The sequence below is a fragment of the Anthonomus grandis genome, chromosome 17 (genome assembly GCF_022605725.1).
Source record: "Anthonomus grandis grandis chromosome 17, icAntGran1.3, whole genome shotgun sequence".
Classification (NCBI taxonomy): Eukaryota; Metazoa; Arthropoda; class Insecta; order Coleoptera; family Curculionidae; genus Anthonomus; species Anthonomus grandis.
In genome coordinates, this window is record NC_065562.1 from 6,570,445 (window position 1) to 6,826,746 (window position 256,302).

Here is a 256,302-nt window from a genome sequence, read left to right on the forward strand (position 1 = left end):
CAAATTAACGACATCTTTAGCAATAACTAAGTGATTAGGATGCATGATGAAACATAATTTTTTTCTAATATATTTTAGATTCCACCCAAAATCGAAGTGATATTTTAGGTTTGATGCCAGCGAAATTGGGATTATCAAATACTGAAAACAATAATAACACTGTAAACATCACAGATTCTTCGTTGGATCTCATAGGACAGAATACAACATTGAAAACTAGTGACAATGATGATCCCGACTATACATAGAAATCATGTTATGGAACTCAGTCAAACCATGTACTTTTCATTATAAACGATTATATGAAGTTATTGAACCAAATAAATGGACAATTGCAATTTTTGACGCATTTTTTAAAATGTTTAATTTTTTTCTTTTACAAAGGCCAAGGTACATTTAAGCACGCAGAGCGAATTATATGTTCGCATAGAAGGGTCTTAGTAAGAATTAAGAAGAAGTAACAAAAGCTCAAACAAATTTAAATGCTTTATTGAACGTAATTCACAGGAAGGTGAAGATGTAAAGAGTAGTTGAGGAGGGAAAAAGGCAGAAAGTTGGCTAAGAATTATTAATGAAAGGAGTTACTGGATAGACCAAAAAACAGCACAAAATACAATGTGGTTTGGTAAAAAGAAACACCCAAACTTTTATAAATCCGGCGTTTTAATAATGGAAAAAAAAGATTTACGGGACTAACAGCTCGGTAAACATCCAAAAGCGATGTGGCGAAAGTGCTAGATTTAATGAAACGAGATCCGACGAATGGAGGAACGATTAAGGCTATAGGATCTGATCGAGTTTGGGTGATATATGCTTCCAAACATGAAAAACACATATATAAAGAATACATATAGCTTCATAAAAATTCAGCGTTTGTTTGTGTAACAATAAAATAAAATCTGGTACAATTTTCTTATATTCAATAGTAATAAATTTCAGTAAAATTACTACAGGAGTGTGGCAATTGCTATCAGAACGTCAGAAAAGTGAATTTATTACGCTTTGGTTGAAGCAGTGGATCAGAGATGTTGCTTCTATTTCTCCAGAAACCATCTGCGACTATTTAAGGGCGCTTCGTAATGCGTTCTCTTTTAGCTACCACCGACGGTCTATTAAACTTTACGTGGATAGATGTTTTTCATTTTTGAAAACATACGGCTCATCAAATCGTCTCCAGCACCTCAAATACCATACAAAACCTTAATGCGCATTGATGTAGGGCATTTAGTTCAGACGAACATGCTGCGGAAATGGTCTAAAAGAGTAGTATATATCGATTCTTGGTCGATTCTCCAAGTTTCAGAGACTTTTAATAGTGCGAAATTATTCGCTGGAAAATTTACTAAAGCACAACAAAAAGGCGATATTCCAAAGCACTACTCTCCACGAAACGAATGATTCAGATGATTCTGACGTCAAAAGTTAGAACTGCTAACATGCATCTCGTCTATGGAGAATGTCGATGCAATACTAATGCTGCCGCTAGACTGTAGGGTCAGAGGTAGCCAAATAAAGAGCGTTATCCAGATTACAGAGTCTTTCAAAATGTGTATCGATTACTTCTAGAGGGCCGATTCTCAAATTAAATCGGTGGTGGAGGCAGACCGCGCTTGGCCTACGAGGCCGAAGTCTTACAAGAAGTTGCACGTGATCCGAGTACCTCAGTATGTGAAATAGAGGTATAGTAGGTATGTAGGAGTATATATATGTAGGAATAGATAGACGTGTCTAAAAGTTCGGCACATCGAATACTCAAAGAAAAAACAGTTACATCCGTACCACGCACAACGAGTATTTTACAAAGTTTATTTCCTCGAAACTACCGGGCAAGATTTAAATTTTGTCAAACAATGTTGAAAAAACATAAAGAAGATTCGCGATCTTAGAAAGAATTCTATAGTCCGATGAATCGACTTTTGAGAAGGATGGATACATAAATCTCCACAACATACATAAGTCAATTTTTTTCGGTTTTCTAAGAATGCTTATAATTTTCAAAGTACTTAAGATAGATAAAAAAAAATTTAATCCTTGAACACCTGTCATGATGATTGTCTGATAATGATTGTCAAATATTCTTCTCTCTTCATCGATTGAAGTCAGAAGAAACTTTTTCGATAAAATGGCTTGAAAAAATCTTGACTCTAAAAAAACTACTATATGTATACCGGGTGGTGCATCGCCGAGCGGAACATAGGAAAACCCATGTACATTTTAAGAAGGTCAATTATTGGCTTCCCTGTACATTTTATAGAAAAAATGTAAGATAACTTTTTGAAGAGACCAATCTGGCAAACCCTTGTGCAAAGTTAAAAAGAATATTAATAAGCGAATCTTGAATTATTCAAATAAATGTAATTGCAAAATTAGCAAATTTTCGGTTCAGGTAAAACCAAACGGGCACCAGTAAAATGAATATTGTCACAGACGTGAGGAAAAGTGTCAATGAATCAGTGATTGTCGATATTTGAAAACAAGTGTGAATTATCCAATCGACGAAAAAATAGCCATAATTAAGTGGCATTATGCGGGAAACAGTTTTAGAGCAGTATCTGAACTGTTTTCAGTTTATTTCCCCACCAAGCCCATTCCATCCATTTCAACTATTAAACGTATTGTCAATAAGTTCGGGTCCAAAGGTACCTACCGTAATAAATAATTGTAAGTGTTTAACTCAGGATATCGAAAATAGAGCCGAAGAAAGAGAGAACAGAGATCTTAATATTCTACTGAGTGTGGAGGCAAACAATATGGTTAGTACTAAGTTTATTGGGCAAGAGGTAAATAAACATCATACAACGGTATTGCACCCTTTAAAACAACACAAATATTATTCGAAAAACGTCAAAAGCTGCAGGAAGGAGATGAAGAGCGAAGAATGGCATTTTGTTTTGAAAGGATGAAAAGAGCAAATAATTATAGGAATTTTTTAAGAAATATTTGTTTTACCGATGAATGTACATTTACCCTCAAGAATGAACTTTATTAATGAGAATGAACTTAATTATTTCATTTTTGAGTTTCGCGTGGAATTCTACGTATGTTTCATGCATCATGTGCTATACCTAAAGTCAACAGTTATCGAGAAAAAAAAACGACCAAACATTATTATTGAAGTTCACCTTACGAGTCACCTTATCTCTGAGAATTTTTATACAGAGCAAAATTCCATTCATTCGTGTTTTTTTATTGTTGGCTGGTGACCATGTATTTTCATAGAAACTGTATGACAGTTGTACGCCAAACAGATATTGTCAAGTGTGAAGTGTACGAGCAAAGTTGCGGTTTTTACAATGGTAAAGTTAACGGAACCAGAAAAAATAGAAAGTCTGTGCATGGTTGGGTTTGATGATAGAACACGTACTCAAAGAAAAGCTGCTCAATTATTCAATGAAATCCATCCTGATCGTCCTCCGATATGTTAAAAGGTGGTGAGTAGAATAGAGGCTAAATTTAGAGAATTCGGTCAAGTTAGAGATCTGCCGAAATCTGGTCGTCCTGCTCGAGATGAAAATGAACAACTTGACATTTTGCTGTCTTTGGAAGAAAATCCATGCACTCCTCTGTCGCAGATTGGAGCAAATTTACACATGGCGAAATCTATAGTTCACCGAATAGTTAAAAAGCACAAATATCACCCCTACAAATTTATTCTTGTGCAAGAGTTATTTGATGACGATTTCGATGGGCGAAATGAGTTTCGTGAACGCTTACAAAACATGTGCAATCTAAATAATAATTTAGTGACAAATATTATTTTTTCCGATGAAGCCACGTTCTGCTTAAATGGTAGTGTGAACAAACAAAATTGTCGGTATCGGCCAACAGAAAATCCGCATTGGATGATCATCAGGAACACCCAGTACCCTCAAAAACTAAATGTGTGGAGTGGAATAGTGCGCGGAAGAGTAATAGGTCCCTTTTTCTTTAAACAGACTTTAACAGGGCAAGTGTATTTCGATTTTCTCCAATTTAAATTAGTTCCAGCATTACTTAGCTAGGAGAGAATCCATCGAATGGCCTGCTAGGTCACCTGACCTAACACCATGGACTTTTTTTTGTGGGGATACCTTAAGTCAAAGGTATTTGTTAATAGGTCAAATAATCTAGACGACTTGAAAGAGAGAATTTGCAGAGAAGTGCGCGCCATAAGTCTGGAACTGATTGAAAATGTGCAACGAGACAATGCACGATGATGCAGACGATTCGAATATGTTATGTTAAAATAATTGATGAACCTCATATTTTTTCTATTTGTTTACCGTTCGTGTGGACATATGTTATGTTAGGTAAATATTAAATAAAATATGTCGTATTAAGATACTGAAAAAAATATTGCATTGAAAAATTTGTTCTTTTATTCTCAAATAGTAATATGACGTTTGACAAAATATGATCTATTATGTCAGTTGAAAAAAATAGGCAGGCGTGTCCTTACAATGCTTCCTGTTCGTTCACTTTTGTAATTTTTTTTCTTCTTATGGGCTTATTTATCAACCGATTTAAAAAATAATCATATCACATTGTTGGGAAAAAAAAACCGCATTTGAAAAGTGGTTATTCCCAATAATGTGCTTAATTTTTTTAAACAAAAAAAAATTAATTAAATGCCAAAATTAATGGTTTGGACTTTTTAAATAGGCGTGTAAAAGATTTAAGTCATAAAATACAAAGAAAACTATTTTTCCGTAATTACTCGATTAAAAACTTTCAACGCATTCAAGGCACCGTATTTTAAAATTTAAAAAAACGATTTTTCTATGAGTATAAAACAAGAGGTACCAAATAAGGTATATGCGAGTAATAAGGCCTAGCTAAAGAAAAATATTCAGAAAATGAACAGCACATCTAATTAGTTTTGAATTTTTATTGGTAATATGTCCAGCAAGGTCAAACAACTGATTTATAAACTTAAAAGTAAAACATTTTCTACTAATTATAAAATAAAACAAAAAATTCAAAAACAGTGCAACTAGGCCTTATTAAACAATGGTAAGGTAATAAAACCTATCACTCAAATAACATAAAAAATGGCTATTAAAGTAGAAATATTTGGTATTTGAGATGAAACTTATCAAACACATTATCATTGATAACAAAAATAGATGCTTACGGTGTGAGATAGGATTTTAACAACAAACGGGGCACTCAAAAGTATCAGTGTCTTCTTGTGTCAACCCGACACACTCTTCATGATACCATTTACGACATTCTGTGCACTGCCGCATATCAGCCATTTTATCTTCCATACAAGCATGACAATACCAACTTGCCTTCACCTGCTTCGAATTAGCGCTTTTTCCAGTTTTAAGCCATGCACTGCTTTCTTTACTTTCCTTAAAGAGATCTTTAGTAACCAAAGTTCCCCTGTAATTTATTGCTTTTTTTCGAATTGGGCGTGCCTTTTCAGTTTGATTTATTGGCGTTGGCAAGAGTTCATGGAAAGTAGTGTCTAAAGTAGTTTCACCCACTTCATCATTATCATCATCTTTGCCTTCAGAAGAATTGGACGAATAGACCAGTGAATAAAAATGTTTTTTCCCATCTCCAATATTTTTCGAGGAAGATGAATGGGCTTCGTTAGAAAACTTGATGGGCGTCGTTTCAGCTGCTTGTCTAGATGTTGACGGTTGCTGACATTTGGTTGTCTCATTTAACTTGTTTTTAAGTTTTGCAAGAGGCACCTCATCCTCATCAGACCATTTAGCTTTTTTTTGGATATGACGACCTTCAGATGTTCGTTGCACTTTTCTTGAAGTTGATGCTTTGGAAGAGGGATTCGGCGCATTCTCATTGGCTACAGCCTCGATTGCTGGTTGAGTTACAGCTGACAATATAGATGGTGCAAACGCTGTTTCCGGAATCGCCAGAGAATTAAGAGGAAATAAACCAGTAGCCCTAAAGCCATTGATGATATTGCTGTGAGTCATGCTTTTGGACCAAACGTTAGAGAAAATAACATTAAATCGTGTCTTTGTTATCTTTTTGTCTGGATTTTGGTCCAAAAATGATAAGAGTTCTGCATCCCAATGATGTTCGAACGAGCGGTATACGGACTTATCGAGGGGTTGTAATTTATGAGTTGTATTGGACGGCAAACAATACAAATCGATATCTAAAGAATCTCCTATGTCAACAATTGATAAGTCCAAATGGCAAGCTGCGCCATCAAAGATCAAAAGGCATCTTCCGAGGCTTTTGTATTTGGCTAGAAGATTTAGAAAATCTTTAAATAATTCATTAGTCATGTAACCTTTGGCTGACTTAGCTACAAGAGTCCCTGCTGGTAGGTTATCATTTAATTCTGGCTTTAACCTTTTACCTTTGAAAATAACCATTGGTGGTATAGGACAACCCAATGCGTTCACACACTCACCAATAGTAACACTCTCAGCATGTTCCGATTATTGTAAATGGACTCTTTTAGCCCATTTTTGTGCCAGTACCGTTTGTTGGTGGTGCACCGTCAGCCTGCAACCTTTTTCATCCATATTGTATATTCGCTCGGGGTGGTTTTTTAGGTCCAGCTGATCGTAAAGTTTACTGATTTTAGCAAAATGGTCATCCACTATAAACTTATTTAACTTTTGTGCCCTCGCGGGGTTCATAAATTGTGCTTTTCGCTTGGAAATAATTGGGTTTCTCTTCATGAAAGCAGATAGCCAATTCTTGCCTGCCAGTTTTAGGTTAATATGAAAATTGTGCTTTATGTTGTTCATTTCGCAAAATTTGTAAACCAGGCGACGAAGGATTCGTGGTGTTATCGGCAAACCTATTTCAGCGAATCTAATTATTCTGGTTACCAGCTCAGATTCTTGGTCTTTGGACAGTATGGCTTTATGACCGAGGGTTTTCTTTACATTGCCACTGTTAAGATGATTTCGAATCGTTCTTCGAGGGATATTATATCTTTCTGCAGCCACATATGTGCTCAAAATATTTCTCTCTACTGCGCAAACTGCTGCTACTAGCTGTTCCTCTGACCAAAGTGCCCTTTTTCTTTTCGGAGGCATCGTAAAGGTCTGAAAAAATTGTTGGTTTGTGACAAATACACATTTTTCAGAATAGCTATAAACTCTAATAATGAACGGAATGTGATAAAAGATGCATATCTTTTCATTACCACATTTTATTACGATATAAACAAAGGGAGGGTAATAAGGCTTATAGTGGAATTTTGTAGGCCTTATTATCCGCCACGTATCAAATTTTACAAAAAAGTATAAAAAGTATTTTGCCCCAAATCTGACAACAATCTGAGTCAAACCTGAAGTGATCACACAGATGCATGAAACAAAGAAACTGTCAGTGCTAAGAAAAACGGATTTAACAAAATGTACCAAAAAAAACTTAAGATTTTCTTCAACGCTTTTTACTATTGTTACAAGGCGCACTCACTCGACGAGAGATGTTATTGCACTGACGAGACCATGACCATGTGGAAATTCATTTAGCGCGGCCGGTGTTCAATCCAAGGTCATCTAAAGAGCCCTCGGTAACCAGTGGTGTGGCCCGTAAAACAACTTGAAAGCATCATTTTTGTTATTAGGCCTTATTACACGCCAGGCCTTACTACCAATAACACCTCTACAAAAGGACAAAGCGCTCCAAAAAATTTTGCTGGTGACGTCACGCGTTTGGGCCATGCACTTCGGGTTGATTTCGGGTGAATTCAGCTGTTGACGCTGCCGTTGTTCGTCCACGGAAGGCGGCCTGCAACGCTGCTAGACCTTGCAGATTGCTATCTTATTACTATCTTAAAATAATTAAATCTATATCTTTAACTGCTCTTACTTTACAATTTAGTTAAAAAAAGAGTACATCTTACTTTACAATTTAGTTAAAAAAAAGAGTACATCCTTATTTCTCTTTTTATAATTTATACTTCCATTTCTTCAAATTTTATCATTTATCGAATACCTTGTTACTTGCCAATAAGAGTTCTTTCTATATAAATCTGACAACGGCGATCTACTAGTTGTGCCACCTGATGAAACGAGAGGTTAGGTTGTTTATATTTATGTTCTGTGGTTGCCGCTATTTCTGACGAGATCCGCAGTAAACATTAGCTCATTTTTGTGTTTTTTTCTAAAATCGGAACTGTTTATTTCCGCGAAACGTGTATGTTATCATTTTCCTGAAGGTAGTATAATAAAGAGTACTCAAGTTCAAGATTCCAACACAGGTAAAATTTTTACAATAGAATTACTAAAACCACGGCTAAAAGAAGACTGTACACCATCTTTTTTTTTTAATTGCCCTAATTAATTGTCAAAAACTATAAAAATACGGCCAAGTAAAGATGAAAGGTTTAAAAATATTGACGAGTTGAATTTAGCAAAAGCCCTTGAATTAAGCAAAATTGACTTTGGCGAGTATGAGAAACAAAATAATTTTGACAGTTTTGAAGAGTTTATTGAAAAATTTTCTGCTTTTAAACTACCGAAAGATTGGTTTACTGCTCACAGTGAGTCTCAAGACAGCAAAAAGCTAACAATTTTTAAAATTGAATACACACCTGGTCTATGCATTAATTGGGCAATTGTTTTTAATTTTAATTTAAATGTTGAAACTTTTTTATATAGCAAGCCAGTTTGCGTTTTAACATCAAAATTTAAAACTCCATATACTTCCCATAGTTTAGATGATTTATATGCAATACTTGAAGCAATAGACCTTACTATTATTACCCTGCCTTTGGAGGAAAATGTTACCAATAATGACAACCCCGACTGTGACCTAAATCCAAATACTGCTACCGAGACTGCTACCAATACTCTTGGCAATACTATTCTCGATCATGTCAAACCATCAAATGACATAAATAAAATGAAAAGTGTGTTCGATATGGTGTCAAACATACTAAAAAGTTTCAAAAACATTAAAGACAACAAAATAGTGCATGCTTTAGATTTTATTTGTGAACAATTAGCTTTGCTTACAACTGCAAAGGAAAGGTACAGATATTCAAGTAGTACAATAATTTTGACTTCTATAATCTATACTATTAGTCCTCATGCATACAAGTATTTAAAAGATTATGGATCCCTAATTTTACCACATCCTCAAATTATAATGGGTATTTGTAACAAACACATGACCGATCCCCACATAGATGAAAAAAAATGTTTTTAACTTATGCCCGAATTGTGTTTAGTTTACTAAAGGATCATGCAAGATTTGTGACACTACTTTTTGATGAAATTCATATTAATCCTTACATGGACTATAAAGGCGGTAATATCAGTGGAACATCAGTCAATAATAAGTCTCTAGCTTCCTCAGCATTTACTTTTATGATTACAAGTGTGTGTTCCAGCTTTAAGGAAGTAATTCACATAGCTCCCATCTCCAAAATTACATCAGACATACTTCAAAATTTTATTAAGACAATTATTGAAAATTTAGAGGAGATTGGGTACATAGTTTTTTGTGTTATAAACGATACTAATACCATTAACGGGAAAGCCATAAATCATTTTTCAACTGCAGACCAACTTAGCATTGTTTATCCTCATCCCATAGATAATCAGAGACCATTATTTTACCTATTTGACACAGTTCACTTACTTAAAAGTGTATTTAATAATTAGCTTAACTCTAAACCAGACCAAAAATTTTATTTTCCTGATTTTAACACTTCGAAGCAAAAATTTGCTTCTTTTTCTGCAATTAAAAAATTACATGAACTGGAGTATGATAAGCTTTTTAAGCTTTTAAAGTCAATATATGTATATATGTGTTTATTATAACATTTTTTACTACTTGATGGTATAAAAAATTATTATAAATACCTAAATACATATGTTGAATTTTGGCGCAGATGTAGGGGAGTTGGGAGCCTGCATTTAATATTAAATCATAATATTTAACCTGACATTCAACCAGAACTAAAACATACCTTTGAATGTTTCCTGAACTCTATTCTATTCCTAGCATTTTTTTAAATAAGCCAAATATTGAGATATTAGCATATGAAATCCTTTGGTTTTTAAAAGTCGGTGGCCCACATCGATGACGTCACGCGCCAAGTACTATGGCCTTGTCTTTGAGTGGGTGTTGTTACTACCCGCAGGTACCTTATAGTATCATTGTTTTTAAAATATTATTTTCTATCGAAATACGTAAAAATATACCAAGTGTCCCATTTAAAATAAGAAAGTTAGTGTCACTTTCTGTTAAACCGGAAGTGGTGGAAAACAATAGAATATGTCAAAAGATGCGCTTCTAACTATTCTATCGATATACCAAAGTTCATTTGTTTATCTTCAAAAGTAAAAAAGTTATTAAGTGTTCCCTTTTTCCGTGTCACCCGGTATATAGTTTTAGAGACTACAGTAGCTGCATCCTTCCAAATTTATTATTATCTTTAGTATTTGTACTGTCCACTTTTCTATTCACAATATTATTATTTTGAAAGAGATATAATAACTTCTAAGATTAATTTGACAGATACTTAAGATAATAATATCTAAAAGATAAAAAAATAGCATATCGCAACATAGCACCCAGGTGACTAAAAACTGGTATGTACAAAGATTGCTGCAATTATAAAAAATCAAAAATTTTAAATTACAAGAAATAAGACAAAAAAACAATATGAAGAATACATAGAGTAAATTATAGATTTCATTGAATTAAAAACAATTTAACTTTAACAAATATTTGCAAATTAACGTGCAACATTGATAACTAAAATGAACTAAATCTCGTTACGAGCCTCCCAAACACTTCACCTCTGCCAAAAATATATATAATGATATTGATAATATTTTTCCATTGAAAATTGAAATCTTGTTTAGTGATATCAAATTATAAATTTACGACGAAAACATCTTTCTATTTATAATATAATTAATAAGAAAAAATATATATAATACTTGAAACCCTTTTAACTGATTATTAACTTATTACGATTGTTTGATAAGATTTTTTTAGGAAAAATTACTTAAAACTGCGGATTATGACATAGTGTTCTTAGTGTGAGGTGAGAAGTGAGCATTTAAAATTTGCTTCTTGTCAAGATGTTTTATAAAACGTTACTATTTGTCTTTCTATTTGAAATTGGAAATTCCTATAGTTGTAAGTCGGTTTAAGGTTATAATTTACTTTGATTATTTTTCTCATATATTGTATATATAATTTATACAAGTTAAAGTAACCCTTAAAACAGCTTTAAAAAGTTTTTTTAGTTTATGTACACCATAAGTTATGTGCTTACTATTTGAAGAAAACATTACTTTAAATCTCATATTGTATATGTTTCTTTCCAGATAAAATTAAATTAAGGAATGTTGCAGATGTGGATGAACCCGTTCGTAAGTGCTGTTGGACGAAATTTCATTCATATACATCTATACTAATATTGTGATTTTATTTTAGCTACAGACTGTCCTCAAATCGATGGCCAGGATTCTGTTTATTTCCCAGCAATAAATTGCTCAAAATTCTGGGAATGTTCCAACGGCTTGCCATACTTGTTCGATTGTCCATCGGGCCTGGAGTTTGACCCAATTAATCATGTTTGCAAAGACCCTGATTTAGCAAATTGTACCGGACAAGGTTGGTCTACAACTGTTATACCTAATTCTACTAACACACCTACTGAATCAAGTAACATAACTACTGTTAGCGCTAATACGCGTAGCCCAAATCCTTCAAGACCACCAACGAGACCTCCAAGACCTCCACAAACCACCGGTAGACCAAGCTCAACTACATCAAGACCACCACAAACTACGCCCGTACCACCGTCTATTTCTACAGTCTCAACTACTTCAGTACCTTGCACAAGCACTTCAACATCTGAGAAAACTCCTACTACTACTGAAGTAATTGTTACTACTACAGAAAATTCAGATTCCAGTGATTCAAGTAGTTCTAGCGACTCCAGCGACTCCAGCGATTCAAGTGATTCGAGCGATTCAAGTGATTCAAGCGATTCAAGTGATTCGAGCGATTCAAGTGATTCAAGCGATTCAAGTGATTCGAGCGATTCGAGCGATTCAAGTGATTCGAGCGATTCTAGCAGCTCAAGTGATTCAAGTAGCTCCAGCTCAGACTCAAGTGATGCTAAACATAGGAAACATAAAAAGCGTCATCATACGCATTCAAAGAAAAATAAGGCAAAAGGAAACAAAAAGAAAGTTGAGCAAGAAAAAATCGAAATTAAAGATGCCAAAGTAGAATATGACACTTTAAATATAAAAGAATTTTATTCGAAACTTGCTAAGAAAAAGAGCCGTTTAAGTCATCATGAAAAAGTACAAAAAACTAAATAATTTTTTAGTTAAGTTATTAATGTCATAAGAAAATTTCTGTATATAAAGATTTCTTACAGGCCAAAAAGTATAATAAACATTATAAAAAAGTATAAATGATGTTTTAATAATTTTAGACTAATCCTTTTTTTAAGAGTATGTGATAAATTCGTGTTTATGCATTGATTAGACTGGTCTACATATATGTCCAATGAGACTGTTCCTCGGCCATACTTGGGGAACCGTTCTTCGTATGACTTAGAAGTAAACAAAATTATGATAAAAATTAGCCCCCTGATGAAAAAGGGTTTAACTTAATTAACTATATTTTATTATTAAGTATTAAAATATATACTTATTGCTGAAGGAATGCCATTTTCAACGATACCAAATTTGTTAAAATCGGTTAAACCGTTAAAAAGTTAAGGCAGGTTAATGTAACAACAATTGGACGCCCTTGCGATCTTTGTTCCTGTAATAACTGATTTTTTTTACTAAAATGATAGATACTGTGGTTCTCTTTTAAAATGTGAAAAAACATTTTTCGTTTATTATGCAAAATTTAAAGAAATCAATATGACAGTTACGCCCTCTGATGGTCATTTTTAGAACTTCAAATTATTTTTGGACGATTCTTTATGATCGATTTACCCATTTGTTTTTACCCCTAAGTTATACGATGAACGGTTCCCGAGATTTGGCCGACGAACAGTTTTAAGTTTTTATAAAACAAAGGGGGAATAAAAACAAGCACATTATTTTACCCTTAACTGCAATCCTTTGGACTGTGAGACACCATCCTAAAAGGTTCGAACCACATTTCAGAAAATTATCTGTTGCATCTAGGAAAACAATAAATAACAACACTCTTTTGAAATTTTTATTGTTATTTAATTAAATGTTGAAAATGAGTTCCGTTATTTTAATAACAACAATAACAAAGACTACTTTCAAATTCTTTACGTACATGTACAAATGTCTCTCTGGATATAGCATTGCATTCTTGAACTATGCTGGAGTTGCTCTACTGATTCAGGTTGCCTTTTAAAAACCACATATTTTAGGTGACCCCACAAAAAAAGTTAAGAGGTGTGTCCGGGGTTCTAGATGGTTATTCAATAGGACCTCTTCTTCCAATCCACTGGTTAGGATAATGATCATCCAATAATTGCCTAACGCGAACTACGGACTGGGAACCACGGACTTTATCAGATGCTTCCCAATGCTAAAATACAAAGAAAATGCACATTCCAACTTCAAAATTGGTGTGCAAAATATCAATTACTTAAAGCGGCTGAAGGATATTGGCATGTGGCCTCCAGGCACTTTCATCTCCAATTCATGTTTATCATCCTCAAAAACACCAGCAAAGGTATCCAATTAATACATCTTCAGGCTTACCACCTTGTAAGACTTTCGCCCCAGATAGTCATAACCTGTCGCAACGGTCGGATGCAGCAACACCAGACACTCTACCCAGGAAATTTAAATCTTTGAAGATTGGTTCAGACAAGGAGGCGATAGCTACTTCGAAGTCTCTAGCGACTGAATTGTTGGAGGCTGATTTTATCATTGATAGAGATGTGGAGATAAATAAAACATCAAATATAGACCCGATGACTCCACCATTAGTGAGACTGTCAAGAGACTCGGATGCAGCAGATGGTCGTTATTTACTTGCTAGGCTAAGGGATCCCTCAATTTTAAAACCCCTCAGGCTATTTAATTCATATCTGCATGATCAGCCCTTCAGTGTATGTTTCAAAGGACACACCAATACCAGCATCCGATTGGCACTTGCCTCAGAGGGAGTTCCTGGTGACGTGGACGCCTTGCGGAAACTCTACTTTCGCTACCATGACGCATATGGTATTGGTCCAGCTGAAGTAGAAGCAGATCTGTCAGCCTTTGGATCCTTTTTCTCATCAGAGAAATTACTACGCCTCCAAAGGATTAGAGAAAGCCAGAGCAATTACTATTCTAGTGAATCTCCCACTAAGAATAAACATTTTTAGGTAGTTTGACGCAAGAAGAGGATCAAGCACCCTCTAAAATACTGGACAATGGCAAGCTTAGTATTTTCTCTCTAAATATTCAGTCTCTAAGACACAAAACTGACGATCTATTTCTTTTGTTAGAAGAGCTTCATTTTCCTGATATCGTTGCCATATCTGAACATTGGTTAAATATCGATAAGCCCGTTTTCATTAACAATTACTCTGCAGTGGCCAGATTTAATAAAATAAATGAATCTCATGGAGGTACTTTGATAATGTCTAAAAGCAACGACTTTTCAGTAGTAACCAAGTTCGATAATTTAATTACCTAAAAATCTATTTGAATTTTCCATTATCTATAGTAATAAATATGATCTTCATGTAATTTGTATATATAGAACACCTGACGCGGATGTAAATATAATCTTTCAAAAATTACTAAGCTTGCTTGAGTCTCTGCCTTTAAACAGCAAAATCTTTTTATGTGGCGACCTAAATATTGATTTTTCCAGTGTGTGTGCGGCTCAAGAATCTCTCCAGTTCATTTTCGATTCTTTTGGCTTAATCATGCACATTCAATCACCAACCAGAATAACTAAAGTCAGCTCGAGTACAATTGACTATGTCGTATCTTTCTTTGATCCGGATTTCGTTGACTAAACTCAGGCTTTTCAGATCATGAAGCACTGTTAACAAAGTTTTCCATAATATCAACAACTAAAAATGTTCCCCGCAAATTAGGCCATATTTTCTCAGATCGAAATTTTCTAAATTTTAAGCACCTGTGTCTAACAACTGACTGGAATGTCGATTTATTCAGAATGATTATTCAGAATTCTCCAGAAACGCTATCTAATCTGTCTCACAAATCCTTTCCTTTAAGGCCTCTCAAACTGAAAAAACATAAATCTTGGTCTACCCAAGGCTTACGTACATCTGCTAAGAATATGCGTTCATTATTCAATCTTGGAAAATTCTCGGACAGCGCTGTCTTTCACGACTATGTAAGACTATACAAAAAAGTTTATCAAAGGACTCCAAAAGCGGCAAAAGACATTTACTATAACAGGAGACTGGCAAAGTCTGGTAATGTCGCTAAAGAATCATGGTCGATTGTTAATAATCTAAGAAATAAACCCTCTAAGTCGAATACTATCTCTACCTCTCCTGAGAACCTCAACAATTATTTTGTAAATATAGCGAAGAATCTAATGAGTACCATAGCTCCTACCCACGATCCACTTTCTTATCTTTCTAGTGCAGATGAGAATTTACACAGTTTTTTCTTTACGCCAATAGTATTACCTGAGCTTCGTACGATTAGGGAAATCAAAAATAAGAGCTCTTTTGGAACCGATGGACTCACGTTGAACATGTTTCTAAACCTGCCAGAGTGTACATTAAAGCATCTTACAAATTTAATCAACCTGTCTTTTCAAAAAGGAGTTTTTCCCAACTGCATTAAGAAGGCAATGATAATCCCTTTACATAAAGGATGAGATAAAGATCAGTCTTCCAAATATCGCCCAATTGCTCTTCTTCCCACACTATCAAAAATTGTTGAAAGATTAGTGAAAAAAAGGCTCCTATCATTTCTACTGAAATTTAAAATACTCACTCCTCAAGAATTTGGATTTTTAAATAACAAATGCACAAATGATGCTATGTTTTCCATTTTTAATAATGTATACTGTAGCTTAAACAACTAACATCCTACGGCAACAATCTTCTGTGATTTTTCTAAAGCTTTTGATTGCGTATACTATGATATCTTAATAAAAAAGTTGCAACACTACGGGTTTAGAGGTATGCCCCTCGAATGGTTTAAGTCATGTCTCAATAACAGGAGTCAGTTTGTGAGGATTGATACTACGATGTCTTCTTGCAAGCCAATAGAATGTGGAGTGCCTCAAGGTTCAGTGCTTGGCCCTATTTTGTTTCTCATATTTATCAATGATATCGCTAGTCTGAATATTAAAGGAAGAACCTGCCTATTCGCGGATGATACTAGTTTTACCTGGAGCAATCCGGATAGTGCCGAACTTCATAAAATCATATCCAGTGACTTAACTTCTATCAAAGCATGGTGCGACTCTAATCTTCTTTACCTTAACATCTCCAAAACTAATTTTTTGTTCTATAAAAATAATTTGCAATCTTTTGTACTGGATAACGCAACCATTAACGAAGCCGACTCAGTGAAATTTTTGGGGCTTACTGTTGACAAGTCGTTAAAATGGGACATGCACATTAACCCTTTAACAAGAAAATTAAGCTCCGCTTGTTTTGCCTTCAAATAGTCCATCCGATAATTATCATCTCAGAAACGCGGAGTATGATTTATATCTGCCTACTCCACATTCAAAATTGATAAAAAACTCTATATTGTACACTGTGTCCCAATTTGGTTGTATTTGCAGGTTATCTCTGTTATTTTTAAAGATAGAGATGTGCGGTTTTCGCAAACCTGTGTCACTTTTTTGTAAAACTTTTATTGCCGCAAACAGAATTGAGATACCTTTTTTTGTTTCTGAGATACAGGGTGAAATTGAAAATTTTCACTTTTTGACGACTTGTTCTATCTCACGAACCATATAAGTTATAAAAAAAGTAAAAACTGCTATGGATAGATAATTTTAAATAAAATTCAAAGGCGTAGTCAAAAATTTTATTAAAGGCATTATTTAAGAGATATGACCCAAACTTGCATTTTTTTAAATGGAACACCCTGTATTTTTTCATACCAATAAATTGCGCTATTTTTTCCGATTAAAATGATATATAACACTTGGTATCTTAAGTCATGATAAATGGCCAAAACATGCAAAAAAAACAAATCATAGCGAAAAAAACATTAGTTGGCCATGAAACAGAAAAAATTGAAGTTGGCTGTTTAAAGATGTCAGTATGAAGCTGTCAATAATTGTTTAGAATTTATTTATTTCGAACGAAAGTTTTTAAGTAAATATTTTAGTATTTTTCTTAAGGGATAGAGCGTAATTTTTAAAAATGACTAATAATTTTGAAAACAGTCAATATGACATGATAGCTTGTTTTATTGAGTGCCAAGAAAATAGTGACAGGGCATCTGATTTGTATTTAAACAGGTATGTGTTAGTGTCGTTACCTAATATTTGCTATTATACTTAAAACAATTTTTCTAAGATATCTTAAAAGGCGTCAACCAAACAAGTCTATTTTTCGGAGAATAAAAATGAGTTTGATTAATAATGGATCATTTACAAAGCCAAGAAATAAAAATTACCATAGGCAAAATCAGGAAAATAATGAAATTGCGGTTTTAGCAAGTGTTGAGGCAAATCATTCAAATTCCTGTCGAAATATTGAAACTAATGTAGGAGTGTCAAAGAGTCAAACACAGCGAATATTAAAAAAATATAAATATAAACCATACAAAGTTAACATAGTTCAACAATTACATCCCGGGGATGCGCAAAGGCGAATAGTTTTTTGCAATTGGTTTTTAGAGCAAACTCGAATTGTTCCAAATTTTGCCAGAAAAGTTATATGGTCCGATGAAGCATATATAAGTTGCACTGGAATTTTTAACCGTCATAATAAATAAGGCATTGGTACACTTATTACTTACACTTATTAATCCATACTTATTACGGGAACGCCAACAACAGGGCAGATTTGGATTTAGTGTATCATGCTTTATTTTGGGCACTAAAATAAAGTATGTTTTTTATGAACACACTTTAACAGCAGCCAGATATCTGGAAATATTGCAGCGGATTTTACCAGAACTTCTAGATGAGATACCGTTGGCATTTTTAAATAGCATATATTTTCAGCAAGATGGGGCGCCAGCTCATAATTCTCAAATAGTAAGGCCATTTATAATCGAGACATTCGAAGATCGATGGATTGGTACCCACGCTCCAAATAGGTGGCCAGCTAGATCACCGGATCTTTCTGTTTTGGACTTTTTTGTCTAGTCTTTCTTAAAAAACAAAATTTATTTAAATGTGGTGCATAATTTGCAAGAACTTCAGGATGCTACAGTTCAAGCCTTTGAAGCCTTGCAAGCAAGGCCGCTTATTATTTTAAATGCCTTGCGGAGAATAACAACTCTATGCCAATTATGCGTTCAGGAAAATGGCAACCATTTCGAGCAATTTAATTAGTTTTTACAAATTTTTTTATAGGACTGTAGAATTAATAAATAAAAAATAGCTTGTTAAGGTTCTTTGTTAAATTTATTCAGTTGTTACAATATTTTTTTTAATAAAATTGCTTAAAACAAGAGTTTTTGTATCTAAGACTTTTAAATATTATATAATTAAAAGGTTTTTATTTGGTTATAAAAACTTCTATCACGGTATGATTGACATCTTTAAACAGCCAACTTCAATTTTTTCTGTTTCATGGCCAACTAATGTTTCTTTCGCTATGATTTGTTTTTTTTTGCATATTTTGGCCATTTATCATGACTTAAGATATCAAGTATTATATATCATTTTAATCGGAAAAAATAGCGCAATTTATTGGTATGAAAAAATACAGGGTGTTCCATTTAAAAAAATGCAAGTTTGCGTCATATCTCTTAAATAATGCCTTTAATAAAATTTTTGACTACGCCACTGAATTTTATTTAAAATTATCTATCCATAGCAGTTTTTACTTTTTTTATAACTTATATGGTTCGTGAGATAGAGCAAGTCGTCAAAAAGTGAAAATTTTCAATTTCACCCTGTATCTCAGAAACAAAAAAAGGTATCTCAATTCTGTTTGCGGCAATAAAAGTTTTACAAAAAAGTGACACAGGTTCGCGAAAACCGCACATCTCTATCTTTAAAAATAACAGAGATAACCTGCAAATACAACCAAATTGGGACACAGTGTACATAGCAAAAAAAATGCACAATCATTTGCCATTGAACATCAAGTCCATCACATATTTTCCTACTTTCCGTAAGGCATTAAAATCATTCCTACTGGAGAGAACCTTTTACTCGGTAAACGATTTTTTTAATACTTAATTTTAACCTCACACACACAGACTGATTTATTGTTTTTATATGTACTGTTTTATGTAGCTAGTAGCTATGTAGTGTTTTGTTTATTTATTCATACTTTTGACCACATAAAATTATTGATTTGTATAAGTTTGTATATTTGTTTTATTAGTTTTATTTTATTTTTGTGTGTTTTGTTTGTTTTTGTATTTTACTTTAGTTATCAGCTTTGTCTACAAATTGTAAAATTTTTTGACAATAAAGCGATGATTCATTCATAATGAGGTGCTCCATCTTGTTGGAATTGTAGTAAGCGTTCTTCTAAAGTTACATTTCCGTATATGTCCCTCTTTTTTAATTCCCGCACTACTAGTGGTTGGATAGACCTCTGTGGCATTTCAGCATATATTTCGACATTTAAATTTCCTATTATAAACATTGGGCCGATAATACCATGTCCCAATATACCAGCCCAAACATTAATTTTCTGGGGGTGCTGACTATCGCCTTTTCTAAAGACGTGGATTCTTCTGCCCGGGTCGTCGTCACCAAGATCTTGTAGCATTTGTAGTTTATGTGGATAAAACTTATGAAATTTAAGTACTTTTCTTATTGATTTACAAGATAATCCAGCTACTATATGGATTCAAAATATCAGCCAGAACCAATATTTGCCAGAAAACTATTTAGATCAAAATTTACCTAATAATGAGTCCAATGAAAGCACAACACAACATGGTTTTTATCTACACTCATTTCCTGAAAATTCCTAATTATTTACATTAATTTAGTAGGTATACTAAAAGCACCTTCTATTAAGCCTTGATTATATACTATTTTAGTTATGTTATTTTTTTTAGAATAGTTGATTTTAGTAAGATTTAAGAAGACATTTTTATTTGTTTTTTATTATATACAGGTACTTCATCAATAAAGTAAAGACCTAAGTGAAAATAAGCGTTTGTCATTTGATTTTGCCCGTGTTGTTTTTTTAATGTAAATACTCGTATAAATTTAATTATAAATTTAAAATAAATATCAAAACTTACCTCAAAGTAATGGCCAATTTTTCTTCAGGTGTTACGGGATGCCTTACAAATCGCGTTGACATTTTTTGAAGATCATCTTTTACAAGGCCTAACACAAACTGAAACTGATCATGGTTTAGTGTAAAAAAGGCTCTGAACTTCTTTTCATCCTCATTTAGATGATTTGTTATTAAGATATTATGGTAGCCTTCTGTAGATCGTTTTTTAAAGAAATCTTGAGTTTTCTGACGTTTCCTTTTTAATAATTTTAAATATTCTTCTTCTTCTTCTTCATCCTCTTCCAATAAAAGAGCACATAATAACGTTTATTCATCTTTGCACGTCAAGATATAACAAATGATTGCGAAAATAAAATTATAGTCAAACGCTTAAATGCAAACACTCTACCGCACTGCCAGACGCGGCAGCTAGCGGTTGCGTCGAAACGCAAACCTCCAGACGCTCAAGCGAAACCATAACTTTACGTGTATGCCCAGCCTAAGACTGAACGGTATAAAAGACCTGAGGCTGTTGAGGTCAGCAAATAAGGCACACTTATTTAGGAACTTAATTTATTATCCTTAAATAACCTAATTGCACTTAAAAACTATCTTAAATTATTAAAAAGAACACGAGTAATGTTCGACACGTGTCGTCGGTCGGAATGCGCGGGAGAACTTGCCGTCTACCGTCACTTGTCATCCGTCTACCTCTGACAAGACAGATAACAGCTGGTTGTTGCAAGACTTCTGCAGCCAATCAGATTTGGAGCGAATTAACCTGTTATGTATATTCGCCACAGGGCTCCCCCCAGTGAGGAACCCGCTGGTTGCGAGCGATTCGACATGCATTGAGCTGCATTCGGTTAGCGTATGAATGTTCTTGCAAGAGACGATGAGCTGCTGGAACATATGCGGGTTTTAGGCGATCATGAACACTCGTTGGGGGACACCCTGGACATCAAGTGTTAGGAACTTGTCGTGTCGTTCCAATACTTTGTACGGACCACTGTATGGAGCTGTTAAGTGGTGGCTTCACTTTGTCGTTGCGAATAAATGCATGTGTCGCTGACTGCAACGCCGGATGAACATAGGCGGTGCGAGTTGAGTGGTTGCTGGTTGGTACCGGTCGTAATGCTCCCATAATCTCGCGGAGCCGCTGAACAAATCGGTGTTCATCAGGAGCGGCGGCACTAGGAGCCAACAGCTGGCCGGGGAGGCGAACTGGTGTACCATACACCAACTCAGAGGCTGTGCATAAGATGTCTGGCTTAAAGGTGTTGCGTAAGCTAAGCATGACCAGAGGCAAAGCTTCGGTCCAGGACACAACGGCCGCCGCAATAAGGGCAGCTTTTAGAGTCCGATGGAAACGTTCAATAAAGCCATTCGACTGTGGGTGATAGGGGGTCGTCTTGATGTGCTGTACCCCCAGCATTGTATTGAGCTGGCGGAATAACTGCCACTCAAATTGTCTTCCTCGGTCAGTAGTTATGGTACCTGGAACTCCAAAGCGAGATATCCATCCTTCAAGGATTTTTACTGCCACAATCTCAGCAGTTATCTCGGAGATAGGTATGACTTCAGGCCACCTTGTGAATCGGTCAATGATGGTCAAGAGGTACCGGAATCCTTGGCTAGGCGGAAGTGGTTCTACAATGTCAACATGAATATGGGCGAATCGTTCGTCTAGCATACCCAGTGACGACACAGGTGTAATGGTGTGGCGCCCAACCTTGGCGCGTTGGCATTGGAGGCACTCTCTAGACCACTGTTTGACTTGGTGGTTCACGTTATGCCACACGAAGCGTTCTGCGATGAGTCGCAGCGTAGCTGAGTTTCCTGGATGCGACTGGCTATGGAATTTCAGGAAGACATCTCGCTGAAAGGTAGCGGGTACATAAACTCGTATACGCTCATCCTGAACTGCACAGTAGAGGGGTCTATTACTCTCTGGTAGAATAATGCGTTGGAGGTTCAATGAACTGGCAGGGTCATTAAGAATTTGCTGGAGACGTTCATCTGTAGACTGGCCTCGGCAAGGCGCTCATAGTCATTGGTGATAGCGGCTGCAAGGACGTCTACCTCCGGACGTGAGAGGCAGTCGGCGACAATATTTGCTGCACCCTGTATATGGCGGATATCGGTCGAAAACTGGCCAATAAGTTTCAACTGGCGGATCTGTCGTGGAGATTGACGATCGTGTCGTTGCTGGAAAGCATATGTTAGAGGTTTATGATCGGTGTAGATAGTGAACTGGGTGCCCTCTAAGAAATGGCAAAAATGGTGAATGCCACTAAATATGGCCAAAAGTTCACGGTCATAGGTGCTGTAATTCCGTTCTGTGCTGCTGAGCTTTCGCGAAAAGAATGCGATAGGCTGCAAGTCTTCACCTACGAGCTGTTGCAATACACCACCTATTGCGGTGTCGGAAGCATCTACAGACATACTCAGCTGCGCATTAGGTGCGGGGAAAACTAACTCGGCCGCATCAGCTAGAAGTTCTTTAACCTTGGCGAAGGCGGTGGTGAAGGCGCCTATGGTTGCTGGCGTTAAGAGCAGCTCCTGTTGCCTTTTCTTCTGCTGAGATAGGACGTCAGTCAGTGGCAGTAGTTCAGTTGCAGCGTGTGGCAACCACCGGCGATAGAAATTTACCATTCCCAAGAAACGACGTAGCTGTCGGTATGTCGTCGGCTGATAAAGTCAGGAATAGCACTGACTTTTGACGGTAGCGGTCGAACACCTGTTGCCGATACCGTGACACCGAGAAAGTTGGCTTCACGAATTCGAAACTTGGACTTTTCCTGGTTAATTTGGAGGCCATTGGTTTCTAAAATCTGTAGGACGGATGCTAGGTGTTGCTCGTGCTCTTCTTCCGTTTCTGAGGCTACGAGAATGTCGTCGATGTAGATTTTTACAAACGTACAGCCTTGAAAGATGTGATCGAGGAACCGCTGAAGAGTTTGAGCGGCATTACGTAAGCCGAAGGGCATCCGGAGGAACTCTTATAAACCAAAGGGCGTGACAACAGCGGTTTTCTGTATGTCTTGGGGCCGAACTGGGATCTGGTAAAAAGCACGAGCAAGATCAATGGTCGAAAAAATGTTCTTACCATGTAATTGGTCTACAAAGTCCTGGATGTGTGGTACCGTGTAACGGTCGGGTTTGGTAATGGCGTTGAGGCGGCGGAAGTCCCCACAGGCACGCTACTGTCCGTTGGCTTTTTGGACCATGTGTAGTCGACTGGCCCATGGAGATTTTGAAGGCTGGACCCGCTTTCAAAAGATCATGGAACTCCGCTCGAGCAGCTTGTAGACGATCTGGCGGGAGTCTACGGGGCTTACAGTACACCGGAGGACTTTGAGTCTCAATATTGTGCTGGACTTCTCCAGGATCTTCGATTGCGGATGGTGACGGGCGTTCGTAAGGGTGGGCAGTGGACAGTCCAACTTCTAAGACCTTTACTCGTCGGGACACGCATGCGATGGTGTTTGGCACTGCGGGACTCACCAGGCGCTTATTTCGCATATCGACAGTGATGCCATGGTGTGTGAGAAAGTCGCCACCTAAGATGGCTGTAGTGATATCTGCAACTACGAAGGTCCATGTGACCGGTTGGTCGAGACCAAGATTCAGAGTGAGTTGTTTCTGCCCATACGTTCTGATGCAGGCACCAGTGGCGGAGTACAGACCGACAGTACTTGATTGAATAGCAGTGCAGATTTTACGTGGTAGCACACTTACATCGGCTCCGGTGTCGATAAGGAACTGGAGTTGAAGGGCTTCGTCTGTGATAAAGAGGCGACGTGGTGTATGGGGGGCAACTGTCGTCGTCATTACTGCGCCCCCTGATCGTTTTTTGAAAAAGTGCATGGAGGCCTGCACTTCTTTGCCTGGGTCCCAAACCTGCGATGGTAGTAGCACGTGTTGGGGTGTGAATCATTGCCGTCGGTAGCTTGGGCTGATCGGGGTCCTTGATTTACTTTTTGGTAGAGGGCACTGACCTGGTCGCTGAGTTGAGCTACGACTTCCTCTAACTTCGGTTTCTCGTCAATTGCCATAACTGGGAGACTGGTACAACGTGCATATTTGTCAGCTCTCTTGGCGAGGTCCTCTAGGTCGCCATCAAGGATTTATATTATGCCTCGGACTTGGGGAGGTAAGCGATCACGCCATAGTTTTTTAAGATCTTGTAAGCTATTATTATTAGACGCCAAAGTTTGCATACGATGTAAGAGTTGTGTTGGTTTAAGGTCACCCAAGGTTATCTCCATTAACCGTTGAATCTTTTCATCAACACTAGTGCCAAATCTCGAGAGGAGGCGAGCTTTCAAATCGTCGTACGCCCTACCCTTAGTGGGGTTTCTTATTAGATTAGCTATCTCTAGGAGACCTTCGCTATTGAGACTAGTTACTGTGTGGTCGAACTTACAGTCGTCCGTGGTGATTCTGGCTTGTCGGAACTGTGCTTCGAGGCGCAGAAACCATAGTTCAGGCTCTGAGCACCAAAATTCAGGGGCCTTTATCCCTACGCGGGCAATTACGCTGTGGTCAACGTTTTGAGAAAGCGTGGGCTGCGTGGAGGGTCCAGCGACCAAAATTTCTTGCTCAGGGACAGTATTAGCGCCATAGTCAGCATCAGCGTTGCGGACGGTTTCGACAGATTCAGCGTTAGGCATGTTCCTTGATTTTCGTTTCGATTTCGGCATCACGTCGGGGTCACCAATGTGGCTGTTGCGGTCAGCAAATAAGGCACACTTGTTTAGGAACTTAATTTATTATCCTTAAATAACCTAATTGCACTTAAAAGCTATCTTAAATTATTAAAAAACACACGAGTAATGTTCGACACGTGTCGTCGGTCGGAATGCGCGGGAGAACTTACCGTCACTTGTCATCCGTCTACCTCTGACAAGATAGATAACAGCTGGTTGTTGCCAGACTTCTGCAGCCAATCAGATTTGGGGCGAACTAACCTGTTATGTATATTCGCCACAGACCCACGAAACTGTAATGACGGGACACATGTTACTCTGAACGTTGACAGCAAAAGACTACTTATAAAATCAACGTTGACAGTAGAGATGGGTTGCTTTTTCGTAAGCTGCTACTTTGTAGCTGCTAATTGCTGCTTCTTAACAGTAGCAGCTTCACCCTGCTTTTTAATAATTAAAAAAGCTGCTTCTCGAAAAAGCAGTTTTGTACTAAACGTGAAATCACGTCACAAAAGTTGGCATTGGCAACCGCGACAGAGGCCGTGTGAAGCCGAAAGCAGTCGACTATTGAGTCGACCGAAGCAGTGTGAACTAGTGTCATAGATAAACAGTTTATAGGGGTTACTGACTAGTGTGAAGGTGAACTTGTCAGCGTCGGCCGGCTGTCGGGTTTATCTTACCCACAAAGCACAGACGCAGAAAGAAGCTACTTCGAACTATGAAAAATTTTTTCTATTAAATTTTTTCTTACATTAAAATACCCCTTATTTTGGTGTAAGAAAAAATTTATATGAAATATGCGATGCAATGAGGAATGAGGGCATGAGGGCAAAGCTGTTAGATAGAATATAAAATATATACTTCAAAGAGTTTAATTACTTCAAAAATTTATTTTGTACATGGTTTTTTTTTTAATTAAAAAATAATTACACAGTGCTTACTGCTTATTTTGACTGACCGATATAAAAAAAAAACGCGTTTCTTGTTTAAATATATTATATTATAATACCTTGATTAATATACAAAAATAAAGATTACATTCTACCAAAGCAGAAAAAGACAACGTACTAATATAATAAACAAGTATTTAAAAAATCATATATCTTAAAAAAATATATATATAATTAATATAAGAGAACACCACATGAAAGAAGCCGTTTATTTCTCAAAAAAAATTTGTTTAATAAACATTATTTCCCTTACTTTTTGAGATGACAATCTACTCCTCCGTTCTGAGAGCAGTTCCCCAGTTTTTGAAAACAGGCGTTCACATGCAACCGATGTGGAGACTGATCCAAATTTTTGTCGAACTAGCTTTACCAAATTTGGAAAATTATGCCCATTTTCCTTCCACCATTTCAATGGGTCAAGTTTTCTATTAAGATAAGGTTCTTTAAAATATCTCTGAATTTCAATAATGGCTTTTGCCCGACTTTGATAAGAAGGTTTTACTAGGGAAACCTGCTTATCAAAATCGCCCCATATTGATAGTTCCGATTCTTGCTCATCTACAGTCTTATCATTTATCGGTTGTTTTGTAGAATCTCCTTTAGATTCTTCAATTTATTTGCTTAATAAATTAGTAACTAAGTTACGTGCTCTTTCACTAGAACTTTCATTAAGAAATCCAATATTTTTATATCTAGGGTGAAGAAATGTAGAGACCAATAAAGTATTAATCTGCTCTTGGTTCCTAAATTTATGCTTAATGCTCTCGTTAATATCTTTTATAATAGCACACAAAGATGAAAATCAGAATATTGATTTTCACTTAAACGAGAATATATTTAATATTTTTGATAAACCATTACTGATAACAATAACGGATGAAAGGGTAACATACTTTTCTCCACTCATAGTTTTAGTGGCAGATTCTAAAGGTGCAAGAATCTTAATTAATCCGTCAATTAAATCAAATTCATTATTTGTTAAATTTTGAATATGTTCTTGCCCTAATACGGCCCTTATTTCATCTTTCAGCTTCAAGAATCTAGAAAGCATGTAAAAAATAGAATTCCAACGCATTGGCACAGATTGAATTAATTTTTTTTTGAGTCTTTTCATTTTGTTTTTGAAAACTATCTAGTTTTTCTTTAGCTTGCGTTGCTGCGTTTAAAAAATGCCACTATAAGCTTAACTTTTTCTATTAAATGATTTATAGATTTTAAACCGTCCTGGGCAATTAAATTAATTGTGTGTGCCAAACAGCCAAAATGCCTCCACTTTAAATCTTCTACAGCTTTTTTTACATTATTAGCATTATCAGTTACAGCTAATAAAACATTATCCTGTAATTCCCATTCTTGAACTAGGCGATTTAGCTCCAACGCTATATTAATGCTAGTATGAGATCCTTCAAAGAGACATACATCCAAAAGTATGGATTTAATTTCGAAAGTCTCATCTATAAAATGAGCAGTAACGCCCATAAAGCTATCGCTATTTCGCGAGGTCCATAAATCTGTTGTTAAGGTAACTGAAATGCTGGCCGACTTGGCCACCATTTGCTTTGTATTATTTAAAACCTCTAAATATTTTGCAGGCAACAAAGTTTTGGACAAAGTTTTTCGGCTAGGTAAACTATATGAAGGGTTTAGAGAGTCACAGAATCTTCGAAAACCAGAATTCTCTACAATAGAAAATGGTTGGACATCTATCACTATCATTTCCAAGAGTTTATCTAAATTTTTTTTTCTGATGAACTCCTACTTTTTTTGGAATGGCAAGCTGTTGGTGGCAATACCTTTTTGGCTTTGGGATTGTTCCTAAATAATTTTTACTTTCTTGCATACCTGTGATGGTTGTAGCGTTGGGTTGGGTTGCAGTGCTAATGGTCGATAAATCCGATGATTGAGAAGTCGACGCCGATGACAAAGAAGATGAACTTGGCGCTGGTGCAAGCTCTGCTTGCTGTTGCTCCGTCGGCTCACTTGGACTTTTAGTTTGTTCTGCGGTTGTGTTACCAAGATTTACTGATGGATGTTTTCGCAGAACGTGCTGTCTCAAATTTGTAATGGAAGTTTTGTGTGAAATTAATTGATTACAAAAATTACATTTTGCCATATGATTTTCTTTAGGTGTAAAAAAGTTCCAAATAATTTATGATTTTCTTTTGGAGTTCATTTCCGCTGGGTCTCCTGAAAAAAATCGATAACATATTTTAAAAAAACTGGACCCAAGGATTTTTTGAGATTTTTAGTTGACTTACGGTTTGCACCGACTTTTTTTTAAGAGAAGATTATATAAGCTAACGGTTCCTTATACTACCTTTAGCCAATCAACAACAAGAAGACTTCATCCATTTTTTCCAAGAGACCAAACAAATATTTATGACAACAGACAAAAACACAAAGTCACGGTCTCACAACATTTATTAACGGCTACACGTGTTTCGCTCTACTTAGAGCATTATCAGGCCTTTGAAACACCTATTGTTGTGAGACCGTGACTTTGTGTTTTTGTCTGTTTGTCATAAATTTAACCAATCAAATCGTTGCATGCAACAAACAAAAGTCGCTAAAGGCAGTTTAAGAGACCATCAGGCTAAATCACCCACAAAAAAAAGTCAGTGCAACTGGCCGTTAATATTATTTACTAATAAAATGTATATATTAAAATATGATATAATTACAATAATATACTGTGTGTCCACGAATAGAGTGTTCGTAAGGTGTTATTATTTTTATAAAATTAGCTCCAAATTACCCTGTATATTATTGATTGTCTGAGAATTATAAGAGCTTGTAATAACTTTTAATTTTAAACAACTTCTCTTAATATACGTTTATCGAAAAGAAAAGAAACTCTAGTCTTAACAAATTTCATTAAATCATCTAAAAACCATCAACCGTATCAAACGATTTTATTTATTTTTTCAACATATTCGCTTAAGACTATAAGCAGGAGCAATTCCCAGAATATCAGAATTTAGCCCCAAATTTTTCGTCATTTTTACCTTACGAACACTCTATCCGTGGACACACTGTATAAGAAATATATATTAAGTACTTACCTAATTCGTTTTTTAAACCAAAAAAGTAATATAAATAATAAAACTGTTAATCAAAATATTTGTTAACTGACTTAACAAACACTAACAACTTTAAAAAACACTTATTAAAACTAAACTGTATCGAAATTAAAAAAAAACGCAATTAGACTTCAGGAATCGCCAACAAAAAAGCTGAAGGCGAAATCAAGAAACAGTAAAAGTAAAACAACACAATGCCAGGGATTTCCCAGACGGCTTACAAATCTCGCTAGTTTAGCGGCCGGTGATTCCCCGCTTTGCTTTGCGATTATTACACCAGAGTACACCTGTAGACCAGCACCAGCCAATCAATAATGGGAATTTTCGCCCTGAGGCCCTGATACACATTTACACTTCATAAATTATTATTTTGTGCAGATAACTCAAATTATTTTATTTAAGTTAATTACAAAAAAATATAATTTATATATATGTATATACATATATAATTTTAAGAAATAGGTATACATAATTTATTATTGTAATAACTCCATAGCAGTCACAGCGGAAGCAATGCCATATTTTTAACGCATTTCGCAGGCTACACCGCTTTAAAATGCTCGATAGCTTATTTTCCCATGCCTGTTTTTAAACTGCTTATACGAAGCTGATTTTCAAAAAAAGCAGTAGCTGCTTCTTAAAAAAAGCAGTTTTGCCCATCTCTAGTTGACAGTGTTGCCATATTTTCATACCAGAAATAATAATATTGCTTAATATTACTAACAAGTCAGAGTATAGTCTAAAACCTAAATACCTCACTTTAATGGATACGTTTGTAAGTGTGAGACTTATCTAATCCAATAATAAATAAATAGTAGGCTGCCAAACCGTCTATCCCGGTGATTTCGCGCGAATCATGTACCACGTCATACTTCAACAGTGCGGCGCACGTATTTCAACGCGACGCGACATATTCAACGATAATTGCGATAGAGTACGTACCTATGTAGATAAGTACCTATAAAATAAACATCATCAGTTCAATGCCACAGTCTGCTTTTAGGTATAAAATAAAGTACTATTTGCTTCAAAATTGTTTATATTTGGTTAACGCATATATGGACCTTTAATTAATTGGATGTGTTATTTTAATTTTATTTTTTTCTATTAGTCTGAATGTTCAATGTTTTGGTGTACTGTTTTTTTACGTCCCTAGTTAACAAATAAGTTTTTAGACTTCTTTTAATTTTGACTTTTAAAGTATTTAGATGTTGGCCTTTATATTTCAAATCTACGATGGCCAACTCCTGACCTGCATCAAACAAAAGTATCTGTAACGGACGTCAAATTAAAGACTTCTTCTTTCTTAAGACTGATTGTTCACCTATAAATAAGATGTAAGAAGAATGTAACCACGTGATATAAACTTTTTTAACTTCTGCTATAAAACAAATAAAGGATGCTTTTAAAATAAATTCCTAACTTCCAAATAAAGCTGTTAAGCACGGCGCCCACTGAATCGGCATCGACCGTCTCGGCACGGTCGGTACAATCGGCCGGATTTGCTTCACATGTATTTAAATGGGGCCGCGCGCACTGAATCGGTTCGGTACGTTCGGTCGGTTCGGTTTTCTCCGGCGATGATCTCATATTGTGGGGAGGGCAACTTTTGCCGATTGCACCGAAAGCCTGCGACTATTTTAGCATTTTTTCACATAGAGTGAGGAACTGTTTCAAAAAATTTTAAAAACCGTTGATTTGATAAATATGTCAAACGAAATTTTAATCGAAGCTGTTTAGAATATTGTATGATAAACAAAACACATATTATCATGATAATTTAAGGAAAGAAAACGCTTGGGATGAAGTATCCAAATTAACTGGATATTCTGGTAAGTGTCATTTATTATATCTTAAATCGGTGTTTTCGTTATTTACTGTTTATTAAATTGGCACCATCAGGAGATTTTAAAACTCAGTTTTAATTATCTGAGGATGCCAACTTAGTCGGCGAAATGTGCGAGTAAGAAACTTCTCGTTTTGGTGTTACGTGCTGTACAACTCTTGCTTTAAATATAATTTATGTTTTTACAAAAATACACAAAAAAGATAGCTTGTTATATATCGTCGGTTTTCGAAAAGAGTGACACAAGTCAAAAATCCCACTTTTTGAGATATTTGTAACCTTATTCTTAAATTCAATGTACTTTTTATCTGGTAGAGTGTCACAAATAAACTATCAATGGTTGCCGCGAGATCGCGCTAGTGACGTTCTTCTATTTTTAACATCTGGAAAATCGGTTTTCTTTAATATTGACACATCTTTAGTTGCGTTGTGGCAGGCTAAGAGATAAGCCGCATTTTTTCAGCGAGAACGTCACATTTCGACTTAATACTGTTTTGATGTTAATTTTTTTCTGCAATAGAGTAATATTTTGAAATGTGTCACTGTTGAACAAAATATATATTCTACTTAAAATTTTAGTTTTCTAGAAGAGTGTGTTAATTCGTATAGTGCCATTATGCTTGAACAACGTAAGTATAATATTTTTAATTATTTTTGTGAATGCATTATTTTGAGATATGCCGTTATTGTCGTAAAGCATAATAAATAAACATGGTATTAGTTTGAATTGTGACGGTATTCTAGTAAATCAGTTAAAAAACAATAAGACATTTTTTGACATGTGACTTTATTCAATTCAGAATCAAGCAGACATTACATAGAAGGAAATAAATTTATCGCAGATATTCACAGAGACTATGTGGCACATTGCAAAGCAAAAACTCTCCATATTGTAATTACCTTTTCTTTTATCGGATTTTCACCAAGGAATTTAACATTTTCAACTACACTCCCAGAAATGACCAGTGCGAATTATGTATGGCATATTCCAATGCAGATTCCGAAGAAAAGGAAACCATGAAGACCCAGTATGAAACGCATTTAATAGAAAAGGATTTAGCACGTGCAGAAAAGAATTCTTATAAGGAGAGGTTTGCTAAAACGCCCAATGTTAAACTTGCAGTGTATGATTTAGAAGCAGTTTTTCAATGTCCTAAAGGAAAAGCATCAATTTTCTACTACAAATCTAAATTAAACGTCTTTAATTTTAGTATTTACGATCTTATTAACAAAACTGCAGATTATTATGTATGGCATGAGAGTTTAGGTAACAGAGGGGTCAATGAGCTAGGAACTTGCATTTACAGATACATTCAGGAAGTTTCTGATAATGACAGTGAAACGGAGTTAATTTTTTATTTTGATAATTGCCCTGGGCAACAAAAAAATTAGTTTATGCTTAGTTTGTATTTGTACGCAGTTAGAAGTTTAAACATCAAATCAATCACTCATAAATATTTAATTAAAGGGCATACTCAAAACGAGGGTGACTCTGTTCATTCCACAATTGAAGGATATCTTAAAAAACAATTAAAAACTTCACCCTTGTATACTCCTGACTCATTTATAAGTGCTATAAGAGCCGCAAAGAAAAAAGGTCCACCATATACAGCGATCGAAATGTCATTCGACGATTTTTTGGATGTAAAAGACATAAATGCTCAGTTAAGATTTAATTTGTCCAAAGATGTAGATAACAATGTAGTTAAAGTGTCGGACATAAAAGTGGTTAAATTTGAGAAATTCTCGTCTAACTCATTATTTTATAAAACATCATACACGGATGGATTTAAAGAAGGTAAAGTAATATCGCGAAATAGCAAACGTTCAATTAACTCATCAGATCCTATTCAGTTAAAAAAAGCTTTTTCCAATAAACCAGGAATATCTGAAAATAAAAAAAAAGATTTGATTGATCTGGTGAGAGGAAATTATACATTCCAAAATATTATGCAACTTTCTTTGAGTCATTATAATAGTCTTTTAAGATTTAAATTTTTGTTTATAATTTTTTTTATGAGTAAAGTATTATGTTAAAAGTTAATGTCTTTGTTAACTCATCAACTTTTGTAATGTAGATGATAGGTTTTTTTACTATTTCCAAATAGAACCAGATTTATTAAAGTTGTATTTGTTTTCCTATTTTTTATGTTGAAAAATGAAATAAAAGAGTACTATTTTAATACTATTTATCTAGAATAATGTCACATCTCAAAAGGGGGTTTTAAATTTCCCAGTTTTTACCACTAAAATATCAACATCATAGACAATAATATTAATGAATATTTACTTAAAAGGTATACATCAATATACTGAAAGAAGTAAATCATTTCATTTATACAAATAAAAATAATAAGCTAAAATAATTGAATAAAATTTTAACGCGTGTTTATCTCAAAATTATCTTTTTTGGGTTATGTCACTCTTCTTGAAAACCGACGATATATAGTTCACGTATTCAAATGCACGTTGGAATGTTATGTTATAATTTATTTTATTTAACTCTATACAGGGTGTCCCACAAGGAATGCCGGCTATCTATATCTCGTAGAGTTCAGAAATTTTTAAAATTTGACAGTATACCAACGTTGAGGCGCAATTCAGTTGAGATGGCGCAAAAACCAGTTCTCTTAATGATACAAACATCCTCTTTAAATTATTTTCTAAATAGTGGGATTTAAAAAAATTAAGAGGGCGAAGGCGGCATGACACTATACAAAATCACTCTGAACATATTTTCATTCTAAAATATTTGAAAAACATTGCTTCGACCTCCAGCAAATCATAAAATAGATGATGATATTCTCCGAAATCTCTTCTTTTCAAAAAAATATGCGTCCAAAATCTCCTACGCTTTTCTACCGCTTCTACTTCAGCACAGGCTACTGCAATCATAACATCCTCTTCAGAATCTGAGAAACTGCTCATTTTTTTAAAACGCTTAAATGGGAGTTTAATCACAATACTTCTATATGCTCGAATAGTCGAACCACTTTTAAACGTCGTCGTGTCTTCGTTCTGCCGATTGTATGAGCGTTAGTTACCGACTGAACGGACCGAACGTGCCGATCCGATTCAGTGGGCGCCCTCCTTTAAGTCTTCAAATTTTATTGAGATGAATAGTGTCTTATTTTTTTATGTCTTATTTATGTCTTATTTTGTCTAGGTTTCGTTTTTTATGTAGGTATCAGTCATTGGTTTGTATCAGTAGTAAGCACTCTTTTAATGCATTAAAAATTATTTTGTGTTTTAAAAGAAAATTTAATAAATAAATAAATAGATTTCACTGTTTGTATGTGAATAAAAGTTTTTTGGGTATAAAAGGTGTGACCGCTATACTATTGCAGTACACCAGCTTTTTAAGATTAATACCAATTTTTAAAAAAATGGTTTACTCTTTCAAGTAAATATAATTTAAATATATAAATAACTAAATATGCATAGATTGTATATTTAATTGCAGTTTCTCAGTTACACTCCACTCCTGCGAGTTATTTGATGGTTCTTGGAGAAAAATAGACGTTTCATTCAGATATATCAAGACGTTTTCTATTATACAAAAAATTTAAACTATCAAACAATATAACCCAGTAAAAAAATCAATAAAGTGTATTTATTTTTTAAGATTTTACGATTTCAGCGGAAAATATACTTGTAAAATTCTTTCATAGAGATCCACATCCACTTCCATAAAAAGACAAAATATTACTCGCTCAAACTTGTCATGATGTTGTTCCAAGAATTTCCGAACAGTATAAGATGCCACATGAGATGCTGCCTCATTGGGGTACCCATATATTCCAGTAGAAATACATGGAAAAGCAATAGTTGAAGCATTATTGGCCATGGCAACTTCAAGGCTTTTTTGATAGCAACTCTTCAGAAGGGCTGGTTTTTCTCCTTGAGGACCCACAGTAGCAATCACATCTAAGTCAACAAATATTTTGTATAAATAACATAAATAAGAAAGTGAAATATGTTACATTTTGCTGGTAATTTATATCCTCCCATGATTTTGGCATCCCCAGTCTCACAGCTGCCCAGACTATTACATTCCATCTGTAGATTTGAACCAGCAGTTCTGTGAATGGCCCCATCGACACCGCCTCCTGCCTTCAGGTATTTATTCGCGGCATTTACAATGGCATTAACCTGATAACATATAAATGATAATGTTAAAGAAAAACATACGTAAAAAAAGACGTTGTTAAAGAAAAACATATCTATGCATCGCGTATCTCAGAAAGAATGGAAAAAAAGTCGATTGTTTGATGGTCAAAATTTAAATACACACTACCTTCAAGTTTTTGTTATTGATATTGTTGCATTTTGTAATCGTTTTCAGTAAATAAAATATTGTTTTTTTTTAATGCTAACAGGTGATTCATACCTATGTATATTGACGTTCACAGTAACTTTTCTATACTTGACAGTTTTTAAAATTTTCAAATGAATTACAGTATGAATTGATAAATGATTGATATGAAAAAAACAGTATGCGAAAGAGACAGCGTTAAACCAAAGTTCAGTAACTTTAAAATTGTAAATAACATATCTGAAACCAATGCCACACGCATTACAAATCATTCAAAAACAATTATAGACCATATTTTAATTGATTAAGTCCGATAAACGCATTACTTCTAATGCTGTGGAACCCTGTTAATATAGAAAGTACACCCTTAACTGACCACAAACTTGTTAAATTTAATTTAATACGCATAGGTAAAACATTCAAACCCAAAATAATACATAAAATAAAATCCATAGATCATTTATTGTACATTTATGTAAGCCACAACAATATTCAGACTTTTGAGGAACTTATAAATGGAATCACAACATGCAAAGAAGAATGCCATAAAATAAAGGAACTAAAAATACGTAAAAATAATGAATGGATAACTGAAGAACTACTTAATATGATGAAAATAAGAAATAATGTCAAAAAAAACAAAAATCAACATCTCAATAACAAACAACTGGAATTGGTGTTCTTAAAACTCAAAAATAATGCTAATAATAAAAACAAAGCTTTACAAAATCAATACTTTCGGTCCAAATGACAGGCAACAGGCAATAACATAAAGAAACAATGGGGTTTTATTAACAACTTTTTTATGAATAAGAATTATAAAACGCAAATTGATAAACTGAATATTGGCCAGAATATATATGTAGGAGAAACCAATGATATGATCCGACATTTAAATATTCATTTTACTAAGGTAACTAAGGGATTTACTAGGTAAAGCTATCCTAGCCAAAGAAATACAACAACTTGGATATATCTCTAAGTTCCCGGAAGTCACACAAGAAATAGATCTATAGTGATTTATCTACTATCCTACAAGTGAAGAAGAAATAACTGAGATTATTATGGGATTAAGAAAAAAAATCAGCCGCAGGACATGATGGAATAACAGTAATGGATCTACGGAACACCAAGAATGCGATCACATAAATTCTTGTTACCTTGGTTAATAATGTATTATCTGGAGGCGAGTTCCCTACGGCATTAAAAATAAGCAAACTGTGCCCAATCTTTAAGTCTGGTTGTAAAGATAATATGAATAATTATAGGCCAATTTCTGTCATAGGCGTAATTTCTAAAATTGTCGAAAAAGTAAAAAAAAAAGAAGAATGATGTGTTACATTAACCAATTTACTAAAACAGATAAATTTCAATATGGCTTTGTAGAGCATAGTAGTACCTTAAGTGCTACAGTAGATCTAGTAAATTACGTTTCAAAAGCCCTGGATGATAAAAAGACAATTGTTGCTGTGTTTGTTGACCTTAGTAAGGCTTTTGATGTGGTGGATATGTCGCAGCCTTCTACTGTAATCGGTCATTACATGAAAAGTCTGGCCTTTTCATGAAACGCTGCCAAACACTGAAACAAATAACTGTTACGCCAAAAAACTATAAATTTTAGACGTTACGTGTAACGTCAGCATGCTTCGGCCGCTTGATGAAAACGAGCAAGATTACGTTAGGTGTCCGACTGTATTGGACGTTTCATGTACCGCTTCGAATCTACTTTGCACTTGCTGAATCAACATCAACGAAATAACACACATACTAACCTCAAAATGACGACGGCCGAGAGTGTTATTGTGACACAACAAACGCAATTCTACAAGAAATTAGAAGAGTTTTATTCCCAGAAACCTCTACGAAAGCCTTACACAAAGCACAAAATTGAAACAGTTTTACAGGAAATTATAGCAGCTAAGCAGAAACCGTAAGTACTTATCTCATTCTTATAAATTGTTTAGGTTAGGTTTATATCCGGGATTTCCCGGGTTTCTCGTCGACTCGTGATTTGTACAATGTACACTGTGAATTAATTCATGCTATTACAAAAACATATCCCCACTCTTAGTAGGTACTACCTGCTAACCTATCATTTTGAAATTTTATACACTTGTGTAGTTTGGATAGCAATATTTAGATATCCAAGGTGTCCTAATATTCCGTAGACATCGAACTAACACGTATTTTTGAAATTAAAATAAGTCGATTGGAGACAATTTACCTCTATACAAAAGTGCTTCATTTGTCTGTTAGAGTTTAGTTTTCGAGATACAGGGTGTTTCAACAACAATTTCTCCGATTTTGATGAAACTTGGTACAGTTGATAGCAGTAATAAGGGGCTACTTTCTATGCAATTAGATTTTGTTTTATATAATAAAAATATCAAACTGTGTATTTATTGTTAAACTTTGATGCCTTCTAACGGACAAACGAAGCACTTTTGTATAGAGGTAAATTGTGTCCAATCGACTTATTTTAATTCCAAAAATACGTGGCAGTTCTATGTCCACGGATTATTGGGGCAACCTGTATAATGTTAGGTATACAGGATGGCCCAATAGTGTGGCAAATTTAGCTTTTTAGAAAAAATGTTTCCTAGAAAAGTTTTATGGGAAGCATTGTACTTTAGCAGGAAATTATTTTTAGCTACACAGAGGGTTCTATAATAGCGAGGCACAAGAAAATTTTAATTATTTGAAATTTGTTTCTTTATTTTTTCTAAAATAGGTTTCTGTTTTAGAGGAAGAAAAGAAAGGCGCGAATACTTTTTGCTGCAGACATATGACGTTATGACCATTTCTGACCAATCACATTTAATAAAGAAACATAAAAGCGAGGATGAAATCGAGTTTGTAGTGGCGTACGAAGATTTATTTGATAAAGTATGTGATTATCATATCAACAAAACAGGGCACGGTGGTCGTTAAAATGGAAGTAGCTCTCAAAAATAAATTGAGTATCCCACGTCCGGCCATAGAATGTTTTGTTCAATGCTGCAAAAGCTGCAATGAAAAGAAACATGGCAGACAAAAATTTGTAGTACGTCCGATTGTAAGCAAAGATTTTAATGAAAAAGGGCAGGTGGACCTGATAGATTTCCAATCGCTTCCCGATAAGCAATTCAAATGGATAATGAATTATCAAGATCATGCCACAAAATTCGTATTCTTACGACCAATGGAAACCAAACGTGCCGAGGAAGTTGCTTCCAACTTATTAAGTATTTTTCTGTTAATAGGAGGTCCGAAAATTCTCAAGAGCGACAACGGTCGCGAGTTTGTAAATAAGGTTATACTTGAATTGAAAGAGTTATGGCCTGAATGCATTATAGTACACGGTCGTCCTAGACACCCCCAGAGTCAAGGCAGCATTGAACGCTCAAACCAAGACGTTGAAAACATGATTCGAGTTTGGATGTCTGACACGAATAGCAAAAGATGGTCGGTAGGGCTTCAGTTTGTGCAATGACAATAAGACGGTCTCCGTATAAAGCACTTTTAGGCTGTGAACCTAAAGTTGGTCTATCTTCTAGTAACATCCCCTCAGCGCTTGCAAAAACATTAACTTCCGAAGAAGAGCTTATGAAAATTATAAATAACGAAGAAGATTCAGTTGTCGAAATATCGGATGCACATGAAAGTCTCGCTGATGAAGATACCGTCATTACCAATATTGTGTCTTGCTCGGAGGAAAAAAGATCTGAAGAAGCAATTTGCGAAAATTGTTTACGTGTTGGTAATATTACTGAAGTTTGTCAACAAGGATCTTTAGTACCGTGCAATTTACACTACCGGACAAAAGTGGAGAAACAAAGTGCCTTTGGAATTTTTTTTTATATTAGTGTATTTTATCATTAATTTTTAATTTTTTTTAAATATAATTTTGTTTCTAGTCTTCAGTACCTCAATAAAAAATTTAAAAAAAAACAAGTGACAACTAATATATTTTATTCTTGTTTTTACAGGGGACAAAAGTGGAGAAACCCTATTTTTATTTATTTTTTATACACAATGTATTAGTTGTACATACAAAGACTAATAATGTGTAGCAAAACCCTTATTATTTATAACTTCAGCACACCGACTTCGCATAGAGTTCATTAGGCTGTCAATATAATCTGGTGAAATGGAATTCCACTCCTCTTGAAGAGTTGTGAACAAATCATCCTGGTTTCTAAATTTATCTTTATTTTTTTGCCTAATTTTCCTGGTGGTCCCAAAGGTTTTCTATCGGGTTTAAATCCGGACTTTGTGCGGGCCATTTCATAATGGGCACATTGTTGTCTTCAAACCATTTCTTCAAACCATCGAAGCGGCATATTTTCTTCTGCGTATGGAAGCATATGATCCTGAAGAATTCTTAAAAATTGAAATCTGTCCATTTTTCCCTCAACTTTTCTTAATGGTCCTACTCCTGATCCGGAAAAGCAACCCCAAACCATGATATTGCCTCCTCCATGTTTCACAGTTGCCCTGGTGTACTTTGGATTAAGTCTAGTATTGGCAGGACGACGAACCCATTTCATTCCATCAGATCCGAATAGGCAGAACTTACTTTCATCAGAAAATAGAACCGTTTTCCACTTTTGGATTGTCCAATCAAGATGTTCCTGTGCAAATTGGATTCTAGCCAATCTATTCTTTTTAGAAATGAATGGTTTTTTGGCTGGACGACGGCTTTAAAAATTCAAATTCAGTCAAACGACGACGAATAGTACGCACAGATACCGAAACCCCAGGTATTTCATTATAAATTTCTGTGGCGGGCATAAAGGGATGTTCTGTTGCCAACATTTTTATTTTTCTCTTAGTAACTTTATTCGTTTTCCTTGGCCGTCCATACCTTGGACGGGTAGTCACACTATTATATTTTTTAAAAGCAGCAATAGTTTTTGACACTACGGTTCTATTACGATTAATTTGCCTAGCAATTTCACTTTGTTTTACACCAGCTTGAAATTTTGAAACAATTAATTTTCCGAGATCAATACTCAGATCTATTCCGCGAGGCATTTTGCACAAATCGTATATAACAGTTTAACACTCAACGTTAAGATCAAACTAATGATAAATAATCACTTTAAATATCAAATAAGATTTGTTTGGAATGTTTATTCACTTTTGTCCGCATAAAATAGCATAAATAATTTTTTGATCAACTGATAAGGTAAATACAAATAAGAAGGATGTGTTTTTATGCTGCGATAATAGAGCTAATAAGAACAGGATGATGCCTATCAATAGGCAACGATGGGTCATCATTAATGTTTACTAAAAAGCTCTGTAAATGGGAGCTAACAATAACTAGATCTACTAGTACATTATTAATATTACGTACCTTATTAATTTGTGTAAAATTAGTAAAAGATAAAAAACTTTTAAAATCATATATAGAAACAGTTTTCACATTATGGACAAGTTCACGAATAATAGATAAGATTTCAGCCATTCAACAGCACATCCTCTAAATCCATAACGGAAAAGCTTCTGCAGCAGTATTTCGCGATCGACACAGTCAAATGCCTTAGAAAACTTGCAAAACACTGTTGCAGCCATCTGTCCCTCATTAAGACCCAAGTACGGTCTTTCCAGAAGATTAAAAATATCATCACTAGTACTGCTTTTATCTTTGAAGCCAATTTGATTTTTATTTAATAAATTATGTTTTTCTAGAAAAGAAGACTTTGTTCATTTTAAAAATTTTTTCGACAATCTTTGAGAGTGTTGGCAACATTGAGATGGGTCGGAAACTTAAACATAAATACCATCAATACCTCCAGAATTCTTGTTTTTAATTTTTCCTAAAATACGCTTAAACTCTTGAACATCTGTATGATATAGGCAAAAGGATTCCCATACAGATATGTTTTTTAAATAAGCATTGAATCAATATTAGATTTTATATTATGTCCCAATTTTTCAGCAATTGTACAATAATAATTATTAAAAGTATCTGGATCCATGTCAGTTTGATAAAAATTCTTTTTATTACAGCTTCCCGTTAAGTTGTTAACTATTTGCCAAATTTCTTTTGATTTATTTGTTGAATTGCAAACTTTATTATAATAGAATGCCCTCTTTGCTGTTTTGATAACTTTTCAGTATATAGACTTATATACTCATGATTTAGTTTCTTTCTGTTTTATTATTTTTAAAGGAAAATTTTTTTCTAATAGTTTGAGAGTTTGATGTCAAATTCATTTAGGGGGTCAGGGGAGTTCTTCATTACCTCCCAATTAATTTTATTGCAATCCCTTTTAAACTTAATAAAATGTGCTTTACTATATATCCTTCCCCTTTGCATGACTTAGTACTCTTAATGTTTAAGTTTACAATAGATAAAATAGCTTCATGATCTGATAAGCTGATTTAGAGGCTGTGCTTTGATGTGGCTTGAGTCATATTTAACAAATAGAAGACAGGTGGTTAAAGGCCAACACAGTACTTCATCTGTTCAAAATATCAATTGTGGAGTTCCCCAAGAATGGGTTCTTGGCCCTTTATTGTTTCTCATTAATTAATGGCTTACTATTAATGGATCCTTTAGGTTATTTGCTGATGGCACTACTATTCTGTGGCTAGGAACAAATAAGAATACATTGGAAGACACAATAAATATTATTGATATATGATATAATTAATGATATTACACTTACAAGCTGCTCAGTCACTTTTTGTCTCGCAGAAGTGTGCTGTGAGATATTTGTGTGCAGTAAGCTTTATAGACCACTGCAGGCTGCTATTTGTTGGGGAGGAAATAGTCACATTAACTTGTGTTTTCATACTGATGACAGTAGAGAGGATTCATAAAAAATACAAGAGTACTAATGAGCTCAACATATCTTCAACAAGATTTATTGTTAACGAGTTGATGGGAAAAAGCCACACAACTCTTAAATTGGAATCCAATTTACATGCAGACACACTGAACTCTAATTACTGTAACATTGCTTCTGAAATCACCAAGGATGTTTTTTTAGTAGATATACAACTCAGGATTATATGAGACATGTAAATGTGGAGGAGACATTTTTCTTTAATTCTACTAATATTTTGGAGGTCAGAGGTGTCATGAGAAAAATAAAGCATCAGCAGGCTGGGATCATGTCTCTTTAAGGATACTCTCAGTATTACCACCCAATGCGCTTCAGGCATTTTTAGATTAAATGAATCTTCCACTTCAAATACATTTCCCAATTACCCTAAACAAGCAATTATTGTTCCGGTTCATAAGGGGGGAGACTGCAGCGGTCCTTCTAATTTTTGACCAATAGCTCTCCTCCCTACCATATCTAAGACTGTTGAAGGTGAGAATGGTATCTTATTTGGATAGATTTTGGGTTACAAGAGGCCAAGAGCACAGGTGATGCTATTTTTGAACTTCAATTTCGTTTTGACTGTGTGCATCACAAAATACTGTTGTGGAAGATGGAGAGATATGGTTTTAGAGATTAGGGTCTTCTTTGGGTTGGTTCAGCTCCTATCTATCAGGTCCTGTCCAAAGGGTTAATTTTGGTGGTCATTGCTCTGAAAAACTACAGACTACTACAGGGGTTCCCCAAGGTTCTGTACTGGGGCTGTTAATGTTTCTTCTTTATGTTAATGACCTTCTTTGCCCGCCATAAAAGGTAGGCTTACTATGTTTGCAGATGACACCATCATTTGGCATGGAAAACACATTGACCAACTGAAAATGTTTCTGGATGCTGATTCCTTATGATTTGGGCTTTAAGAGCATAACAATTTGCTTATATTTTTCTACACAATTGCGTGATATGACCCTCAAATTTTAGTTTATTATCAATAAATAAACCTAAAAATTTATTTTCGTCTAAGTTGTTTAGATTGTGATTTTCCAAAAACACATTATTTAAATTGCTTTTAAAATTCATAACACTAGTTTTTGAAATATTTAAACACAGTTTGTTGGAATCACACCATTTCTTGATTTCAACAATATCTCTGTTAACTGTGGTATTTAGATTCATCTCAGTCCTGTCATGCCATAAAATTGTTGAATCAACCGCAAACTGAATGAATTTACCTGAGATCCTAAGATTGGCCATGTCATTAATATAAATGAGGAATAGAAGTGGCCCAAGAACTGAACCCTGAGGAACACCATGAGTCACAAGCTGCTCCCTTGAAAGGGCACCATCCACAGAAACACTCTGCATTCTAGTATGCAAATAGGACCCAAACCACTGAAGAGCCAGACCTCTGAATCCATACCGCTCAAGCTTCCACAGCAGTATTTCATGACTAACACAGTCAAATGCTTTGGTCAAGTCACAAAACACTGCTGCAGCAATATCACCACTGTTCAAGCTCAAAAATAAGGACTCAAAGAATGAAAAGATTGCATCTGATGTTCCCATGGCACTTTGAAACCCAAATTGCTCCGATCTTATAATTTGCTTTTCGCTTTTGCTAAATATGACATAAGTCGCTTTTTAACCAATTTCTCGATGATTTTTGAGAGGGTGGAAAGCAATGCTATTGGTCTGTAAGAAGAGGGTGAATCTGAAGCTCCCCCCTTAAACAAAGGCGTGATTCTGGCTACTTTAAGATAATTGGGAAATTGGCCATTATTGAAAGAATGATTAATTGCAGATACAAGTACCTCCAGTGCCAAATCAGGTAAATTGAAAAATAACCCTACATTTTCATCATAGCCAGACGTATTTTTCTTCTTTATCTCCTTTAGAGTAGACTTAAGCTCAACTAGATCAGTTGGCAAAAAGAAGAAAGAATATGGTCCAGCCCTACTCAAAAAACTGTTCATAGTTGGAAAAACCCTGAATTTGACTTGCTATGTTGACTATGTTGACTACCTATGGTACAGTAGAAATTCAGCCTATCAGGTTCAATATTTACCTTTACAATATTGTCCCATGTTTATACCTGATGATTTGTGACATACCTTTTAATTTTATTAAATGTGATCAAAAATACTTTATGAGTGTAGATTGCGAAAAATTTATCTGATTATTTCAAAAATGGGCGCTTCTATCGAAATAAGTCAAGAGCATATTTTTATGTTAAAATGTTGGTTTATTTTTAATTTTACTATCCAAAGAATTAAAAAGTAACCAGAAAAAAAAAATACATTTTTATCTTTGCTGACCATTCATTTTAACTGACCCTGTATATATTTTAGCATAAAATATTATAAAATCAGTTAATAACATTAACAGTAGTATACGATACAAATTTCGAGAAATAATGACTAGGCGTTTCGAAAATATTAACAAAAAACCATCTTCAATAGGAATTATAAAACACCCTGTAACATGAAAACTAAGTTAATAATATATAATGCATATATAATGAGCTCTAGAGATTGGCTCATTATATTTATCCTACAAAAACCAAGAAATTAACTGGAAAAAATTGATATTAAATAAAGTATATGTTAGCTCACAAATTTTGTTTTATTTATTTTAATATAATTAGTAACTAAGACATTAAACTTTTTTAAAAATTTTACTTGCTTAATTTCATTTGGCAATAGGTTATAAAATTTGGGCCCCAAGAAAAATATTGTTTGCTGACTTAATGTTCGGTTTACTTTTTTTAGGTAGGAGTATATTTTTATTTAAATTGCACCTGGTTTGATGATGATGATTAGTAATTGTTTGTTTAGAATGATGTTTATGTATATAGGAACAACATGTTGCAATAAAAATTATCTTAATATCACTTATACAATTCATTAGTTGAAAACAATCTGGGTTTTTTAAACATTATTTTTATGATTGAATTCTGTACAATTTTAAGTGCACCAATACTGTTTTCGGAAGCTGCGCCCCAGAGCAATATTCCATATCTTAGTAATGGTTCAATTAAAGCCTTATATATCAAAATCAGTATTTTTCTTGAAAGAATTTCTCTAAGAATATAAAAATTATGGATTAGTGCTCCAATTTTTTTTTTAAATATATTACATGATGATCCCATTTTAAGTTTTTATCTATGTATACACCCAAGTATTTAATTGAATCAACCTGTTCAATAGAATTTTCTATATTGTTGACTTTAATCGCGAAATCTGGTCTACTGGTGTCCTTTATAGAAAATGTAATGAACCTTGATTTTTTGCTATTTAGAGTGAGTTTAAAGGTGTCTAAAAATTTTTTTATTAGGGCCAGACCATGTTGAAATTTTGATTTAACATCTTCCCATGTGTCCCCATAGAAAACCACAGAAGTATCATTTGCATAGGAAACTATCTTCCCACATAAATCTATCTCATTTATACCATTCATGTAGATATTAAATAGTATGGGTCCCAGCACAATGCCCTGTGGCACCTCAGTCCTCACAATCTCTGGCTCACTAATAGTATTCTGAATTTTGGTGTATTGTACCCTATAATTCTTTAAGAGTAACAAAATGTTTCCTCATATACCATATTTTTCCAGAACTTCCAATAAGATTGAATGGCAGACTGTATCAAATGCCTTTGATAAGTCCAGGAATGCCACAAGGCACTTACTATTTTTGTCTAGATGTGCAGTTATAGTACCCACAAGTTCATACATGGCATCCACTGTGTTCATACCAAAGGTAAACCCAAATTGGTTTTTTGATAGAATATTGCTATGATTAAGATAAGATGTCAATCTTTCTTTAAGAGATTTCTCAAAGATTTTGGCAAAATTAGAAATGGTACTTATAGGTCTGTAGTTTTCCATGTGTTGTTTTTTACCTGATTTAAAGATGGGACTTACGGTGGATACTTTGAACTAGTGTGGTACTTTTCCAGTCTGAAATATTAGATTTATAATATGTACTAGAGGTTCTAATAGGTATGAATGAAGAGACGTTATTACTTTTGATATTATTCCATCCTTACCTGGGGAGCACTTATTTTTTAGGGAGCTTATATGTTTAATTCCATAATTTTTTGTCACAGGTGGTAAATACATAGATGTTTGACATGCATTTTTTAGTTTAAATTGGACTGAGGGCTTTGCTACTGTATCTGCTATTTTAGAGCCTGCATCAATAAAAAAAGTATTAAAACTGTCGGTCAAATTTTTAGGATCTGCTATCTTAGTACCATTTTCCATTTTATGTCTTCCTTTTTTTTATCTTTGCTTTCATTAAAAGCATCATTAACAAAATTATATATTTTTTTGATATTTTTACTATTTTGCTCAATCCTAGTTCTGTAGTATTCATTTTTTGTGTTTATGATTAATTTGTTGAGTTTATAAAGATAGTCTTTATATTCTTTAAGTTTTTGGGGATTCGGATATTTACCTAGTGAATGTTTTAGCTTATCTCATTTGTTATCCATGGTTTGATTTTCCTAAATTTATTGTTTATTGTCATCTCAAAGGATGAGTTATTGACTAAATTTGTAACTTCATTTACAAGACTATCCACTGCTGCTTCCGGGTCATTAAATTTTAGAGACTCCTCCCATTTTGCTCTTTGTGCCAGGTCACATAACTTTTCATAATTAATTTTTTTAATGGATTGATATATGGTTTTCTCTCGGGTTTTCTCTGTAACATCTTTGTTTTTATAGCTGTTTTTTTTCATTTCAATATTTATTAGTATGGGCAAGTGATCTGTAATATCATGGTTAATTATATACGACTCAATCTCAACTTCCCTACGTTTAGTTTTGAGAAATACATGGTCCAGACCTGTTTGAGATTCTGTCTTATTATATTGTTGTATAAAGAAAAAAACCCATGCGCATTCAATATTGAGATACATATATATTTATTTACCATGTGGTCATTTTTATTTAAAGTATTTATATTTATGTCTCCCAAAAATAAAGAATTATTAGTATTTTTTTTATGATTTTAATATAGGGTGAGATCAGTTAAAAAGTCAGCAGTATTTGAATTTGGTGAACGATAACAAACATATAAATTAAAAGTTATTTTTTCAAATGTAAAAATTAGACTAGTAATATTTACTCTTGATAAATCTTATTTCAAGGTGTGTATTTCAAGGTGTGTATTTCAAGGTTTACTAAAGAACATCTAGTGTAGACCAAAATTCCATCAAAAGCATTAAAATCACCATCATCATAATATGAATCATAACCCGGAATATTAAATAATGCAGCTGAGCTTAGACTATGGCATTCCGTCAACAAGATAAAGTCACAACTTCCAAGATTGTATGATTCAAGAAAAACATATAATTTATCGATGTTAGATTTTATGCCCCTTATGAAAGAAAGAAAGAAAGAAAATGTGCTATATTACGTAAGACAACAAATTCTTGTGTACAAGCATCCTAAAAACTAAAAAATTCCAAATTCACTTTAAATTTCAAATTTCAAACAAACATAACATCTAAAACACTTTACCATAAAATTTACACACATTACCAAAATTAATCATAAAAAAACAGATTGAGAAAAAAAAAAGCATCTTTTTGATAAATTTCATTAAAAAATAAGTAAAGCTGTCAATAAAACAGAATTTAGAGGAAGTAAATTAAATTATTTAACAGGAAACAAAACTAAAACACTAAAATGATGTCAGAGCACAGGTTAAAAGGTATCATTAAAAAAATCGTCAAGGCTATAATATGCCCTGGATAATAAAAGTGATTTTAATTCCTTTTTGAATCTCTTAACTTCTAAAATTTGTCTAATACATAGAGGAACATGGTTGTAAATTTTTTTGCTAAGGTATATAAGTGAGTTCTTGGTGAGGGAGGATGTAGGGATTGGTAAGGGAAAATCGTTAACCTGGCAAGTCATATGACCAGTGTTAGAGGGAGGTTTAGGACATTTATGAATAAGAGTAGCTGTTTCTAAGATAAAAAGAGAAAAAAGAGTTAGGATTTTTTGAATCTCTTAACCCAGCAGAACATAGGTATCTGCCTTTTTTTGAATCACAAAAATTATGTTTAATAATCCCTTGTTGCTTAAACCCCAAAAAGGCAAGCCATAACGAAGGTGGGACTCAATAAGAGAAAAGTATACTGAACGTGCAACTACCCCTCCCAGCTCATGCCCCGCCATTCTTACTGCAAAGCATCCAGAGGATAATTTTGATGCAAGATTTAGGATATGATCTTCGAAGCGAAGGCGACCATCAATGGTAATACCAAGGAACTTACAGCTTTCTTTGTTTTGCAAGGGGGAGTTTTCACTAAACATAAGGCCCTGAACGTCACACTTAAATGTTAAGCATATAATATGTTAAGCAGCAGTATGTTTAATTGAATTGCATCTTTGTTTATGATATTATTAATTAATTCAGGCTTAATAGAAATAGTTTTCTGTTCAATAGAGATATCATTTAAGACTTCTGCTTCCATAAATCTTTTAAGTATATGTAATATATAACCTCATAATATCCTCCCATTTTGAGTAAATACAGAGTGGTACTTATTTACGTGTTTGGATTCCATAGCCCTTTTAAAAAGTTTTTGATTTTGTGGAGTCAAATCGTCATTGAAGTAGATATTGTTATTGTTACCTTGTATAACACACATGTCTGTCTTCAATCCCTTCAGTTCCTTGATTCTTTGAAAAAACTTACTTTTTTCTGCCTTCTCCTTAAGTTTAACCAACAGTGGGGCATCATCTTGTTTTCCTAGTCTGTACACTTCCCGAACCGATATATGAAGTTTTTGTCTTATTTTTAGACAAATATGCAGCTGGTAAAATATTGTGATGTATATTGGGACATCCTGTATATTATTGGCCATTATTAATAATTGTTTTTTGTGGTTGACATATGTATTGTTACTTTGTACTAAAACCTTTTTTTATTGACTTTTGTTTTTGAAACTTTCCTTTTAACTGTAATATATATTTTTTCTGTATTATTATATTTTTTGTTTTGTTTACAACTTAAAGTTGAAAAACAATAAAGCATATTTGATTTGATTTTTATATGGCAAATCTTAAAATTAACCTTTTTGAAAATTATGTCATAGAGGGCGCCACCAGCAACAATTTGACCCATTTTTTTTTAAACTCTACTTCCCCATCTTTGAATAAAAGAATTTTTAGTATTGAGACAAATAATGGAGATCATGCCAATCATTTACTGAAAAATATTCATAATTTTTATCTTTAGTATTTCATTATTCATTCAAAGTGTAATAAAGCAATTTAAATAGTTTATGAATGTCATTTTTTTTTGAGTGCATTGAAAACTTTAAATGTAAATATCTCAAAAAGGGCTAACCCTAGCAAGATTTTTGAAGTATACTTAGTATACCTTTTTGGTAACCAAAACTGGTTGAACACAGAACAACGTAAAATGCACTATGCCAAATCCAAAAATGTTACAGAGTTTAAAAAAAAAATCATGCCAAATGTTGCTGGTCCCACCCTCTATGACATGATTTTAAAGGTTAATTTTAAGATTTGCCATATTATTATAAAACCAAACTGATTAAAATAAATTAAGTTTATCACCCTTATATTGGTTGTCTTTGACTTTTGAACTAGGCAAATTTAGCTTAACCTGATTCATAAACGGATTCTGCTGTTCAATTATATACCACTATTTATGAGACAGCCTGTATAAATACTTTTGGAATTATAACATCAAACTTACTACTAGAAATCTTTTTACTTACCTTAAGTTTTGTAATATCACCAACAAAAAAAGAAATTTTATCAGCTAAAATCTCATTTTTTGAATTATCAATCTCATTCCCAGGCAAAGCAGTCCCAGGTTTTCCCAAATTTTTTTCTTGGGCATACTGCTTCCAGGTTTTGATGTCCTGCCACTTTGTCCATTGTTGATTATCCCGAGAGTCGTATTCAGATATATATTTGCGTTTCTCAGATTCCCAACTCATTTTATTAGCTAAATTTGGATTTGCCACGAAAAGAAAACGGCTGGACAAAATCAACCACTGGTTTAATAATTTTGCCGGGATGTTTTGAACAGCTGATTTTGATGAAAACGCAAACATGGCTGGTCGGGCTACAGCAAGGGCACTACCAGCGTTGCCAACTGTTAAAACAAACAATCCACTGGATTGACGTTCAAAATCTACAAAGTTTAGCGATTAAACGAACTTACCTGTGAAGTCCTATTGAAATTATATGAGGCGCTTCGTCCGTAGAGATCACTTATACTTCGAGGCGTTTCAGAATTAACCCGGTTCAAAAATCTCACGTTTCAAAATTAACCGGTGAAATCAGCTGGTTGTGACCGATAAGGTATCGGATTAACCCGGATGCATTTTAACATTCCGGTATAGGATTTGACACCCAGGCGAATTTAATAAAATTGGTCGATTTGAGTTCGTTTCGCCAATAAATGCGAAGTGCCAAAATTAGGGTCAGAAATGTCAGAATGTTGGACGGTGCTAAAACACAAGCCGGATTGTTGCAATGTGATTGGCGCGGTTTTTCTATTAAATAGGCTGACCACGTGTCAACAATCCGTTAATGCGTTCTCTGTTCGTGCAGTATTAAGGCTAGCGTCCACTTCAGACGGATCGCGGCGGGGCGGACCGGGCCGCGTATTTACCAACCCTAACCCGCTACGGTGCTAACCGATTCCAATTATGGCCGAACGAAAAATTTACAAACCATATCCCGACACAGTTCACTCGTACTGCAGGGAGTTAGGATCAGGAGATTAGTCAACTGCGTTGAATTTTTAATGTAATATTATAATGGCCGCTTTCGCAGCACTAATTTAAGAACATTTAGGAACAAAACAAATTAAAGGCAAAATCACATTCACTGCTGACTGAGAGACAATATCGTCGGCTGAATGCAAAAACTAGGCAACTATTTTTTGATAGTTTCGAGAAAATGGGCAAAACATTATAAGCGATATAATTAGAACTGCTCTGCAGTAAATGTATTTAATAAAATAGCTTAATTTTTTTGTAAGTTCTTTATTATGATGAAAACATTACATTTAGTACAAAATTAAATATATATATATATATATATATATATGTATTATGCAAGGAAAAATAAATATATTTAAAAATAAAACTAAAGATATCTACTTTTTGCACTAATTTTTTTTCCCTCTTTGTATGTACCTGTACGTGAAAGAGAGGCACAATACATAATTAAAATAACGTAAATTAAAAGTTTTATCCTTTTATGGTTGCTTAAAGTAAACAAAATTGCTGTGATTAATCATCTTCTTCTTGTTCCCTCCTAACGTGGGGTAAGTTATGGTAAAAATCAAAATAATCACGACTTAATGCTGGTGGGTTTGTAGAAAACAATGACATTAGGTCATTATATTTTTGCTCAGTTATGGGATGGCCCTGTGGATAACAAGGTAGAATATTGATTGACTGCCTACGTAAAGTTTTTTTTTTACAATCCACCTGTCTAAAGTTAGCTTCACCAAAAGACTCTTTGCACTCATATTGGTAAGCATTTTCCTTTCTAAAGCGAAACCAGCAGAGCTTTTGAAATGAAACAGGCTCATTATTAATATCTGTTTTTCTCATGGTCAACTGGCTATTGGCAAATGCCTTCCAATCAAAAAAATCATTGCCCTGAATGTCATGAATTGCATAGGGCTGATCTCCCCTTTTCCTTGCACTTCTGGCAATAGTCTTCCAATCGCCTGGCCACAGTGCTTTACCAACCCTTTTAAATTCAGTGCCTATAGCGGAGTGCATTGAGTCGCACTCCATTTCGCTGTGACCAGGTGTCAAAAATGTTAGATGGATCGTTTTTAAATTGCCTATTACTTGTACTGTATGCATGCACATTGCAACAACGTACTTGTTAAGGTTTTGTCCACCACATCTATCACTAAAAAACCTTATTTCTTCTACAGAATTTGGCAGGGATTTAAAATATCTAAATAAAAGACTCGCTATTTCACAACTACCTCTACCTCCTTAACCCTCGTGCCACATAAAACAGTCTCCTTTTCTGTTACCAACGTTATAAATTGTAAAGTTATAAGTGGCTAATCGACGTTTGTAAAATAAGGCTCTTTTAGCAGCAGGTTTTATAACGCCTTTAACTGATTCATATTTTTTTCCCTCATCTCTGTTTTTTTTCCTAATATTTCTTTTCCACAATTCTGGCCTTTTTCTTTTCCTCCGAGGTTTACTAGTTACTTCTGGATGTTCCTCCATTCCAATTAAATTATTTTCACTAATACCTTCTCCTTCATTAGATGCTGTATCTTCCTCTGAATCTGAAGAACTGGTGCTAGAAAGATATTCAGAATTGTCTGGGGAAAAATCGCTAAAGCTTTCATCTTTTTTCTTTTCATAATCAGAGTTCCCTGCTAACGTGCGGTTATCTAAAACACAGAATTTTTAATAGTGCATGATAGTTGCTATTACTAGTATAATATTATACCCAAGGGCTCCTCCTCAACGGTTTCTTCATTCACATTACCATGATTTAATTCAAGCTGGTCTACATTAAACGTTTCTTCAGTTATCTCATGATCCGATCCGTGCATGGAATTATTGACCTCATCTAAAGAAAATTCAGTAGGGCTGTTAACGCAATTAATTTCGCCAAAATCTTGCAGATATTGTTCATCTTGATTGGCTATAAAATCTACAATAAAAAAAATTAGAATACTAACACTAGAAAAAATTTGCATCTACCTAATAATATAACTTCCTCAGCAGATGCTTGTACTAATGAATCATGACGCGGGCCAGCTATTAATGTATCTTTGATTTGACACTAGTCTCCATTTGAAGAAAGTCTATTTAGTAGGTTGCCTTCAGTACCAACATTAGTATTAAAATCCAAGTTTTCTTTAGATTCACATTGGTTGCCGATAGTCGTTAAAGATCGGTTCATCGAATCTAGAATTTAAAATACTTGCATATTAAATCGGTACTTATTTTTTCATTAATTTAATAAAAAAAGCATGAGGCCTTACCATTTATTTAGTTATGTCCAATATCTTTACTTACCTTACGCATCATGTTACGCCTTAATTCTTTAAATGTAAATTGCAAATTTTAATCATATAAGTACTAATTTCAGTCACTTAAAAAAAATTAAAGCAATTAAGAGTTTTTTAAATAATAAAATCTCACAAATTTTTCCTCTGTAAGGTGGCTTTCACATTAAGGCACACCAATAAGCAATTGGAAAATGTCAATAGGCAATACGCAATATTATTTAAGTTTTCTGTCACATTAAAACAATAACAGTATTGCCAGAATTCTCTGACTATTATGTCATTCAACGACTCCAAAGACACAAGAATTTTCACTATTTCTACAAAAAATTTTATAAAAACCTGGAACGGCGCAAATATTTTACGCCTTTTTAATAAAATAAAAAATTATATTATAATATAATAAAATACTATCAGTATCAGTACTAACAGTCTAATGCGCAAACTTCTCACAGCACTATTTGCAAAACCGCAATATTTAACGCTTTTCACGGTGCATGTATCGCTATAGCAATGATATCGCTGCAACAAGCAATATTTTTGGTTCAACCCAAGTTTAATGGCAAATTGCGTGTTGCCTATTGCCAGATTGCTTATAGCTGGTTGCCTTAGCGTGAGAGCCGACTAAATCCCTAAAAATAACACGCAAGCAAACTACGTAAAAACCGTTGAAAAGAAAACATAATTCTAACCTAACTTATTTTTAAATACAAGTTTTAGAGTTAAAAATTGGGAAATATAAATCGCCTATATAACATTCAATTACCTTCATCTTTCGGGTTTGCCTCAAGCACTAAATTCACCATTTTAACACCCCTAGACATCATTTTGGACTGTATATTCACTAAAAACGGTCTACATTGGCAAACATAAACAACGGAAATAATTACAAATATTTACTGCAATAACATGATAACTTTAGATACCTATTGTACTTGTCGTAAATTAAGCTGTCAAAGTACGATAAAAAGTGTATATCTTAAGTTATCCACAAATACCGTAAACAAAAGTTTTAAATATTTTGGGCAATAAATAGGTATACGAAGTTGCCTAGTTTTAACAATTAATTTATCCGTGAAAGTTTATGTAAAAACTAGATATCTTCAGTTACCCATTATTTGCTTTAAAATAGGGACCTATTATTTATGTACAAAAAAAAGGAGACTTAAGATGTCTACATTTGTTTTTGAAAAAGATCTTTTATTTAGAAATTTGTAAGGGTATCTTACGTTATCTGATTTTAGCATTAAAAAGAAGAAACATATTTATTTCATCTACTTTTTACAATATCTAATAGATGTCGCTAATTTAAAGTTAGGAGTTATCCAATTTTTGCATAAATTTCTTCTCAATTCAAGCATATTAAAACATAGATAACCCAATAAACACGAAATTTTGAGTTACCTAGTTTTTGCATTCAGCCCACGATATATAGGGTATTTTAAATTCGTCCCTCATTAATGGGTTCTCGGTAACCATAGAAGATACGAAGATGGGTAAATTTGGGCAAAGATGCGCATTTCTGAGCTCAAAAATATGCCTTTTAAAAAATTAAAAACTCCCGATTGGTTCCGAAAATAATCGTGAAAAATCAAAATTTTAAAAATGTATTTTACTTTTTTTTGAGCTTATTATCTATCGGATTTTAAAATAATTTACACTTTTGCATTTTCACTTTTTCCTTGCTACATGGTGGCGGAATCTGTTTGAAGTATGGTAAAGTGTAAAAATGTTTGTAAGGCTAAAAAACTAGGTCGGTGGTCTACGAGCTCTATCTAGTAATAAAAATAAAAGTGAAACTAATTTTTTTATATTTTAATTACACACTTGTATTGTGCGTAGATTTTAAACAGTCGAAATACAAAATACTTGGGTTTTTAACATCATCAACAAAATTACATGGAATGTACAGGGTGGCCCAAATTCGACCCTCATCATTGGGATCTCGGAAGCGGTAAGAGATACAGGGTCGATTAAATTATGGCAAAGTTGCATAATTTGATGCTTATTAAAATTCCGTTTAAAAATTTAATAAATTTCTGATACGTTTGCAAATATCGAGAAAAAAAAGACATTTTAAAAATTCGATTTTATTTTTTTACTAGCTTATTTTTTTTATCCGATTTTAAAATAATTTGCACTTTTGCATTGCCACTTTTTCCGTGCTACATGGTGGTTTTCAATAAAACGTTTCGTCTTTTGCCGACCATCAATAACTTTGTTTTTTCTAATGGCCGCCATATTGGATTTTTACATTTTTAACTAATTAACCCTAACTGTACAGTGAAAGTGACCCCATTATTGACTCCACCCGCTGGCTTGTGATTGGTCGGTGCCGCGCCGGAAGTGACGTAATCAATATTCGATATTATCGAAAAAACCATAAATTATTATTATATTATTATGTATGTAGAATAAGTAATAACCAAATGTAAATAAGAAAATAACCAAATGTAGAAAACTATAACAAAATTCAATTCACTTACCAGAATAACAACGTTCAATCCCTTCAATAAAAACGAATCATTCATAGTACCCTTGTTTATTTTTTTAATAACAAAGGTAATGCTGGCGTTGCATTCAAAATTTTGTCGGCGGCTCTTTACATTACTTTTGGCTTTGTTTTTTTCACTGTGCTGGCATTTAAATATTTTCTTGTATAAACATATCTTAAGATTGGAAAACGTTTTATACACAATCCAGTTTGCTGCAGAAGACTCTTGAAACCCTTGCATCCATTTTTTTATTGCTTCCGAGTAATTTGAATCTTGAAACTTAGTTCTTACAGTAATTTGGGAACAATTAACGTCTTTTATAACGACTTCGCTCAAATCGATATCTGATAAGTCGTCAAACGAAAATAGTTGTTTTATAACTTCCATTTTTTATGCAATAAACTTTACACAACACTTTATGAATACTTAAAAGTACGCCACGAAAAAAAAACAACAGTTTAAAAATGTTAGGTTAGGATGAAACTGAAAATTTTATGTCATAATCATCATAAAAAACAAAGCACGGTGTTACGAATTCTAACTTCGTACAGGTACCAGAGAACTGCATCGGGATATGGTTTGTAAATTTTGCTGCCGGCCATAGTCGGAATCGGTTAGCACTGTAACGGGTTAGGGTTGGTAATTACGCGACCGGGCCGCATTTCTTGCAACTGCGTTCACTATAGACGTAGCAAGACGGATATTTTTAGGTATACTGTATATTTAGCCAGTTTCAGTTTAGTCGTTTTTGTGTTTATTGTAGATGGGGTGGGACGAGCGTTTTCAACACTATTGAAATTTGAGTTATTTTAATTATTGAACTGATAAAAAAGTCCTGAAATGGAAATAGATACGTCTGATGAAGAGTTGTTCCTGTTTCAAATATTGCTGGAAAAGGAAGAAAAAACGAAAAAAAAGAAACGTAAACATAAAATGTGGGTTCACGATATATGCAGGCAAAGAAAACTATACGGTGAAATTCTCCGTATTATTAATTTCCAGATTTGAAAAAAGACCCTACAAAATTTTTTGAATATTTTCGTATGTCAGAAGAAAAATTTGAAGAATTACTGCATATTTTAAATAACGACCTTATAAAACAGAGAACCAGTAGAGCCATATGAACGACTGGCTGTCTGTCTCAGGTAAGTAGTATTCTTATTAAGAAACATGCATCAGAATAATTTTATGCAAAATGATCATAGCTCATTTTTTAATGTTTCACGGCATGAAATCAAAAACTATTATTTCTGCGATGATAAACTTTAATTCATATTTTTTATACTTACTACATTTTATTCTAATTTCTATATAAATGTATTAAGTTTTTAGTCTACTAACATCAACGTTCAGGAAACGTTAGAAATTCCCATCTGCATATATGTCTTGTTTGCGTAATCAGCTGGTCCAGCTTGTGCAACTGGTGAGGATTGTCCAGGTGAAACTGGAGAATAAATTAAGTTCATTGCTTTGGACCATAGTATTTGATCCAGTCGTTGCAATTTGACCTGTCTGTAACACTGGCATTCGGACTAGTTCTTGATAATGGCTTCGCACAGTAGGACGATTAAAATATTGTTCATGGCTTGCTTTTCGCTGTAACATTTCCAATTAAGCGTAATTTATAATTTTAAAAACGAAACCTTTCACACAAATTTGGATGTCTTCAGGAAAAGTTTTCACTGTACGCCCCAAATTAGTAAAAAAGTCAACAACTGTGTCAGGTTCTTGGCGAGGTTGGTCATACTTTTTCTTAATATAGGACTGAAACAGTGTTTTTGCCGTGGTTGAGGACTGGCCATATTCGTCCTGTACTTTCTTTTTTTTTGAACATGAAACAGTTGAATTGGAACTCATTTGGGATTGGGACCCTGGTGTAGATGGTGGCGACATGTGATCAAGCACAGCTTCTTCATCATCACTCGACTGTCTCGAAATGTTTGTTAAACATTTTTCCTGAGTTTCCAAATAACAAGTTAGAAATTGCATTTCTTTCTCATATTTAATAGGCTTATTCTTTGTAGCGGCTTGTCCACTCTTGGTTTTTCGCAAATTTTTTGCGCGCCTAAAGTTGTCTCTTAGCCTTTTCCAGCGGTCCCGACATTCGGATGCTAAAAAGAAAATGTATGGATATATTAAATAAACAATATTAATTTTTTTTTGCGGGTATAAACACTAATAATTAAAATCTTTTCCAGGTTTTTGGCGATTAGCAATTCTTTTCGATCACTTGCTTTCAGTTTTCGTTTAGGAAAAAAGACTGTAAGAGCTATAGTCTACGAAACTTGTACAGCAATATGGCAAAGAATGAAAATTGACGCACCTTCGGAAGAACAATGGGAAACAATACCTTGTCAGTTTTGGGATAAATGGAATTTTCCCAACTGTATAGGTGCCTTAGACGGGAAACAAGTTGTTATAGAATGTCCCGCAAAAAGTGGATCGAAATACTTTGGCTATAAAAAAACATTTTTTGTGGTTTTATTAGCTTTGGTAGGCGCCGATTATAAATTTCTGGTGGTCGACATTGGCGGCCTAGGGAAAAACTCCCATGGAAATATTTTTTCGAATTCCAATTTCGGAAAAGCGCTAGCAGAGAACAGACTGAACATTCCTCATGACAAACCACTTCCTGGCACTGAAGATGCTATGCCTCATGTTATCATTGAAGATGCAGCATTTCCTTTGGGAAGGCATTTAATAAGACCATATCCTGGTAACCAGACTTTAGCCTCTGAAAAGAAGAAAGTGTTTAATTATAGGCTAAGCCGAGCACGACGGGTCAGTGAAAATGCGTTTGACATACTATGCAGAAGCTTTAGAATATACGAAAGACGATTATCCATGACCCCTGAACATATTAACATTGTAGTGGCAGCAACTTGTTGTTTACACAACTTTTTAATTACCATCAATGTGGGGTTACAAAACGATTTAAAAGAAAATAATGAAACATTGGAAGGATTAGTGAATTTACCACACTTTGGTGGAAATGCAACACAACACAACTTGCTCTTAGTATTCGGGACAAGTTTAAACAATATTTTGTATCGAATTTCGGATCACTTCCTTGGCAATTACAGGTCGTAAGACGAGGATTTCGTCATAACGAATAATATATACTTCGCTACCGTCTATTTTACATATATGTATCTGACATTTTATTATTTAATTAGGTAAATAAATGCGTCTGAAATACCTATGTACTATGTACCCTTAATTTCATTAAAACTGCAATTTCTTGCCATATATTGTTTCTTCTTTGTTCGTCGTGGTACCTCGCATCTCCCGTGTCGTACAGTTCCTTATACTGGGACCCTAATGATATTAGCAATTCTTCGTCCATTTCTAATTAATTTCCTAGTTAATTTGTGGGTAAAGCAATAAAGAATTAACCAAAAATACTAAAATGCGTTTGTGCTGCTATCACTCTACATTAACTTGAGACGGGTCGCAACGTGCCGTCCGCAAAAATCCGCCCCGATGCGACGCGCCTCGAGTGGACGCACTCTCATTTGTTTCCACGTGAAAGCATTATTGCGTTGCGATGAGGCCCGATGCGATCTGTATAGTATAGTGGACGCTAGCCTTTACAGTGCAATATTACGTCATTACAATTCGTGCAATATTGGAGTGTAATAATTAATTAATTATGGAGAGACTAATAAAAGTTACCGAAAATTTGTATAGGGGCAACATGAAAAATGAAAAAGATGTCGTGGAATGGTTGAATGAATATAAGGAAGACATTTTCGTCATGGCGTTATAAGTCCAGTATTAAAAATGCTAAAAAATTTGAATACAGGTAATCTAAATATTTCTTAGCTAAAACTTCCCATTAATTTATGTAATAGGTTAATAATTGGTATAAGTGGTATACTATCGTTTACAAGGTTTCTTGGCAGTAAATGCATTTTATGAAGATAGGGTTGCCAGATTTTAAAAATTGAAAAGCGGGAGGCGCGTAGTGTCTTTGAGGGGAAAATAATACATTTATTAAACTTGAAAGAAAGAAAGAAAGAAAATGTGCTATATTACGTAAGAATAATGTTGTGTACAAGCATCCTACAAGCTTAAAAAACAAAACAAAAATGCAATTTCAAAAATTGACAAAACAATAAACAAAATTAAACACAAGAAGACAAAACTTTTTGAACATACTTGAATTAAAGATAACTAAATAAAACAATCAATTACTAAATAAAGGAAAACTTGTTGACAAAACTAGAGAAGAGAAAAGGAGAAAAAAACTTTCCAACATGTCCAAGGTTAAAACCTATCATTAAAAAAGTCATCCAGGTTATAATATGCCTTAGCCAATAAAAGCGTCTTTAGTTCTCTTTTAAATTTCTTAACATCCGATATAGGTCTAACACATAGAGGAACATGATTGTAGATTTTTCTACTTATGTAAATTAATGAGTTTTTGGTAAGGGAAGACGTAGAAATAGGTAGGGGAACATCATTTACACGACGAGTCAAATGGCCAGTGTCAGAGGGTAGTTTGGGAATTTTGTGAATAAGAGCAGCTGTTTCTAAGATAAAGAGTGAAAAAAGACTTAGAATTTTTTTAGAAATAAAGAGGGGTTTGCAAGAATCTCTTAACTTAGCAGAACACAGGTATCTAACTGCTTTTTTTTGAATAACAAAAACAATGTTAAGTAGCCCCTTATTGGTTAAACCCTAATATGAGATTCAATAAGTGAAAAGTACACTGAACGTGCAACCACCCCTCCCAGCTCTTGTTTTGCCATTCTTACTGCAAAACATCCAGAAGATAATTTCTCAGCTAAATGTAAAATATGATCTTCAAACCGAAGGCGATCATCAATGGTAATTCCTAGGAACTTGCAGCACTCTTTATTCTGCAAGAGAAAATTTTCGTCAAACACAGACCCCGCACTTAAACCCCATAATAGACGTCTTTCTTACTTTAAACACGAGCCTGTTGGAAGAACCCTGGGGAACGCCGCATTTTAGGGATCTAGAAGCAGACAAAAGCCCACGCACTGTAACCTTCTGAGTACGATTTGATAGATAGGACTCAAGCCATCGCAACGCTACGCCCCTAAAACCATATTTATCGAGCTTAGATAACAGTATTCCATGATCCACACAGTCAAATGCTTTGGATAGATCACAAAACACTGCCGCCGATGACTCTCCAGAATTCAAGGACACATAGAAGCTCTCCAAAAAGCTAAAAACAGCATCATGTGTCCCTTTACCGGTTTGAAATCCAAACTGATTTGCAGACAAAATGTCATTATGATGTAAAAAGGACAAAATCTTAGAGAGGGTAGACAAAATAGAAATGGGACGGAAATTACAAGGCTGATCCAAATCTCCACCCTTATGAAGAGGGATAACCACTGCCTCTTTTAAACATGAAGGAAAAATGCCAATATGTAAAGAATTGTTTATGGCAGAAACTAAAGCATTTAAGGCTGAATCAGGCAAAAAGAGTAACAACCTCGAACATATCCCATCAGCTCCAGATGATTTATGGTTTTTTAGGCGTTTGATTTCATTTCTTACTTCGGTAAGATCGATAGGATAAAAGAAAAATGAATGTTCAACCGACACTTGTTGAAGATAGTGTAAGGGATCAATATTACTACGAATGCCCTTGAGCAAGATATTAGGTATATTACAATAATAGTCGTTTAAAATGTCAGGTCTTAACTCCGGTTCAGATTCTTTTCTATGGCAAAACTTGATAATTTATTTTGAAACTATTTAACAAATCTTGACCAATTTTTCGAAGACAAAATGAATAAGTAGAAACAAATCAAAATGTAAAAGAATATTTTTAAAACCTTAAACTAAGCAAAAAATATATTATATACAAAAACAAATAAAATAAAACCTTCTTCCTAAAAAGTGGAACACATCAAAACTAAATACATTTACGTATGTAATATAATAGCAAAAATAAAATGTCACTAAACGTTATTAATATTTTTGGCAATATTTTACCTTTTTTATAATATTTGCACAATACTTTTTTAAAAATTGACAAGATTAGATAAAATTATGTTTGACCATTAACTCGGCTTTAATGTTTTTACGTCCAGTCTGATTCTCTCTTTTCTCTATGTCAAACCCATTAAATTAAAAATTCCTTTGGTGATAGCATTTTCTTGCAGAAGGGAGAAAACTAACGAGCAAATTTTGTAAAACTTAAAGGCATTGCTGATTTGCAGCCAGCTCATCAAAATTTCCCAAAAAGGTTTCTATGAAATTTAGTACGATAACAAATTCTTCAAAAATTCAAATTTCGATAGGGAAATCTTCACAAATTTTCAAAAACTTATTCATATTTAGCTTGTTTTGCAAAGCCATTGCACTAAGTGATTTAAACTTATTATCATCATCAAAGTAATATTTACAAATTAATTTAAATATATTTTCAACAACTTTAGTTTATAATTCTCTCCAAAAATACATCTGCTTCTCGTTTAAACATGGCAACTTTCGAGTTATCATCAGACTTTCCTAATAGAGGAAGCGCTATGATGGATCCATATTATTATTGTTTCTTTTTTAACTTTTATGGCCCTCTCAATGATGGCATAATATTAAATAATTTATTGATAACGTTTTTTCAGATTCTAACTTATAGTTATTGTATTGTGCACCGATATTAAGTAATAAACCTACAAAAAAAGCATGCAGTTTATTTATGCAGTTTACAAGAATAAAACTAATTTATATAAAGATCTTTATCATAGCAAAATTTTCACCAGCCAAAAATTAATCTCAATAGAGATACAACTGGAAAAAACCTTGATATAACAAATTTTAAGACGTTAAAATAACTAATAGGTGCTTACCTAAATAGGATTCAGCAAGCTCATTTCCAAAAAAAGATCACAGTAGTAGTGGAGGTCATTCTTGTGAAAATAAGATTTAACGGGAGTAAAATGTTTTAAAAGACTTTCAGTGGCAGGAATTAAAGAAAGCCTTCTTGTTGGAATGGTTCTTGATAAATCGGACCATTCTTTTCCGCAAAAAATGAAAAATTCCTTCAATTCGTTCACTTTTTTTGTGCTATTAATAAATTCATTGTTCAACACTTATCTGCGCAATAGGCTGTAATGTAAATAAATAACGTAAATCCATAAATAACTGTAAATACGATTTATAGAGCGAAAGACAAAAGCACATTTTGCTTGAGCGGTCAAATCTAAGTCTAAATTATTAAAAGAAAAAATGTATAATTTTTTTTTCCTGCAAATCTTTAGTCGAATTTTTTTTGTGCTTTTCAGTTTTCATGTGTTTAATTATAGCGTTTTCTCCGCCCTGATTTATTGTAAAATGTGATTCACAAATCCAAGAATAAGCTTGGCTCTATTCATTATTAAACTTTATAATCCATTTAGATTTTTTAATAGAATAGAAGGTCCAGCCTTGATTTGAATTATTTGTCTCAAATACCGAAATTTTTTTTTTCTTGCTTATCATCTTCGTCAACACTTATTTCCCCAACCCAATCAATCTCATCACTTAAATCACTACTATTAGAAAAATCCTTACTATCAACCTCAAAAAAAAACAAACAGTTACGACCTAATAGAAAGAACGTGGATAAAATCCGGTGCGTTTTTTTACTTGCCGAAAAGCGGGAGGTTTGTTTAAGGTTGCGGGAGTCGGGAGGTTAAGTAAAAAAGCGGGAGCCTCCCGCCTAAATCGGGAGGGTTGGCAACCCTATATGAAGACCTTTTAACAAGAATTGTTTTGAGTACAATGAATTAGAGGGTAGGGTTCTATTTTGATTGAAGGAACCATTTTTTATTTATGATTAGAAAAACGTCGTATCAAAAATGGGTTAGCACTTAGTTCGATGTTAAAACAATAACTAATTGTTATTATTTATTTTTTTTGATTTTTTAAAAAATTTTCTGTAGATATGATTCGAATAATGACGTGTGTTAGTAAGGGGTTAAAATATCCAAAAAAAATCAAAATGAAAATTGAGCAACAACAAATTTAACAAAACTAAGCCGTAAGAATGCAAAACTAGGTTAGGTTAATCCTAGGAAGAATCTATTTGACCGAGATTCTACCTTAAAATTCCGGTTAATCCGATATCTCGTCGGTCACAACCAGCTGATTTCACCTGTTAATTTTTAAACGTGGGATTTTTTTGTACCGGGTTAATTCTGAAACGCCTCGGTTATTTGCGGTGCAACCCGGTGTATCCACCGGTGAATTCTGAAAAGCTTGGAATCGGTTAATAAACAGTTTGTAGGTGTCAAATGTCAACTATACGTCAATATTCCAGCTGATTTTGATGTTTATTTTTTTGTTATTTAAGTGTTGCTATTTTTTAGAAATAGCTAAGAAAATATTGAGTTGTTCAGGTTTTAGTAGTAGATATACTGTAATTAGGCAAATGATTTTGTATGTTAGAATATTTTTATAAGTTAACTGTTTGAATCTAGTGTTAAGATGGCTTCTCAAGAACGGTTGCAAAAATCCTTAGAGGTTTTGAAAATTTTGTCTCAAAATCAGCCTCCTGACCAATCCAGGTAAGTAAATAGAAGTTTAAATTTTGTTTTATTTGTTTTACTACTATATTTTCATTTCTTATAAACCAATATTTACTTTTTACAGAAAAAAAGACAAAATTCATCATTGTTATGTAGTCTCAGAAGCCTTTTCAAATCCTACAATTAAAGTTTCAACTAATTTGCCAGTACTTCTTGAAGTCACAATTGAGACGTTTTTGAAGTTATGTGACGATAGTGATGCTGATATTCGAATGACTAGTGAAGAATGCCTTAATAGAATAATCAGGGTAAGATTAAAATTTTTTTAATCATTACCTTATAAGGACCTTCATAAAAACATTTTAAATGATAATTAGCCATACACAAACTTTAATGAATCCCCTGTAAATAACTTGAAAGAAAAACTGTAAAAGCACTGCACTAAATAAACTGCACTTTGGAAGGTTCTAATAACTAGTACTAATAGAATTACTCCATAGCTGATAAATGTAAATGTCTAGTTTACTTGTGAAATTGTTGTTCTTTGACTAGTAAGAATACAAATTTTATTTTGCGTTCTTATTGAAGCCTGAAAAGATTATAAAAAAAAACTATTATAATAAAATTATTAGTATTCTCTTTTTACCTAAGAAAGTAAGACTGTTATTAGAACATCATCCAATACTGAAAATATCCATAAAATAAATGAATTTACCAGATTTTATTCTTCCATTTCTATCATCCTCCTTTCTAGATATTTACTAATATTTATACCAATCCATTAAAATATAACAAAATTAAAAGAAATTTAGAAAATATCTAAAAAATCACTCATATCCTTGGTTGTATTAAATTTAATTAAGTATTTCTAAGAATATTTTTTACAACACTAATAAACTATATTCTAATATAATGTGATTGAGTCCTTTATAAATGAAGGCCTTGGCGTGAAAACAATGTATGCCACATGCAGTAGGTTTTGAGAAATCTCCTCTGGAAAATCATATTTAATCCACAAAATCAAAATTAAATTCTTTTTATTTGAATTCGGTTGTAAAAGATAAAACACCTTACCTAGTCTTATACCAATAAAAAGGTTTAAAAAAAAAACACTAGATTTACTTTTTTGGAATTTAATTTGCAAAAAAATGTGGCTTGTATCCTTTTGCATGAAAAAATAAAGGTAAACTGAAAAAACATAAAAGTTTAATGAAAAATAAATTAATTGTCATCACTTAATGTAGTCTTCATTCAAATACTCTATATCCATCGGTAATGCCCCTTCTTGGCTAACCACTTTTCTTGCGCCAATATCCAAAAAAAAAAATGATGGCTTACTTCAGGTATATATGGTAGCAAAAGTGATAAATTATTAATTTTTTTGGGGTTTATTTTTATTGGCTCCATATATTTTTGTTTTAAACATTCTGTTAAACATTGCCTTCTAATACCTTTTTTTCTAATATTTACATTTTTAAAATTTTCATTTAAGTAATGTTTTATCTTTAAAAGTTTGGGGTTTATGCTGTCAAACTTAAAGATACAAATTTTGCTGAAGGCAACTTTTTCTTCTTCATTGGTAAGCTTTTTTTTAGTAATATTTCCTTCTAAAGATTTGAATGAAAAGAAGTCTTCTCTCTTCATTACAGTAACTTTAAACGGATTGGTTCTCTTACACTTACTTACTGCCTTATATCAATCTGCTGGTTCATATACTGCCTTTATCTTCTTTTTATATTTCTCTATCATAGCAAAGTCCCTATCGGACGGAAGATGAGTATGCCCCACTATTAAGAATCTATGCTCTATGGATTCAAATACACCTTCTGTAACCAACTGCTTCCATCAGCTCATTAAGACCCAGTTCTTATTTTGACCTCCACAATTATCTGTATGTACAATAAGGTTTTTGGGGAGGTGTTCTTGTTCTTTGAAATGTGTAAAGAGAATACTGGAAATCTCATCGCCTCTTTTACCAGTATTCTCAGACCACATGTACATATAGCCCTTATCATTCATACAGTCATGGACTCTAAGATTATATACCCATGCCTTCCTTAAGTAAAAAGCAGGACCAGTTGTTAAAGAGGGTACAGGGAGTGCTTGCTGAAGGTCAAATGATAATACATATGTATCCTTTAAAGCAGCCATTTTTATTTCATCCTTTAAAGTATTTTGCATTGCTTCAGCGCGCCTTAAATGCAACTCCTTTTCTGTCTTTAACTTCTTTAGAGATTCTTCATCTTCTTTAGAATTCTCAATGTTTACATCTAGTTTATCGCATATCTTGCAGGTATCGCTTCTTGGTAGCTTAAATCCTATATTAAACTCAGAACAAAATATCCTTCTGTATTTATCCTGACTTATAGGTATTATATTTTTTTCAACACACCAAGGCTTAATAATCATAGTATAAAGAAGATATATTGAGGTCATGATTAATGTAAGTCTTATGAGGATTTTTTTTCCCACTGTAATGGCTTGTGTATTTTGGAATAATATTAATATGGTCTCGAGCTGACTGGCAGGCCTCCTCTGGTATTTTATTATGATGCACTAGAAACTTCCCTTATTGATCTGGTTTAGGTGTGGTTAGGCCTTCAAGCATTTGTTTGTGCAGAAGCTGTAATCGCTTCTGAGACGTCAGACCATAGCAAATAAATTCTCTTTTACATATTTTTACATCAAAGCCATTGACCCTCACAAAATAGTGAAAACTAAACTTCTGGGAAGAGGCAGCTGTCTTTATTTTCTTGGGGTATAAACGTTTTTTTGGCAACTGCTTTATGTTATGAAATAAATACGCGTTTTGCTTGTCATAATCGCCAATATTCCAAAAATCGTCAAAAATTTTATTTTCTGTACCTTGAAGCAACATCTTACAGTTTTTGTTGCAACCACATGGTGGACCTAAGACTATGGCTTCAATATTTTTGCCTTTTTTATTTATATAGGGCGAACCAAGATTTCGACTATTTTTCTTAATTCAGATCTTTCGACGTTTTTTTTCGTCATTTAGTTTTGTTCCTTTTTTCAGGGGTAGGAAGCTCAGCACGGCGTTTTTTTCTAGATCCCTGTAAACAAAAAATCCGCTATATATGGTTATTTTAATACTCTGACAAACATATTGGGATGATGATAACAAACAAAGTAAATGTTATGTCAAAAAAAATAATATTATACCTGTCAAAAATGTCATACTCCCGTAAGGGAATTGCCATAAACATTATTACAGATATTTTAAGAAAATATACAAAAATAATGGCAAAAATACATAGCTACAATTTTCAGAAAAAAGGTTTAAGCCACATAACCTCAAATACATACCCGTTGCTCTTCACAGGATGATGCACTGGATTCATTTTCACTCTCTACGTAGTCTCTGTCTTTTACACTATCGTCAGAATTCCATCCACCGCTATTTTTTTCACTAGAATTACTTGAAAACTCTTTAAACATCCTGGGCTACTCATGATGGGGGCTTGTAACCTTAAACCAAAAATTTTCATCACACAGCAGATTTTGTGAAAACGACACTTTAGCACAGTAGCCCCATCTATTGACCGATCATAAAAATATGCTGTATGTGGCTAGTACCTTTATTTCTGAGTAACTTCAAATAAAAAAGTCGGGTATAAGGATTTTGTGGCTTGCATCCTTTTCACTCCAAGGGCTTCAAATGTAAAATTACATATATTTCAAGTGCATTTTAGCTTCAATACAAATTTTTTTTAACTTTTCTCATATTTTTGAAACACCTTGTAATTGATTTTTTAACTTAACTAATTTTTAACTTTTTTAACTGAATTTTTTTTACCAAAAGGCATTAAGGTATTTTAATATCTACTATACAAGAGTTAACTATTTAATAGTATTTTTAATTTTTCTACTAAAAGTTTTTTATTGGGACCACCCCATTAGGATGTCTTAGTGTATATAGTGTATACACAAAAATCCCACATAAAAATCATATTTCATTCTTAGCAAAATGGTGAACCACAGGGAAAACATTTAAAATTAGGTGACCTTTTGAGTCTATTTTGAACTTTGCTATTTCAACCCATTGAGTAGGGTGAAATTGACCCCTACAAAATTAAATGGAACAGTGGTTCAAGTGATGTTCAAGGCAGCCTCATTTAAAAAAAAGTCAATCAGTTTTTCTTAACTAAAATATGTTATTTCATTTTTACTTAATAATGTATTCTATAGATAATTTCTATTACCCATTGATTTTATTTAAAATGTGAATCAGCAAATTCCAATGACACTATGAATTACTTTGACACTAGTTTTTTCATTAAGAGGTATTTTAAAGTGAACTCAAAATACAGACCTGATCTGTCAATTTTTTAAAAATTTATAGCAATCTTAGCAGGGATGTAAAATGATGGTCATTTATTGGTCATTTTTGTCATTTATGGTCATTTATATTTTCTGATTTTCAATATCAGACTAGGTACTTATTATAGCAATAAAAACACATATTTTAAACAAAAAAATATAATACAACGTAAAACAAAACATTAAATTCTCATAATAAAAAATATTTATAAATAAAACAAAGTTTATTTATAAATATTTTTAGTATTATTAAAAAATAACATAAATATGTAAATTCAAACTAAATGCTTATAAAGGTAGGTAATAAAAGTAATAAAACTGGATTTCACTAAAATTTGTAATTTTCTTCTTCTTCAGTCTCATAATTATAGATATCACTGAAGCTAAGTTCATTTTGAGATTTGGAAAGTATACCTTTCAACTCTTCAATAAGACTAATGCTTTCGTCAGTGGTACTACCTTCTTGGTCACTGGTACAGCTTACATGTTCATTTCCGTTATCAAGTAAGGTTTTAGAGGTGGAGGTAGAGGGTAATGGTGATTTTGACGGTCCAGACGGTTCTTCATCGGCATCGGGAATAGTTTCTAGAATAATACTGTTTTTTCTATATTTCTTAAAATAAAAATAATGATGTTAATACCTAAGCGATTTTGTTCTATCCTAGAATACACATGTCTGACATGTCTCTCCTTGTCAACTAATCCTAATCCGAAACTTATTTCTTTGCTCGGTTTAACGCTTTTATGAGGAAATAGTTTTAAATAAATAATTATAAATCCATAAGAACTGAAAGTTCTCTCAGTAGCTGCTGAAGTAGCTGGCATGCCAAGTACAGCTTCTGCCACATGTCAAAGTGGCATTCCAGTACAAATACCTTTCCAGTATATCAAAGGTAAAATGTTAACATTTTTTTCACAATCCTGCACAAATTTTAATCCCCAAAAACCTTCGCTGCTCCTATAGGCGGCTAAATTTTCAAGTACTTTATTACTTACTCATGTATTTCTCTAAGGCACATCTGTTGCCTTTCAAGTAGACTTTCTGTTACTTTTTTTTCCTCCAGCTTCAATAAGGGCGAGGTAGACAATTGGTTTTCAAAAACAATAGCAATTTCATAAAATGCAACAGCTGTACTTCACTAATGTTGCACTTGTCTGACTCCAAACGCAAAATCCATTTCTTTATTGGTTGTAATAAAGTTAAAAATTTTCGATTTTCGTCCAGAATATATCATCAAGAATATCATGTTTATTCCTTTTTTCAAGCAATGTCTGATACTCTTCTGTGATTGCCATTGCTTGAAGAGTACTTTTGTTTATTTGTAGGCTCTCAAAACTTGTAACTATGGAAGCCCATCTTGTTGCTACTGGAAGTTTAAGGGTGCAGGATTCACCTTTTTGCTTTTCCTTTGAAATTCTTTTAAATGCAGAAGTTAAAACCGATTTATTTTTTATTGCCTTTATTATGGACTTCGAGGCATTAAGAAGAGTTTCTGTGGTCTTTAATTTCATTATATCAGTAACCAATAAATTAAGTGTATGTGCTGCGCAACCGTAAAATGAAATTGGTTTGTCTGGATATCTACTTTGTAGCAAATCCCAAGATTTCTTCATATTAGCGGCATTGTCTGAGCAAAAGCCGATTATTTTGTTAATTCCCACCTCATTGTATACCATTTCTATTTGAACTGCCATGTACTCACCTGTATGTCTACTTTCTTCAGTAGACAATGATTTGTAAAAAACAGGTTGGGGTGTGGCTATAACAAAATTAATTATGCTCTCATTCCGTATGTTAGTCCATGCATCGCTTTGAATGCCCAGGACTTTAGCATTTGTTAAATTATCTGTCACTTCGATTTCAACTTGATTAAATACAGCATTTAAAAGCGAATTTGATAAAACAAAACGTGAAGGCAACGTCAAGGACGGTCTGATTTTTTTAAAAAGGTCTATCCAATATATATTTTCTGTTATATTTAAGGGCAGGCCTGTAGCATAAATTGCCTTTGCTAGCATCAACCAAATTTCATCTTGATCGTCGGGTTTAATGTTGTCAATAAAACTGCTTAGAGTGCTTAGGGTACTAATTGAGCTACATTGACTACGACTACCCTTTCTCTGGACTTTAGATGCCGAATGCCCCGATGCCGATAAACTATTCCTTACCTCTTCTAACTCTGCTTGCTGTTCTGCTGATTCAGTCACCGACACATCCAGTTTCCTCTTGTTTGATTTTTCTGACTCATTCAGCTTTAGTTCACTTTTTAACATTGCTTTAACATTGTCAGGACACATTTCACATATAACAAGATGTTAGCCCATTCTAGTTGCATGGTGTGCAACCTGTTTTTTACAAAATTTACACTCGTAACATTTCAATTTCTGTCCTGGCTTATTTAGAGTATTAAAGTATTTATATACAATACTTTTAGTTCTACCCATTTTCTTGATGTTTAAGAAACAAAACACAACAAAAAATAAATAGGCACAGGAAAAAACTTTGAAAATATAAAATAGCTCTTATTGTAAAGGTACTAATGCCGCCGAACACCTGAATTGACGCGCCGATCGCGAGAAGAAGTAAGCAAGCCAGCCAAGCCAATGTACTAAGCAGGTTGCAGCTTGTCTTAAGCAGTAAACATTGAAAATCAGCTGATATTTTTGTGACAGTAAGATTTTAATTGATAAAAAATAAATGACGATGGTGTCATAAAAATAAATGACGTGACCGTCATTTTCAATATGACCGTGACGTGACCGTGTCAGCAAAATTTGCTCACATCCCTACTCCTTAGTAAATTCACTGTAGTAATATTAACAGTTCAAATGTTAAGATGGTATCACTCAGAAGTTTTGTGTTAAAAATAAAAAGTTGATAAAATAAGAAGTCAAGAAGAAGTTTGTGCAATATTTAATGCAAAATTTCCTGAAAATCATATTTCACAATCAACTGTTTGTAGGATATTCCTCAAGAAAGAGACTGGTTTAATCAGTGATTGACCTTCCGATTTGAGCGAAGATAAAAAAAAATGATATATTATAATAATAATAATAAGCTTTATTTCCAACAGGTTACATATACCCAGTTACAGGAAAATCAATTAAATATATATAAATGTACAAGTATGAATGCATGAACTGTATTAGATTCATGCAACTAAACTATAAAAGAATTGCTATATAGTAAAAAAAAGTAGTGAGTTTGAGAAAATAAATAATAAAAAATCAACACTAAATTAGGATAAGAATCAAGAATTAATTTAAATCAAAAGAGCAGAAAAAAAAATTAGTAAATAAATGTATTTAAGCTAAAAACTAAATAACCTAGCCTTCCCCACCGACCATATGCAGGTGACTTAAAATAAGTGCTAAATTGTCATGGTGAATGTCACAAGAATCAGCAATAGTGTTAAATTTTTGACCCATAAAGTGAATAGGACTCTGGTACAGAATGTTGGACCTGGCTGTGTCCAAGTTAAAAGCTGGACACTGTCTAGATCCTGGGCGTGGTATATGAAAGCAAATCCTTTGCAAAAGGGATAGGCAGTCAATTTTATGGTTAAGTAAATTAAACAAGAATTTCACCGAATGCATTGCTCTCCTCTTCGCAAGTGACCATTCAGTATATCTAGAGAGCAGCAGGTTATGGTCAAAACTCCTTAGAGGATAGACTCCATCATCCTTAAATTCCAAACATTTAAGAAATCGCCGTTGGACTGATTCTAATAGGTGAATGTGCTGGTTGTAAATGGGAGACCAAATGAGGGAGCTGTAGTCCAGCCTGAATCTAACAAATGCATAGTAGAGAGTTTTGGCAGTGGCAGTGTTCAAAAAAAGTTTGCAATTTCTAATAATAAAGCCCAGCATGCAAGTAGCTCTAGAAACAGTATCTTCGATGTGAGGGATAAAAGGAAATTTTTGGTCAAAGGTGACTCCAAGATCCTTAAAACAGGTAGACCTTGCCAGAGACTCTTCATGAACTGAGTAAGCCAGTTCAAAGCGCACCAATGGTGTACAGTATTGATGTTCTCTTGCAGTTGACCACAATCTGTTATAGAGTCAATCCTATGGAAAAGCTTTAGGTCATCAGCATATGCTAACCGAGAGCAATTGAGGGTGGAAATCAAGTCATTAGCGAAAACGTTAAAGAGAAGGGGGCCCGAGTTAGAGCCCTGAGGAACTCCAGAGGTGGGTGAAAAACAAGCAGATCTAAAGCATTCGACCACTACAAACTGAGAGAGGTCAACTAAATAGGAGTTAAGGAGCTTTATCAAGCGATCAGAGAATCCAAACTGGCGTTCAAGCTTATTTAATAGGATGAAGTGGTCAATCTGGTCAAAAGCCTTTTGAAAGTCTGTGTAGATAAAATCGATTTGACCTCTATCATTAAGTGCTTCGCACACAAACTGAGAGAAGAATGCTAGGTTTGTAGTACATAAGCGGCCAGAAACAAAGCCATATTAATCGTTGGCCAGCATGGACTTAACCTTGGGAAAAATTTATTTATAAAGAGCCAACTCGAATAACTTTGAGAAATTGCACAGAATGGATATAGGGCGGTAATTCTCTATTGTTCCAGCATCGCCCTTTTTAAAGATATTATGGGCTACTAATGAGAATCCATTCAAAAAAGTAGTCTATTTTTCTCAAAGAGACCTCCTAATAATAAAAATTCAGAGATTGGAGGGACACAAAGTCAATGATCTCAGATTATGTTTATTTTTTTAAAAAACTATTACATGTGAAGGGTACAGGGAAAAAACCAGATATGTCATTTTTTTCACATTAGAGTAAATTGAATTTTAATGTTCAAAACCAATTATTTTTATTTCCAAAACGAATATAAACATGTAGTTTACATAAAACAGAAGTTAATATTATTATAAAGTATTATGACTATGGTTTTTTAGTTTAGAAAAACTAAATACGGCTTTATTGCAAAAAAATCTGCATCACTCAGGGTTTTGCAGGAACAAAAGCAGCAATGTCACCTGAAACTGACAAAAACCGGCTGCTTTTATTTTTGAAATAAAAAAGAAGATTTAATTTTTTGGAATTTTTAATGTTTAATTATCAACATGTTATTATAAAGTAAGTTAGAGATGAGCCAGGTTTTGAAAAAATGTCACGGCTTTTGGACTGCAAAACCTCATGAGGCTCATTAGGTCGTTAAACTTAGCCTTTGGAATTGGTAATGAACCTGTAAAAAAATTCCAAAAATTAATACATCTCATTTTTATTTAAAACTTTCTTATAACTTACCATCGTATACCGGAACGGGCAGCAAAAATTCTCCGCATCTTAAAGCTGAATTTCGATCAAAGCGTTTTCGTATTAATCAAGACAAAATTGGCCCATTGTATATTGAACGGTATATAGTAGATAAGGCGGCTATGATTAGATGATGCCACCATTTCCTTCAAAATCTGGATTTTAAATGGGCATTTTTGTAAATATATTTTGTCTAAAAATGATTTCCAATCCAGTATCATATTTTATGACACACTCACTACAACAAACGGCGATGGTTTGGAGCGGGAATGCCTAATGACTTCTTCGAACTCTTCCGGGACCTCAAAGGGGCTCTTCAAATCCCACAATCCTACATTTTTGTTACATTCCAAATAGGAGCGTCCTCTTATAGGGAATGTGATTTCTGTTTCATTCAGATTATGAATTTTGTTGTTTACTACAAAATGATTAAATCGAAAAATGGTAAAGTTTTTATTTTGTCCTCCGGCAGAATCACAGAAGATTTGCAGTTCGTCAACATCGTCGTCTAAATAATTATTGATAAAATGGAGAAGAAAAGATGCAACTTCGTTTGATCCTTTTTTAGCCTCTCCTTCATGATAGGTATAAAAAATAGATTGACCCGAAGAGAAGACATGTACATTAAAGGCGTACATAGACAATTGGTGTTTATAATACACGTCGTTAGTGGCAATTTTAGGAATTGAAATATTTTTTGCAAAACCAATGCAGATGGCTTCCTTTTTGTTGCTTTTTTTTGCAGCTTTTTTGGCTTGCCTTTTCCTTGAATAAAACGCCTCAGCCTTTCTTTTATGCAACTCGTTCATAACGGTTAATTCTCTAATTTCATCAGTATCAGTCAAACTTTTAAGCTTAATTTGAAATTCATCACATGTTGCGCATGTGTCACTTCTAGGGTATCCAAAAGCAATATTGAATTCTTTATTAAGGATTGTTCTGTACGTTTGATACAAGACTTAAGCATTTAGATGCTTTTCCTTAAAGAGGTTAAACATCTTTTTGATTGTAAGTTCTTCTGGTAAATAGGTCTTTTTTGTATCTTTTTGACTATAGTGGCTCTGACGACCCTTAAAACTTTTGATGTGGTCACATATCAAACCTTTTGTTAAGTCGTCCAGCTTCCTATGAGTTGCACTATGCTTTCCACGTCTGTCCTTAGGAGCTGCACCACTTCGTTTGAGGGTTTCCTTTATATAATTTATTTTATTACAAAAAATAAATCCCATGAATGGAACAAAAAGCTTTGGCACACACTGGAATATCACCATCGCGAACCCGAACTCGATACGCATAACTAACTTGGAAACTGGCAGTATTCTCGTTTTGACGAGGTCTTCTATGCTGGACAGGTAAGACTGTAATTAAACCAGCTAAATAATAATTTTGCTCATCATGAGAACTCAGAGCATTAAAATGTCTCAATATTTCTGCTCTTTGCGCCTTATTAAGTACCTCAAAGCACTTTAATCTTGAGCAATTACAAGGCTGTCCAGCTTTATGAGTGGATAACTTCAACATTTTAGAGACCTCTGACATCCGACCGGTTCTCTTTCTTTTTTTTGAAGGCGTAATTTTGTTCTCAACGGTTCCCTCCGAATCACTATTAACCATAATGGTTTATTATTAATCACACAGACAAACAAGAAGTCGCACTTTTGCGGTTACAATAATACTGGCACGTTTTTTAAAAATAAATATTGAAAAAAAATGAGATAATCCACATACCTTATCTGGTTCATTAGGCCAAGATAACAATGTTCCACAACCTACTATTAACAGGTTTATAAGAAATGAAAAAGTATCACCCATATATTGTTTCAGCAACTTAAAATCCTAACACTTTGGGATCAGATCCTGTATGAAACTTTTCGTTACTGCCATGGTAATGCCTTTCATTAAAGAGAAAGCATCCATACTTAACCAACTAGATCTAGACAAAATCTACAAATACCTCAATCTTAGAGCGCCTTAACTAGAAACACAGTTTTGCATTATGGAAAATTATTATACAACATGCTACCATTAAGGATTTGAAATTTAAATAAATACAAATTTGACAGTCTTATAAAGAGTATTTTGCTAAGATGTGCAAACTATTTTTTTACTGAATTTGTTGGGGTATCTTTGACGCAGATGTGAATGTTTAAATTTTTTGTATAACCAAATGCATCTATTTTTGTTTTGTTAATAATCTAGAACTAGGACTTAACCATGTAAATTGTACAGCATATTTTGCTTTTTAATAAACTTGACTTTGACTTATAAAGTAGACCTTGAACAAGAACTTTTAGAAGATGATCCTGATAGGCGAATGCAGTTATGTGAGGATGACAAGGGGTAATAAAAATAATGCCTTTCCACACAATATTCCATTCTCTGATAAAGCAATGTTTTGTTTAAATGGCATTGTTAATAGAGAAAATTACCAATTTTGTGCTCAAGAAAATCCACGTGGATACATGAAGCACATACCCAGTATCCTAAAAAAGTAAATGTATACTGGAATTATCAATAATAGAATTTTGAGGCCATACCTTTTTTTGTTGTTTGATTTGATTCCTTCTTTAGCTGTAATTTTTTCCCAATGCGGTTGATCCAGATACACCCCATGACCAAATATGGTTTTTGCAAGATGACTCATGCTAGCAAGAAGCTCAGCCATATTCTGGTTTTAATGTGCGCAGGTATCTTGATATCATTTTTCCGAATCGTTGGATTGGTCGACGAGGTGCTATGTCAAAGAAAAGGTCTACCAAAATACATCAAACGACATTGACGTACTAAGAGAAAAAGTAAAATAGCATTCAATATTATACCAATTGAACCTATTTAGAACTCCGTGGATGACTTTTATCATCGCCTTGCGGCTTTCCAAGTTAAATGAGGAGGTCATTTGATGTATGTGATCATCATCGATAAACACTGTATAATTGATTTTTTTACCAATGTAGATCTTAGAAATAGTAATTTTTAAAAATAAGGGAAGAAGTTTCTAGTATGAATAAAGATGTAAGAGTTAAGATTTTTAGGTGAACAAAATGTGGTCTATATGACTCTTTGATTTAATTCAATAATAAAATGAACAGATGGTGTCCATGACAGCTGATGCTCTAATTCTCCCTTTACCATCCTGATGAAAGCTTTCTCCTCAAAGTTACTGTAATAATATTGTGTTTTAAGCTTACTTCTCAATCAATTGGAATGTCTAGAAAATTAGTTACTTTAATCTCCTGCAAAGAGTTATCATTTAAGATCAGACTTGCTATCTCCAATAATAAGTGTTTTGGTTTGATTTGAGCGATTCATTAATGATATTCATATTCTTTCCTATGCTGTAATCCATCTATTTCTTCATGTTGCCATAAAAATATTCATATTCTTTCCTATGCTGTAATCCATCTATTTCTTTATGTTGCCATAAAAATATTATCTTAATAGTTATGAAAACAATAAATTAATTATTGAAAAAGTATTGTCTGATATTGTGTCAATTGTCAGCTACTTAAAAAAGGCTGCTATGTATTTAGTTCGTGATTTATGTTATAAAATACTCAAACTTCATTTAATTATTCACAAGTGAGGTATCGTTGTTTTTAGAATCCCAATTAAATTTTATGGTTAAAATTAGAAAATTAAGGCAATTTGCCGTTAAAGCGGAAGTGACAGAAAACCACTGAATAAATCAAAAAATGACTTTTACATTTTATAACTAACCTAAATGAGGAAAGATATTATAGTTTTTTTAAGATTACTTGTCCTGGGTCGGTTATATTTGAAATATTTATATTTTTTATAGAGAACCATTTTCACATTTAATTTAATTAAATGAAATTTGTATTCATTATATATAGGTCATGAGCGATGGTCACACGGGTAAAATACAAATAGAACTACACAAAGAAATAAAGAAAAATGGATCGCAAAGATCGCTTAGGGCAGCCCTAACTCGTTTTTCACATTTGGCACATCACATAAGGCCTCATAAGGGCAAGCCCTATGTGGTGAATCTTTTCCCTGCTCTGATTAAAATAGCAGATAGAACTGAAGAAGGAGTACATGAAACCCTAGCTGCTTGCCTTCCCAAAATATTAAAAGTTTTGGGAACATTTGCCTCGGATAATGAGATTAGGGTATGTGTTACAAACTAATCATAATTTGTTTTGCATTAATACCACAAACATGGATATTTAAATAATTGTGAAAATTTAATTTCAGATTCTTCTAAAAGCATTTCTTAGTAATATTGTGAAACCTTCACCTACAATGCGAAGAACATCTGCTAGTTGTATACAGACAATATGTGTGAATTCTCGGAGGCCTTATTATTTTTTGACCTATTGTTTAAATTGTATCTTAGGTAAGTAATTACTTTATTTAAAAATCATCATTCTCTAAGTTTGTAGCAGCTTATCTCTTTTATTTTATAAAAAGAAGTATTTCTGGTACATAATAGCTTATTCTTTGCAAATAGAAAACTATACTTTTTCTACGGGTGTCCAAGAAATCTTAACATAAAATTAATAAAATTAAAAGGTGAAATAATTTCGTGATAAACCCACACAAAAATTCTAATCTTTCTGTAATAAGAATTTTTTATATTAAAAATATTTATTACAATATACATTTTTATTATAATAATCATAATATAATACATTTTCTGTACGGTGTTTTTTATAGATATTTATAGTAATATTGAAACAATTTGAAAAAAAATTTGGAATAGTATTATTACCCAAATTGACGTCATTCTTCGTCGTCTCATGTATAATGTATATATGCCTATGCTGACTATTTAAGGGATGTAGAATCTGGTTTGAAAGGAAATCCCAAGTTGTTTTGGTCTTTTGTTAAATCTCTGCGTGATTCCGCTGACATTCTAGAGAAAATAACTTTGGAGGACAAACCCTACTCAGGTTCTCAAAAGGTTGCTGATGGATTTGCTAATTTTTTCAGGTCAGTATTTATAATTGATAATGACTTAGACTGTTCACCCACGGAGGCCATGTCATTTTTCTGTGCCCAAATGACTTCCGAAGATGAAATTCTTAAAGCGGTTAGCAGGATTAAAGCTAATAATATAATAGGCCCTGATGGCATTCCGGCATATATCATGAAGGGCTGTCGTGATTATTTTTTACAATCCTTTAAACATCTTTTTAATTTAATCATCAAAACCTCAACTTTTCCAGATAAGTGGAAGATTAGTAAAATTCTTCCTATTCACAAATCCGGCTCTAGACATAATAAATAAATAATCGCTAAAATAATCTAAAAATAATCGCATTATGAGCTCCATATCAAAGGTCTTCGAGTTGATTATCTTTGAGCATCTATTTCATGACATTTCAGGCCGCATTACTTTATGTCAACACGGGTTTTTACCGAGAAAATCTACCTTGACAAATCTCACCGCCTTTTGTGAATATGTCCATGAAGATGTCGATCACAAGTTGACGTTATATATACTGACATAGAAAAGGCTTTTGACAGAGTAAGACACTGCGTGATTTTAATATCTTTGTCAGACTTAGATGTAGCTACATACATTATTGAATTTATTAGGTCATACTTGAGTAAGAGGTTCCAATACGTTGAGATTAAGCGATCTAGGTTATTTATCATAAGAGCACCTCTGGGGTTCCTCAGGGTTCCAATCTTGGTCCCCTTTTATTTTCGGCGGCCATTAACGGCTTAATATGCAACATTAAAAAAGCAAAGGGTCTTCTAATTGCTGATGATTTCAAGTGTTTCTTACAGATTGACTGCGTTGAAGTCACAACTTACAAAATGATTGCTCTGATGTTGCTAACTGGTGAGACATTCATAGCTTTAAATTAAATGTCAGTAAGTGTGCTTGCATGTCATTCACCCTCAATAGTAGCCCTATAGCGTTCAGTTATGTATTAAATGATGTGGAACTAGAAAAAGTAACGGAACAAAAGGACTTAGAAGTTATTTAGAATATAGTTATGTTAGTAATTTATCTTTTTCTTCCCACATTTTGTCCAAGGTTGACAGTGACCAAAAGATTTCCAGCTTTATTGCTAGAACCACCAAGGAGCTTAGCATTGATGTCAGGCTCCATCTTTTTGATAGCTTGGTGTTGCCAATCTTAGAGTATAACTCTATCATATGGTCTCTTCTATATAACGTTTGGATGACTCTAATTGAAGGGGTGCAAAGGAGGTTTTTGGTGTTTATCCCCCTAGAGGTTGCGACAATGAACACTTATTCGGTGTTCAGTCCTGACATTCTTCATCATCTCCCCTTTGCCAATAACAGATTAAATTCTCGTAATTCTATAATGTTTTACTTAGCATACATGTACAAACCTCTCCAAAAACTCACCCATATATAAACTCTGCTATTATTTTAATTTATATGCTTCAGATATAGATATTGACTCGACTAGGCTCAATCAATTTAGGACACTTATGACGAATAAACTTAAATCAACATAACATCCTGCTTCCCTTACGCTTATTTTTTTTATCCTGTTGTAAGAGAATTTTGAGTGGCCGTACGTTTTTTTTTGTTTTTGTATTAACTTTAAATACTCTTAATCATGCAATTCTAATAATTGTTTCCTTATTATTTTAATACGTGTGTTATGTAAATGTCAGATATGAATTAGTTGGTACATTTTACTTTAGTGTTTAGTTGTTTTTTTTCCTATTAACTTATAGGAAAAAAAAAAGTATACTTTATATTACTTAGTATTTATGTTGGTATCTGTAAGTAGCTTTTGGCTGTTGATATTGTGATTAAATAAATAAATAAATAATAGTTCATGATGTGCTGGTACTTATATTGACATTAACTGAATAGAAAATAAATCATCTATGTAGCCTTCTGTGGTCAGGTGGATATTAATTTGCACTCCCATGTCTTTTTAAGGCAGTTATATCTCTTCCTATAAGAAGAGTAACTGATGATCTTCTGAGTGTGTGTCCTGTAGCTCAGAATTGGATAAAAAGACAAAGAGTAAAGTCTTGGTGTTTGGAATATTTACCAAATGTCCCGACTCTTAGATTCTTAATGTCGTAAGTTATTTACAATTGACGCAACTCATTACTCCGGCAAGGGCCAGCAACTCTCATAATTAATGCAACCTTAAATTTAAAAAAAATAATGAAACAATCACTACTTAAATGCATGTGTGTTTTCTTTGGCTGCCAAATGATCTGCTGCCTCATTGATCAATTCCTTAATTTCCTCCGAAGTAAAGGTTGTTGCACAAATATCCTTCCAACTTTCTTTTCAAAATTGCGGTGAGTTTCGAATAAGTTTTAATATAAATATTATGATTTATATTTATGAGAAAGTTGTTCAAAATATCATGTTTCCCAAAACTGAATCCACATTTTCTGTTTTTCTCCTATTCTTGAAGTTTTGATAGACAGCAGTGTATTTTCAGTTTCGTGTTTGCAGCAGTGTATTTGCTTCAAGATTTTTCTGGTACCAAGTTGTTTTGCCTCTAGGAGAAAAGAATACTTATCAGAATAATCTGTAAGTGATTTTGCACAAACAGAGTTCCCTGAATGCATTGGCTGAAGCACCGTTTAGGGTTGAACAGACTTAACATTTTCCAAAGAGGAGGATAGTAAAGTGGACTCATCACTAATGTCTAGTCATAAAAATCCCAGCGGTCTGTGTTCCACAACCTGCAATGTTTTCCTTGCAGCGACAGAAGTTGCCAATCAGTCTTAACTTTAACAGATTAATTGAAGAATGGTTGTTTTGGTTTTATGAGGGAATAATTGTGTTCAGTTAGACCTTCATATTTTAATGAAAACCATGGTTATTAAAATTTGTTTTTTTTAAATTATTAAATCTTTTTTATTGTCAATTGAATGGGAACTTTGAATTAAGCACTAATGGGTAAAAAGTGAAACTTTATAAACGCTGGGAATTGTGTAAAGTGAGTACTTTACACACAGTAGTAGAAAAAATCTTTTATGAATGTGTTTATCAGAACCATTTTAAATGTACATATTCTTACATGATGGATATTTACAGAAAAATTTTGATCTATTTTTCGGTTGTTGAAATGAAAATGAGAGGCCAGTCAATTTATAATATTTATTTATAATGATCAAGTTAAAAATTAAATTTTATTTGAAAGATTGATTGAAACCAATTGAATTTAAATTTATGAAAGACTAAAAATTGACAATACAAAAAGATAACACAATAAATAAAATCACATTTTTTTACCGGAAACCTGAATTGCTGCAAATCAATTAAAAACATGACCCCTGATATTAAAAGAGACAATTTTTAGGAACAAAAGTAATTAATTTAAAATAACATTCTTAAAACAAAGCCAACCCACGCTTACGGCACGCATAGAAAAACACACTAAAATGATATGACAACTGCTGTTCCATCAGTCAATGCCAACAACGTCATTTTTGTCAATGTTGCCAAGCAAGATGGCCGACATACGATTCCGATTTGCCCTATACAAGCTTTATACATGTGATCGCAAGAGTGAGACAGCAAATGTAAAGATTTCCGCTAGATGCTAACGATCATTGATGGAATGTGACGTAATAGAATGAATGGGGGGGGAGGGGTTTAACAGACGCAGCTGAGCTCCCCTCCCTTACCTGCTGTGCTAGCGCCTCCTATCCACTGTGAAAATTACTTTCACTTGAAATTGCAGTTAAACTACGAGGTCTAGCAAAGGAATGAATAAGACATTTTTTTTTCTGCAAAATTTAAACTACAATGTATTGAATAACATATACATGTTATTCGATACACATATAACACGTAAAAAAAACAAACAAAGTACCTGAACCTGGCGCAGTCTAGCTTTATATAGCTACTCGACTGAACCAGATCAGGGTGTATTCGAAGTATATAAACCAACATTATAACAACATGTTATATGTAAAGAAATATTCCCAATTATAATGTAACACAAAAAAATTTTGTTCTTCTATAAAAAAACAGCAAATTTGATACATATTAAACAGTAAGAGAAATGTTTTGAATATTCATAAGAACAATTTTATATTTCCTCCTAAATTTATCTGCACGGTCAACAAATTCTGCAGGTATTTTATTGTAGCACTGAACAGCATTGTAAGAAAAAGATCGCTGAAACATAGCACTCCTATGGACCGGTATGGTTAACTTATTTCTAGCTCTAACATTTACCTCGTGTACATTTGCTCTAAACAACAATCTATTCCTTATAGTCGCAGGTGCCTTTGGGCTGCTAATGATTTTTATCAAAAAAGTGGAAAAGTGAAGAATTCTACGATTGTCCATTTTAAGCCAGTTAATTGCTTTAAAATATTGCGAAATATGATCATACTTATGCCATAAACCAATCTGATACAGGCATTTTGAATTTTTTGTATGCGCATTGTACAATCATTATCTAAGCAAAAACCATAAACATAATCACAGTAGTTAAAATAAGAGAGCACCATGGCCTCACATAGGCTGCGTTTAAGACTTAGATTAAGAATATATCTATTACTATATAAGAGTTTTAAAGCTGCAAACGATTTTTGAACAATTTTTTAACATGCTCCCTGAATCTTAACTTACTGTCCATCGCAATGCCCAAATTTTTGGCAGTTTCAACAACCGAAAGCTTGGAGCCCTCCACATGAACATTTATTACACTTTTAATATCTGTAGTTTTATTTGTATTTCCAAAAACCATAAAACAAGACTTTGAGGAATTTAATTTTTAATTATGTTTTTTAGATAATTGATTTATTATATCTAAGTCATTGTTTATACCAATCTCCGCTTCTTTAAGATAATCAGGTTTGAAAGTTGTATATATCTGCGTATCATCAGCAAACGCTTGCACCTTACAAACTTTTAAGGACTTAAGAATGTCTGCTGTATATACAAGGAAAAGCAGAGGTCCCAGGACAGAACCCTGGGGCACTCCAGACAAAATGTGAGCCTGATTAGAATAAGAATTATTTGTAAATATTGTCTGAAATTTATTATTCAAATAAGACTCAATTAACTGTATAGACTCCATTGAAGAACCATAATATTTAAGCTTATCTAGTAAAAGGGCATGATTTATTGTATCGAACGCCTTAGAGAATTCTAAAAGCACCAGAACAGCAATCTGTTGCTTATCAATAGCGTCCATTATATTATCCAGAACGTTTAGTAGAGCTACAGAGGTACCAAAATTCTCCTTAAAGCCACATTGCGTAGCCGGAATAATGTCATTATCAATAAAATAACAAACCATCTGATGCTAAAGTACCTTTTCAAATATTTTTGAAAGTACTGGAAGTATACTTATAACGCGCAAGTCGTTATAATTTTCTGGTCTAACAACTTTTGATAAGGGTTTACCAATCGAAATTTTCCATTGATCGGGGAAATAGTGAGCTTCTATACAACAATTTATTATGTGGCATATGTACTTATCAATAAAGGGGCTACAATACCTTAACATTTTTGATGAAATCTGATCCACACCAGTCGCATTAGACTTAATACTATTTAAAATTCCACTTACATCTTCAACACTTGCAAGATTAAGTGTGAAATGCAGGCTATTATCCTTAGAACATTGAAAGGCCTTTCAATGTTCTAAGCTATTATCAAATACACCATTATTATAACACTGAATTTGTTCATCACAATTCGCAGAATTTTGAAGAAATTGAGAAAAAAAGATGTTAATTTGATTTGGATCAGACAGGTGTTCCGGATATTGGTATTATTTTTATCTCTACAAATGTTAAACTTTTTTAATGACGACCAAAGCTGACGTTTATTTTTTTCGTTACACGACAGATTTAGGTGCTTCTTTTTTTCTCTTCTAATTGTAGCCAGAGTATGATTTCTCAGAAATTTATAATTCTCCCAATCTTGTATATCCCTTGTTGCCTTGAATTTCCTTAATGCCTCATTGCGTTGTTTTTGGAAAAGAAGTACCTCAGATGTTAGCCAAGGAGCTTTAGGTTTAGTTTTTAATTCTTGCTTTTTTAAAAGGAGCATGTTTATTAAAAAGTGTTTGAATTAGATTATTAAAAATTACTAGTTTACTATCGATATTATTTTGATATAAAATGCTACCCCAAAATATAAATCCTGCAAAAAAAGTTGGTTATTAAAATTTTTAAAGCACCTCTACTCAATTAGTTTAGGAACTATGGGTACCCTGTTTAAATTTAGCTCACAGAAAACCAAGCTGTGATCTGAGACGGTGTCTGCGCAAATGACCCCTTTTTTTTTATATCAGAGACACATTAAATTTAAATTTACTTAAATTTAAAAGATTAATATTAAAATCTCCTAAACAGAATTAAAGATAGGCTATTAAAGTTAAGAGTACCGGGCTTATAAAAACCACCAAAAGCATAATTTTTATTTTTGATTTTTATTTTTAAGAAAAGAAGTCCCAATTGAGCATTAATATTAAAGTCAAATGAAACAATATTATTTTTATACTTGTTTCTTTCATAAGCCGCCACGCCCCCGCCTCTACCCTGACGATTCTTCTTAAAAAATTGGTATCCCGGAATTTGAAACAACAATGTGTCATCGGTATTGGAAAGCCATGTTTCAGATAAAAAGATAATGTCTACATTTTGATATTCTACTAGTAATCTATTCATTCATTGAACCTTGTATGCAATGATCTTACGTTTAAATGTGAAATTCTCATTTACCTATAAAATATATAACACCCCACTATAACAGACACTATAATATACCTTTTTATACCAAAAAGAGAAAAATTAATAAAAAATTAAAAATTAATTTATAAAAATAATATACAAATAAAAATTATTTAATATAAAAAAAGTAAATGGTTAGAGGTTAAGAACCACAGATAAATGATGAATGAGTCGCTCTCATTCCCATTTCTAATACCTAAGACAAGTTTTTACCAAAGAAACAATTATAAAAACAAAACGAAAAGAAGTTTTGTATTTGCACTTTGTCTGTTCTTTTACTGGTTTATATTTTCTTGTAGACCTCTTTGAACTAGTTGCAATATGCAATGTGTTGTACCTATTTCAACATAAGTTATATGTGTTTATCTAATACAAATTTACAATTTTAGATTTAGTAATACCAGTGGATAGTAACGAAAATAGCAGTTTAATACTAGGAGTATTTCATTGCTTAAAAGTGTTATTACCCTCAGTGAAAAACATTGTAAATACCAACGAAGGCTTAGGCCACTCCAAAGATATCGATGTTTATCCTATTCCGGTAAACAAATTATTACAGGTAATTTTAAAATATTGCAGTCCAAAAAATCACTATTATAGCTCATATTTTTGGTTTTAGATTTTTGAGCTTTGTCATTACTATTTAACAAGTAGCGACCATAATGTAATAAATGCATCATTGGATACTTTAAATACTTTACTTCTAAATGCTACTGAAGAACTTACTAAAACTTTACAAAGTCCAAATGGAATTGATCGCTGCAGAATACTAAAAAGTTTTTCAATAAACAATATGCGATCTTTAAGTACGTATAATTGAAATAATTAGCATATCTGTTAGTCAATTAATATACTTGATTATTGAACTTTAGGTGAACTAAGTGTATCAACTAATATTACCTCAGCTGAAGAAACGTCTATTGCAGAATGTGAATTGACAGAAACTATCGACAGTAATATTGTTAACTGGATAGGGGAGTCAAAGTTGTCAGTTGTAAGTGACAATAATTCGAAAGTGAATTTAGATAAGAAAGACTCGAGAGGCGATAGTATTAATATCAAAAATAGAACTGAAGAATATTATGGTACCTAGCATTAGTTTTGAAGTTTGTAAGATAAACTTTTCTTATGTCTGTTCTATTTGCAGAAACTCATTTGAAATTACCTGAATTTTATAATATGGTTGGTGGAAGTTTAAGTGTAAATAATAATCTGGATAATCTTAGTGATAGGTTATCAGAAGGAAGCACTGCAGGCAGTGAAGAGAAATTATTGGATGCAGAAGAAGGGTTTATGGTATGTTTAGGTATTTTATTCTACGCTTTTTAGCAATACTTTCTGATTGATCTAAGGTATTCAGTACCGTACTTTTAGATCTTTGGGCGCAAATGTAAATGTAACCTTTTAATTTTGCTATAAACCGCCCAAGTAACAAATTTATGGCTAAATATGTATCACATTCCGCGGCAGTATAATAATAATAATAATAATAATAATAATAATAATAATAATAATAATAATAATAATAATAATAATAATAATAATAATAATAATAATAATAATAATAATAATAATAATAATAATAATAATAATAACGTTTATTTATTCCTAATACAATTAACAATTCAAGATTTGCATTGCGGTAAATGAAATAATAATAATATAATTATGCGGTATTAAATGGCCTATTTTTCAGTATCCTAACAATAAGTAGGGGCTGTTGAAGCCACGAAGTAAACTATTTATTTTTCAATTTTTTTTAATCATATAAGAATCTATTTACAAAATAAACAAGGAGAAAGAGAGAGAGAGAGAGAGAGAGAACAAAAAGAGAGATCGAATGAAAAGAAGGCGTAAAGAAAAGAAAAAGAAGAGATGACACTATAAATGCAGTGTTACGTCACATATTGTGTAATTAAATAGGTTACATATTAAACAAACATTTTTTTCTAAATTGGATTTCTAAATGACGGTGTTAACTAAGTAATTTTATACTTATTTATCAGCTTGACAGCATTGTTGGAAAAAGATGATTTAAGAATTTCCTTATGGTGTCTTGGAATGTCAATACGATATCTTTGTTTTAGGTTTACATGATGTGCTGAAGTTCTTAGTTTAATTTTATTAAAAGATGTAGTAAGGGGTGCGATTTTATAATAAACTGAAACTGAATGTAGCTATGTGTTACCATATCCAACCATTTTATATCTTTAAGCTTATAAGTAATGCTGTTGCGTGTTCGTATACCAAAAATAAATCTTAGACAGAGTTTTGAACAACTTGAATTCGACGTTTTGAATTCGAAGTTAAAGTGAGAGAAGACTAAGGATGTTTTTTTTTTGTTTAATTTAAATAATGTTTGTGTGGATAAAGCATTTTTAGGGTTGAATAGGCTATTTTAAGTTTTGTAGTGACGTGTTCTTTAAATCGTAGTTTATGATCTATAATTAGACCCAAGTTTTTTGCACTATCTTTGATTGTTATCTTTTCATTTTCTATTTTTAAGTGTAAAGCATTATCAAATCAAATCAATCAAATCATTTATTTTTATCGACATCATAACAATGTATAGGAATTGTCAATAAAAAACTACAATGCTAATAAAAATAGTATAAAGTTACAAAGATATGAAAGGAAACAAATTTAACTTAATTTAGTCAATAAATCTACAGTTAAAGAACTCTGTCAACAAATAAAAAGGACAGTCAGCTAACATGGTCCTAAGAGCCCTCTTAAAAGTTGGAAGTCTTAGCTCCCTTTATTCTACATGGGAGATGATTAAAAATTTTGAGAGATGTAATTTCCGGACCATCCTGTACCTGCGACAACCGGGTAAAAGGGATGTATAATTTATCTGCATTTCGAGTTTCATAAAAATTAAAATCTCCAGATCTCATGTAGTTTGAAAGATTTTTATGTACTTAACGTGCGCACTCCAAGATATAGGTAGATATAAATTATAGTTAGGATTTTTTCTTTTTTAAAAGTACCACGGCAAGTTTCTCTGAAGGAAAGTCTAAACATCGTACGAGCAATGCGCTTTTGATTTATTAGCACTCTCCCAATACTGGAGGAATTACCCCAAGCTAATAAGGCATAGGATAGAGTGGGATGCACTGAGGCATAATAAAAGCTTTTAAGTGTATATGCATCCACATAGTCTCGAAGTTGCAAGATGGCATAACTGCTGCGGGATAATCTATTGCACACAGATTCCACCTGAGGAACCCACGATAGATGTCTATCAATTACAATGCCCGAGGACTTTGTGGAGTGTTGTTGGATGAGGCTACTTGATGACTGCTCTCTAAGCTCCGGTCCTGAATAGCTCGAATCGGAGTGAAAACAATGAAATTGGTTTTTAAACTATTCAAACAAAGACCATTTTTCTGGCACCACCCCGCAATATCAGCTATAAACTTGGTGGCTTTTGAGTGGATAGACTGATAGTCAGTACCCGAGACAACTGCTGATGTATCGTCGGCAAAAAGTGTTATGTAGCTGTCATTAACCAGGAGAGGCAAGTCATTAATAAAAAGTAAAAATAAAATGGGCCCAAGAACACTACCCTGTGGAACCCCAGTGACGACAGTTGCCCAATCAGATATAGTCACCTGACCACTAACTCTCAATCTAACAGCCTGGCGTTAAGTTGATTTGTGCGGTGAATGTCACTAGCAAAGACAATTGTTAGGGATTTGGCTGGATTAAGTCTTAGCTGGATATTTGTCGACTTTTCGTATAAATATTAGAAGCCACTATTTATTTTTAAATTGGCTGCCTCAGTACCAGTGAAGCTGTAAATTAATTGGCTATCATCAGCATACATATGATGATCACAGTATTGAAGACATTTGTAAATGTTACAAGTGTAAATAGATTAGAAGAGAGGGTCCAGAATACTTCCTTGAGGAACACCATTTTTACACTACTTGAAACAGAGTCACCGATGCACTTTGAAACCTCTCTATCTGTTAAATATGGTGTAATTAGCCTTAATGCCATGTCAGACAATCTAATATACTTCAGTACTGTTAACAACAGTTCATGGTTTTAAGTGTCAAATGCGTTAGAATAGTCTGGCATAATAAGAACATGATTGCTAAACAGATGCAACAAATGCATTATTCAAATCTATGATTTAAATATGGAATCAGTGATCTCAGCAAGAGTGGTCTTACAACTATGTCGCTGTGTACAACCGGATTGTTTAACGGGTAAAATATTGTTAGAATTTACAAAAATGCGAATCTGAGTCTCCATTACTTTTTCTAAAATCTTGGATAAGTAAGGAAGGATTGAAATTGATCGAAGGTCGCTAAATTCCTTAGGGTTGTTACATTTGTACAATGGACTGACTTTTTCTTGCTTTAGGATTTTTTAGGATTTTTAGGTTATGAACTACTTTTAAATATCGTAAGACGTATCGTGAGTGCTTTACGTAGGACGACGTAGTAAAATAGTCCTGGCTGATAATGAAATAAAATTGATAAATATTGAATATAATAAGCAAAACTAATAGAGTCGAATTATTTTAAACTCGTAAACGGACCCATTGGTGACCAATTTCTTTTTAGTCGTGGGATGTAACAAAGATAACGCTTTTGTATCTAAATTTGATATACATTTCTATTAATATACACTTCAGACATATATATCTACAATTTCTAAATTTAAATAGAATTATAACAGAAATATATGACTCAATTACAAAATTCTATATGGTTAGTATATAGTATTCGGCTGCCCACTTTTTAAGTTGGCAGCTATAGAAAATTACAGAAAAAATCAGTGGAATAGGAAGGGTTAATCTCCCTCGAGAAACTTAAAATTTGTTGTACAAAAATTACTAAACAAATTAAAAAATGCGCTTTTCAAAGTTTCCATTTTTCCACAAAGAAATTCCATTGTGCAATGGAATAATCTCTTCTTAAAATAATATCACTAGAAAAAAAAATCCTTATGGGTCGAGATTGGAATTGCATAAGAAAAATCATATCATATTAAAATAAAAACATCTGTGTTTTTTTCATTTAAAGAACAAAAATCAGTTCATTTGAAAATATTGTTTGTTTTAAACATGGTATTAAAATTCAAAAATCATGACTGTTTGAACTTTTATGACAAAATCAGATCAGAGCACATTCTTCACCGTATAGCTAATCTTCACCGTAAAGGCTTATAGGATTTAGTCACCCTTACGTTAACTTTTTATAAGTATATAGGGTGTTCCTTAAAGACATATCAATATTTAATAATGGTAATTTTTAAACCCATTTTAAGAAGAATAAAAAATCATACAAATGTAGTAAAGATGCATTTTTTGATCTAAAAAAATGTTTTATTCATTTTTAGTAGGATTTTGCATTGAATACTTTTGAAGAAGTTCTTTTTGTTCGACTTATGGTTTTCGGTTAAAAAAATAAAAATTGTTTTATTTCAAGATCAATTCCATAGAGATCGCTCCAAAAAAATTCCATCGACTGAAATCAAATGAAGAGATCACATTTGTTCTAAACAAATGAGTTTAATAAGGATTTTTTTCTTTTCAGATGTACTTAAAATATTTAAATTAAAATTGCTTCATAACGCAGTAAATACAGTGCATCCTAAAAGTTATGTCTAAATTCATTTAAAATTCAGGGGTGTGTTCGAAAAAAAAACGCTCGGACCCGTCGGTTTTTATTTCAAGTTGCGCATTTTTGTACGTGAAGTTTGTATATACAGAATTGCTCAAAAATAAATTACGACCATCAATTTAATTTTTTGAAATTAAAGCACATTTTTATTTTTCCTTTTTGAATTTCGCGTGAAATTCTACGTACGTTTCATGCATCATGTCCTATACCTAAAGTCAACAGTTATCGAAAAAAAGACGACCGAACATTATTATTGAAGTTCACCTTACGAGTCATGTCGAATATTTTTCACTTTTTGCTTCTTCTTTTATTAGCTCCGCAAAATGCAAGCATTCCATTGAGCATGTGTCTTCCAGGTCATTCTTATAACATTGCCGTAGATACCTAGCACTTTCAATTAGCTCTTCTCGGGTACTTTCTTCTAGATGAAAGAAGAAACGATTTTTTTTAAAAATACTTTCGTATGCTTCACACTTTTTTTTTTAGTTCCATAGCAAGTGTGTCCAGAATAGGCAAATATGTTTCAATTTTTAAGTGATCTCTTCTTGTCAAAACCGTGCCGCCCTCTCTTTTTTTATCTGGAAAAACTTTGCGTTTTTGATTTCTTTGAAGATCATCATCATATTTTTTCTCCATAATGTTTTTGGCTTTATCAAGGTAAGTCTCGAACATGGTGGTATTTCGCAAAGACTTAACAAAATTTATTAGAGACAGAAACAGTTGAGTAACGTCACCTGTATTAATGTTGACGCTTTGAAGGAGTTTGTTCGTTTTATAAATACGTTCTTATACGGATTCCCAAAAAAAAGCCATGAAAACATTTTCAAAACCGTTAGTTTCTCGGCAGTGGCTGTCTCGGCTTGCTGTCAAAGCTTTTAGGTAATCGCTCCAATTTTCTTGCAAACTAATCAGAGCATCATGCCGAGCGGACCACCTTGTTACATCGTTTAGGTACTTTAGCCCCAGGTTTTAAATTGGTAAATATTATTTCCCAGCGACGAGTAGATGCCGAGAAAAAGGTATAGAGGTTCTGCAAAGTATCAAAAAATTTCAATGCTTCCCTAGTACATTCTGCCGAGTAGACACCAACCAAATTCAAAGAATGCGCAGCACATGGGACGTAACTGCTTGTGGGTTACGATTTAGGATCCTAGCTTGTAAACCACTGTAACAACCAGACATGTTACTGGCATTGTCGTAAGACTGACCTCTACAATGATTTAAATCCAATTTGTGCAATTCCAACTTGGAAAGAATGGCATTTTCCATATCTTCGGCCTTATGTCCCACATTTGGTCAGAACCCAATAAAACGCTCCACTGGATTTCCGTTCATAACATATCTAATAATAATAGATAATTGATCATATGGGACACATCAGGGGTTGAGTCAATTATTATTGTTGAGTTAATTAATTAAAGGGGACGTCCCTTCCCTCCGATGCGCAGTGAGACTCTTTAGATCGTTTATTTTTTAAATTATATTTACTATAAACTCATAATTAACACAAAATACATAAATGTTATTTTAGAATTATTTTTACCCAATATCACATTTAAAGCGTTTTTTTTTTAACGAACTACATTTACCAATGTGTACGCACCTTTAATGCGGTCGTCCATTCAGTCATTCCTATTTATCACTGATACCACTCACTTCTTGTCACAACCCTGCAAAGCGTCTTGTGATGTGATTGTCAAGCCACGGAGCAAAAAGAGGCATACGAGAGACAGAAAAAGAGACGAGCGAAAATTTTGGCGGGAATTTGGCAAATATTCACAAGGGTTTTTTTTTTAATTTTTACTGTTGTGTATATGTACTAAATACTAATTTAGAAATAATCATTTTGCGCTATAATCCATTTTTTAGATTTTTACGGTTCCACCACATGAAAATTAATTCGTATAAATGCCATGGAATATTGAATATACCTATTTACCTAATATCATAAGTTTACCTGCATATATTTACCTGCATAAGTTTCGATCGTTTCATCCAAATTTTCAGTTGGTATAGGTAAATTAGTATCGGCACAATCGGCAGTTATCTCAAGAGAGCAAGCAACGGGGTTGGAATTAGGCTCACTAGAGGTTGAAGGTTTATTTCAAAAAAAGTCTTTAATGTTTCTTGTTTTGTCTAAAACAGCTTTAACCTTTCTTCGTTTTTCTTCAGCAATGGCTTTGTACCGCGCCCTACTTAATCACTTTCGTCCGTCACTCATGATAGTTAAATTTAGCTAACTTAATGTTTGCAAAACTTGCTTCACACAGCACAAAAATAGGAATTAAAAAACGATAAACCTACAGAAAATCGGGCACACGGCGATGGCGTATAAAAAGGTCTCGCATTCAATATCGATATTTCATTATGTTATTTTTAAAAGTTTAATTTTTTGTGCGATTTTTTTAAATTTAATAATATATATATATAATAAAAAGAATAAAATAGATATTCTTTCCAATTTGCCGCCTTACGCCTGAGCGTAATTGGCGTAAAAGGAAATACGGCACTGCCTGGGTACGCCCTTGTTTCTTCCTGTATATTAAGAAACATTTAAAATATAACATCGTTATACAACGTTATATAGGATTTCTATAATGGTATACAACGTTTAATTATCTGTTAATAATTATCTATTTTTTAACCGAATTGCTGCAAAACTTGCCTATTGTCGTGTTTAGCGTTCTTTACCGAAGGTCGTTAAATTGTTGTTTGGGCAGTCTTAAGTAGGTATCTTATCTATTGTTTTCCATAGTTTAAAATTAATAGTGCTATACTCTATTTCAGAAGTGTGTAGAGCAATAAAACCTCATTAGGTATGCAAAAGTGGTACCTGGTGATCCACCAATATTTTATGCCACTACCTTAGTTGGGTATTAGTTTCAATGTAAAATTCTTTCTTTTCGTTGATTGCAGGTAGTGCCACCCGGTTTTGGGTCAATTTATGAGTTTTGCCCATTGTTACCCACTGATAAACATTGAAAACGGTTCGCCAAAGGCGTGCAACTGGGACTTGTTTTTTACCTTATAATTAATGTACTTAAATGCTATTTTATTTTAGAAAGTTACTTTTGTTTAAATGGAATAATATATTTTTTTCACAAATTTATTGAACATAATATGTAGAGTAAAACAGTTGAAAATGTCACTTTTGGATCTGGCACTTTTTGAACAGTGTATAACAATTTTAAATTATAATAGATTGTAGTCTTCTTCGTCATCTGACGAACTGTCATCACCTCTTGACATTATAATTAAAGGATCGACTGTCTGATCGATGAGGTTGTCAAGATCCCACATTTTGTCCTCTTGCTTAATTACATGCTGGACTGCTTTTCGCCAATTCTCTGGTGTCGCTTCCGTAATGGCTTGATCAAACAGTAGCTTAACATCTTTCATTTTAAAAGTCGTGTTTTGTCTTGCTACAAATCCTTTTACCTGCGCCCATATCAGTTCTATAGGATTTAGTTCGCAATGATATGGCGGTAAGCGCAGTACAGTTATATTATATTTTTCGGCTATATCTTCCACGGCGTATTTCATGAAACGAGTTTTGTGTAAGTTTGCTATTGCCAGCAGTTCTTTTTTTATCAAATTTGCTTCAAACGCAATACCTTTTGCAGTCAGCCAATCGATAATTTCTTGCTTTCTCCAACTTGAAGTTGGCGTCTTCTCTATTCGCCGTGAATGATAGCTTGCGTTATCCATAACCACCACCGAATTAGCCGGAAGAAATTTTATCATTTCACCAAAATAGTCCTCGAAAACGTCTGAGTTCATGTCTTCATGGTAATCTCCTGTGCGAGTCGACTCAAAGGTTAGCAGACCTTCTTTTAAAAATCCCTCTTCGCTTCCAATATGTGTGATTATAAGTCTTTTTCCTTTTCCCGAAGGTACTTTAATACCCGTAGACAGGCCTTCTATGAAAGCTTGGCGAGCACTGGTTATATTTTTGTCTTGCCACATTTTTTGGACTATATAACCTTCGTTAATCCACGTCTCATCAAGATAAAAAACTTTCTTTTGCTCCCTGCGGTACTGCTTGATACTTCTCAAGTATTGTCGTCTCCAACAAACAATTTCGTCGCTCTCCAGTAAAAGTGCTTCGCGGTTATGCTTTTCCCAGGCAAAATCCATATTTTTTAAAGTTTTCCATAAAAGTTTTCTACTTATCAACGGAATACTGTCATCTCGGCAAAGCTCCATTAAAATTTTGTCTAGGGTGGGTATTTCCTTTTTAAAATAAAAAGAGTGAACTTTTCTTCGAATTATACATTTGGCATTTTCATCAAGGACTTTTGTAGGTCGTCCTGGCTTTTGCTTGGTAGATTCCACTTGACCTGCTACTTTTCTTTCCCGCAACAATTTGAAAATGGTGGACTTTCCAATTCCACTCATTCGAGAACATTTTTCAACAATTTCTTGCACAGTAAAACTAGGGTAATCGTGTTTTATGCAATCATGTACATTTAAAATAATAACTTTTTCATTCAGCGATAGTGGAGAATTTTTAGTACATCTTTTCGTTGGACTGAATACCTCCATTTTTTAAATATTGGGATAATAATATTGTGATTACACTACAGCGTAGCAGTGACTACTACCGTTTAAAATATGATTTAAAAGTATTTATAGTCTGTATATATTACCTGACCCCATTTTTGCATGTTACAAAGCGTTAAAAGATAGGTACCTATACAAAAGGATTAAAAGTATTTATTTAGTATTTAATCTCTTTCAAAATAAAGGCATTTAATCCGTGAAAATTAAATTCATAAATATTATAAGTACCTGCGCCTATGAACGGAATTCCCCAGTTTATTGCTCTATACACTTCTGAAATAAAGTATAACAATTATTAAACTTCCCTATTTATATGTGTTACTAATTCAATTTTTTTTCGTAGGACATCGATATCGGCGATTATCTAGATAAATCTGTCCCCCTTCTTTACTGCACGAGGCTTCTATCAAAGCTATTTCTTCTTTCAGGAATTCCGAACAAATACATCAGCGATAAAACCGTCAGGGTATCAGTTAAATCTTCAGCCTTGACTTGTCTGTCTTCAATCTTCAAATTATATCCTTATGGTTTTTTTACTTATTTAGACAAAAACTATTCACCAAATAATAGCCGCGTCAGCTCCCAGAGAATAACTGACCTTATGGTCCTGGCTGACCACCCAGATCCACAATTGAGAGGCATAGCAAGATGTGTAGCTTCGGACGTGGTGGTGGCAATATTGAAGAAAACACATTTAAATTTTCATTTATGGGCTACTGTTTTAGAGGAGCATGGTAAAAAAATAATGAAGCAGAATATGTTTGTGCCATACGACATTGACTTTTTTGTTAGAATTTGGCTAACGGTAAGTCATTTTTATCAATACTTTATTTAGATTTACTTACAGTGTTGATGTTCAAGTTGGTAACTAAGTCGTATTGTTGGAACCTTTGGTGTGAAACTCAAATTACCTATTCGATAAATAATTTAGATAATTCGGATATCTAACTACCACTAGGTAGTAATTTTTTGAATAAATTGTATTTTCAATTTTATATTTTTAATTAATTTGAATATCTCAAGTCAATTACTAGAAATATGTCTATACGGGGTGATTGATGGTTGATGGTACCTTAGACGTTTACGGAGAACGGAAAATACAATTTTTTTGAAAATTTGGCATCATGAGTTTTAGCTAATGATCTAACATTTAAAAATATTTTTAGCGATACAGCTTTGCCGCTTATATCAAAAAGTAGTAGCAACTTTGTTATTTTAAACGGAATACCCTATATATTATTTTATTTTCTGATCCGCTATCGCTTTATGAATATTTTCGTAATAAGGTGTTCCTATAGCAATTTTTAGTGGTTTTCGAGAAATTAATTATTTTCTTTTTATTTTTTGACCAAAACATAGCTCCAAATAAATATCTATTACCGCGGCACTGGTACGCGCAGAAAATTGAAATTATAAACGTAATTTACGGGAGTATATATAAGTATATATTTGTTCTACATTGTACAGGGTTCGTTAAAATTAGTGATTTTACCGCTAGATACAAAAATTGTGAAAAATGCATTTTTCACATTCCTTTTTTACACCTCATAAATTATAACATATTCTAATGGAAAATTGAAATCTCTTTCTAACGAGGTATCATGTTCTTATATCTAAGTAGTTCGGTTTCTGAAATAAAAGCAAGTTTCTGTAAAAATCGGAATATTTTGACATATTTGCTTTAGGTGGCCATGAAAGGTCATGACCAAACAATGCTATGCTAGTGACATTTGACAGTTACATTTAGTTGATCAATAATAGTAATATACGTGGGTGTTTCTTCAAAATAGTTACCTAAAAATTAATTGGAATGGAAAGAAATAGTTATTCAAATGAAGTTTTGATGAATCTATTTATTATTCATGGACATTGTGACAAAATTGTAGCAAGAACATGCGGAAAGTCCAACGAAATGTATTCTAATTTACAAAAAATGGATAAAAGAAAATTTGTGCGAATACAAAATAACTTTATACAATTTATTTCATAACATAAGAATGTTTTAACTTATAGTTATCCTAAGATTATAATAGTAATTTACAATACATTTTCAAAATGATTGCCATTGACTTTTAAGCACTTCAAAATCCTGCACTGCAGTATGTGTTTTCGCTGCTTGTATTTCAGAAATATCTTGTTGACCAATGCAATTGATAAGTCATTGACGTAGGTCCTGTTTACTGTTTACCGGTGTCTTGTATACTATTTGCTTCAAATTACCCCAAAAGTAAAAATCAAGTGGTGTAAGTTCATGTGATCTCGCAGACCAATCCCATTGTCCCAAACGTCTAAGCCAGCGATCATCGAATTTCTCAAATAACTCACGTTTCATCTCCTTAGTGCAATGACCGGGTGTTCCATCTATTTGGAACCAGCAAGTGCGATAATCTTCAAGCGTTACATTTTCCAGTAAATCTTCTACTATTGAGCGCAAGATCTGAAGGTATTTATGGGAGTTTAAATGTGAAAATATTCCAATTTTTACAGAAAATTGTTTTTATTTCAGAAACCGAACTACTTAGATATAGGAACATTATATCTGAAATGTTTTCAGTTTATTTCCCCACCAAGCCCATTCCGTCCATTTCAACTATTAGACGTTTTGTCAATAAGTTCGAGTTCAAAGGTACCGTAATAAATAATTGTAAATGTTCAACTCAGGATTTCGAAAATAGAGCAGAAGAAAGAGAGAACAGAGATCTTATTATTCTACTGAGTGTGGAGGAAAACAAGATGGTTAGTACGAGGGTTCTTGGGCAAGAAGTAAATGAACATCATACAACGGTATTGCGCACTTTAAAAAAACATAAATATTATTCGTATAAATTCGAAAAACATCAAGACCTGCAGGAAGGAGATGAGCGAAGAATGGCATTTTGTTTTGAAATGATGGAAAGATCAAATAATGATAGGAATTTTTTAAGAAATATTTGTTTTACCGATGAACGTACATGTACCCTCAACAATGAACCAAATGTTCAGAATTGCCGATATTGGAGCCAAGAAAATGAACATCGCTTTGTTCATACTCAATATCACAATATCCCCAAAAAACAAATGTATTCGTGGGAATTATCGGACACAATATCATGGCAGTGGCGAAGCGTACGAGTAGACAAGGTAGACACTGTCTACCCAAAATTATCCAGTTATTTGTCATTAATTTATCACGTAATTATTTCATGTAATTGTTGAATTAAAATTAAAAAAAAATTAACACAGAACGTAGTCGCTATTCTTACTATTATTATACAGTGCTTTCATTGCAAAACGATCTACCCTTAATAACTTTCTTAAAAAAAACAAAAAAAAACACGTCAAATTAGATATACAGGGGGACGTTCATTTATGCATTTACTGAAGTTCTGTCAATCACCTCCTCACCTCCAGCTAACCTCACTTTAATATGTCGAATGGGAACCCCCATCGTGTGATACATCATAGTAAGGAGCGTAAAATTCTCTATTCAACGGTACCAAAAAAAAATGAAATCGGTAAATGTGTAAGGAAATAGTTAGCGAAAATGTCTAGAAATAATGAATATTTTATTTACGCCAAACTTTGGTATGTCAAATGGCTACGACTTAATAATTAGTATTTTTATGTGTATAGAAAAGGTTTTTTTTAGTGGATATTTTCGTGGTTATTTATAAACGACTGTTCGATATTGGCAATTATGGACTTATAAGTTATGGTTATACCTATGTTGTGTTTTTTTGTAAGTAGTATTTATTTTTATCTATCTAACTTTTTATGCTAGTAGTAATTATTTTTTTCTTTTTTATGTCACTACATAATTCTTCTCTTTAAGTTAATATTTCATTCTCTATTTCATTAAAGTGAATTATATTGAATACACATTTTTTTCTAATTAACGATTTTTATTGTTTGTCTACCCGAAAAAAAAGTTCACGCTTCGCCACTGTATCATTGGACCCTTTTTTATGGACTATAACCTAACAGCTGAAACCTATTTGGACTTATTTCAAAATCAAATTGGACCCGCTTTGGAAGAAGTTGTTTAGGAAGATCAAATGATCTGGTACCAAATGGATGGTTGCCCGGCCCATAATGCCCGTATGGTTAGAGAGTGCTTGGAAAGTGCTTTTAAGGGCAATATTATTGGTCCACGGTACCGGATACTTTGGCCAGCCAGGTCACTTGATCTTTCACCGAATGACATCTTTTTGTGGGGTAATTTAAAAATTTTAATTTATAAAAGTCTAGTTTTAAATTAAAATTTGAGAATCTAAACCAGTTACAAAACGCTATTTCGTTAGAGTGTAATAAAATTTCCCAATATCAACTTTGTTTAGCTGTTAATGGGGGGTTGTTTGAACATTTGAATAATTGATGTTTTTATGTAATTCTCTATTATTTTTAAAAAAGTTATTGTATTTTATTTTATTTTATTTTTCCACACTTAGTAAAATATTAAGAGTTCTGTTCCCTCTTTTTTCGGATCTATTTTCGATCTTCTGAGTTAAAGATTTACACTTATTTACTGCAATGTCTTTGGACTCGAATTTACTAACAATAGGTTTAATGGTTGAAATGGACCAGATAGGCTTGATGGGAAAATACATTGAAAATATTTCAGATATTGGTTACTTTGAATGGTTCTGAGATTGATAAAATGAAAAAAAAAAACATTTCTTGTATTCGGCTTTACGTCAGATTTGACAAAGCCTTATAACAAATTGTTTGCTGGTGGCTGGTGTCTGGTTTTACCTGAACCGAAAATTTGGTGATTTTGCAATTACATTTAATTCAATAATTCAAGATTCGCTTATTAACATTTTTTGAATCTTTGCACAAGGGTTTGCCAGTTTAGTCTCTTCAAAAGTTATCTTACATTTTTTCTGTAAAATGTACAGGGAAGCCAATAATTGACCCCCTTAATAATACCGGGTGCTGCGGCGACGGACCGGTATAAGGTATTCCATTTAAAAAAATGAATTTTTCACAATTTTTGTATCTAGCGGTAAAATCACTAATTTTGAGCAACCCTGTACAACGTAGAACAAATTTTTATAGTGAAAACTAATGTATACAATACTTCCGTTAGTTACGTTTATAATTTCAATTTTCTGCGCGTTCCAGTGTCGTAGTAATAAAAATTTGGTTTTTGAAGCTATGTTTTGGTAAAAAAAATAAAGAAAATAATTAATTTCTCGAAAACCATCAAAAATAGCCATAGAAACACTTTATACAAAAACAATCATAAAGCGATAGCATATCAGAAAATAAAATAATATACAGGGTATTCCGTTTAAAATAACAAAGTTGCTACTACTTTTTGGTATAAGCGGCAATGCTGCTAAAATCCATGATGCCAAATTTTCAACAAAATTCCATTTTCCGTTCTCCGTAAACGTCTAAGGTACCATCAGTCACCCTGTATATGTTTTTTTTATTTTTTTGTGTGCTGCAAATACTACTCTTTTGTTCTTGATATATGTACTACTTTCAATAATTTATCACCTAGATATCAGAATTCTATATAAACTTGATTATGCGTTATTTTATACAGGATGTTTCAGGCTTTAATACACAAAGTTTCATACGATCGACAATTACATTGGTTTGGACTTTTACTTATTTTTATTTTTGGGGGTGCGCTTCAAGAAAACATCTAAGAACCAGTTCGAACTAGAAATGAATTTATTTATTACATTAAATTTTTCAAATTTTTTTGACGAAAAAAATACCTTTTAGCATTTTTTTACGGAAATCATTAGAAGAGCATTCAAAAGGACCGCACCGACTTTTTGAAAAAACTCAAAAGTTTTTTAGATTTTACTCATCTTAGCAGGTTGGGAAGGGCGGGGGGACTTTTTTCTACAAATGAAAATGCCAATCTTTTGTCAAGAGTTATGCATTTCGATGAGTTCACTCATCATCATCAGACTAAAATTTATTTTTTCTTTTCAGAGAAACACGTTAAAATAAACAGTAAGTTAAAATTAAAAGGTACAACAAAAATTATTGAAATTACAAATAAAAGTCAAAGTTTTAAAAAACCTTACCTAACACTACATAGATGAGGTGTTTACATGAAAAACAATCATTATTGTAATAAAATCAACAAACAGTAAATGGCGCGACTTCTAGTTAACCCAGTTAAAACTAAGGTTTAAATATGAAAGACGAATAAGCTGGAATTATTATTGAACGTCGACAGAGTACTATAGTAGCGCGGGGAGAAGAGGTTATTAAAGAAAAGGCTAAAATTGAAAAGAAAGGTGGAGGGGGAGGTATGAATGATCAGTATTTCTTAAAAAGGATATTATTTATTTATTGGAAGTCGGAACGTTGTGTGTAGTTAGGGAGTTAAAAAATAGATTGCTATCAAACTTAGTCTGTTCATTGACACAACCAGAATCTGGTGATTTTATGGCTTTATTAATTTCGAGGATGTCTAAAAGGTCCAACCTTAAGCCTTTTTGACAAACATGAATAACCTCTGTGTCTGCCCTGGTACAAACCTATGTCTGGCCTCGATGATATGGTTGGTGAAAGGTGAAGAAGTATTATTAATAAACTTATTTACGTTATTTTCTATTAGTTTGGTATGTTCTTTTACTCTAGTTTCAATTCTCCTTCCGCTTTGCTTGATGTAGTACACATTACAGTCAGGATGAGAACATTTGAGTCTGTAGACCCCTGATCAGTGGGTTGCAGGAATGTTATCATTGGTGTTAAGTAGGTGCTTAAATAAATTATTAGAAGTATGATAGCGCACACATAATTGGCTGTCTGAGTGTCTCATAAATCTTTTGGCAACTTGGCTGGATAATTTATCGAAATAAGTAATACTTCTATAAACGGAGGCTTTATTATCTTTACTTTATTTGAGTAAGTATTACTACTAGTCTAATAATAATTATTCTATTTGAGTAAGTATCTTTACTTTATTTGAAAATTAATAGTTTTTATCAGAATAAATTATGGCTAATTTAACGGAAACCCAACGAATTGAAATTTTGATGATGCTAGGGTACGGGGATCGAGTGCGCACGCAAAAAGAAATAAGTGAACTGTTTAATGCCAAATACCCAAACCATCCTATTTCTCAGTCAACAGTTAGTAGAATAGAGCACAAATTCATAAATTCAGGTCATGTTAGGGATTTGCCAAGATCAGATCATCCAAAAATTTCTGAAGAAACAAAATTAAACGTTCTGCTCTCCGTCGAAGAAAATCCAAACAATGCAACTTCACAAATTTCAGTTGATAATAATATAGCCGGAACGTCAGTAAGACGCATCTTAAAAGCAAATGAATACCACCCTTATAAAATTAGACTAATACACGAATTAAATGAGGACGATCCTGATCGAAGGAACCAATTTTGCGAGCAAATGATGAACATTTGCTATAATAACCGTCAGTTTGTGTTACGAGTTTTGTTTTCGGATGAAGCAACTTTTTGTTTAAACGGTGTCGTAAATCGGCAAAATTGTCGGTACTGGTCAGTGTAAAATCCAACTGAGGCTCATACACAGTACCGTAAATCTATTAATGTTTGGCTGGAAAATAAAGTAATAGGGCCATACTTTTTCGAAGAAAACTTAACAGGACAACGCTATTTGAATTTTCTTTAAGAAGATCTTATCCCTGCTTTGGCTGCCCTATACCCAGACGAACAAGACCCTGCTGTTCCGACAGATAATTTGTGGTTTCAGCAAGACGGCACATCGCCACATTTCTTTCGAGATGTCCGTAATTACTTGGATAGTGTTCCCAGGAAGATGGATAGGACGAAGAGGGCCAATAGAGTGGCCGGCCAGGTCACCAGACCTAAATCCCTGCGACTATTTTCTATGGGGGTTCCTGAAAAGTAAAGTTTATATTGAGAAGCCAAATTAAATAACCAATATAACCAATATACAAAATAAACCAATAAGGAAGAAGTAAATGGGGATCAGTTTGAACACTTGATACATTAATAAGATTTTTCACAGTTTATAACATTCTATCCTCCATTTTATCTTAATTTGTAAATAGACGTACTTACTTGCTTTCTTGTTGGTTAAAAGTAAATATTTCTGAAACAGTTGAGTTTTGAGATAAGGTATGTTATACGAAACTTGCTTGGAATTTCGCCTATATTTTATAAGGGCAATATAAATATAGCATTCCATTTAAAAAAACGACCGATGACGTCATATCTTTTTTTTTTGTTCCACCCTGTATACAAAAATTTATGTGAAATAATGCGCAACTTAAAATAAAAATCGACGGGTTCGAGCGTTTTCTCAAAAAATCACGTGTCTAATTTTTATCGAATTTATGCGGAACTTTAGGCGGTCACTGTATAAGTTGCTTTCTGATATTTTCTTTTCAATAAAAGACATGTAAACTTCTGCCAGAAAAGGTGACAAATTAGAACCCATGGCCAAACCTGTCTTCTGAGAATAGAACTTTTCATTAATTTGGAAGAAGTTTTGTTTTTAAACGATATCTATAAGGGAATAAATTTCTAGGATAATATGGGTAAAGGATAGATAGATAAAAATTTAAGAACAATAATCTCGTAAGCATTCATCGGGAGATATACTTGGGAATAGATTCGAAACGTCAAAGGATACAAGGAAGGAGTTTGGAGGTATAATAATATTAGACAAGTTCTGTGCCAGATGAAAGGAGTTTTTAATCGAAAAAGGATTGGAAAAGCAGCGAGCAAACTCTCTAACTCGATAGAAAGAAAATTTCTTTCTATTATAGAAAAAAAGTCTAAACCCTACTCTCAATCTCAACTGGCTTCGATCGGGTAGAGTTCGGGTTGCCGTCGGCAACCTTCGGAATAGAAAATTATAGAAAGAGGATGTATGGTCTTGCTATTACTTTCGTCTCATTTTAGTACATTGAAAAAAAGATGTATTTATCTTTGTTGTGGGGATGTTTTTGTAGGAGATTTGAAAATCAACGAATTCTCATATTCTCATATTAGACCATTAAGCCCCATTGTGCAAGGACCAACATTTTTAAGAAGTGATAAAGGGAATAGGGTCGGCTTGAAAGTGATATAATAATGTAATAATGATAAAAAAATTAAGAATAGTATTTTATTAGAAAATTTTAAACCATAAAACATTTAAACCACAAAAAAATAACTTACTTAAATTACTTGGTTACAACGGATAATTAGGGTTTCATTGCGGTCAAAAGATGAACGGTATATCTTTGAGTGAACTATAATTTGTTAACTACTTTTTTCAGGTTTAAAACGATCGTTAAGTTTATAAGGTCATATAGTTTCTCCACGCTTATTTACGCCCCGAAATTGGGAAATTCCCAGCGATTCCACAGAAGGGAATAAAATGGGTTTTATTACTCTTCACACATTTTGAAAATACTATATATATATAATCCTTTTATCCTTAATTCAATCGTTTGTTCTTTCTCTTCCATTTCTAAGGCAAAATTAATAATATTATTGTCTTAAATCTATATTTTAAGACAAATATTAAAATATAAATTAAATAGTAAATATATTTAAATAAAAAAAAGAAAATATATTAAGCTAATTTAAATACACACTAGGAAAGAGATAAGATAAATTTAGGAGGATCCATCATAAAATTCGCCGTCTTATTGATTCCTAAAATTACTTCAAAAATCTATAAGAAAACTTTTCCCTTATCGGCTTCCCTTATGGATATAGGATGAAAACAGAAACAATAACAAAGCATACTTATTACTTAAAAGATCGATAATGTCGAATGATATTTCAGTAATTGATATTGTGGGCTGTGAAAAATCCCACTAGTTATGAAAATAGGCTAAAGTTTGTAGATTGGGTAGCATAAGAATGTCTATAGCCGAACGATGCCGAGTGACATGAAAGGTTAGCGAGTGCTAATCGCGCATAGAAAGATATTTTCTTTCTATATTTTTTCTTCTCTATTTTTATGTTTATCGAGTTAGAGAGTACCGCTTCAGATTAATTGGGTTAAAATCGATGTTAACCAGAAAGAATGTTTTGATGCAGGGGAATTTCTATAAGAAACTACGGGCCTTATAGGACAGTTCTTTTTATGAATCTTAGGAAGGCAATAAAGTAGAGGAGTGACGGGGTTCAGGAGAATTAGTTTATAAGATTGCATAAAAAAATGTTCTAATTTGTCACCTTTTCTGGCAGAAGTTTTCATGTCTTTTATTGAAAAGAAAATATCAGAAAGCAACTTTTATCACATGTTGGTTTACGTACGTGGACGATGTTTTCACTATTTTTACCGGTTGTTAAAAAGAATCTATTTTTTTAACTCCCTAACTACACACAACCTTCCGACAAATAAATATTATCCTTTTTAAGAAATACTTATCATTTCATACCTCCTCCTCCACCTTTGTTCGTGTTGTTCTTGTTTTGTTCAATTGATGGCTCTGCTACGAGGCAATTTGCCAGCACGATTTGGAGATTCGGGAAAACCGTCGGGTATGTACCCTGTTCCCCGAATCGACCCTTTTTTCCTATATTAAATTATCGATCACAATCGAAATTTGTCAATGCTCGATGTCGCTTTCCCCACGATGCATCCGGCTACCACCGGCAAGGGGTTGGGAAAGGGATTTAAAGGATAGGAAGGACGAACAAGCACGTGGTGATGGGATGAAGGATAACGCGGAAGTGGGATAGAAACTTTCACAAAGTCTAATTCTGAAATGCACGTTGAACTAACGGCAAGGAGTAGGAAGTGTGCCTCTCCCCCTTTCTTCTCAATTTTACCCTTTTCTTAAATAACCTTTTCACCCCGCACTACTATAGTACTCTGTCGACGTTCAGTAATAATTCGAGCTTATTTGCCTTTATCTTTTTAGTTTTACCTTTCATGTTCAAACCTTAGTTTTAACTGCGTTTATTAGATGTCGCGCCAATTACTGTTTGTTGATTTTATCACAATAATGATTGTTTTTCATGTAAACACCTCATCTATGTAGTGTTAGGTAAGCTTTTTTTAAAGCTTTTTAAAACTTTGACTTTTAATTGTAATTTCGTTAATTTTTGTTGTACCTTTTAATTTTAACTTACTGTTTGTTATTTTAATGTATCTCTCTGAAAAGAAAAAATAAATTTCAGAGTCTGATGATGACGAGTGAACTCATCGAAATGCAAAACTCTTGAAAAAGATTGGCATTATCATTTGTGGAGAAAAGTCTTCCCGCCCTTCCAAAAGCGCTATATTATAGCCACTCCACTTCAAGAATGGACTTCTACTTACAAATGTCTTAGACTTAGTGAACATTATGTAGAATGAATCCTCTTCGCTGATGATATTTTTTTTACCACGATCTATTTATCTATGAGGGATATGAATATGGGATAGTGTCAGACACTTGCTTTTGAAACGAGTCTTAGTTTATAGCTAACAAGTTGTCTCTGGATTTTTAGAAGACTCGAACAATGAATTTATGCATATAGTGTGTCATTGAGTGTGCCATTCTTCACATACCATCAACCGGGGTTATATCGGACGATATTTTTAATTATCTGTCTATATTTAGTATTAAACTATATTTTAAACTATATTTTAAAAATTGTCACGATTATATTTATTTATTTTTTTAAAGTGCGTCCGATATGACTCCGGCTTTGGGGAAATATCGGGCATTACCATTAAAAGGGCAATTTACTGCCAGTAAACAATAAACAAAGATATTTTTTAATGGTTAGAGTATTTTTTGATAATGTGTATGTGGTTTTTTGAAAAGTCAATGGTTTAGCGCCTAATGTGATTTTCTTTAATGGTATTATTATATGATTTGCTCTAATCATAAACCATCATTATAGTGAATTAAAAAAACTATTGATGGTTGCAAGTTTAAAGACATAGGACAATAAAATAATTCTTTTGAACTAGGCATTCTTTTATATCCATTCGATGTATATCGTTTCAGGGTCTGGAAGATGAAAATTCAAATTGCCTTAGAAAAACGATTCTAGCCCTTAAACCAGTTTTAGGAATTTTATGTGAATCTTCAATGTGCACTAAGATTGAGCCGATTTTAAAAATTCTACCCATTGTTGCTAATAATCCTTATTGGCTGGTCAAGGTAAATATTGTTAAGATTTGCTTTAAATTTACTATAATAATTTGTAAATGTTTTAGGTTGCCTTGTGTGAACTCGTATGTGAACTGCCATATATTACCATAAATCACTTATGGGGTAGCGTATTTCAACAGCAAATTACCTATAATGTTTTGTTGGAGTTTTTAAAAGATACCGACCAAAGAATTAGAAGTGCTTCCAGTAGTGCAATTTTAGCGTATGTAGTATTTAAAACAAATAGTTATCAGAAACGAAATATAATATTTATTTCAATTTTTTTTTCTGAAAAAAATACATTTAGTCAATATAAAAAATGATAAAACTCTGATTTCAAAATGAGGTTTGATTGAATTAGAATTGAAATATTGAAGTAGAATAAAGTTGTTATTTTTAATATAAACACCTTATTTTTACTTTTTTTCAGTATAATACCACATTTACACTGCGAAACATTCCATTCAAAAGAAAGCCATCAAACTACAAAAGGAATTTTATTGTCCAAAAAATACATTTCTGGTATCTATGATGACAAAAATGAAAAAGATCTTTGTTGGACTCATTTTGTAGAAAATATGCCTTTTCCCTATTCTCAAATATCGGTACCAGGGTGTAAAAAAATTGACTATATGTTGTCCAAAATTATTACGAACCTGTACTACAGTTTATTAGAAAGCAACTCTAAGTTTTTTATTGTAAGTTTGTAATCAATTAATTTTCGAAGCTAGAATAAAAGATAAATATTTTTAGTTTGGTTGTATTGAGGCCCTCTCAGAATTATCTACAAAATACCCATGTACTGTATATAAATTAGCTTGGGGTATCGCAGAACATAAGGAAGATACAATTCAATTTGGTAGCAGCAAAGATTTGTTAGGCCTGTGTATTAGTCTATTGAACAGCTCCGTCCATGTTTATGACATTTTATTTTTGGCTAATCTCTCAAATTTAACGTTAAATCTATATTCGGGTAAGTAATAATGGATATTCGCTTAGATTTACTATTAATATACATATAAATTTACGTACTATTTCACCTAATTCTGTTTAAAAACATAGTTAAATATAGTGTTGGATGACTTTTTTAAACCCGATATTTTCCGGAAATAAATGTAATTTTTTGTCTAATTAGTGGACTGTATTTTACTAAAATTGTATCTGCCATGGCTGACTTACACCTTAAATCCGGTGCTCTATCAACCACCTTAATAAATATTGTTTATAATTGCAGATGAAACATAACCGCTGGCCTTGAAATGCTTTAAAAAATAAAATGCATTAATCTAGTTTATTAAAGGTTATCTTTTAATTCAAATGAAATATGACCATATAAATCTAGTTAACAAAAACTTTCTTTTTATCAAAGTTATTGGGGCAAAAGAAACTCGGAAGCATTTTGCAAAGGATTTAATAACTTAACTTAATTTGGGAATAAAACACGTTGGCAAAGATACAAAATAAATATCAACCTAAAACAGCGGCCATGACACCGGAACTGGTCACATGATTCTAGCACAAAGATAGATAAAATATTAAACTGATACATCCAGCGGCATCTGTTAATAAACGCTACAAACCGATATATATACCTCTTGAAGCTCTACCACTCAATTCTTGCTAGTCATCTTCTGTCTTAATGGGTATCTGTATGTCTTCCTCTTTAATCTTTTCCATTTTATCTTCATCCTCCGACTCATTAGGTAAGTATGCTAATTGATCTTTTTCTTCTGACAGTTTATATTCTTCTTGTCGCGGCCCATTTTGTACTCCATATAGGTTTCATCAAATCGTACATCTCTGGGTTTCACAATTTTCTGCTCTCTTAGTAACCACAACAGGTATCCACCACCGCAGTAGCCTACCATGACAGCTTTCTTGGCCTTAGCATCCAACTTATTATCTTTGGGTAATATAAAATTGACGAAAAACAAAGAAAAACACAAAGTCACGGTCTCACAACATGCAATTAAACGGGCTACATGTGTTTCGCTCTAGTTAGAGCATCATCAGGCCTTTAGAAGCCATCCACACACTTCACAGTACATAAATAAAACCTAGATTTTATTTTAAATGATATAAAATGATATAAATGGCCTAATGATGCTCTAACTAGAGCGAAACACGTGTAGCCCGTTTAATTACATGTTGTGAGACCGTGACTTTGTCACACCTTTTTCTTTGTTTTTCGTCAAATTTGTATGTTGGTCTCTTAGAGAATAATGGATGAGATTTTTGGATTTGGGTAATATAGTAAACCAAGCTCTAAAAGTAAACACTTTAAGCTTGCTTAAATCATTTCTCCCATGCCAAATATTAGGAAAGGCTCTTGTCGGGGTTCTATTTAGCTTATACACAGAAGACTTAAGTGCTTCATCCCATAGTAATTTTGGAATTCCAGAGTCGATAATCTTTGTTCTAACTTTATCTAACAAAATCCTCTGCTTTGCCATTTTCTTGTGACATGTATATTCGTATACATGACATGGTATGCTCCAAAATACAATTCTCCTACAAAAATCCTTAAAAACATGAGACACAAATTCTGCCCCATTGTCTAATCTAAATGCCTTGACCTTGACCTGATGCTGCCTTTCAAGATCTCTCACATATGGAATAAGATTCGTATTCACCTCATTCTTTTTATTTAATATTTTAACTACTAAGACATATGAAAAATCATCTAGTATTATTTGAAAGTACCACTATTATATGTGTCTGGATTGATTGGTCCGCATACATCATTGTGAATAAGATCACCTATTTCACCTGTGGTCATTTTATTTTTATTAAATGGAGCCCTGGATATTTTTCCTTCTATACAGCTACTACAATTCTTGTCACATTTTGATAATCCAAGCTGCAATAATGATTCGTTGCAAACATGTCCCAATCTCCTATGCCATAGATCATTAACCACTGAAATGTGGCCCTGGTACACTAAGGGGTTAATTAACTTGTTCACCTATAACACATACAGCCCATTCTTCCCTTGACAGTGTAGCAAAAAATGTTTGCCATTGATCCTGGTAACCGTACTATCCATGTTTAATTATTATGCTCCAGGTTGAAATTTCAATTTAAACATGTTATAATTTTAGCCTTCACGATAATTTTATTAGCGATGTCTGTAGACTGTAATATGCTTTCGGCTCTATAGTTTCTTAAACTTTGTTATCCATTGGAGTTGAAAAATTCAATTTTAAATTCCTGTTGAGTAAGTAGTCAACCGATTTAGAAAAAAAAATTGGTGAAATTTAAAAGTTTGTCGTGGAAAATATGATAATTAAAATTTGATAAATTGTCATCCTGAATATGTGTACGTCTATCTCTTTGTTTTAATTTGAGAGTGCGTAATTCGTTGCGTAAAGTAGAAAAAATAATTGAACCAATATCTTGAATCTCGTCTCTTAATCAATGATCCAAATCAGAGAAAAAAATCCACTTTAATAAGATATAGAAAAAAAAACAAATATTTGAGCTTGGCATTAATATTGTTGAGTTGTCGATAATGTTCTTAAATTTTTTCTTTCAGCCAAGCCTTTGCTGCATTTTTTGCATTCGCAATGTACAAATCGTGTAGTTAGTCCGAAGTCATCGTTGAATACACCATATTTTCAACAAGATGTATTTTTCCCGTAAAATGAGTTTTTTTTGTATAAATCAAATCAAATTTATTTTTCAAATTTTTAAATCAAATCAAATCAAATTTATTTACAATAATTTACAATAATTTTACAAAACTCACAAAAGTATAAATAGATGTACACCTAGATTAGAATCTGTGTGTGTACAAAACAAAAGTAATTCGGAAGATTGTTTGGGGGGCTCCTTTTGGAAAGGAGAAAAAATAGGTATTGAAGGACCAGCGTGAACTTCACACGCAAAGGAAAATAAGAAAAAGAAAACAATTACAAATTTACGGCGTCAATAACGACTTACCTGACACTCGATGAATTGGTATACTGTAGAACTGTAGATTAGATGGTTGGCCGGCCAGTTTTCTCAACACACACGCTATTCTATGTTTCGATGCGTATCGTACGATGGTACCGATCAAAAAGCCCGTCTCTCGCGGGAGGAAGCGTGCACCTGTCCAAGCCATCATTGACGCATGCACGCGGATATGGATTGTTATTGGTCAATTAAAATAATCAATACTTCTAACAAAATTGGCGGTGCATTCAAATACCCTTTAAATTTGCCAATTCCAAACATTCCGCCCACCAAAAAATACAATTTTTTCTCTTAGGCAACTTAAAAGGTTAAGTGTGTAATCACACCTGATAAGGATTTCCATAGCAAAACTCCTCAATAAACAACAAAATAAAAATGGTTAGCTAATTCAAATTATAATTTCATCCATTGGTAGAACAACACACAACCGAAAAAATAATGAAAAAAAAGGAAAAAAAAAGGAAATAATAAAATAACATATAATACATTGAACGCCATCATGTGACATATTAAAGCCGCGTATACACCTTAGATCATCATTAATAACTGACGTGATGCCTTTAACGCCGTAAAAATGTCTACGGAATACTACGTATCCGAGATTCGACATGTAAAGCATACGTTGGTTATTTCCTTTCATGACGTGAAAAAGCCCATAGGTATAAAGCCCGTTGGGTATACGCCTCATCAGTATATGCCTAGAATCCCCGATATTCTGCTAAGTTGCCAGATATAATATTTACTTTTCTTTTTTGAAAAATTGTCCGAAGTATACGGAATTCTCAATAACAATTTTTCTTTACGCAATAATATCTAAATCTAAGCATTTTATATTTTTTTATAAGAGCAAAAATGCCTCCCTAGCCTTTCCTTAAAATTGTACATATTTCATTTAAAAATGGTTGTTACCTAAATTTTTGAGAAATTGTATATGATTTAGCATGACCCTATGTATGTGCATAACATACTAATTTGTCGATTTCAGGGCACAGCGTCTAATTTTTAACGATTATTTGATCTTGTCTTCTTCTTTGTTTATGTGTGATTGTGTTTTTTTTGTAATAATTATTGGGAAACTATACATTTTGGTATAATGACAAACAATTGATTTGTATTGTGTGTGATGCAGTGCGGTCATAGACCAGAAAACTACTTTCTTTGTGTAAAGGCAAGTTCATGTTACAATCTCACTTTTAAAATGACATTTTAATTTTATAATTTATTATTTGTTCGTCGACCCAATCTATACGTTGATGCACAGAAAATTAAAAAAGTTGTGTTATCTTTTCTTTTATATCAGTTAAAAGTCAAAAAAAGATAAAAAATAACTAAAAAAAAACTGGTGAATGCGGCGGGCATTCCTATCTCCCAGGGCATTCACCAATTTATTTACTTAGCTTTGTTTAAAAAAAAAATTTGTACTTTTTAATCATACCTAAATAATAAACGAAATGCAAAAAGAAAACTAATTATTTTAATAACGAAAAAGAAAATAAGGGATTGCTTAGATGTACAAGAAGAAGTAGCTAAAGCGCTTGGAATTAGTTTAAGAATGGTGCAAAAGGTTGTATATGAAAACAAGAAAAAACTAATTATAACTATCATTATCACTAACAGAGTCGGAAAACTCTTCGTCATTTTCCGAATCTTCTTCAAATGGAGCAATGATCAATGGTTCAACTTGGATATCGAGTACTTTTTCTCTCTTCCACCAGGTTCTAATAATGTTTTCTGTGTGAACCACTGATTTCTGCCAATACTTCTTTGTGATGTGATTCAATGCCTTATTCCAAACAGCTGCAACCTGGTCAGATCTAAGCCCAGCACCCACATGCTTCTCATAATAAGATTTTGACCCTGCCCATATAAGCTCAATGGCATTAAACTCACAATGGTATGGTGGCAATGTTAAAACTTCATGGCCATATTCACGTACTATTTCGTCAACAGCATATATTTTTGGTCTTTTCAGCGATTTTGCAATTGAAAGAAGTTTGGATTTTAGCATATATGGCAAGGGATTCTGATTTTCTTTTACCAACCATTCATAAATTTCGCTTTTTCTCCAACTTCCATTTGGTTGTTTATTCAAAATTCTTGAATGATACGACGCATTGTCTAATACTATTAAGGAAGGTTCTTGCAAGTTCGGTATTAACTGTTCCTTTAACCATTTTTCAAACATTTCGCAATTCATATTGTCATGATAATCCATACCTTAGAAGAAAATATTAAACTTGCACCTGGAACGAATCCCGTGGAAGACCCGGCATGTAAAATAATAAATCGTTTTCCCTGACCACATCCTTTTTTTCTTTTCACGCTTTTCACAGATTCATCTTGCCAAGATTTTATTCCACTCCCGTTTGAAAATATCCAAGTTTCATCTAAGAATACCACTTTCCTTAACTTTGATTTTTCATTTTGTGTATATTGTCTTAAAAATCCTATTCGTTGGCTCACAATATTTGGTAGTTCACACAAATATCTTCTATTGCAGTCTTTTTTATAGCGAAAACCTATGCTTTTAATTAATTTTGATAAAGCAGAAAGTCCAATTTCCAAAGTGCCGCGTTGCTTTAAAACATCCCTCAGAAATGGCAGCGTTATATTTGTTTTTAGCCTATATAGTTCATAAATCCTATCCCTTACTTCCATTTTTACACATTCACTTAAATCTTCAGTCATCGGCTTCTTCCTTTTACACTTTTTTTCCTTCTTGGGAATAAGATTGTTCTTGTTTTCATATACAACCTTTTGCACCATTCTTAAACTAATTCCAAGCGGTTTTTTTAATTCCAAGCGCTTTAGCTACTTCTTCTTGTACATTCTTAGGCAACCCTTTATTTTCTTTTTCGTTCTCGAAGTAATTAATAACATTAAGTACCATTTTTTTGGCTTGAGGATTTAGAAATCCACAAAAAGGCTTTTTCTTTTCCATAATTTGAAATTTAAATTATCTTGTGACAAATAATGTCATCCGTCAATCGAAACGAGACAGGCATGTTTGTTATGAAAGTAATTGTTTTAGAACCACTGACATTTATCATTTTATCTTCTTTTGATACATTAACGCTGCATATATCTGTTTCGTTTATCTTACGCGTTGTATTTAAAAAACGTTGTTGCGCAAATTGAAATGAAACGTTACTACAAAAGTTTGTCGTTGATAATCCGATACACCCGCACGATAAGAGCGATTTTGACTATAACTAATATTTGCATTTAAAATATGTCCCTTTTCTAATGAAACTTCCTGTATATTCTGTAATAATGTCTTAATTTTATTTTATAGGTTATGCAATGGTTTCAGTCAAACCAATTGATGTGACAGATAGGTCCAGCGTCCCCTGGTTAATGTTTCCCTCCAATGAAGCTCTGAAATCGCTTTCCGAAAAATATCTTTTACATGCAATGAGACTCTTAAACATTTTTTATCACGTCATTAACGATTTGATGCCAACCCCTCCACAAAGTAGTATAAAAATAGGTTTACCATTTCGGTTTATATTTAAATATATTTTTAGGTAAAACGGTTTTGCCACATTTGCCAACTACCGGTACTTTATCGCCAATAAAAAGGCGAAAAAGTGACGAGAAAAAATTACCCTTAAGTGGAGGCAAAGTTTTACCTGATAAAGAAGAGAAACTTGAGAAAAAGGAAGTAAAAATTACGAATTTTGGTTGTTTTGCTTCGTCACAACATTATATGAAAATTTTCGAAACTTTAAGAAGCGCTTTTGTTAATTATAAGGTACTTTTTTATAATCATTTCCGCCTTTTTCCTCAAAAATAAATTATAATGATCAAATAAAAGCATTATCAAAAGTTATAACCTAAATACATTGTATTTATTTTTTTAGATATCGCTTGAGGCATCTTCGTCAGAAACCTTTTTAGAATCGCTTCGGAAAGCTATTCACACGTTATGTGTAATATTAGAAGTAGGCACTATTAACGAATTTAGTAGAATAGCCGAAGAAATTCTAAGTTACCTAAAGACAACGTTTCCGCTGGATAGGACAGTTACACTTCAATGTGTACAACAGCTTTTAAAATGTTTATTTGGGACAAATTTGATAGTAAATTTGGGACATATATTTGAGGAGCCCGAAAAACACCAAGAGGTATATAATATGTTACGGTTAAATCCCAGAACTGGGTAATATGTTTATTTAGACAAAACACTAGGTAATTATAATTATTATCCATCAATTCTTCTGAAAATTTGCTTGTCCACGTTTTTTGAGTTCTCTTTTTATTTTTCGTTTGGGGAAGGACTTAAGGAAACTTACCGTTCTGATGGCCTGTATCTTATGTTTCCTATAAGAAATTTAAAAATCTAGCAAGACTATCCAGTTAGCCATGAAAAAATACAAAATTGTTGTCTTGTGCCTTTTTTACGATACAGGGTGACCGATTTGAAATCGCCTATTTGGCGGTTAAGGAAGAGATCACGATTTATATCCGCACAGACCGCACTAGTCGGATCAAATGTTGTGAATTGAGCGGTTGTTTTAAAATTGAAATTTTTGCGCCAGATGGGAAAGCAATAAGGCAATCCTGGCAAGCTATCGTACACGAGCCACAAATTAAACGCTTTAGTTTAAAAACAAAAAGATGTAATAATTGCAATAAAGCTCTCCACGAAAAATACCGGAGATAATTCATAAAACTAAAATTATTAAAGGAAAAGTAGTCTTAAATTAACAGGATTAAAATAAAACTAAGAAAATAAAACAAAAACAAAGTGATGGACAGGGGTACTACAACAGATGCTCGAAGTGCTGCCCGTTCTCCTGGATGCATTTATCGATCCGTTGGTGCCATGAAGTTCGCATTCGAGCGAAAACACCCTGCTGCTCTCCTCCGAATCCAGTGGTGTTTGATACACCATTTGTTGGAGACCTCGGTGGCCACGCTATGGGACCCCCACGTCCTATCCAACGATTGGGGAAAATTTCATCTAAATAGTCCCGGATCCGCCTTGGCCAGTGCGCAGGACAACCATCGTGCTGCCACCACATGTTATTAATAATTTGTAGAGGCAAATCTTCAAAATATTTTTGTAACTGGCCTTGGAGAAATATCAAATAATCTTATGCATTCAAGCGGGCGGGTAGAACGTATGGACCAAGCAAGTGGTCGCCGACAATGCCAGCCTAAACATTAACAAAAAACTTCGTTTGATATCCTCGGACATGCATGGCATGCGAGCTCTCTTCCGACCAGAAGTGGTTGTTGTGGGCGTTGAACATACCTTCTCTAGAAAAGCCCTTTTCGTCGGTGGAACAAACATACCGCAGGAAATCAGGATTTTCCCCAATGCGTTTGTTTAACCACTGGCAGTAGTGAAGGCGCCCAGGGGAATCGTCAGGAAAGAGATGTTGAACTTTCTTCAATTTAAATGGGTGTAAATTGTTGTAGTGAAAGATATTCCATACCGTCCCGTGGCTGCAACCCACTTTAGAAGCGACCTGACGAATGCTCTTTTGGGGCAATACGTGCCATTACAGCATCTTCAAGTCCATCACGTGCTAGACGCAGTCGTCCTCGCTCCTGCTGTACAGGGTGTGTCAAATTCGAGCCACATCATTGGGATTTCGGAAACGGTAAGAGATACAGGGTCGGTTAAATTGGGGCAAAGTTGCGTATTCTTATGCTTAACAAAATGCCGTTTTAAAATTTAAAAAATTCCGACTACGTACGAAGTTATTCGGAAAATACCGAAATTTTGAAAAATCGTTTTTATTTTTTTGTGAGGTTATTTGAAAACATATTTTAAAATAATTGACACTTTATTATTGTCACTTTTTCTCCTCTACCAGATGGCGTCGTCAAATTTAAAATCCGACGTTTCGTCTTTTGGCAACCATCATCAACTTTATTTTTTTAAATACGGCCCTGGAATTTTTTTTACTCATTTTTATTCCCCTTTTTATTCTTAGAGAAATGACATATCACATAGTTTAATTTTCCAATATTTTGATGTCAAAAATTTACTTTTATTAAAAAAAAGTTAATACTGTCCTGTTGTTTCAAATAAAAATTGTCTTGATGTTGTTTTTCAATCAATAACATGGTAAAAATATTGCTAATATGTTATATTATATTATATTTTCACAAATTTTTCTGCAGGCCTGATGTCTAAGTCTCCGGCTGAATAACTTGAAAATTCTTATTAGCAAAGATGGCTTTGAATTAGAAAAAAATGGACGACCATCTGTCATTAATTGTTTATATCTGTTTGACATTTGGCTTTTTCGATATTTTGTGAAATCAAAAATGGTATTCTCTAGTAGCGAACAACGTGATATGGTCCAAATTTACTATTCTTTGAATAGAAATTCGCAACGCTCCTGCCAACAATATCTGGAGCAATATCCAGAGCGCCCCCAACCTAATTATACGTATTTCGGAGCTTTGGACAGGAACCTTAGCCTCTATGGAAGTTTCACTAAACCTCGAAATATGTATGGGACTCGAGTGCATCCTGAAACCGAGCAGGCGATTATTAATGCTGTAAGTATTACAACGATATACTTTCACAATAACTTTTTATCAGATAGCTTTCGTTAAAGGTTACCCAAAATCCGCAAGGTTCAACCAGACAATTTTCCCGTGAATTGAATATGCCAAGTACCCGTATCCACAGAGTATTGAGAAAAAATCGCTATCGCCCCTATAAACTTCATATCAGTCAAGAACTTAGGCATGGAGATACCGATAGAAGGCTTCAGTTTTGCAATTGATTGAACGAAAAACTGCAAGATGATGAAGACTTTTTAAACAAAATAATTTGGACAGATGAATGTTACTTTTCGACTAACGGGCTATTTAATCGGAATAATGAACATTTTTATTCAGTCGAAAATCCGAGACAAAACCGCGAAGTAAGAAGACAGGGGCATAATTCTTTCAATGTTTGGGTGGGTCTTTACAGGAATCGAATTTTGGGACCTATTATATACGACGGTAATTTAACTGCTGAGCGCTATTTAGATTTAATTCTGCCAAATATATTCGATGTTCTTGAAAATGAACCTCTTGATATTATCCGCGATTTGTGGTGGCAGCAGGATGGTGCACCACCCCATAATGGAAGGAATGTCACACGATTTTTAAATCATAATTTTCCTAATCAGTGGATTGGAAATCAAGGGGTGGTGCGCTGGCCAGCTAGAAGTCCCGATCTTTCCCCGTTGGATTATTTTTTTTGGGGCTATTTAAAGAACAGACTAAGAACACCCCAAATGATATAAACATTTTACGTGCAAATTTATTGACAGAATTAAGGGGTATACGAGCCAGGACTATCCAGCGGGCAGTGTCTGGAAATTTACGTAGAAGGATACAGAAATGTATTGAGGTGCAGGGTCAACTATTTGAATATTTACTTTAAACTTAAAATATTGCATTTTTTTGCATTAAGTTCTATTATTTTTAGTTTGTGTTGTTCAACATACAAATTAGTAATAAATTATAGTTGTTACTATTGTTATTGTTAAAATTTAGTATAATATATCAAATTTATACTATTTTTACCATGTTAATAATTAAAAAATTTTGTTAAAAACATTGATTTATTCAATAAATGATAGTGTTAAGATAAATTATTACTTTTTATTTCAAACAACAGGACAGTATTAACTTTTTTTTAATAAAAGTAAATTTTTGACATCAAAATATTGGAAAATCTCTAAGAATAAAAAGGGGAATTAAAATGAGTAAAAAAAATTCCAGGGCCGTATTTAAAAAAATAAAGTTGATGATGGTTGCCAAAAGACGAAACGTCGGATTTTAAATTTGACGACGCCATCTGGTAGAGGAGAAAAAGTGACAATAATAAAGTGTCAATTATTTTAAAATATGTTTTCAAATAACCTCACAAAAAAATAAAAACGATTTTCCAAAATTTCGGTATTTTCCGAATAACTTCGTACGTAGTCGGAATTTTTTAAATTTTAAAACGGCATTTTGTTAAGCATAAGAATACGCAACTTTGCCCCAATTTAACCGACCCTGTATCTCTTACCGTTTCCGAAATCCCAATGATGTGGCTCGAATTTGAAACACCCGGTACCTAGTTAACAGTCCCGTATAAACGACTTACAATAAATTTATACTTTGGCAATAAAAAAATACTTTTAAAGAACAAGACTTACTTAAAATGATCCCGTTTCCCGTAGTGTGCGGTCGACATTTACAAACACGCTGTCATTGACAAAAAAAATACATGGTATTCAGAAAAAGTAAAAAAAACTTTTCGTGTACGTTGGGTTGCTTACCCACCTGCCGCGAAACAGCCCCATCTCCGAATGAGGGCTTTTTCGGACATGGGTTCCTATGCTCAAAATACTTACCTATGGAGCCCGCACCTTCGCTACAATTTATGCCAAAGTTACCGTGGTCACCCTGTATAATTAGGCGTTTTCGAGAAAATCGCTGATAAACGGAAAGGTATTAATAAACCCGATTAATCTATTAAATTAGAAAAAACAAAATGGGCTGTAACTGTTTTCTTTTTTGTCAAATCAAATTAAATTTTATGCAAAAATGCAAAAACCGATAATTTTAGATTTTTTCATGGCTAATTAGATGGTGTTCTACATTTTTGAATTTATGCAATGCAAACATAAAATAGGGACCATCAAAAAAATAAGCCCCTCTGAATCCTTTCCTAAAATTGGGTTTACACCATTTTTGGGACGGAAAATATCAAATAATTAGTTTAAATTAAAACTTGCAAATTTCCAAATGATTTGACGTATAACAGTAGTTAGTGTTTGAAATAATCAATTTTCTTCAAGCAATTTGCTCGGGCTGTAGCTCTGAGGAGGTGCATCTTAGGACACATGTTTATAGGAAAAAAAAGTATTATTTTAACTCCAACAATACGGTCTTAAAATATTTGCACCGAATTTTGTAACACCCTGTATAATTCATAGTTTGCCTGAAAATGTTGCTCATATAAATTGAAAAGAAATTAATTAAAATAAATGTTGTTTGGTTTTGCGCTCTATATTACGTCGTTGAATAAATTTCAAAAGCAGCGAGTAAAATATTTACCTGAGAACGAACATATTTTTTGTTTACTTATATATTGAGGAGTTATACAGGGTGGTCCGGTTTCGATGGCCGAAAATTAAATGGCCGACGGAAAACGAAAAAATAATAAGTTTGCTATTATAAATAATATTCGAAAAATGATTCGTTAAAAAATTACAGGGTGTCAAAATTCTAATTAAAAAAATCAATTTTTTTTTATTTTTCTTAAACCACTTTAGATATTTTAATGAAATTTGGCACGTTTAGACAGTTAATCAAGACGCATCTTTTTGTGCAAAAATTATTAATTTTATACACCAGTGGCGTGTGTGCGGGTCGATCTTCATACAATTTTAATTAAAAAGATGATGCGCCACTGTTTTTTTTAATTTCTTTTTTTTATGAAATCCTTGTTTAATTTAAAATAAAAAACATCTCTTTACTTTTTGTCGTACGACACACTGCGAGTAAAAAAATAATTTTTTATAAATGCTGATTTTTTTTATTAAACAAAAAATATGAAAATACTAAATTTAATTAAAGACTAAATTATTCTGTTGGGTTCTAAAAAAGACACAAGAATCTGGATTCCGAAATTCAAATAAATAATGAATATAATAATGCCGGCAAGAAGGCAATGCATGCATAAAACCAAAAACGGTTTGTTTGTATTTTATTATGACAGTTAATTATTTAAGTAAGTGAAATTATTGCGTTGGTTAACTTATTAATTTTGCTATTGTTAACAGTGTTGTTAAAAGTATTGTGAAAAATGCGTTTTTCAAGTAATGAATACGCTGATATTCATTTTTGTTATGAATTTTGTGATGGAAATGCGGAAGCGGCAGTTCGTGAATATCGAAGACGGTATCCAAATAGAAGAATTCCAGATGCTCGCGTGTTCATTAGAACACATCAACATTTTAGGAACTTTGGTCTACGTGGTAATAATAAACAATACCAAAACCAGAGAAATAATAATGAAAATCGTGTACTGCGCACTTTTGATAATAATCCAAGGCTGAGCTCTCGCAAGGCAGCTCAACAACTACAAATTCCTAAATCTCAAATATTGCGAACCTTACACGCTGACCACAGGCATGCATATCACCTACAGCCTGTTCAGGGTTTACACCCTGGTGATGCTGAAAAGAGAGTAAGATTTTGTCAGTGGCTTTTAAACTCAATAGAGGATAATCCCGACTTTTTACACAAGAGACTTTGGACGGATGAGTCTTATTTTACAAGACGCGGAGTGATAAATTTTTATAACATTCATGTTTGGGCACAACAGAATCCTCATGCAATTCGGCCAAGATCGTTTCAAAATGAATTTTCCGTTAATGTTTGGTTGGGCGTTATTCGTGATAATGTTTGTGGTCCGCATTTCCTACCTCCAAGGCTAAACTCACAACTATTTCTGGAGTTTTTAAATAATAGTGCTGATAATGCTGAAATAATAATGCCGGACTACATTGAGGATTTACCCATTAATTTGAGACATGAAAGTTGGATACAACTGGATGGAGCCCCCCCACATTTTGAAATAGGTGTAAGAAACTGGCTTAATAATAATTACCCTGGAAGGTGGATTGGCCGGCTAGGGAGGAATGATATCCATGTCACCGGATCTTAATCCACTAGATTTTTACGTTTGGGGAAACATTAAGGATAAAGTTTACGCTAATGCCGTATTTAACAGAGAGGAATTCATCTTAAGAATTCAGGAAGCATGTAACGACATGCAAAATCAAAATTTTGTGGTACTGGCTGCAATAAACTCCTTAATAACTCGTTGTAGAAAATATATTGAGGTCGGTGGGCTGCATTTTGAACAACTTCTTTAATTATTAATTGTTTTTATTTTGTTATTGTTTTTAAACGAGTTAAATGTGTTATCTTCTTATGTGTTTTTATAAATCAGCATTTTTACTCGCAAACGGTGTGTCGTACGACAAAAAGTAAAGAGATGTTTTTTATTTTAAATTAAACAAGGATTTCATAAAAAAAGAAATTAAAAAAAAAAACAGTGGCGCATCATTTTTTAATTAAAATTAATTAAAATTGTATGAAGATCGGCCCGCACACACGCCACTGGTAAATAAAATTAATAATTTTTGCACAAAAAAATGCGTCTTGATTAACTGTCTAAACGTGCCAAATTTCATTAAAATATCTAAAGTGGTTTAAGAAAAATAAAAAAAATTGATTTTTTTAATTAGAATTTTGACACCCTGTAATTTTTTAACGAAACATTTTTCGAATATTATTTATAATAGCAAACTTATTATTTTTTCGTTCTCCGTTGTCCATTTAATTTTCCGCCATCGAAACCGGACCACCCTGTATATTGGGGAATAGATTGAGGGTAAACTATAACTAGGAAAAATCTGAAAATTTGACAATATACTTAAGTCGATAGATACAATTTGGCAAAAATATTTTCAAGGTGAGATTTTTCAGATTCTACACTAGAATCTAAACATTTTTTGTGTATAATTTCCTCTTTTATTTAAGTCTAACATTTGACATATTTCAGTTTTTATGTGAAATTACGTTTGCAGACCGTACAATAATTTTCAATTTTTCCTATAAGAAAACTGATGTTTTTTTCCCTCCCTCAATGAGAAATCACAAATTTTTACTTTATTTTAAACAGCTTTTAAAGGTGTTTAAAACCTAAGGATTTAGTAAATAAATCAGCTTCTTGTTCATGTGTACTAACATATTTTATCATAACCACATTGTCTTTAATCTTATGTCTAACAAAATGAAATCTTATGTTCACATACTTAAGTCTTTTATGACATTCAGTGTTCTTGCATACTTTTATAGTAAAAATTCAGAGATTGGAGGGACACAAAGTCTGGTCTCATGGTCTCAAATTATGTTTATTTTTTAAAAAAACGATTACACGTGTTTCGCCCTAAGGCATCGTCAGATCTAAAAGAAAATAGAAAGCAACTCTAGTATAAAAACAACAATGCATAGACACAAATTACAATATTGAGATATGACTTACCAGTAAAGCTATTGGATTAACACCACAAACATTTAAGTTAAAACAAAAATAAATACATAAAAAATAAAAAATAATGCTGACGTTCACATTAAATCCAGTGTCAAGACTAAATAAAATAAAAGTACACAAAACAAGCAAAATGAGGTTAAGTTGAACGGGAGAACGGAAATAAAGCAAAAAATAAAATAAAAATAAAAACTGAAATATGACTTGGTCGAGAAATGAACCAGCGACCATCGGGTTCGTAGGCAAGCGCTAAACTTACGTGCTATCCAGGTCGTGATAAATATTGTTAAAAATTAAATGCGGTTCAAAGGTAAAAACATCATTCACACAAGACGGTACAGGACTCCTTTTTGCCCTTGTGATCTCCATCTTCTCTAATAAGTCAAGCTTCTTTTTGAAGGAAAGTGTTTTGAAAAATGAAATGAAAAAATGAAAATGAAAAAATGCAACTCTCTATCTCTAAAAATAACGGAGATATCCCGCAAAAGTACCCAAAATGGGACACCCTGTACATTCGCAGAAGTATTTAGACGCTGTGGGGAAACTGGAGACAAGAACCTGCGATTATGAGAGCTGTTACAGAAGATATATCTTGAAATACTCGGCGCATTGGTGCTGCATTAAGGATTCACCATTCCACTGTAACATAGAGTTCTTAAAAAAAAAATAATTGAAACGGATGCTCATTTGAAAAAAATCCAGGATTTATTGCCAGTGGATGGTGAGGTGAGGCTTCAATTCTGTAGGTGGTACTTTAATAAGTTGCAAGAGTGAGGAACAGATCAAATATTTTGGACAGATGCAGCAACATTTACAAGAGCCGGATTAATGAATTTAAGAATTAGCCATATATGGCATACAGAAAACCTTCATGCGACTGTTGTTTCACATTTTCAACATGAGATAAGGGTCAACGTATGGATAGGATTAATGAGAGGTCGCCTTTTCGGGCCTGTAATACTTCCTGATCGGCTTAATTCCAATGAGTTTTCAAATTTATTAAATAATGACCTTGTTGACTTTCTGGAAGAAATCACCTTAGCCGCTAGACAGGAATTTTGGTTTCAAATGGACGGATGCCCAGCCCATAATGGCAGAATTGTGCAAAATTCCTTGAATCAATGCTTTGGGGAGAAATGGATCGGAAGATACTTGACTTTTATGTCTGGGGCACATTAAAATCTAAAGTTTATAGTATTAACATTAATACTCGAGACGAACTAACTAATCGAATTAGTGTGTGTGTGTACAATGAAATGCGACTAAAATGCGTTGAACTTGAACGGGTTGTCGATAGTGTCAGAAGAAGATGCATCAAATGTATTGAACAAGAGGGAAGACATTTTGAACAATTGTTATAATTTTAGATTTGTTTAATGAAATTTTGATTTTTTAATTTTTTAATTTTTGTGGTTTTTTTCTTTTGCCCTTGATATTGCTGTGAAAACAAATAGCTATCACAAAAGTAAGTATATAATTGAAAAGCATATTAAATGCAGAATCATTAAAATCGGTGTAAATTCTAAACCACTTATTCGATTTGAGCAATTCAAAATTTATTTGCAAGATAAATGTAGCTGCTTTAAAAGTCTGATCTCATTGCTACCCTATAGTTCCTAATAAAACCGCCAGAGGGCGCAATTTGTTATAATTCCAGTTTTTTTCATTTTGCTTTAAAAATTCAAATTGAATGGTATATTTTTGACATTTTATTTAAAAAGTAAATAAAATTTGCAAAAGTACTGTAAAAACCGCACGATGATATCTTTGCTCGTTTTAAAGTTATAGCGAATTAAAGTTTTTTACGCACCGAGCCTAAACTTGTGTCCCGCCTAAAAATCTCTAATTAGCATTACCACAACTAAAATACCATGATGTCATAATTAATAAATTATTATAGTAATAATTGATTGATAAATAATAAATTAATAATACCTATGTATCACAGAATAACTGGAAGTTTATGTGACTTTCTTAAGGCGAATAATTTTATTAACGAATTTCTTTTTATATTTAAATTATGGTCCTGAAAAGGACCGATTTTAAACCCAATCATATTTGGTATTTAATGCCTCGATAGGTGTTCAAACTGCTTTCCATCACATTCCAAACAAGCTTCCAATCTTCTTTGCGTGGATAAAAACTGGTGTTTCGATTTCAGCAGCTGATATTTCATTTATTGCACCACGGATTCAGTTTTCCATATCCTGTCTTGTTGTAGGTGGAGTTTGGTACACCATATCTTTTAGTAGTAAAAGTCTAGGCATGTTAAATCGGGTGAGCTGGCCGGCCAAGGATATAGACTCCCCCTTCCGATCCAGCGCCCTTGAAAGTAATTATTTATATGATGCCGCAACAAACGGGAAAAATGTGCTGGGCACCCGTCCAATTGGAAATACATGATCCGTCTTACTTCCAATAAAATAGGCAAGGAATTTGTTAAAAAATGCAAAAAAAACATTACCGGTTAATGTGCCATCAAAAAAATAGGGACCAATAATTTTCATTCCGATAATGCCACACCACACGTTTACACTCCAGCTTGGTGCTGGACTTCTCGCATCCAGCGAGGATTTTCAACCGACCAATAATGCATATTATGCCTGTTGACTTTCCCATCGCTACAAAAAGTGGCTTCATCGGTCCACAGAATCTGTGACAAAAAATCCCTGTTTTCGCGAATCATTGCTAGTATCCATTGGCAAAACTCAATTCGGCGCTCAAAATCATGTTCGTTTAGAGCTTGATGTAGGATTATATGGAAAGGGTGTAGCCTTAAAATAAAAATAAATGCCTATATTCGAGAAGAAAATTATAATAAAAAGATGTATTACCTGTGGTCTTTAAGTATATTTTGAACAGTAGTTCGAGCTATTCCCAAATCGAAAGATAATGCACGAGTTCCAATATGCCTATTAAACTCTATGTAGGCCAACACATTAATAATGTTTTCTTCAGTTCTTTTAGTAGCGCGACGCCTTCTAAATTTGGGCCGACTAAAACTCCCAGTATCGCGTAGTCGCTGTACCAACCGTGGAAAAATTCTTCTGCCATAATGGCGGCGATCTGGATACCGAAGGGCATCCTGTCTTTCAGCTATTGCTGCATTTTAAAAGCACTCAAAGAAAACCGCAATCAAATCCACAGCTTTATTATTTGTCAAAGGCAGTTTACAAAAAATCGAGCAAAGAAAATTGAAAACAGATTTAAACTGGCCGTCTAATAAATATTTGAAGTTTCCATACAATCCTTTTTAAAAGTTTCTTTTATTTTTGCCGCCTACTATACGCTAACTAGAGGCCGAGCGCTAGATGGCGGTACATAAGTTTGGACTCGGTGCGTAAAAGAATTTAATTCGCTATAACTTTAAAACAAGCAAATATATCATGGTGCGTTATATCATTTTCACAGTATTTTTGCAAATTTTATTTACTTTTAAAATATGATGTCAAAATATACCATTCAATTTGAATTTTTGGAGCAATGAAAAAAACTGGAATTATTACAAATTGCGCCCTCTGGCGGTTTTATTAGGAAGTATAGGGTAGTGATGAGATCAAACTTTTAAAGCAGCTACATTTATCTTGCAAATAAATTTTAAATTGCTCAAATGGAATAAGTGGTTTAGAATTTACACCGATTTTAATGATTCCACTTTCAATAGCTTCCCCCACCCCTAATATCGTTCGTACGTCAATAATTAATAAACCAAAATTATAGCAAATTATCTAGGCTTACTAAAAATAATATCAAAAGTATAGGTTAATATTTAAGTTTTCGGAGAAAAAGACGTTTCGTTTATTTCATTTTCAGTTGCGCCCTCTTGCGGTGAAATACGGAACTTAAAAATAATTTCCAGAATTTTCTCATGGCCACTTTTATAATAATAAAAAAAATTCCATTGTTGCCGGATGTACAGGTCCTGAGATACAACCGCTTACCTCGCTTATTTGGCCACCCTGTACATATATATATACCCAACCCAACCCACTTTATAAATTTCTCGATTTATAACAGTAATCAACAAGAAGAACCGGCCGAACTAACAATGCATATTTATCCTTGTTTCGCAAATCAGATGGAAAATTGTACTTGTGATTCTAAGATTTCTTCAGTTTCGTACACAAAATACCTCGGCGTTTATATTGATAGAAATTTAAGATACAATATGCACATTGATTACATAACTAAAAAGAGAAGGAAAACAATTTATAAGTTTTATCAACTACGCGAATTTATGCCTCGTGAGTTGTTGGAACTGGTCTATCAGGCTCTGGTTGAGTCCGTTCTCAATTATGGTATAAGAATTTGGGGTAGTGCGTGTCGCACAATGTTAACAAAGCTGGTTATCACTCAAAAATATATACTAAAAATAATAAATCAAAAACCAAAAAGATACTCAACAGTTAATTTGTTTTTGGAAAGTGGTGCTCTCACTGTAAGAGAACTTTTTATGAAGAATAAAAACATTTATTCTACCCCAACGCCTTCATATTACTATATACGGTTTTGTTTACATTATTTTTTAGGTCTGATGATGCTCTTCGGAGCGAAACACGTGTCACCACTCTAACAAATAAAAGAATTTTTTGAGACCGATATTTTGTGTTGTTCTCCTTTGATTTATTAATATTACTAGATCTGTCACGAGAGAACATGTTTTTTTGACTAAGGTGGATTTTACAATTTGTCAACGTCATATTTCTTATGTGGGGCCAAGAATCTTTAATTTTATACCACACGCTTTTAAGGCTATAAGAAAAATAAGTCTGTTTAATATACGCATAACCGAATGGATCAGGTGTAACTATGAAAATGTTTTGTTAAAGCTACCTTTTCTTACGTAAACAAATGTTATAATTACAGGTATATTTGCAAATATTATTTATTGATAGAATAGAAGAATGAATTAATTTAAATATTACTTTTACAAATTTAATCTAAGTTAATTTAATTTGTTTTTTATAACAAGCTCTCAAATTTATTGTTAAATGATTATTGTATTCTGAAATACTGTGTCCCAACAAGTCACTTGTGACTTAGGGCACAAACACTAACTTTGTAACAATACTGTACAATTTTAAGTAATATATTTGAATTTGAATCTTTTTAAAATTATTTAAAACGTATTTTTATGATGTTCAATTTTCTTAGGACCAAAATTCCAGTTTTTACCACAACCTATTTCAAAAACCTTACGAAGATATGTCTGCCTGCATTAAAGCTCTCAACTCGATTAACAAGATAGAATGTGATAGAGATAGAACCATTATGGGTTATTTGCACCGAAGAGATGTTAAGAAAAACCCCGTCATTAGCAGGACCTCGGATAAAACTTTGGCCAGTTATATTCGGATATTTGAGTCTATGGTTATTAATTCTTTAGAGGTAAATTACTTATTATGCAATTAGTATTTTTAGGCTGAAAATCGTGATTTGCATAAACAGAAACTTTATTTTCAGCAATACACGGTTACTAGTGACGTACTATTTCAAAGCCATGTGTTAAAACTGCTCTGTCAGTTGGTCCAGCTGCGAGTAAATTATTGCCTTTTAGATTCTAAGCAGGTGTTTAAAGATTTCGTTTTGAAGCAGTTTGAATATATTGAAGAAGGATTTGTTCCGTAAGTGCTTTTGATTATTAGGATTAATCTTAGAACATTAAATGCCTAGAATAAGCGTAACTGCAAACCATGGGCGAGGTTGTTTGAGTTCACCATCTCTCAGACAATGATGTCAAATAGACTTTCCAATTTTTCATTTAATGTATAATTTTCTTAATCATGACACATCTCGTGAGAGTATGTGAGGAATTGTACTCTTTAAAAGTTTCGTTTATTTGCCGACTAATAAAATATGCTTTGAGAGTAATCAACATTTTTTTCAATAAAAAAAAAAAGAATCATGACAAAAAAGTTGATGAAAAAAAAGCAACTTGGCAACTTAGAATACCTCTATATTTACAATGCACGTATCCGAAGTTGTCACTTTGTGTTGCTTTGTGTTGCTCTAGATATTTTTTCATATCTGTGAAGTTAGCGCCCGATCGATATCCAGCAACCAAAAATCTAGAACGCAGCATATGTCGTTTGCCAGCAACCTATTTATAGTCCGCGCCCCGCTGTTATTTAATCGTAATAATGTCCGTATCTCCTGATACTCCCAAGGAATTTTAATATTTTTTTGTCCAGATATTAACAATCAATAACTAAATCAATTTAATAATAATAATAATAATAAACGACTTTTATTTGCAAAAATTCATTATATAATATTATATTATGTTTCTTAACCTATCAGTTGGCGAAGTCTAGCCTAGGCTATTCAAACTCAACCCTCTAACAGATTTCATTAAAAGCTAAATAGTGGTTATAAACCTCTACAGCCGTGTTTGTAAAAATTACGTAAAAAGTCGAATGTCAACGAAATGAAAAAGGCTTCTAAAGGATTTGAATTAATCTTTTTTTCTATAATAAATATCTAAACGCATTTGAGAGGGTTGCAAGACCTCTACAAACAAAAGTTTTTTGGGCAAAAAATTATTAAATTGTAAAAAATATAAGGGGCTATGTAAATCCTAACGGCTATAAAAAAAAGTTTTACCCATATCCTTTGGCAGTTATAGCCATTTATAACTTACTTAATAATTTTTAAACGAAAAACTTTCGTTTGTAGAGGTTTGCAAACATCTCAAATCCTTTTAGATATTTATTATATATTACAGAAAAAAGTTTAATTCAAATCCTTTGGAAGTTAACCTTTTAATTAATTTTCTTAGTTTGTCACAGTTTATACCCACTATAAACCGATTTAGTTATCCATAGTTAATATCTAGACACGGGCATTGTATTGATTAAATAATAATGGGCGCCGACTATAAATATGTTACTGTCAAACGACATATGCTGCATTCTCGATTTTGGTTGCTGGATATCGACTAGATACTACCTTCATTTTTGCACACATTAATTTTGCGGCTTTTCGGGTTCGAATAAGCGATAAATTTGCTAGATTATAATAACATACTTAATTAAACATTTTTATTAACATTTTGGCATCCAATACTTATATAGATACTTCACAAATATGCTGTCTTAATATTATAACAAGGATGACACCTAACTCGCCTGTGAAAGGAACGATTTGAATTTCCTTTTTTCCAATATATGTGACCCACTTCAGATTTCTTCATAATTTTTCACTCTTTTTTTTGCTTTATAATAAAGAATACAACTCAGTTTCTGCTAATTATAATAATTTATATCACTTTATTTTCTTCTGTTAAAATTGAGTAAATTGAGTAATCACTGGCAACATGAAATACTAAGCATGTTTATCAACAAAATATCCCCTCTACCCCCTGTGTAGATGTTGCGCTCAATCCAAGCAGCCAATGTTTATTCTAGTGTATTCAATGTTCTAAGGGATTAATTTAAATGAATTTAAACGAATATTAACATTTATTTCGCGATTTGATTATTAAAAAATTATGGTAAACAATTTTAATCCTTATGTTAAATTACGAAAGAATTAGATTGGTAGCGAGTTAAGGACAAAAGAAATATAATGTTTAAAATAAAGGCAATCCTCATATTTTGGTTTCATACCTGCAAAAGAAAAGTTTTTTGTTCGAAAATACATTTTAAACAGTTTTTTTATTATGATTAAAATAGAGAGTGATATACAATATATATATTATACGTTTTTAGATTCTACATGAAAATCTGAGCACATTTTGTGTATTTTCCTATACCTAAGTGGAATGGTTTTTGAGATATTTTTAATTTTATGCATAAAATGTTTTCAGGTTATAAAGAAATCGTATTTTTTCCGTATACAGAGGTCTTCATTATTAAATTTATTGGAAGTTTAATTTCTTAAAGTGAAGGATCGACTTAGTGCCATGTATTTCTATAATATTTGACGAACATTAATACAGGGCAATTAAGAAAAAATAGAAAAATAAATTGAATTCAAAAAATATTTTTTTTTTAAATGGAATAAACTTCTTATTTTTATAAGTGTATGTTTCTTAGAATTAAAAGTTATAAGTTTGTAAGAGGTTATGGAATATGATTATACTCACGCTGCAAAAATGTTGAATCATATAAAAATGTAAATATTAATTATTCTCATAGTTCAAGTACTGTTTTGCTTGTATTTGATAGTTTAAGTTGATGAGTTAAGTTTATTATTTTCACCTATAATATCTAGTTTTAAGAGGTTCATCTTGTTTTAGAGAGCCCCATTTGGTTCCCAATTTAGGTTATTTAAGTTATATGATCTAAAACTTATATACTTTCTTGCTTTAATTGTCAGTATTCTCTTGAAATTATTGGTCTCCCTGGGAAAAACAATGTAGAAAATTCTAAACATTTACAAATTGTTACATGGGTCTTTAAAAGAGATCGCGTTTCATGACATTTTAATTAATTTTGTTGTTTATCTTGGAAACAATTAAACGACAGTCAACGCGAGTCAGGTTAGAGTTTTGACCGTTGTCAATAAAAAGTGTATTCCTCACATAAAAGAGTATTCCTGAAGTAAGTGTGTTCCTCAATAACGTTAATCATATCATATATTCTGACCATGAAGCCATTCTCGCTAGGATTCCATGCAACACTGTATTTCCTTCATCTCATTATATAGGAAGAATTTTCAGCAGAGCAAATTTTAATGCCTTTTCTTCTACTGCAGCTTTGGTTAATTGGAATGCAGTTGAAATGGCTCCTGACCCGTTTACTTTGTTATTTCATGTGCTATGTGACAAGATCAATCAGTGTTTTCCTAAAAATAGGCTTAAAATGAAAAATAGAAAACCATGGGTCACAGCAGGCCTCAGAACTTCAGCTAAAAACCTCCGTTTTTTGGCTAAGCTGTGCAAGTTTACAACTAATGCAAACATTATTCTTTATCATCAGAAATATCGTAGTCTATATAGAAAGACGATAAAAGCAGCTAAGGTTAAATATTATAGTGACCGCTTGAATATGTCCTCAAATAGGCAGAGAGAATGTTGGTCAATTATAAATGACTTCAGGCATTCTCACAAGAAAGTTTCAGAACCAGAAGTAAGACCAAATAGTTTAAATGATTATTACTGTAATATTCCTCATTTATTGCTCAAGGATGTGAATACTAATATTGATCCTTTGCATTATATTCAACAAGTGTCAGTTCAAAATTCTTTTTTCTTTTATCCTGTTAGCCTTACTGATGTTAGAGATGCAATTAAAAGCTTAAAAAACCATAAATCAGCTGGAGCTGATGGAATATCATCAAAATTACTACTCCTTTTGCCTGACTCAGCATTGAATGCCTTAGCTTCTGCCATAAACAATTCCTTTCATAATGGCATCTTTCCAGCATGTTTGAAGGAGGCAGTGGTTATCCCTCTTTATAAGGGTGGAGATGTGAGTGAGCCTTGTAATTTTCGTCCAATTTCTATATTATCTACCCTCTCCAAGATAGTTGAAAAACTTGCAAAAATCAGAATTTTATCTTTTTTGCAACATAATTGCATTTTATCTGCAAATCAGTTTGGATTTCAAACGGGAAAAGGGACTCATGACGCTGTTTTCGGCTTTTTGGAGAGTGTCTATGTGTCCTTAAATTCTGGAGAGTCCGCGGCGGCAGTGTTTTGCGATTTATCCAAGGCATTTGATTGTGTAGATCATGGAATACTGCTGTCTAAGCTCAATAATTATGGCTTTGGAGGTGTGGCATTGCAATGGCTGGAATCCTATCTGTCTAATCGTACCCAAAGAGTTACAGTATCTGGATGTTTATCCAATTCCAGATCCCTTAAAACTGGAGTACCTCAGGGTTCAGTGTTAGGACCACTATTATTTTTGCTCTATGTAAATGATTTGGGTTCATTAAAACTGCAGGGCAAAGTGGTTCAGTTTGCTGATGATACCACCATTTTATGGAATCATAGAGATTCTGATAATGTTAGAGCCCAGGTTTTTAAGGATCTTAAGATTTTATCGGAGTGGTGTGCTGCAAACAGGCTTGTATTTAATGTGGGCAAAACCTTTATTATGGGATTTAAGTGTGACGTTCAGGGCCTTATGTTTAGTGAAAACTCCCCCTTGCAAAACAAAGAAAGCTGTAAGTTCCTTGGTATTACCATTGATGGTCGCCTTCGCTTCGAAGATCATATCCTAAATCTTGCATCAAAATTATCCTCTGGATGCTTTGCAGTAAGAATGGCGGGGCATGAGCTGGGAGGGGTAGTTGCACGTTCAGTGTACTTTTCTCTTATTGAGTCCCACCTTCGTTATGGCTTGCCTTTTTGGGGTTTAAGCAACAAGGGATTATTAAACATAATTTTTGTGATTCAAAAAAAGGCAGTTAGATATCTATGTTCCGCTGGGTTAAGAGATTCTTGTAAACCTCTCTTTATATCTCAAAAAATCCTAACTCTTTTTTCTCTTTTTATCTTAGAAACAGCTACTCTTATTCATAAATGTCCTAAACCTCCCTCTAACACTGGTCATATGACTCGCCAGGTTAACGATTTTCCCTTACCAATCCCTACATCCTCCCTCACGAAGAACTCACTTATATACCTCAGCAAAAAAATTTACAACCATGTTCCTCTATGTATCAGACAAATTTTAGAAGTTAAGAGATTCAAAAAGGAATTAAAATCACTTTTATTATTCAGGGCATATTATAGCCTTGACGATTTTTTTAATGATACCTTTTAACCTGTGCTCTGACATCATTTTAGTGTTTTAGTTTTGTTTCCTGTTAAATAATGTAATTTACTTCTTCTAAATTCTGTTTTATTGACAGCTTTACTTATTTTTTAATGAAATTTATCGAAAAGATGCTTTTTTTTTCTCAATCTGTTTTGTTATGATTAATTTTGGTAATGTGTGTAAATTTTATGGTAAAGTGTTTTAGAAGTTATGTTTGTTTGAAATTTAAAGTGAATTTGGAATTTTTTAGTTTTTAGAATGCTTGTACACAAGATTTTGTTGTCTTACGTAATATAGCACATTTTCTTTCTTTCTTTCTTCTAAAAATACACAAAAACCTTAATATCAATTATTTATTACTTTTTTTTGGAAGAATGAGTTCTATAAGAAAAATACATTTCATTTTATTTTTCGATTTGAGAAAAATGAAGCAACTGCAACTTTTAGATATATTTTTTTCATTAAAACAAAATAAATCGAAAGTAATATAAAACTAGTGCTTGAGATTTCAGCCCTTTGGCTTAAAGACTTCCATACCCCGTGTTCGAATTATCAACTCAATTATTTATCGGCGTAATTTGAAGAGACCAGAAGAAATGCAAGCTAAGCAATCGAAAGGTCCGCGGCGAGACACTCGGTTTATTTTTCTTTCTTTTTCTAAGAACTGGTGTGTAGGCAAAGGGGGTTCGCGGTCGATTTTGTCACGTAGCACCGTTTTTGTGGTTGCGTTTCATATTTTATATAGTCGGTATAAATTAGACCTTAAAGCTAAACGGAGCCCTGGGTTCTTTTTAATTAAATGACGTAAAAGTGGTCAGAACTTTTTTGATTTAACACACTTAACGCAATACTACAAGTGGCACACAAGTGGTTGCATAAAAGTGCGTTTACGCGCAAAACACTCCGTCCCAGTAATTAGCTTAGAGACAATTAATTTTTAAGTATAACTATTTTGGTCAAGATAATATTCTTATACTGGTTAAATTCTATGTGCATTAGAGAAAAGCAGATAAAACAATTTTGTTAATTTTGTGTTTTGCCAGTCCGTAAATTGAATCATTTAGGAGTACACTTTTCTGGTTAAATCATAATAATAATTGTAAAAAAGATTGAATGTGGAACATAATACAAACGCAAATTTAACATGAGCTCAAGTGATCAGAATAATTTCTCTTTTTCAAGATGGACGCAGTCAGTTATATATTGCTAATTAAGTTGGCGTTAATCAATCAACAGTGCGGTTGTTAGGTACCAGGAAACAGTAGAGTACGACAAGCGAACAGAACCAGCCCGTAGATAATCGATATTTGATTCTGCAAGCTCTTTGTCGAGGACATGTAACAGCAACTCGACTCCAACCTGAGTTAGGTGCCACTCGAAATGTACGGATATCATCAGAACATTTCGAAACACATCCTGAGGCAATCTGCAATAAAGGTAAAAACACAGTGGAAGTCGGTTTCGAACTAAGATTGGAATATAAGTGATTGGGGTAATGTGCTCTTCATCGACGAATCAAGATTGATGAATACCTATTTACAGAAGATATTGTAATGGGCCAATATAGTTATTACACATAAATATTTTGTAAGCCAAAACTTTGCCTAACCAGACCGCGCGTCAGTGAAGGGTTCCTATAAATATAGAAATCCAAAAGTATGTGACTCAACCAGCCAACGCGCGACGTTAATGAACCATGAGAGAAAGGAGAGAGTCAGTCGAGCTCGAGTAATCGAGGGATGAAGACCAGTTGGTGTGATATTGAAGTTTTTGGAGGCCGATTGTATGTTCACCGTCGGCGAATTATTTAAATTACGAGACAGTTTTACCACTAACCAAAACTCTTTATTTTTACTCTCGATACGTGTTTCACTAACGACGTTAGCATCTTCGGGAGAAGATGTAACATGATGTAACTAATAGAGCGGAAAGAGCAATGAAGCATGGCCAAACAAATCTTAAACACTTACTAAACTATATATGTAATTGGCTATAAGGGATTGAACGGTTTATGGATTTTTACCTGGCAATAAGACTAATTAAACTAAATAATAAGAATTTTTATCTGTCAGACCTGGTAATGATATGAGACCAATTGTCTCCACTATAGGATTTCCAACTTACATTTCAAAGTTTTTAGTAAAACAGTTTGAGACATTGAAATTACCTTATGCATTCTACTAAATGTTGACGATCAGATAAAACAGATGTAAATAAATTATTTAAGGGCGTTAAAAACCATAATACTAGTAAAAATGTATCTATCTTCTTTTATATACCTCTTTGCTTCTTTTATACAGTGCAGCTCTTAATTGTCCCCCTCCCCTCTTATGTTTTGAATGCGTTTATATACAAATTTAAAATTTGGCACACATAATTAGCAACCAACATACTACTGTTTGGTCCCTAGCTCATTTTTCAAATCTTCAAAATGGCGGCGGGGTGCCATTTTAAAAAATATAAATAAACTAAAAGGGGAGGGTCATGCGATACATCGTATGAAAGCTCCCACTGAATGCTTTATGGTCCTAGATAATTAAGTAATTACTTCTACCCATAGCGAAATGCCTTTCAAAAACTTATTCTTCGCATTTTTATCTCTATTTAAAATAATTAAACTTTAGGTAACACAGAAATGTACAGGTACCACAGAACTATTTCACAGTGGCGAAGCGTACGAGTAGACAAGGTAGACACTGTCTACCCAAAATTATCCAGTTATTTGTCATTAATTTATCACGTAATTATTTCATGTAATTGTTGAATTAAAATTTAAAAAAAATAACACAGAACGTAGTTGCTATCCTTACTATTATTATATAGTATCTAAACATGATTAATCCGAAGGCGCACCCCGCCTGCCGCACCGATTAAGATAAAAATACAGTGCTGACACCCAATTAATGTATACGAGCCCCAGAAAGACACATTGATATTTGTCTTTCGAAATTTGGAGCATATCGAACCAAATACGCATCAAGCAGGCTACAGAGGTCCGGCCGCATTCAGCCTATTACGTATGCAAAAATTATTCGCGGGGAAGACATTCGAGCTTTTGTCTATCGAAGTCGACCAGCTATTTTATTATGCTGTTGAGGGTTATTGTTTATGGACACGCTTGATCTGGTCAGCCGCAATACATCTTCAGTTTTGTCTGCATTTGGTGGGGGCGCGTGCTATAGTAATTTAATAAGTATTTTTATTTTTGGGTGTATAGAAACGGTTTTTTAGTGGTTATTTATGAACGACTGTTCGATATTGGCAATTGTATTTTAGTTGTGTTTTTTTGTAAGTAGTATTTATTTTTATCTATCTATCTTTTTATGCTAGTAGTAATTATTTATTTCTTTTTTATATCACTACATAATTTTTCTCTTTGAGTTAATATTTCATGCGCTTTCATTCTGTATTTCATTAAAGTGAATAATATTGAAGACATATTTTTTTCTAATTAACGATTTTTATTGTTTGTCTACCCGAAAAAAAAGTTCACGCTTCGCCACTGCTATTTCACTATAAAAGATGTTGACAATGTACGCCATTAACTTCAAGACAGTAAAATAATCCATTGAAGTACTCTTCACTTAGATTTTGGACAGTGGGAATATCAATATTGCCATATGCATCATTATTCTTTAAGGTAGATCGAGGATAGATTCTGGCAGGGCGACGTAAAGAAAAGTCCAGAGGTGTAAGATTGGGCGACCTGGCTGGCCACTCAGTAGGCCCTCGACGACCAATCCACCGATTAGGATAAGTATTAGTAAAATATTCTCTTTTAACATTTCTGCTAAAGTAAGGCGGTGCCCCATCTTCTTAAAAAACTGTTTCCAACTCAAATTCATAAGGATTGTCCTCAATAATCTCAAAGATCAGTGGATGGTGTCCTGCCGCCATTTTGAAGTTTTGCAATATCAGCTAGGGACCAAAAAAAGTATTTGGCAAAGTAGCATGTGTGCCAAATTTCAAATTTGTATATAAACGCTTCAAAAGATAAGAGGGGGGAGGGACAATTTAGAGACCACGGTACAAATGTGAATATCTGTGGCTATGTTCGCTTATAACATAAGAACCATAATATTTACACACAGTTATTAGTTTTTACCCTCGGAAGATTATAGGCATAGTTTTATTCGCCAACTTGCTATTATTTTGCAATGAAAATTGGCTGTTCAACAATACAGAATGCTACCACGTGCGAACTACGTGAGTGAAATCGGTAAAGTGGAAAACTTATAATGACGTCTTAACCACCAAGTCACTTTTACATTATTGACAAATCCATGTATTTAGAGTAGAAATTGATTTAAATTAGTTACCTATAAGAATCGCATCAAGTCTGTCAAAATTCTTCGAAAAATCCGTGTAAATAACGTTTATCTGAGAATTAGGATTAATTCAATCAAAATTAAATTAGGAATAAAAATGAACAAGAAATTTGGTATAGGTAACTAATACAGTACTGATTGATCTTCCATTCAGAAAAACCTATTGATGAATTTAAATTTAATTTTTCAAGTATAGATAAAATATGTGAGTGAAAAGTACGTTCACAACATTTCGAAAAATTGATGGTTGGTCGATAATTTTGCAATATAATTTTAAACTATTTAAGTTAAATAATTTTAAAGACGGCAAAATATAAGGCTGAAACGACTAATTTTTTATCAAAAAGGAATAATATTTTCAGTCTTAAACCCACTACCAATCAAATTTATTAAATAAGAACGCAATGAGAGCGACTTGAAGTAAAGTAATGTTTTTAATTTATCCCATTCTAATAGCACTGAATTTGTAGTATTAAAAAAAACCTTATTTTTATGAATTTTAGGCATTCCGATAAACTCATACCCAAAATTTTCCAGTTTTTGGTTCAGTTATCCTATTCAAAACAGCATAGCAAAATGATAATAGATGTACCGAAAATTATACAACTCTGCGATGGTCTAATGGCTAGTGGACAAGATCCACAGACACACTGTATACCAGCGTTGGAGCCTATCGTTGAAGATATTTTTTTGCTGAGAAATCGGTAAGTGAACGTTTTATAAGAATTCTTGGAAGAAAAGAAGTAAAAAATAGTAAATATTTTACTAAAAAACACCCTGTAATTTTTTTTTGTAGGTAGTATTGTTAATTATTACCATAGATTTCTCCAGGGTGAAGTGCCATTATGCAAAGCAAAATAATAGGCGAAGAGTCCTGTTTACTTCACAATATTTATTTTAAAGATCCCGACGCGTTTCGTTTGTTAAAACATTGTCAAAGGAGAACTATGTTAGTAAAATATAAAAGGGTGTTATTAAACTGGTAAATTAATTAAAAACATAGTAAAACTTACATGATATTATAACAAAATGTCCATAAAAAGGTTAAAAAGAACGACACACACATAACATTACAATACATTAATTTAAAAACATCTTATCACATCGTATATTTACAAACAATAACGGATTTTGGGTCTTAAAAATTCCATATGGGTACCATATAATACACAGATATTTAATACTAGTACGAATAGATACATCTAGAATCAAACGCGGCTAGCAGAACATTTTAAAAAACAATAAATTTACAGGAACGTGGTAAACTACTATTTCTAGATTTTCTAATATATTAATTTTTTCCACCCAAAAGTTTTGAATTTATCTAACTGTCAATTCTTTTCAGTAGAGCTAAAATTCTTAGAAAATGGTCTTAAATAAAGCCCAAAAATATGTTATGATGAAAAAAGTATTACTTCATTATTGGTTGACATAAAAGTGGCTTTGGGTTCTGATATATGGAACTTGAATTAACAAATTCCATAAGAGGTTATTGTAGACAATTGATTAGCAAGATAGGCAAGTCAGATAAGTGATACGCAGAAAATTACAACAAAGATTCAAAAACACTTTTTTCAGTTAAACGAAAGATTAAAACTCATGACTTCGTTTTGAGGAAAGCAGATAAGGGCAATTGTTTGGTTATTCTAGATAAAAACGTCTATTAAAATAAAGTGTTAGATTTTATATCATCTAGCAAAAATTTTGAGAGGTTAATTAATGATCTTAATACGGCATATTATTATACTACCAATCTGAAAAAACTATTTATTTCTGAAAACAACACCTTCAAGAATTAATGAAAAATAAACCTTTAATTCCCATGAATTCAAAAACTCCTTTATTATATGGTATGATAAAAATTCACAAAAATAACTTTCCAATTAGACCACTTGTTAGTTTTATAACCTCAACTGCCTATTATTTAGCTATTTGGCTAAAATATTTCTTTGCCAGACAATTATCTTCTTGTCCTCTTTGACATAGTTAATCTTTTTGCCAGCATACCTAGAAACGAAGTAATAGCTATAATAGAAAATGGATTATATAAGCATTAAAATCTAACACCCAGAACCAAAACAGGAATTATTTCTCTGTTGCGTGCGTGCCTTAAATAACGGTTATGAGTACAAGCGACTTTGCGCGAACTATAAGTGGTTTCTATTTCATCTATTTTCGCACGATTTAAAGCGAATTTATTTGGCTCGACGGTACAGTCGGGCATCGATGCGAAGAATTGAAGAACCAGCCTCTACATTTTTTCGAGTATTACCGTATGACTTATGAGACGTACTCCTATATAATGAACGCAACGAAAGATGAAAATAATGAAACAATGTAACTTCAGAATATGTATTTTTCCATCTAAGAAGCTAACGGTAACATTAAGGTAGGCACTTATGTACTTATAGTTTATTACACCTAAACTAACACAACCTAAATTTTAAAGTTAGAAATTTGTGATATGTGTTGCTACACCGTAATTTGTTTGTCGCGATTCCTGCGATGCCGGATATTCCATGGTATAAAGCTGGGTATCACAACCTGGTGGATTGGTGTAGCGGGATTTTGAAGGCGAAGAGAATGGCGAAAATGGAGAAGGATCAGATGAGTGCGTAAATTGTGATAATGCCGGAGATGGGATAGGTTGAGGAGTGTATGAAACTTGGCTTGAACGCCTTGAGGAATTAATGGCAGACGACGAATTTCTTAAAAGGGCGAGCTGTAAGGGTTGAGTTGTTGAGTAAGATGCAACCTCATTAATTAGAACTTGTTGCAACTATGACTCCACTAAAGGCTTTCTTTCTGGTTTAACAATTCCAAGATGGGGTAATAATCCCATTAAAAAGTGATAATCATAGTCTTTTTGTTCATCCATTTCCACTCTTTTTTGCTTTAAAAAATTCAACTTCTTTGCTTTCAGTTCTAACATTCTATTTTGGAAGTTACAGGCTGGTTTATTACAGCGTGTTGGCTGCTTCTTGCCGACTTTTTTTTATAGTAATGCCTTTTGTATAGATTCCTTGCACTGAAAGGTAGTGCTTGTAGATGGTGCATTATGTATTACATCATCCTGGTGATCATCGATAAGAGTCGGTTTTTCAGACAGGTTAACTGATGGTTCTTCCTCACTGTCTTCCAATAAAGAATTTTCTTGGCTTTCAATAGGCAATGGAATATTTCCTGAAGATTGTGTGGGGGTTGTTTGGTCAGCAAAAAAAATATAAAATTTCAAAATAAGGTCAAGAAGAACCGTTTTTTTCGCCCCCCGCAGCACCGAATTGTTTTTGTTTCACAACTTTCTGATATTCCCGCCGAAATGAGTCTCGAAGTCCTTTCCATTTCGACTTTACCTCTTCAACAGAAGGTAAAAAAGGCTATAATGGGTTCTATGATGTATTTAAAAAATACATTATTTGGGCAGTATAATATGGGGTAGAATAATTCGAGCATCTATATTGCTCAATAAATAATAATTAGTATTATTATTGTATCGTAATAAATAATAACTAGTATAAATTATAAGTCTTTTAATTTGTTTCAGATTTCTCTCAGCTGGACTCTGGAGATTTCGTTTTCTAGCTTATTCTTTTTGAATGTCCTATAGTACGATAAGAAAAATCATATACGAAACCAATATGGAATAAGTTACAACTACATCACTTGCCACCTCCTACAAAGGAGTCGTTTTTTAAAAATTCCAAAGCATTTTATGATAAGTGGAATTTTCCAAATTGCATAGGATGCATTGACGGAAAACACATTCGTATTAAGTGTCCGAAAAAGCCAGGTTCTATGTTTTATCATTATAAGCAATACTTTTCTATAGTGCTACTAATGCAAATTATAAATTTGTCTGCATTAATGTGGGCGGTTTTGGAAAGTAAAGCGATGGTGGAACTTCAATGCACTTCATGCATCTTCAATATTAGGGCAGCAGAGAGATTTTTATTACCAGAAGATAAACTTCCAAATTCTGATGTGATGCTACCTTGCGCTTTATTAGGAGATGATGAGTACCCGTTAAAGTCATATTTAATGAAACCATTTTCCAAGCGATACTTATCGCATGAAGAAGAAATATTTAATTTTACAATGGTGCCGCAGAGTTATTGAATGCTGATTCGGAATAATGACATCAAAATAGAGACTACTAAACAAACCAATAGACTGTCATCCTGATAAAGTCGATTTAATAGTGAAAACCATTTGCTTATTACATAATATTATTATTGACAGGGAAGGTATCTGCCAATCTAATATATTGCAATCAGATTTCTGTTTACTACAGTCTAGATTTGACAATAGCGTTAATGGCATATGGTATATTTGTAAGTACAAAATCGTGGTGCGAATATTAAAGATACCCACCAAATGAAGATGTATAGGCGCCACCATTTTATATCGAACTTAGAATCTGTTTAAAAAAAGATATTATAGGTACTTACTGCTAAGGCTTTATTCAACTGCTACTCCTTCCCTTCGCGCAAACTCGTGCGTAGTCGCGCGAAGTCTCTTACACTGTAACCGTAGCTTTAATTTGGATTTCTTTAGGTTTAATGATAGATATTATAAAATTCGAAAAATTCATCCATTATCCCAAAGATGCTGGTCATACACTTTTATAAAAATACACGAAATACACACATATATAGATATACACGAAATCTGTGTGTTTTTACCTTTTATAAAAGGATATTATAGAATGTTGGATGTTTTACCAATGGGTTCTGGTTTGTCTCCCCCACTGGCTGATATCTTTATGTCAGGTTTTGAAGAAAAACTATTTAACACACAAAACAATCTTAACAACAAGATTTTAATATGGAGACGGTTTGTGGATGATATTTTTTTGATTTGGACATGCTCCAAAGCGGAATTGCAAGAATTTTACGTTTTTCTCAACTCTTTAAATCCGAAAATTCAATTAACGATGGAAATAAAGTGCAATAATAAATTAAATTTTTTAGATCTAACAATTAATAAGATGAGTAAGAGCTTACAATACTCCACATACAGAAAACCAACACAAACCGATAATGTAATTACTGCAAAATCAAACCATTTCTTTGGGCATAAACTGGCAGCTTTTCACGGATTATATTATACTCTTTACGATTCCTCTTTCACCTTTGGAATTCTTAAAAGAACAGAACACTATCTATCAGATTGCAATTAACAATGGATACAAAAAGTCTTTAATAGATAATTTAATTAGAAAAAAGTTCAATAAAGTATTACTTTAGTCTCTCTCCAATGACCCCCTTGATCAGACCATCCATCCTTTACCAACCTCCGAAATATATAAAAGTTCCCTTTATTGGTCCGATTTTTTTTAAGAATAGGTAATTTACTTAAGTCCATAGACAACAATATAAAAATTGTGTATAAGTCCTTTCAAAATATAAGAAGTCTTCGTTCAAAAATAAAAGACTTTGTAAACCCATTAGACGGCAGTGGCGTTTATCTTTTATCATGCGACTCTTCCAAATATGCTGCTCAAATCGGCAGAAATTTCAAATTAAGAATTAAAAAACATTTGAACTCTCGCTTAATGATAAAAGATCCGCCTTTGGAATGCACCTAAGAGAAACAGGTCATTCATTTAATACAGACGACAATTTCAAAGTTTTGCATAATCTAAATAAAAGCAAAAAAAAATTATTAGAAATATATTAGAAAATCTAGAAATAGCAAAACTAGAAATAAATACACAAGTTAATTGTCTGAACGAACGTATTAACGCCCACTATCGAGAAGCGGCCAAGATTGTAAATTTATTTAAGTAGTTTACCACATTCCTGTAAATTTACTGTTTTTTAAAATGTTCTGATAGCCGCGTTTCATTCTATTTGTCTCTATTTGTACTAGTATTAAATATCTGTGTATAATGTAGTACCTATATGGAATTTTTAAAAACCAAAATCCGTTATTGTTTGTAAACATACGGTGTGAGATGTTTTTAGATCAATATATTGTAATGTTATGTGTGTGCCGGTATTTTTAACCTTTTTATGGACATTTTGTTATAATATCATGGAAGTTTTGCTATGTTTTTAATTTATGTACTATTTGGGGGAAAACCCTGTTTATACTTGCAATAATGTAACAAACAAAATTAAGATTTTTATTTAGAAGTGACACATTTTGCCCTCTCCACTCACTGGTTAACGATCTTCTAACAAGAGCTGAGGGTCATAAAGGGACATTTAAACACAAACATACGAGAGATTTTAAGAAGGAAATTTAAAACATTTCAAAAAACTGAAAATGACAGAATAGACTAATATAAGAGTGCATAACAGACATCAAATTAGGGAAAGCCAAGAAAACTAAGAGATGAACCTCCGCCTTCTAAGACTTTGTCACAATTGCTGTTAGTGAAATTATTTGCTTCTGGGTTTGCACCAGGACGCCACATTCATTTTTTTATGTCTTTGAGAGCTTGTTAGAAAAACTTTGACGAGCGAGTACAGAATAATTGTTTATTTAATAATATTATCTCAATTTTATTCACAATAATTTAAACATCTTATAAATAGAAAAAATATTCAGTCCTCACCGAATATTTTTAGTTAAAAGTGTTCAGCCAATAAAATAAAAAACACTTATTTGAATCTCTTTTTTTTAATAACGAGTAACACAGCAACATCCATTTTTCAGAAAAGATTTAAGTCTAAAGGTGTTTTATTTTAAGGCCGTTAATGCGGAATCAGTAATTTTTCATTCTTCTTCAATTTAATAATAATATAATGCTTTATTGTTAAAAAAATTTACAATCCCTCGACTCGTCTCCCTCGACTTATTTATTAAACATTTAGTTAACTTAAAATTCCCTACATATTTCGGACACAGTGGTGTCCATCAGCAGGGGGTAAAAGGTTTAAAATTGGTAACAGGCAACAACAGAATGTAAACAAATAAAAATAAAAAATTAAAAACAATAATAATAAATAGAGGGTTTTTGATATGTAATCAAACCCTGGGCGTAGGAAGTGTGAAGAAAAAAGTCGTTGCATACAAGGCTCTCTCCAGCAAGTACAATATTAATGCTTTGCGAAATGAGGGAAAGAAAGGTATGGACTTTATTTCTAATGGCAGATGATTGTGCATTTTTTTCGCATTATACAGAATCGATTTTTTGACTAGCTCTGAGCGAGGGGTTGGAAGATAAAGATCATGCTTTGCGTTCCTGAGTGAGTAACTGTGAAGTGGCCCTTCTGAAGTGGTTGTAACGTGCTTACGGATTAAACAAATAGATTCAAATATGAATAAGGAAGGAAGTGTTGAATCTTTTAAAGAAATCCTGGCAGTGGGTTATACCGTTTAGCCCAAGTGAGTCCGTGAAGTGTCAAGAATTTTACTGAATCAACGACGTCAATAATAATAATAATACGTTTATTAGTTATCAAAATAATACATTATAAATTACATTTATTATACATAAGTCCTAATACTAATTAATTATATGGTAACTAACAGGCCATTAATTCAGACTTCCCGGACCATTTAATACAATAGTGCCTGAATTCTATTGAAGCCTAGGTATTGCCTAAAAATACTACAGGTTACATACACTTAATAATAAATTACATCACATAATCAACATTAAGTCATAAAGAAGAGCTTGAAGCAAAAGAAAAAACATCAATAGAGAAAGGATCTCTTCCACACTTAAAACTATCCTATAAAGAGACTCAAATAATTTATTCAGGTTGGTGTTGGAGATCATTCAACAAACAAAACAAAATTAATACCGAATCCGACATCAGAGCTGTATTTGACCACAGACCTAAGAACACAGATAAATATTCTCGTAGCGTATGATTTAACTTAGAAAGTGCCACTTCATTCTAAGCTTAAAAGTTAGTTCGGAGGAAGCCAACTGGCCAATCTTAAATTTATTTATATAATGAGCAATCGAATATGAAAAAGACTTTTAAATAATTCTTTATTGTGCGACAAAATAGTTAGAAGATCCTTCCGTCTAATGTAAAGATTATGCACACCCGTACGAAATTTGACTTTTTTTAAATAAATATGGAGGTGTTTTAAATTTAAGAATTTTATGGAAAAAACAGAGTCTTTGTTTATTTTATGAAAAAAACAAAGTCTCATCGGCATACTTAACCAGTTTGCTTCAGTTTTGTTATGAGATATGTGGTATCTCCTCCTTACACCATAAATAAGCCTTAGACAACAGTTTTGAAGCTTCTTAATTCTGGCCGCATCAGAATAATCTAGAAAGGGGCCATAGATGGTGTTACAAAAGTTTAATGGTGATAAAACCAACGAATCACATAGCAGTTGTTTAATTTTAGGGTTTAAAGAATGCCTGAGAGAAAATATAGACTTCAGAGCAGAATATCAATTTCTTAACTTAAAAGTGACATGTTCTTTAAATCTTAGTTTATTATCGATAACAAGCCCTAAATTTTTAGCAAATGTTTTAAACGATATAGTATTATTGTTTAAACGCAAACTTAAATTTTCCAAGATATATGCTCGGTGATTATCACTGCAGAAAAGAATGGCAATTGATTTAGTAGGGTTAATTTTTAAAAGCAGCTTTTGGGCCTTCAGATATAGCATATTTAAATCTTCATTAATAAATACATTGATTAGCATTAACTACCTCAGAACTTTCGAACGAAAAGTAAAGCTGCCTGTCATCTGCATAGCAATGATGTTTACAGTGTGTTAAATTATTAGTGATTTGTGATGTACACTACCGCTCAAAAATATTTGCCCACATATGACTGTTTTACAGTTATAACTAAAAATAATAAATCCATCAGTTATTCTTATGAAACGGTTTATTTATACCAAAATGAATATAAACAATACATTTTTCAATTAATTAAATTTAAGAAAATGAAATTTTAGATTCATCTACATGTCCACCTCGATTTTTAATGACAGCTTCACAGAGTTTCGGTAGTCTTCTAATTAATTTGTCCAAAGTTTCCTGAGGTATCTTGTGCCACTTTTCTTGGATGATCCTCCGCAAGTCTTCTTTTGATGTGGGGCATGATTTTCACACTTGTCTATCCAGTTCATCCCACAGTATTTGATAGGATTGAGTTCCGGTGATTGTGGGGGCCATACCATAACTTTCAGAAGATGTTGCCTTTGTAACTGACCTAAATATTGCTTGCACAATTTCGACGATCTTTCAATATGACGTCATTGTCATATTGAAATATGAAGTTTTCCCCAATTTTTCGAGTACCAGAAGGAAGTACATTGTCACTTAAAATTGTTTTGTAACCCTCTTTTCGAAGAATTCCCTCTATTCTAATGAGATCGCCCACTGCAGATCCTCCGAAGCAACCTCACACCATCACCGAACCACCACCGTGTTTAACTGAGGCCAGCGTCTCAGCGACCCTTTCATTGGCATAACGGCGAACAAAAACTCGCCTCTTCGTTTCAAAAACCTCGAATTTCGACTCGTCACTCCAGAGAACTTTCTTCCAGTCATCAATGGTCCATTCTTTGTGTGATTGGGCCCACTTAAGTCTTTTCTTCTTATTAACATCTTTCAGTAGCAGTTTTGATACAGCTAAAGGTCCTTTAAGACCAGCATTATAAAGTCGCCGTTTTACTGTCGAAACACTGGCCGCTTTTTTACGCTCCTTGTTGATTTTTGCTGTGATTTCAGGGGCGGTAAGGCGTCTATTGCGTTTGCTTGTAATTATAATATTTAAATCCTCCTTTGAACTTGTTGCCTTTGGCCTTCCCGATCGAAGTTGGTTGCTAATAGTCCCTTCTCTGGTGAATTTCCTAACATTATAATCGACAGTCCGCCTTGGAATTCCCAAATCCGTCGAAATTTCACGGTTAGTCTTTCCAGCCTTATGAAGTCCAATGATAATACCTTTTGTTTCTACCGATAACTCTTTTGTTTTAGCCATTTTAAAGAATGTTGAAAAAGCAGCAAAGAAACGGTGACAATCGTCAATAAGCAAGCGAAATTATTTACCAATGTTACACAAAATCAATTCTTGAAGACTAAACACCTTTAAATGTTTCAAATTTCATCGGAAACGAGCTGTAAACAGATTAGTTTTTTAGAAGAAGTGCATATTTTCACTACATTGTTTGTTATTTGCAAGACTATAATTTACAAAAGAGATACAATCTAAATATAGGTATAAAGATAAGATTTTTGTATCTAATTTAAAATATTAAAAAGAATACATAGTGGGCAAATGCTTTTGAGCGGTAGTGTATAAAGGGTATATAATAACGGGCCAAAACGCTACCTTGAGGCACTTCCAATGTGACAGCAAGTACATCAGATACTCTACCATGAAGTATAACCCTTTGCTTACGGTTAGATAAAAAAGATGCGACCAATGCTAAAGCTGAATTACCAAATCCGATATATTTCAATATACCTAATAACATCTCATGGTTTACCATGTCAAAAGCCTTTGTGTATTCTAGGAGTACCATAACTGTAGCCTGATTATTGTCAAGGGCCTTAAATATATCGTCACCTACTTGTGACAGAGCAGTGGCACAACTATAACCTCTACGGAATCCAGACTGATTCTCGTCTCTCCTCAGACTGTTTTGGTTCAAATATTCCAATATCGGGCTTTCCACAATCTTCTCCAGTGCCTGTGAGAATACTGGAATAGTGGTCTTATTTAGTATAAAAGATTGCAATGCAATTTTATATGCTAAAGCCTTAGTTTTTGGAAATGTTAAGGCACATGATATTAGAATCGCACCAACACTTTATAGTCAATAAGTCAATAGAAACGATACTATGGAGTGTTGTGTTGTCCGGATTGCTCCAAGTAAAACTGCTATCGTCCACGAAGAGACAAATTTTCCCGCTAATATTCAGGTTAGAAAGGTCGTTGATAAACAGCAGAAACAAAATAGGGCCTAAATCAGGTCCCTGAGGTACTCCATATTCAATTGGCTTGCAAGAAGACATCGTCGAATCAACCCTTACAAGCTGACTTCTGTTATTAAGATACGACTTAAGCCATTCAAGAGGCGTACCTCTGAATCCGTAATACTGTAACTTATTAATTTAAATGTTGTGATTTACACAATCAAATGCTTTTGAAAACTCAGGAGAGATTGTCGCTGTTGAATGGTGGTTGTTAAGGCTGAAGTACACATTATTAAAAACAGAAAACATAGCATCATTTGTGCATTAATTATTCAAAAATCCAAACTGATGAGGAGTGAGAATTTTGTATTTGGACAGAAACGATAGGAGCCTTTCTTTTAACTAATCGTTCAATGATTTTTGACAGCGTAGGGAGAAGTGCAATTGGGCGATAGTTCGAAGCTTTCTTCTTATCTCCTTCTTTATGTAAGGGAATAATTATCGCAGTCTTAAGACAGTTCTTTTTTAGCGTTAGTTCATCAGTTCCCGATAAGATTTGTTTTTAATGTCTTTAATTGTACTAAGTTCTGCTGTTACCATGGGTGTGAAGAAGAAACTATGCAAGTTTACATTAGAATTAGAAAGATATGACATTGGATTAATTGACAGGGTTATGGTACTCATTACATTTTTAGCCACATTTACAAAGTAATCATTTAGGCTGGTCGGTGAAGTGGAGATGTAGCTAGATGTGGGAGCCTTATTTCTTAAATCATTTACAATAGACCAAGTTTCTTTGGCAAGATTTCCAGAGTTAAGTTAAGTTTAGCCAACCTCCTATCATAATAAATGTCCTTGGCGGCCTTTATAGTCTTATGGTAAACTTTTCTGTAGAGTTTTACGTAATTAAGAAAGAAAGTGCTGTCTGAAAATTTTAGGTGGGATAATGAGCGCATGATTTTAGCTGATGTACGTAGACCTTTTGTGGTCCAAGGTTTATGTTTTTTAGATTTGACAGGCTTAAGAGGAAAGGATTTAAACGCTAAACTCGATAATGTTTTTATAAAGGAAGAGAATTCGGTATCAACATCTCCAGAGAGAACATTCCAGTCAGTTGTTAGGCAGAGGTTCTTGAAATTTAGAGAATTTTTGTTACAAAAAGTATGGCTCAATTTTCGCGAGGAATTTTTGCCTGTGCTTGACGACAACACAAAGTTTATCAATAGTGTTTCATGGTCAGAGACACCTGAACTTAAGACAGAATTGTCAATGAGTCCTGGACCGAAAGATGAAACTACATAATCTATGGTGCTGGAGCTAGTTTTAGAAGTTCCAGTTGGTGAGCTAATATGCATGACTATACCAAATGAGTCGAAAATCGACTGGAGAGATTCTTGAGCAGCACACACACTCGAGAAGTCAATGTTAAGATCGCCACATAAAATTAATTTGCTTTTTAAAGGTAGGGACTCAAGCAAGCTCAGTAATGTTTGAAAGAATATGTTTACGTCCGCGTCGGGAATTTTGTAAATACAAACAATATAGAGATTATAATTCTTATGATAGATAATAAACATTATTATGATACCTCCATGATATAAGTTACTTCTATTAAATCTAGCAATTGTTGTGTAATTTTTTAACAATAGTAACGTGAAATTTTTTAATGATATTAAATGCACTACTAGTAGAGTCACCCCGCGAAGTTTTAATGTAGAAAATCCGCGGGGCGATTTAAGTTCTTTTTGGAATAACGCTTTAATTTTGATAATACTGTACTGCAACTTTTTTGTATCTTAGGGCTCATCTCCTAGAGATGGAGACCCAAGTTTCAAAGTTCATCTTCCTTATCTTCAACTTTCGATCTACACTCCTTCTCTTGGCATTAGAATGTTTGCACCAACTTTCATTAAAATAAAATGTGTTGACTAGAGAAAATAAATATACTATTTTTAATTTTCAGTACCAATGCGACGGACGTGAAAGAATTAGAAACTACAAGAGAAGTAATACTTTCAATGCTTTTGCGGTTATTGGAATACAAAGAAGTAATAGACCTCGTAACGTTAGTACTGGAAGATAGCAAGTATTGCACCGACGACACTGAAAAATGGCTGCGATGGTCTGGCCAAGTTGCAAATATTTTTCTGCATATGTTGAAGTTAAACAAGATAAGAATTGACGATAGAAACTCATTTGTGTCACTAAGGAAATTTATTTTTGCATTAAATCCAAACGTGTTTAAGCCGTTAGATGATGTGGTTATTATGATTTTCCGGGAAGCACCTACTTCTGTAAGTTGACATTTGGAAATGTATGTATATCCATACTTGACTTTGACTAGCCTATTTTGTTTTATAAATTAAGATTAATGGCACAAGTTGCTAACTTTTAAAATTTTCGTTTGTTATTTCAAATAGCTTTAAAAAATATCGGGATTTTAGGAGTTTTTATGTCTTTAGGCATAGCAGTGGTTTTATACTCTATTTCAGAAGTGTATAGAGCAATAAACTGGGGAATTCCGTTCTGTTTGGCTACATTTCGTAGTAGTTCATAGGCGCAGGTACTTATAATATTTATGAATTTAATTTTCACGGATTAAATGCCTTTATTTTGAAAGAGATTAAATACTAAATAAATACTTTTAATCCTTTTGTATAGGTACCTATCTTTTAACGCTTGTCCTATCTTTTAACATGCAAAAATGGGGTCAGGTAATATATACAGACTATAAATACTTTTAAATCATATTTTAAACGTTAGTAGTCACTGCTACGCTGTAGTGTAATCACAATATTATTATCCCAATATTTAAAAAATGGAGGTATTCAGTCCAACGAAAAGATGTACTAAAAATTCTCCACTATCGCTGAGTGAAAAAGTTATTATTTTAAATGTACATGATTGCATAAAACACGATTACCCTAGTTTTACTGTGCAAGAAATTGTTGAAAAATGTTCTCGAATGAGTGGAATTGGAAAGTCCACCATTTTCAAATTGTTGCGGGAAAGAAAAGTAGCAGGTCAAGTGGAATCTCCCAAGCAAAAGCCAGGACGACCTACAAAAGTCCTTGATGAAAATGCTAAATGTATAATTCGAAGAAAAGTTCACTCTTTTTATTTTAAAAAGGAAATACCCACCCTAGACAAAATTTTAATGGAGCTTGGCCGAGATGACAGTATTCCGTTGATAAGTAGAAAACTTTTATGGAAAACTTTAAAAAATATGGATTTTGCCTGGGAAAAGCATAACCGCAAAGCACTTTTACTGGAGAGCGACGAAATTGTTTGTTGGAGACGACAATACTTGAGAAGTATCAAGCAGTACCGCAGGGAGCAAAAGAAAGTTTTTTATCTTGATGAGACGAGGATTAACGAAGGTTATATAGTCCAAAAAATGTGGCAAGACAAAAATATAACCAATGCTCGCCAAGCTTTCATAGAAGGCCTGTCTACGGGTATTAAAGTACCTTCGGGAAAAGGAAAAAGACTTATAATCACACATATTGGAAGCGAAGAGGGATTTTTAAAAGAAGGTCTGCTAACCTTTGAGTCGACTCGCACAGGAGATTACCATGAAGACATGAACTCAGACGTTTTCGAGGACTATTTTGGTGAAATGATAAAATTTCTTCCGGCTAATTCGGTGGTGGTTATGGATAACGCAAGCAATGGATATCATTCACGGCGAATAGAGAAGACGCCAACTTCAAGTTGGAGAAAGCAAGAAATTATCGATTGGCTGACTGCAAAAGGTATTGCGTTTGAAGCAAATTTGATAAAAAAAGAACTGCTGGCAATAGCAAACTTACACAAAACTCGTTTCATGAAATACGCCGTGGAAGATATAGCCGAAAAATATAATATAACTGTACTGCGCTTACCGCCATATCATTGCGAACTAAATCTTATAGAACTGATATGGGCGCAGGTAAAAGGATTGGTAGCAAGACAAAACACGACTTTTAAAATGAAAGATGTTAAGCTACTGTTTGATCAAGCCATTACGGAAGCGACACCAGAGAATTGGCGAAAAGCAGTCCAGCATGTAATTAAGCAAGAGGACAAAATGTGGGATCTTGACAACCTCATCGATCAGACAGTCGATCCTTTAATTATAATGTCAAGAGGTGATGACAGTTCGTCAGATGACGAAGAAGACTACAATCTATTATAATTTAAAATTGTTATACACTGTTCAAAAAGTGCCAGATCCAAAAGTGACATTTTCAACTGTTTTACTCTACATATTATGTTCAATAAATTTGTGAAAAAAATATATTATTCCATTTAAACAAAAGTAACTTTCTAAAATAAAATAGCATTTAAGTACATTAATTATAAGGTAAAAAACAAGTCCCAGTTGCACGCCTTTGGCGAACCGTTTTCAATGTTTATCAGTGGGTAACAATGGGCAAAACTCATAAATTGACCCAAAACCGGGTGGCACTACCTGCAATCAACGAAAAGAAAGAATTTTACATTGAAACTAATACCCAACTAAGGTAGTGGCATAAAATATTGGTGGATCACCAGGTACCACTTTTGCATACCTAATGAGGTTTTATTGCTCTACACACTTCTGAAATAGAGTATAGATAATAATATCCCATAACATTTTTATGACACTTGATATATTTCGCACACAACCTACGTCCAAAAAAATAAGAGTGCATATTAAATTTCAATTCAAATTGAATTAGCTTCGCTATATGTTGGAATTTGCAAATAAAATACTACGCATTTTCTACTTGATAAAATTTATAAATAAACCAAGAATGCCTTAACGTTTAAAAGCAAGTTTCTTAAATTATTGTTTAAAAATCTTGTGGACAAAAAATAAGAGTATTTCTTTATTGTAACTATTTGGTCTCTGTTCATTCAGGTAAAATATTTGTTTGTGATGTTTTCCATAAATACAAGTCAGTTTCAACAAGATCGTTGCATCGCGTTGGTTAATATGGGTCGCGCAAAGCATTTTACCTCCGAAAAAAGGCGTCCAATTTTGCAATTGAGGAGTCAAATTAAATCCTATGCATTTATTGCAAATGTGCTTAACTCTTTAAGGTACAGAAAAAATGGTAAAAATTTTCCCAAGTGGTACAAAAAAAAATATTCTTATTTATAACAAAAAAACATAAAAACTAATTCAAGGTGCTCTAAATAAAACATAACATTCAGAAATATCAATTTTTTTACTTTTTTCTTGGTACAAAACCCATGGTACATATTTTGACCCACCATACCACTGCCTAAACCTAAAGTTATTTTGTATGGTAGGACTGAAAACAAGACTTGTTCTTTCCCAAACATAGGAGAACTTGACACTCGCTGCAGGTCCAGTTTGTGCGTATTTCAAATTCCTTGGAACTACAGACTGCACATTTTCGTCTACCGGTTCGTACTGGCTGAGGTGTACTTTGAGTAAGTTTAATCGTTTCTGGTTGGGAAGGTTTCCTTTTTTTGATGGGAGTTGGTAATGGTTTTTCGGTACCCTGTAATGATGTTACCAATTTGTCAGCAACTAGATGTTCTATAATATTCAAACGAAATTCTTCCATGTTCATTTTAGGCCCTTCAGATAACTTGTAAAGCACGTAAGTATTAACAACAGCAGCATCAATAAAGAAAAACATGATTCTATGCCACCATTTTTTGCTTTTTTGGTCGAGGCCGTAAACTGCCCTCCTTTGGTCAAATTTATCTACTGAGTTCATATGTTTATTGTAATCGGTCAGCGCTATTGGGCAAGGTATGTTTTCTACACTGCTGTCTTTCGCTTTCCTTTTGACCTTAGTTTTGTCATCTGGGTTGTGATAATTTGAAAGAAGGTGAACTGTTCTTTTATTGCGCCATTTAAATGCTGAAAGTCTTGTAGAACTCAGGTACCAGTCAGAATCACCTCTGTGCATTGCTTTATCTTCCAGAAATTAAGGCATATTTTTTCTGGTATGTCTAACAGTATCACAGGCATATAAATTTTCTTGATACAGTTGATTCATTAGGGCTTATTCATAGGGGACATTTGTAAAAAAGTTATCAAAGAAAATTTTATGATACCTGTGTTTTAAATTTTGTGTCATCTGAAGCACTACTTTGGTACCGAAACATTTTTCTGCAACAGGACCGGTTTTGCCACAATATATTTCAAAATCCCAGCAATATCCAGTGCTGTCAGCTATCATCTACACTTTATAGCCTCTCTTTACTGGCTTTGCAGGCATGTATTGTTTAATCGTAGATCGGCCTTTAAACTTTATCATAGACTCGTCTGCTCGTCGAGATGCAGACAGGCTTGAAAATTGGATTTCAACATTTCTAAAAATGGTCTTACCTTATATAATTTATCAAAATTATCGGAATTTCGGTTGGGCATGAAGTTGTTGTCATTAAGATGTACATTACTTAGGAGCCAACCAAAGCGATGGGCAGTTATTAGTCTACTAATATAGGGATCATGTAAAATTGGATCTGTACTCCAGTAATCCCTATATGACGGCAGCTTTTTGATACCCATTAGTAAGTTTATACCAATAAATGTACGCATTTCTACACTATCGGTGGGCTTATAACTTTTGCCGGAATTGTGAAAAGTTTGCTCTGCGTAGAGGTTTGTTTGAAACACCATATGTTCGACAATTTTGTCTGAAATCAGAAGTTTAAAAATATTATATGGTGTCACCCTATCTAGTTCCTTTATGACTTGGGCTAGTCCTGAATATTCCATAAATTGGACAGGTGGAACCGTTTTATTATTCTTACTCCACTGTATTTTGAATAATGTTTCAATTATTGTTTATGAATAATGTTTTAATTCGCTCAGTGGAATAAGGTCTTCGGGGTCCCATTCCTCCGGTTCTTCATCAGATGATGATATTACCATATTATCCGGTTCTGATAAATTATTTGTGATTTCTGGCTCGTCTACATCATTTTCATTACAACTATCATTAGTTATAATGTTATCCGAGTCGATATCTGATGGAATGCCTACAAATTCACTGTCCGAATTTTCAATAATTTCAATTTCATTATAAAGATCCTTTTCGGTCAAACCAATAATCTTAAAAGGTAATGGTTCTGGAAATCGGTCACTTGCCATATCTTGCTCCTACCTAAAAAAAACCTTACTTGTATGGTGGGACAAAATTTAACCCATAGTTAAAAATACAGAATATAGAAGTAAGTAACTCAATAATTTCAAGTTATTTAGTATATCAAATATTTCTAACAAAAAAAATAATAAAACTTTTAAAAAAATTATCTTACCCTTTTTAGAACGAAACGTGCAACAACAAAACATAAACAAACGAATAACCACTTAAATCACTAGGCACAAACTAGCGACATCTGCACTTTATACGCTTAATCTTTAAGGCTTATATGATCATATAGTCAGACGGTTTAATAAATAAACCGACGTACACTACTGGGAAAAAAACAATTGTAGGTGGGTTAAATTTTACTCCAATATACATGTAGAGTTGTATAATAGGTGGGTTAAATTTTGTCCCTAAGTACTTCAAAGAGTTAAAAAATCACCTACGAGTTTTATCTCCAGAGTTTTAAAAATACAAAATAAAACGGAAAATGTTCCTGAAAATCGAGGCCGTCTAAGAAAAACCACACGGAAGACTGATAAGCTTATTGTACGCGAAGTCAGTAAACAACCTTTTTCCACATCTACCTCTATAAAACGAAACTTAAGCCTAAGTATTAGCACTAGAACGATAAGAAGACGTTTGCAAGACCAAAAATTATATGGCCAGAAAAGTCCCATTTCTAAGCAAAAAGAATATAAAACAAAAAGTGGTATTTATTAAGAATAATTTTAATAAAAAATTTCAAAGAAATTGGTGCAGCATTCTTTTTAGTGATGAGACGAAGATCAACTTATTCGGATCAGATGGAAGATTATTCGTTAGAAGGAGGAAGAATGAAGAAAATAATCCTAGGAACACAATAGGCACAGTTAAACACGGAGATGGAAATATCAAATTGTGGGGCTGTTTTTCCTACAGTGGACCTCCATATTTTGGATTAAAGAGACCATGACAAAAGAAATGTATTTGAATATCTTGGATGGAGTCATGCTACCATCTGCCGAAGAATACATGGCTATAAGGTCGATGTATCAACAAGATAACGACCCTAAACATACGACACAGATTGTTAAACAATGGTTTACACAAAATAGGGTTTCGGCTCTGGAATGGCCATCACAATCGCCTGACCTTAACCCTATTGAAAACCTTTGAAGAAGAAAATCGAGTAGCTTGTAAAAAAACAACAAATAAGCAAGATTTATGGAAGGAAGTTCAGGAAGGTTGGTATTCCATCCCAGTTGAAACATGTCAAAAGTTGATCGCTTCGATGCCACAAAGAGGCGCAGCCGTCCTCAAGAATAAAGGTTATTCTACCAAGTACTGACTCGCTAATCTAATGCTGCCGTTTGTGTTGCGGTACATTGTAATTATAATTTTTTATGGCCATTTTTTAAAAATTTTCTAATTTTTTTGTCCACTATAAAACGTGTAAGAAATAAATTATTTATTTATAATTACAAATTAAACTGGCAAAGAATACCATGAGAAAAACCACATTTTAAATAATAATCCCTAAAGTCATAATATCGCTTACTACTATCGGTATGTCGACGATTGTCTTTTATTGTGGAATGGAAATCGAAAAGATCTTGATAGTTTTTTGTCAAACATAAACAACATACACAATAATATTAAATTTACACTAGAAATTCAAGGTAATAATAAAATTAATTTCTTAGACCTAACTATAACCAACTTTAACAATAGGCATGATTTTCAGATTTATAGGAAACCGAGCCATACTGGGGTAATAATACATAACGAATCTTTTCACCCCACTAGTCATAAAATTGCTGCATTAAACAGTTACGTAAATAGAGCCATAGATATCCCAATGACATCGGAACATAGAGAAAAGGAGTTTAATATTATTAAGCAAATTGCCACAAAACATGATTTTTCCTCAACAATTATCGATAAAATTACAAATAAAAAACTATTACGTAACTCAACTAGTAATGTATATTTAAACACGTTTCAGAATGATGACCGGGATCAAAACCCTATAAAATTCGTTACTCTTACATTTAATGGCCCTGTTTCCTATAAAATACAAAAACTTTTAACTTCACACAATATCAAAGTTGCTTTTAAATCTCAGAAGACATTGGGTAATCTCTTTTTAAATAATAAAGATAAAGATGATATTTTAGCATGCAAGGGTGTATATAAACTTTCCTGTGAGTATGGACATTATTACATCGGAAGAACAAAACGAAATTTTAAGAGCAGATTTGCAGAGCATAATAGATGTATCAGACAACACAATTCGGAATCTCTTTTTGCTAAACATATAATTGAAACTGGACAGATTTTAATAGTAATTTTAAAATAATTCATCGTTTACAGGATAATCGCCTTTTGAACAACTTAGAGTTCTTAGAAATTCAAAGATCACTTAAGAAAGACCATCACAATTCCTTAAATATACAAGTTCACATGGGAGAAAATAACCTAATTAACTTTATTTGACTAATAATTATTTATGAACGATCTACAGCCGTAGAGCTATCTATCGCGCGTCTAGGCAATTTATATCTATGAGATACATAGTACTGTAAGTAACCTATATACACGAATTGATTATTAGTTTGTAAATAGATAGATGTCGTTAATGATATTGTTTGTTTGAATAAATTAATGTGGCGTCCGTTTTTTTACGATTTTAACATTGAAAATTATATAAAGATCTAAGCAAAATATGTACGTATAATTTTTTTGTCTACAATTAAGCTAAATCTGTTAAACCTATATCGTTGATAATGTTGACAAATTATGAATTAAATGGCAAATAAAAGTCAGATCACTTTCAACAGTAGTTTATGAAAAGTTAAACTTTATAACCCTGCAGGGTGTCTTGAGTGAGTACTTTACGCACCATAGTATATTTTTTACAAAATAATCTAATTTTAAGTAGCTAGTATACTTTAATAATATTGATGCAAAGTTTACTATTTTTTTCCAGAGTGAAGATTGTACTATTTTCTGCCGATGGCTTTCCAAATTAATTCTTCTATTTCTAATAATCTCGCCGCTAAAAGAGGAGGAACTCTTATCAAAAATTAACGTTCTTAAATGTGAGTTCAGTCCCGGAAGTATATTTGAACACGTTATAGCAACAGCAGATCCACTGAATGTGTATAACAACGCTGATACATTTGAAAATTTGTCTTCCGAAACCATTATTGCGAGATTGATTCTGAGAGTTGTTTCAATAATTTCTACAAAAATTATGGAGTCCAATGATACTAACGAGGAATTCTTAGTAAATCAATTTAGTAGTTTTTTGTTGTTCTGGTCTTACATGTTTCAGTCAGGTAACAAATTATACTTCCCATATACTTTTAGTTTATAATTTCTAATTTTAGGAGGTTTGTGCAAGGTTTCTCAGGCAACATCATTACTACTTCATCACCCTGATATTAATTTACATAAAATTAACAACAACTTTATAAGAATTATGACAATTTATCCCACAGTTGTAAATGAGTGGTCTCATATACTAAGTATTTTAAACTACAATGAAATAGGTTGGTGGGATAATGTAGCTTGTGCAGAAAAGACTTGTATTAATAAAACTATCGTAATGACGGGAAGCATAATAGTATTATGTGACTATTTGGTAAGCATATTGTTGGTTAATATTTATTGAGTTTATAGATATATATCGTAACTTTTTAGAGCGAAAATCTAACAGAATCCGAGCAGCTCTCTTGGATACTACGAAACCATTCAGAAACACTAATAAATTTAATTGAGGAAGCACCAGTATTGGAATTTATTTCCTTCGTCCACAGAAATGCCGATTTGAGTAAAATGTTTATCAGCAGCGTTTCGCAGCAATGCCTACACATAACCGACGTAAGTTTAAAATATATACGTACAGGATAAACTATTTACGAGTAAAAACGGTATTTGTTTTAACTTTCGCTGTATTTTTCAAGAAATTCAAGACAGATAATCGATGTATTTAAGCTCGGAGAATTTAAATTAAAAACACAATTGCATGAAAAACAAAAAACATAAAAGAATAAAATATATTTATTTGAATATAATATATTACCAGCCAAGCGTTATTTTGATTAAAGAAAGATAGATAATTTTAAAATTTGGTGATGTTTATATATTTTGACATAATAAAGAATTAAATACCACTTCCGGTGTGGCCAAAAGCGGAATCAAGAATCAACAAACCGGGAATCCTTACTATATTTGATGGAGATTGAAAGATCGGAGTATAGTAAGTTTTTAACTGTGTTGGAGCAAGAAGTATAAGTTTTCGTCCATTGGGTTTATTTCTTTAGGTTCTATTAGGCCATAATCTTCACCAGGAAGGACTGCCAGTTTTGAGCGCCTTTATTAAAAAAATTATCATTTTTTCAAAGAAATCCTGCGCTTAGCCTTCATATTTTAATGTATGAATAATATTACAATAATCATCAGATGAGTTAAAAGAACTTGCAGCAGCATTACAATGGGTCAAATAGGATTCTCTAATTATTATCCATGTTTAAAATTAAGCTGGCTGTATTTGTTGGGAATCGTTCAAGAAATCTCAATATCCTGAAATAAGCCTCATTCCTTCATTTTAGGAATACAATTTTTTTCATGTGAATTTGAATACTTCACATGTCCTTTTTCGTACATGTAAAGTATTCGAATGAAGTGCACACCTCATATTCTCCAAATACATAAGCACATTTCTTATGTATTTTATCAGTCTCATGCACTTTTCTTCTAAGGAACTGTCAGCCTCTTTTTTTCTGTGTATGACTATTTTGTTTAGCGTTATGCCCATTCCTACTAATAGAGGTAAAATTATTATGTTGGATTATAGTAACGCATTCGATAATTTAAACTGTACCCTTCTTTTAGCAATTCTTCACTTTATTAGGTTGTCTGATCGAGCAATTTAACTCATATCAAAGTCTATATATTTTAACAAGTATATATTTCAAGTTGAAATATATAGGCTTTGCTCATATCGTCAACCAAATTAATTACACCCAGTATAAAACAAATAATTCCCACTGTTATAATTTCTAAACAGTTAATAATTACTAATCAATTTTACTACCGAATTTGCGAAGCACAAAATGCAACCTTAGCAATTGTGTGTATTTCATCTTTATTTTACTATGGGTCGTTGACATAGTTTTTAGGTATAAATAAAGGTCGAAATCTAGGGAAATCATCGTCGGTCCCCTCCTAAGGGTTGAATACCCTTGTAAGGCGGTAACTCTGCCCTTTGTGGGAACCGATAGTTAAATAACAAGATCGACGGAGCTTCTTTTAAAAAACATTTATTAAAATAAGGTTAACTAGGAGTACAAACAAACGTGAAGGGTGAACAATAATCCCGAACAGCGAGCTTTTACACGGAACTAATGCTAATGTTAACCTAACGACGATCGTATATATAGAGACAATTTACATAGTCAGCTATAATGACTATTCTAGGGATGTGACTCCTCCACCCTCAGATTTTTTAACGTCCTCGTTGATGATCTGCCGAAGCGTCTTCACTGGAATGGCCTTCAGGGAGCTGTATTTCTTCCACTGGTATAGCGTTATACATATCGACTGTTTACTACCAATACCTCCTATCTTCAATTCTGGTTTTCGCATATAGGAGTGTTACTTAAACAGTCGATATACTAGATACTAATATGATACATACAACTAAAACTATAATATAGTGAGTTTTTTTTTGCGAGATGATTTCATCAAAATTAACAGGTTCTAAAAGATCATGTTGGATTTTTGCAGGGTTTTCCAAATGTTTCAATTGCAAATGAATAGAAAAATTAGATGGTTGCAACCTATTGGCATCTGGAAGTTGTTTTATAGATATGTTATTTATAGCCAAAGCGTATTTGTGATGGCTAATAATTACATCGCACTGTCTTTGTATAAAAGAGCAATCTACTATATTTAGTTTTTGGAACTGAAAACAGTTTTCGTAAACAATTTCTTCCTTCTTGGCACAGAACAGTAAGGACTTTTTGTACGTTATCGTATGTATTTGATAGTTATTGCGAACAGTCACATATTGACAGTTTTCTGGTAATTTACAGTTATTAATAATAGGACGATTTGAACATAACCATTTTGAATTAATTTCTATACAGTTTTGGTACCAAAGGTCATTACAATAATATTTACTAGGACTAAATAACATTTTTGATTGATTATTTGGGATCGGGTATACAAAATTTAGATTACATGAATTTTTCTCTAAAATTGCCATACACATTAAATTTAGCGTAATTATCAAAAGTGTTATTTAAAACTTTGTATAAATGGAAAAATTGTGTTTTCGTGAAATTATTATTTTGATTATTCACCATATGTTGAATAATCAAAATAATAATTGTAACCCAACGACTAAAATAATAACCAGTGCTCATTTTAAAAGATTTTTGAATACCTAACTCTGATAAAAGTGGAATGTCTAAATTTTTGTTCTCCTTGTACGTATTTTTACATGATGTCACTTTAAAGGGCTCATAAAAAAAAATTGTTTGGTAACTGCTGTGCGACGTTTGGGGATATTATGGAATCGGAGGCGCCTGAATCTATTAGGACAGTCATTTGTTGTTGAAGTAAATAAAAATAACGTAATTCGATTTGCTGGGCTAAGTTATTTAAGTTGACTCTTGATTCGAGGCTGGGTATTGAAAATTTTCTTGATTGTCAAGGTTTTCCTCTTCCTGGAAAGATTCGTAATTTTTATCAGAATAAAAATCACATTGTTCCAGTTGGTTCTGTGTATTCCCGTCTTCGGAATAGAAATAGGGTGTGGGCTGTTCGTAGGTCTCGATGTTGGATAATTCCTCAGAGATAAAGTTTTTTGGTTCAGTACGTTGGAAAAAATTGGTATTTCTGGATGATTGTGGTCTTTGCTGGTAGATACGGGAGGGCCCAGCTGTCAAGATTGACATTGGGATTGGAGCGTCCTGTTGCGGGGGTTTATAGGGAAGGTTGTTTTGCTTGGATTTATTGCCAAAGACTTCAGCATTGGTAGGATAACGCCTTGGGATAGGTCGTGGTTGTACAAAAACTGGTCGGCTAGGGAAAGGTTGTGGAGCACGGGGTGGGACTGGGGCACGGGCTTGATGATTGACGCTGAAATGTTGGTTATGTGGGCCTGCATTTGTATTTCTATGAGTGGGATTATAATTCGGATTTGGGAGGTTAGAATGATGGTTAGTAAAGCTTTTTTGTGACTATAATATTAAAATTTACCACATGAGCATAAGCATCATTTAAGGTTTGAGGTTGTTTGACCATTAACATTGTTTTTTGTGTTTGTGGTGAGTTTGCTGTAAGAATTAAAACTGATGTCGTTTCGGCTTGACTTAAAAGTAATAATTTTGAAGCTTCATGTTTAACTTCGGTATTTATTTGGCAGATAATTCTTTGCATAAAACATTTTAATCTTTCAACAAACTCTAAAATCATTTCACCTTTATTTCTTTTAATATATTGCAATTGCTGTAATAAAATCAAATATGTCACGAGATCACCAAACTTTTTTCGTAATTCTATTTTGATTGAAGGCCAATCATTTAAATCTGGGCGTGACAGTAGGAAACTTTGTACACTATCAACTAATTTTGACCTAATCGCAGCTAATACAACTTTTCTTTGATCGTCAGAAGTCGCGGTAATGTAATACAAATCGTAAAATTCATCTATAGCTTTAATAAAGTTTTTTAGATGTTCCTGGTTTCCTGAGAACATCGGTAAAAGAGAAGTGAAAAATCTAATATTTTCCATTGTATTATTATTTAATTTTAATTTGTTTAATAATGAAATAAGTTCTTCTTGAACTTCAGAAGTTTCCTGTGTTACAGGTGTTAAAGTACTATCTAAATTAAGTTCTTCTACGTCTGAGTTTTCTGAGCTATCTGAATCATTATCAGAATTAATGAAATTTAACCCTAAAGCAACCCTATTTTTTAACAAAATTTTTCTCAATCGAAAGGAAGCGTCAGACATTAAATGGCAATTTGGCAATTACTTGGCAATACCCTTTGTACGGCAAAGGTTTGAAATTTTACAAATTTCTATATAACATCCCAAATCACATAAAGATGCTTGAAAGTATCATATAGCATGCTATATAACAATATAAGAAAATTTAATTATCGTTAGACTTGATCTTATAAGCATTTACATAACGGGTATAGGGTCAAAAAGAGCCCACTCTAATAAATCTCTAAAAACGGGTCTATTAAAATAATTTTATTTCAATAGACCCGTAACCGTTTTATATAAGATTATTAAATCTAATCATAATGGTTACTTTTTGATTAGTTGTTAGCATCAGATATTGTTCAGGATAAAATAAAATCCTTCAGCTTTATTTCACATACATATCTAAATGACTTAATGTACTCCAATAATCAGTTAACAATAGTGTAAAACATGTCACCAATTTCAAAATGGAAATAAAACAATGTTTGCTTTAATACATTTATTATTTAATTTTCCTGAAAAATAATAATTACTTAAAAATATATAATAAAAATAAAATAAAATTAAAATTATATACATAATATACAATAATTCATTATAACAGGTATTATATAAATTAGAATTAATCTAAAAATGTTTAAAAGTATTTTGTTAGCACTGAACTATACCAACCCAAACAGATTAGAAAATATTGTGACGATTTTTGTGTTATTTTCTTATCATACATGTAAAGACATTACCATTAGCGTTGATTGAATATTTGGGAAGATACGCAATCCTGTGTTAAAAAGTGTACCCGGTCGACTATCGGATTGCCGTTCAGTTTCGTGCACCGTGTGGTGCTGCCGCGAAGCGTCATATCTAGGAACGATTTATTTTAGCTGTGTGGACTTGGCTTTTGGCTTCTTTGAGTCAGGTTTTCAACGACGCTGGAATCTCCGGTTACGCGGCCGTGTTGGATATTTTTTTAAGATATGGGATGATGCTGCCAATTATGTTTTTATTATTTTTTTTGAACATACAACACGGTGTCATTTATGTGGTGGTCAAGTGATAAGTGATATACTTAAGGGTGGAGGCATATTGAAATTTCTTAAAAGTTAAATTTTATAAACAAATAATTACTTACCAAAATATGTTTTTGAGACAAAAATTAATACAAAAATATATATAAAAAGCTATTTTTACAAAATTACCAACAAAGTTTAATACAAGTTATAATTCCAACAAACATTGTTTCCTTCATTTTGTGTTCAAGAGGGTCAAGTTTTTAAATAAAAAGCCCGTTGCACTTAATTAACTAAAAACTAATATACAAAAAATATGTGGAACAAATTTTAAGATATAAGTAGGTTTCACGTAAATATTATAAAGAATAATTGAAATAATTCATAAGACTTAATACCGATCATAATATAACTTCTTGATCAATAATTTTTTGTAAAAAGTAACCCATTTTGTCATGTGATTCCATATCTGAAAAATGTGCAGCGTAGTGACATCTGTAAAGTAAGGGGTTGTGAGTGAGGATGTTAATAGAAATAGAAAATAGGCCATATTTTAAGTTTTAAGCGACACAGGAAAATTCTCAATTACCAGTTGTTACAACTATACTTAAAACTATAAAAAGATACCTAGTAACAAAAAAAAACATTTTGTTTAAAGACCCCGCATCACGGTTATACAGGACGTCAATAGAGGTGGAATAATTAGAGGAAAGTTGAGCAATATAGTGTCCTTTTATAATAAAATCTAAATACTTCCTAAACTTTGCAAAAAACTGAAATTTGGCAAAATCATTTTATTTTTTTCTGGCGTTATTTCAAAATATATGACAAAAGTATTTATTAAATGAATAAATTATTGTGACCACTTTTTCTCGCCTATACGATGACACCTTTAAAATTTAAAATACGACGTTCTGTCTTTAAAGAGCCATCATCAACTTTGTTTTTCTTTGTCGGCGCTATATTGACCATTTGCAGTTTAACGACGCGGGAATCTTTGGCCGCCCGGCCGTTTTGTTATTTTTTTAAGACAAGGGCGATGATGATAACAGCGCTTTTATTTATTTTGTTATTGCCGATATTTAAATGCGCTGTGATCTCGCATAAATAACTATAAAGATAGTTATAGATAAATGTGGTGGTTAAGTAATGTATGAATGTTTGAATAAGGGTTGAAATGTTTTGAATAAGGGTGTAACAACACTATAAAATATCGAAAATAGGCCACACTTTAATTTGCAATACAGGGAAACACTTAATTACTAATTCTTAAAACTAGAAAAAGTTAATAAGAAAAAAAAAAACAAATATTTTGTTTAACAGTATGAAGGGTCTCATCGCGGTTATACAGGATGTCTAAAATAAGGATGAGCAATAAATGGTTTAATTAGGCGAAAGTTGCGCAATATAAATGCAATGATTGAATAAATGCAATCTAAAAATTGGAAAAATGCCAAATACTTCCTAATATTCAGGAAAAAGGTGAAATTTGGCAAAATGGTTTTTTTATTTTTTTCTGGCGTTATTTGAAAATATAAAATAAAATCATTTATACATTGTTGTAAACGCTTTCTCTCATTTACAAGTTAACATCTTTAACTTTTAAATACGACGTTTAATAACTCTTAAATCCTTCTTTAGAGAGTCATAATCAACTTTTTTTCTTCTTGTCGACTCCATGTTGGCCACTTGCAGTTTTGAATAACCCTTTTACAACAAGAATTACTTTTTCAACGAGGTAATTTCTAGTGAGTAGTTGGAATCATCCCTATTAAATATTATATACCTCTCTCTCTTTTAAATACAATTTCGAATTTCAAAAAATTCAAAACATACTTTATTCATAAATACATGGTACCTACTTGTTGACATGGTACTTCTATGATATAAAATAGGCACATTAATCGACATATTACTAACACATAATTTAAAAACAATACACAATAGTGGGTTCAACATACTAGTATAAACACAAAATGTATTTTCAATTTCAAAGCAAGACGACTTAAAATTTTTTTAGAGTAACATCACAAATTCTAACCTTTACATCTTTACTAAAAACTAATTATATACGATTGGCCTGTTCCTAACTATCTTAAAAAAATTCTAATGCTATAAAAATACTTGCTTTTAAGAAGTTTCGTTAAGAACTTTTTAAAGCGAGGAGAACTTCTAGAGACTTTTATGACATTTGGAAATATGGAATATTGTATTCTTTTCTGATACTATAACGTTTTAAGGAGCCATTATTTTGAAGATACAATTTATATTTTTTATATACTAGGCAAGCAGACTCAACAATAAACAAGCAACACAAGGAAAGTATCTTTAAATAGAGGTCTGCATGTCCTGTGGAGATTTATGACACATATATTTAATGGCTCGTTTTTTAAAAACAAACATCGAGTCAAAAAGCCGTTTACTAATGCAACTCCAAAATGTTATTCTATACTGTAGGTATTTTTGTATGAAAGTAAGTTCCAACTTTCGACAAAAAAAATAGACCGTTTTTGCAGATATCAATCTCAGTTTAAAACCACTCTAACAGCATAACATCGTCTAGCCAGTTTTTGCCTCCTGACATACCTCCATAAAACTTACGTTTACGATCGATAACAATTCGAAGAAATCTGTTAAAATTATTCACTTCCAATTCTTTCTTGTGAATCATGAACTGCTCTGAACATAAAAACTTAACAATTTAGTCTTATCTATGTTTAAAGACAACAAATTAGCATCAAATCACTGTTTAATCATTAATAAATCTGTAGAAATTGTTTTTGTTAATGTGCTTTTATTATTGTCTGCCCATAAGATAGTGGTGGCATCTGCAAAAAATAGTGAAGAATCCTCTTATCTGGAGAAACGCCAGGTCATTTATATACAATAGAAATAAAATAGGACCGAGAAACGAACCCTGCTTACTACACAAAGTTCAGACAAACTGCCATTTGGCCAAATAAACTTTTTTCTGTCTAACAAAACAAAATTTTAACCATTCTAGAGCAACTCCCCTAAACCCATATCTAGAAAGCTTATCGAGCAATTTCCATGGTTGACACAGTCAAAGTCTTTAGAGAAGTCGCAGAATACCGCTGCAGCAAAGTGACCTTCTTCAAGCTCAAATATAATCTCTCCGGGAATGAAAACATTACTCGACATTCATTTAATATGTTATTTTTTTTATTAGGAAAGCTACCATTCGTACTATAACCAGTTTCTCAATAACTTTAAAGGCTTTTTAGGCTTTATTTTTATCTTTTTCATGAATGAATTTCATCATGAAAACAATTATTGAAAATACTTAAAACACTAAAGACCATAAACATAATATATTGATTTAAAATTTTCTTAAAGTAAAAAAAAAAAGAGAAAATGGCTCTCATAGACATGAAGAGACAGTATTTTTATGAGTTCGGATTGATTTTTGTAGATAAAATAGATAATTTTCTGTGAGGTTTATAATTAGATTTTTTTAAAGATTTTCTAATAAGATTTTGAGATTCCCATATTAGGTTGTTATAAATCAAAGTCTTAATTAATATACGCACACTGATTAATTTTGCCTAAAGGAGCCATCGTCTCACAAACTAAACACATTTACATATATCTATCTATTTGTGATTATGATATCCAAGAAAAATTTTTAACAACTACCAAATTGCAATACGGCAAACACGAACCTGTGCAAAAACTCTCCCACACGACTCGGATGATCGGCCGATTACTAATGAGAAGCGACGGACGAAATTATTTTCGCGCATACTGGAGAGAATCGCCATCTATTTTTCACGCATATTTGCGGTCACGCTTTAGCCCATAAGGTTGCGTATCTTCCCAAATATTCAATCAACGCCATTAGGTTAATAATATCCCTGTTTTACTAACACAAACATATTCTATAGAGGATAATAATATATTAATAACAAATGTTTTTTATTTGCAGAAATAAAAAAGTACAAAACAAAACTATACATGCAAATAAAAGGCCGACAAATTCAAATTTCTACAGTGCAGATTCTAGTCTTCAAGACTGTGACCGGAAAAAAATAACATTTTATAAAGTATATAGTTCACCCAGCAGACAATTAAGATACTCTATTCGGATAATACTTACGACTAATGACATAAGTACTCACATCCATGTACTAAACCTACACAAGTTAAAAAAATACATAAGCTATATTACTAAAAATGATTTAAAAACAAAACATGCCAGACATAAAGAGCAAAAAAATACATACATAAAATATAACTACACCTAAATTAAATATTTTATAAAAATGTATAATAATCTTCTTTGCAAAAAAAATCTAGATTTCACTGCTAAATGAATTATCTTTGTTCAATACATATTTCTTTCTGTTTCTTAAAGAAAAATTAGACATATTTAAAATTCCTTAACAGAGTATTATCTAAAAAAAACAATACATCTATCTGCAATACCAAATAAACTCTTTGAAAATTAAAACAACTTATAGTATGGCATATATCACATATATAGTATATATTTGTTGGTCTCCGATAATACTAACAACATAACTTGGAACTATAATATTGAAAAAAAAACTTAATTCAAAAACAAATGCTTGCAGAAAATAAAAAAAAACAAGTTATAACAAAAATATTCACTCTGATCTTCTCTCACTGAACATAGGAAGTGGTATGATATGAGCATGAAATAAAATGAGAAAATAAGCAGTGCAAACCTTATAAATGAATTCTCTGAATGATTCATGTGAAAAATAATGACAAAACGAATTTTTAAATAAATATGTATTGTAGTGTAAAGCCAGCAGTATCGGCGTTATTAAAATTTGGTGGAGAGAACTGATCAGAACAAATTCTATAGCTCAAAGTTTTAATAAAATTTACATTGCATACTTCTCTCCATATTTTTCATGTAATGGGGACTGAAGGAAATTGAAAAATCTTTTATTACTATGTTAATTACTATTACTCTGTATCTGAACCATTCTTACATAAAGGATACTTACATGAAAATTTTAATCAATTTTTTAACAGTCGAAAGGAAATGAGATGCCCGACATTTTGTAATATGTATTTATAACAATCAAGTTAAAAATTAAATATGTGAAAGGTGAAACATCTTGATTGAAACCAACTGAATTTGATTTTATTACAGACTAAAAATTGAAGATACAAAAAAATAAACGAATTCTTTAGATAATTTAAAACAACTTTTGTTAATGACACATAGTATTTTTTCCAATAATAAACCTTCCAAATGAAAACGCGTTTTGCGGGTGTCCGGAATGGCCTTTTAATAATTATTGGTTTGTTTAAACATACATAAAGGCACACATTTAAAAAAAAATATTTTTTTAAAACTTTGCACCATGATTAATAAAATACTAATTTCTAGAATTCTATACATTATTTAAACCAGTTTTAAGACATAATTTTTTTCCCATTAAAATTTTCTCTCTTATTAACGTTTTATTATTGCATCTACAATATTTTATTTATTTATTTCATTTAATCTCATAAACTTAAAAGGGTGATATAAGGATTTGATCCATCAAAGTTGGCAAACTTATTATTATTGTTATAATTGTTAACCACTCAACCTTTTACACTTTCTAAAATGCAGTGAAATTTTTATATTCTTAACAATCCCTTCAAATTTTAAAGAAAAAAATAATTGAGAACAAGACAATTTACGAAAAAAAAACTTTAAAACTAGTAGTAAAACGGATGCGTAAGATTTTTTTTTTAAATTAAAATATGTATTGTTAATACAAAGGCCTTAAACTTACGTAGGAGAGCAGGAATTTAGATATAAATGTAGGAGCTATTGTATTGTAACCTAGTATTTTTTTATACAATTTTAGGCCGTTTTTAAAATGAAAATCTTGGACTCGATTGAAAACTGCCATATATCTCAAACCGGTGCTGTTATAAAATTATTAATTCCAAGAATGTTGTGCAGTCGCCAAATGGCAGTATCCCGCTCAGCTGCTCATTTGGCCAGTAGAAAAATTGAGTTTTTGTCCACTATGACGAGCGAAGAGGTCCTAAAGCAGTTGTCGAAAGAAGATTTGTTTATCATAAAGGAAGAGTTAAACATTAAGAATTTTTCAAAGAAGTAAGTATTAAGAAGTCAACATTTTATAGTTTTAGTCAACATATTTCTTATACAGGGTGAGTCATTAATATTGTAATTTCAAGTCGAAAATTCAAGGACGTATTTCTTGGGTCAAAATATTCACAAAAACTTCCTATAAACCTATGTTCGAAAATGGTTCTCTGAGGAGATACAGGGCGTTAAAATTTAAATTTCATTTATTTTTAATGTTTCTAAATAATTTGAAAGGAAACGAGAATAACCATATGAAGTTAGGTATAAAGATATTCTCTAAGGTGCTAAATTTAAATTTTTTGATAGTTTATGCAGCCCGGTCACCTGACTTAACACCGCTTGGTTTTTTCTTGGGATATTTAAAGAGATAAGTTTACACTGAAGACCTAATAAATTTGGAGTATTTAAAAAACAAAATTACACGTGCTTGTAGAGCAATTTCAGAAGTAATAAGAAGCGCCTGTGCCACTGAGCTAATAAACAGGTACCGTCACTGAGCTAATAAAAAGGTACCGTTTTATTAGCTCAGTGGTACAGGCCATAAGTACCATAAGTTCTGCCAAACCGAGATCGGTCAGCAATTTGAACATTTACTATAAGTTTTTTTAAATTATTCTGGTTTAATAATTGTTTTTAACTGCTTTAATAGATTGAATAAGAATTAAATAATATCATCATAATAAGCAATTATCTCAAATCCCATCAATATTTGACGTATAGTGTATTATACATTTTTTATGTATAGAATTAAATGAAGAGTAAAAATTTTGTAAAATTTTCAGGGCGTTCTATTCTATTTAAAAAAAACTTACTTGACAATAAAGACTTTGTTTTTGACACACTCTGAATGTTTACAATACTGCCAACAAAAAAATTAGTGTTGCCAAACAAAACACTTTTTGTCTTTGTCAACTTTTTTTTCATATCATATACAGGGGCGAAAAAATCGTGTGTAAATAATAATAATGTTTATTTACGATGATTTCAAATCCATATACACCCTGAAGCGGTAAAGCTTGTTAGGGCAAGAAAAAAAACAAAACCCGTGAAAAGTCCATATAGAGTGTAAAGTCACATTCGGTTTAGAGTTCATATTTTTCAGAACTTCTACATTTCGGGGTTCTACGCAATTTAGGGGCAATTCACCTAATTAACTAACTAAAGCTAGTAATATTTTATCCTGGTACAGAACATATAGTACATACATTACAAACACATTTATACCTAATGTGTTTGTAATGTATGTACTGTAGTTTGTAATGTAGTTTGCCTATCTTTTTCAAAAATTGATTTTATTTTTTATACAATTTTGCTGCCAAGTAAGAAGCAGATTTATGGCCAATTTCTTTTTTTGAATAAGGAACCATTATACAGTCAGTGTTGTATCGTGTTGGTCTATTATGTTGAACAGGTCGGAGAATTATTTTGTTTTTGGCAATGCACATAACAATACTGAAGAAATATAATTGTCACACATCGAACACTCTGGATTGAGCAAAGATCTGGTTGCTCGCATAAGTTTTATTTTGATTGTAGAGGACTTTAAGAATCCATTTTTGAATTACATCCAAGTTTTTAAGATAACAGTCTATCGCACTTCCCCAACCAACTATTCCGTATTTTAACACATATTGAACTAGGGCATAATAATTGTTTTAAGCTTGTCAACTTTGAATATTGTTTTTGAATGAGCAAATCTGGTTACAAGGTACCTAGTTTTTGTAATTACATAGTTTATCTACTGGTCCCATCTTAGGTGAATATCTTTCATAATACCGAGATATTTGACAATAGCAATTTTGGAGATTGTGACGTTTCCATTTATTTCTAGGGTGGAAAAATTTGTCAGTATGAAAATAGAATGTAAATGGCAAAAATTTTGTTCTGTGCTTATTTAGTGTTAATTTATTTATCTGAAACCACTTACATATTTCTTTAAAATCTAATTCAAGTAACTCTCTTAAAGACTTTCACGACTCTCCTTTATAAAAGATAACAGTATCGTCGGCAAAACTAATTATATGTCCACATGAATGTATTTTTAAAAGACCATTTATATAAGCAATGAATAAGACTGGTCCCAGCACTGTTCCCTGAGGAACCCCGCAGGTTATAGTCCTTGTACTACTTTTAAGTCCTTCAATGTTAACAAACTGGGACCTGTTTCCTAAATAACTTTTTAAGAGATTCAAAGCACTTCCTCGTATGCCCAATTTCTCTAATTTTCCTATAAGTTTTTTATGACAAACCGTATTAAAAGCTATTTTAAGATCTATAAATACAGAGTCATGTTTTTTTTTATCAAGAGCTTCATAAATTGCGATCAGAGATAAAACTGCATTTTTTGTTGATTTGCCTTTTCTAAATCCAAAGTTATTTATCAGATATAATTTTATGTTTTTCAAAAAAATTAACAATTTGGGATTTAATAATGGTTTCTAAGATTTTTTAAAAATTTGAAATCAGTGAAATCGGCCTATAGTTGTTCACTCATTTTATCACCTTCCTTAAAAAGTGGTTTAATTTCTCCTATTTTAAGGGCATCTGGAATCTGGCAATTTCTTTTTGAACCTCGGAATGAACTCCATCATGACCTGGAGATTTTTTTGTTTTTAGTTTGTTTATAGTCCTCACAACATCAAGTTCATTTATTTTATGAAATGAAAATAGGCTTCTTGGACACCTTGGTTCCTGTTCCCTATAATCATTTGGACTTTCAATTTTATCCGCCAATTTCTCCCTAATTTTACAAAAAAAAATCATTAAAATGATTTGCAATCTCACTTTTGCTCATTACAATTTGCCCACTCGATAGTTTTAATTTGTCAATTTTTGTTTTTCGAAAAGGTTTGTTACAAATTTGATTAACACAATTCCAAATAACACTAGTTTGATTTTTATTTCGGGAAATTATGTTTTCTGTGTATGTTTTTTTAGCATTTTTGATTAAATTTCGCAATCTATTTTTATAGGCTTTGTATTCATTATATAAGTTATTATTATTAGGGTTTTTGCGACTTAAATTCTATGAATAATTTTTTTGCTAATTGTTTTTAACAGCCCCTTCGTTATCCATGGTTCTTTACCGTTTTTTGTATTTGTAATAATATGTGATTTTATATTTTCATTTTCCTGTAAATAGTTGGCAAAATTTTCAACAACAATTTTTTGGTTAATTGCTGGAGATCTATAAATGTATGTAAGAAGAAACTGTTGGTTCTTTTCGGTGACATTAATTTCGACACACTTGACTTCACCGAGAAATTTAAATATATATTTATGTGAAATAGTTTCTCTAATATAAATAAATATTCCATCAAATTTATTAAAGCCACCCGAATTATATATACAATGATATCCAGGCAAGTTAAAGAGTAGTAAATCGTATATAAGATGAGTTTCAGAGAATACAATAATGTCAAACTCATAGGTAGCCTGCTTTAAAAAGCATTGAAATTCATCAAAGTTGGAATTTAGTCCACAAATATTGAATTGAAATATTCTAAATCTCTTTTCTATATTTTCTATTTGATTAAAAATATTCAAGTCATTAACTATGTAGGAACAATGATTTTATAATATTCTTCATTGTGATTGAATGTTCTATATTTAACGCATTTATATAAAATATTTCGCACTAACCTTTTTTAATAATAGACATTAGTACATAGTTTAAAATTAAAATAAAAATGACGAATATTACACGTTAAAAATTTACGAAATATTAAAAAAAGTTTAAAAATTTTACGGTCTAATACAAGAACATGCACATGGTACAACATAGACAAAAATTAAAATTAAGAAAAAAAAGCGTTAAAAAGGTTTTTAGAAATTCGTTTAGTACCTATTACTTCCGCATCTTTTTAATTGGTGGGAGTGCACACGTTTCTTCCTGAGTGTGTGATTGTTTGCTTTCAAAAAAAATTTGATCTTGTTCTCGCACCTATTGTCGACTGTCTGTCTTCTGGAGTCTCGTTGCTTTTGTTTGGTACTGCATCAGAAAAAACTGGTGGACATGCCTGATTTGAAACTGATTGGAAAGTTTGGATAAGTTCTTCTAAATGTTGAACCTGAGACTCTGTCGATTCTAGTTGTTCTATAGCAAATGCTTCGCCGTTTACTATAAGTTTGTTTTTAAATACTTTGGCAGAATTGTTTTTATTTCTCGCTATTTGAAGATGTTATAGTACAATTTTTTGCTGCTTTCTGAGTTCAGGTGTTAAATCGTTTGCAATAGAATATCCACTACCTTTTAGTTTTTGGCAATTTTTGAACATTTTTGTTTTTTTTTTAGGGTTTTAACAAATTCTACCAAAATTGGTCTTGGTTTTTTCGAGTTATCTTTACCCAATCTGTATAAATTACAAATGTGGGATGCCTCTACTATAACTTGTGTTTATCCTTGTATAGCGTTTTAATAGCACTAAAACTACTTTCCTCCCTTTCTGTGGTATCCTCAAGTCCAAAGAACAGTACATTTTTTCTTGGCTTTCAGTTCAAATGATGCTAGTTTTTCCTTTAAATGTTAATCCTTTTATTAATTCCTGCTCCAGATTCTTTATTCGTGTTCTCTGTTCCTGTTCCTCAACTTCCTGTCTGATGGCTGCAACGTCTGTATGAATCTGATTATTTTGTATCGTAATCTATTGTTTTGTTCTAATTCTAATTTGTTCGAGTATTATTAAAAGATCACTATTTGTTATTCGTTTTTCACTCATAATTTTTGAATAACGGTCGATTTAGTGCTTAGTAGGCTCAGTAAAACCAGACTCCCAGTAGTACAATGGAGTATATGATATGCAAAATTCCACTCTGTTCTTTGTTTTGAACTTTGATGTTTACTATTATTTATCCATTTGCATTGATTTTTATACTATTTATGAATTAAAGTAGGAATTACCTAAGCCTACTATATAGAGTTGGGACACCCTGTATTGTAGAGCTGGGGTTGAGTTCTTGGCGAAAAGTGCCTTGTATTGGAATATTGTCTTTGTTTTAGCCGCATTGTTGTACAGCTACAGTTTTCTGAGGTGAGACTCGATGATTCAACTCGTTCAAGTTTCTGGATTACCAAAGACTAATTTCCGGGACTTTCACATTATAGGCCTTCAGATATGTTAAAGGGGCTGTTTTTTACAGATGTATGTTTCTGAGGCTTATTGACATTTGGCATTAAACAATACATATGAGTATTCGTTTAAGACAAGGTTACTATTATATTCTCTTGAAATTTTCGGCATTCCACGCACCGTTTTTTTTTAACAAATCCAAAAGATAATCGAGGAAGAGTCAATTACATTTATTTAATTTTTTTTTAATAATATTTATGGTAACCTCTACAATTATATGTGAAACGAATACTTTTAATCTTTTCACAAAGAATAGATAATTATATAAGCATAATATCACAGGAAACCGTTATCGTAAATATATTTTACAGAATTTTACCTTAGGCAAATCAAATATAATAAAATATAGTTTATACAAAATATCCCTTCTACTTATGTTATTTATTGATCTGCCGAATAAAAAAGGTTTTTTTGCCAGTAAACGAATGAGTCACTTTGTTGTCGTAAAGCCGATTTAGAACATCCTTTAATCATAAATTTAAGTGTATTCCTTAACTTACATTATATATTATAATATTTGTTGAAATATTTCTTATTTTAGGTACGAAACGCTAATTAGTCTTCTAAACAAACTGTTAGTAAGGTACTACGATATGAGTCCCTTAGACTTTAGCCAGACTCGTTTAATAAACCCAGAATATATAAGAAAATTGGATATAAACCGAAAATGGCTTTTGTCTCAAATCCAGGGAAAATATCAGGACGGAATGCTGAGGCAGGAAACCTCAACGATTATGACGAAACTAGAATACATTGAATTAGCTAGTTTCATGTCCAGCACCGATTTTAATAAAATTATATTTAGAGACTGTATAGAAAAAGGTGTGAAGTTAATGAAAGATAAATATTTAAAGCAGGAACCTCCTATATTAAAGGCAACTATTGATAATATTTTAAAAGATATTAGCAAGATCGTTTGCGAACAATGTGGAAGATATGAGGTAAGTACAAGAAAATGTAAATTTTTCGCTGATCATACCTTTTTCGTGGTTTCTATCGTTTAAAGGCATTAAATGAGTCAGCTTTTATTTAATCGTCGATTTATTAAGCAAATACTGTTTTTTTATTATTTATTTAACATAGAGTTGTGTATATACAGGGTGTTTTTTTAAATATTTCGATAAAATTTAAGGGCGTGTTCCTTGGATAAAATCAAGCAAAAAAGTTTCTATGAACATATGTCCTAATCGTCTTAGATTTTACGCTTCAAGGTTGATAAATTCAATGAGTTTTATTTAGATATAATCGACCAAATAAAACTTCAGACTTTCTTTAATAATTGAAAGACTGTCTAACATAATATATTTATTTTCCAAAATAAAAGTTCACAATACTTTCGTTCACAATTCAAATAGTATACAAACTTCAAATAATGTATTTTATAATATAACATCGACATTGAAAATGAGTTGTTTAACAGAATGATTTTTAATTTAATTGTCAAATACAAATTAGAAATTGTACAGTATCTGAAAAATATAATATACACTGGCCCGCAAAATTAACCGGACAACGAAAATTTAGTTCAAATTTAATCCTTAATAACTTTTTCAGTATTTCATCGATTTTGATAGTTTTTTGCCGAATTTTAGGCCGTTTTATTGTCGTATTTTTTATCACATCACAGCTCCAAAAATTCACAATGGATTTGTTATTATACCGGGGTTAATAAAAAGTCCAATTTTACTCTAAACTTATTACTTTAAACAAATTTTTCTGAAAAATATGGATAACGGCGGTCTTAAGATTTATTTTTTTTTTCTAAAATCGGGTATTTCTCCCACGATCATGAATTCTTAAACACTTTTTACTCCGTTAATCCCTAAAGAATTTTCAAGCGATTCTTCAAAGAAAAAAGAAGGTTTAAAAGCAGAGAAGAGAAATCTGACCAAATTCTCACACTTGTAAGCCAAAAACTACAAGCTTCTAGAAATAAAGATGAATTTGACTTCATTTCTTGAAGCTTTTTTTTTGCTTTTTGAGAAGCATGTTACAGATTCTTTTTTACGGAATACTCTGCCACAAGAGAGCGAACCTTATGGTACACGAGTAGCGCCAGTGCTACGAAGGTGTCTGTGGATATTTTTCTTAGAGTTCTGCAAGTTCTAATGTTCGAGAAAGATGTGTTTTGTGAGTTGAATCCACATACTTGCACTTTTGCATAAAAAAGAGTTCCGATATAGCCACATTCTAGGCGTCCGTAGATGTACTCGATTTTCATGAGTCGCATCTGACTATCAAGTAGATTTTGCATGTATAGCTCTAAGTGAAATGATATGGGCCAGTTTGGAAGAGTATTTACCATGATGATGATTAAACAGGGGCATGACTTTCCTTCTATGCGCCAAACTGCCTAAGCTTCAATTTATCTTCGGATATCCTATAAAAAATATGGGACTTATGGGAAATGTGGAAATCTTCTAAATGGAATCAAGCAGCTTCAAAGTTTGTTTTGGTGCAGAGCTCCATATGTGACAGATATACTCAGGAAATGGACGCATCTGAGCCTTGTGAAGCGTTAAAAGCTGTTGCAGTGTATACAGCCTTTTCGTTTTAAAAAGAGCCCGAAGTTTTTGAGAAGCCGCTTTAGCTATTCCTGGTACATAATACCCAAGACATATAGCTTCCAACCTCTGCACCTAACAAGCGAACTGACGAAGACAGCGGCAAAGTAAGGCTGGACATATTAAAGCTTGGGGCGGCAGAGGGAGCCACTGAAAAATTATGTTAAGGTTAGCATTAATACGGCTGATGACGTCTATGGCATTGGGTGGCGGCTGAAGTCATCTGATAGGGCGACTTGAAGGAAAATACTAATGTACTGTAATGTCAGCAAACCTGTAAATTGAATTAGAAGTCTTGTCGAGAAGGTGGTTGATATACAGGGTGTTTTAGAACTACGGAATTAAACTTCTAATCAAGTTCAATGTTTAAAAATTTTATAGCTGATCATTTTTAACAATTTACCGGCGCTTGTGTGTTCTTATCTATAAAACCGATAACAGAGATTGTTTTTTGTAGCTGCATTTTGTATCGCCTTAGTCATGCTTAGTCTTAGTCGTGCTGCGTTTATTTGTGAAGTTTGCAAGAATTTAACAAAGATTAATTGTTGCTAATGGAAAACTTTACCAATCAAGAATTGGCAGATATGCATTTCGCATAAGGAGCAACGAGCGGCAATGCACGAGCAGCAGCGCAATTCTATCAAGAACGTCATCCCGAACGACAGCATCTGGGATACAAAAACTATATTATTATTAAGCTCCTCAAAAATATTCTATTCAGGCGGCTCTTCGAGACCGGCATGTTTAAGACCAACATGCATCAGTATCATGCATGTGTTGCTTAAAACCGTAAGAACGGCCGAATTTAAAGAAGAGGTCATTCAGCGAGTTGCCGACGAACCATCAAGTAGCGCACGTCACATTGCTAAGGGTATGAATGCGAGTAACGCTTTCATCTGGCAGGTGCTACACGACCAACAATTTTATCCTTACTACTTCCAGAAAGTTGAACCAACATGGCGTTTCACTTAGCAGCCAATGGAAACGGTGGCATCGCACGATGAAGGCAGCACTCCAGTGCCAACAGACACAAACCTGGACAGACATATTGCCAACATCTTCATCAAATCGCTGCACATCCAAATTTTTTTGCGATATGTTTTAAGGACCAATGAAACCTCTTTCACCAGAGACGTTATTTTTAATAGTAGGAATAGCCATGTTTGGGACAAAGAAAATGTCTATGCAGTTTTTCGAAGAAAACATCAGCAACGTTGGTCTCTCAACGTATGGACAGGCATTGTTGGTGATTATTGAATTGGGCCATACCTTCTACTGGAACGGTTAACAGAGCTTTTTTACCAGCGTTTCTTGGAGAAAGTTCTTCCAGAACTTCTTCAAAATGTTCCAATAAATGTTCGACAGCAAATGTGGTTTCAGCATGATGGAGCGCCAGCTCACTTTGCTCTACGTGAGGATTTGGCTCAGCGGTTTGGGCCTTAGAACATTGAAAGCCTAGAATTAGCATTGCCGTGGAACTATGGGCAGTTTGTTTGCTTGCAACATCTCTCATGCAATGATGCCAAATGCTTATGTAGAAATAGCAAAAAAAAACACTTTATAATATCACAAAAGTGTCACTTATTTTGACAGGCGCAAAACAACACTATTCCTCTTTAATAAAATACTAAGCATTTTTTTCATAAAATATGATAAGATACTCTATAAAGAAGTCGACATTTAAAGTTAAATGAATGTAGATAATGTCCCTATATTAAACAACATCGCAACGCCGCTCGCTCGATAGCATTGTTGAGTCCAGGGACACAAGTAATCTTTACCAGAGACGTCGTCAAAAGATATGATAAATATTTAAAGCAAAATAATAGACTAATATAAATATAAATGTAAATAACATATAAATGTATCAATATACGGTGTGTTGACATGTTTTTAGATTGATATAATGTCATGTTATGTGTGTGCAGTTTTTTAACCTTTTTATGGACATTTTGTAATAATATCATGTAAGTTTTACTATGTTTTTAATTAATTTATTAGTTTAATAACAACCTTTTATATTCTACTTACATAGTTTTCCCTTGACAATGGTTTAACAACCGAAACGCGTCGGGATTCTTGAAATAAAGATTGTGAAGTAAACAGGACCCTTCGTCTATTATTTTGCTTTACATAATGGTACTTCACCCTGGAGATGATAATCTGATAAATATTTATTATTAATAGATTATGCTTAAAATTATCAAGATTATTACCTACCGTTTATGAACTCTTTATGCGTTTCTTAACGTACTTCATTATAGTAAAGGTATAATAAAACGCATTTTGGGTCCGGTAAAGTTAAAGGGGCGTTAAAGAGGGCCGTTAAAGTTATAGGTTTACATAGAATGTTGAGGTTGAACATTTTAGTGGTAAAAAAGTGAGGATGAAGTAAAAAAATGCAAAATTTTAAAAATTATTAAGCATTTTCTATATACGTATAATTCACAATTACACTCGGCTTGACTACACTCTATTTGCGACTAGCCATCATGTTGACCATTATATATGCAATTAATTTAAATTTAAAGCCTTAAGTAACCAAATTCTGTGAAATCTATGAATTTAGGTCATAAACACAAATTTCCACCCGCAAATCAAATACAAATATATATATATATATATATATATATATATATATATATATATATATATATATATATATATATATATATATATATATATAATATAATATAATATATAATATCAAATATGTAAATACGGATTAATTCATAAATAAAAAATACTTTCAAATGTCACTTACGTCAACAAATATTATTTTATCATTTAGTGGGAGTGGCTACTCTCGCAATGTAAAATCTAATTATATTATGCCTTTATTATCTAAAATTAAGTCCACAGCCAACCCATCCAGCTAAAAAGTGTTCCAGATTAAAAAATACTACTGGGGACATAGTGAAGCCACTCCAATTTTTGTCAATAAGGTTGTTGTTTTATTTTTTGTGTGTGTAAATTACAAAATATGTAATTATAGGGGTACAAAGTTCCAAAATTGCCCCAATATATATATTTTTTAATTATAGCAAAGTCAAGAGCTAAAAAACCTTGTGCAAGTCTGCAATAATTACGTATTTAAGGTATGTAAAAAAATCTTCATCATTTTCAAAGTTTTGTATTTTTTCCAATCATCCTCACTTTTTTATTAATATTTTGACTACACTCGACATTCTATGTAAAAAGTTTCAAAAAAAAAATCGGTTTTTAGACGTCCTTTTAACTTTACCAGATCCCGCATTTTTATGGAAATTAAATATTTTTTATAATTGTTATAGATTTATTTATATATTGGGGCAATTTTGGAACTTTGTACCCCTATAATTACATATTGTGTAATTTACACACACAAAAAATAAAACAACAACCTTATTGACAAAAATGGGAGTGGCTTCACTATGTCCCCAGTAGTATTTTTTAATCATATATATATATACACATTATTATATATATATATATATATATATATATATATATATATATATATATATATATTTGTATTTGGTTTGCGGGAGGAAATTTGTGTTTATGACCTAAAGAACTGATGTATGTGAAATCTTCTTACAGAATTTGGTTACTTAAAGCTTTAAATTTAAATTAATTGCATATATAATGGTCAACATGATGGCTAGTCGCAAATAGAGTGTAGTCAAGCCGAGTGTAATTGTGAATTATACGTATATAGAAAATGCTTAATAATTTTTAAAATTTTGCATTTTTTTACTTCATCCTCACTTTTTTTACCACTAAAATGTTCAACCTCAACATTCTATGTAAACCTTTTACGGCTCTCTTTAACGCCCCTTTAACTTTACCGGACCCAAAATGCGTATATATCAGGATATTTGAAATATCCAGAGCTGTTGCACGTGATTTATCATATTTCTCGATAGCCTCGGTCCAAACATGCGTCATACTGACGGTCGTCTATTGATATTGGTGGACTCCAGGTATTTCAAAATTTGCTGGTTGACAAGTTTCGCCATTACCTTGGCGATTGCCGGGACTAAAGCAATCGGACAGTAAGCTTACTCTTGATAGGCACCGCCTTTTTTCCGATTTTGGGTATCCGGGATTGAATCCGCGCAAGCTTCCAGTCTGCACGGAATAGACCTCTTTTGTATGAAAGAGAAAACAGTTTTTACAATGTTTTTTAATACTATCCGCAGACTTTTTTAATACTATTCACGGGGCGGTGGCCTCGTTAATGTTCAAGCCTTTGACAACTTTTTCGACATTTCTGGGATGGAAGAAACCTTTCTTGGCAAAGTCAGTGGTGTTTTGCCTTGTGGGTCTATGGTAGAGTTTGATGCGAAGATCTGACCCAGCAAGTGCCTTTTTCATTGCGGTCATTGCCAATGGAACCATCTTCCCTAGTCAATGGTGGAATTTTTTACCTACAGAAACCTTGATCAACTGCTTTTGCTACAGACCAGAACGATCTTGATCCATTTGGGCAATTGAGAAATTTGTTTTTCACTCTCTCATCATATTTTTTTGCAGGTATCAATCGTCATTTCTCAAGGCAACAAAGCTAACACGATTTGCAGGGCTTGGGTTCTAACTTCATTTGCGATAAGCAGCATTTTTGTTGTTGACTGCCTTGGTGCAACTTTTATCGAATCACGGCTTGCTGCTTGAAGAGCTTTTAAGGATGTTCAGAATATAAGCCTATATACCTCCCAAAATGATCTCTGAAAGCTCGCTCGCACACACTGAAGAATCATTGGTCTTGAAACAGATATCATTCCAAGGAATCAAAAAAAGAAACTGCTTTAAATGTCTCCAGTTGACTGATTTATAATGCCAAAGTCTTCCGATCGTTTTCGTGTCTAGTTCACATGTTGCGGTAATTAATTTGTGATCTGGTGTTCCTATTGCATGTACGGAATTGAACCAGCGATAAAAATTTTCGCAAAGAGACTTATCAATTAGGAACTCTTACGAAACAATCATCTCCAATTGTTTCTGGAATCATATAATACTCCCCAACTTAATACATAATCAAATAATCAACAAACCCAAAGTAAGGGAGAGTTTTAGAGCCGAGAGGTTAACCGATTGAATTTTTCTTTGTTTTTTATAAGTTTTCGGGGTCAGAAAATAAAACGGTAAGTCCATAATTTTTGTCCAATCGTTTTACATACGTATATTTGTAAAATCTAGAGTATTGTGAAGATTTAGGCACCTTTAAATCATACATTGTTTATATGTTTTTGGCCACATCATGTTTTTATAAAAGACAATAACAAAGGGGTAATTGTGCGCAGAAGTGCACGATTCCTCTTCACGTAATTAAATGCTAAGAAGTAATAGTACTATTTAATGTTTTCAGATGCCTAGAAATTACACACGAAAGACTGATATCCTTTCTTATACGACGGAAACCCTGCAAAAAGCCCTAGGTGCTATAAGGACCGACGGAAGAAAAATTAGGGAAGTAGGAAGATCCTTTAAAATACCAGAATCTACCCTTAGAAAAAATTTGTTGGAAGATGATCTTAAACTACCTCGATTGGGCCGTAAAACTGTATTCTCTAAAGAAATAGAGTGTGAATTAAAAGATTATGTTCTGCTGCTTTCAAAATTGTTTTGTGGGTTGACACCTGATGGTCTAAGAAGGCTTGCATTTAGGTATGCAGAACAAAATAATATTATTTACAACTTTAATCGAGAAAAGGGACTAGCTGGCAAAGCATGGCTTTATGGATTTCTGAAAAGATTTCCCGAGATAAAACTGCGACAGCCTGAGGGCACGAGTTTAAATCGGATTTCATCTTTTAATAAAGAATCTGTAGAACTATTTTATTCTAATCTTAAAATTCTTATGCAAAAGTTTAAATTTCAACCAAGCAGAATATTTAACATGGACGAAACAGGCATTACAACGGTTCAAGCTAAATGTCCGAAAGTTCATGGTGCCAGAGGAGTAAAAAAAGTGGGCTCTGTTATATTTGCTGAAAGGGGAAGGACAATAACTGGAGTTTTTTGTATGAGCGCTGCAGAGAATTACATCTCCCCCATGCTCATATATCCCCGAGTAATAATGCCAACAACTCTGCAAAAAAATGGACCCTTAGGTGCCTTGTACAAATGTTCAACGGTTGAATTAACTCTAAGCTATTTGTTAAGTGGTTCTCTTATTTTGCAAAGCATGCAAAGCCTACTGCATCTGATCCTGTCCTATTGGTTTTAGACAACCATTAAAGCCATATTTCGATTTCGGCTTATAATTTTTGTAAAGGAAATAATATTAATATGGTTTCTCTTCCTCCCCATACCTCAGATCGTTTTCAGCCATTGGATTTAACTTTTTTTAGTCCACTTAAAATTGCTCTCTATAGAGAATACGATCTTCATTTATCTACTTCTGGACATCAAAAAATAACAGAATATGACGTATCTGCATTATTAAACAGAGCATTCATGAAAGTCGCCACCATGGAGAAAGCTGTCTCAGGGTTCCGCACTTCAGGAATTTATCCACTAAATCCAGACAGATTTAGTGAGGATGATTTTACCCCTTCTAGGCAAAACACACATTGCACTGTTGTTAGCAGCGGCAAAAATCACCCACCCTTCTCCAGACCAGAAGCTAATGTTTCATTGCGAAATAGTTCTGAACCAGAAGAAAAAGATTCTTTGCCAGAGGCTAGACAAACATCTTTAATTGACTATAACAATCCTCAGCCAGGTACATCGAAAGAGAACTCTTTCTTTTCTATGGCTCCTATACCAACAAAAAAAGTTATTAAAGGAGTTAAAATAAATGCTAAAAAAAGCAATGTTCAAAAATGCTTACAAGCACTTCGGTTAGGGAAGAACTAGAAATCGCTGACGAAAAGAAGAGAGTAAGAGAAGAAAACTTAAAGAAAAAGGAAAATCTCTCCAAAAGAAAAATATAAGAAAATGTTTTGAAGAAGAAATACAAAAACACTTAAAGGAAAACAAAAAAGAAAGAGAGAGGCCACACCTGAGACATCCGATGATTCATTGGAAAATGAATTGTCTGAGATATGCGACGATGATGAGTTAGACGATATTGATGAATTTAACTTCATGCCGCCTTCTCCAAAATCTCCTTCAAAACCCAACGAGATACGTTGTATTTGTGGAAAAGTTGGTAAAAATCGAGAACTATGATACCGCTGTGTTATGTGTGCTTCTTGGACCCACGCAGCCTGCACGTCTGCTGATATTCCAGAAAATTACATCTGTGACTACTGTTTAAATTAAGGCTTTATACTGCTGTTTAAATATTACTACTAAAAAATTAATTACTTTAAATGTTAATATTTAAAAATAAATAATTTTTTAAAACAGATATTTCCTGCGCACGATTGCCCGTCGGGACGGGTAATTATGCGCAAATGTTTTTTTTATTTTTGTTCAATTTTATACTTGCGTAGTAAATTTTTTTTACATAACATTTTACATATATATACATTAATAAGTAATACATCTCATACCATTTTTAAAACTAATTTATATGTTATAGGCTCGCTACAAATACAATTTTTGCTTAACTCCTCACCATTCCCCAACTCTCCCTTACTTCATTTTTGCCAACATGTATTTTATTTCTACCTACACCATACTGATATCAATATTTGACAAATTACTTAGGCTCTTGCCATATTACTTGGCCTTCATTATTAAAATAGGAATAAAACTTCACAAATTAATTTGGGTGCATCACATGGATTACGATTTTTGCTACACGGTAAATCACCAAAAGCATATTCTCTTTCTGTTACGTTTTGAATAGCTTCAACAAAGAATTGTATTGAAATTACTTCCAACGCGCAACGTATTGGTTTCTTAACCTTTTTCTTAAAAAATTACACAGACAGCTAGTTCCATGTTGGATAATTTAATGTTTATTTCTGTAAGGAAAAGACAAAACCAGCTTGGCCACGCCAACAAAAACAAAATATAATAGTTTTTTTAGAATTATTAAAGGATTTAGTGGGTGGTAGTACATTTCAGGCATAGGTTTTTAATTTTTCATAAAAACTATTGTTCTCAATAACTCCAGCTTCTGACACTCGCCCATTTGTTCCAATATCAACAAGTATAAATTCATAATTAGCATTAATAACTACTATTAATATACTGAAATATTCTTTATAGTTATAAAAGAAATATCCTATTATTGGAGGGCTTGATATTCTAACGTGCTTGTCATCAGTTGTGCGCATGGAAAATTGTATTTACTGAAAAAATCGTTGTCAACCAGTAGCCATTCTTCCTTAGAATTTCGAAACTAAAAGAATGAAGTCCGTTTTAGTGAGAAATTATGTATATGCAGAAAATAATTATACAGTGCATTTTTTTTATCTCCGGTCATACCGTTTTACGTGTAATATTTTCAACCCCATGTCAGAATCTGTTCTATTTAATCGATAGGATTGAAACTTGGAACAAGTGAAGTTTAAGTTAATAGACTTTAAAAAATTCCATTATTTTGCAAAAAAATTTGCGAGAAACCTTTTTAAAATAGGTTTTTCTAATAAAAAAGTTTGCTTTTTCTGCACCTCGTAACCTTCATTACCTTTACACTTCAAAGCAGGTAGACAAATATCTGACAGTGACACAAAATAATTTCCTCAAAATCTCAAAAATCAACAATAAATAAATAAAACCTTTCAAATAAATTGTTCAAAGTGACCTCCAAATTGAGCCAAACAAAAGCCCAGACAGTTGTAGAAATGTCTTTTAACATTTAGGAGCTGCCGGGGAGTAATGGTACGCGAAGTCTCGAAAATTCTATTACGAAGTTCTTCGATATTGTTGGGTCTGCCTCTATATCATATCATATCGTGTCTGACAATATCATACACTTTCGATGATAGATAGCCCCAATAAAAGTTATCTAAAGGCGAAAGATCGGGGCTTCGCGCCGGCCATTTAGATGGCCCAAAACGTCCAATCCAGCATCCTGGGAACGTGGCATTCAAAAACTCGGTAACAGTCGCTGCACTATGAGCGGGGGCTCCATCATGTTGAAAAATTATCCTGCCATTTTGAACAGCGTTTCCTAATGCGGGAATGACCTGCACCTGAAGTAATTCTAAATATTTTGCAGTATTCAGGCTACCCTCTATGAAAAATGGTCCAATTATTCGATCTCCAAGAATTCCTGCCCACACGTTAAGTTTCTATCTTGTTTGGGTATGCGTTTCCTGGATGACGTGAGGATTTTCTCGCGCCTATATTCGAGTATTTTGTTTGTTGACTGTACCATTTGTACAGAAAGTACTTTCGTCTGAAAATAGTATTTTGTTTGTAATTGTGGGGTCGTTGTTAATTCGTTCCATCCACTGTTCACAAAACTGCATTCTAAGAAAATAATCATTAGGCAAGAGTTCTTGAACATTTCTAACTTTAAGATTTGTATTTATCTTTTCTGATTGCCTTATAGCAACTACTCCTACTTTTTCCGGTAACTTCGGCAAACTAAGACTATTTGTTGGATTTTCTTCAATGGCCAAGCATACCTCCATTTTAAATTCTTCGTCTACTACAGTTTCGGTTCTTTTTTGTTTTAAGTGAGAACTGGCGATGCATCCAATCGTAATAAATTTTTCATGAAACCGTTGTACAGTTGATCTAGACGGGACGGAACGGTTAGGATAAGACACGGTAAAATTATCTACCACTTCTTGCGCCGACATTCCTCTAATGTTTGAAACCATCTCAATACGTTCCTCCGTAGTGTAAATCGACATTTTAAAGAGTTTTTGAACAATTTCAATGGAGCAATTTAAAAATTATTTTGTGTCACTGTCAGATATTTGTCTACCTGCTTTAAAGTGTAAAGGTAATGAAGGTTACGAGGTGCAGAAAAAGCAAACTTTTTCATCAGAAAAACGTATTTTAAATAGGTTTCTCTGTTAACTTAAACTTCACTTGTTCCAAGTTCCAATCCTATCGATTAAATAGAACAGGTTCTAACATGGGGTTGAAAATATTACACGTTATACGTAATACGTAAAACCCTATGACCCGAGATAAAAAAATGCACTGTATTTAAATATTTCGAAACTTACAGACGGCCTTTCATGTTTCCAGGATATTTTTTTCCAAGGCATATAATAGCTGTGTATTTTAAGACCTCAAAACTTCGCTAGTGGTCAAAAACTTTAAGGTCACAATTAATCTCTTATTAGTGCTGATGGATTTTCTCATATGAGTATCTTGTTTTTCGATTAAAGGGGACTCGATTGCTAAAATGTCTTCATCCATCTGCAAATCATTTCGAAAAATCCTCAGGCTATCCTATAGCTGCCGTGATCCCCATGATAGACATCCTTATCTTGGACACACTGTATATTGTATTTTTCTTTTGTAGCTTTGTAAATGAGATTTTTTTTCTTTTTATAATAAAGCATTTTTTTATTTCATTTCATATCTGTTTTTAATTTAATTTTTTTTATTTTTAGGGCTCAACCGCTTCCATAAAAATCAAAACCAGAGACCTAAGTAAGCAACTTTATGATAACGACATGTTTTCTTACTTACTCGAGCACTTATGTTATTCATTATCAGCGCTCAGTAAACATCTATATGAGCTTCCTACCTTGGAACTGGCAGAAATAGACTGCGAAAACATTGCTAAGTTTTCTATAATTGCCTTGGATCATATTAATTTTATTATAAAAGCAGATAATAGCTACTTAGATATAAGTACCCTAGAAATTTTGCTTGATTGTGCCAACGAGATTTTAAAACAGTCTCAGTTTTCTAGCTATATTGGTTTGGATGCCAACGTTTCATGGCTGTGTGCCGGCGTGAGTGCCCTCTATCATTTAATAGAATTTTTATTACGAAACGATGAACCGTTACCATCTATTGATAGGCAGGTGTTCAAATTATCTACAAAAAGTCCCAATAGTGAAGCTCAGAACGCGTGCCACAATTTATATACCTTGACTTGTTGGTTGTACAAGAATCAAAACAAATACGTGAAGATTCCAATATTTTTACTATGTAGAGTCAAAAGTTTAATCGTTTCTTTAGCGAGGCTGCCACTGGTAAATTCATTTATTTTTGTACCACACAAGGTTTGGAAATTGGGTTGGCATCCTGATTTAAGTGGAAAGTTTTCTACTCAAGTACCTCAGCTGCCTATTGACATGTTGCAAGAAATCGATGTTTTGGAAGAATACATTTTCAGGTAAGGAATATAAATGTCGATAGAAGAAGTATTAATAGTTCATAAAGTTTCATCTAGTTAATTCAAATATTAGGTATACTCCTTAAAATTTACTTTTTCAAATTCCTGAGATAAAAATTTAATTTAACCTCTTTCATTCCATATTCATCCCAGTATGTTAGTAACGCTACCAATTTAATCCACTTTTTGAAATTCTATATTACTCGATAAAAAAAATGTTGTGTAATGATATTTTCGATATCGAAAATAAATCAACTAATCTAAATATTTTTGAGAATTCGCCATTAGAAAATTTGAAAAATAATTTATTTTTTCTTACCTTTTGTTAAACTGTGATGGGAATAATCAAAATATGTTGAATGTTCAACTCATGGGTTAAAAATTCCAAACTTTTGTTCCTCATGGTATTTGACGGCAAAGTATCAGTTTTAAATTAAAAAATAAATATAATAAATACAGTGCATCTCAAAACTTATGTTTAAATTCATTTAAAATTCAGGGGTGTGTTCGAAAAAAAAACGCTCGGACCCTCGATTTTTATTTCAAGTTGCGCATTTTTGTACGTGAAGTTTGTATATACAGGGTTGCTCAAAAATAAATTACGACCATCAACTTCATTTTTTCAAATGAAAGCACCTTTTTTTTATTTCGTCTTTGAAATTCTACGTATGTTTCATGCATCATGTCCTATACCTAAGTCAACAGTTATCAAAAAAAGACGATTCATAACAAATAAAAAAAGAACAAAAATTAAGTTAAATGTTCAAAATGGTTATCATTCACGGCTTGAAAATATGCAAGGCGATCAATGAAGTCTCGTTGCACATTTTCAATCATTTCTGGAGTTATGGCGCGCACTTCTCTGCGAATTCTCTCTTTCAAGTCGTCTAGATTATTTGGCCTATTAACAAATACCTTCGACTTAAGGTATCCCCACAAAAAAAAGTCCATTGGTGTTAGGTGAGGCGACCTTGCAGGCCATTCGATGGGTCCTCTCCTTCCTATCCACCAATTGGGAAAGGTTTCATCCAAAAATGTACACACAGTGGCAGCATAGTGCGGAGGAGCGCCATCTTGCTGGAAAATTAGTTCTTCGTCAGGATAGTCTGGGTCCAGTGAATTTGGAAATAAAGCTAGTAATGCTGGAACTAATTCAAATTGGAAAAAATCGAGATACACTTGTCTCGTTAAAGTCTGTTTAAAGAAAAAGGGACCTATTACTCTTCCGCGCACTATTCCACACCACACATTTAGTTTTTAAGGTACTGAGTGTTTACCTCCATCATCCAATGCGGATTTTCTGTTGCCCAATATCGACAATTTTGTCTGTTCACACTACCATTCAAACAGAACGTGGCTTCATCGGAAAAAATAATATTTGTTACTAAATTATTATTTAGATTGCACATGTTTTGTAAGGGTTCACAAAACTTATTTCGCCTATCGAAATCGTCATCAAATAACTCTTGCACAGCAATAACTTTGTAGGGGTGATATTTGTGCTTTTTAACTATTCGGTGAACTATAGATTTCGCCATGTGTAAATTTGCCCCAGTCTGCGACAGAGGAGTGCATGGATTTTCTTCCAAAGAAAGCAAAACGTCAAGTTGTTCATTTTCATCTCGAGCAGGACGACCAGATTTCGGCAGATCTTAACATGACCGAATTCTCTAAATTTAGCCTCTATTCTACTCATCACCTTTTGTAATATCGGAGAACGATCAGGATGGATTTCATTGAATAATTGAGCAGCTTCTCTTTGAGCACGTGTTCTATCACCAAACCCAACCATGCACAGAATTTCTATTTTTTCTCGTTCCGTTAACTTTACCATTGTGAAAACCGCAACTTTGCTCGTACACTTCACACTTGATAATATCTGTTTGGCGTACAACTGTCATACAGTTTCTATGAAAATACACGGTCACCAGCCAACAATAAAAAAACACGAATGAATGGATTTTGCTCTGTATAAAAATTTTTAGAGATAAGGTGCCTCGTAAGGTGAACTTCAATAATAATGGGCCTGATGAATAAAAATCTAGCAATTACTTGAAGCAATTGCTTTTTAGCAAAAGCAACTGCTTAACTAGCAAATGCTATAAGTAAAAGCAATTGCTGGATCTTGATATGAATAACATTTTGAAGCAAATGCTGCTTTTGCTATATGTATGTAGTAATTGCTTATTTGTCCACGCGGCTCCACTCATATTTATAGGTTTTTATTTGGTACCGAACTTGAAAATTTTGCATCGTCCACTCATCAAAATTCCTGCCTTATCGTCGCCATCCCAGATATTTGTGTTTTTTTTTATAAACATTTGCTATTTATGTCTCAGTTCGGCTATAAGAGACCAAAATTTCGTATTGTCGTTCGCAGAACTAACGAGTTATTTAGAACATAGGTACAAGTCTATATATATTTTTTTAAAGATAAATAATGGTAATATGGGGGATTTGAGTGATAGTGAAGAATTTGATAGTGATGAAGAAATTATAGACAAGAATTTAATATTCGTACACAAATTAAAGGAAAATAAAATCGTATTTAATAAATCACAAGTTCCGCAAGTTAAAGTAGAAAAAGAAGCCGCTTTAACCGTGTTAGTAAAGCAATATAAAGAAATTTTTAACGTCCTACTTACAACAAAACAGCTGTTAAAGAAACTTAGTAATATGAAGGCAGAGATAAAAAAAATGTTTTATGTTAATAAGACGGGTAATAAACCAATAATCTATAAACCTTGGGAAAAATTATTATTATAAATTTTCGAGGTAGAAAAGAATCCCGTTTTTAAAAAAATACCAGGTATGTTACATAACATTTTTTTAGCGATGTATATTTAATAAAAAATATAAACTTTTAGGTGCTGCGTCTGTTGGAGCTTATGAAGAAATACTTGATATGCCGCCGGCGCGGTCTACATTAGCGTATGATCCTCCTATCCCTGCAGCTGCACCCATAAAAAAAGTAAAAATATCAACTAAATTGCCGGAAACTAATGAAACAAAAATATTATCGACTGCTGAACTGCAACGATTGGTTTTATTAGAGCAGCTAAAATTGTGTCGTATGCAACAGGAAGAAATTCTCAAGAGGAAACTTGGAAGTGATGACTCACTTGAATCAAGCAATCTTGTAACAGAAGGGGGCAAAGTGTTTCGCAAATTATAGTTACAGAACACTATTATATTTGTAGCACTATTATTTTTCTTCATCCATATTAATTAGTTCAATTCCTTACATATTACAACTAGAATTTATATTTTAATTGGGATTAAATCGTAAGAAAGAATGTTAAGTTCAAAATGTGTCAAATTTATTTTCATATTTTCATTTATTTTAATGTTTATACAGTAAAGTAAAGCGTTTTTCTAAAAAAACATTTCCTTACGCTTTAATAAATATATGCGTGACTTTACGCTGGCACTGCATATAAAATCTATAAAATTTGCTGTTGAGAACTACAATTATAGATACTTACACGATTATTGAAGAGCATTTCAGTTATTAATTCTCTTTTTTGCTGTCCTAATTGGCGAACTATATTTGTGGGCATTTCGTTATTTTGTGCGTCAATTTCATAATTGATTTCTTCAATAAAATTAAAATCTTCATCATGCAGATGTTTTGCGATATTATGAAGCACAACGCAGGCAATTATAATCGATGGTGTTTTTTCTAATTTATTTCTAATTTTGTACTGAAGGATAGGGAATCTTGCTTTTAACTGCCCAAAACATCGTTCAATTATTACACGTTCTCGACAGAAAACATTATTATAATTTTGCTGCTGTTGGGTTGTCGGATTTCTCCAGGGAGTCATAACCCAAGGCGATATTGAGTAGCCATCGTCTCCTAATAGTACACATTTTTCTGCGCTGTTCTTAAGGATATTGTATATGTTAGAATTTTTTAAAATTCTGCTATCGTGCACAGAGCCTGGCCATTGGCAGTCCACACTTGTGAATATTTCTTCTGCATTACAAGTCGCCTGCACGTTAATACTGGGATATCCTTTTCGGTTTATATATTCATCACCGAATTCTTGGAAATTTGGAATCCTTACGTGCGTGTAGTCTATCACTCCGATGGCATTGGGAAGGAAGCCTGGATCTGCCAATACTCTCAGAAATATTTTTATCTTAGTTTGAGGTGATAATGCAGCTCCTCGTCTTTCACCAGTACTATTTGAAAAGTAATTTGCTAACCAGTCAACATTTTCACGGTCAAATCGATATAACTTTTTAAAATTATCGTCTCTGCAATTTTTACATACACTGTATATTTTAGTTTAACGCACAGTCATATATGCACTTAGAACATTGAAAGGCCTTTCAATGTTCTAAGTATATGCAGCCATGTTAAGCGACACCGACACGACACACTAAACTTAGGTTTGTAGCCTTAAATGAACGAATTTACTGTTATCAAGCAAAATGATGCCTAAGACCTACCTTACATTTTTTTGAGCAATTGCGTCACTACAAAAAGCAATTCCTTAATTTATTCATAACATTTTCAGCAAGTGATAGCAATTGCTTCTAATATTTAAGAAAAAGCTTTGACTAGAATCATTTTCTGGCCTTTTCAGCAATTGCTGGAGGCAAAAGCAATTACTTCACGTTTTATTAATTGCTTTTCAAGCAAATACTTACATTTTATAAGGAAAAGCAATTGCTGCAATTTTATTCATTAGGCTCAATGTTTGGTCGTCTTTTTTTCGATAACTGTTGACTTTAGGTATAGGACATGATGCATGAAACATACGTAGAATTCCACGCGAAATTCAAAAATGAAATAAAAAAAGGTGCTTTCATTTGAAAAAATTAAGTTGATGGTCGTAATTTATTTTTTAGCAACCCTGTATATACAAACTTCACGTACAAAAATGCGCAAGTTGAAACATAAATCGACGGGTCCGAGCGATTTTTTTCGAACACACCCCTGAATTTTCAATGAATTTAAACATAACTCTTGGAATGCACTGTATAAGTTAATAAATATAATGACACCAAAATGAATTGTTTATCTCTTATATTTTATTAGAATAGTCACAAACATTCTTAGTAACGATAGGACATCCGGTACTTTGTACGGTGTTACAGAAACTTTTTCTGTAACACATCATAAGGTAATGAATAATAATAATGTAAAATTTTAGAGCCACACTGTTAGGTTGGACTACTAGGCAACAATTCGAAGAAATGTGGATGTGCTTCCTCAGTGTCTTGTGCTCCCCACTAGACTCTAATGACTTAGATACAGCTGACCTAGCTAGGCGCGCCTCGACTTTAGCTATAAAAGCTATTACAGCCCAACTTTTGCAGTCTTTTAGATACCCCGTACTTGGCAACAAAAACGTATCTAAAATTATGCATGTATCTAGAAATACGCCTATGTCAGAAACTTCTATAAGGTATAAACAGGATTGTTTTATTAATAAAGAGCGAATTTTAATTTATTTATTTTTTGTTCTATTGCAGCATGAGAAAGCTTAAACTGATTCAAAATCATATAGAATACAAATACAATGAAGAACTAGGCACTTGTGTTTTGGAAGATATAAAAAACGTATTCAACAGTAAAAATTTTGAAAAAATAACGGATCAGTATTCATATGGTCAGGTATCCGTGAAATATCTATTAGCATGTACCAGTACCGATGGCGAAAATTCTGATATTATGTTTAAAAAGAGGAATCAACTTTTGGAAGAAAGCGGTTTGGATATTAACTCATGTTTGCAATTTTTATTGGATTATTATACACAGATAATGAAATCTCAGGTAAATATTACTGACAATATTATTGAACAAAGAATAACTATTTACTTTCAGTCTACCGTTGTTGATTTACGAATTCTTCATGAAACTGTCAGATCGACCTTATATATATCAGATTTATTCAATGACAAATCCCAGTTTTCTTGGATGTTGGATATATTTTTAGATTTAGCAAAGGTTCACGCGGTTGAAGATGAACTGTTACACCAATTTCTAATCGTTGGTATTTGTAAAGCTGTAGGAGTTTTAACACCGGTATACCACCTGATTTTTAAATGTGTAATATTTGTATATCATTATGTTTCTTTTTAGGACCTGGAAGTATATGAACAAACCAAAAAACTCTTAGTCCAATTTTTAAAGAGCCCTTTCCTTCCAACTCGCATTTCTTCTTTACATGGTTTGCTTTATGTTCTAGAAGGATGTATTTTATCAAACATTGCTATTGGGGGAATATCCGAAGAGTTACAACTAATTCTGCCATGCGCTGTTGAATATATTCAAGTCAACTTAAGCAGCAATCATCCTGTATTGAAAAAATCCCAGGAACACGCCTTGGTTTTGTGGTCTTTAGCCTTTTATATTCTAGAAAATGTCGATGAACATCATGTGGAGAGTAATTTTGTTGCTAATACGTTACAACTAGCTCTACATAAGGTTCAGAAAACATCGATGAGTTGCATTGACAAATGTATATTAAAGGTAAGATTTTAAAATTGAATTGATGAGTTTTTTATGAATGGAAAATTCAATACTGTGTTCGTTCCACGTCAGTTGCACTAGAAAAGTAAGCTTACATTATAACTGGGTGATTGAGTACTTGGATATTATGTCTGCCAAAACTTTTTTATGTCAAGTTGTGTTGGATTTGTTATAAGTGGAGTGTATATTGTTTGGGTTCTTACATCGTTAGTGCTAATAAGTAAAACAAGACAAGACTACACGTTAAAATTACAAATTGTTCGAATAAGCCTTTTATTATTCGGTAAGATATTGATAAAATTAAAATATAGGTTTTTTACGAGAGACACAAAAGAGGTAATGGAAGCATAAGCATAACATTGTTGTGATTTCTCTTGTAATACTGTTGGGTAGTTGTTGAAAACGCTCAAGCTGATGGACCGGTTTGCTTCCCAGAAAATTTAGCGAGGTTGCCGATTACGCTCTTGTTAAGTCATAAATATTTTAAAGTAAACATTGCTTCCAACCTTGAAAGTACAAATGTCTTACACTAAAGTCACTATAACGGCAATGGGCAGATCTTAGCAGACGAATGTTTCATTTGATTTTATTGAAGTCCTTTTTCAGCTTTGATTGTCGCAATTCTTTAAAGTTCCATCTTTACCTGGATAAAGCATGTCGAAGCAAATGAACGATAAGTCCTTTCCTAATTTTGATTTGCGCAACCCTTTAAGTTCCATCCTTACCTGGATGAAGCATGTCGATTCTACGCTATGACCACTTACTTAGAAGAAATAGGAGTAGTAGTTGGAAGTAGATTATCCTCCTTTATAAATAATAACTAGATCACCAATCGTTAGTGTCATAATTATTACGCCACTTAAGTCGTTGCTGCAACTTTGAAACATACTTAAGCCATATAGAAAAGTCTTCTTCATCAAAAATGCTGCTACACCTTCTGGATCACTAGATAAGGGCGTTATGGTTCACGAATTCCGGACTGCCTTGATTTGAACTAACAAAATGTAACATTTTTTGAATATTAATAAATAATTACCTGCACACGCTCGAGATGAGATTTGGTCGCCATTACACCGGCTTTCCACAGACCATCAAAATGTGGAAAATAATTGGGTATAAAAGACCATAAAGTATCCTCATTATTAAGAGATTTAGTCAAAGTATATACTATTTTCCTGTAAGAATATTCCAAGTTGTTTTAATTCTTGATTATCTCAGAGAAAGTTGCCTCCGTAATTCAAAAACACTTGATAAGGTTTACCATGAAAAATCGTTTAAAGTAAGTAAGAAATACTTCTGTAGTCATATCCGAAACTAACTGAAGGTGTATAGCTTTCGTAACAAAACAAATATAAGATTTTGTAACCGCGACTTTGTGATCTGTGGTAAAAAAAATGGTGGCGCTGGACTTACTCGTAAGGTCTCCATTATTGAAAAAAATAGGCGTAGGGTTATTTTTGAAGCAACAGACACAGTTATGATAAATTGATTTTAGGACTAATAATTTGGTAAATGCATGTTTTGATAGAGTTTTTTTTATAATATCTAAAATTCGAATTTGTCAATCTTCCACCGACTCTAATTAACCCAAAATCAGGTAAAAGTAGATTTAGTCTTAATCATTTACTACTCTTGCATACAATATTCTGCTGCTTCAAGCGCGCCAAATTTTCGTTATTCATTAATTCTTGGGCAATCGTTTTAAAATCTAAAACAATAGGCAAATAAATAAATAATCGAATAATATAAATCGAAACAAAATATAATTATACATTCTAAGTAGACAACTTAGACAACTTGAATATTTTGAAAAGTCAGTAATAGATCCAAGAGCAGGGATCATGGTGCTTGCTTGAACTACTTTATGAATTTCGTGAAGATTTTCTAAAAAAAACATTCCTATAAACATTAAGTGACAACAACGCATTTGGACTGACACCACGAGAAACACATTCCGCTGGGTTGTCTTGAGTTGGAGCATGTCGCCACTGTGTAATGTCTGAAAGTTCTTGAATCTCAATATTATGATTAGCTATAAATACCCAGAACTACAGGGTTTCCATCTATATCCTGACACATTTTAACTGCTTCTAAGTCGAGAACGAAAAATGAAAACAATGTGCGGTTTTCACAGAACATCATCAATATTTTTAAAGTTTTTTTTTGACAGTGTTGCCAAGTTTCAAAATTTACCTGAAATAGGAGGAAAAAAATTGATGATTTTCAAAAGCCGATTTCTCAAAAATTTTAAATGTAACACCCTGTACTTTTTAATTTCACATGAAAACCTGTTAAATTCCCTTTCCGAAAATGTATAAATTGTCTTAAATTCATTATTTGTTTTACAGAGCCAATTTTAGTAAATGACACCTTTTTGAAAATTTTTCTACAATAAATACCTATTAAATAACATTCTCGGTATCAAGTGACAACAATAACAATTGTAGCTTGTCAAGGAGGCTGTGATTTGCACAATTTGTTTTGTGGGCTTCAACTACTGTCAAATCTTTTTAAGGTCATTCGTTGGGGAGTCCCAATAATTTGATTTCTATATGTATTTTTGCATTTTTTAAAGATTTTGAAAGGTTTAAATATCTTTATCACCCGGGAAAAGGCACGTTGCGTGTTATTATTTAGAGAATGCAAACGAAAAGAAGATTTAGGCTGATGTTTGAAAGGGATCCACCTTCACGCAGTTCTATACTTCATTGGGTATGTCAATTTTCCCAGGAGGGAACAGTTAAAAGAAAAGTTAGAACAAACCTAAATGCACAAGATATCAAGCATCTGTTGCATGATATTTTACTGGTAAAAGAAGTGTTGTCCTTAAACAATAACCAAATATCTATTAGAAAGATACCTCAAACGACAAATATGTCAAAAAGTAAAGTACATAATATTCTAAAAATAATTAAGTTTAAACCCTACAAATTTAAACTTTCCAAAAAATAGAAAATCGCGCCCTTGAAAAAAGATATTTAATGTGCGAAACACTACTAGATCTTTTTAGAAATGAGCCGGATACCAATTTAATAATGTCTGATGAGGCAACATTTCACATCAGTGGTCGAGTAAATAAGCATAACTGCCGAATTTGGGGAGATGAAAATCCTTGAGTGTATAACGAATTTGAAAGAGATTCTCCTAAGCTGAACGTTTGGTTTGCAGTATCGAAATCTAAAATTTATGGGCCATTTTTTTCTCAAAAAGCAACAGTGAATGGAAACAATTACACCGATATGTTGGAAACATTTTTTTATCCTCAACTTCAGCAGGATGGAATTTTAGACACGGTCTACTTCCAGCAAGACGGTGCACCACCACACTTCTCCAGGGTCGCAAGGGATTCCTTAGATATTACTTTTGGAAACAGATGTATAGGGCGAGCAGGTCCAATCGAGTGGGCACCTTATTCTCCCGATCTAACCATTCCAGATTTTTGTATATGGGGATATGTAAAAGACCGTTGCTACAATCCAACCCCAAGAAATTTGGATGAACTGTGCAACAACATAGTAAACGTTTTCAACCAAATTACACCGCGAATGCTACAAAACGCAACTTATTTCTCCGTCTACATTTGTGTTCCGAGCAAAATGGGGGTCATATTCAGCAGCTAATTTATTAGTTAAAAATTAAAATTAATTTCTTCAATTGTTTTTTGTTAAAATTGTTGTAAATAGTTGTATTTTAATACATAGAATAAACACTTTTTATAGACATGGCAATAGCGCAAATTATTTAATTATGATCATGCTAAAGCGATACATAGGCAATTACCAGAAAATGTTCATCAATCACCGAATATGTATTCTAGGAAAATTTTCAAAAAGGTGTCATTTACTAAAATTGGCTCTGTAAAAAAAAATAATGAATTTAAGACAACTTATACATTTCCGGAAAGGGGATTTAACAGGCTTTCATGTGAAATTAAAAAGTACAGGGTGTTACATTTACAATTTTTGAGAAATCGGCCTTTGAAAATCATCAATTTTTTTCCTCCTATTTCAGTTAAATTTTGAAACTTGGCTACACTGTTAAAAAAAACTTTAAAAATATTGATGAAGTTCTGTGAAAACCGCACATTGTTGTTATTTTTCGTTCTCGACTTATAAGCAGTTAAACTGTGTCAGTTTATAAATGGACACCCTGTATTATAGAGTCGCACCAATAAACCACTCTACTAATGAAAACATTTAGCGATAATCTTACTTTGTTTATTAATCTTAAAAGTAATAAGGTAGATGTGAGTTGTAACCTAGAAATAGTTTTTATCTAAAGCGGGGCTACCTTTCGTTTGGCACAAATAAGCCTGAGTAAAGGTATCGTCATTTTTATTTATCGATTTAATATACACATATGGTCCATAGGCATAAGAAGATCCGAGAATCCGTGTATTTCAATATGAAGGAGATTTTGAAATGCTTAATTGCTCGCGAAATGTTAACCATCTTGAATCCAAACCGTATGATAAAAAGTTATCCCATTTGATCCTTTCCAACCAAATATCTGGTAGGATTATTTTAGCTAAGATTATAGTTGCACTTAATAAGCTCAACGGATCGAATAGATAGAACTAAACGTTTGGTAATATGATTTTGTGATCCAATACTAATTTTATAAAAGATAATATCTTTTGTGCCATTTCAAAATAATCTTAAAGTTTTTGTGTCCTCGTTTATGCCTATATCAATCAAAATGGCTTTATCAGGAGTGCTTAACCTTTCTAAAAACCTTCTCCTATTAGAAACCCATTTTCCTAAATGAAATTCTGCTTTATCAAGTATCAAACCAATTTCAACAGTTTTTTCTATGCAATCAGAACCGGTTAGAAGATCATCGACATAGAAATGTTCTTTTACAGTACGTGATATTAGAGGAAATCCTGCTTCGTAATCAATTCCTATCTGATAAAGGCATCTTGCTCTTTATTTTTGGTTTTTATTGTCACGCACAGTATATATTGCAAAGAGTTTTATTTTTCGTAAACTTGTTACATGCAATAAATTTTTTTTATGTCTGTAGCTATGACATAGTTGTGCTGACGGTAACGAACTAAAATGGTAAATAGATCTGACTGGATAGTCAGGTCAGTAGTCATGTGAATATCATTAAATGATATTCCAGAGCTACTAAGGCACGAGGCGTCAAAAACCACACGGAGCTTGATCATCATATTACTGTGTTTTTAAACACCATGTATATATAATAAAAAATCTGGTTATTGTGTTTATTACTTTTGACCTAAACGCATGTGCCCCATTGCATTCAAATTTCCGTTCAAGAATTAAAAATGGTTTTTCAGCAATATCATAAGAACTTCCTAACTTTTCTGAACTTTCTTTTAGAGTCACGAGAGAATCTCTATTTTCATCGCGTTTAAGTGTATTTACAAAGTGTTTCTCATCAGCCTTTTCCTAATTCGATAATGGTTTTAAATGTGAAAACTCTTCAATGCCCCTAACACGCGTAATTTGTTTGTCAATATCAATATTTTTTTCTTAAGGTTACACTGTCTTTCTTGACTCGATTCGCTAGCTACACGCCCAGATATAAACTAATCGAGTTTTGTTTTTTGATTAAAAGGTTAATTTACGTTTAGTTTAATTTGACCTACAGAAATTAAGTCCGAAAAATAATAATGTATATCGTAATTGGGGTCGGCTAAAGTTTATGTTAGAAATACTAAAATTGCATTTGTTAAACTCAAAGTTTAGCAAACTATTCGTTATGTGAGGTATTACTAAACAAGAAATATCAATACAAGAACCGTTAGCTTTGGATTTAATGTGAGTGATATATTTACTTTTACAATCCGATTGAGTTTCGTTAAATTCTGATTCAACATTCTGATGAAACTGTTAATCGTAACAGATGTTTCTGATTAGTGTAGTTCAGTAAGAAAGCTGCTTTGGGAACCGACATTAAGTAGAGCTCGTGGTCACAATGTCAACTAATACGGTCGCTAGCAATACTTCTTCGGTGGATAAATTTAGTATAGACGACAAATTGATACTTTCATGAATTCTTTCTCTATTATTTTTACCCGAATTGATATCACAATGTGTTGTGTGTTGTGCTTAGCTTTACATGTTTTACAATTTTTTTAGATTGTATGTCCCGCTCTCAGACAATTTAAGCACCAATGTATAGCTTATCTTAGCTTCCTCTTTACGTTGATTTATGCCTAATTTAAAAAGGTCTGGGCCATTTTGAACAAAATTATCTTGTTTACCAACAGAGCAACTAGATTTTATAAACGGCATTTCTACTCCAAAGGAGTTAATCTTTATATGTCGCTTATGTGTATTTTCAACAACTTTATTTTGTTCCAATCATTCAAGAAGATGCCGGTTCTTTCAAAAACGATGTTAAATTGACTAAAGTGTTTGTTGTGTATAGTGTTTTTATCTGTTCTTATTTAAGAAGTGTTATATGATCTGATTTGCCGCTTATCAGATAAATAATCAACGTATCCCAAGTATCGACAGACTCATTTAGAATTTTCAAGGCTCGAAGGTCAGTGGTTACAGTGTCAACTAATTTTCGCAAACAATTAGAAGGCTGTGGGTATAGTTTTTGAATATTAAAGAATGTTTTTTATATTAATTCAAAATAATCATCCATTATTCTCAAAGAGACTTAGATATATGACCAAAGGAAGGAAAAGTATACTCAAAGTCAAAGTCTCACAAATCAAGCTTGATTGAATAGAGACAATCAATAAACATAGGACAAGTCAATAACGCAGTTTCAAAATTTCGGATTCACTATATTGAATATCTGGATCCTCACTACTTAACTCTATTTACCCTTGTATATTATCGTATTCATCTAATATATTATAAAAACGATCGACACATTGCTTGAGTTCAAGGAAGACAACTTGATCTTCCAAATTAAAATGTGGAAATAGTGCTGTAAGATAATTTACATATTTTTGAAAGTTTGTTTTGAGGCAGTCACATAATCTATTCTATCAATAACCCTTTTATCAGGCATCCCACTTTTTTTACATGTCTTATAACATTTAGTGATTAAAATGAAAATTAGGCAGTAAGATTTTTTAAAATTAAAACGGAATTTTGTCTGAGGAACGTTCTATTTAAGATTTGGTTAGATTTTTGCAGATTTTTGGTCAAATTAAGTAGAGAATGAAGCGAAGAGGCACCCAGAGCTTGGAAAAAATTAAGGTTCAAAAACGACTTTATAGAAAGAATTCATATTACAATGGCCATTACTACCTAATTATTCATTAAAAATTACTCATATGTAGAAACGAGACAATATTAGACGATATCAGAGGAAATTTTTATACTCGGGTTTTTTATTCACTGGAATTAAAGCCTTAGAGAAAGACGTAGAGATAGACTTTTCCATTTGATAAACTCTATACATCCAAATTCATTTTATTAAAATAGCGTCCTACGGGATTTTTATATAGATTATTCCAGAGCGAGTTGCTTCAATAACCAGTTGTAGCATTTTAACTGGCGCTTCTGTACAATTAAACTAAGATATTTTAAAAACAGTGCCTTAAATCAAAATTTTGCAAGAGTAACTTTTTTATCCAAATTAAATAGAGAATCTAACAGTTGACTTCTTATAAAAAAATATTCTATAACCTCGCAGATTTGAGGCAAAAAAGGACCAAGTCCCTCCGTATATTACGCAACTGGCAATTTTTTTAAAAATTGGCTTCATAAGTAATTGAAAATTTACTACAATAACCTGCATGCAAAATTTAATTAAAATTGAGCTGGTAGTCTAAAAATTATGATAAATAAACAAATAATTATTCTTAAGTTTAACACCCTGTATCTTTGTTATTAAAAATTTCTGAGAAAAAAATTCTAATGAAAGTCTATTTCTTTTTAAATTCTCTTAATCACGTATTAAAATTAATGACGTTTAAACTGGACCACCCTGTATACTACTGATAATATGTCTACTATACAGTGCGAGTCTATAACTTGGACTAAATTTATTAAATCAAAGGTGGTCTTTTTTCGATAATGTGCTCGGACACGTCGATTAGTATTTTAAATTTTCATTATTTTATGTAAGAAAAAAATATACAGGGTATCTTAAATGTGAGATTTGAGGCCATAGGTTATTTTTGTAATAATTTTTTAATGACTATTATTAAAGGGTTTAACAAGTTGTAACAATATATGCGTACCAAATTTCACGCTTTGTCTTTTAAAAGATATCTAACAGACAGTATCTAATTCGAAAAATGAATTCAATTCATTAGTATATCTTTAATAAATGCATGCATTGACTTTGACAAATAAGTTATAGAAACAAGTAACGAGAGTAGTATCGAATTCGGTTCATATTTGTGCGACGAAACTATTTCACAGTTTGTTGTTCGTCATTTGTAAAATGCCGTACTTAACACACAAGATTGAAATTCTAATGATGATTTGCTACGGAGATTTATTCAGACAGAAATATCCTGATGTACCACCCATATCGCAAAGTACCGTAGTAAGATCGAAAAAGAGTTCCAAGAAAATGGGCATTTAAGGCAAAAAAAAAAAGTAATGTACTCTCTCTCGAAAAAAATTCCCATGTTCCCACTAGGCAGATAACTAGGGAACTCGAAATTAGCCAAACTTCAGTAGGAAAAGTTCTTAGAGCTGGAAAATTTCAACCCTATTAACTAACAATCCTCCAGGAACTCATCCAAGATAATCCAAATAGAAGACTCCAGTTTTGCAAACAAAGGATTGATCTACTAGACACAAATGTTCTACAAATAGAAAACGTACTATTGAATCACTGTTTGTGTTGAATGGTGAGGTAAATCATCAAAATTGTCGTTATTGGGCAGACAAAAACCCTTACTGGATGTGCGAAGACCACATTCAACATTCAGAGAAAGTCAATGTTTTGGCAGGGCTTATTGGTGGTCGAGTTATTGGATCGATTTTGTTCATCATTTTGCAAGAACCGTCATGAGTACCTGGATGATTTATTTCCAGGCAGACAGATTGGCCGAAAAGTACTCTTTGATTGGCCACCCAGGTCTCCGGATTTAACACCTTTAGATCTTTTCTTAAGAAATTACTTGAGAAGCAAAGTTTTTAAGACCAAATCAGCAGTGTAGGCTAATTTCCGGCGAAGTAATTATAAATTTTCACAACGAGTTTCAGTTCCATTTAGAGTATTATCAGTTACCTAAGACTGGATTTTTAAATATATAATCAGTCTAGTTCTTCAAATTACCGATGTAAATTATCTATATTATGTATGACCATATTATCATATTATATATAATCCTGCTTTAATAAACTAAAAAATGAAAGCTAATGAAAAGAGCCCGGCGTTTACTTTAAAAGTCTACCAAGTATTCTTATGACGTGATATTCTTCAGAGTGGCTCCGAAATATAATTAATGGATGAAACGAACAGGATTAATGGATGTAACCAGTGATATTCGATCGATATTATTCGAAGAGATCATTGAAATCACCGCATCCAAAAACTGCTATATGCTATATGTATTTCTTAATTTTCGCGCTTTTTTCAAACTTTAAATTAAATAAGGTATGCGGGCAGTCGCGCTCTTCTAGGTGACACCTGAGAGAGGAAGTTTCGTATTCTTCTTTAGAATTGTGTGGGCATGTAGTGTGAAGAAACTAACTAACCTAGTGTTCTTATGCTGTGATCATATAATTGGGATCGAACTTTACAGGTCTCAGGTAAATTCGTTTAATCCATAAATTATATTCCGGGAAATTATATTCTCTGAAGAATATCACATGTTGCTTAGTTGTGGCAACCAGGGCAAGTGAACAACGAAACTGAACGTCACAACGACTTTTTAAGTTGGCCGAATTGCAACGATGGTAGATGCAGCCTATCACACGATGTTCTGAATATGATTGCTTCAAATCCATTTCAGCCGATGTCCCTATGTACCAACGAAGGTCTTGGGTACGAAAATCAATATATTAACTTATAATAACAAGTAAATCATAAGTTATAAAGAGAACTATAGCATTTTTCCTACTTACCCTCTACTAATTGAACGTAGATATGGACGAGATCTGTGGCGCATTGTATTTCTCCTGTAAGGTGCATGCGCAAGGTGAAGCATTGTCTTTCTCTCTTAAACTTAATGCCTATAAATTTCTGTTGAATGTTAAAGCAGCGGTATTCTGTGACTTCTCTAAAGCCTTTGACTGTGACAACCATGGAGTATGAAATCATGGAAATGGTTTAGGGGAATTGCTCTAGAATGGTTGAAATCTTTTTTGTCAGACTGAACTTTGAGTCATGGAGTTCCTCAGGGTTCAGTTCTCGGTCCCATTTTATTTCTATTGCATATAAATAACCTGGCGTCTCTCCAAATAAGAGGATTCTTCACTATTTTTGCAAATGACATCACCATCTTATGGGCAGACAATAATAAAAAGCACATTAACAAAAACAATTTCTGAAGATTTACTAATGGTTAAACAGTGGTATGATGCTAATTAATCTGTTGTCTTTAAATATAGATAAGACTAAATCGTTAAGTTTTAATTTTGTATGTTCAAATCAGTTAATTATTCACAACAAAGAATTGGAAGTGAATAATTTCAACAGATTTCTTGGAATTGTTATTGATGATAATCTGCAGTGAAGCAAAAACTGGCTAGAGGACGTTATGCTTTGATAGTGATTTCAAATGAAGTGGGATTGGAATCTGCAAAATCGGTCTACTTTTTTTTGATTGAAAATCACCTACGGCACGGAATAGCATTTTTGGGTTGCTGCAGTCAAGCGCTTTTTAACTCTGTGTTTGTTTTGCAAAAAAGAGCCATTGTGTATATGAGCCATTGCAGATATATGTGTCATAAATCTCTACAGGACTCATGTAGACCCCTATTTAAAGATTTAAAGATACTTACCTTATGTTGCCTGTTTATTGTGGAGTCTGCTTGCTTAATAATATATAAAAAATATAAATCATATCTTGTAAATTATGGTTCTTCAAAACATTACAATAACAGACAAAATGATAATATTCCAATGCCCATCCCGAAGAGTGAACTAACATGGAATTCCCTTATATACTTGAGCATAAAAATTTTTAACTATCTTCCAAATTGCATCAAAACCTCTAAAAGTCCTCCTTGCTTTAAGAAGTCCTTAACGGAACTGCTTAAAAGCAAGTATTTTTACAGCCTAACAGAGTTTTTTAAAGATAATTGGGAAAGGCCCATAGGACATAATTCGTTTTTAATTCAGATTTAAAGCTTTGATTTTTTGTCATGTTATATTTTATATTATTTTTGTGATACTACTCTCAGAAAATTTTAACTCATTTCGTCTTGAATTAATTAAATTTTGTGTTATTGTTATTTTTGTTAGTAAACAGTATGCTGAACCCAGTTTTTTTTTTTTTAATTATATGTTAGTAATGTGTCGATTTATGTTGTTTTATGTTGTTGTTTAAAGTAGCTTTATCAACAAATACCATGTATTTATGATAATAAATCATGTTTTGAATTTGAATACATGGGTATTTTCGCACCCAAGAAAGAGATTTGTCGGCCCGGTATATTCCTGTATACAACAATGACTATTGGGCATTCTCTATGCTTACATGTATACCGGGTGACCCAATAATACTGTTTCTCGACCATATCTTTGGAACCGTTCGTCGTATGACTTAGGGTTAAAGAAAATTATGAGATAAATTGGTCATGAAGATTCCCTGGAAAATATTTTTAAGTTCTAAAAATGACCATCAGAGGGCGAACTGCCATCCTAAATTTCGCACAATAACTAATAGTGAAAAAAAAATAGTTAATAAATAAATATTTAAAATATAGTTAATTTAGTTGAATCCTTCTCGGAGGCTAGTTTTGACAAGATGTCTGAAAATGCTAAAAAAAATCAAAAAAATTAAATGGAATGGTATGACTCTTTTTTATGAAAAAGTAGCCAAATAACATCCAAAGAAGCCAGTGAAAACCGTTTTTTAAAATCTCGTTCCTAGCTTCAAATATTGGGAAAATAAAATGAATGGATCTTTGAAGGGCAAGGATCGCGCGGTAAATTTATTAAAACTATTAAAAATTTATCTACAAAATGAATAAGATGTTAAAGAGGCAATTGTGAGTCTAAAAAATATTAATTATTAAAAAATTTATATCATCAGAACATTCATGTTGCTCCAAAGGAAATAAACGCATCCTGAACTTATTAAGTCACTTTAATATTAATCTCTGAGTTCTTACCTTTAGTTTAAAAAGTAAGTCTAAAAACCCAAATAGGTATACTATACGCAAATTCAATCAAAATTCAGCAAGTTTAGAATTAAAATTATAGTATTAGTAAAATATTTTTTTTTACCCGTAAGTCATACGATGAATGGTGTCTGAGATATAGCCGAGGAACAGTCTTAGTGGGTCACCCGGTATAAAGTAGTTCTATTAAAACATTACATCTAGTAATATTAAGATAATTAGTATTACCTTACCTCACATACAGATGTCTTTTTAGGGCCTGGAGAGGTTATTACTAATAAGACCAATGTACACTCTAGAAAAAATAGGAAAAAGCTTACAAAAGTTGGCATTAGAGAAGATGAGAGACGAAAATCCTTCTATTTCAATTTTGGGATTTCAGTTACTTGTTACTTATATGTATGTTGGTAAGTTAGAAAATTAAATGTGTAAATTAACATTTAACCTATTAACTTTAAATAAAATTTTAGACTGTTGGGAACACCTAGAGAAACCCGAGGTAGACAGCGAACAGACCAGCCCAGACCATTTAGTGCAAACGATCGAAAAGATATCAGCCATTTTCGATCGAATAAAAAAAAGCTACATAAACGAAGCTGAAGTTCTTTGTTCCGTGCTACCTTTAATTTTAAAGGATTTTTTCAGCCCGTCCGATATCCTCACTAAAGTCATTGGAGAATTTTTATCCTCGCAACAGCCTCACCCAAAATTGATGAGTGGTGTAGTTTTTCAGGTAATTTTTTTTTTAAATAGAAGATTTCATTTAAAAAAGATTGAAGGAAATAACCGTTCTTGTTATAACGGTGCAATTTTACGTTAACTAATAAGTATCACTCTATTATACCGGGTGACAAGGAAAAAGGGACACTTGATAACATTTTTACTTTTTGAGTTAAACCAATGAAAATTGGAATATTCATAGAATGGTTATAAGAACATCTTTTGATATGTTCGGTTTTTTCCGTCACTTCCGATTTAACCGGAAATAACACTTTTAAGTGTTTCGATAGAAAATAATATTCTGATAACAATGATACTGCATTTGCTACTTTTTGTTTTACAATCGAAAAAAAAAAGTCTTTAAGTTGTAAAATAGGGCGAATGAATGCGTTAATTTTTTTAATTTTTAATCAAGTAATTACGAAAAAATAGTTTTCATTGTATTTTATTACTTAAATCTCTTGCAAGCCTATTTAAAATGTCCAAACCAGTATCTTTGCTATTTACTTTATTTTGTTAAATAGCACGTTATTATTTAAGTACACTAAAATCATATCAACTTTTTCTTATTGGTTAACATTTCAAATAATAGTAAATACTCAAATTCGTTTAAAAAACTTCAGCAAATTTATTTGAATCTCAAATAATAATTGCGCTTAGCAAGATGTCAAACACAGGATCCTTGAAAGTTAAAGAAGTCAAGTTAAATACGTTTACGACGTGACTTAGTTTTTTTTTTTTGGACTTATTTATCAACCAATCAAGATTTGACAAATAATCTTATCAAATTATTGCGAAAAAAAAATGCATTTTAACATTGGATGTTCCCAAGAATGTGCTACTTAAAAAATAAAGTAATAATTTTCCGTGGTAACTTGATTAAATATTAAAATTTTAACGCATGTCTTAGGGTTTTCGAGAGTTTAGATTTTCAATAAAAACAAAAATATTTTCTGCGTTTGTTTCCTAATATCACTAAAGTAGAATAAAAACAAAGGTAAGGACACAAAGTCACGGTCTCATCCAATCTATATAATTTCTTAAAAAAGCTTAAAAGCTACACGTGTTTCGCTCCTGTCAGAGCATCATCAGGCCTAGACCTACACAGATCACATTACAACATTGAGTTGTAATGTTTACAACACATTACAACATTGAGTTGTAATGTGTTGTAAACATTACAAATTATATAATAAACATTATAAATTATATAGATTGGATGAGACCGTGACTTTGTGTCCTTACCTTTGTTTTTGTTTTCGTTTGGTCTCTTAGAGAAAAATGGATGATACGTTTCTAACTAAAGTAGAATATTACACATAAATGAAATTTAAAAACATCTTTAATTTATGGCCGTTTGAACGAGTTTTATGTGTTTGCGTATCCAGTTGGCTCTAAAACGTTCAAAAAACCTGGACATTTACAAATAAAATTTTAATCGTAAATGCAAATGAAACAAAATGAACTATTTATATGTTTTTGCGGTGTTCAAAGCGAGAACCATTATTTATAATACATTTTCGAGCTCTCCGTCTTACTTCGGCAGGTGTAACTAATAACATATCTTGCTGCTTTACTTGAAAAGCTTCTCGAAGTTTTTCTTATTAAATGGTCTGTTGATACGATTTCTTCAGAGTAAACTAACTCTCTAGCCCGCCCCCAGGCGTAGAAATCCAATGATGTCAAGTCTGAGGTGGTAGCAGGCCACGCAATTAGTCTACCTCTGCCTATCCAGCTATTTGGAAAAGTATCATTGTCTTATGTCTCAACAGAGACGTAAAGATATACGTAAAGATTTTCTATCTTATACAGTACGTAAAGATATACGTACTGTATAAGATAGAAAAAAACTATGCTTTTACTAGATATTTATATATTGGGTGGTGCGGCGCCGAGCGGAACATAGGAAAACCCATGTAAATTTTAAGGGGGTCAATTATTGGCTTCCCTGTACATTTTATAGAAAAAATATAAGATAACTTTTTGAATAGACCAATCTGGCAAACCCTTGTGCAAAGTTTCAAAAAATTTTAAAACGCGAATCTTGAATTATTCAATTAAATGTAATTGCAAAATTAGCAAATTTTCGGTTCAGGTAAAACCAAACGGGCACCAGTAAAATGAATATTGTCACTGACGTGAGGAAAAGTGTCAATAAATCAGTTACAGTCGATATTTGAAAACAAGTATGAATTATTCAATCGACGAAAAAATAGCCATAATTAAGTGGCATTATGCGGGAAACAGTTTTAGAGCAGTATCTGAAATGTTTTCAGTTTATTTCCCCACCAAGCCCATACCGTCCGTTTTAATTATTAAATGTATTATCAATAAGCTCGAGTCCAAAGCTACCGTAATAAATAATTGTAAATGTTCAACTCAGGATATCGAAAATCCAAAAAACATCAGGAGCTGCAGGAAGGAGATGAAGAGCGAAGAATGGCATTTTGTTTTGAAATGATGGAAAGAGCAAATAATGATAGGAATTTTTTAAGAAATATTTGTTGTACCGATGAATGTACATTTACCCTTAACAATGAACCAAATGTTCAGAACTACCGGTATTGGAGCCAAGAAAATGAACATCGCTTTGTTCATACTCGGACAAATATCCCCAAAAAATTAATTCATGGGAAATTAAAAAATTAAGAAATTAAATAAATAAGAAAGAAAGTATTCATGGGAATTATCGGACACATCTAATTATCATTGGACACAATTATCATTAGACCCTTTTTTATGTACTATAACCTAACAGCTAAAACCTATTTGGACTTATTTCAAAATCGAATTGGACCCGTCTTGGAAGAAGTTGTTCAGGAAGCCTTACGGTTTATTTTCTTCAGATACATAAAGAATAAGAAAATAAAATGAATTCAAAATGTTAGCGAAAGCATAGCTGGATTATAGAACTTTAGGAGGCAATTTCTAAGTTATTCTGGTGCTAAGGTTAATAAAATAAACAGTTATCATTTCAGTATTAATTCTATTTTTGATATCAATAATTTTCAACCCTTATGATGAAACTCAAATTATTAATTATAATATTAATTTTTTTTAATTGTTTTGATTTTACTAATGTCAGAAGTCATATCCTAGCCAATAAGATCACATCTCATTTTCCTATATCCCTACTAAAACCATTTCTGGCGCGAAAATCTTTGACCTCTAGGAGTCTTGAAGAACAAGCCTTTGAAGAAGGTTGTTTCTTGGTATTTTTGCCGATTTTACTCCAATGAACACTTGAAAACTCACCTTTTGGGTATTTTAGTTTGTGGATACTAAATGCCATACTGCAATAGTACAGGATTATAAGTGGTGTAGTTAAATCCCAACTTTTTTAAGGTTCTTTGTTCAAGTGTCCAGTTTTGTATTCCCGAGAAAAGGCATATTCCATTGGTAAGTCCTAATATTTTCATTTGGCATCTTGGTTTATGATAATCTACATATTACACATGTAATTTTATATAAGTAGACTCAAGCATACCCTTAAGTTTAACCATCAATGCTTATATCTACTTACTCTATTGGCGATTCCTCAATCTGGGTATTCTTCCACTTTCAGGCTTTTTCTTTTCTCCCCGGTATGGTATTTATCCACTAATATGAGAGGTAAAAATCTCCACTCATCTACTCCAGTAACGTCCACAACATCTACATTGACATTCACTGTTAAATCGATCCACCCGGGTCCTCCATCTCAATCATGCAGCCCTTTTGGAGCCAGGTTTGATCAATGTTTGTGATGTATAGTGAACCATGCAGTCAGTAAAACCACCTAACCAGTAAACGAAAGTCCTATCAACATTTATTAGCTTTACTGTATTATATTATACTAAGGTAAGTCTCCCTCCTTTCATTGGTTCCCTTGTACCCATTTTCTAACCCTTACTTCCCATACCTTTACTCTTCCTTTTTCCTTCCTGTTATTACCCATTCGTCCATTCAAAAGATAAAGTTTTAAAGTATAAATTATAAAGTATTATTAAAGTATGAAATTGTTATTAATGATAACTAATTATTATTTCTTTATACATTTAACAGAAGATCAAATGATCTGGTATCAAATGGATGGTTGCCCGGCCCATAATGCCCGTATGGTTAGAAAGTGCTTGGAAAATGCTTCTAACGGCAATATTATTGGTCCACGGTACCGGACACTTTGGCCAGCCAGGTCACCTGATCTTTTACCGAATGACTTCTTTTTGTGGGGTCATTTAAAAATTGTCATTTATAAAAGTGTAAAATTTGAGAATCTAAACCAGTTACAAAACGCTATTTCGTTGGAATGTAATAAAATTTCCCAATATCAAGATAGTAACGTTAGAAATGAATTTTATGATCGGTTAGGATATTGTTTAGCTGTTAATGGGGGGTTGTTTGAACATTTGATTAATTGATGTTTTAATGTAATTCTCTATTATTTTTAAAAAAGTTATTGTATTTTATTTTATTTTTCCACACTTAGTAAAATATTAAGAGTTCTGTTCTCTCTTTTTTCGGATCTATTTTCGATCTTCTGAGTTAAACATATACAATTATTTATTGCAATGTCTTTGAACTCGAATTTACTAACAATAGGTTTAATGGTTGAAATGGACCAGATAGGCTTGATGGGAAAATAAATTGAAACTATTTCAAATACTGCTATTGGTTTAATTAAATTCTAAATATGATAAAATTATTTTTTTAATAATCGATAATAATAATTGTTATTGGTTTAACTTCATCGTTATATTAAATAAAAGTTTAGATAAAAAAGTAACGTTAACGTGTCTTACTTTGAATGTATGATTGTGAGATTGATAAAACGAAAAAAAACATTTCTTGTATTCGGCTGTACGTCAGATTTGACAAAGCCTTATAACAAATTGTTGGCTGGTGTCTGGTTTTACCTGAACCGAAAATTTGCAATTACATTTAATTGAATAATTCAAGATTCGCTTATCAACATTTTTTGAAACTTTGCACGAGGGTTTGCCAGATTGGTCTCTTCAAAAAGTTATCTTACATTTTTTCTGTAAAATTTACAGCCAATAATTGACCCCCTTAAAATTTACATGGGATTTCCTATGATCCGCTCGGCGATGCACCACCCGGTATATAAGTCAGTGGCGTATTTAAAACATTTTTTTAGTCAAATTTTTGCAGTTTTTTTTCTGAATACATTGATGTATCACATCCTAATCTTTAAGAAATTTTAGCTGCAAAAATCAGAAAAATCCATATTTATGTTTTTTTTTTTAATATACTGTTTTTCTGTTGCTTTGTGAGATCAAAACTGGAGTTTGGCTGCATTATATGGAACCGGCTCTATCAGAATCATGTTGGTCTACTTAAATCTGTTCAGCATAGATTTGCTAAGTTTTTGGTCTTCAGACAATATGGCATAGATCCAGTTAGAGGGTTTGATCATCGGCAACTATTGGAACGCTTCAATCTACATCCATTACGTCTCAGAAGAATAATCTTCTCTGTAAAATTCCTGTATGGGTTACTGAATGGATTAGTTGATAGTTCTGTACTTCTTTCTGGCAAAGTTTACTGAATAAAATACAAGTTGCTTCACTCGGCTCCACGCGACGAATTACCTATTCACCGCCCCTCACTTCATTTGCCGGGCGACCGACGCTCCTACAATCGAATCTGTTGGGTTTCACAGTGAGTAGAGTTTAAATCGCTTTGACGTGCGAGCGTTTTATTACTAGTTGTACCGGGTGGACTCAGTGGACTGGCAAATTATTATAATCTATTATATTAAAATGTCGACTTATTGTTCGGTAGACAGTTGTTTTACAAAGCGTGGAAGTGGTTTAATGTTTTTTAGATGCCCGAAAAATGAAAATATATATTTATATATATAATAAAATAACAAATAAGAAATAAGGGTAACCAATTACATGCCAGGTTATAGTACCTCTCTGTCTTGAGAGGGTGTGTTGTGACCAAAATAACGTGCGCAGTTTCGTTTTCACATAAAATAAAATATGAAAGTTGGATTTTGGTCAACTTCTTATTTTATTCTTATATTATTTTGCTATATAAATGCGTTATGGAACCTTTGTACATTTAACTATTATTTTATTTTTATTTTATTTCTTATTTTACTTTATTTGTCTGTATAAATCCAGCTTAAGAGACTACATTGTTTACTTTTTAAAATGGCAAAATATATTTTCCTCTCAATCTTTTGTCCTTCTTTTACAATATTGCACTTTTGCCAGAGCTATTTATCCGCTTTTTATGTATTAAAAAATGTAATACCTTTTAAAGGTTATTTGAGTCGGAAACATAACTGAGCTTATAATGAAAAAAAACTAATCGAAAATTAATAAAATTCATAGAAAAATCGACTTAATTTAAAAGCAAAAATATTAATAAAAGCAGCAGTCAAAACAAAAATATCTTGGAGCATTAAAAAATTTCGTCATTTCGGCAACGTTGCGCTACAGTATTACGCACGTTTTACTATTTTTCAAGTTCTGTCAAAAATTATGAATGAATGAATCCCAAGCGATGTTGCCAAGAAATTAAAACAAATAAACGCTTTAAATTATTGAGTCTAAGGGCGTATTTTGTGTTTAGAGTGTGTTTTATCAGTTTTTTGTTGTTTTCGTACTTTTTTGGAGAAAATTAATGCCAAAATAAACGATCATGGTGCACGATTCTTGTGTAGTAAAGAGAGTAGAGCATTAAAATCCAAATTTAACGTTTCATCGGTAAGTTTATTTGTTTACGTTTAAACAGCAAAAGACTTTTGTATTTTTACCACCAGCGTCGTCACATGAAAAATATTAAGGTTAATTAATTATGTAATGAAATTTTTCGCCTCTATTTAAAATTACACAAGAGCGACGAAAACAATACGTATAGATATAAAAAATTATTTGTAGAGTACATAATCCTAACCCGATTTGTAAGGGAGGGAAAATGAAAATTACAAATTTGTCGATTATTATAATATTATTTGCACTAGTGCATAAGCTCTACCCCACTGGCAACAAACCAAACTAAAATTAATTGAAAATATGCGTTGTTGCCAAGGGGTACTAACAACACTTTCTCCATCCTTTTCTCTCTCACTACTAATTTTAAAACAATAAAATTCCACATTTTTGGGCTGGTTATGAATGAAACATTACGTTTATTACTTATAATGTCTTTGGTAATGCTATTATTAGTCTGACAAAATAACAAAAACGTCAAAAAGTGTAGTAATCAATCATTTAAAATTCAAACATGTCATTACTTAGTAGTTATGCCTATCTTTAGTTGTTACGTTTAGTAACAGTAATATATGCATTTTTTCACACAAACTTTTGACTTTGATTTAAAAATAAATCCTAATGAAATCCGTCGTACCAAAACAACCTTTAATAAGATACCTAATTATTAACAAAAAAATGTAACCATTTAGTTCTTGAATTACGTAAACTTTGATAATGTAAAATTTATTTAGTTTGGTGGCTATAAAAACAAATAATTTATAGTATTATCAATTTACATATTTTTCCCAAGTAGGTACATTAAATAATAATTTTATGCCCGATAATAAAGTTATTATAAAATCGTGCTCCGTCTTCCCCTACAGTTCGAATTAGACGAAACTCGTAAAATAATAGCTATTTTTTACCACAATTCCCCTTTACATTTTTTGCTAGTTCCCCGTCGGCGAGGAGCTCGGCGGCCTGCCCTTGAGATCGAAATATAAAAGGTTTTTCGCCGAGTGAAGCAACTTGTATTTTATTCAGTAAACTTTGTTTCTGGTGTACGTTTCATGGTGCCTAGGCTTAATGCTAGACATCTCCTAACATTCTTTCTACCAACGAAATTACATAGCAATATTTTACCAGCCTTTGTCTGAAAATAAGACAAAAAGTCCATATACAGTAATCTTTTGAAATTTTCAACATTTACTATTGGTTTGTGTTTAAAAACTGATATTGCAACCATTTTTGCCAAAATGTAAAGAGGGTCGTGTAAAATAAGTGGTCGGTAAAGTTTAAATTGTTAAAACTTTTTTTCTAGCAACTCCGTGATAATTTTGGTATTAGAATTGAAAAGAACAAACATTTTTACATAAAAAAGGTGCTCTTGTCTAATTTCGATAGGAGCTTCCGTTTTCGAAAAAATCAATTATTAATAAATCATGAATTGGTATTTCAAAAAGTAACTACAAATAACATCTTGTAAAATAATAGTTGGATGTGTTTGTTGACAATTAGTTTATTTGTTAAATTTTGTTTAACATTTTGTTGACATTTCACATTTTTTAAATTTGCTTTGGCAAAGTAAATTAGTTCTTTTTTGTGATTCATTTTTCAAAAATTATGGATAGATTTACAAGTCAAGAGTTAGCTGACATGCATTTTGTTTATGGTTTGTGTAATGTCAGTTCTTTAGCGGCTGTCCGTGAGTATCGCCGAAGATTTCCCCTAAGACATGTTCCAGATCGTTAAGTTTTTATAAACACTCACCGAAATTTATGCAATAACGGAAGTTTTCAAAGAGCTCGTGGACAAGGCAGACCACAAGAAGATTATAATTTAGAAAATGTTTTAAATGTTTTTGAAGAAAATCCGGGGGCAAGTATAAGAAATGTGTGAAGAGCCACACATATCCCTCGCTCTATAGTAAGTAATTAAAAAAATTACTTATTGTTACGATAGTAATTTAATTTTTATTAGATTGGAAGAATGCTAAGATCCCAAGGGTTACATCCGTTTCATTACCAGCGGGTCCAAGATTTAGAGCCAGACGATTTTCCGTTGAGGATCCAATTTTGTCAATGGGTAATTAATAATCCGAACTTAATTCCTTCCATTTTATGGACGGACGAAGCCACTTTCAGATCAAAATCCAAGAGCCATAAGGCGTAGTAATTTTCAAAGAAGGTTTTCGGTAACTTTGTGGGCGGGATTAATCAGGGACCAACTTATTGGCCCGATAGAATTACCCAATCGGCTAACTTCGGAGAATTATTTTCATATGCTGGAAAATAATCTTGTGGAGCTTCTGGAAGAAGTTCCTCTTATCTTACGCCAAAACATGATTTTTCAACAAGACAGGGAGCGCCTGCTCATTTTGGTCGCAATGTGCGTGAGTGGATGAATAACCATTTTCCTGAACGTTGGATTGGTCGAGGTGGTCCTATAAATTAATTGGCCTCCTCGATCTCCAGATCTAACTTCGTTAGATTATAATTTATGGGGACATTTAAATGAGTTGGTATATGCCGTGGAGATAAATACCCGTGAACAACTGATGCGAAGGATTAATTGGCTGTTAATGAAATAAAGAGAAATCCATTTTTTGTTTTAAGGGCTACTCGCGCAATAACGCGTAGGGCAAGATTGTGTCTTCAGCAAAATGGAAACCACTTTGAACATTTGTTGTAATTTGTGCTTTTTTGTTTGGTGTTTTTATGTTTTTTTTTACGTAATAAATTCATTGTTCCTTTTTTTTACCTATTCAATTACATTAAAAAAAAAAACAATTGGACTCGAAAAACAATTTTTGATCTTAAATAAAGTATTTGTGATAGTCTTAGGTCATGTTTATCCCCAACGGATTTTTAAGATGCTTTTTAATTTAATTAACTGTTACCAAAATAACTTACGCGTTCTCTTTGCAAAACATTTACATCTAATTTTTTCGAAAACGGAAGCTCCTATCGAAATTAGACAAGAGCACCTTTTTTATGTGAAAATGTTTGTTCTTTTTAATTCTAATACCAAAATTATCACGAAGTTGCTAGAAAAAAAGTTTTAACAATTTAAACTTTAACGACCACTTATTTTACACGACCTTGTATACATTTTGGCAAAAATGGTTGCAATATCAGTTTTCAATAAAACCAATAGTAAATGTTGAACATTTCAAAAGATTACAACTAGGCGTTCCGGATATATTAACAAAAAACCATCTTTAACATGATTCATAAAACACCCTGTAACTTAAAAACGATGCACTTTTGAACCATACTTTATATGGACTTTTTGTCTTATTTTTAGACAAAGATGCGGCTGGTAAAATATTGCGATGTAATTTCGGGACACCCTGTATAATCGGATCTGTCACATGTGTGATATATATTTCTCTCTGGTTCATGTGATTGTCGATATCTTGGTGGATCATTCTTGAGATTAAGACTTATGTGTTTAAGTTATAGTTAGTAGGTATATTGCAGTTGATTTAATTTAATTTTGTTGAATATGTGATTATCTTGTTAAACTGTTATAATTGGCTTTTTATATCATATTAATAGTTATTTGTTCTAATTTTTTGGATAACTTTTGAGATTGTAACTTTACTTCTTTTCTTTAATTTTTTTAGGTTTGTTTTTTGTTTTTTTTTTCTTTAAACTATATTTTTCATTGTTTTCATTCAACTGTTTCCTGTTATTGGGCAAGTTGCCTGTTAGAAATAAAGATATTATTATTGTTATTATTATTATTATTATAACTAGTCGATGAATGTTAAATATTTTCTTACTATCAATGTATTCCTTATCTTTATTTAAACATATTTATTTAAAGTTAACCACATACATAACATGTGTAACAAATCAACTCTTTTTTTTTAGGTTTTTGACAGTGCAATTCAACTAAACCAACTATCACTCCTACAAGATTGGGTGGTTTTCAGCCTTTCCAATTTTACGCAATCCTTCTCCAACATGGCAGTTTGGAGTCTTACGTGCTTTTTCATTAGTGCGAGTCCGAATTTGTGGCTAAAAGCATATTTTCCTTATGTCCAAAGTAGAGTGGGAAGGTATGAGTACGAAGACAAAAAAATATTTTGTATAGCAGGGGCCGATTTTTATAACAATCTAACCAGTGATAACCAAAGGAAAGCGTTTGTTGATAGTTTTATGAAAGTTAAGGATCATACTGATATGCCTTTTTCGGATTTATTGAATTCTTTATAATAATAAAACAAAAAGGCGTAATTGTTGATATTAGATTGTGGTAAGAGAACAAGTCACGAATAATACGATGATGTCGCATAAAATATTAAATAAGGCAAATGTACCAATGTTCGGATAGTTAAGGAGAAAACTCAACTTTAAAATTCTCCACAAGTGTCAAAAGATCATAATTAAATTTAAAATGCAAAAAACAAATTGAAAACACGAATGTGACCATGAAAATGACACGAATTGACCCAATAGATGGACGTAATATAATCTTTATTTTGTTAAAATAAGTGCATAATAATTACTTTTATTTCATCAGAGAATAAACATATATATGTATCTACAAAAATTAAAAATAAAACATTTTAAATACAAAAGAATATTACAAGTAAGACATTTATTTAGGCACTCATCACACATCACCGGTAAAAACATTATTAATATGCATAGCTGAAACCTAAAGTTTTTTATTTGTGGAACAAGGTAAAATCCTGTTTTGTTTAAAATCTTTGGCTCTTTAATAACTGTTATTATATTTTCTTTTAGCCATTTCCACTTGGAACTATTGGCTTTTATTGCCTTAACTTTATATTCATTTTCTTTTCTTTTGATCTCTACGACAGACCCTCGAAAATATGCTGCGTTGTATTTGACTATCACATGGTATCCAATTTGAATGTCGGCTTTAGTAGCCGTTAAACACTTAGATGTTGTATTCTTTTTATTGGATGTCATTATATCTATCTTGAGTAGGGGAAAGTGTTCTACCTTGGGTCATTTTTTGGTTTTGTATTTTTATACATTCTAGAAATATATATTTACGAAATTTATTCCATACATTAGTTATACTAGCTCTTTGTATACGTAATTTGGGTTTTTAAACATAATTTTAACTTACCAGCTTTTTGAAAAAGACGTTTTAGCTGGCCCTTAAAAGATGACCCAAGGTACAAACGAGTAATGTACCTTGGACCAGTATATGTTGTACCTTGGGTCAGTTATAAAAAAAAGGAATAGAAACAGATTTTTAAAGATTTTTATTAAATATCTTAAAGACATACAAAACTATAAATCGAATGAATATATTTGCAAACAAATATTTATTTAACATTAAATCGGCTAAACTCAACATCAAACTGGAAGTGAGCATCATGACGTGCAGTTCCGTTTCTTTTGTGCGGCTGCTGAAGCTTACGTATAATATTACTACGCAAAAAATCATATGTCTCGGTTGAGTCATTTATAAATTTATTGGTGCTTAAAATTCTGAGTCCCACTATTTAGTATTTCGGCAACGTAATAAGTGAACGATTTCTTTCCAGCAACTTTCACTAAAACGAAGTCTCCTTGTTGAATAGTAAAATCCTCAGATAAGTCGTATATATTTTGGTCATTTATTAATTCTTCCTCTCTAGCTACTAAGTCCTCAAATGTTTCTTCATCACTACTTTAAGTTGATCTATCATCATATTTAACAACGCTTTTTGGTACATTTGTTAAAACACGTTTTTTAACTATTCTCTTAGTAACTGCTTGAACTTTTCCAGATGATACATTTGCTAAAGTCTTTCTCTTTTTAAGGCTATTTCATATTTCTCTGGAGTGTCGGTGACATACGTGACTTTCCTCTAGCTCTACCTTCACTTCATTTTGCGAGCCGGTGCTTTCGGATAGGGCCGTAGCATTTCAGGTGTAATAACATTTCCTGACGTTCCTCCTTGAAGAAAATTTGATGTAGAGGGATTAAAGCCATCAATTTTCTGAGCCGTGGCTTCAGCTTGTTCCCCATTAGGTTTAACGTTGACTTGTTTACGACCGTCAGTAGACTGATCTAAAGGACGATCGGTCACATAAACTCGCTCTCTTTAAAAATATTTTCATTAACTGGATAAAGACCACTTGAGGACCGTTTTTTCAAAACTCGCTTTGTCCAAATTTCAAATTTTACAGGAAACGTTATTTTTTGATTATATAGCCTTTTTGATTATGTTTGATTATGTAACATACAATTTTTTTTTAAACAATTAAACATGCCAAAACTTACTTTATCCAATTTTGTTTAAACAAATAATCATATTTTAATCCTTAATTCAAAACTGAAAATATTTATTATTAAAAATTTTTTTCTTATTCATTCTGGATTTCGTCTTGATTCTCACCCTCTAGCAAGTGGTCATCCTCGGTAAGGTTTTCATAAGTTGTCCCGAGAAGGTCCTTGTAAAAATCGTCTTCAGCATTTTCGTACTTTATTATTTTACGTATATCTGCTATCTTTACCTCTTTAACATGATTTGTCTTTAGAATCCCTAATGCTTTGTCTTATAACTTTAAGGTCTTCACCCCTTTTTAAATATTTCTACTTCTGTAGCACATCCAGTATATGTGGATTTAACGTTCACATTTACCTTTCATTCTTCTTTGCGGTATTCTATTATTCTACATTGTGTCATATTAAATAGAAGTTTGGTTTTTATTAGCTTTTTAGACTCAGTTTTATAATCATAAGTTTTCCAATGCTCCCCCCACTTCTTTACGTGTCCATGTTTACTTAGTACGTCATAATATTGAGCAGGTGTTTCTATGCTTTCGAGCTTACGAAATTCTCTTTTTATTCTCCCAAAAACCCTATCTGGGGGCATGTAGCTGTGACCGCGAATGGGATAAATTTGCTGTATTTTGAAAAAAACTTTCGATTTTTCAAGAGTTCTTATTTTGCGCCGCACAAGAATCAGAGAAAAGATGAATTGCCTTAGGCTCCCATTCTCTTTCCTCTTTAATTATTTTTTGTTCCAAAATTTGCAGATAATTTAATAACGCAGAAGCTACTTCGTTAGCTCCTTTTCCAGCTTGTGTCTCTAGCCATGTGTACAGCGATAATTTATTTTTATCTATTGGAGTGTTATTAGTCATAATGCAGAGATTATAAAGCCACACTTGCCTTAAGTAAAAAACCTCTCCTTGGATGGAGAGTTTTGGTATGGGTTGGTTTTGCTGCATATCAAAAGTGATGTCAATTTCATTTTCATTTTTTTGTTTCATTACCTCAAAGAATCTTTTTGCATTTGGTTTTTTTTGGGTTCTAATATCATTTCTCTTTTCCAAATCTTTTTCCACTTTCACTTTAATCAATAGTTCCTTGCAAGTTGAACAAGTGTCACTGTGGGGAGAGCCAAATCCCAGATTAAATTGCCCATAGAAAACTTTTTTAAATTTACTCATGGAGCATATTTTTTTTTTTTTTAGTATATTGCTCCTTACAGAAACGTTCGTATATTTTGGACAAATTTAACTCAGGTGGCAGGTAAGCTCGGGTGCATTTCTTGCGACTATAATGACTATCCCTACACTTATATTTTTTATGTGATTACTGACATCTGCAGTCACCTTGCTATCATCTTCTTTGGTTGTGTTACCCCCTCTTTGTTCTTTGGGTGTTTGGCCAGTTTCCAAAAACGAGCTATTCGTGCAAGCCGGTCCCTCGATACACCTAAATGAAATAAAACGTTATTAAATACAGTTATTGTTGCGTGGATAGAAAGGATAGTACCTGTAATCGACTGAAACGATTTTGCACAAATCTGCAGTGGTTCATTACTACTCCTTTTTCTGATTTCGTACCTAACGGATAAATTTTTGGGACATCGTGCGGTATCAGGATCAACACGGTGCCGCTTTGGTGCACTAACCTTCATATACTTGAGGAAAAATGCATCCTGCGATTGTTTGGTACTATTTAGATACAAAAGCTTCCGAAAACCTAAAAAAAAATAAAACTAAAATAAGGCACTACTTTACATATAGAATAAAAACAAAGTTGCTTCCAAATCTTCGAGTGTCAGCATTGCTACTGAACAGTAGTGCTTCCTATTTAACTGCTCAGCATGTGAGCACACAATATGCAATACTCCCGCGTTCGCTTCCATGTATCGAGTTGATTTTTTCCGCGGAATTTTTCGTTAGCGTCCTCCAGGCAGTTCTACGACATTCGTTAAATATTCAGACATTTTTAAACTGCGAAACACATGTGCATCGGCTTGCTACTTATACCAAACTAAGATCAAAATAAACGATTATTAAACGAACCACGAAATGTAAATATATAATGCATCAAGTTCTATTTATGTATATATTTACCAATATGTACCGGATAAAGCGAGTTTTGATATATCCTATGGTTGGGATTAAGCGAGTTTTGCAAAACTTATAAAAAATCTAACGTTGTTCTGCATGAAACAAAGCGAGTTTTGCAAAAACCGACTTCTTCAATCGATGCGTAAGGTCGAAATTATGTAAAAACGATATAAAACTCAATTTTGCATAATTTGGACAAAGCGAGTTTTGAAAAAACGGTCCTCTCTTACTTCAAACCCCTTCCGAATGTTGGATGTAGTAAATGCTTTTGGAAATGCCTGCAAGCTCAGCTACATCATAAATCGTAATGGTTTGTCCAGGATGCATAATCATCCACTCTATAGGGGTGTAACGTAATCGGAATAATGCCATTTTCTTTGCAAAAATTAATAGCTGGGACATTCACATGGCTATCGTGATTGTCTAAGACTAGTATAACTGGATCTTCAATTGATGGTTTCACATGATTCTTGAAGTGATTTAAATACTGCAAAAACAATATTTCGTTAGACCAACCGGACGGATTTGCACCTCCTATGGTTACAGATGGACAACACTTCAGCATATGGGACTTAAAATTTACTCTTCGAAATATCATCATTGGCGGGATGTGATTGCCAATTGCATTTATTGAGGCTATAAGTGTAACGTTTTGTTGTCGTTCTGCACTGGTTCTGGTGTGAAATTGCCGCGAGATAGGCCTTCTTTGTAATTCCTAATGAAGGTATTGTTTTATTAGCGTTGGTAAGGTTTGTAAGGACGTTGATCGGGCCAAACTCGTCTCTCGCCTTCCGAAGAGACAAATCTGCATGTCTTTTAAGGAACTGCCTTAGCCATTACTTTCCAGCTATTTTATTTTGGTCCCAAGAAGGCGGATGTAAATTATTATTTGCAATTGCATACTGGTATGCTAAGGTACGAACATCCATTTTAGTCAACCCATAATGCAGGCGTGCAGCAGTGAGAAGATAGGTTTTTAACTCAACCAACTTCTTTTCTATTAAAAAGCTGTTTCACATTATTGGCAGCAACATATAAAAATTCTGCAGCTCCCGAATTTCTGAAGGATTGTACGTGTCTGATAAGCGTAGTTTTGGATATGTTATAGCATCTTGCCGCTTCCCTAATTGATAACTCCCTACTTATACATTTATTAGCTGCTGCAATTATATTCTGCGAGTTTATATCTGAAATAAGAGAAAGTCTTTTAAGATATACCTATATAATTAAAATAAAAGTAAAAATTGTATTATTTTCAATAAGATTGTGCTTTGTAAGATTCCATCTAAAATAGCACCGTTCACCAAAATCGTCCACTAAAAATTTTCTGTCTAAGTAATCCATAAAATACTACTTCTAAGTAATATTAAGACTTACACAAATATATTTTTAAAAATTTACCTGAAATACTCACTCCAACGAGGGTACAGAAGGCAAAATTTGACCAGCTAAAAATTCTCTTAATTTTTAATCGTTTTTCAAGACACCATCACGGTACATCAAACAACCCGTCCAGACTCACCACGTGCACTAGTCAACTGCCGCAAGGTTATTATTGAAAGATGTAAAACCGTTGCCGCGCAATCGCATCATGAGTAAGCATGGTTGCCAGATTTAAAATAAAAAAGCAATTTCCAAAATAATCCCTTATTTCTATAATGGCTCCGTTTTACCGTACATAATTTGTTATTGATTGACTCTCTTGAAGTTATTTAATGTAGCTGCATATTTGTTATCTTAGTTATTACTCTTAAACTGCTTACTTAACCTCCTAAGATAAGTGACTACAAAAATATTATTTTTCTACTTATAAAAAAAACTTTAAGAATTTGTCCCTCTTAGAAAATTCTAAATTTCAATTTCAAAATTTGTTTTAAAATATGAAAGAAAAATTTGCATCAACTAACTAAATAAATAATTATTAAAAGAAAGAATTAGAAATTATTTAAGTTTTATAGTTGTTATCAAGGCTAATATTGTAAATGTATGTATTGTAACTATCATCTCTAATTATCGATTATACGCCTCTATGCGGTTTTAATAAAAATGGTTGTGATATTTTGTTTTTCGTAGTTAAGAAAATAATGTAAATCGCATTTATATAATTTAAAAATAATTTGTAAATAATGCAGAATAAGTTTAAAATAAATTATTTTTAACAATAATGTTACCTTGTAAAGGAATTTTCTTTTAATAAAATGTCATTAAATTCATGACTGCCTTGTGTTTCCTTCTATATAGGGTGTTACAGAATAAGATGCTGATTCTTAAGGATGTTAATGCTTAGGTGAATTTAAGAAGAAAAGTATTAATAAAGGTATGTCCTAAACCCCTTAACTTTTGAGCAACAGGGTGTTAAAATCTTAAGAAAAAAATCGTTAGATTAGAGCTAGATATGTTTCTAAGCCATATCATAAGCCATTTTCTTATGTACACTACCGCTCAAAAGTATTTGCCCACTGTTTTAAAGTTATAACTAAAAATAATAAACCCAATCAGTTATTCTTATGAAACGGTTTATTTATAACAAAATGAATATAAACAATACATTTTTCAATTAATTAAATTTAAGAAAATTAATTTTTGGATTCATCTAGATGTCCGCCTCGATTTTTAATAACAGCTTCACAGAGTTTTGGTAGTCTTCTAATTAATTTGTCTAAAATTTCCTGAGGTATCTTGTGCCACTCTTCTTGGATGATCCTCCACAAGTCTTCTTTTGATGTGGGGCATGATTTTCGCACTTATCTATCCAGTTCATCCCACAGTAATTCGATAGGATTGAGGTCCGGTGATTGTGGGGGCCATACCATAACTTTCAGAAGATGTTGCCTTTGTAATTGACCTAAATATTGCTTGCACAATTTCGACGTGTGCTCGGTCATTGCCATGTTAAAAGATGAAGTTTTCCCCAATTATTCGAGTACCAGAAGGAAGTACATTGTCACTTAAAATTGTTTTGTAACCCTCTTTTCGAAGAATTCCCTCTATTCTAATTAGATCGCCCACTGCAGATCCTCCGAAACAACCCCACACCATCACCGAACCACCACCGTGTTTAACTGAGGCCACCGTACAGTTCTCAGCGACCCTTTCATTGGCATAACGGCGAACAAAAACTCGCCTCTTCGTTCCAAAAACCTCGAATTTCGACTCGTCACTCCAGAGAACTTTCTTCCAGTCATCAATGGTGTATTCTTTGTGTGATTGGGCCCACTGTCTTTTCTTCTTATTAACATTCAGTAGCGGTTTTGATACAGCTAAACGTCCTTTAAGACCACCATTATAAAGTCGCCGTTTTACTGTCGAAACACTGACCGCTTTTTTACGCTCCTTGTTGATTTTTGCTGTGATTTCAGGGGCGGTAAGGCGTCTATTGGGTTTGCTTGTAATTATAATATTTAGTCCCTTCTCTGGTGAATTTCCTAACATTATAATCGACAGTCCGCCATGGAATTCCCAAATCCGTCGAAATTTGACGGTTAGTCTTTCCAGCCTTATGAAGTCCAATGATAATACCTTTTGTTTCTACCGATAACTCTTTTGTTTTAGCCATTTTAAAGAATGTTGAAAAACCAGCAAAGAAACGGTGACAATCGTCAGTAAGCAAGCGAAATTATTTACCAATGTTGTTAAGTCATATTTTTATTTAATCGAGGCATTTTTTAATTTTGTTAACTTCGGCAACGCCGCTTTTCTTTGTCATTATTCACGTGCGAAATGCGGCGAGAAAAAAGGGAGTCTTGGGTTGTACGTTAAGACGTTAAGGTGCTGCGTTGTTGCTCTCGCGGCAAATGGCTGTAATTCTCCATATTACGTAAAATAAAAAATTGAATATCCACGAGTGGTGTTTACTTCCCTCAAATAAGATGGGAAAACCCCTACATATTGATGGTCCTTCGCTCCCGGATAGTTCCAGCCAAGCGTAGACACGATATTGATGATCCTTCAGTCCTGGATAGTTCCAGCCAAACGTAAAGTAATGATCATCCACGTTCCACGTCGAAGTTAAACGTTACACGCAGTACCAGAACCCGGATCGCACGTACAAGGTCAGTCCTTTCCATACCTTTATTTACCCCAATCATTTGCCTATAATTTGTCGACTTTGCAATTAATATTGCCTCGTAATCGCGTTAAAATTTAAACAATTTATTTGTTTCTCGTACCAAAAGCCATTCTCGTTTTAAGTGAGATTATGCACCACATCTCGTAAAACCTCGTAATCTCGTAAAACCTCATAATCTCGTAAAATCTCGTTATCTCGAAAAATCTCGTAAAACCTCGTTATCACGTAAAACCTCGTAAAACTTTTAAAACTCGTATATCTCGTATCTCGTTTATTAGGCAAAAGATTGAAGGGTCACTTTAAACATTTCACGTTAGCTTTGCATATTATAGTTATTTATATACCTATTTATGTAAGCAATTTATTGTTTCATTTACTACACAAAGTATCTACGAAATATTGGAATAAATCACGATTTTCACGTATTATTTAATAAAATTAACGCTGTGTTTTATTTGGCATTTGTCACTGTAAATATCTGCAAATTTACTCGTAAATCTTCATAACTTTCCTATTTAAATACATAGTTTGCAGATAACTATAACGATTTTGTTACTCGAAAAATAAAACAAACACAATGTCATATCACGGTGATGAACAAATCGCTCAACCAGAGTTCGATCTAAATCGTTTAAAAAATAATAGGGCTCAAATCAAAGCCGAATTAACCCGATTCATTACATTTTTAAATAAAACAGATCTAGAAAAATCCATCGAATTATTACAAGTACGATACGAATCTATAAAAAATATTCTCGATAAATTTAAAAGTGTTCAGTCCCAGTTCGAAGAATTAATATTGGCTGATTTTCCCGATGATTTCGATGAAACAGCAAATAGTCAGGAACGGGATGACTTCGAAACTCGGTATTTTGAAGCGTTGGCATCAGCGCGTAAGATTTTGGATCGGCAGCGGTTTGAAACTCAAAGCGCCCGCCGTAGTAGCGGGGATGAATTAATAAGACATTCAAATCTATTTATAGACGGCGGTCGTTCCGGGAACGAAAATACAGTCGCGGGCGGCGCTATGTTGCCAAATGCTGGGGCACGATTACCATTGATAAGTTTACCTGAATTTAGCGGTTCATATAGTGATTGGCAGAGATTTCGCGATATGTTTCGGGCTATTGTTCATAATAATAGCGCATTATCAGATGTTCAACGTTTTTATTACTTAGAATCGTCTCTTAAGGGTGAACCAAAAAATTTAATAGCTTCACTAACGCCTACAGATGCAAATTATATTATAGCATGGGAGCTTCTTGAAAAACGATATGAAAATAAAAAAATAATTATAAACTCGCACTTAAAAGAAATAATGGAGTTACCCGCTTTAAGTAAAGAACATCATATCTCGTTGCGACAACTCTCAAACTCATTTTTTAAAAATTATCGGTGTTTAGAAGCTCTCGGGGAAAACGTTCACGACTGGAACACGATTTTAATATACATTCTCTCTACAAAACTAGACAGTAACACTAAACGTGAGTGGGAAACTTATTGTGGGTCAATAAAATTCCCAAAAATCGAAAATTTTAATGAATTTTTGTCTCAAAGGTGTCAAATTTTAGAAGCTCTTGATACAAAAACGGCTTCATATAGTAAAAGATTTCAAGAGTCAAAAACATTTCTCACTGCTCAGACAACATTTCGTCCCAAATGTCCTTATTGCAAGGCCGAACATTTTATATACTTCTGCGATAATTTTAAGCAACTATCAGTCTCAGACCGTTGGGACAAGGTGAAAAAATTGAATTTATGCTCGAACTGTCTACGATATGGACACAAAACTTCTGAATGTCGTTCGTCAACTTGTAGAAAATGTCATCAAAGACATGCGACATTACTTCATCGTTCTCAAGAAATGTCAAATTTAAATCCCAATCGCATTCACTCTAATAACAATCAAGGCGATACTCCAAATCAAACATATCTCACGGAAATCAAAGAAGATTCAAACATAAAGGTTAATGAAATTAAAGCTGATGCAAACCAACCTAAAGAAAATACGGTAGTATCAATTACATGTCAAAATGTTGCTAATTCGTTTATCCTTTTATCCACAGCTCTCGTCAACGTCTATGACGTAGATACAAACGTCATCACTTGTAGGGTATTGCTCGACTCTGCTTCGCAATCAAATTTTATTAGCTCTGCAATGTTAGAAAAATTAAATTTACCATCTCAAAGGGTTGACATTCCAGTTATAGGTATAAATCAAGTCAAAACAAAAATAGATCGTCGAGTCGATGTAACATTTGCATCGCAACATTCTGGCTATAAGGCCAAATTAAATTTTCTCGTTTTATCTTCGATAACGCAGTTTTCACCTCAAAATTATTTTGACGCATCAAAACTAAACATTCCTTCTGAATTATCTTTGGCAGATCCTAATTTTAATGTTCCTATGGAAATTGACATGTTGTTAGGATGTGAAGTATTCTTCGAACTTCTTTGCATAGGGCAAATTAAGTTAGGCAAAAATCTTCCTATTTTGCAAAAAACGTTACTTGGCTGGATAGTAAGTGGTCATGTTCCGTTTGTTCAGAGTAACTCTACTAAACAAGATGCCATGTTGTCAAACTGTTTTCTTAGCCAGGATTCTTTAGATAAAAATCTAGAAAGGTTTTGGTTGGTTGAGGAAGTTAGCGTAAATCCACGAGCCTTACTGTCTGCTGAGGAAATGGAATGTGAGAAGCATTTTCAACAAACCACGACTCGGGATAAAACGGGTAGATTTATTGTAAGATTAACTTTAAAAGATGATTTCACCAAGTTAGGTGATTCCAACCAAACCGCACTTAATCGATTGTATTCTCTTGAAAGACGGTTAACAAAAAACCCAGAACTTAAAAAAGCGTATACCGATTTTATGAAAGAATACCGAGATTTGGGACACATGTCGGAAATTCCATGTGATATCGTATCGAAATCTCCAATATATTACATTCCACACCACAGTGTTGAAAAACCTGATAGTACCACTACTAAAGTAAGGGTGGTATTTGACGCCGCTTGTAAATCTTCTACTAATATCTCGTTAAACAATGTCCTTAAGGTAGGTCCTACGATACAGAGTGACCTATTTTCAATATTGATTCGTTTTAGACAACATAATTATGTTTTAATCGGCGATCTGACCAAAATGTATCGTCAAATATTAATTCATGAAGACGAAAGAAACTTACAGCGAATAGTTTGGCGTGATTCTGTTGAAGAGGAAGTGAAACATTTCCAGTTGAATACCGTTACATATGGAACGGCGTCAGCGTCTTTTCTCGCAACTCGATGTCTTTTCGAAATTTCCTCAATCGTTTCCGAGGAATTTCCATTAGAAAGTGAAGTATTAGCGTCAGATTTTTTTATTGATGATCTTCTAACAGGCGCTACAAGTGTTGATTCTTTAATAAATTTGAGGCGCAATATTTGTAAGATTTTCTCGAATTTCGGTTTTGAACTAAGAAAGTTCCAATCCAACGATCAAACAGTCCTTGAAGATATTCAGCAGGAGTATCTCAATAATAAAAAATATTTAATCACAGATGATTCAAGCGTTAAGACGCTTGGAGTTTCATGGATTCCCAGTAGCGATAAATTTGAGTACAACTCTCATAACATTGTAGCAGATCAAGAAAATGTTTCGAAAAGAACTATTCTTTCATTTGTCGCGAAGATCTTTGATCCTCTCGGAATATTGGGTCCATTGTCTATTAGAGCAAAGCTTATAATTCAAAGACTATGGCAATTGAAAATTGACTGGGATGAAAGCATTCCGCAACAGCTTTTTTCAGAATGGATTGATTTAAAAAATGAAATTTCCCAAGTCGGTTTAATGCAAATCGCTCGACATGTTGTAATCCGACAACCAAAAGTAATTGAATTGCATGGATTTTCGGATGCCAGTGAAAAGGCATATGCATGTTGCATTTATGTACGTTCCATTAACGTGGATACTAATGTCGAAAGTCACTTATTATGCGCTAAATCCCGAGTAAGTCCTCTAAAATCTCTTTCTTTACCACGCCTAGAGCTTTTAGGAGCTTTGTTGTTAGCTAAATTAACTGCAAAATGTCACTCAATTCTGAAACTTGAAATAAGTCAAACGTTTTTGTGGACAGACTCCACAATTGTGCTTTCCTGGATAGCAAATGAGCCTAGAATCTGGAAAACATTCGTTGCAAATCGGGTGGCAGAAATTCATCGATTAACAAATATTGCAGATTGGAATTATATTTCGTCCGAAGAAAACCCGGCTGATATAATTTCTCGCGGCTCAACTATTAAACATTTAATTGGCTCAAAACTATGGCTTCACGGGCCTAGTTTTTTGACTGAGCTCGAACATTGGCCACAAGGTTCAAATATTTCTAATTTTACTCGTTCAAGGGATTATGTGCCTGAAATTAAAACACGGTCAGATGTAACTTTTATTGTACAAGATAATTTAAATACATAATTTATTGAAAAATTTTCGAGTTTAAATAAACTTATACGAGTTGTCGCATACTGTTTAAGATTCTTTAATAATTTAAAATTTTCGAGAGAGCAGCGATTCAACGGAAGGTTGTGCTCTTTTGAACTAAATCGATCGGAATTAACTTTAATAAAGTTAGTACAAAATCAATATTTCTCATCAGAACTTTATGAGCTTAAGCGTAAGGAATGTGTATCAAAAAAAAGTAAGCTCAAGGCTTTATCACCATTTATCGATCAAGATGGAATAATTAGGGTTGGTGGAAGATTAAAGAATTCAAAATTCAGTTATGACGTAAAACATCCCATAGTTCTTCCCGCCAAGCATACTTTTACACAACTCATTATTGATAGCGAACATAAACGTTCCTTTCATTCCGGTATTCATGGAACTTTATCTCATGTAAGGCAAAAATACTGGCCACTTAACGGCAAGCAAGTGGTAAAATCATTTATTAGAAAGTGCGTTCCATGTTTTAAAGCAAAACCGAATATCATTTTTCCTAAAATGGGTGAGCTTCCTAAAACGCGTGTCACTTCATCACGTCCGTTTTTGTCTATTGCAGTGGATTATGCGGGGCCATTTGAATTAAAAGATCGCAAGGGTAGATCGAACAAGGTAGTTAAGGGTTATGTATGCATTTTCATCTGCCTTGCAACAAAGGCTGTTCACATTGAAGTTATCACCGATTTGACTAGTGACGGTTTTTTAAGTATGTTAAAAAGATTTGTTTCCAGGAGAGGTTTCTGCTCCTATATTTACAGCGACAATGCTACTAATTTTGTAGGTGCAAATAACGATCTACTCTCAATTCAGAAATTGATTGAATCGCAGGTTGTTCAGAATTACGTGAGTTACTCCAATATTGAATGGCATTTTATGCCGGCGAAATCGCCACATTTCGGTGGTCTACATGAAGCAGCAGTAAAGTCCTGCAAACATCATTTAAAACGAATTATGAATGGCATGCGGTTACATTACGAGGAGTTTTATACTTTAACCACCCAAATCGAGGCAATTTTAAATTCAAGGCCGCTTGTTCCTTTATCATCCGATCCCAATGACTTGCAAGCGATCACACCGGCCCATTTTTTAATTGGTCACGAGCTCACAGCATTGCCTGAGCGAAATTTGTTGGATGATAAGATCAACTTTGTCAAGAGGTACCGCCATCTTCAGCTTATGGGACAGCATTACTGGTCGCGCTGGAGGAAGGAATATATTCACCACTTACAGCAAAGGACAAAATGGCAGTTCAATAATGATGCTGACTTCCATATTGGTAGTTTGGTACTCGTTAAAGAAGACCATGTTTCCCCGATGTGCTGGCCTTTGGCAAGAATTGTACAATTACACCCTGGAAAGGACAATGTCACTCGTGTGGTGACCATAAAAATGAAAGGTGGTGTATTCAAGAGAAGTATCACCAGACTAGCGTTGTTGCCAACAGAGTGAACTCAATAGACTTAAATAGACTGTTAGAGTGTTAATTCATTTCTTTATTAGTGTTAGTTTACTTAATTAGTCTATTTAGTTTAAATCGTTTGTTTTCTTTAATTGAAAGTCCAGCCTTTCAAGGGGGGCGATTATGTTAAGTCATATTTTTATTTAATCGAGGCATTTTTTAATTTTGTTAACTTCGGCAACGCCGCTTTTCTTTGTCATTATTCACGTGCGAAATGCGGCGAGAAAAAAGGGAGTCTTGGGTTGTACGTTAAGACGTTAAGGTGCTGCGTTGTTGCTCTCGCGGCAAATGGCTGTAATTCTCCATATTACGTAAAATAAAAAATTGAATATCCACGAGTGGTGTTTACTTCCCTCAAATAAGATGGGAAAACCCCTACAAATGTTACACAAAATCAATTCTTGAAGACTAAAGACCTTTAAATGTTTTAAATTTAATCGGAAACGAGCTGTAAACAGATTAGTTTTTTAGAAGAAGTGCATATTTTCACTACATTATTTGTTATTTGCAAGACTATTTTTAAATACTCAGTGTTTTTCAACGAACCATAGTTGATAGGTATGCTATTTAAGTATACAGTCGTGGTCATATAAATAGCACACCCTTAATTTTGCAAAAAAAAAAATCTCTATTAATTATTATAAAGAACTAATACCGCATTTTGAAACTTCAATCCAATTCTCAGTTGACGTGTTTCGGCGATTTTTTAAAAAAGTTTTTATAATGCCTTTTTGTCACCATTAAAAAATGCTATAAAAATGTAACTTTTTTCTGTGTAATTTTAGATCAAATTTACTGATCCCATTCGAAAGAGCAGGAAAAATTATATACCCCTCCAAATTTTCATGACAATTGAACCTTAAATAGTCTAGATATAAAATTTTAAAAATGACAAAAATCGCCTATTTTTGCAGAAATCGTGAAAAAAGCGCTATTTTTGCCATTTTTTTAAATTTTATATCTAGACTATTTATTGGTCAATTGTCATGAAATATTTAAGGGGTATATAATTTTTCCTGCTCTTTCGAATGGGACCAGTAAATTTGATCTAAATCTACACAGAAAAAAGTTACATTTTTATACCTTTTTTTAATGGTGACAAAAAGGCATTATAAAAACTTTTTAAAAAAATCGCCGAGACACGTCAACTGAGAATTGGATTAAAGTTTCAAAATGGGGTTTTAGTTCTTTATAATAATTGATACAACATTTTTTATTTACAAAATTTAGGGTGTGCTATTTATGTGACCGCCACTGTATATGCAATTTACAAAAGAGATACAATCTAAATATAGGTATAAAGATAAGACTTTTGTATCTAATTTAAAATATTAAAAAGAATACATGGTGGGCAAATTCTTTTGAGCGGTAGTGTAGGAGATTTTTTTAAGTTTCCCCAGTGACGTCCGTACAGGAACGTAGACTAAATATTTTTGAAAAAGATTATGTACTCTACTGCTTTTCCGTAAAATAAAGATATATTTTATCTAATCTTCATTCATTTTAGGGCGAATTTTATTTCTTGCCTTTTTTTCGTCCGAAATGCGATGACCGCGGAAAAAAAACATTTTTATGCATGGTCAATCTATTGGTAAAAAAAAATTAAATTTATTTTTAGTTAAGGACATAGCTTTATTTTAACTTTTCTTCTTAAAGTCACCTAATTAAGAGAGATTAATGTGTTAACATACAAATCAAAACCCGGCGGGACGGCTACTCAAAAACGAAAAGCATTTTACGTTCTTAAATTGGTAATAAAAAATATTACTCAACAGTCTTTGTATGACTTTAAATGTTGGCAGCCTACTCTCAGGGTCTTAAGTACTGCCAGTCAAAAGTGCGAAAGTGCATAGCTTTTAGTACAAATCAACGTATATACGCACGTCATATGGGTCTTTTCGACTGGCAATATTATAAATATTGTCACTCTCCTAAGACCAAGTTCAATTGCAAAAACGTATTCTAAAGTGCGAGCAATACACACGGTGAATGTGGGCGCGCCAAAGAGTTGTATAACATATCCTTCATATGTTGCACAAGTTAGCTCTACGTTTTCTCTAACGTTTTTGAATGATTATCCATCTTCAATTATCAGATGTACAGGTTAATTAAAGTATCTTGAACTATGCAAGTCTGTTGCGGTGTCGAAATAGCATGACTGAAAATCTCATTTCAAAAAGTTTATATCGCAGAGCGTTTACATCTTAGTATTTCAGTTCATAGTATTTCGTGCAAGGGCGTACCCAGGATTTCAGCTAGGAGGGGCAGCTCATACCTGTTTCGAGAAGATGGTCGGTCGGGTATATTAAAACAAAAAATCATAAAAATTGACTTTTATTAGTTTGGTTTGTATAAATAAGTTTGATTGACACATAACAAAATATTATACAGGGTGTCAATTTGAAAACTTCCCACCCCTATTATCTCGAAACGGGTTAGGTTTTTATAAAATCGCTAGGACACGTCGATTTTATTATCGAGGGGGAACAATTTTTATGCAGAAATCACTTCGCCTCTTTCAACCCCCTACCCCCCAGAACCTCCCTCTCAAAAATCTTAAATGGCAATAGGGGTTGAGTGATACCTAATTTGAAAGAACTTTTTATTCTCTACATTTTGGCACCTTATTTTTTAAATTTGAGTGCTGCGTTGCCAAGTTAGGGTTATTTAAACATTGTTAAATTACTTATTATTAAACATTATTCCTGTAAGTGTTTTAAATACGTTGAAGCTATGATTTCTATTGGAACGTGTTTGACCATAAAGCGAACCGGTGCATTTCTCACTGAAAGTGTTTATCAATCCGACAAATTCTTTTGGTCATGAAAGATAAACATTTAATTTTTTTTCTTTTTTGTTTATTTTCGTTTGCAATGGAATTCGTCTCAATACAGTTCGATGATATGATCCGAAATTTAAAATAGTATTTAGTGAACTTTCCTACCAGTCAATGTCACTAGGTATTTAAATCAGTTAAAACTTATTTCGATAATTTGTGTGTTATTGTTAGTTACTATGGTATACACGCTTAGGCAAAGAATTGAAATGATTTTTATTTATGGCGAGCAAGGAAGATGCGCAAGAAGAACGGCAGAAGTTTTTAATAATAGAAATCCTAATTGTAATGTAAGTCACAGATACATTTTGGACGTAGTAGCTAAATTTAATGAAACGGGTTCAGTTGGAAACAAAAAAATGGCAAGTCGGCGTGTTTTAAACGAAGATGCTCAAGTAGAGATTTTGGGAACATTCGTTGCAGAACCCACCAATTCTCTCCGTACAGTAGCACGTCTAACTGGAATGTCACATGAAACTGTACGACGAGCATTACAGTTACATAAATATCATCCGTACAAGATGCAAATTTTACAGGAACTTCATGAGGACGATTTTGATAGGAGAATAGAGTTTTGCGAAATTATATCCAACTTAATAAACACTCGTGCAATTGTGGTAAGCAACATTTGCTTCAGTGATGAATGTACCTTTTTCCTAAACGGCCATGTCAATAGACAGAATTGTCGATACTGGAGTGAGGGCAATCCCCACATTTTCAGAGAGGGTGCTACACAGCGGCCACAAAAAATTTATGTTTGGGCCGGTATTCTTGGAAATGCTGTTATAGGACCGTTGTTTATTGAACAAAACTTAACTGGAGAGCTCTACTTACACCTACTTGAAGATGTAATTGATCCTTTGATAACAACTGAACTGGAAAATCAAGTTGGTAACATTTTGCAAGAAAATGAACTACACTTTCAGCAAGATGGAGCTACGCCGCATTATTTTCGGCCAGTGCGGGAGTGGTTGAATAACAGATTCCCTAACCAATGGATTGGTAGAAGGGGACCGATAGAATGGCCTGCTAGGTCACCAGACTTAACGCCGTTAGATTTTTTTTTATGGGGGCACATAAAATCGGTTGTTTACAAAACTCAGCCTGATGATATCGAAGATTTAAAAAGAAGAATTACAGAGGCAAGTAGGGCTATTCCAGAAGAGGTATTTCAGAATGTTCGGGAAGAATTTGAGAATAGACTTTATTTTTGTTTGGAGAACAATGGAGAACACTTTGAACACCTCTTAAAGTAGATGTGTTAATAAAATAAATTTTAGGCGTGCTTTTATAAAGACCATAATTGTAACGGCTATGCAAATGTTTAGTAAAAATAATATTAACCTAAATAACATGTTTCAATGCAAATCATAGCTTTAACGTAATTAAAACACTTACAGGAATAATGTTTAATAACAAGTAATTTAACAATGTTTAAATAACCCTAACTTGGCAACGCAGCACTCAAATTTAAAAAATAAGGTGCCAAAATGTAGAGAATAAAAAGTTCTTTCAAATGAGGTATCACTCAACCCCTATTGCCATTTAAGATTTTTGAGAGGGAGGTTCTGGGGGGTAGGGGGTTGAAAGAGGCGAAGTGATTTCTGCATAAAAATTGTTCCCCCTCGATAATAAAATCGACGTGTCCTAGCGATTTTATAAAAACCTAAGCCGTTTCGAGATAATAGGGGTGGGAAGTTTTCAAATCGACACCCTGTATAATAATCATAATATATACCGTAAAGTGGGGCTACTTTGTGACAATTTTTTAGGTTTTTTGATAATAAATCATGTAAACTTGCAAATAATATTATTTTAGATATACCAACTTATCGTTTCACATTTGTTCTTTCTTGATTCAAATCGATAACTCGACATGTGAAGTAGAATTTGAGAAAAAAACAAAATAAAGTGTCACAAAGTCACCCCATGGGTCGGGGTTACTTTGTGACAGGGATCATTTTGTTTGATATTTACCGTGAAATACAATTTTGGCAGAAAGTAACACCCATGCTCTATTTATCTACAAAAAATATATAATATTAAAATTTTAAATAAGGATATTTGATAGATAAAAACACATAAATAATTACAAAATAACTTTTATTTTACATTTCTAAATGCTCTTATGCAAAATATTAACAAAATGTTCATTAATGTGTAGGTAACTTTAAACAAAAGAAAACTAAGTAATAAAACTGGTGGTAAATAATATATGATACACACACCGGTGATTACACAACAAAATCACTTAACTCTGGAATGTCAAATAACGCTCTTCTTCCACGTTGAATTGGGGCATTTATGCCCATAATAATTTCCTAATTTCTATAAAATATCTCGTCTTTCTTTTGAGGCCACTTCCACTGCTTTCCAACACGTTCCATCACATTTACTGTCGCTCCTATGCTGTATACGGTCGTAACTTGACCTGGAAAATACTTTCCTTCAAATTTAACAACGGCGTACTTTCCCTCTGACTTTTCTGCTTTTTGGGCTACAGTTCTTTCTTCAAGTACCCGTTCATCTTCATCACTGAAAAAATGTTCATCCCATGGACTGTCATCACTTTCCATGTATTTAATTTGGTCCTGATTTTCACTGGAACTATCTGATGTTGATCCATTATCTCGACCGCTTTTTAGGCGTTTCTTTTGTTGGATGCCGGAGGGTCCAGGTTGAGGGTCATCGTTGTTTTGCGTATTCTCAGCAGAAGTGGGAGCAGATGGGATGTTAAAATCACTACTACTTATGCTTTTACCTGGTGGAACGTTTAGGCGCTTTCTTCTTTTGATCTGCCTCCCTTTGGTTGCGTCAGTCCTTACGTTGGTAAGGTGTTGAATAAAACTATTACCCACAACATCAGCTATTTCGGTATCTGCTGTTACAATACGAGTGCATAAATGGTCCATGACCTCGTTTCGATCAAAAGGATAAATGCCTGTCTTTCTAAAAGCAGATCTTAGGCTATCAGGTCCTCTTTCTTCTAACTGACTCATCAGCTTTTTTAAAAGGCTTGGAAATTCATCCTTTGGTAAGAGACTCTGCTGCCGTAGTTGCTTGCCTTCCACTCGTTTAAAATTTTGCGCCATTTTTCCTTCATTGGGCGGAAAAAGGCCACGTCAAGTGGTTGAAGTAGATGCGTTGTATTAGGAGGTAAAGGTATAAAGCGAATATTATTAGCTTCACATGCTTGAATGACCTGCTGATTTAAATGCGAGCTAAGATTATCTCCTATAAGGGCCTTTCGCCCTTCTTGCCGTTTTAATATTGGCAGCATAAGATTTAAAAACCAATCCTCAAAAACTTGGTAGTCAAACCATCCCGAAGCCGTTCTATTATATCGCGCGTTTGCGGGTCCATTTTCAATCCATGTATTCCATAATTTTTGAGATTTATAATTAATATAAAGTGGAGCTAATTGACCCTCGGCATTTCCGCATATACCATTAGAGAAGTACAGGCTTTGGAAGAGTTTCTGATTCGCTCAGGGTACTTTGTTCCCCTTTTGGTTATTATTTTTGTCTGGCCTGGGTCGTCAACAAGGTTTGTTTCGTCATAATTCCATATATTTTTTGCAGGAATTCCTTCTAACTCAGCCTCCAAATTATCAAAGAAATTTTTTACAGTTTCTTCATTAGTGGCAGCCCTAGCATGTGTAATATTCTGCGCGATTCTCTGTGAAAGCTGCGGTTGTCGCTTCTAAAAGCACTTGACCCAATCAGGTCCTGGCATATTGTTTTTAAAAGGCTTAACTTTTTTGCCTTGACGTTCTATATACGATTTGACTATACATCTTAGATCAAATGTGCTTACGGGAAAACCAAAAGTTGACACAGTGATAATATGGGCGGCAAAGGCATCTTCTTCTTGGTCGGTAAATACTTTTTGTTGTCCAGGCCTGTTTTTGTGCCGTTCTTTAATTTTCAGCCATAAAGTATTTCGATGTATACCATATTTTTCCGCAGCACCGCGTAATGATATTCGTTTATTTTTTATATCATTAAGAGCTTCAGCTAACGTTTCTTCTGTATAGTTTTTGTAGCTGCGGCAGCCAATATTTTTTTTGTACGCCCTTGGCATTGTATCTAAAAGAAAACAATTTTTTTGGACTTTGTTTAACAGGTAAGAGGCTACTTTGTGACATTTTTTTTGTTACAAAGTCGCTCCCCGTTTTGTACTTTTTTCGTAAAAATAGAAAAACAAATTAAAAAAAAAACTCGAAAGTATACAATTTTTACAGTAAAGCAAGCAACATATTATACTTTAATATAAACTTACCTTAGTTAAAAAATCTTTCACGGTTTTTTGCGCTCAATAGAAAGTTTTCACACAAATCATAGAGTAATTAAAAGTACGTAAAAGTATTTAATATTAATTTCTCTATGACACAAATCGAAAAACACCTGTTTGCCTAATTTTCAACTCTGCTCTGGTATAAGGAGCGATGTTTTGCTACCGGCTTTTGTCATATTGACCTATATGGCGCACCCGGTATACTATTGTTATATGAAATTTAGATCGTTCTATCGTTTTTAGCGACCTGGTAAAAAAAATAATTTTAGTTAAAAGTGGCAATGTCACAAAGTAGCCCTACTTTACGGTATGTATATTAATTTAACAGTAATCCAGGATATAAAATTCTTCTGGTGTAAGTCTATAATGCTGGTTTTGGTCTTGGTCATATACAAGGGATGTAGCTTACTTAAAGCAAACGCCGGAGTATTTTCTTGGGACAATCGAATATTCAATGATGAAATGAGTGAATCAATGTATGGTGTTATCAGGGAACGCCGCCAATATTCGTTATCATTGTCCGATGGCGGATTACTTCTATGTGTTTGCTTGTGAGCAAGACGTAGAACCGAAATTTCTATGTTCAAATCCATTGAAACAGCTCGCGCTTTTTGAAGCATTTCATTACTTATTCTATCAGGAAACTCGCGGTCATTTCTGAGAATGTCCTTGATATTTTTGATGTGGTCCCCCACCGAGATCATGTCGATCGATTTAGCTTGCAGTGCGCTAACTACTGGTTCTAAAACTGCTGAATATTTGGCTAGTGTTTGTAGAGCAATAATAGCCGACCTCGGTAGCACCGTGGGCAAAGTGTTCACGATGCGATCGTGTGGTCTCAGGTTCGAATCCTGGCATGGGCATGGTTGTTTGTGTTTGTCTTATAAAAACAAAGCACTTGTGGTTCGGAACCCACATTAAACTGTAGGTCCATAATAAAAACAACAAAATTAGGCGGCCGTCGAAATACGACGCGAGTCCATTGTAATTGAGGTAGAATAAGAAGAAGAGCAATAATAAAGACTGGTTTTGTAACGGCTGAATGCAACTGATATGCAGATTTTCTGGTGGCATAATTTCCCTCTACGGATAACGTTTCTAGAGATTATACAAGCTCTGGGAAATTTGGAGAAAACTTTCTAATTGATTTATTTTTCCGATCATCTCGTCTCACACAATCGTGATAGGTTTAGAGCGTAGTTTCAACGTGAAGTCGATTCTCTGAAAAACGTTATAACATCCTTTATAGTGGCGACAGTATTTCTAATTTCTGGCACCCCGTTCGCATCATTCACAACAAGGTTGAGTTTGTGACTTGAACAATGAAAATATAAAGCACGAGGTAATTTTTTTTCAAAATGGTTTGTACACTACTCTCTTTCCCTGCCATTGTAGAACAGCCATCGAATCCAAACCATACGCAATTTTCGGTTGGGAGGTTAGAACCAATCAAGAAATTGTCAATTCCTTCGGCAATTGCTGAAGCATTTGGTGCTTTGACAGCTGTTCTTTCCCAGCTACGTCTGCTGTTTTATCAGCTAAGACTGCGTAAGCCATGGTCTTCTGAACCTCAGTTATTATATTCTCCTTAATAATTTCGCCACATAGATTTATCAATTCGTTTTGTATTTTTGGCGATATGTAAACTGCATTGCTAGCGATGGCACTTTTTCAATAAAACACCCTCATCTGTTTGTTTTCCTCTAAGAGGCATATCATGTGTACCGTAAAAAAAGAAATAATTGATGACAATATTTATCTGTTTTCATCGATTGATTTTTGGTGTCCACTTTGCAGTTGGATGTCTACAGGAATATTTCGAGAAAATTTTTTGCAGCATTTGTCTCTGTTAGGTGACGGCTGGTCGTTGCATGCTTTCGGCAGTCTTCATGCATATTTTTGAACTTTATATATGGCCTGACCATAAATGATCCCAAAATTCCTCTCACAGGGCTGATGGACGGAGGGGACCAAACACAATACTTACAAAGAGCACCTTTTAGTCGCTTGGAATATACAAGCCATGGTGCATATTGATCCAACCAAGCATGAATAAATTTTCTTTTCGAATGGCTTACATCACTTTCAAAATGTAATTTCTAAGTGGGATCTAAGGATTTTGTAACAACTCCGTCTTCTTTTCTGTCGCTGGCTAGGTAGCCAACCCAACGTAAAGACTCAGATCATTTTCATGATAGCCATCGTCCACTATAATTTCAGGATCGACGTTAATATCATAAGTTTGTTGGGACGTCGATGGAGAAGAATAGTCGGCAACAGATATATTTACAGGTTCTGCTGGGAATGTGACGCTTGTCCAATGTTAGCATGCAATGATCTTAACATTACATGAGTAGTTTTATCATGGTTGTCTTTTTCATCACTTCCTCTTCCACTGCTACTTTCACGACCTTGTTTTTCTTTGTTTGCGTGTTGTCCCTAAAAAATGGATACACAAAATTACTCTTATGGTGTTTAGGCAAAGGCCGAAAATTTTACTTTGTACCGCACCAAAGAAAAGTTGTTTAAGAATAAGTAGTTCAACAAATCTACCAAAGTGACTTAGCAGTGATATATTACAAATATTGATTTTTCATCAGATTTATGTACTGGAACGATTTGAGTAATTTTCCACACTTTTGGATATGTTCTTGTCAAAATACATTTATTATACAGGGTGTTTTTTATATATTGCGACAAAATTCAGTAACGTGTTCTTAGGACAAAAATTCGCAAAAAAGTTCCTATAAACATAGGTCCTAAACCTTTTAGATTTTGAGCTGCAGGGTGGTAAAGTTTTAACAAAAAAATTAATTTTTTTCGATAACTTAAATACCCCTGTAGATATTATATTTGTCCAAAGATTGGTATGCAGGGTCTGTGTATCCAGAGCCATTTACCAACATTTTTATGTTCTCCAGTGGCGTGTGTGCAGGTTTTCCGCTGAATACTTTTATAAAGAAAAATGATGCGCCACTGGTTTTTCTTGTATTAAAAAATATTTTTAAATTTCCAGTTTTATTTGCAACATTTTTGATTCCTTGGACTTTGTCCGTTAGATGCACGGTTTTCGTACAAAAAATTAAAAACCATGGACATGTTGCTCAGATTTGATTAGTTAATTATTCGTTTTTTTAGTTTATTGCAATTTTAATAATAAATAATAAAATTTTTATTAATTAATTTAGTACAAAAGCCAACCCAATTTAATAAAATTGTAATTGAGGATTTAAAACTTTTGCTTCTACAATCTTTAATTTAAAATACAAGTTTTTAAGTGATAAAAAAATATTTAATTTTTTATTATTTATTTAAGTAATATTATTATTTTTACAAAAGTTGTTCAAAGTGTGCTCCTCCAACATCAATACAAGCATCTAATCGACGTCGCATTGATTGGTGGACATGTTCAAAAATTCCTGGTGTCTGCCGAAGGTATGTCACAGGACGTTATAATGCGATTACGCAATTCATCCACATTATCAATTGGATTTCTATAAACCAGTGATTTAAGGTGGCCCCACAAAGAAAAATCTAGCGGATTTAAGTCGGGAGACCATGGAGCCAAGGGTGAATACTTTCCCGACCTATCCAACGATTTGGATACGTAATATCCAAATACTGCCGAGCCACTAAACTAAAATGGGCTGGAGCACCGTCATGTAAAAAAAAACATTTGCTGTATCAGCTGAATGGGGATATCTTCTAGCATCGCTGGTAATTCATTTTCAAGAAATTCTTGATACACTTGTCCGGTCAACCTTGCTGGTAAAGAAAATGGACCGATGAGAGTTTTCAATAATGCCGACCCATACATTAAGTGAAAACTGGTGCTGATGACGGTTTTTAGCATGTGGGTTCTCATAATGCCATATGTGGTTATTGTGGAAGTTCATAATTGCGTCCCTGGAGAAATTAGCCTCATCGTTGAAAAGTATTTTTCTTATAAACGGTGTATCTTGCCTTATGCGTTCTTGTACAAAGCCGTGCCTGCACCCGCTGAATATGATACGGGTATAAAAGGTTTCTTTTAAGAATATTCCAAACTGTAAAGTTACTAATGTGTATATACCGTCTGAGCAATTTTCCTAGTGCTTGTGGTGGGATCTTCCTCGAATTCATTGAGCACCTATTCTTCAATTTGAGGAGTAACTGTTTGGGGATGTCCGTTTTCAGCGGTGAGTTTTTTAAAGCTGCCGGTTTCACTTAGACGTTGGTGTAAACGCGTAAACATGGAGTGATGAGGAATAACACGATTCGGGTAACGTTCATCATAAATACGCAAGGCTTCTCGTGCGTTTCCGTTAGCCAGTTCATAAATGAAGTGCATATCGCACATTTCATTATTTGTGTAATTGTTAGCCATTTTTTTAACAAATTAATCTTGTCAACTGGCGGACAGTGACTATGATTTAAAATATCACAAAATCCTACAAATATCAACTTTATCGTGGGCAGAGGAAGAATGTGGTAAAAAGATTAAACTCTTAAACAAGAATGTTTAAAAGTGCTGCGGCGTTGTCCGTAGTTACGTTAAAAAAAATTATGTTCACAGGCTACTTCGCGATTTTGGAAGGGTGAAATATTAACGTTACAATGAAATTTTAAATAAAATTTAAAAAAAAACTTACTTTTTATAACGATCATAGAAAAAATAAATTTTAGCGATCAGGCAAAGTAGAAAAATGTTTTTTTAAGTTTTTGTGCGAAAACCGTGCATCTAACGGACAAAGTCCAAGGGATCAAAAATGTTGCAAATAAAACGGGGAATTTAAAAATATGTTTTAATACAAGAAAAACCAGTGGCGTACCATTTTTCTTTATAAGAGTATTCAGCGGAAAACCCACACACACTCACTGGAGAACATAAAAATGTTAAAAGTATGTTGGTAAATGGCTCTGGATACACAGACCCTGCATACCAATCTTTGGACAAATATCTACAGGGGTATTTAAGTTATCGAAAAAAAAACATTTTTTTGTTAAAATTTTACCATCCTGTAGATCAAAATCTAAAAGGTTTAGGACCTATGTTTATAGGAACTTTTTTGCGAATTTTTGTACAAAGAATACGTTCCTGAATTTTGTCGCAATATATAAAAAACACCCTGTATAATAAATGTATTTTGACAAGAACATATCCAAAACTGTGGAAAATTAAAATAAATATAATAAAAAAATTTAATTAAAAATTTATATATGATCAGTATGCAATTTATATTTTTTGTACCTTTTATGAGCTTTGTCCTTTTTTTTTAATCTTTAATAATTTGCCCTGTATACCAGATAGGATATCTAACTTTATATTTCTTAGGTTTATGAAGAGGTAATGTTTGATCTAAAGTATCATACAAGAAGTTATAGGAGAATGCAACTGATAGATTGAGATCAGTGATGGAGATTAAAAAGTTCCAATTAGTCTCTGATAGCAGTCTATAAAGAAATGGAAAATTTGCCCTTAAAGTTATAATTTCTACTGCATGAATTTGGTTCAAAGTTCAAGTTTGAGGAATTGTTCTTAAGAGAAAAAGAGATACTAATAGGCGGGTGATGCCTGTCCTCAGGGACGAGAGGTAGATCTTCTTTAGTGACCTCACATTCAAAATTAGAGATAGCAAGATCTAATAGATTATTGTAATAATTTGTAATGGAGCTTAGCTCCTTCAAACCACATAAGGCCATAAAGTCATTCAACTTATTAATGTGTGAATTAGATGTAATATTGAAGTCCCCTATGAAAAAATCCCATGCGTGTTATTATCTTGAATAAAAAATAAAATAAACTTTATTGTATGACATAAAATAAGAATACCATACAAAGGTGGAAAGTACCGCTACGCTTATTTTAATAACCACCGTGCTTAAATATCTAAACCTAAAACTAAGACTCCTAATATTCCTACCTATTTATTTATACATATGTATATATTCAGTAAAATAATCATGTGTCACAATAAATTATTTGATATATTGCTCTCCCTTATATAGTCCTTAACTTTATGCTTAAAAGTAGTGTGACTTACTTCCTTAAAACTCACAGGCAAGATATTATAAGTATAGATCCCTGTGTAGGCAAAACAAGATTTAAAAAAATTCAGTGCGATGTTGAGGAATAGAAAAAATATTTTTATGGCGAATATCTACTGAATGGGCATCTCCACGGCCCATCAAAAACTCCGACAAATAAGCAGGCTCTTTGAGATTTTTTACTTTATATACTAGACTGCTAAGATTTGCAAATCTTCTCTCTGCCATATTTAAAGTATAAATTCCTGAAATATGCTGACTAACATGATCCCTGCGTGAAAGATCTTTAGTAAACCGCACATTATGTGCGGTTTATTGTGGTACGATATGATTTTTGACAAACATGAGCATCAAATTGCAACCTGCAATCCATGTGCAGACCAAGGTTTTTTACTTGATTAGTCCAATTAATTTCAGAATCGTTAATTTTAAGTTTTACAGCTGTGGCAGTTTCTAAGTTTATCTCATTTTTAGAAAACAATATAGCCTGTGTTTTTTTAGAATTAATAAATAAGGAGTTTTGACTAGCCCAAAGAGAGATACGCTCCAAGTCATCATTAATGAAGGTTAAAGCAGTGGACAACTTATTAGCCGGGGTTGAACTATAGATTTGTAAATCGTCTGCATACATATGCTATTTACAGTGTTTTATGTGTTGAATCAAATCTGATGTAAAAAGTGTAAATAAAAGTGGCCCCAGGATAGAGCCCTGAGGCACACCCCTGCCCACAACCCTTCAGCTTGAGATGCTCACTGCTCCCTTAGCATCTGTAATTCTTACTGCCTGTTCCCTATTTCCCAGATAGCTGCCAAACCATCCATTAGCCTTTAGGTTATAATGATTTAATTTAGCTACTAAAAGATCAGTGTTTAACGTATCAAAAGCTTTGGTCATGTCAATGAGCACTGTTGGGCAACAGTGACCATTATCAAAGGACCTTGCGATATCACTAGTTATTTTCAACAAGGCCGTGGCACAACTGTGGTTAGCCCTAAATCCCGACTGATATTTAGGTATTATACATTTAGAAAGAAGATAATCTAGTATTTGGGTTTTTACAATTTTTTCCATTATTTTGGATGGACTTGGCAGTATACTAATTGGCCGTAATTCACCCACAGAAGTTGGGCTAGAAACTTTAGGAACAAGCATTATGAGAGCCCTTTTCCAGATATCAGGAACAACGCCAGCCATGAAAGACGAGTTTATAATATTAACAAGAGGGCCTAGACACGTCGAAATACAAGATTTTAACATGCGTATAGAAACTCTGTTTATCCCAACCTCACCGCTCCCAACACTGTTCAAGGCACCAAGCACCTCAAGTTCTGTTACAAGTCTAAATGTAAATGGATCAGAATTTATAGATGAGCTAAGAAAATCATTTAAAAGAACAGAATCAACCTGTGCAGCAGGTGTACTATCTATAAAATAATTATTTATTATGTTTGGTTCTTTAATGCTACTTGGAATGGGTTGAAAAGAGGAAAAAAAATCGAATACAGTTTGGTAGATAGCTGGAGGCGAGTTTGCTTTAATGTAAATCACAAAAATATATACTATTTGGATGGTATCTCTGATTGCACCCAAGCAGAACACCTTTACCCCTCGACACATTCATCACATCCAGCCTACGATCCTTTCTGAATACTGTATAATTATTGCTAAATAGTTCACCATTTAAGACCCCATCCTGAAGCCAAGTCTCAGTTATGGCCACCAGCTTATTTGTACATAAAAAAGATACAGATTTCAAAAATTCACTAATTTTATAGTTCAAACCTCTAACATTCTCATAAATAATGCTAATATTCTTGCTAGACAAGCCAATTTAAATGTTAATTACTAAGAAGTTAAGGTTTACCACCTCAGTGTATGATTTTCAAGTTTGTTTCGCCTCTATCTAATTAATCCCTCAAAACCTGCTGAAGCCCTCTGTATTCCTCAAGCTGCTGTGGAGTTCTGTCGGGGCTAATTACCAGGTTTTTTAGTTGAGAGTTTTGTTTCAGTTTCCTGGCATTATGCAAAATGCTCATAGCAAAATCATGAGACTTACAAATTACTTTAATGGGCCTGCTTCTGTTATTATTAAACTTTCCTAAGCCAAAAGCTTGGAAATGTCTGCCTCTCTAGCTTCAGTGCATTGTTCTATGACCAGGGTGGCAATATCCTTTCGATTGGATATTGTTTCTGGACAATTAAATATTATAATGTTATTCATATGATTATCCCTCTCTTGATATATAAATAAATTATTACAAATTTGGCATAAAGTAACAACCTGTCCCAATCATGAAACATTTTGCCCCGGAGTGCTGTAAGTTGATACAAATGTAATGGGATATCATTTCATGTTTCCTTATGAATATTATAAAGTATAATGCAAGAAGGTACTACATTTGAATTAAAAATTGTAACAACCAACCCTGGTCTCTCCTACCCATACTGATACTAATAAAAGTGTATAATTGCGGTAGTTGCATAAAAATTATTATTTACCTCTCTGTCTGATTTATTTTTATTGAATTTTGGGAAATTTATTGCTTTCTGTCACTTTTTATGCTAAAAGATTGTATTAATAATTATGCTATTTTAATATTGCTTATAAATAAATACTTATCTCAAAAAGCAAGGTATTCCTGTATTATTAGTACTTATGATGGCAAATAAAGATACATATTAAATCAAACACAGAATAAAGAAAAAAGTATTTATTTACTATTAAAATTAACAAAGTTTTTGAAAGGGTAAAAAAACTTGATGTGAAAATGAAAGCATTACTACACTTGAAGGTAGGTAATAGAAAAGAAAATGAATTAATCAAGAAATATAATTACATACACATTAGTAAGAAGTATTTACTTTTTTTGTTCAACCGCCTTTTGCTGCTTGGCAGGCTCTCCAGTTTGTGTAATTGGAATAGACTTGTGCTCGATCTCCATCTTCTCGACAGTGGGAGCAGTGATGGTTAGAACCCCATCACTAGAAAGTTTTGATTCGATTTTGTCCATCTGGTAGTTCTTGGGTAGCACATATCTTCTTACAAAATGCCTGGATACATAACCGTGCTGATCTTGCTTCTCCTCATGCTTGCCTTCTACAGTAAGAACATTATCCCCTGTGACCTTTACAGTGATTTCTTCTGGCTTGAACTGTTGCACATCCAAATTGGCCTGGAATTTGTCCTTGTCAAAATGAACAGTAGACCCAGAATCCAAATTGGCAGCGTTGGGGCGCCAGTTCCTTAGGTAACCCGCCGGAGTTCTGGTCAACATTTTGTTGTTCAGGTTTAAGGGTTGGAAAAGGTCGTCATGGTCCAAACCCAGGCCGAAATGTTGTTCCAGGATTCTCGATGGGCGGCACATCGGTTCGTAATCGCCGAACATCAATGGAATAAGAGACATTTTGGTATAAAGCACAAACTTCAACTAATTATCCACAAATCTAAGTAAAACTCGCGAAATACAATTGCGAAACTGTCGGCCGGCATTCGAATTCCCATCTTATATATCAACAAAGAAACTTCCGGAATTTGACAGAAAGATTCTCAACATAATTTGTATTATGGTAGGTCCAGGTTGAAATTCGAGAAATTACAGGAATCTGTACAGAAATATTGATTTCAAGAAATTCCCAGACTTGGTTAATAAGGTCATTAAACCTCTGAAGGTAAGCAAATGAATATGTGTGCAGCTGCGTCCGTTCGATATCGAAATCGGGAACACAGCATATGTCGTTTGTCAGCAACCTATTTATAGTCCGCGCTCGCTGTTATTTAATAGATATAATTCTCGTATCTCCTGAAATTTTGAAGGGATTTTAATAATTTTTTGTCAAGATATTAACAATGAATAACTTATCGATATATATGTGGTTACAAAACTCTACAAACTAAGGTTTTTTTGTGAAAATTAATTTAAAAGTCAAACGTAACTACACTAAAAAAGAAAGTAAGTATTGTATAACACTCTTTATACAAGTCTCTTACTTTCTTAGCACAGTTATTTGCATTCTTCGTTTTGGATCCTTCTAGTTTCAGTAAATTACTTGTCTGTCTCCATTCACCTGGTATAATAATAGTACCTGTTGTCATATCTTCACGATCTATGCACTTTTCTGTGATATAACTCTTTTTTGACCTCACAACACGGCGAGCTCTACAAAGTCGATAATTGAAAATTTTTTCATTGTGGGTTATGCCTTTTTGCGAATATGGTTCCATCAAGTTTTCCATCAATGGAAAAGCTTCGTCACCAATGAATACATAAGGAAAAACGTCATCTGTATCAGTAAGTTTTTTTGGATCTGGTATTTTTAGTTTATTTGCTTTCAGACGTGTATAAATTCCCGTTTTACTCCATATTCCTCCATCTGACACTCGTCCATTGGTGCCAGTGTGAACAAATAAAAATTCATAATTGGCATTTACTATTGCAAACAGCACAACGCTAAAAGCGCTTTTATAATTGAAGACCACAGGGGAAAAACGATCCAAGTCCAAAATTGTAAAATTTTTGATTATTCGCTATTTTTATACCCTTTCCCTGGTACTTTAACGTGCCATAAAAATTCTTCAGAATACCGATCGTAGTCCACTAAAATCAGCGATATAAGTTTGGTACACTTTGGAATAATGATCCAAGTCCGCCCGAACTCGACAAAGAACGGTCGAAGTCCACAATGTGTCCGTTTAAATCGTTTAAGATTCGTTAGCATTTTAGTCGTTATTGTTGCATCGTCTTAAGAGGTTGTTGGCGTTGTGTATTGTTTGTTTTGCTGAATTGTCTTGAAAATGAAAATGATCTTGAAATGTCGGAAGAAAGTAATAGTAGTGACAGTGATATACCTTTAAGTTTTTTCAAAAACAGTAAAAAAAGACTAAAGCTTGGACGTGTAAGTGATGCGGCAAAATTTTTGAGAAATCATACGTATGAGACGGGTAATGCATGTGGCTGCAAAAGATTTCGTTGTTTTGAGGTTATATCCGCTGAAAAAAGACGAAAAATCATTCAAAACTTTAATAGCTTAGAAAATATAAATAGTCAAAAGAGCCATTTATGCGGATTAATCGGGATTAAGAATGTTAGTAGAAGAGGACCTAGACAAAACAAGAACACAGCAAGGCTTAGAGATAACTCGTATACGTTTAAAGTAGGAATTAAACTAGATTGCGAGGGCGGCATGATGGAAGAAATTGAGGTATGTCAAAAAGCTTTTATATCGTTACACGGGATTACCAATCGCCGTATTACGACTATGAAAGACTACCTAAAGAAAGGCGGTTATTGTTTTGCTGTTATGAGGGGGGAAACATCAGAATCGCCCTCACCGATTGAGCTTTCAGTTAATCGAAAATATGCGTAACCACATAAAATCTTTTAAAAGTAGGAAGTCACATTATAGCCTTAAAAAATCATCAAAGATCTACCTCCCTCAAGAGCTCAACGTTCAGAAAATGCACAAAATCTACGGCGACAAATTCCCCAATGACGCAATAAGTTATGAAGCATACAGACAAATTTTCGTCAAAGATTTTAATATTAGTTTCGGGTATCCTCGCTCCGATACGTGTAGTGTGTGTGATGAACACATAGTTAAAATGAAGTCACTGCAAGAGAAACTAAAGAACACTGTCGAAAACGAGGCACAGTTGGAATTAGAAAATGAAATTAAAGGTTTGGAAAATGAAAATGAATTGCATAAACTTAAAGCAGCTACTTTTTATACTAGAAAGCGACACGCTAAAATACAGTTCAGAAAAAATGAGTCAATTGAAGCTATAATCATAAAAATCTTCCTACACCCAACATCACTACCAATGATGTATACTACAAAAGGCAATTGACCTTTGTCAGTTTTAATATTCATAAGCTCTCAACCAATGAGGCTGTTTTTTATACATGCCCTGAGACTATTGCCAAGAAAGGTGCTGATGAAGTCGCGTCTTTATTACATGATTTTTTCCATAATACTCTAGGACAAACTGTTAGATGTTTGGAAATATTTTTCGACTCATGCGTAGGCTAAAATAAGAATTATACCATTATACGCCTCTTACATCATATGGTCCATAAAGAAGGTAGGTTTGATAAAATTAAAATTACATTTCCAATTCGGGGGCACTCGTACTTAGAGTGCGATAAAGACTTTGCTCTCATCAAACAGAAAACAAGAGTTGAAGTTCCATCTCAATGGGTCGAGGTTTTTAAAAATGCTTTGGTTAAACCAATGCCATTTAAAGTTATTGAGTGTACTACAGACATTTTCCATGCATAGACAAAATTTTTAACCCCTCAATATTAAAAAACCTGTCCATTTCCAACAAGGCCAATAAAAGAACTAATAATAAGCCATCAACATCCACGAACAATTCAAATGCGAGAAAGTTACAATGGAGCTATGTCAAGTTTTGTTCTAATACCCCCAAGGCCAGGCGTAGCGGCTGCAACACCGGACAAACTTTACAATGGCCTCATTCCTATTCCCAAGTTAAAGTATGACCAACTGCAGGAACTTAAGAAGTTTGTAGATGAAACGTCACAAATCTACTATACTAATTTGCCTTATCATGCTAATAATAGGACTGTAGATGATGCAGATATGGTAAGTGACAGCGATGAAGTTATATTTTCTACTAATAATAAGGCCATTTCTTTTTTAGCAAAAGTAACTATCAATACCAATGTCTATTATAATGTCCGTGCCAAACATGACGCGCTACTTCGGAATGAAGGTAAGCTACAACGGTCAAATATTAAGGTCCTTAGTAATGTTGTATTCTTGTTATAGCGGCGTTCAAACCTAATTCTTGTGGATTTGGATCGTTTCTCGGTACACCGAAGAGAAGAAATCTTCAATTATTTTTTTCCAAAATTCTGTTTATTTTTTTATGATTGTTAGTAGTCCCTAAGTATTGCCCATGTTAATGACTTCTAATAAAAAAATAGTACAAAACGATTTATTTTTTATTGTTTTGCATGGAAGTCTTCAAACTTTCAAATTCGTTTTTCTCAAAAATATAAAAATGTGACTTAGATCGTTCTTCCCCTGTAGTCTTCAATTATAATAGTATGATCCACTATTTGGTGGTTTCTTGATGATAATGTGCTTTCCGTCCATTGCGCCCAAACAATTTTCAAAATTCCACATGTTTTTAAAATCATTTGCGTCTTGTTGCCATTGCTCTTTATTTGATGGGACCTAAAAAATTATACCATTGTAAGATATATGAAAGCTATGTTGATTTAAATTAAAACACGTCAATGAGTATTTTTAGTTGCGCATTTTTTGAAGTAAGAAGTTGTACCTGTATGTTTTTGCAATTTTTGAAGATTCTTGACATATTTTGACAAAGGTTCTATATGAGTTTACTTTCAAACCTTTTTGCATAAGTTACGGAATTACTAAAAACACGTAGAATATACGATTTTTTTCGGCTATTTCTGAAACAGTGTAGTATACAGTGTGGCCCAAATTGGGTGTACATGTATGGGTATCTTGGAAACTATAAGAGATGAATAATTGGTTAACTGGGGAAAGTTGTAGGGCATTTAGTTACCAATTATGTGCCGCTTTCAGAACGATTTTATCTTTTTGCGATTTTGAAATATTTGGAAAAAATCTAAAAGTTGCAGTTTTGAAAAAGGGCTGTATTTTTTTTATTTCAACGTATTTTTAAAATCTGTAAAAACATTATTAGGACAACTTTTTAAGGACAACGCATACCTGAATTCAGTGTTTGTTTTCGACGTTTCGGTTCTGAGATTCCATCCTCAACTTCTTTTTTTCTTATGGCGGCCATTTTGTTTTTTTGCTAAATTAAAAAGGTCTTTTTTGTCCCTTTAAAATGATGTCATTAACACTATGAACATATTTCATTCTTATGTCAAAAAGTTACAAAGTTCGTTTTTCGCGGAGTTGGCCATGAATGCGGAGGCCATTACTACGGAGGAAATTTTTCGTATAAACAATTATTATTGTTTAATGATTTAGGGTCATTTATTGACAATTCTGCAAAATATTATTTATTTGATTT

The 256,302-nt window shown here is 33.1% G+C and overlaps 4 protein-coding genes and 3 long non-coding RNA genes across 8 annotated transcripts in view; 5 read left to right on the forward strand and 2 right to left on the reverse strand.

Annotated features, from left to right (window-relative positions):
- Positions 1–10,961: 10,961 nt before the first annotated feature.
- Positions 10,962–12,377, forward strand: LOC126746410 (dentin sialophosphoprotein-like). Its single transcript, XM_050454665.1, has 3 exons — positions 10,962–11,082; positions 11,274–11,318; positions 11,383–12,377. The coding sequence occupies exons 1-3, from the start codon at positions 11,025–11,027 to the stop codon at positions 12,279–12,281; spliced, it is 1,002 nt and encodes a 333-aa protein (XP_050310622.1). The 5' UTR covers positions 10,962–11,024; the 3' UTR covers positions 12,282–12,377.
- Positions 12,378–34,445: 22,068 nt separating this feature from the next.
- On the reverse strand, positions 34,446–50,345 carry LOC126746381 (macro domain-containing protein mll7730-like). The gene is made up of 4 exons (XM_050454614.1): positions 50,202–50,345; positions 49,750–50,132; positions 34,838–35,006; positions 34,446–34,781 (listed from the first exon to the last, which is right to left on the reverse strand). Exons 2-4 carry the CDS (start codon positions 50,089–50,091, stop codon positions 34,483–34,485), a joined length of 810 nt encoding a protein of 269 aa, XP_050310571.1. The 5' UTR covers positions 50,092–50,132; positions 50,202–50,345; the 3' UTR covers positions 34,446–34,482.
- A 13,512-nt stretch (positions 50,346–63,857) lies between these two features.
- Positions 63,858–221,348, forward strand: LOC126746626 (huntingtin-like). Its single transcript, XM_050454956.1, has 33 exons — positions 63,858–64,071; positions 64,157–64,340; positions 77,502–77,780; positions 77,866–78,007; positions 85,721–85,890; positions 85,951–86,137; positions 86,204–86,416; positions 86,479–86,627; positions 95,877–96,338; positions 107,438–107,593; positions 107,650–107,807; positions 108,015–108,282; positions 108,338–108,557; positions 114,837–115,016; positions 115,069–115,295; positions 115,405–115,668; positions 128,772–129,005; positions 129,081–129,241; positions 139,158–139,358; positions 151,473–151,803; positions 159,581–159,932; positions 159,984–160,237; positions 160,297–160,476; positions 171,461–171,714; positions 177,379–177,778; positions 189,862–190,595; positions 195,761–196,015; positions 196,083–196,383; positions 196,435–196,635; positions 196,693–197,082; positions 209,587–209,737; positions 209,801–210,063; positions 220,636–221,348. Exons 1-33 carry the CDS (start codon positions 63,992–63,994, stop codon positions 220,978–220,980), a joined length of 8,346 nt encoding a protein of 2,781 aa, XP_050310913.1. The 5' UTR covers positions 63,858–63,991; the 3' UTR covers positions 220,981–221,348.
- LOC126746638 (uncharacterized) lies at positions 116,490–118,976 on the forward strand. Of its 2 annotated transcripts, none has more exons than XR_007663939.1 (3): positions 116,490–117,153; positions 117,844–118,063; positions 118,123–118,976. It is a non-coding gene; the product is annotated as an uncharacterized LOC126746638 (long non-coding RNA). The 2 variants fall into 2 exon arrangements; XR_007663938.1 differs by having other exon boundaries at positions 116,559–117,153; positions 117,841–118,063.
- Positions 221,349–250,963: 29,615 nt separating the features above from the next.
- Positions 250,964–251,877, reverse strand: LOC126746637 (protein lethal(2)essential for life-like). The gene has a single exon (XM_050454971.1). The coding sequence runs from the start codon at positions 251,669–251,671 to the stop codon at positions 251,126–251,128; it is 546 nt and encodes a 181-aa protein (XP_050310928.1). The 5' UTR covers positions 251,672–251,877; the 3' UTR covers positions 250,964–251,125.
- Positions 251,878–252,289: 412 nt separating this feature from the next.
- The window catches only part of LOC126746639 (uncharacterized), a 6,224-nt gene continuing 2,211 nt past the window's right edge, over positions 252,290–256,302 (forward strand). The window contains exon 1 of the long non-coding RNA XR_007663940.1: positions 252,290–252,556. This is a non-coding gene — a long non-coding RNA (uncharacterized LOC126746639). The remainder of the gene's footprint in view (positions 252,557–256,302) is intronic.
- Positions 254,313–255,297, forward strand: LOC126746640 (uncharacterized). The gene is made up of 3 exons (XR_007663941.1): positions 254,313–254,870; positions 254,929–255,000; positions 255,057–255,297. It is a non-coding gene; the product is annotated as an uncharacterized LOC126746640 (long non-coding RNA).

Coding starts and splice junctions, on each gene's coding strand:
- LOC126746410 (XM_050454665.1), top strand. CDS start 11,025: ATGTTTTATAAAACGTTACTATTTGTCTTTCTATTTGAAATTGGAAAT. Junction 11,083..11,273: donor AATTGGAAATTCCTATAGTT/GTAAGTCGGTTT, acceptor GTTTCTTTCCAG/ATAAAATTAAATTAAGGAAT. Junction 11,319..11,382: donor AGATGTGGATGAACCCGTTC/GTAAGTGCTGTT, acceptor ATTTTATTTTAG/CTACAGACTGTCCTCAAATC.
- LOC126746381 (XM_050454614.1), bottom strand. CDS start 50,091: ATGTTTGCGTTTTCATCAAAATCAGCTGTTCAAAACATCCCGGCAAAA. Junction 35,007..49,749: donor GTGATATTACAAAACTTAAG/GTAAGTAAAAAG, acceptor ATATGTTATCAG/GTTAATGCCATTGTAAATGC. Junction 34,782..34,837: donor ATATAAATTACCAGCAAAAT/GTAACATATTTC, acceptor TTGTTGACTTAG/ATGTGATTGCTACTGTGGGT.
- LOC126746626 (XM_050454956.1), top strand. CDS start 63,992: ATGGCTTCTCAAGAACGGTTGCAAAAATCCTTAGAGGTTTTGAAAATT. Junction 115,669..128,771: donor AGCCCGAAAAACACCAAGAG/GTATATAATATG, acceptor CAATTTTCTTAG/GACCAAAATTCCAGTTTTTA. Junction 160,238..160,296: donor TAGTATTATGTGACTATTTG/GTAAGCATATTG, acceptor GTAACTTTTTAG/AGCGAAAATCTAACAGAATC.
- LOC126746637 (XM_050454971.1), bottom strand. CDS start 251,671: ATGTCTCTTATTCCATTGATGTTCGGCGATTACGAACCGATGTGCCGC.